Source organism: Trachurus trachurus (genome assembly GCF_905171665.1).
Source record: "Trachurus trachurus genome assembly, chromosome: 8".
In the NCBI taxonomy this organism is placed as follows: domain Eukaryota; kingdom Metazoa; phylum Chordata; class Actinopteri; order Carangiformes; family Carangidae; genus Trachurus; species Trachurus trachurus.
The window spans coordinates 16108055-16396412 of record NC_139905.1 but is presented as its reverse complement, the minus strand read 5'-3'; the positions used below and the strand labels follow the sequence as shown (position 1 = coordinate 16396412).

Below are 288358 nucleotides of genomic sequence, written 5' to 3'. Positions count from 1 at the left end.
AACTTTAAGAACATGTCAGACTCACTAAGAGAACAGTATTTGTAAAACCTTACCTTTAAATGTCTCTATCAACTCACTGAGACCCCATTCAGTTAATTTGCAATGAACAAACTCGTCCATGTTGAAGAACAGAAACTAAAATTTAAAGAACATATAGGAACAATATGAAATCAATTATTAAAGATGGACATTTGTGAGATATAATGAATTATATTTATGTGAATTTTAACGTGCAAAATCAAAATCCAGTGGGATGTTCATTTATCAACTGTTGATTGAGCTGTATTAGTTCAGTTCAAGTTCAAGTAGGTGACTCAGGAAACTGCACTCCCTTTTACTACATGTCACAACAAGTCACGTTGTTCCACTGTAAAATGTAGTAAAACAATAATCTGTTGTCTGGACCAACTGTATGGACAAACAATTTATGTGAAGATAAAATTAAAACACTTTTCAACGTCCAGTTAGGAGGAAATCAGTATATCCACATGAAGTGTATTTCCTCCTATGTCAGTGTCTATTTAAAACAAATGTTGTAGATTTTGCTTCTTAAAAACATGGACTGCAGAATTAAGAAAGAACACGGTAAAATAACAGTTAGAAACAGAGGTGTCATTTTGAGCGTACATTCAGATAGAGTTAAGATACCGGTTAGTTTCAGGGATATATCTACTGAGAAAATATTCAGAAAATACAAATATAAACAGAGAGAAACATCCTAAGACCTCTACACATAGTCCAACTGCCTAATTTAGTGTATTAAGTGGTAAATGTAATGCATTGAAGTTAGTGTACTCACATTTTGTCTGCTCCTCTTTACCACACAAACATGTCTCCACTGGTACCTGACCTTCAGTGCACCCTTTTTCTTATTCAGTCTCCACCTCTCGCCTGCCTTCTCTCCTTCCCGCCCACAGAGCAAGTGCTGCAATTTAACAAAGTAATAGATACATTAGTTGTTCATTTTTACACTGTTACTAAGAGAAAAAGTACAGTGATGATGAACTAAAACTTTGACAAACCAGATTTAAATCATAAATAAAGACATAAATCATATAAGGAATAAAATGTTATTGTTCAGTGTACAGATAAGTGGCAATTAAACACAACAGAAATTGAGTCAGGCGAGGTGAGGAGCAAAGGGCAGGGTGGCAACAAACCATAAAATGAACACGTCAACGAAACCCCACTGACTCACTCCAACAGCTGAAAAAGGAACATAACACACTGGTCCATTTGATTTACAATTAAAACATTTGCATGTGGTGATGAAAGGGAAGTATGGCAATAACAAAAATTATCTTTATTACTCAGATCTCAGAATCACTGAACTAGTGTCAGTGCAGATAAGTTAATATTACTTACTTCACATCAAAAAACCTGAGTCAACATCCAGAGCTAACGGAGTAAATGTCAGGAGTAAATGTGATCATGAGGACCACAAACCACAGCACATGTTACTATTGACTGCAACAAGGTATATCGGCATGCCATGAGCTCCGCAACTCTGTTAGCCCCACATTATTAGTACCTAACACTCCATAAACCCCATGCTCTCCATGTTTGTGTTCTAGATGTGTTACTTATTCTATATGACTTTCTCTCTCTCTCTCTTTCTCTTTTTTTAATATGTTTGAAATAAAGACTAATCAAATCAAATCAAAAATATATCTTTTTTCTTTCTTTCTAGAATATTGATGACTAAAAAACCATGATAAAACAGCACTCCATTTATCATTTGCAGTCCATTCATGAGATGATTATCTGTTTTTACTTTCTATGGTGTTTAGAGTCAAGTACAATAACTTCAGTCTTGTCCGAATTAAAGCAGAAGTAAGCGATCCGGTCGTTTTGGCTAACTTCTTGTCAGCCGATGGAGTAGCAGCCCCCAGCCCTCGTCATGGATCTATTGGTCCTCGTCCCTACATCACCACATTCACGCGCATCCCTTGGCTGCACACACAGCCCTTCATGCCGTTCTCTCTCCTCATTGGATAAAGGTTGTAGGATACAAGGAAGTATACAAGAAGATTTCTCCTCTGCTTACAGCAGAGCAGAGTGACTGACAGACCCGTGTTTCGGACCAAACACTATATGTAAGTGATTGCTGTCGGAAGATATAACTATTTAAGACTTATATCAACACAAACATTCAACTTACTTCTGCTTTAAGAAGTAAAGACCTTACTGGTCATTTAGATCTTTTTGTCCAGTGAGTGGACAGTGATGGAACAAACTTTCCCTTTTCAGGATCTGGATAATCTAGTGTTAAAGGACTGAGAAAATAATCAAGGCCTGGATGAACAGGTTAGCTGTGATTTTCCTGTTGAAGCAGCCTGGGGGTGCTGCCAGGAAAGATCACTTCCTGATGCCTGATGTATGCAGTCACGATGCCACGCACGCAAAATAAATTGCATCGTTCATCTAGAAGAGGAACAGCCTTAAGGCACACAAGATGTTTCACAACAACACTGTGTGGTTGGTTGACATCCTTTCAAGGTTTAATCAGCACGCACATTCTCCTTTAGGGTAATGCTGGGAACAGATCCCCAGTCAGGTTCAACATTTTAAAAAATCAACACTTGCTCCCACACTCACTTGAAGCTCTTTTATTGTTAGGTCAGTGTTTTGGTCTATTGACCTTAGGTTGATATCCTGGCACTGATACTTGTGGATTACACAGCAGGATCCAAATTTTGTTCATCCCTATTTTCCAAAATCAGTGGTGCTTTGAACAAGTTTAAGAACTTTAGCGTTGATCATGAATGTATAACACGTGTACTGAACCTTTTTGGATGTAAAGAACAGAATAGAATTTTCATGTGTGAACGATACAGGATCTGTAAAGTTGGTCTGCCCATTGCAATAGGACATTTGTGATGTTCCTGAGTGCTGAACTTTGCATACATTGATGATTGATAATAACTGAGTGAAACCAGTTAACAGATAGTTTCCATGGATATTTAATAACTGAATGATCCTATGCAGTATACATTATGAACTCGTATTTATTGTTGATTAACAACTTTCCTATTCAACATGCATATTTGTTCTTTCTCGAGGTTATTATTACATTGATCTTTTGTTGATGAAAGGTGAGGTATCAGGGGCATACAGTGGAGGATCTGCTTCTGCCACATCTAGCACTTTCCACTCAAAAGAGAAACCTATTGAGCTGTAGCGTACAGGATACTATAAAAAAACATTTTTGCCTTTAGAAAAATGAAAGAATCAAAAATATTAAATAACTGCATTAAAAAGTCATACATTTTCTCTCTTCTATTTTGATTTTTTACATGAACACAAATAGAAATATTATTTTGCAGTCAGCAATTGTTTTGAATATGAAGTTACCAACATTAAGGTCATAGTATAAAGGCATGGATAGAAACCATGGAAATGCATTATATAAAAACTGTTGAATAATTAAAAACCACAAAGTCTTTGGAGCGTATGTATCATATAAAGCACATTAACCAGGCAAAAATATCTATAATCACAGCAAGCAATTCAGAAAAAACAATTCTCAAAGAAAACAAAAAAAGGAACTTGAATATGATCATTAAGTGCTAAAGTTGAAGGCAACTGGACTTATGTTGGCTTCTTCAGTTCTAAAGACTAGTGTGTGGAAAAACAAAGGGTTTTCCTGCGTTTTCCCAATGACCTGGATGAGTAAGAACCTTCGCAGACATACTGTAACATGAACATGGTTGAAAACATGGCTTCATGTCTGCAGGGACATTCGGTGTCATCAGGCCTCTGCTGTTTCTCTCCACTGACAAAACCTGAAATATCCACCAGGAGAAGAATAAATGGCAGAATTCTGACACTGAAAAAAAACACATTGAGCATGACTGAACTTCTGTTTGACAAATGTGATGTCAAGACCGCTGCTCACACTGAAACACTAAATCCTACTGTCTGTTTGAATCATCAGTTTGGATGAAAACTTACCTGCTCACGTGTCATGGACCCAGTGCAGCTGCTGTTGCAGATGGATCAGGCCTAGTGTCATTCAGATTAACAAGAGAATTATTCAGAATAAAATCAGCTCATAGTTAAAACAAGGCTTTTGAAAAAAAGATTGTGGATTAATTTGATTAAAGAGAGGTTTTACCCAGTTAGTGATGTTTCTCCATCTGGGCTGCTGTTCATGTCATCATAATGTTTCTTCACCAGGTCAAGCTCTGCTGAAACATCTAAAAAATAAAGTATAATAAATAAATAAAAACTATATATACAGTATATATATTCTGTTATTATTCTGTTCATTTATTAACATCAGTGAGATAAGTACAATGTATATATATATATTTTTTAATATTCTTCACCTGGGATCGAGTCATCAGTAGTCTTCAGTGACAGCTCAATTGATTTCATCAGGGTTTCCTCCAGCTCCTTCAGCACGAACTTCTAATGAAGCAACAAAATCGCTCATTACTTTTGTCGTGAAAACTTTAGGCCTGCCTGTGGCAAGTCAAAGAACAAGACTGGAGAGAGTGGTTCAGAGTTGTGCCCCCTGACCAGAACTGCAGTCAGGGTGGTCAGGGTGCAACAATTAAAACGATTTATATCCTATGTTGTAGTAACTCCATTTGTTGTTTTAACTATAGGAATTTATAACAGAGATTAGTTTCAGAAACAGAGTTCATCCTGTTGTCCTTCCTCACCCCAAGGTTTATTGCAGTCAGGGTTCAGTACGTTACCTCTAATGGATGTTCACTTTACAGGCCACTAGTTTGTTAACCCAAACCATATACGTATAAAAAAATAAAAGAATAATTTAGTAATTGTTACAGAGAATGCCAACATCAATAAAATTCCCACCACACGTTTTACTCCCACAGCCAAATATTCTGTTAATAACTATTTTCATAATACTCCCCTACATACGTTTTGTGTTTCTCTTTTAGTAGCAGTGCAAAAGCAGATTTTAGAAGGTGCATATTGTACAGAATAAGCCTTAGTAGTGACCTAGAATGAACAGCACATGTTACTATAGCGTTCTGTCTGATAAAAATCAGTCAAATGACAAAAAGAGCAAACCTTCACGTCATTCAGGTAGACCAAGAGAACATCTTTAGCCTGCTCAAACATGATGTTCTTTGATTCATAAACATGTCTTTCAATGGTGTCCCTCATGTTTTTCAGTACACCTGATCCACTAAATGTTGCTGCTCCTTGAATAAAAAAGAAAACAGCTGAATATTTCTGTATAATCACGACAAATTTACTATCAAATTGACAGTCTATATATATCATGATCTTCTTTATTACTTTTGTAACATCCTTGCATGTGTTCCTCGATTTTCTCCGTCAGACTGCGGTACATTATTTTCTTGCGCTTCCGAATGATTCTGTTGAGTTTTACCTTAATCTTTTCTTCCTGAAAGAGACAACACAGAGTATAGATGATAGATGTGTAGACCAACCGACATACATACAGACAGACTCTCAGCTTTACCTCTGACTGTAGAAAAGTCAGTTGCAGCTCGACCTCTCTGTACTTCTGGATCAGCCTTTTTGTGTCAAGTGTAAATGCAGCGATGGCTCCATTGAATGCTCCACATTCTCTTTCATTTCTGAAACATGTAAACACGTTTAAATGTTTAATATATACAATTATTACTGTTAAGGTAGCACTAACACAAATTCCAATTCTTTGTTTCACCACTTGGGTATCAGATATAAGCATCCTCGTCCTCATTACATAGCGTGCTGTTCAGGAGGTGGGGCTGAGCACCGGCCTGGCTTGTCTCATGACAAAGAGGAATTCAGCATTTGCTTGCTTTAGACTACCACTTGGCTTTCTGTGTCACCACACTCAACAAGCCCCTGAAGATGCTTCTTATGAACCCCTCTGAAAAAGCCTCTCAGGTGAGATTTGTAACATCTTCAAGAACCCCAAACAAGTCCAGAGAGCACAATCTCTCAATTCTAATCTAGACAGTCTTTCTCTCTCTCGATTGTAAATGGACCTACAAATACTTTTGTGTCCTCAGTGAATAACTTCTTACGGGAAAGGTCTTTCTGAACTCCTCATCAATGCTGTTGGTCAGGAACGAACTCAGCTTCTCATTGACGTTTATTTGTCTCTGTTTTTTTGTTTTGTAGGTGCCGTTGTTCTGAACAACATACTTTAATGTCTTGTGAAAACTGCTACCAGCACCTGATTTTTGACCTGCAGCCTTTTTCTGAAATAAAACAGAAAAAAACTTCTTGTATTCTTTGTATGAAGTTCATAATCAAAATCATCATTAAAGTAGTACAAAATACATACAGGATATAAGATGGACTTCAACGTTGCATCACATGAACTTTTTGATTGTTCAACCCCCTCAGTGAGGCATCTTTCAAAAGCCTCATAAGCCTCTTCCATGGGTTTTCTGACTTTATCAAGTTCCCGCCTCATGTTTTCTTCAAGCTCTCGGCACACCTCTGTTTTTGTTCCACCCTGAAATCAAACACACGTTTATTCATGACATCCTGTTGTTCTTGAGTATGAACAGTATACACAGCCTCTCTAAAGTAACCCATCCTCAGTAAATCTACAATCTTGATGGACAGATTTTCTGTAGGGGTGACATCACATAGAAACTTATTTAACTAATATAGTTGTCATAGCATTTGAGCATAGTTTATTTTCTTATTATTCTTAAAACTTTCTGGAAATATTAATGACAACTGAGATGACAAAACAAAATGAAATAGGTTTTATGAGTAGAACGTACCACCTCCCTGCATCTGGCCCCTTGAATCAGAGAGAGAATCCCATACGCTCCAGACACATAGTTTGATGTCACTGAGTGATAGGCGTTCAGAGTTTGTAGAGATTCCTGAAGTTTGGGTATTTCTGTGAAATTTAAAACAGTTTGTATTTTACATCTTAGCGTTACATAATTTTTGACACATTCAGCCTGTTTGTCTTTCTTGTATGTATTGTATATTTCAGTGACACATTTTCTGTCATGGAGTCTTCACCTACCTGTGTCGTCTCGTTGTAGATATTTTCTTTTCAGAAACTCTTTGGAGCTCACTGTGAACACTTGGAAACACTCTTCACTGAAGTGTTTCTGAAAAATCACAATGGGTTTGATTTTAACGTCAGGCCATCAGTCTAAGCTTTTTTCTGTGTCCATATAACTCACCTTAATCTTTTTGTCTTTTCTGAATTCTGACATCACTGTTTGTTTGGCTTTCAGATTTCTCTTCAGTATGAGATCACGAAGAGCAGCTGATCGACTGAAAAAAGATTTGTCAATGAAAATGAATTGAATTTGAAAATTTGTTTTGTCCAAGATTTTGTCTACCTGGTTTCTCATCTCTCTCCGGTCCTGCCATCCTCTGAGCTACAGAGTCCTGAACTGCAATTGTGGACCACCCTCTGCTGTCTGCTGCTGCATTTTTATTTGTGATAGATTTTGTCTGCACTTTTTGTGCTCCCTCTCTTGACTTGATACAACCACAGATTTTTGCTTGAGTTCTTTCCGACAGCATTCATTACTGTCTTATTATGGTTTATTCAACTACTGTATGTACATTTGACATCGTAAATTACTTACTGATCATCTGAATCTTCAACATCAGACTTGGTGCAGATAAAGTGAATGCACTGACACTCGCCACCATTTCCCATGAGGCTACAGGCATCCTCCAGGATCTCCCAAGCTTCTTTCTCTGATGCTGCTCGATCAATGTCAGTCACAATCCACACAGTGGAACAACTTCCTACAAGCTGCAGAAGCATAACAAGATAATTATGAGATATTGATTCAATGACCAATGCCACAGTTTCCAGATAAGATAGTAAAACAGCATAAACAGCAGTCTATGGGAATAAATTACCTCTTTCCACATTTTGTCTCGGCTCTTGTTACGATCCCCATTTCCAGGAAGATCCACAAGTGTGACATGCTGGAGAAGATCATTATCAGGCACCTTGACAGTCACACACTTCACCAGTGGCCAGTACCACCTCTTGATTACATTGCCTTGTCCCACATCCAAGTCGCTTCTTGTGTATTTGACAAATTTTGCAGATAGTTCTTTGGCCTGTGATAAATAATAAAGTAGCTAAGGTAAGACAATGCAAACTAATTTTATTTTGATGCACATTCAAAGTGATTTATAAATTGCATAAAATAATTGGAATCTGACAGGATCTGATACATGTCAACAACAACTGTTCTTCTTTTTTTTCTTTGTTTATTAAACTTATTTTGAGGTTGCCTACATGTTTTTTTGTGTCAAAGAAAAAATATCTGCAATAGTTAAGCTTGCTTATGCTGAAAGCATGGGGCAAACATTTTTTCAAGATCCTATGAAATATTTTTCTGATAACTGATTTAATATAACTGTTAAAACCTGTTTTACTGTCAAAGACTCATGGTGTAAATGTATTTGACTTGCTTAACTCCTACTTACTGATTCACATGTCAAAATCTTCTTCCTGCGTTGGAGAAACTCTGGGATCTCTCTGAAATGTTTGTCCTCCATGAGGTTTTTAGTTGACATGTTTCTCCATTCTTCTCCATACAGAGCTGTCAGCTTGTCACAATAATCATCATCATCATCATCTATCTTTTCCTGATCTGCATCATCCCTAAGAATATGCTCCAACGGCCACAATTCATCTTCCCACTCCTGAAAAACAGAAATAATTATGTTGAATTTCATTCACTCAAATCTCAAATAATGTAGGCTACCTTTATTCTTTTGCAGCTAAACTGTACATTTTCAACTAGTTTCAAGTAAAGACAGATTATGTACTATACCTCTTTTGTGATGAACTCAATTTCTGCCTCATACTTTGAGTTGACCTTGTTCGCCTCCACTTTAATCATGACTGAGGTACATGCACTGACACTTCCAGAGGGCAGAAGGTTCTTCACTCCAATGACGGCATTTATCAGAGAGCTCTTTCCAGCTCCGGTTTTACCAAACACACCGACCAGCTCCCTCTTGTCTGTCTCCAGATCACGGATTTTAGACCTGGTGTATGAGAGTTTAAATGTGGTTTTATGTCCATTATGCTTAAAATGACTAATAACATGTGAGGGGTTGGTCATGACAGTTACCACAGTATTATCATCGTACGCTCAATTTCTTTATCATAATTTTCATCCTACATCCTACATATATTTTCTGTGTTCATTCCATCCACATTAATCAGCTGTAGCAGAGTGGTAATTGTGAGGGTCAGAGGAATTCCTAGTGGTCTGTCTATATTTGATTTGGAAATTACAACAAACTACGAGAGACAATACAACAGAAATGATGACAGAAAGTGCAGTAATTCTGTGAGGTTGTGAGTGAAGGTCAGGATAGTTTCATATGAAAATGACTGCTCATATAATTCATTTTTAGTGGGTTGTGATGTGCTGAAAAAACTCAACACTTACTTGAGGAAAGCATTGAGCTTTGTGTTTTCTTCCTTTTGTAGTCTCATATAAACATACGTCATTATGTTTTTCACATCAGAGAGTATGACTTGTTCTGTCAGAGAAAAAGTCAAGAATTATTAAACAAGAAGCATGAACAGTTTTTCAATTAATGCACAATGAGGTTACTTGATACACAAAATAGGAGGAAAAGAGTGAATCATTAGGTTTATACTGTTTATATTTATCAAAGTAAAAAGCATCCAAAACATGTTATGTTGGTATAGATGCCCATTTTCTGATGTAACTTGGGGGCATTAGCAAATATGCTGTTAACTGTTTGAAACAACTGAAAACAGACTCTGACCAGCCAGGGAGAAAGTGTTTTCTGTGGCCACGGTATGAGACTGAGAATTTTCCCTTACGTAACATCAAACTTTGTCCTGTTGCAATGGGCAGAGCAGAGAGTTTACAGTGCCTATATCATTCACACACGAACAATTCAAATTGCTGTTCTGTTCTTTATGTCTGAATAGGTTCAGTAGAGATGTGTTTTTTGTGAATGTGAAATTCAAATTTGGATTCTGCCATGTGATCCATAGCTGTCCAGTGTTCTTGTTGGGTAACATCTCATCTCATTAAGGTTGTTCCTCTTCAGGATAAACAACACACACTCTTTTAGCCCACATGTTTTTGCATCGGTGCACATGTGAGAACACGGCACCAGGAAGTGATCTGATAAATATGAGGTGATCTTTCCTGGCAGCACTCCCAGGGTGCTTTAACATGGCCTTATATGAACTATACTATAGCTAACCTCTTCATCCATGCCTTGATATTTTTTTATCAGCCCTTTAATCAACAACAGATTATCCAGATCCTGAGAGGAAAAGACAATACGGAAGTTATGTAATTGACTCTAAACATTTCAGAAACATCTAGATCTAGTGTTCTGGCATTTTCCACCTTCATTTCACTTTTCACCTGTGACACTTGTAAGCAAAAACAAAAAACTGCTTTTTTTTCCCCCCTTGGGCAATCATCTCATGAATGGGCCACAAATGATGAATGGACTGCTGTTTTATCACGGTTTTCTAGTCCCAACACAACATTCCTCTTTGCTTCATGGATATGTGTTTGAGACACCGAAGTGTCCTGACAAAAGATCATGTTGGTCATGTGCTCATCCCAGTTTAGATGAGAAAATTCATGCAAATTTTGGTGTTTGAATTATTTGTGAATATTTTAATTTGGGTCTTGGTAAGCAGAGAAATCCTGTTTTAATATAATTGCTTAATCAAATAAGAGTCAGGAAGTTAATTAGTTACATAACACTTAAACTGCTGCTCCGGGAAAATCAACAGCGACAACTCTTCCTGACAAATCTGACAAATTTCCTAATTTTGTACCTGTAGAGCTTGATTGAACATAAACATGAAATTGGTCACGGTCAGAAACATGTTTCTGAGTCACAACATTCAATTATCAAAGTCAAAGTTTAATTTATGTACAAAATATTCTCATAATAACATTTATTTGAGTGATTGATTTGGTATGTGATATACAAAAAATGTTCCTTAAACTATAGTGGGTCGTAGGTTTCCATAGTTTAGACAGCAACATAATTACCTGCATATTCTCCCAGTCTTTTGTCACATCGTTTATTGGCTGGTGACTGAAAGCTGCTCGACTCCCCCTGAAGATCCAACTTTCTCTTTCCTGTCTCACCTGTATTACTTGTGCCACTGGTGGAGGGCAATACCTGAACAATGTTTAATTTAGACATTACATTCACACAGGCTTCATCCTTTAACAGAGCTCTGAACACACATTAACAGTGACACTTTAATTTGTGTCTCCATCAGATCTGGGAGATTCTGGCAGAGTCCAGAAAAAGTGAATTCATCATGATGATTCATCATCAGCATTTTCCTCAACAACATTTGATGAAGCGAGACAATGTTCAGACATGACTTCCTAACTCAGGATACGTCATTGCCTTAAATTCATATGCATGAGAACAGAGAAAAGTTAAACCATTATATACATGTAAAACTCTGTTGTTCTTACCTGAGCACAGTCAGCTGCTTCTACGCGCTTCTGTTGACACAGCAGATAAAGTGTGAATATTTAGATCAATTACAATAAATGTCTTAAATTACATCAAACTATAAGAAAGTGCATTCAACTTACATGAGGAGAAGAAGAAACAACTGTTTCTTGATTTGTTGTCTGTTGCTCTGCCTGGTGATAATCATTAATCATTTTATTAATCAATGACAGTTAAAGTTTTTCTCTTTTTTAAATTTTAGTTAATGCTTGAGTTTATCTGTTGGTGTCTGGAGGAACTGAACTGATTTCTCTCTTAATTCACCTATTTCTGCCACAACAGTATCTTCACAGTGCAGAACATACCTTTAACAACTCAAGCCTCTTCCTGAATTTTGACCTTGGTCCCACTTGTGTGATCAGGTTATCAATATCCTGATCATTAAGACAGTATAGACATTCTGCATCAATGCCTTGATCTGTAATCAACAGAAAATATTCACATTAATAACAAAAACAAGCATTTCCATTTCATGCACAGGTATGTTACATAGAGTGAAACAGATGCAGGAACAGCTGTCAGAACATGTTAAGCTCACTGAGACAGTATTTGTCACTTTTCAATCTTAATTTCAACATATCACCAAAGTAGGTACACAGTTGCAACATTTTGGTATGTAGCATAGCAACATGGTAAAATCTTACCTTTAAATGTCTCTATCAACTCACTGAGACCCCATTCAGTTAATTTGCAACAAACAAACTCGTCCATGTTGAAGAACTGAAACTGAAAGTTACAGAACATATAGGAACAATATTTAATCAATTATTAATGGACTTTTGGGAGATGATTATAATGAATTATATTAAAGCAGAAGTGAGTGATATATTTGTGTTAATATAAGTCTTAAATAGTTATATCTTCCGACAGCAATCACTTACATAGAGTGTTTGGACTGAAACACGGGTCTCTCAGTCCCTCTGCTCTGCTCTGAGCCGAAGAGAAAACATTTATCGTATCCTACAGTTTTTATCCAATGAGGAGAGAGAACGGCATGCAGGGCTGTGTGTGCAGCCAAGGAACGCCGTGAATGTGGTGACGTAGCGACGAGGACTGTTATGGTGCGTTCAAGGAAACTCGTATTTTTCCGACCGTGAAGTGGTACCAGTTCGATCTGGTACGAGTTCACCGGTCGGAAGTTACGAGTGGCCGTTATAGTGACTTTCACCGGTAAAACAGGTCGGAAAAACACGAGTGGGTTGCCTGGAACGCTACAAAGTCGTAAGTTGTGACTTGAAGCTGTAATTTACGATTTCAAAAGCCTGCCTGGAACGCAGCATTAGCGAAAACGACCGGATCACTCACTTCTGCTTTAATTTATTTATGCTTTTCCTGCTTTTCAGGAAGTCCCTATATGGCAACTCATCTGGCTCTGGCCTCAGTGCCCAGTGGTAATGTGAGAAGGAGCATGTGCCCCCAATACGTTTACCAATCACAGCAGAGTCGGCATGACAGGGGGGGGTGTACTGCTAACCCTAACCCTAACCCATTGTAAAGGCATATCTTATCTTATCTTAGTGTAGTGTGTATCTTAGGGTATTTCAGTCAGTGTCTATTTAAAACAAATGTTGAAGATTTTGATTCAACGTGGACTGCAGAGTTAAAAAATAAAACATCAAAATCACAGTTAGAAAACAGAGGTGTTATTTTGAGTGTACAATCAGATAGGGTGAAGGTTCAGGTTTATAAGCCTCATCCTTTATAAGGTCATGTTTTTAGGGTCCGGGCAGCGCAGCTGACAGGACACTATTGTATTCCTAGGAATTCTTCTTCTTCTTCTTTCTTTCTTTCTTTCTTTCTTTCTTTCTTTCTTTCTTCTTCCAAGGAAGTCATACTTCCCATGGGCGAAAACTCACCAAACTTTGCACAAAGGTTCAGTCCCATGCCAGATTCACTCAACTCCAAGGACATGTGCCCCCCCCTCCTAGGGGGGGCACAATAAGCGTTTAAATTTAAAAACTTTAAAAATTCCTACCAAACCAACGGTAGATGCTACAGTGTTGAAACTTCACCACAATGTAGCCTCAATACTGCTGAAACTTTTGTCCACTTAAACTTATTACAAATTATGAAGTCCATCACTCTGTTTTTTTCAATAACTGTAAAACTTTTAAAATGTATCTCCTCCCACAATTTTTGCTCAATTGACACCAAACTTGCTACAGAGCATCTCCAGACCGTCCTCCACAAAACTTGTTTCTCGGATTTTTGATTAAGCAAAAATTGAGCCTACAGTGCATGAAAACGTTTGACTGTAAACGGTACTGTAAACATATACCATCAAATTCTTGATAAATACATTTTCAATCTTCCTGAAAAAAATGACAATATTCTGGAGTCATGGTTGATGAAGTTTGGCAAATATCAGAATTTTAACTCAAAAACTGAATTTTTGAGAACATTTTGAATTCTGCTCTCATGGGAACAACTGCAGTCAATGTGAGAGTGGAATTTATAAACATCAGATTTTCTCTTATGAAGCAAAACACTTATCATTAAAAACAAATCACCAACATTTCCATGCTGTCAAGATGCAATTTATGTATTATCAGATTTTTGTTTAGATGACTGAATTATTGACATTTTGACCATTTCATCACAACAGCTGCCCGGGCACTGACTCACCTGAGTGGATAAATGAAGCTACACAGCAGGTCTCACTACCAGCCAATTAGCTCAGCGAGTTAGGAGCTGGTTCTTGGTGTCAGAGATTGTGAGTTCGAGACCTAGCAAGGGTGATGATGATGATGATGACGGATCAAAATGTCACATGTCCTTAAGCTGTTTTGCTGTCTAAATGCAATTTATGTATTAACAGATTTTTGTTTAGATAATAGAATTTCTGACTTTCTGAAATCTGCCTTGACAACAGCTGCCTGGGCACTGACTCCCTGAGTGGATAAATGAAGCTACACAGCAGGTCTCACCACCAGCCAATTAGCTCAGCGAGTTAGGAGCTGGTTCTTGGTGTCAGAGGTTGTGAGTTCGAGACCCAGCAAGGGTGATGGTGATGATGACAGATCAAAATGTCAGTTGACCTCAATATGAAACACAAGACAATTGTCCTAATGGTGGCATCACAGCAAGCCTCTAAATTAAAAAACAACAACAAATAGCTTGGACTGGTCCATGCGCGAAGGCTCCTAACATCTTAGACTCATAGTAGATGTTTGACAAATATCATTATTTTACCTCAAAAACTGATTTTTCTTTTTACTGTGGTCTCAAATCTGCCTACACGACAGTGAATGGCTTAGTCAATTTGTGAAGCCACTATTGAATTGCCACTTGTCAATTAGCTCAGTGTGATAGACAACGGTCTTTGGTTCCCGAGGTTGTGGGTTCAATCCTCAACTGATGCAAATTGAACATTATAAGGTCAACTGTCTTGTCTTCCTATTCTCCTGTTTGTTGCTCAGAATTGCCTAAATTTGCCCAAAAGTAGCCCGGACCCGACCCATTGCTGCGCAGCAGCTATAATCTTGTTTCTTGTATTTTGTCTTCCTGTTTTATTTTGTTCTACTTACCCTCTTGTCTCGCTTCAGGTGTCTTGACTTCCTGCCCTTGTATTCCCCCATGTGCTCCACCCCCACCCTGATTGTTTGCACCTGTGTCTTTGTCTCTCCCTCCCTCGTGTATTAAGTCTTGTGCTTTGTGTTTGTCATTGCCTGTTCGTCTTGTGAGTTTGTCAAGCGTGAAGTGTCCCAGCCGTCTTACGTCAAGTCTTATGTACAAAATAACCTTTTTGGTCTTGCTTTATTGCCTGCCTGCTCAGTAGCTGCCAATAAACCTGGTTCTGTTGCTTACCCCTGAATCGAGCTCTTGAGTCCTCAGACACCACCCAGAGGTCAGTTTCAGGGATATATCTACTGGGAAATATTTTTTAAATATATAAATTACAAGATAGCGAGATCCAGCACAACATCTACATATTGTCCAACTGCCTAATTTGTGAAAAAGTGATAAATGAAATGCATTGAAGTTAGTGTACTCACATTGTGTCTGCTCCTTGTTAACAACTAAACATGTCTTCCTTGGTGCCTGATCTTCAATGAACCCTTCATCTGATTCAGTCAGTCTCCCCCTCTTACCTGCCTCTCTCTCCTCCTGCATACAGAGCAATTGTGGCAATGAGTAGGACTGCACAACAATATTAGTTGTACATTTGTATAGGTACTGTTACTAAGGTCCAAAGTACAGTGATGATATACCAAAACTTTGACAAACACAATTTTTAAAAAATCACATAAAATATCCGTATTGTCTCTAGGATATAAAATAGTGTGACACAAAGACAATTACCAGTCAAGGCGTAAGATGCTGCACATATATCCACTGTAATGGCTGCCTCCTAAAAGTCCATGAGTCAAGTCAGGCAGCCTTACTGCAGTGCAAACAGATGTTTACTACGGTGCGTACAGTTGTGCAAAGCCAGCCAGACAGTCAGCCAACAACCAAAGGTCCTCCAATAAACCACAAGGCTCGACTTTCGTTGTCTTTTAATGAAGTCTTCTTTGTTTTGTTTTGTAAAACTGAAAGGCATTACAGAGACAGGAAACATAAATTTGCGTTGTAGCCTATATAAGCATCTCAATTAACCGTCAATCAAAAACAAACAAAACAGAGTTAGGCTAATAATCTAGTACAGATCATGTCCCACAAAAATAACAAGTCAATTCTCTATCACAACATTCCTTACAAAAAAATACAAGCGTACTTGTCCACATGTAATAGGCTACTTACCGATCAATATTCTCCAAGGCAGATCAAAAAAATAAAACTCCTGTGGAAAAAACCAGCTGAGCTGGAAAAAGTACAGATCGCTCACTCTGACGCCGTTTCTGAAAACCAAAGAACAGAGCACTCACTCTGACGCTGTTTCTGAAACCCTAAAAACACGGACGTTTTCCAGACTTTAAAAAAAAAATTCAATTACTAACTTATTTTACTTCATTTATAGTTTAAAACCTTTAAACTAAGGCAGCACAAGAGCCATTTTAGGATGAATCCACCCAAAAAACAAAAGTTGAGTTGAAGCTTTTCCCTTTTCCACCCACACACACCCTTATGGTAAAGTCTTAAAGCAACATTGCAGAGTTTATCAGCCTTGTTGGAAGCACTGAGCAGAAATTCCACAATGTTGCATAAACGAAGTCTTAACCCACAAACAGCTGTTGGAAAAAGTGAGGACTGGCCAAATGTCCTCCCAAAAATGTTCTCAAAACTATGCAAAACTATTAGACTAACAGGAAGTTCTCTCAGATTTTGAGATAGGTAGGCTACCCCTACCCGAGGTAGAACAAAACACAACTGTGTTTTTTTTTTAATCTTCAGGGTCTCCTATTCATGAAATGGGATGTTGTGAACTTTTATTTTGGGGCAAAATTTGTTTTGGGGGGTATTATTTAGAACTACCCCAATCTCTGTATAAAAAAAGACAAATTAGGCCAGTCCGCCTAGAAAGATGACAGAAAAGCCCATCACTTGAGAATGCTCACTCTTTTCCTCTTATGCTAAACTATGAACCAGGTGTCTGTCCCACATCACCAGTCAGTCAGAAATTAATTCACCCTTAAAAAATCCTGAAAAATGAACCTGAAAACAGCTGTAATTTAGGCGGAAATTGCATTTTTGTGGTAGGAAAGGGGGACTCTTTACTTTTCTCTTATTTAACAGAAAATCATAAATTCCTTTCAAATACACTATTACTGCATTCTCTAAAATGTTGTTGAACAATACCCAGTGGTTGTATGGTGATACCTAGTACAGTTTTATTGTAAATAAGATTTCTTTAGACAAACCTCTTCTCTAACCAGAGAAGAACCGCTACCAGAGACACAAGCTTTAAATAGAACGATTTCAGTGAAACAAGGTGTACAGAGAAGAAAATTGAATTTGAGCCCACTGTGGGTCTTAACATTAGTATAATAACTCATCTATCAGACGACGGAGCCCAAACTTTGTGCAAAATTCTATTTTTGAGTAAATCCGGGATGAAAGTGTGTTTTTTTTCCCGCATTGATAATGCAGGCGCACAGATTATACGTCACGCTGCTCAGGATTCATCAGCCACTGATATTGGATCCGTCATCCGTCAATCAAACGTCTGAGATACACACACACACACACACACCGAGCTCGGTCTCGCCCCAAACATTGAATATCCCGCCCGCTTGATAACGACCAATCAAATTTGTTTTCCTTACTCGGGTAAACTCACTCACTCCCTGACATTGCATGTGAATTTGCATGGCTGTGTCAATAATTGTGTAGGTTTTACAGCCAAAAAACATTTTAGGTGAGAAACATATTTTGGACTGTTCTTCATTTAGCTGTCAATGGTGAGTTCTTTTTGTTCATACTGAACCACAGAAAGATGCTAGTGTGTGGAAAGAACATGCACAATAAACTTACAAGCAGAGGAGTACTTGAGTGTACGGGAGGGTGTGTATATTTCAAGGAGTTTAGTTAGATATAAAGGATCAAGATCATGAATGGCTTTGAAAGTTAGGAGCAGGATTTTAAAGTCAATGTAAAGACAAACCAAACCGGGAGCCAATGAATCTGAATCTGACCTTTATTACTTGCCTCCCTTTCATCCATAAGTGATACAAAAATGTCCCATAAATCCTAAACCTGTTTTTCCAATTACACAACATCTATTGTTGTTACAGCCACAGGGCTGTTTTTAATGGACACACTAACTGCTGATACAGTATGTTCTGACATCAGCGTAATGCATTGTTTATTGTACACACAACAGAAAAGGCAGGTGAGGTGAGGAGCAAAGGGCAGGGTGGCAACAAAGAGAAGAAATTAACATCACATGAGTTTACGTAGTAACAGAGAGGCAAAGGGGTGATGCAGTTTGCTCACATCAAGAAGTTAACCCGTAACCCGGAAAGACTGGAAAGAAAGTTGATGTTAGCCCAAGTCACGTAGCTACACATTTACTTTAAGTGTCATGTAGCTATAAACAGCCAATTGTCATTTCAAAAACACAATGATTTCAGACCTTCAAGTTCTTTAGCGATGTAGCGACTAATATCTCTCTTTTGCGTTTGGTAGAGGTACAAGCCAACCATCCACATGCACACACCTACTCTCGATATCCTCTAAGAGTAAAGCTTTAAGCTGTTCTGTCCTTTCAACTTTTACAAAGACTGCCTTTGATGTATTGTTAGGACTTACATTGCAAACCAGTTTGTCAGGTTTGATGTCAAACAGTTTCACCACAATGACTGAAATAGCCTGGCACAAACAGCTAGATGTGCAAACACAGTTCTCCTTCAAAAGTAGCATCAGATGTATTTTTCCATAGCAGCCATTCTTGAGTTTAATAACACAGTCTGAGTGATCTGACTGTTTATACTCAATGTTCCCAAGAGTGAAGCTGTCAAAAGCCTCTGCTGACTTGACAAGGATAGGTCGATTTAAGAGTTCCTCTACTGCTCGTTTTATGGATCCTTTGAGATCCAGATGATGTGACTTTCCAAAACAAATGGAAGAGCAACTGTTGTCACTGACAGGTGAAAGCTTGGCTAATATTTCACCAAAACTTGACCGAAAAACTGAAGAACTAAGGTGTCTGGGTAAATGCTGCCAAACCAGAAAGCTCTGGTGAATGTGCTGTGGGTTATCATTCATGCAACAAAGCAGAGACCTTAAATCTCCACTGTTTCTCTCAAAACTAAATGCTGATGTTGCCCAGAGAGGCCCCCAATTCTGCACACTCTCCGTTAAGTGGATTAACTGATGGCAGTTGAAGGACACATTTTCTTCACCATAAAGTTCTTCCATGTTTGTAACAAAGTGAACCAAGCAGTCTCTGGCCACCTGAAGGTCACTTTGGGAAATGGATTCTTGAAGCAGAATGTGAATAGCAAACGACAAGTTAAGATAATGGTTCAGAAACTGAGGCTGCAGGATACCTGGCAGGACACTAATGGCATAGAATAAAAGGAATGTTTGCCACTCCCATGCTTTCCACTTGTCCCTACACTTCAGTGATCGTGGAGGTCTGGTTCTGTCTGATGGCAGCTTCAGACGAAGAAGGTGAGCATCCATTTGTGAAATCTGATCACCAACGTACCAAGGTTTCATAGTGTTGACTGGGTCCAACCACAGCGACATAAGCTGTTTACACACACCAAGAAGAACTGAGTGCATGTACTCGGGAACAAACCCAAACACAAGGTCAAAAAAGGGCAGTTTGGAGAGGAAGGACATTCCTTTAACTCCCTTTTGAGAGGATTTAGTTGGTGAGTTTTCGGCCTGTTTTGCATTGTCCCTAAACATTTCATCCGACCTTGCTTCTTGCTTTGTTTCATCATACGCGTAGGACCTCATTGATCCACAACGTTTTTTGACCATCATGCCAGGGTGTAAACACCAGTCACAACCATATTCCCCATTGTATTGTTTGCAATTTCGGAGGAGTGGCCTTGCCACAGCATCAGAGGAACAAACCAAGCAGAGGACTTTTGAGGAGTGAACTGTGCCACTGCTGTCCACCCACTCAAATGGATTTTGGGATAAATCACAGCATTCATCTATGAAAGGCTTTAGAAATGTGTTCATCTTAGGTTTTTCAGGGCCAAACCAGAGTCCTGCAACTATCAGATTTTCCTTCCTCTGTGTGTATGGAAGTTCATTGATAGTAAACTGAAGAGGCCAAACTTTGTATGTGAGTGGGTCATACATTGGTACTTCATCACAGTTCCAAGACAGCGTAAGGTCATCTGCAGACAATACACCTTGTTTTAGCAGATCCTGGTACATCATCCCATCCATCACGTCTTTAATGTCATGTCCATGGTTGACTGTCTTAGGTAATAACTCAGTGCCATGGTACCTAAGGACGTCTCTGAGAAGGTCTTTCAGTGATGCAAACAAAAAGAAGTGACCACCCTGAGTACTACTTGATTTGCTGAACATTTTTCCACAGTGCAAACAAGATGCATCAACAGGATTTTCGCCCATGTAATTTTGACAGCCCTGACAGTAAAAAATAGTAGACAAGGGGGTCTTAACAGAGAAAACTCTAGAGGCACCACAGAGGTTAGAGATAAGGAAAACCAGTAGAGCATTAAAGTCATTAATGACAGCCGCAGTTCGATGATGGCGCAGAATGAAGAGAATAACAGCAAGTATGCCTTGTCTTTGAGTGACTGCTGCACCAGGGTAAATTGGCTCCTCGCTCTGCAAAGACAAAACAAGTATTATCATATACTGTACATAATACTATTTGAGGAAGTAAATGGTTCCAGTTCCAGTAAACTGACTTCTGACTTTATGTCATCTCATTAAAAATCTGGTAAAAATGGGAATTTACGGTCGAACTCCTTACCATCACATTGCCACTGTCAGTGCCAGATGTTGATGTGAAGTCAAAGTCCCATGGGAAAATGGATGGTTCCTGTTTTAGGATAAGAACATTACACTAAAGCCTGCATCCTGCAGTATACCTAGGCATAATTTTACTCCCACATGAAAGATTTTTCTGATTCTGTTGGGATTGTATGTGTGATTTCATAACTGACCATTTCGGGGATGTCCACCTGCTCTGAGTTGGTCTCACTGTCTGTGTCCATCATTTCAGGTGAGTCAGCATTCCTTCCTCCCTTGGCCTGATTTGGGGATGCACGTAGCACAAGCAGAAATAAGTGTGAGCTACTGCTTTAAACTTTTTTAAACTTAAACTTCTTTTTTTCACTTATTCACTTACAGTTTGACAATAAAATCTTGTTACATGCTTGCTCGTAATCAAATTGTGTTAGGCCGCGTTCAGACTGCAGGCAAATCTGATTCCTTCTCATATCCGATTTTTAGGGCTGACTGTCCACACTGTTTTTAGCCAGTGTCCAAATCGCATTTGGCTCTGTTCAGACTGGGCCACATTATTAACCCATCTGACAGGTTGCTGTAGCAACAATGTCGGAGCGGAGGCTACGCCGTATGTGACAGGCGATGCCTCCCGGACGTGGCGGCTACTCTCGCTGCAGCACAGTGATCTGCCCGGTGCTGCAGCCGCACTACCCCGCTAGTTTCAACCTCAGCCCGCCTGGTGTGTGTGTGTGTACGTGTACGTGTACCAGAGGCTGGTGTGTGTGTGTGTAGCCACAGAGACGGGAAACTTCAGCACCCCAGAGCTGGGAGCGCGACGTCGCCGTCACTCCTGTCGCCGACAACACGGTAGTTTGCATAAAAGAAAAGTAACAAGAAGGAAATGGATATTTAACTGGAGCTCACGGGACCATACGGGACCTGTAACACAGTGACAGCGCCGCGTAGAGTGACGTCACGGACAGTCAAAACTGATCTGATTGTTTGGAGCTGTTCAGACTGAGACGCATCTGTCCAAATGCGATCTGAAACTACCTCCCGGAGGTGGTTTCGATCCGTTTTGCAGAAATCGGATTTCATGTGATTTGGGACTGTTCAGACTTAAAAAGAGCTATCCGGTTCCAATCTGGATGGGCTAAAAATCGGATTTTGGCTGGCAGTCTGAACACGGCCTAATGATCTGTCCCCTGTCTGTAATTCAGTCGGAGATGTTTAATTAATTGATTTGTATCTCAAAAAGTAGCCTATACCAGTGCCAGACCTTTGTATACAGACACACATTACCTGTAAGTATTCTCTAAGTCGCTTCCTGAATTTCACTCTTGGTCCCATTCTGGGAATCAAGAGATTGATGGTGTCTGACTCCTCAAGACATAGGAATGTCTCCTTGTCAATACCTTGATCTGAAATGAAGAACACATCCAAATCAAGCTGCTCTGATTTCCTATAACAGTCACAAAAAATGCCCTTGAAAATGTCAAGAGCATAGTACTCACTGTTTTTGCATTAATAGCACATTTGTGTCATGGCAATATACAGTGCATACAGTACAGTGCTTTACCTTCAAATGTTTGAATTAGTTCACTGAGATCCCATTCAGTTAATTTACCACGGACAAAATCACAGGTGTCCATGGAATTCCACTGCATGAAAAAGATCATTTTCCAAACCAAATTATTAAAATCTAATAAATCTAGATAAACATATCCTTTAGTTATCCTCAGAAAACTTCTCAGCAAGGCACATTACCTGTAAGTATTCTTTGAGTCTTTTTCTGAATTTCACTCTTGGTCCAATTTTAGGAATCAAGGCATTTATACTGCTTGAATCTCCAAGACTTAGGAGTGTTTCCTTGTCAATACCCTTGTCTGTGGGAAAATGAACAAATCAATCTTGATGACATAGAATATAGATGATTATTGTAAATATTAACTTGGTTTATACAGAATTCATTGGCTGAACCGTCGAGGAGTTATGTTAGTCATCCTCAACAGCCATTCACGTGTGGTTATTGCTTGAAAAACAACAACAACAAAAAAACACTTTAATTTAATTGTACACATTGAACAATTAAATGTAGTCTAGTCATTTGTTGCGTCTTAATAATCTTTCTGACTCCATACTCAAAATGGTCAGGCCCACCTATAGAAAAACCAAGACCATGCCATAATTGATTGAGCAGAGTGGTAATACAGTACCTTCAAATCTTTGAATGAGCTCACTCAGGCCCCATTCAGATAATTTGTCCCGGACAAAGGCAGACGTCTCCATGAGTATCTGCTGTAAAAATGGTCAGCACTTATTTGTTCCATAATAGTCAAGGTTCATGTTTAAAGCAGAAGTGAGTGATCAGGTCGTTTTCGCTAATGCTGCGTTCCAGGCAGGCTTTTGAAATCGTAAATTACAGCTTCAAGTCACAACTTACGACTTTGTAGCGTTCCAGGCAACCCACTCGTGTTTTTCCGACCTGTTTTACCGGTGAAAGTCACTATAACGGCCACTCGTAACTTCCGACCGGTGAAGTCGTACCAGATCGAACTGGTACCACTTCACGGTCGGAAAAATACGAGTTTCCTTGAACGCACCATAACAGTCCTCGTCGCTACGTCACCACATTCACGGCGTTCCTTGGCTGCACACACAGCCCTGCATGCCGTTCTCTCTCCTCATTGGATAAAAACTGTAGGATACGATAAATGTTTTCTCCTCGGCTCAGAGCAGAGCAGAGTGACTGAGAGACCCGTGTTTCAGTCCAAACACTCTATGTAAGTGATTGCTGTCGGAAGATATAACTATTTAAGACTTATATTAACACAAATATATCACTCACTTCTGCTTTAAGTAATAACCATCACTTCAATGATATGTCTAACTTCTGCCATACATTTTTAGTAGTGCTGGTCCTAATCTTGTTCTGTCTATAATTCTCTGTTCACCTTGTTGGATATTAGTTTTACAAATTTAGATAATGGTTAAATTGTGCTCATTCAGAGTCAGTGATGATTACAAAATGAAATTTACATTTATACAACACACACACACAGCACTTTCAAATTGGTTTCACCACTGGTGTCCAAGTAGATTTCTACCTCTCAAATGTTGTCTGACATTCAAATGTTGTTTCTGTCTGATCATACAAGCCAGGTGAAAGGTATTCAAATAGATCTCTGCAGACTTGATTAACAGGTATAGCTGGTTGTCAGTAGTTTTATTTCTATAATGTTTGATTAAAACTTTGAAATGTTTGTGCTGTTACTGTATCAGAGATTGTTAGTCAGTTTAATTGTAGATATCATTCACATTATGAGAACATGTTTGGTCTTTACCACCATGTTACTCTGAAGAACCAAGTTTGTAACATATCAAGAAAAGCAGCAGAAACTTGATCCCACTTATATTGTGAATTATTTCATAATAAGGATTGTCCCCTCCCAGTTACTATGACAGCTGGATCAGTGTTTTTAGCTGTAAACATGTCTAGAAAAGCCACAAATATAAACTATGAAAAACAATTTAAAAAAGGCACCACAGTAGGACAGTAGAAGTAAAGTTTATAGCAATAAACTTACAGACTGGAGGAACTGAGGCGCATGAGCAGGACCAGATCCAACAGCAAAACTTGAACATCCAAACTCAAGACTAGCGCTGAGAGGAAAGAGACCAAATACACAGGGGAATCAACAGCTAATATGGACAACACCGTAGGACTCTAGGAAGCACACAGTTTTCTGAATGGATTATGCTCTGACATTGCAGCAGCAGTGAAAACAAGCTACGTGGAGTGGGAAGCAGCCTGCCTTGAAGAAATCAGATACCATACTTCACATGCTGAGAAAAAGATTGCGCCAAAAAAAAAAAAAAAAACGCAGAAAGCTGAGAAACAATCCAAAGAACTAAATATGGCAGCTTTAACCATGAACCAAGCAATGCAGGCCAATAACAGTTGGCATGGATGTAGAAAGCGATGACACCGACTGCCTCTTGCTGACACAGCTCAGCAAGAGGCAGACTGAGAGCAGGAGGGGGGGGGCTATCTAGAGAGGGAGGTCTCATGGGTGGAGCAGACGGTCACAAAAGCAGGAAACTAAACAAGTTTTTTTCTCTTCCTGAAATTCCTTTCTCTCTTCCTTAACTTTTCTTTTCTAAACTTTACTTTACTTGTCTTCTTCTCTTAATTATTCTTTTCTCTTCTTTCTTTTCTTTTCCTCATCTCTAATTTTTCTATTCTTCTCTAAATTTCTAGTCTTCTTTTTATCTTCTCTTAACTATTTTCTAGTCTTTTCTAAACTTCTAACTATCCTTTTTCTCTTTTCTAAACTTTACTTTTTCTTGTCTTCTTCTCTTAATTATTCTTTTCTCTTCTTTCTTTTCTTTTACTCATCTCTAATTTTTCTATTCTTCTTTTTCTCTTCTCTTAACTATTTTCTAGTCTTCTCCAAACTTCTAACTATTTTTTCTCTTTTCTGAACTTTACTTTTTCTTGTCTTCTTCTCTTAATTATTCTTTTCTCTTCTTTCTTTTAGCTACTCATCTCTAATTTTTCCATTCTTCTCTAAATTTCTAGTCTTCTTTTTCTCTTCTCTTAACTATTTTCTAGTCTTCTCTAAACTTCTAACTATCTTTTTTCTCTTCTCTGAACTTTTTTCTCTTAATTCTTTCATTTTATTTTAAATCAACTTAAAATAAATTTTGAGATGTATTTCTTTGTTGTATTTAGTAGTTTTTAAGTGTATAGTCAAGTCAAATAAAATAAAATAAAACAGTTGTCAGATGTAGGACAGAGAGGTCTCCTACATCAACAGGGACGTATAGAGCTAGGGGCCGTGCCCACCAAATGCGATTTTTGTGCTGACAGCACTCTCTGCGCTGCTTTCAGAGCACTCAGCGCTCTCTCTTCCTCATCAGAATGCCGCTGTTGCTAGGTTACAAAACGAGTCCTTTGACACTTCCATGTTCCTGCTTTGTTTAATGTAGGCTACACACTACAATGCGCGTGAGAAATAGACAATAGTATTAGCGGCATCTTTCGACATGGACCCTGAGGTCGGCCTACAAGTGTGGATGAAGGATATAAACCGAGCCACATCTCCAGTTGTGTTCTTGTTGGTAACGTAGCCTATATGTCCCGCCCCTTCTTGATTCTGATTGTTGACGAGCGTCGCACTGTTGCAAAAGTTGAACAGATTTTTCAACTCCGAGAGCTCTGAGCGCTGTGTGACAAGAAAAAAGTCAACACCAAGAGCGTTTTTTTCCGCCGAGGGCACTGAGCGCCGAACTCCATAGGATTTGAATGTAAAGTCTACTGAGCGTCTACTTCTTTTTCAAAAATTGCTTCATACGCTCCAGATTCTTCATTCGCGCCGTGTCTGATAATGACACATGACTGATAATGCAAACAGTTTAGGTATAGCGTTGCCTCAACTGATACTGACTCCTTTTAGGTATTAAGTGGCCTCAACGCGCTGAAGACGTTCCATGACATTGTGCTGCTGCTGGAGAGAAGACGGGACTGTCTGTGAGCTTTATGAGATGTTCAACTTGAAGACAAAGCTGCAGCTTTGGTTTCTATGGGATGGAGACAGATGTGATCCTCCAACATTTTCCAGACAGCAGTGATTAAAGAGTATATGTCCAATTTCTACCTGGCCTCTCTCAACTACCAGGAGCAGCCATATGATTCAGTGACAGCGTCTTCCAGAAGAAAGTGGCCATCTTGGCCTTGCTCAGGAGCCCACTCACCTTCTCCCATCTCTGCAAAGCTGTAGTCCTACAGCTTAGGAAGAAGCTAGATGTAGGATGCACTATATGATGGCTACTGTGTGGTTCTGGTGTTGGTATTGGTGTTTGATTTTTACTATGCTGGAAACCATTTGGAACACAGAATGAGCAGTCTTGAAGAAGAAAATGAAACTGCAGTTTGGATTATTGATTATTAATTTTATTTATGCGTCAAAAAAGGCAGGCATATTTTCCTGCTGGCGATGTAGTAGTAACATCTGCATGTAGGCGTGGGCACAGCATGCTAGATGTTTACAGTTTTCACCGGATATTTCGCCACATCTTGCGTGCAAACCAAAGGCACAAGCCGTTTCTGTACCTATGTGGTAGACCACTGCGGCGCCACAGGAAGTCAAGTAAAGACATGTTGAGGTCCGTGTTGCACTTTGTACGCGTGCAGTGGCAGTCCTGGCATGAATAGCGCATACAGCTCTGAAAAAATTAAGAGAGCACCTCAAAAGGATCAGTTTCTCTTGTTTTACTATTAGGTATGTCTGAGTAAAATGAACACTTTTATGTTTTATACTATAAACTACTGACAACATTTCTTTCAAATTCGTAATAAAATTATTGTCATTTAGAGCATTTATTCTGCAGCCTTCTCCAGTGCCTTACTGACGAATAGCTCATGGACATGATCCAGAGCAAAGATGCCCCCCACACAAAATATCTGACTGCATCAGTAAGATTAAAGCAGAAGTAAGCGGAATGTTTGTGTTAATATAAGTCTTAAATAGTTATATCTTCCGACAGCAAACACTTATATAGAGTGTTTGGTCTGAAACACGGGTCTGTCAGTCACTCTGCTCTGCTGTAAGCCGAGGAGAAAACTTTCCTTGTATCCTACAAGCTTTATCCAATGAGGAGAGAGAACGGCATAAAGGGGCGGTCCTCTCTGTGTGTGCAGCCAAGGGATGCGCGTGCATGTGGTGACGTAGGGACGAGGGCGGGGACTGCTAACTCCATCGGCTGACAAGAAGTTAGCCAAAACGACCAGATCGCTTACTTCTGCTTTAACACACCTATTTACACACTTAAGTAAATGCGCTGGCATTGGGTACTTAACTATTTTACGTCATTTGGATTTTTGTCCATCAGCACCTGGAGCTCCACACAACCACATCTGCACTAAGTTGATGTGAGATTTCCATGAAATATTATTAACAGGGTGGTTGAGGCTGACAGCTTCAAATTTATTTATATGGCACCATATCATGCAGAAGCATTTCAGAGTGCTTCATATAGAGATAGAACAACATATTAAAAATGTAAACAGCGGTAACACACAGAAGTTCATAAACACAAAAACATTTAAGAAAATGCACAGCTAAACAGAAAAGTCTTAAGTTTGTCTTTGAAGGAGCACGTCGGAGCATTTCTGAGATCATGTGGTAGACTATTCCACTCTTTAGGTGCATAGATGCTGAAGGCCATGCGACCTATCAAAAGCTATTTGTTTTGTTTTGTTTTTTCTAATAAAAAGCTGCTTAGTATCAAAGAATGCAGAACTATAAAATTTGTTTTTGCTTGTGAGATAAGATAAAGAAGCAGCAGATATAACAAACACTCTTTTTCCTGAAAAAGAGTGTTCCACATGAACTCTGGTAATCCTCGGGTTATCCATTTCTTTACACTGATCTGCACTGTGTGTGTGTGTAGCTCTGATAAGCACAGAGCTGGAACAGAGAGATTCTGCAGACTCGATGCAGAGTTGGGGTGGAAAACATGTTTTGTTTGCAGGAACAGGAACAGGAAACTGCCCAGTGACAATCGTTATACCACTTCCTATACCAGGATCAGCAGAGTACTCAAGTCTGTTTTTCTCTCATCTATTTCAATTCATCATATGCTGTGCACGTATTGTCGTTCATGAAGGGCAAACACTTTTTTTTTCTTGGAAATATCCAAGTTTATGTGAAATCAACCCTACAATGAAAACTTGTAGTAAAAGTAAAGGCTCAAGTAATCATAAAATCAGAGGCATTACTAAACAAATCCACTATCATCAAGTCATAATATAAAATAATGGACAGAAAACATGAAAATGCATAATAAAAAAAAACAGTTTCAACATTAAAAGTCTTTGGAGCATTTGCAATGGCACGTAGACATGTACCATATAAAGCACATTTGCCAGGCAAAAATGTCATACTCGAAAAATCTAAAATCTTTGGAAGGAATTCACAAAAAAAAAGCAACACGAGAAGAATAGAAATTTGAACATGGTTGTGAACAAATCTATAGGTCTCATTTCTGCAGGGACATTCAGTGTCATCATCTGCTGTTCCTCTGCACTGAGCAAACCTGGACCATCCTAGAAGAAGAATAAATGACATACATTTGTCCTACAAATGTGAAGACAGCTGCTCACACTGAAACACAAAATCCTATGTGTTTGAATGCTCAGTTTGGTCAAACAGTTGGGTCAATGTCATGGAGAGATTCGTTTCTTCATGTGGGCTGCCGATCATTTCATTGTAGTATCCCTTCACCAGGTCAAGCTCTGCTGAAACATCTTTAAAAAACACAGATGGTATTAAAAAATATATTATTAATTAATAATTATTATTATTCAGAATCTGTTGATTTATTAGTTTCAAGGATACAAATAAAAACTTCTCAGTGATCTACATAAATGTTTTTATTTTGGAATCCACCTGGGATTGAGTCATCAGTAGTCTTCAGTGACAGCTCAATTGATTTCATCAGGGTTTCCTCCAGTTCCTTCAGGACATACTCCTAATGAAGCAATGAAATCACTCATTACGCATCACGCATCAGATGAAGATCATTCATGTGCACAACAACAAAATAGAGACAAAGACATACAACAAACTATCATCATTGTTTCAAATTATAAAACATGTCAAACCTTCAGGTCATTCATGTAGACCAACAGAATATCTTTAGCCTTTTCAAACATGATGTTCTTCGATTCATCCACATGACTCTTAATGATCTTTTTCATTTTGTCCATCGAGCCTATTCCACTACATTCTGCAGCTTCTACAATAAAACAGAAAACTGTTGCTAAAATGAATGTTTCTGCACAAAAATGATACATATAAATGTGTATAATCATACTGACTTTCTGAATATTTCATCTCTTACTGTCATAACATTCTCGCATGTTTTCTGCAATTGTCCATGTCAGACTGTGGTAGATAATTTTCTTGCGTTCCCGGATGATTCCGTTGAGTGTTGCCTTGATCTTTTCTTCCTTAAAAAGAGAACATAGAGTAGTCTAGATAGATCTGAAGTATTATTCACTCACTCACATACACACGCACACACTTTACCTCTGTCTGTAGAAAAGTCAGTTGCAGCTCGACCTCTCTGTACGTCTGGATCAGCCTCTCTGTGTCAAGTGTAAATGCAGCGATGGCTCCATTGAATGCTCCACATTCTCTGTCATTTCTGAAACAAGTCAACAAGTTTAAATGTTTAATACTGTAATCATGTCAGTTGTATAAATATGTTGTTTGATGTTCATCAATCATCCAGGTCAGGGTTTCTCAAGGGTTAATTGACCTGCTTGAGGTTCTTTAAATATTTCACCTCCAAACAGAACCAACAGGTTCCTGAACATGCTTCTCTTTCAGGTGAGAAGTGAAGCATCTTCAAGAACCTCAAGCAGTCGCTTTCCTCCAGTTGCCTTGTTGTAACTCATAGATACTGTATAAATACTGGATATTATAAAACATTATTTGTAGATGTTTCTTAATTCTAGACATTCTCTCTCTCTAGATTGTAAATAGGCCAATAAAGAGTTTTGTGTCCTAAGTGAGTAATTTCTTACGGGAAAGTCTTTCTGAACTCCTCATCAATGCTGCTGGTCAGGAACGAACTCAGCTTCTCACTGAAGTTCATTTGCCTCTGTCTTTTTGGTTTGTAGGCGCCGTTGTTTGTAACCACAAACTTCAATGTCCTGTGAAAATTGCATCTTTTCTGACCTGGGGCCTTTCTCTGAAAAAAAAACAAACAAAAGATTTGTGTTTTACAACATGTTTGTATTAAGTACAAAATCAAAGTCATCTTGACAGTCGTACAACTGAAACACATACAGGAAACACATACAGGATTTAACATTGATTTCAACTTGGCGTCACATGAACGTTTTGATTGTTCAACCCCCTCAGTGAGGCATCTTTCAAAAGCCTCATAAGCCTCTTCCATGGGTCTTCTGACTTTATCAAGTTCCCGCCTCATGTTTTCTTCAAGATCTGAGTACACCTTTGTTTTCTTCCCAGCCTGAAATCAAACAGAGTATGGACAGTAATTAAAGCTAGATTGATCATTATTATTAACATCATTTAGATGGTGGTTATGGCCCTATTACCTACACAATGTGAAGAGCAAAAGGAATCATAAAAATCAATTCTCTCTAGTGGCTGCAGGCCTGCAAGGGAATTGACCAATCACAGCCATATGGTCCGTATGGGAGTTTCTCCTTGCTCAAATTTGCCATTCATCCAATCCCTTTGCTCAATTTCGACACTCTCCTGCTTCTCATCCCGCCTCGTCCCAACCCCCTTCAGCATTTGAAACTACAAGCGGTTTATAAGGCCCTGAGCAATTCAGCTACAAGCGTTTCAGGCATGGAGAAGAAAGAGAGCGACAGCAGCAAGTGGCCTCTGCTTGCCTCACCAGCAAATGCCGAAAGAAAGCACAAGTCTGCCACTGAAAAGGCAGAGATGAAGAGGAGATGCTGAGGGCTTAGTGTTGGTTACAAAGCCTTTGTGAAGTGACCCAGCCTCAGTAAATCAACAATCTTGACAGACAGATTTTCTGTAGTGGTGACATTAACTCATTGAGTGCCAACCACGTAATTTCTCGTTTTTCGTTCCCATGCGTTGAGTGCCAAAAACGAGATTTCTCGTTTTTTGCTCTTTTTTTAAATTATGAAACTAGACACTTTAACACACCTTATGTGTAAATTTGGCGACTCTACGACGAGCAGAACTGAAATAGATGACGATCAAAAACTCATGACAGCTCATGATCTGGAAGTTTTTATCATAACTCGGCTTTTGCAAACGGAGTTCTGCATGTGGATGCAGCGCAGCTGCTCTGCTCTCACCCGCGAGGCTCCAGCAGCTCGGAGACGAACAGGAAGCTCTCAGCCGACAGTCCCGCCCGGTCTTCATCTGGAGCAACACCGTGTCCTCCCCAAGGTCCTCCCATGGTAAAAATCTGATGGTCTCTGGGCCAGAGCAGACCGGCATCACCGACCCGGACCACAGAAGGACCGCGACCACCGGTGGGACCGGTGTTCCCGACCTGCTTTTGGCCGAGAGACCATCACATTCCGCGGCGAGAGGCTGTGACACGGCACGGTGCGTCTGTGTTATTGTTGTTTAGTGGCGCCCCCCCGCCCCCGATGGTGGTTTTGTGAATAGAACAACAATTGTTGTATATATTTCTCTTACACGAGCCCTTTGATCCAGAAATGCGAGTGTCAGAAGAGCGACAGGCACAAACAGAGCACCTTTCATAAAAGACGCTGTATCTCCTTTTCTAGAAAAAAAGCAGGGATTTTGGTGAAACCCAGCCATGTTTAGCTTGAGTTTTCTCAGAAACGGAGGCACATAGAAACAAACGGTTTGTGGCCATTTGAAGCATAAAGTTTCACCTTTCAAATGAGCCACAGTATGTGTTGGTGACAATAATATAGAATACACTGTGGCTCTACAAAAATCATCAAAAATTGTCTAAATTGCCGGCACACTTGACTAAAACTTTGGAAAGGAGCGCGGCACTCAATGAGTTAAATAAGGTTCTATATAATGTCACCACTACAGAAAATCTGTCGGTCAAAATCTTGACAGATAGATTTTCTTTATTCGTGACATATCATTATACATTAATAGAACCTTATTATACTGGCAATCAATAAGTCAGCAAGAAGTCAGACATCTGACATCAAAGTGTGACTGGATCTTACCACGTCCTTGCGTCTCGCCCCTTGAATCAGAGCAAGAATCCCATACGCTCCAGACACATAGTTTGATGTCACTGAGCGCTGGTCATTGAGATCTTCAAGAAATTTCTGAAGTTTGGGTATTTCTAAAAAAGTTAATGCAGGTTGTATATTTTACATTGTTGCATCACATGCATTTTGAGTTATTGTTGGATACATTTACAATAAACTTCAATATGCGTGTTTGAGTGATACATTTTCTATCATGGAGACTTCACTTACCAGTGTCATTTTGTTGTAGATATTTTCTTTTCAGAAACTCCCTGGAGCTCACTGTGAACACTTTGAAACACTCCTCACTGAAGTGTTTCTGAAAAGGACAAAAGGTTGTTTTTTTGTTGTTGTTTTTACAAATCTTGCAGTTGTAGAGAATTTGTTTGACTTTCTTTTGGTCTATATAACTCACCTTGATCATATTTTCTTTTTGGAATTCTGCCATCACTTTTTTCTTGGCCTCCCTGTTTCTCTGAAGTATACGATTACGAACAACTGCCGAGCTATAAAAAGAGATATAAAGTGTTACACAGTGTTTGATTCCTTGAATTCAGTAATTTATGTTACATCTTATATTCAGTGTTCTTTCCTCTCAGGAAGAAAAGGCAAAGGATTATTTGTAAGCCATTTATAACTAAAAGTCCAACTCTCTACATTAAAGGTCGATTTCCTGGTAAACTATAGTTTTAGTTGTGATGAATTTATAAGCAGTTGTTTAGTGGAATTTCAAAGAACTCTCAACGTAACTATTTATTGTTCAGAAATCTACTGAAAAGAAGCTTAAAACCTGAAAAAATATGTCTATCTCTTCTAACTCTGATTTTAACAAAATAATTGCACATTGCATTACAAATAGATTACAACCTAGTCTTACTTACTTCATGTTCAGATGAATTTCTGTGTTCTGAGTTACATGGTCAATAGGTTAAACAGGAATTAATGAAATTGAAATGTACAAATTGTTTCTATTTCCTCATAATCCCACTAAATTATACAACTGCAGAGTATTAAATTACCCTTTATGTTTCCCTCCCAAGAAATCACAGAAACCACTGTTCGTCCTACTCACTCTGAATGTTCAATATCATCAGACTTGGTGCAGATAAAGTGAATGCGCTGACATTCGCCACCATTTCCCATGAGGCTACAGGCATCCTCCAGGATCTCCCAAGCTTCTCTCTCTGATGCTGCTCGATTAGTTTCAGTGACAATCCACACAGTGGAACAACGTCCTACAAGCTGCAGACGCATAACAAGATAATTATGAGAAATTGATTCAATGATCAATGCCAGAATTTCCAGATAGTAAAACAGCATAAACAGCAGTCTATGGGAATAATTTACCTCTTTCCACATTTTGTCTCTGCTCCTGTTACGATCTCCATTTCCAGGAAGATCCACAAGTGTGACATGCTGGAGAAGTTCATTATCAGGCACCTTGACAGTCACACACTTCACCAGTGGCCAGTACCACCTCTTGACTTCTTTGCCTTGTCCCACTTTAGAGTCGCTTCTTGTGTATTTGATCAATTTTGTAGATAGCTCTTTAGCCTGTGATAAATTATTGAATACATTTAGACAATAAAAAGTGATTTTATTTGTGAATTAGACTTGGATGAGATTAACAATGAGACACTATCAATTAAAGCATCTACAAAGAAAAAACGCATTCCCCCTGTTTCCCCCCCTCCCCTCAGAAGGCTCGAGAGTGTTGACTGAAAGCCCCGTCAGTGTAAATATGATAACTTAACGGGCGCGTTTCAATCGCAGTGTCTGAGGTACCCAACAGCAGTCGATGGTTGTTGTTGTCACGTCACGTTGATAGACTGTATACGTCTAGCGGTGTGGTTCAGGTTACAGGTTAGAGATGTGGGGGGGTATGACATCATCGTTTCACAAAAGATCCGTTTTGGGTGTCTACATGAAAACGCTGGGGCTGAACTCAACTGTAATTGATTTATTATAACAGTAGTAACCTTGGACTCCCAGACTTTGGACCTGTTACACTGTCATAAAGACACAGTGCACACATGTTGTAGTCTTACTTACTGATCCACATGTCAAAGTCTTCTTCTTCATTGATATGAGAAACTCTGGAATTTCTCTGAAATATTTGTCGTCCATGAGGCTTTCAGGAGACACAATTTTCCATTCATCACCATACAGGGCGGTCAGCTTTTCAACAGTGTCACTGTCAACATCAATTTCCCAATCTGCATTGTCTTTATGATTATGACTCAAGGGCCATAACTCCTCTTCCCAGTCCTAAAAAGAAAGAAAAAAAAAAAAAAAAATATATATATATATATATATATATATATATATATATTTGATTTATTTCTTGTGTGGCACATCATATAACCAACAATTATATTTTGCTGCTAAACTGTACATGTTTTTTTTAAGAATTTTCAACTATTTTACCTCTTTTGTAATAAACTCAATGTCTGCCTCGTAGTTTGAGTTGATAGTGTTCGCCTCCACTTTAATCATGACTGAGGTACATGCACTGACACTTCCAGAGGGCAGAAGTTTCTTCACTCCAATGACGGCATTTATCAGAGAGCTCTTTCCAGCTCCAGTTCTACCAAACACACCAACCAGCTCCCTCTTCTCAATCTCCAAATCAATGATTTTAGACCTGGTGTACAAGAGTTTTAATGTGGTTTAGCTGACAAAAAAAATGAATCCATTATGTTTCCAATGCTTGATAACATGAAGGAGGCTACTCATGAAAATTGCCACAGAATTATCACCATACTTATGTCAACTACACCCTATATGACATCCTACATCACTTTTTTTGCATCAGTGTTCATTCCATCCACATTAATCAGCAGTAGCAGAGTGGTAATTGTGAGGGTCAGAGGAATTCCCAGTAGTCTGTTTGGTTTGGTAATTACAACAAACTAAAAGAGACAATATAATAAATTATATAAGAAAAAAAGAAAAGAAAATACATGATCATAAATTATCCTCATGGCTTGAATTGGGCTGTGATGTGTTAGAGTATACAACAGAAAACTTAACACTTACTTGAGGAAAGCATTGAGCTTTGTGTTGTCTCCATTTTGTAGTTTTGTATGAACAGCCTTCATATTTTTTTTTGCTTTGTGCAGTATTCTTTTTTCTGTCAGAATAAAGGTAAAGAACCATTAATCAAGAACCATTAACAGTATTTCCACTATGAGGATTCTTTCCATTGTTTCAGATGTAAGGTAAGTAGGCCTACCTTTTTTGCCACAGTGTCGTTTACTGGCTGCTGGTGACTGACAGTTCAACTCGTCCTGAAGATCCAATCTTCTCTTTCCTTATTGGATATTAAAAAGTAACCACAGAGAAAGTTTGTTGCATGTTCTTCTTACAATATCAAAACTAAATGAAATCAAAATATTAGTGCCTTGAAACATCAAGCCAGTAAATGTAAATGATATTGTCCCACCTTTATCTTTTGTGCCACTGGAGGACCGACAGTCCTGAGGATGAACATAAACAGCCACTTTGATCATTAATTTGAAGAACACTGTTAGAGCCATTTGCACATTGAGATTTTGTGATATTTCATTTGATTTGCAGATAATAATCAGTTCCATAGTTTACTGCAGAGTGCTTACAGAATTTAAAGGACAATTCTGGGAAAATTCAACTCGGGCTGTATTTTCCTAACATTTTAGGTCTAAAAGAAGGAATCTGAAGATATTCAGTTTAATTGCTCCTGTTTTGCAGTAGTTGTGTCTGTCCCCGCATCACCACGGCAGCGATGAATCTAATTTTGTCGGAACAACTTGTAATGACTCCAAAATTATCTGGGTGAGTAAATGATTGTATTTTATGCTAGAAATAAGGCCCAGATTGTAGATGGCAATTATCTTAAGATGTATAACATAACATAATGTGTTTTTGGTTAATTAAGTGAAGCTATGGAGCTGAGAGAGCACAATAGTGTTTTACTGTGTTTGCACGAGATTATTGTTTTTGTCAGCTTACTGCACAGTTTTATTTTCCTTTTTATCCTCTCCCAGGATACTTCATGAGAACAGAGAAAAGTTCACTTACTTCACACCTGTAAAACTTTTATGTTGTTCTTACCTGAGCAGAATCAGCTCCTTCTTCACGTTTCTGTTGACACAGAAGACAAAGTGAAACATCAATTTTGAGCAGTCACTGAAAATAAAATCTGTTTCACTGCAATAAATGTCTTAGATTACATCAAACTATAAAAACTGTATTCAACTTACACAAGGAGAAGAAACAGCTGTTTCCAGATGTGTTGTCTGTTGCTCTGCCTGGTGATAATTGTAATAATTTTTAATCAAAGACAGTAAATAGATTTTTTTTTTTTTTTTTAGTTCATGCTATACATTTATCTGTTCAGGCTCCTGTAATTGTAACAGCATGAATTCGCATAAGTTAAATTTAGGACACTACATTGTGTGAGGTATCCTTACAATGTAGATCATTACCTTTAATAACTTGAGTTTTTCCTTGAATTTTCCTCTTGGTCCCATTTTTGTGATCAGGTTTTCAATTTCCCGATCACCAAGAGTATAAAAATTTTCCTCGTCAACTTCTTCATCTGAAATAAATAAAAAAATAACTCTGTTGAATCTCAGTCATCAAAATTAAAATCTGAAACTATTTTATGAGTGTATTTTCTAATGACTGAAATAAATGCGGCCACTGACATGAGCTTATAACATGGTTGTAAAAGCTTGATGCATATAATATTTTTTATTAAGAATCTATTTCAATAACCCACAAAATGCTAAACAACAGTGAATGTGTTCTCTCTAAATGTGGGAAAATGTACAAACAAATTGCTAGAATTTAGCTAAAGTCTCTTCTAAAATACTATGTGAACTTAAACTAGAAAAAGAAGCATTTCCAGCAGGAAATGCGTGTGAATGCTGAAAGCAGCTGAACGCTATTGCAGAATGATCAGAAGAAATTGTTGAAACAATGCTGAGTTAGCTGAAGAAACAGCTGAGGAAATGTTGAAAAAGGCTGAAGCTAAAACATAAAACTTGAAGGCTGAGAGATGAATGTGTTTCTATGGGTGGAAGAAAGAGGCAAGAAAGAAAGAACAAAGTAAAAAGACAGAGAAAAGGGTAGAAGAAAGAAAGAAAGAAAGAAAGAAAGAAAGAAAGAAAGAAAGAAAGAAAGAAAGAAAGAAAGAAAGAAAGAAAGAAAGAGGGGCAGTGTTTCCCACAGGATTTCAGGAGACCATGGCGCGACCATGGTCTCCTTTTTTCAATTTTTTTTTTTTTCTGTGAGAGACTGTGGCGGGCCCTAAAGAGACTGTGGCGGGCCGCCACAGTCTCTTTAATTAATGGGAAACACTGAGGGGTATGATAGATAGAAAGAGGTAGATAGAGATAGAGTGAGGCAGGAAAAAAACATCTTAACTCATTGAGTGCCAACCACGTAATTTCTCGTTTTTCGTTCCCATGCGTTGAGTGCCGAAAACGTAATTTTACGTTTTTTGCTTTTTTTTTAAATTATGAAAATAGACACTTTAATACACATTATATGTAAATTTGGGGACTCTACGACGAGGAGAACTGAAATAGATGACGATCAAAGTCACATGACAGCTCATGATCTGGAAGTTTTTATCATAACTCGGCTTCTGCAAACGAGTTCTGCATGCAGATGCAGCGCAGCTGCTCTGCTCTCACCCGCGCTGCTGCTCCAGCTGCTCGAGCTGCTCGGAGCTGAACCAGGAAGCTCTCAGCCGACAGTCCGCCCGGTCTTCAGCTGGAGCAACACCGTGTCCTCCCCAAAGTCCTCCCGCGGTAAAATCTGATGGTCTCTGGACCAAAGCAGACCGGCATCACCGACCCGTACCACAGAAGGACCGCGACCACCGGCGGGACCGGTCTTCCCGAGCCGCGGTGGCCGACTGACCCTCACGCTCCGCGGGGAGAAGCTGTGACACGGCACGGTGCGTCTGTGTTATTGTTGTTTAGTGGCGCCCCCCCCGCCCCCGATGGTGGTTTTGTGAATAGAACAACAACTGTTGTATATATTTATCTTATACGAGCCCTTTGATCCAGAAATGCGAGTGTCAGAAGAAGAGCGACAGACACAAACAGCGCACCTTTCATAAAAGACGCTGTATCTCCTTTTCTAGAAAAAAAGGAGGGATTTTGGTGAAACCCAGCCATGTTTAGCTTGACTTTTCTCAGGAACAGAGGCACGTAGAAACAAACGGTTTGTGGCCACTTGAAGCATTAAGGTAAACCTTTCAATTGAGCCACAGTATGTGTTGGTGGCAATAATATAGAATACACTGTGGCTCTACATAAAAAGTCAAAAATGGTCTAAATTGCCGGTACACTTGACTAAAACTTTGGAAAGGAGCGCGGCACTCAATGAGTTAACAAGCACCAGGTTCCACCTGTAATTGTAGGAGAACAAACTGAAATTTATGAGAATAAGATAAATTGTTGGAGATGTTTACAAATTGCCCTTAAAAGTCTAAAATCATTGAGATGCTGATGAATGTGAGCTGAAAACCTGTGTGTTTGAGTGTGTACGTGCGTGTGTGAGTCTGACTGTGACTGAAAAAATAGGGGAGGACAGGAGGAACACCAGTCCACTGCGTAATTTTCTACTACGTAGTTGACTACTTATCCCTACTTTCTGATATTCAATGAAAATTAAACAGTAAAACAATGTCTTACAAGATTTCTTAAAAACAACATCATTTTATTCAATCTTACTGTTTTCAGATTAACACAGGCCTAATGAAAAAGACAGAGCATTTATCATGGATGTGGGATGTAAAAAAAAAAGAGCATGAAATAAAAACTATAGCATTGAGTGAATGGAAGGAGATGCCGGATTTAGTGGATTTTCTTCCATAAAAGAGATTAAAAAATATATTATAAATGATTTGGTAATGGTTTATTTCAACCAGTTACTCTTTCTGAAAAATATGTTGATCTTCCTCTGGCCTCTCAAAAATAAAGGAGGGCCTACCTCCTCTGACTCTATGGACCAGCCTCCACTGGTGTACATGTACCGAATTGAGAAGAGTCACATGCGGGGTCCCTCAAGGTTCCGTATTGGGCCCGAAACTCTTTATACTGTATATAAATGATATCTGTAAGGTTTCTTGTGAATTTAAATGTGTTTTATTTGCGGACGATACCAATTTATTTTGTTCTGGCCAACACTTGGGACACCTTCTGAATACAGTGGAAACTGAACTTAAAAAAATAAAAAGATGGTTTGATGTGAACAAGTTATCTCTGAACATAAGCAAAACAAAATTTATTATTTTTGGAAATCGTCCAATAAATCAAAGAGTGCAAATTACCATTGACAATGTGGAAATGGAAAGAGTTTTTGATAATAAGTTCCTTGGAGTGGTTATTGATCATAAGCTGTGCTGGGAGCCACATATCAACTTCTTAAAGAATAAAATATCAAAAACCATGGCAATTCTATATAAATGTAAAAATATCTTAATAACAAATTCTTTAAAAATTTTGTATCAATCCCTAATAAAACCATACATAACGTATTGTATAGAAGTGTGGGGAAACACATTCAAGTCAATCACCAAACCAATTTTTTTACTTTAAAAAAAAGCAATGCGACTTATATATATATAAGTCGACTATAGGCATCCAACTAATCAATTATTTATTAATTCTAATGAACTCAAATTCAAACAACTGGTGGTTTTCAAAACTGCACAGCTTATGTTCAAAATTAACAACAACTTGCTGCCTGACTGTATTCAGAAAATGTTTAATCTAAGACAAAGCCATTATAATCTCAGAGGGGTATGTATATTTAGAAAGTTAAAAACCAGAACCAACACCAAATTACAATGCATTACGGTAATTTATGGAACAAATTGGAGAATGACTTAAAAACATGTAATACCATTATCTTATTTAAAAAAGTACTTAAAAACAGGATGATTAATTTATATAAGTTAGAGTAATGAGTGGTGACACGTGCTATGCTGCTGCTATTTTTGTTCTGTTTTCTGTATGTTTGATTGTCTTCTTTTTTTCCTCTTTTCTTTTGAGGAGGAAGGAAGTAGGGGAGGAAGAAGGGAAAGGAGAGGAGAAAGGAAGGGAAAGGAAAGGAAGAAGAAAGGGAAATCGAATCAAGCAGCTTCTCTCTTTTCACTGTTTTGTGATTGCTTATTTCTTTTATTAATAAATAACAAATTGTACATTTAAAGATTTTTATTTTTATTTTTTAATTAATCAGAGTTGTAACAGGGTAGGCGTAATAAGCTATGCTTCAGCCTATGCCTTTTCGGTCCAAATTTTCTTTTTCTGTTTACTTATTGTTTATTCTGATTGATGTTTTTCTTTATTTACTTTTTCTTTCTGGTTTGTTACTTTTCTTTTAATGACATGTATTGACTGAAATAAATGAACTAAACTAAAACTAAACTAAACATGTGCATTGGACTTAGAAAGTAAAATAGTTGATCACCACAAAACCCCTCCATGTGCTAATGATCTGATTGAATACACCTGTGTGGCAGCCTGCACTGAGAGGTCGCCATTACCTTTTACTGGGTGGCACAGTGTGTGTGTGTGTGTGTGTGTGTGTGTGTGTGTGTGTGTGTGTGTGTGTGTGTGTGTGTGTGTGTGTGTGTGTGTGTGTGTGTGTGTGTTAAATATTTTAGTACATATAGTATAGTATAAATAGTATGAAAGAGACAAGTCATAGCAACACTGTCCTGAAAAAGCTGCACGTTTTTATATAGAAATTGTTGAAATAGCACAAAGTATGAAGGAGGAGTTAAACGCAGAACAGAGCGGAAGAAGTAAGAATAAAAAGTATAAAGATTTGAATAACAATAGTGTGATAAAAAGTAGAAACAAAATGGCGGAGAGGAAGAACAATGTCAGGATTACACTGAAGAACAAATCAGAGCAGTTTCATGTCTATGCCGGTAGATATTGTCTAAAGTACTGGCAGGTCACATTAAAGAAACACAGTTATACCCTTACTTCACCTTCAAATCTCTGTATCCACTTGCTGAGTCCCCACTCAGTTAATTTGTTACGAACAAATTCATCCATGTCCAAAAACAGAAACTGAAAGATAGACGATACAATATGTAGTCATTGATGCTTGATATGTGTGGGACAGATTCAATAAATTATATTTAATTGAATGTTGTATTGTGAAAATATATCCACCTGACTGCAAATTGACCTGAAAAAAGTTTGAACAATACACTATCAGTGTGTAAGCACTAAGCAGTGTACAATGATGTGAGCAGATCAGTAACTCACACAGGCATTGTGTTGTTTAAGATAAGATAAGATGAGCACTATATTATAGTTTATACATCTTAAAGAGGAACTATGCAGGATTTGTAGCTTAACTATGCTACGTTTGGCCTGAAGGTATGTGTGTGGAATCCTGCACATCAATCAACAACACACAACTTCCTCTTGAGTACTGTACCATAACTCCTCACACAAGACATTTTTCAGTTTCAAATTCCAGGAAATGAAACCCACTGACAAAGTAGATTTCACTGGCCCTGCTAATGTGTAATAAGCTGCTCGTACTTAATACTGTATGTTTATTTTATTATTTATTTTTAGTCATTGCTGCTTCTTTTTCTTAGCGTTCTCTGTTTTGAAGTGTATTCTATGTTTGTTTGTTTGTTGTTGTTTTTGCTGGTCATGGTTATGGTTTCTGTCTATTGTCTCTACTGTTTGTGTGTATTGCCACAGAGAACCACCGTGCAATAAGGATTGATTAATTGATTGATTGATTGATTCCTTGAACACAATGGGTCTCATTCATGAAACGTGAGTAAATCTGTGTGTAGATTTGCACATAAAAGCTCACTCTACTAAAACTCTACTCCGGATTCATGAACGGTGCGAGAAACTCAGATTTGATCGTAAACACGTGTGTAACTTCATGAATGCCAACCCATCGCAACCTAACAACACGCCCCCGGTGATCAGCAATTAGCATAGATCTCCATACATGAATAGCCATACAAGGAGATCCTGATCACCATATTAGGAGGTAGGTGCATCCTGCTCACCTGCGGCCATGACGCAAACGAGGAAAGAGGGAGAGAGAGAAAAAAAGAGAGATCACGGATCAAAGTCATTTTGGGTGAAGTGGAGTCCAGAAAAAATATTTAATTATCTTCTGTTAGTGGTGTGACTGGACAGGTCAAAGGCGTGGAGGGAAGAAACAGATTTAGTGAATTAAGTAGGCCTATCCTTGGTTGATTAAAGAACTGTTTAAGAAGTAAAGCCAGAATAGTTCGATATGAAACATGAAAAAAAAAAAAAATACACACAACTACAGAGCTACAGCAGCGACGGGAGGAGGAGGCTCTTCACAGCCTCAGCTGTAGAGGAGCATGGTTGTATCAACACATGAAGTTATATAGGCAGGTTATATTGTTACAGAAGCACCAGCCGTCTGTCACAGCTCCATCCAAACCGGTGCTGACTGCGCTACTGTGCAGGGTGAAGTGTGGCCCACCGAGCGTGTACTGTAGCAACACAAAAAAAAAATTCCGGTTTTATATCAGATTATTATCATCATTAGATGGAGCCTTGACGTGTTTGTGCGTGTCCAATCCCTAAAACGTCTCTCTCTCCAAATATTTCTAATTGTTTGTCATGTTTAAATGACGTGTTTCAAAGGCGTCGGCGTATTTTGAACATGAGAGAGAGTAATACGGATTAAAATTGTAATTTTCAACAGTGACAAGCAGTATTTATTTGCATTCCCACATTTACACAAGCGCTACACACAGTCCGGAGCAGGTGTAGATTTTGTGAGTAGCTACGAAAAAATCAGCACTACTAAAAGATTGATGAATGCGAAAATCCACGTAAATTTGCGCTGCTCAGGGTTTACACGCAAATCCGTGCTGCTCACGTTTCATGAATGAGACCCATTGAGAGGATGTGAGCAGCGTGCATTTTAGCAATCTTCACTGGTTCTGATTAGCACATCTACTGAAGCAGAAAATAGTCAGAGAGCAAGGGGTCTTACCAAAAAGTAGATGAAGAAGCCTTGGGTAACTGATGTGACTGGAAGTGTCTGTCTTTCAAAGACTATTTTCCTTGTTTTACTCTGCGCAGCAAGCAAATACAAAGCCTAAAAAATACAGAGAAATGATATAGCTACTCCTTATTAGAACAAACAGGTAATTTGTAATCTTAAAAAAAAATCTTTTATTCACCTTAACATGCCTCAGTCTTTTTCTGTCGTCTGTCTAAACTAAAGTCTGCTTAGTCTTCCTCCTCTCTGCTCTCCTTTTATGAAGCTGGGGGAGGGAGGGGCTCACTATTTCTATCCTCAAGTACTGACATGTTTAATATTTGAAATACAACTTCAAACAAAAAGATGAAGGGTGTGACTGGTGTTGGCAGAATCCTGTTTTCTGAGAAAGTCTGCTGTTGATCATTGAGAACGACACTCCATAGAGGAAGCTGCAGAGTACTGGTCCAGTCACAACATATGGAGGAGCTGTGTGTGTCTATCAACAGTTGTCTGCAGTATATCATCACCATCAATCCTGGCTGCTTACCTGTGTGAGCCAATCCCAGCTAACTCCAAAAAACCTGTTCTTTTGGAGAGGAAGTTTAGGCGGGTGCACTCTTGAAATCTAGTGGAATAAATGAACATGTAAAGAAAACAATCTTGTACTTGTAATTTCTGAATTTGAGTAGATATGTTGGAAATGTGGTTTTCATTGTTGTTGCACTAGTGACATCTAGTGGTTGTTCGTTGTGCCTCCACTCTATGGGTCTCATTCATGAAACGTGAGTAAATCTGTGTGTAGATTTGCACATAAAAGCTCACTCTACTAAAACTCTACTCCGGATTCATGAACGGTGCGGGAAACTCAGATTTGATCGTAAACACGTGTGTAACTTCATGAATGCCAACCCATCGTAAACTAACAACACGCCCCCGGTGATCAGCAATTAGCATAGATCTCCATACATGAATAGCCATATAAGGAGATCCTGCCACCATATTAGGAGGTAGGTGCATCCTGCTCACCTGCGGCCATGACGCAAACGAGGAAAGAGGGAGAGAGAGAAAAAAAAAAAGAGATCAAGGATCGAAGTCATTTTGGGTGAAGTGGAGTCCAGAAAAAATATTTAATTCTCTTCTGTTAGTAGTGGTGTGACTGGGACAGGTCAAAGGCTGGAGGGAAGAAACAGATTTAGTGAATTAAGTAGGCCTATCCTTGGTTGATAAAAGAACCGTTTAAGAAGTAAAGCCATAATAGTTTGATATGAAACATGAAAAAAAAATATATATACACACAACTACAGAGCTATAGCAGCGACGGGAGGAGGAGGCTCTTCATAGCCTCAGCTGTAGCGGAGCATGGTTGTATCAACACATGAAGTTATATAGGCAGGTTATATTCTTAGAAGCACCAGCCGTCTGTCACAGCTCCATCCAAACCGGTGCTGACTGCGCTGCTGCGCAGGGTGAAGTGTGCGTCCACCAAGCGTGTAGCAACACAAAAAAGTTTTTTCCGGTTTTATATCAGATTATTATCCGATCCCTAAAACGTCTCTCTCTCCAAATATTTCTAATTGTTTGTCATGTTTAAATTACGTGTTTCAAAGGTGTCGGCGTATTTTGAACATGAGAGAGAGTAATACGGATTAAAATTGTTAATTTCAACAGTGACAAGCAGTATTTATTTGCATTCCTACATTTACACAAGCGCTACACACAGTCCGGAGCAGGTGTAGATTTTGTGAGTAGCTACGAAAAAATCAGCACTACTAAAAGATTGATGAATGCGGAAATCCACTTAAATTTGCGCTGCTCAGGGTTTACACACAAATCCCTGCTGCTCACGTTTCATGAATGAGACCCTATGAGTTTAACTGTTGTGAAAGCTCAACACTCCCACTCATGACAACACCATAGATGCTCATCACAAATAAAACCAAGTGGCCAGCAACATCCTGTATCACAGATACATTAATGATGCATTTGAAGTCCATTCAGAAAGTGTTAAGAGAAGTACCCCTTTCTCTTTTTTTCTAAAATAATAAATAAATTCTAATAAAAATAATACTAAACTCAATATCCTACAATGCTAAAGTGGAACCATGATTTTAATAATATTAGTAACGACTAAATACAGGAAGTGTGGACATTATTTATTCACTGTGTTTTTTTTTAATGCGAACACCAGGGGGCAGTAGAAGTCTATTTATCCCTCCAAATGTGTAAGATTGGTTGATAACAGTCAGAGATCTATTTTGGAAGTTTTCCATATTTATTAACATAAACAAAATCTTTCTAGTTCCCTTTTAGTCCAAAAGATACCCAGCTGTACCACAAATGTGATCTTTACTTAAAGGGCAAATGGTACAAACTGCTGGTTTTCTACCTAGATGATAATGTCCAACATTTATTATCGGTATTTGTGTATTGAAACGCAGTTGTCAGTCTTTAGGTACACCTGTAATTAAAGCTCATGTAGTCTGATCTCCTAAAGTCCTACATTAAGCACATTCCTGAATGTGTAAATTAGCAAATGTTTTCAAACAACTTCATCCTATCAGCTGTCATGGTATGGTATGTTTCTGCTGCATGGGCCAAAAATATTAATTACCGCAAGTTTAAGAATGAACAATTTACAAGATATTTAGGCGATAGGATCAGAATCAAAATGCTGCAGCAAAAATGTTAAGACACTGTGTGCTGCTGACAACGGTTCATCAATGGCACAATATAAAGCACCAGACCACCACCTTTCTGGCCAAATGTCAACTATGAGGATCAGAAAGTTATGGTTTATGTCAAAGCTGCTGAACTGGACTGCAGAGGCCAGAGGTAAGTCTGCTTAATATACTGGCAGCTCAAGATTATGTTTGGGTGACTCTGCAAATGAGTGTCCTTGTTCACCTGCCTCCAGTGCCAAGCCCAGCTGACCAGACCTTTCCATGACCTTGCTCCGTGGTGACAGCTGCACCCAGTCTCTAAGGAACACAACACCATCCCAGAACGGGTCAAACAACGGCTCCTTCAAGAAAGGGTCCCTCAGGCGGACAGACCCGGTCTTGAGCGAGACCTGACTCAGCCCCAGCCACCCAGGTGTGCCCAGCTTGCCCCAGCAGCACAACAACTCTTCTATTTACCATCCCGTTTACCTCACTTTACCTCATTTCCCATCATATCCCTGGTCTATATTTGTAGTATGAGTAGTCCAGGGGATTTTCCTGTTGACAGGTAAATACTCAAAACATCAGAAAATCCAGAAAAAACAGATTAGCGGTCACTTCGACACTGTGGATGCGAGGATTGATAAGAGAACAATGTATCTAAAGTCTCAGTGGAGACAAGTGCAACCAAAAATAGGCAAAAACCTGCAGGACACTGTGTTTGCTCTTTCCTGACTGCAGTGTGTGTCTTTGTACAGCCACTTCCTCTGCCCAGAGAGGGTCATTTTTGGGGCATGGTCATTAAGAGGTACTGTGAACAGAGAGAAATTAAACCTGCTTTAACGCCGATCGTTATCCAGTTAAAATCACTTGTTCTACTTTCGCACAGGGGCATTCTCCTCTATTTTTCATTTCCCCAGCTTTACCGTTTTAAAATCTCTTTCGCTACAGCAAACAACCTCCAAGCAATGCACATGCTGAAAATGGCACCTTTTGATCAAGATTTGGTTTATGCAATCACACAGTTGTCGTACTGTATGCTTTTGCTGTTTTGCTGAGTATTTGACATTTTATTGATTCACATGTTCCACAAGATGCTATTTTGCAGCAGTTCTCCGACACCCTGAGATATTTAGGTGGGGACTGTTTCACCCTTGTTCTGAGAGGTGTTTGTTTTGTTTTGGGTGCTGTTCAAGAGAAAACCTAGGATCTCTGACATTAGGCAGGTCAATGTGGCTAAGTGGTACAGCAATTGCATGAAAATTTCAGAGGATTAGAAATTGTATGTTTGAGCTTCGGGCAAATTACTGTATCTGTATTTTGAATTCCTGTTCCCAGAGTAAATAGTCAAAGGCTGTAAGAGAGTATGAGTTTCTGGTGAGATGGCTCAGGGAGTTACAGTAGAGGGCTGCTTGGGAATCTTAAAAATGTAAAGGCTAAATACCCAAGACCTAATAGTTCAGTGGTGTTAAAACACCGCCTAAAAGATTGAAGGCCACCAAACAGAGTGAAGATGTAAAAGGGCTCAAGAGAAGCTGAAGTGAAGTCCTGTCCGGGTTGACGCGTGTGTGTGTGTGTGTGTGTGTGTGTGTGTGTGTGTGTGTGTGTGTGTGTGTGTGTGTGTGTGTGTGTGTGTGTGTGTGTGTGTGTGTGTGTGTGTGTGTGTGTGTGTGTGTGTGTGGGCATATGGAGTTCGTCAGTGTTCTTGCAGTGGGTAAACACTGCCTCTGGCCACCACCAGAAGCTGTGGTGGTAGTGATGCTGTGCACGGTAACTGGAAGGAAGACAGGTCTCTGCCCAGTGTAAAGCACATTAAGTTAGTGTGTATAAATCCAAACAAGCAAAGTGGACTGGCACCGTCTCAGGGGACCAGAGGTACCTTCTATAAAAACCCTGTGGAGGATGCCAAAGCATTCATGGAATGAAGCTTCCACAAAGTGAGGGGGGAGTGGGGGGGTCGGTGTGATTTAAGAGGCTCCTGGAGGGATCTTGATAACTGGGGAGTTTCAGAACATTTCCTCCTGTCAGAGTAACAAGGCTGGTTACCTGGTAACCAAACACGACCAGTCGCACATTCAGGATACGTTTGATAAACAGGGGAAAAGATAAATCTCCATTTCTACTCTTCCTTTTCTTTCTTTCATTCTCTCCTCCTTTCTTACCTACCCTCTGTTTCAGACCATAAAAGGAAGGGATGTTGTGTGATGGATGGCAGCGGAGTCTCTCAGTGAACAGGGAGCAGCGGTGCCACTCTGAAGAGTCCCTGCAGTTTCTCCATTCAGCTCTGTTCACGGATGACAGCACCGGGGGAACCCCCTCTCCTCCTGAGCAAAAACACCACATTCTGCCTGCCAGTCCCCCTCCCCACTCCCTTCCCCTTGTCCCCCGACTCAGACCTAGTAACACTGCTGTATTTTTATGGTGTTTGACAAACTGCTCCCTAGCAACCAGACCAAAGGCACCAGAAAGCCCAGGAGGCAGCAGCACATCTAAAATCAGCCTCATTGTTCATGGGGAGAGATAATAAACCATTGATTGTAGTGTATGTGTGCATCTTTTCCCTCTCATGAAATATCAAGAACTATTTTTACACACAGGCTTAATGTAGAGCTACGTTGATGGAATAACACATCAGCCCCGCCCCCTCACCTGCCAAAAAAAGACAAAATTTGACAAGAAATCCAAGAAGAAAAAAACTTAATTGTGTCACATCCAAACAAGAACAATTTTAAAAGCAAGGTCTCCACCTCAGCCACGTCTTTTCCCCTTCACTCCCAATTATAGCATACGAGGTCAAGTTCTGCCTGCAGAATAAAATGAAGTAGAATTAGGTGTGACACATGGACTGCACTTTACAGGTAAGAGGAAACTTGCAGTCTTAAAGGATCAATCGTACACTTGCACTTCTGTATGGAATCAGTATCTGGTCTCTCCGATAAATCTGACTGGCCAATGACCATGACCATGACGAGACCTACACTGTTGACAGCCTGGGTTTCACTGAGTGGAAAAGCTAGAACTGGACACATTTACAAATGTTGAAGGAGCCGAGGCCGTCTCATGACTGTGGGATCTTAGGAAAGAAGAAAAAAAAACAACATCCCCTTTTCCTTCCAGCTCGTCTTCCATTCCCTCCCTCCTCCGTCCCACATCAGTGCTTCTTCACTTCTGTAAAAGGGATATTTTACAAGATGGCGTTGATTAAATGTTTAATGATGCCACGAAGGTGTTGACAGTCTTCTGAGGAATCGCAAATCTCTTGATACTGCTGCGCCATGTGTCTCCATGTGGCTTGAATGCAGTCTGCGGCCGTGTCTCTGCAAGCGTGAGAGCTTAGGCGGCGGGGTTCATCTGCCGCCAGGCGTGGTGAAACAACTTCCACATCCTGCTCTGCTGCTTGTGATCTCCTCTCTAACCCAACCAACTTGGCTATGCTTTGGGCTTAGCACCACAACACCACACAAAAATGACCATCCCAGGGCAAGTTTATAATGTTCTCTCACGCTCGATGGTCGGAGGTTTTATCGGCTGTTAAGTCTGTACCGTTAGCCCGTACTGGGCTTTTGAAGCAAAATTCCTCCACTGCTGAGGAAATACATGGAGCGCGTTAGTGCTGGATTATTCCCGTAATAAGGCTCAAAACACTGTACTTCCTGTGTTTGGCAGGACAACAGCTCTCATCCCAGACCACAACACCTACTGTAAACACTACCAGGGTCATAACTATTATGATTTTTATTGTGTTTTTACTCCTGTATCATTTCATATTTCCTCCGCTATTCTCTGCCAATGGAAGCTCGTAGAGAAGCCTGTGGTGCATAGATTGCATAGCATCAGATCCCTCTGTTCTAGTCTTTGGTGGCTCAAAACTAAACCTGATGGCAGTGATCTACAGCCACATTCTAGCCGGGCTTTGTCATGCCAGACCTCTCTGCACTTTTACCCACTTCTGTCTTTCTCCCCCTTCTTCAGGAGAGGTTAAAAAAAAAAAAAAAAAAAACCCTTATCTTTGGCTTTGTGTTTTTGATTACCCTAAATCTGTCGAGGAGGAATTTTAATTTGTAGCTGGGCTCGGGAGAGTGTGACGGGGAACAGGGAGAGAGAAACAGGTGCAGCGGGGTAGAGTTCACTTTTCCCAGCTATGGATATAGATACGACTGACTGGCATGAGTTTATTTTGTCCAACACATATTTTAGAGTAGATTAATAATGTTGCTTCATTTTTTTTTTTTTAACATCTTTTAGGCTCTCTTCTCACAAATGATGACGTTACTGAGAGACAATGTAGGCAGCCACGGCAGGACCTCTAGTCAACACTTAGAGGTCACAAACAGCGGGACAGTGCAATCTCCCATCCATCAAACTACAGTAAGTAACCAACACTTATTTTCATTATCAACGAATCTACTACTTCACAATAAATCAACTCCTTGTTGCGTGTATATTGTCGACAAACTGTTAGCAACATCTATCTCAGTCCTTCATGGGAAGATAAATGGCTTTCTGTGGTCTGTTGTATATAGTCCCCAGCATGCAGCTCATCCACTGGGCCCTCCTTACACTGAGGCTTCCTTGGATTTGTCAAGCTGCTGGCCTCAATGAGTCCTCATGAGTGATGGTTTTATTAAGCTTCTACTTTGGCACATGGGTTGAGGGAAGGAATGGCAAGATGGAGAGAGAGCTAAAGAGAAAAAAGGAGGGGGAGTGTGAAAGAGGGATTTTCCTTATGAACAGCCTGAAAGTGACACATTATTATTAAGGACTATTAAAAGAGGTAACCCCGCCAAAGTCAAAACATACTTCCAGGGCACAAGAACAAGTTTTAATATTAGGAGTGCAGCAAAGCACAGAAGTTAAGGAGCTCATTCATGCTCTGACCTTTTCTCCTCTCTCTCTCTCTTGTCATTCCCTCCCTCCTGCAGTTAACACAGAAAACAAATCCAAAATTATGAAGAGTGGGAAAACATAAATGTAGGCATATGGAACTTTACTGCTGAATGGAGCACACAAAAGACAAAGTGTTGGCCTCCGCGTTCTCAGAGAAATCCTTGTTTTATAGGCGAGACTGTGTTTGTATTCATTTGGGTTTATTTAAAACTTTCCAATCTGCCTGGTAAATGTTTTAGGAAAAATTAAATCTTGCAGTGAAGCTGCTAACTATTGAGGGTGGGAGTGGTGCAAAGGCCAGGAAGACCCAGGGTGAATGCTCTCTCTCTTTCACTTCAATATTGACAGACAAATGGAAAGACAGACAGAAACGCACAGTCCAGACATCTGCTTATATACTTTCAATCGTTCACAGGCAACAACTTTCAGGCTTCTTCACACTATTGCAGAGATGATAGAGGAGCAATTGTGCAAAAACTTGTACAGTGTGTGCAAAGGTTACAGAGAACTTTCTGAGAAATATCAGAAACAAATCTTACTTGACCTATAGATGGCGCAAGACAACCAGTCATAAAGCAATGTCTACTGCTATGACTATGTGATTCTGTGTGGAAGTGTAACTGAGACAAGTAGTGAGTGTGTGATTCCTCAGTTTGTGTGTGTGTGACCTGCCAAATAACTGACTTTCATATAGTTTACCCCTCTCAAGTACCATTTTTTATTGTGTGATAGGAAAAAAAAACTTCTTTTGGATTAATAATTATATAATTCCTTATCCAAAAAGGGCCAAAAAGAAATTGTTAGTTCCTATAATTTAATAATAATATAATAAGTAGCAGATAAAATATAAGATGTCATGTCACCTCTGGCTTTGTTAAAATTCTTCATAGACCAAACCAATAGTCAACAGAATAAGTGATGATAAAAATAACCATTAGTTGCATTGTAAGGTGTTAACATTACACCATTATACTTCCCAAACATAATCATACACCTTGATCCACAGTAGACTGACTGCAAACATTTCTCTATACTCCGTCCATGCAGCTGGTAGTGACTGCCAAATGATTTTTATCTCCCCTGTGTAAACATATAAAAGCTATATCTGACTTCGGGAGCTCCTTTCTTACTATGTGACTATACAGCAGCAGTGTTCATGGAGGCCTGACTGGCTTCAATCGGATCCTCCTCCCCGATTCCTCCACAAACATTAGGAAACCTCGAGGAAGAGCAGCTGATTGATTCAGTTTCCACGCTTCCTTTTGCTGGAGGGAGTCTGGGGAAGTCAAGAGCTGACTGGAAAACCAAACATGACAGCGCCAGAGGAAGGTGTGGCACAGTCAATGGATGGAGGGGTCAGGGTGAGGGGGTTGAGGAACTGTCGAGCTTTTCAGACTCCTCAGCAGTTGCACATATGTAGAAATCCCTCAGCCTCCCCTTGTCCCGAGTCTCACCACTCAACGTCCTGAAAACACACCAGAACGCCCACAAGTCAGTATCAATATTTGCTGTACCAGAGCAGGCCTCCCTGCCTGTTATTGTGTGGGTGAACTGCCTCTCTTCTGAGTGCCTGCTCACCCCAGGCCCTGCTATCTTTAAACCTTGATGGAGTAGCTACCATGTGAGGCATGAGGAGACAGGTGAGCATACCATGGAGGAATACCAACCTGCACCATGTCAGACCTTTTTGGTAGGAAGACACGCCAGACTGTTTTCCCCCCTTCTCCTCTCAATTTTTACTATCTTGACGGTTTCCATAAACATTGTTAAGGAAACTGTGTTTTTAAGTATTCCATTAAGATCAATACATTTAAGAAAATGGTACTTGGATCCTATGAAGCTTATATTTTGGCCACTTTTGCTGACGATCTGGCAGGAAACATAGGAGCATGAGAGGGATGAATGACAAGCAGTAAGGGGTCACCCACTGGACTGGAGGCAACTTGGGGACATCCTGATTTCATGCGTCTTCGCCTGCCGGTCTGTCATGATGGTCAAAGACAAAAAGCTTTTATGTGCCTCCCGCCCAGTGTGTTTGAGGCCATGAACTCCTGTCAGGTGAGTGTCTCTAGGTGGGATGCACCTGAGTCATAAACCTTTGCTCAATACCTACCGCCCCTTTAGCTGATGGTCCATTAGATTGGCTAACTAACCCAATGCACCGCCCAGAGGGATCAGAAATAACAGGGCTGAATGGGGTAATTGTGGAACGAAGGAGAAAGAGGGAGGGCGGGGCGGGGGGACACAGCAGGGCATGCATCAAAGTATTTATTCAGTGTACTCAACCCTACCCCCCGGTGCCTCCACCACACAGCCTCAGGGGACGCACATCTCATATGATGTCAGCAAAAGAGGGGGAATTTTCCGTTTATTAAAAGCTGTGTAAATGATTATGTGAGCCAGTGCTTTCCTAGTACATCATGTGTGTGCTCCGCTGCAGCTCTTGCAACTCCAACATGATCATGTGCCTGTTGAACAGATAACATCTGAATGAAAGTCTTGAAAAGCTGGCTACTTTGCTCTCCTGTAGAGGGGGTTAAATGCCAACGCTGGATGAGCCCAGTGGCTTCGCGCCAAAATCCCAAGCCTATTGAAGTTTATTCAAGCTTTAATACAACCCCGCCAACAAATATTTCTTTCTTTGAGAGAAAAAAACTGAGGAGAAAGACAGAGAAAACAAGGTCTTGCCAGTGGAGAAGCACCATGTACACAGAAGCATATTACAGTCGGTGAGAGCATGACAGAGTAGAAGCATCAAAATGCCTCAACATTGGACAGTTCCCAAGAGGGAAATGCACACAGCTATCATGTTTCTTCTTGTAGTTTGTTACACAAGTGCCTGAAGTTGTCTTTAGTTTTCCCCCTCCCCTCTATGAAAGCTGTCAAGGTTCAAAGAGGGCAGTTTTGTGACTAGCAAACACATGCACTGGTAAACCTCATTGCATGTAAAAATGAATTTGTGTGCAAGAGTATGCTACTGTATCTGTACTGTGTGTCTGTTTTAGTTGTTTTTTGTTTAGTTTTTCAGATTATAAGCAACTTTGCAGGTACAGTTTTAAAGGAAGCCAGAGCACCAATAAGCTGAGCTGGTGTTAAGTTTTCTAGCTTTCTGTCGATGTTCTCTTCTGTGCCTCATCTTTCATGTCAGACTGTCATTGGCGTCCTGCGGGGTCGAGTGTTGGGTCACGTCAGTGTGGTGCCAAGTGTCCCGGTGTCTCCATCGCTGTAAAGCCATACTAAAACACACATGTACGTACAAGGAATTTACACACGCAAACAGGCAACAGACGCATACACACAAATGCCGGCGGCATACGCACATGTATGTGACATGCATACTGCACATGCATGCACAAATGTATGCATGCTCGCATAGAGCGTAGACTCTATCATGACTCTAGTCTCTTTGCCACCTGATCAATCATCCCAACTGCCATTAGATCTACAGGAGAGGCATTCCTTCCTAACAACTGGAGAAGGGGTATAGAGTGTGTGTCTGTGTGAGGGGTAGAGAAGGGGGGATTGAGACATAAGGGGGGGTGGTGGCATGTCTTAAGTCTGATAAATTTGAACAGGGATATATTTTCACTCTAAACAAATGAGTAAAATAAGTATGGCTGATAATAAGTGTTCATGTTTGTTCTGTTTTTATAAAATAATTGCTCAAACCTTGTCCCATCTCACTTGTCTCAGGCTGTGAAACATAGCTGGGAAATGTAAAAGGAAAAAGAAACCTGTTGAAAAGCTCAAGAGAGAGTACAAAAAACGCTACCGCCAGTTCAGGTCGTGTTAAAGCATGTTTTGCATCACAGTAGTGTAAAACTAGAAGAGGAGGAGTGAAGAGTAAAGCCTCTGTGGATAAGGTGCCTTATCTCCCCTGCTGTCAGTATCTTTCACCCGTCCCTCTCTCTCTCCTTGGCTCTCTCTGCTCTTTGATTTTTTTTCCCCCCTTTCTTCTGTTTGCTGAAAGAGCTGACTGTGCTTCTCTCGGTGAGCGCTCCAAGTGAGCGTGTGTGCCGTGCATTGTTCTCTTCTTCCTCAATATGATGAGAAAAGCTTGAAATAACAATGTCTGGGGGTGGAGTGAGACCCCTCTGTTCTCCGTTTCATCTCTTCTCTTCTCTCTGTTCTTGCTTTTCCAGATGACAGTGATGCTCTCTGCAGATCTCCTGCAGGTGTGGGCCTTTTGATAGCCAGGCTAGCGCCGCCTACTGGTTCCGGCAAATTTCATTTGCCTCAACAATGTAGTCAGGACACTAGCAATGCGTTTCGGTTTGCTCCGTCCGCCAGAGCGGACGGACCAATCAGCGAACAGACGGGTAAGTGAAGGCGATGACGTTGAACTCAAGCGCTCAAGATTAACCTATGAGCTTAACCGGTGTATAGCACACGTGACCACCAAGCAGCAGCGATTAGTTGAAGCAAATGTAAGCAACCGCCTCCCGGAAGCAAACGAATCCCTATGGCTCAGGTTCAGACGCTTTTTGAAATGTAATGAAATAAGCGGCTGATGCATCAGGCTAGCCTTTTGACCTCCTCTGGGACAAATTGCACACACATACACACACACACACACACAGTGTAAGATGCGTGTGGAAATGCGTGCAATTGCATAGACATAAAAGCTGTGCCACATGCATATTCTTGCACAAAGCATGGAAATCAGTGTTTCCATCTTCACAGTCAAAAGCGGAAGATACTACTCTACTAAACAAAGTGACCAACTATGACAAAAAACTTAATATAAAAATCTAACTCATCACACACACAGGCGTGTAAACATGCACATAACGTCAACCTCTCTGGCTTAAGAAGAGAACAAACATATGCACAGTATGCAACTATGCGGACAGGATTATCACAGGATCTGACCTGCTGACCTTGAGGAGGTCATGTGTAAGGCACCGGCTGCAGCCGCTGGGCCCACCAACACCAGAATGTCTGACGTCTCAGGAATCTGTGTAGCGCCACTCTGCCTGACCATGCAGCACAACACAGGGCTTTACAGCAGTTGGGGCGAACAGGAGATCAGACAAGTGTTTTTTTTTTTTTTGGGGGGGGGGTTGTTTTTTTTTTTTTTTTGGCAAAGACTGAGAAAAAGGAAAGATGAGTCACTTATTTCAAATCATAATGAGCAGTGATATCAACTTTGGCTCTTCAGTGAGTTTTTGTTTGGTGTCTGTATCTTCTCCGTTTTATTTGTGTTTTTAAATTACTTCAAAATATGCTGCACATCAAAGCTATTAAAGATGGCTGGAGGGGCAGATCTTACACACAGCCAACTGGGTGGCAGAAACAACAGAGGCGTGATTTACTGCAATTGTGGGGGTGGGGGGGGGGGGGGAACTCCACTTAAAACTGAAGAGCAACTTCACCACCATACTGCCATATTCAGATCCTTCGATGAACAACTTTAAGTGGGCCTCTCCTCATGTTCTCTTGTGTTTCACATTATTCAGGTGCAAGTGTAATGTGTATAGCACATGTGTGCAATGCATAGCAGCCACATGTTAGATCTGATATGGTGGTCAGAGGAATGACGAAAGCTGAGCAGAAAAGATTCACCTAACGTCCAACCCCGGCTCTCTCCCCAAATCCACACTTTGGCTAAAACAGATCTCATTACCTGGCTTGAATATCAGTCTCACTTTTTTTTCCTTCTTTTTTTTTGGCAAGAAGCTGGTTGGAGATATCTAACCCACTTCTGTGTGGTGGATGCAATCAGTAAAGCAGTAATCTGTTGGATCAATTGTCTCCATGTGAGCTGCTCTGCATCACGCTCAGTGCGTACCAACTGCTCCTGCAGGTGGTGGTGACTGACTTCTCAATTAGGTTGAACTCACGAAAAGTATCAAAGAATAGGAGGTTTGGTTTGAGGTTACCTCTTGAGTCACTGTTTATATTATCAGGTGACCTCACAAGTGAAGTTGGCTGCATTTAAAAGCCTCATGAAGGCTCTGCAGCGGTTACACATGGCTCCCCCAGCCTCGCTGTCTCTCCTCTGGACAACATACCAGTCGTTATCCTTCCATTGCCTTACCATCGACACCACAAAAATCTCCACTGTGTGTGTGTGTGTGTGTGTGTGCACGGGTATGTATTTAGTATGTGTTGCTGTGTGTGTGAGTAAGCACATGCTTGTGTGTGTATATGGGCATAATTGTGTGTATATATCTAACTGTGTTTTTGCAGGAGCTTGCACCGGCCGCAATCACTTTTGATGGATATCTACACTGGCTTTGTGGAGCTGTACGTTTTCCAGTGGGTGACTCATGGGGCTTCTGACGGATGCCTGTACCAATTTACTGCTACTGCCACTGCTGCTGCTTGTGTTCCCCACCCCAAGTGTGTGTGTGTGTGTGTGTGAGTATGAATAAGTGTCCTGTGCATTAGCTAGTTGTGGTTGTAGTTTCCAGCTCATACTTATGGACTTTCCACTCTTGTCTTAAATAGCAGACGAGGAAGAGTAAGAGGGAGAGTGGGGCAACCAGAGCCCTCTGCTGACACTGTCTACACACATTCACACATTTAGAAAACACACAAACGTTAAAAGACAGACTAAATCACGTTTTCCAGGTGACTCATTGTTGTTGCTTGAGAGACCAAACCACTTCAATTATCAATCTCAATCAAAGATTGATATTCTCTGGGCAGGATATCATCATATAACACACACCCTTTGGTACAGACAGAAGTGCATATCGTTGTTTTGTAAATGTTACATAACTTTATTGTTGATCAACGAGACCTATGTATGGCGATAACAAGACATCAAATCACAAGACGAAAGCTGCGGCCCTGCAGGTCACCCAGTTCAGGTGTCATGTGGGACTTGAACTTTTGAACTGAGGAAGCTGTAGAGTGATAGAGTCTTTACCTGCAACACCTTAGCTGGGAAAAGCTCAGTTGGATTGCGTCATTGATTTATTAGCTTGACAGAAGGCTTTCTAAAAGGCATTTTACCCCATTGATAAAACCAGCCCAGACTTCAAAGGAACAACAGACACTTATCAATATCAGAGTGATATGTCCAAGAGAAACTATTTTTAGGGGCAATGTTCGGCCTTTATTTGGAAGGGATCGCAAAGACTGGCAGGAAAAGCAGGTAAAAAAAAAGTGTAGAGGAATAACATGTAACAAAATGGTCCATTCAACCAGGAATCAACTCGTTGTGACATTAAGTGAAGTACACTTAAGATAGAGACGGTGTGACACCCATGAATCTCATCCTGCCAAAGGTCAGACTGGAGAAGCAGGATTAGTTTGTGTAAAACGAAGCTGCCCGACATCTGCCCGTGCTGAATTCTGGCCAGCTGCGGCTATGCACTGCAGGCACAGTGACTCCCAGCCAGAGCAACGTTCCCCCCCATGGAAAGACTGGAGGTTTAAGAAGATCAACCAATTTCAAAAGCTGAAATCACAATTCGATTAGAAAATGCATGCATATTCTTTATTTTGTTGTGATCAGAAATTTAAGTGTACTGATTAATTTCAAATGTCTGTGATCTGATCCTATTGTATTAATGCGTATATATATATATATATATATATATATATTTTTTTTTTTTTTTTTTATTTGTTAAGGTAAAAGGGGTAGGGGTATATAAGCTTTGGCTTCAACCTACACCCTTTCGGTTATATAAGCTTGATATACCAAAATAAATAAATTCATTCATTCATTCATGTCCACACATAACGTCCAGAGACTAAATGATAGCCTGGTAGTTAGAGTGTGTGTGAGAGTGTGAAAATTAGAAGTCTACGCGTGTTGACTCAAAGAAATGGATATACCACAGGATGCATAATGTCAGAGGTAGGGGGAGGGGTAGCCAAAACTCATGGTGAAAACGACTAACTAGTATTGGTAAGCAGGGACGTGCACATGACTATAGAGGGGCAGGGGCTCAACATCAGAAAAGGGCAGTGTACAATTTTTTCAGGCCTTAATATCAAAATAAATTAAAATAAATTACAGTTACTATTTAGTCGGTAGAGAAAGCCTGCACGCCTTCAGGACTGCAGTCAACATGCTGGACCAATTCCGCAACTTCCCGAAACAGAGTCATGACTTCTGAACTGGTGGCTAAGGCTAATATGGTATTGGGTGCACATTAACATGGCTTGCAGAAAAAAAAAGTAGGCTAAGCCTACAGGCTACACACACAAAACCAAGAAATGACTACTGTGACTGCTACTGTGCATTTACCAACAGCAGCAATATTTACCACAGCAAAGTCACAATTACCAGTAACTCAATATCTGGAAACAAATTCAAATAGTCAGTGAAATCAAGCTGAGTGAGTGATTCCTCCTGTTGCTGCTGCTGTTCACTACATTCAGGTGATGTTAGACAGAGGACGGGGTGGTGCTTAACTCTTAACAAGCAGTCAGCTAAACAAACACAAATGGGCGCTTTTCTTAAATATGACTCTTATTAAGCTCGTTGAATAAGTGGACGGCGACTTGTCAGAACCGACAAGGAAGTGATGTTGGTGGATTTATAACTCACGAGATTCGACACAAGTCGCTCCACTGTCACGTCTCATATATGTGCGGGTTATCGATGAGGCAGCAGCTTCTCTCTCTCTCTCTCTCTCTGGACGTGCATGTGAGGGAGCGCGCACCGCGGGGCAGCCCCCCCCCCCCCCGCCCCTCAGTGAGGGACAGAGCGGAGCAGCAGCGGACAACACACACACCAACGTAGGCTACATACACAATACTGTGTGTATTACAAGGAAATGCGTACGGTAGATAACCGTGGCATTTTTACAGCGCGGTTGTTTACATCCTCATGCACAACAGGAATGCATTTATTGAAAAAAAAAAAAAAAAAACATAAAAAAGGGCACTTTTTAATACGAGGCAAAAAGGGCAGGGGCTCAAGCACCCTTTGGGCCCTATGTGTGCACGTGCCTGTTGGTAAGTATTGTATAAATGGTGGAAATAGGTATCACTCTAGAGCCTTAGCAAGCAGAGGGGTACTGTAACACTACTTAACTTCGTGCTGAAGTAGTTCTTTGGGTAAGAGGCCTGTTTCAACCTTAATTACTCTGGTAGGCCTCAGTCTAATCTAATGCAATCCACCGTGTCCGATGAAGGGGAGAATAGCCTCATCTAGTCAAAAAGGAGATATAGCTCAGATCCCCAAAGACCAAATGGCTTTAATGCATCAACCATATTTAAGAAGCGCGTGACTAATCACTGGCTGTTTCAAAGCAATCAGAAACTTTTGCTGAAGTCTGTAGGCCTTCCAGGAAGATATCCCACCTGGGATTCTCCCTGGAAATACAGCTCATCCTTTAAAATCCATGTGTTCTTGCCTCCCAACTTTACGTCTGTCATTCTCCATTAAATAGCGAAATGAGAACGACTGAAATCTTCATGCATGTATGAGTGACCTGGCCACCCAGTCTGTGCCCAGGCTTCCCAGTTCACTCTTTCCAAAAAAAAAAAAAAAAAAAAAAAAAAAAAGCCAAATTCCTGACCCAGACGTGAAGTCTTTTTATCGAGGATCATCCCTGGGTGGAAAGACTTAACTTCTATTCGCTCTGTTTTCATCCCTCCCATCCTCATCTGTAAGGAGCCTAACACACCACTGTGACTCCTGTCTTCATCTGCAGGCTATTCTGAGTTGAGGTTACCCAGGACACCATGTGGCTTTATCCAAATTTAGCTGCCCACAGTATGCCTGAGTTAAATCATCTGTGTTTGTTATGCAAATAATAAATATTCATTAATGGTTCTTCCACAGTTCCTCAAATTCTTCCTCATTATTTTGTGTCAGCTCTGTAATCTCTTAAGGGATTTTATCCTTCTGGACTTCTAGAAATAATCTTAAACTAATATTGACACGTGCTAAAGAAGTGTGCTTGCGGTGGTAGAGTTGGACCAGAGGACTGTGAAGAGGCTTGTGGAGCCAAGGCAAAACCACAGGGCTACACAGAAGAGAGCATGGCCAGCGGAACAACAGTACATCAAAGACCCCAACGTGAACCACCAACCTTGTCTCAACCCCTCTCCACCTCTCACACTCATACCCTATTTTCAGAAAGACCAACATGAGGGCAAGCAGAAAAGCCCCCATTTTTGTTGTTATCATTTCCAAACAGCAATTTTCCAGGCCTAAAACAAATGTAGAGACACTACTGTGTGATGTGTATTTGTGGACAAGCATGGGGCACTTGTGCAAGTGTTTTTGTGCAGCAGCGGAGTACGCATCTTTTCGTAGATCTCCGTGTGCTTACCAATTCGGGTTTCACTCAGAGAGAGAGAGAGAGTCATATTCTGTCAGGTTCAGACCAGCCAGTGGGTCCAGTCGCTCCCTAGCTGCTCTGCCCAGTGCTGTGGCTCAGCTAGGGATGAACTTGGCTGGGCATGGTCACTCTGGGCGCTGATCCCAACCCCACATTGAGGTGATGAAGGAGGACTCTGTCCCCCCCTCCCCTGCCATACTCCCTCCCCGACCCATGGCCACAGAGGTGAGGAGGCACCCAGGGGACACACCGACTGGTGCCTGAGGCCACATTCACACAGCTGACAAGACTTGGCTTGGCTGCTCTCAAGGTGATGGTGCCAGCATGTCTTGCCCGCTGCTGCCCACGATTTGCCCTGCTCAGCTGTGAAGTGCTCCACAACCACTACAGTATAGTCAGGTCAGCGTTTCCCATCTGTCCATTTCTGTTAGAAAGTGACTGCATACTGATCTCTGCAGATCTGGGTCCAGCCTTGCTGCACTGCAGTAGGAAAAGAGGGATTTAAAAGTGACTATGCTCCCTGTGTGGTTTAGATTAGCTGTATTAAAGGGTTATAATTATTGCAAATTCAGGTAGTATTACAAAATACCCCCCATTAAACCTGATAGTGGTTCAAATTCTCCCTCACTCTGCGCTCGCCCACATTTTGCAAAGAGACAGGGCATCTCTGTTCACTTTACTGCTCTCTTAAACACAGTCTCTCAACTCATCCTCCAGTTCAGTCCTTTGAATAGGGTCATGCATTTGTTTTGATAACACGACGGAGAGGTCTAACTGTGCCAGCCTGCCCAGGTGCTGGTGAATAGGGAGCTACAACAATGGCCCATCAGCTGAATGGAGCATCAAAGTCATCACTCACTGATGATTTGATGATGGTTGAGGGTCCCGGCATGAGGGTAGGGCCTCCTGAGAGTTGTTTGCGAGTGAAAAGCACCATCATACAGGTTCACCCTGCCTTTGATTTGAGTCTTTCGTTAAGTGCTTATAGTGGCGCTGATGTCAGCTGCAACTCACTGATCACTGGCCAGCAAGGACAAAGGGCCGGGTTAACCAGGTGTATTGTTCTAAGCTTAATGACAAACATAGGCAGGAGCTGACTGGGAATTTTGGTTGAAATTTTACTGAAGAACAGAGGAACTGTAGATAAAAGCAAAAAAAAAAAAAAAGAAAGAAAGAAAATAAAGCTCCTTTCTTTTTCTTTTCTCTGTCAGTAAGTGAACTAAACACTAAATCCAGTTATGGCCCACATGACTAGCGCAGCTTGCCACCTGTTTCGTGGGAAAGCAATGTTCATGACAAGCATTCTCAAATCCGAGGGGATAAAGAGAGAAAAGAAATAATGTAGAATGGAAAAGCATTTAGTTTGAGCATGCCGGGTGCATACCGAGGCTCAGGCAGCAGATTCCAAAGACTAGCTGATGGAAGTGAGCCAGGCCGCCTCACACGGGAGGGGAGGAGATATGAAAGAGAGGACAGAGGAAGATGGAGTAAGAGGGGGAAAGAGTATAAGGGGGAGGGTGGGGGGGATTGCTACTTGAAGGGGGCATTAAAGAGATATTCTCTTTAATCAGGAACCTGCAGGATGCTGATGGACAGGGGACAGTGAGTGATGGAGGGAGACGGTGAGATGGGACGCAGGGAGTGACAAAGATAAAGGGGAGTAGCTTGGGGAGCACTACAGCTGGAGTACCTCAATACCTCCCACCCCTCACCCCAGTAACCCCTGCCTGCCTTCTGTTTGCCCTCGTACCCCCACCCCCAGGAACAAAAAAATTTCACTGTCTCCTTCCTAACCCCCAAAAATGGAAAGAAAAAGATGAATGGTGAAAAGAAGTGAGTGAATGAGTGATACTGCGTGAATTGTTGATCTCGGCTGTTCGCTGACACAGAGGCTTTGGGAGAGGACAGCGGCCAAGCGGGGCCATGCAAATGAATAATAGTTCAGGGAGATGCAAGGAGACAACCACGCCACAAGTGGTTTGTCACGTTCTCTCTACAGTTTCCCTCAGACACACACACACACACACACACACACACACACACACACACACACACACACACACACACACACACACAGTCTCGGAGCTCTTAGTCCAGATTCAGTGCGAGTGTAGAGAACAAGTGAGCCTCTTTGTTCACCGACACCACCATCTTTCACTCTAGAGGTAACACACTTGACAGACTGCTCATTTGCTAGAAGAGAGATGGATGAAGACACTTTGTACCTTGAAGAGAGAGGGAGGGGAAATGGACTGATAGGACCAGGAGATAAGCAGATAATAGAAGAGGATAACTCAGTATCAGTAACGTAGCGTAAGGACAGAGATGAGGATGATGACATCAGAGAGGCAAGAGGGCCCAAAATAAATTTGGGTTCGTTAAGTCGAGAGCAATAGGAGCTCCATCCTCCTCCTGAGACATAGTGGCATCACCAGGCCAGATCACTGTCTCCACTGTCTCTCAGCTGGACCTCTTTGACAACCAATCCCCATTCAGGAACCCTTGTAACCCAGGCCATGAGAGGGTGGGGCAGGGTCAGGGGTTGGGAGTTACAGGGCTGACAGACAAGAGAGATTGATGCCCGTTGACAAAACTTGAGCCCCACTTGGTCTCAGCAGCAGCTCTGCCGGCTCCCCAGGGGCCCGGAGGGAGTGGAGGGGGAGGGGGGGTGAGCAGAGATACAGATACAATCCACCACCACCGCCACCGCCCCCCAACTCACATACACCTTAATGCTATCCCACTTTCCTGCCCTGTCTTGTTTGATCATGTCCTAAACTGAAAGAAGCAGCAATGAAAGGCCTCAGTAAAAGGAGAGCTCTGACATATATTTTGTTACATCTAGCTGTGAATTCCTTCAGGGCGCATGTGGTATTACTGCATGTGTGACCATCGGCCCGAGGAGAGCGCGCCAGGCATTACCAGGAGAAGGTACATAAGATGGAGAGAGTCAAGTGGGTGGAGGTGCTGTGGAGGTAAAGCAATGCACCAAGAACTGTCGCAGATAAGGTTACATGAGGGGACCAAAACAGGCTGGTGTACACACAAATGGCCTTTTCAAAGATATTGTTACGCGCAGCACAACTGGCTCAGTGAGGGAGGAGGGGCTGGCTGGAGAGAAAAAAAATAGGAAGTAGACAGGTTACGTGTTATTGTTTGTTGTGACGTTAGATTAGTTCTAGCTCTTCCTCTTGAAAAAAAGAGCCAACAAGGAGAGCCGAGTATGTAACACGGACCCCGGCTGGGAGCCCAGATCGTTTACCCTCTCCTTCTCTCTTGTCTCTTGTTACATGAAGTCATTCATGTGGAACGTAAGAGCCCCCACCATCTCTGTGCTCGTTGCAGAAATAATGTGAAACACTGAATATGTACTGCTTGAAAATAAATTGTGCGTATGTGTATATTTGTGTGCCTGTGTGTGCTGATACAGGTGCAATGGTTAATACCTGGATGGAAGAATGTGAAGGTTAAATAAATCATTTCATCTAACACAAAGTGAATGCTGTTATAATCTTGAAAAAAGAGCAAAATTGGGCCAGATCATATTCAATATCAACTATTCATCAAAAACATAACTGTAGTGAAACACACAACAGCTATGTCCATGTTATAAAATAAAAAAATGTGAAACATTATAAAAGCAAAAGAAAAACATCCGAATGCTTTAATAGCAAAAAAGAATAACTCGAAGCAAGGTTGCATAAGAAATACAAATGTGATAAGTGGGTTAAGGATAATTGATCTCAAACAAGAGGTCATTTAATTGCTTATCTACAGTAATTAACACTGTAATATTTTGCAACTAGGCAACAGCTTAGGCTTTAAAGCAGAAGTAAGCGATCCAGTCGTTTTGGCTAACTTCTTGTCAGCCGATGGAGTTAGCAGCCCCCGCCCTCGTCATGGATCTATTGGTCCTCGTCCCTACGTCACCACATTCACGCACATCCCTTGGCTGCACACACAGCCCTTCATGCCGTTCTCTCTCCTCATTGGATAAAGCTTGTAGGATACAAGGAAGTATACAAGAAGTTTTCTCCTCGGCTTACAGCAGAGCAGAGTGACTGACAGACCCGTGTTTCGGACCAAACACTCTATATAAGTGATTGCTGTCGGAAGATATAACTATTTAAGACTTATATTAACACAAACATTCCGCTTACATCTGCTTTAAATTATTAATCTATGGTCATTTACATATCAGATCAAATATAAAGTGTGAAACATGATTTAAAGCAGCTATGAGGATTGCATGATAGCAATATGCTGCAGTTGAATTAATATAAATAGATTTGTTTATATTTACAGATTTGGTTGTCTGGCAGCAAATACAAAAACTAACAAAAACAAGAAATAAACATATTTGCATTAAAACCAGGCACAATCATGTCAGCAGAATGACAAATGTTTTGGCGGTTTGGGGGGGAGAAAATGAATTAGACAGAAACACTTTGCTGCATTGTCAGGTCTGAACTAGCTGACCTCCCTCCGTCTCTGAGCCCTTCAGAAGAACAAGGTGAAGATTAGGTGTAAACAGAGAATAACTGGCCGTTTGAAGCCCACCAGGAGGTCATGTTCACATCCCTGGCCACTTCCACTCTGTTTCCTCCATTGATTGGGAATGTTTATCACATTAGAGGGAGGTCAAGGAGGGGGTCAAGTCAGAGAGCGGCTAGCAGGCTGCCACCCAACAGTTTGGCTTGTGATGCTGTCCAGAGCCAGACCACAGACATGAAAACCTGTTGGGTCGGGTTTAGTGGATGGTATGCCACATATCTGGAAGGAGGCTGAGCTTGAGAGGACAAGTGGATAAAGAAAATAAACAAAAAGCTTTGCAATAACAATAAGTTCGGGGGGTTTTCTATCCATTTGCCCCCCCAATAACTATTTGCACTTCCTTGTTAACATCCTCAGACCACTATTAACCTACCTATGCTGGACTTGTTCTCTGTCATTTGCAGCAACAGTCTGGTAGGCCTGATCAGCAGGGCACTCACATGAAGCTTTCATCTCCAGACAGAGGCCTAGTTCAGGGCCCTTTCCCTGTGACCCGGGCCTTTGCTTGGCTTAGCCTGGGGCACAAAGACATCCTTCTCATGAATGACAGGGCTAGGACCTCCCCTGCCTCCCCCGTTTGACCCCCTTGTTGGCTTAATTGTGTGTAATGCCAGGGCCATGCCCCACCCAACCCCGGCAGGCCCCTGGGCTGCCGCAGCGAGGCCCACGGGGCTACAGAGGCCAATTATTTCCTTATTGTTGACACAGACAACCTGACAGTCTCCCTCCCACATAACTCCTGTCCTCCCATGTACTCCTGTGTCTCTCCGTCTTCCTCGCTTCCCATCTCTTTCGGGACCACCTAGGTGTTCGCAGGGCCAAATGCACACGGGGGCCAGGGAATTTTTTTTTCATGCTGTGTTGGCAGGATCCTCTCTGTTCTGCTCACGCTCTCGACATACCAACAGAGACGGCCATTAACAACGATGCCTCAAGGCAGTGACGGGAGAGTGTGAGGGGGTTAAAGGTTACCTGCTGCAGAGGCAAAGTCATTTGTTTATTTCTTGACCCAGAGGGTTTTTAACAAAAATAGATTATTATTATTTATTATCATTTATTATTTTACTGTCTCCTTTCCTCCCCATCTTGTTTTCATGTGGTTCCTTTTTGGTATGGAGAAGGTGTGGGACATTTGGCACTGAGGACTGTGTGTTACGATAACTCACTGGCCTGGCCTTTTCCTAAATTAAACTTTTATCAGCACCAGACAGACATGCATTTAGGGAATGAAAGCTGTGCTATGTTAGGCATTTATCCTCAATTTTCAGTAAATGGATAGTGTCGCTTACTGCTGATAACCACTGGTAACTAGGTAATACTGTTTCACACACAAAAACATCAAATGTCAGGTAACGATGCTGCTTAAATCAAATTGTTTTACCCTTTTTAACAGGTCCATGTTGTGTTTTAAAAAATTTTTTTTTTACTTGGTACAGGATTATTTCTGCCTTGGAGTTGCGCTGAAAGTCACAAAACTGCATTTCATATGTCACATACCCCAGTAACCAATCCATCAACTTGTATATTACACTGACGCATATGCAACCATTACTGATGTACAGTTAATTACTGCCAAGTACCACACACATTAGACTTAACACACTTTTACTTATTTAAGAACTGTGTGTCCAGCTTGGCCTCCCTATTCAAACGTTTCTAAACTCAACCCTGAAGACAATAGGCGTTACAAAACAAGCCCAGCTGCGATGAAACATTATCATCCCTTCCATAAACAATGAGGAGTCAAGGACAGCAAACTGTAAATGTTAGACCTTTTTCATCTCAAGCCGTGCATGGACACCAGCCAGAGTGAGAGAAGAGAAGACAATGACAAGATTGTGAGTAATTGTATTGTGTGTGTTTGAGTTATGATCTGCATCTTTCTTCCAAGCTGTCAGGTATGGCACTGGCAGAGAGATACAAACGAAAGGGAACTTTGTGATCGCACTTTGATGAGAATGAGGGGGACTTGCCAAAGCCCAGAGGGACTGTTTGATTTGTGTGCTTGTGTGTGAGTGTGCACACAGCATGTGTAAAGTTGAGTGCAAAGCTTTGGGAATACACGTGTGTTTAAACTTCCCCTCACAGGAAAAATATCATGCCGCCCACTTATCCATTTCACCTATCCAGATCACACTGCTGTCCCCCGCGCCCCTCCTCCTCCTCCTCCTCATCCTCCTCCTCCTCGCCGTGTCTTCTCTCTGTTGTTAGGTTTTGTGGCCAAACTGGATGGTATTTGGAGCACAGTGCAACTTAACAAAGATGCCTTTATGTGGAACCACTCACTATGGTTTCAACTTGTAACTACGGTACCTCTGCTGTCAGCGCGAGATGTCTGTGTGTGTGTGTGTATGTGTGTGTGTTTGGCATACAGTGTGTTATATCTGATTTGATCTCCCTCTGTTCTCCAGCCTAAAATGTTCACTCAACTTCTCAGTGTCCAGTATGTGACAGTTACTGTTCTACAGGGATACAAGTCTGACCAGGTGTGTGTGATATGTGCGACAGCCTGATGATTTAGCACCACAGGTCTGCGCCTTTTAACGAGTTAGAGGAGCCTGCGCAGACGGATGGATAAGTTGGACCCTTGGGAGCCATAGAGGCTCCTATAGAGAGGTCCCCAGGCCGCCTCAGTCTGCCCTAGAGACAGAGCTGCGACTGGGGCTTGGGTCCAGGCTGGCGTGGGCTTGGGGCCGGTCTGTGGTGTGACGAATGGGACACCTGAGCCAAACTGTAACACCACCAGCGTGGTGGGTCCCCCTAATCACTCTGGCTGCCCAACTTCCAGCATCAGGTTTCAGATTCCAGGGGGGTGTGATGGTGGAGCTCCGGCCCAGTGGGGTTGAGGTGTCTGGTTTGCTTTAACAACAAACATTTACAGACACTCATGCACATACCAGCGAGTGCCCTACAATACTCATACACGAAAAACCAAAAAAAAACGGACAGATGCGCAAATGAACACATGCTTTCACACATGCAAACATACATGCGACATGTGCACCTCGCATGCACCCAAGGCTCCTGGGCCCTGTAAGTGTTACTGTGATGAAGTTACAGGGCCAATCACAGCCAACCTGGGTGTCAGATTGGATCTGGATCACAGTTTACAAGACTAGTTTCATCCAGCAGATGGTAGACAACTGGAATTTTCTGAAATATGATAGCTTATATGCTAGATGATGCCCTTCCAATAAAGGAAAATATATGGAGAGAATATACCAGCTGTTCCTCTTCATTCAAATCTCCAGCCAAACCACTTTAAAGCCCCTATGCAATAACAGGTTTTAGGAAGTAGTATTATTAGTCCCTTACATACACAGCATTCTCACGATCAAATAAACCTTGGCAGAAAATGAAATGGCCGGTGAATAAACACTTCTCTAAATTTGTTATTGACAGTTAAAGTTGGCCTACTTTGTGGTTTGTGGAGGGGGGGCTCGGATACAGGGGGGGGGGCAGAACTTGATGCTTAGTGATACAGTGCTCTGTTGACATGGCAAACTATCAGTTTACCATGTTAATTGAACATCTAATAGCTTGCATAGAGCAGATGGCCTGAGGTGAAACATGCCCCCACTCTTTGGGTTTTATTTCTGGATCAGCTGGAGGAGGTGGGGTGAGAAAGGGGCAGAGGACGGTCTCTGTGCCCAGGACTAAAGCCTCCCTGTTTGGGTACATGAGACCCACTCCTCCCCTCATCTTTGCTGACATCCACCACGGCCAAATTTAGGTGAGGGGAAAACTACGCAGGGAGATATTTCAGTAAACTGTGTGTCAATAGCGATGTCTGCCAAACCAAACTCCATTTGCACTTGTTTCTCTCCTTAATCGCTCATCTAAACAAGCTTGAGGGTTGGTGGGAAAGGAGGAAGAAGGGCAAGGGGGCGGGAGGTGGAAAGGTGAGGAGGCAAGAAAGGGGGGAGTGAGCGAGGGTTTGCCAAAATAAATGCATGAATGCCGTCTTTGACTGACTGGCATCTTTGAAGTGAGCTATAATTGCAGCCCTCTTGTCCAGCAGTGGAGCCTGTGGCAAGCCAGGCTCTGGCCAAGCTGAGATGTCTGGCTGCAGCACTGAGGAAACGTCATGGCTTAACAATAAACAAAAGTCAAGAGGCCTCGATGCAGCGTGATGCCGCCGCGTCATGCTTTAGTAGCGGTAGAGTGGAAAAAGAAAATCAGTTATTGCTTCATTCATTTGTTGAAATTCTGAGAAATTCGGCTGTTTATAACCTCCAATTGCAAAAAAAAATCATCACATCTGATATTAAACCAGTGTAGTTCCACGCCACTTAGAAATCCCCCCTGACTCAAGGATGACGGCATGTATAACAAGGTAAGTACCAAAGAGGATCCTCACAAAGCTCCTTTCACAGCAGCACATTAGGTAACAACTTGAACCCTCTCAGAACAGCACTACCTGTGTGTACTGTACTCTGCTGCTCCGAGAGAACGCACCGAACGTATAGGCATGTTTATGTGTTCATGTATGTATGTGTACATGTGTGCATATGGGGAAGGAGGGGGGCAAACTGGGGTCCCGCGCCATGAGAGCCGGACATGATGGGGTAAAGCTCTTTCTGACCACGGTGATATTTTTCCACTTGGGGGAAGTGTGACAGGATTACATAGGCTGTGATTAATACACTGTGCCTTGATGTCTTATTTAGAAAATAAACTCAAATAGTTCCGTGATTATTAGACTGAACTCCCTGAAGACCACCTTATACAATGCACCTTTCAGCTTCTCTTTTAAAACTGATTTTTTTTGACATGGGTGTGTTGTCTGGACCTTTTAAAAAAAAAATGTTCCACTGCAGCACTTGTGAAAAAGGGGAAAACCCAGCTTGGTATTGCCTTACAATACCCCTCGGTGTATGCATATGTAACTTTGTACTTCTTTTTCAAAACTGGAAAAGTAAACGGAGGGAATCGGGTAGGTGTTGCAGGGGGCAGAACTGTACTTGTCGGGGCAGGGCTTAAAGCGACTGCTAGGGGTTTTCTTGTCCAATTTCTCATCGCAAGGACCCTCGACAGCTCCGCCAGCGTGATGAGAAGATGGAGAGGAAGCAACTGTTTGATGTTTTCCCTGAATTCAGGCACTGAGCCAACCGCACATCCCAGGTCCTGCAGATGCAGAGTCCAGCTTTACAGTAACTAGCAGGCATTTTCATAAACATGTCAAATTAGGCCTGTACACTTAAAAGGATAGTTCAACAGTTTGGCAAATTGGCCCATTGCCATAATCCCAATAGTTTTAGGAGTAAGTTTGTTACCTTTATTTGTCGGTGCAAGCTATTCTTAGAACGGCGGAGCAGAGCGGCGAGCTGCTCAGAGCTACGCTACGGAGGCTAATGGGATTTCTTGGTTTCCCTCACCGTCACAACCTGTCCACGAGAGCGTTTTGGAGTTGTTGTAGGGCTGGATGATATGGCCTAAAATCTATATCACGATATATTGAGCAGTTCACCTCGATAACGATAAATGGACGATACCTATTCAACTATTCAAACCCACTGCTATGACTATAGGGATTATGGCAATGGGCCAATTTTCCAAAATGTTGAACTATCCCTTTAATACAATATCATCAGTCTAAATTTTTCCACATCGTGTCATTCACCGACAGTTATCTTGGTGGGTGTTTTTTTCCATCCCTGGCCACTCACAATACGACCCTGTAGTCGTCCTGACAGTAAAACCGCTCTATTCTGCAATGTACATCCCCTCTCTGCTACTCTATGTGCAACAGGCAGATTCCCTCCTTGCATGCAAACCCTGCTGCTCACTGAGGAACCCAGGCCCAGGTGGGGGGTTGGTGGGTGAACCTGGCAACCATCCAAAGGGTTACCCCCCCCACCCCCCCTCCCTCCACACACTACCCCATGCACAGTCACACACCGCCTCTTTCCTCAGAGTGCACACACCTGTGCCTGGCTGTGGGCTGCTCTCAGCTGCCAGTCTGAACCCCGGGAACCCACGAGTTGTGAGATCCAGCAAACTCTTGGATGTTCTTCAGACAAAGCACACACCTGCACTAATGGTTAAACACAAAAGCATACACGCACATACATTCCCAAACATAAAATATACTGTGCATCAACAAACTCACACACCACAGATGGTAAACTTGAATATGTGAACTGCTTGAAATAATTCATTTTGGTTATACATGTTACATTATCAGTTAAATCTGTGTTTGCCACCTTCTCTCTTCTCAATCAGGATATAAAGTAAATGGTTAAACCTTAACCTGAACACATAATGATGTCCTCTCTGAAAACACTTTTCTCTGATCTGGATTATAGGCTAAGCCTTCTTTCCTGTCCAGAGAAGTTTGGATGGAACAACTGGCCTCATCCTTGTTGCAACTTATAACATTTTATAATTTTGTAATACTTTGAGAAAAATATTGTAATGCAGAGCAGTATGAACAGCAGTAGAACTGGTTTAAGACTTACTCATGTGAGTTAAAATCGGTTGTGGTATAAACTTTGTGTCAGACAATGTTTACATATGTCATCGCTGACTGAGAGCCAGAAGAGTAAAATGACACTGTAAAGAGACAAGAGAAAGATGGACGATGGACGAAACAAAGCCACTATCCGACTTCTGCAGGTGCCAGATCAGATATATTAATAAGCAGCCCTGAGACAAATAATTTCACAACTACTGTATAATTTGTATGTATTGTATGATAATTCATCGACTATGAGTGAGCTGAAATATAAATCCACACACATGAAAAACCTGATGTGCTCTGTACATTCAGCCCCCATTTTTCACTCCTAGGGCAAACCACAATCTGTGGGTGTTGGTGGTGGGGGTGGGGGGGTTTGAAGTAAGGGCTTAGGTGGTCTGTGAACAGAACAAAGAGCAGTGAATGGCCCCTCCTCAACCCAATCCCTCCCGTTATCACAGAACCAGACGCACCTTCCCACTCCCACTGGCCGAGTCAGATTGAAGGGCTGAAATTACAGCAGTGCAGGCTCCAAATCTCCCTCCATTCTCCACACATGCCAGACAGAGGGGAGGAAAGAATAACAGGCTTTACCGCCTCTGGTCTGCCTTTCTCTCTGCCCCAAACTATGGCCCAGATAGTCATTACAGTTCATAAAGACATGGAGCAGAGGGGAAAATGTAAAAAGAAAGACAAAGCCAGGAGGAGGAGAAAGATAGTGCACTGAGTTGAAGGAAACAAGAAATTGCAGACAGAACAAACAAAAACAGTACTAACACAATTAGGAACCAGGTTGAACAGGATTTCAAGATAAATTGGATAGTAAAAAGGTATGGTAGTGTGTTGTTGTTGTGGAAGTGTATTGTCAAGCCAGAAAAAACACACCCACAACCGGTTTTAACCTGACAAAAAGAGAAGAGTTTGAAAAGAAGGATGAAGATATACAGTCACAGAAAGGAGAGAGAGGGACCAGTAGAAAGTAAGATGGGAGATAAGGCAAAGGAGATAGGGAATAGAAATACAGGATGACTCACATATCAAACACACACAAAAATGAAAAAAAGATGACAGAAGACACGCCTGGATCAAATCCAAGTCAAAAGAAAAACATGCACTTAAATTGCATGCTGATCCCACACACCAAGTGCATCTCTCTAGTTTCCTTTCATCTGCGGCTCTGAAGCAACACACAGCACACATGAAAACTGTTCAGGTAATAAAAGTGGTGGAGGGGTAGTTCCCCATGTCATCCCTTAGCCCGCAGACAGCGTGCAGACAGATATAGAGTGTGCCTGTGCAAAGCTAAAATGTTATACCTGGATAGAAAGCGAGTGGAGACAGGATGAGAGGCGGAAAAAAATGAAAAGAGTGTATCGAGTCCAGGAAAAGCCCAGAATTTATTTGAGATGGATGAGCACATCAGACTGTCCCGACACAGGAGAAAACAAATGGTTTCAAAACCTGGTGTGATAAGAACTATTTGGTGCTTAACACTAATAAGACAAAAGAAATGATCTTTAACCCCAAGGTAATGGCAGCTCATGACCGGGTAATCATTGACAACTGCACTATTGAACAGGTTCCTTCATATAAGTACTTGGGTTTGATGGTGTCAGATAACTTGGGCTGGAGCGATCATGTGGACTTCCTCTGTAACAGATTAGCTCAGAGGCTCCACTTTTTAAGAAGGCTGCGGCTGTTTGGGGTCCGAACCGAGATAATGTTAACATTCTACAATGCAGTGTTGGCCAGTATCATAAGATACGGTATGGCAGCATGGTTCGGCTCCCTCACAGTCCAGTGTAAGGCCAGACTCCAAAGAATGGTGACCACAGGATAGTGGGGAAACAGGACCACGATCACTTCCAGTCCCTCCAGGCAATATATGAGGGAACAGTTGTGAAGGGAGCAAATAGGATCCTGAGCAACCCTTCACACGTCCTCTTTCAAGAGTACCAGCTACTGCCATCAGGGAGGCGCTATAGAGCCAGCAGGTGTAGGATGAACCGTTTTAAACACTCCTTCATTCCCACCTCCATCTCATTATTTAACAAACAAACTAACACCTCTCGTGGCAGAGGCCCCTCCCTTCCCCCCACTAGGGTAGTGGGGAGGCCTACTGCTGCGGATCCACTACCCTAGCCCCCTCCCACCCCACCATCTGACCTCGGTCAGGTGGAGGGGATGGTTCCTGGCACTACCAGTCTGGTAACCCTTCCCCTATGTGGGCAGGGGGGAGGCCATGGCTGTGGATCCCCTGCCCATCAACCCATCAATCAGCCAATCTATTACATCCGGTTTGCCTGTTCACCTGCTGGCTTTAATTAATTAACATCCCTTGTTCTCTTTTAGTTTTTTTAGTATGTTTTTTATTTGAACTTGTCTTACGAGTATTTTAAACTATTTATTGCACTCCCTGCACTTTTTCTTTTTCTCTCTTTTCTTTTCTCTCTTTGATATGTGGGCCAGTGTTACGACTGTAATCTATGTATGATGTATGTATGTTTTTTGCAAGTACAAAGCAGCTGTAATACTATGCCCATGACAAATTTCCCTCCCGGGACAAATAAAAGTTTATTTGATTTGATTTAAATTTGAGGAAGAAAACAAGAAATATATTGGCATGAATGATGGAATGCCTAAAGTTTTTTTTTTGATTTTTTTATCGTCTCTGCATCAAAAAATACAACTCTTATCAATAGAGAATATAATGCATTATAAGGAATAATGCATTATACAGTAAAGCAAGTAACCATAATCTCTTTCAAGAGCTGGCATGCCAAACTGTGTCCTATCTTTTTATAAGTGTATATAAACCTGATACCAAATAAATGTACTGTAGTACGGTAAAAACTGCAATATATATTCTTTGGATTGTGATCCAAGAAGCACAAAAAGAAAACACTTAAGTACTGTACTTAAGATTTTGAGGCACTTCATTAAATTCAAACAATACTAAATATGTCCCATTTTGATATCTTGGTATTTTTTTTAAATTCACACACACCAGGACAAAGAGAGCATTTACTGTAGCCTCCCCCTGTATCGTCCGTCACCACTAAAAACTTCTCTCCTTTTAGAAGTATGATGCACTGCTCTAGTCATCTATAACAGGCTTATGTAATGTCTACAGCAGCACTCTGGGATGACAGGGTGAGAGAGAGAGAGAGAGAGAGAGAGAGAGAGAGAGAGAGAGAGAGAGAGAGCAGGAATGAGAGACAGACAGTAACCATGGAATGGAGATGTAGCTCAAGGCTGTAGCGTGAGTCCAGAGATGTGTTTTGCTGATGTTATCTAGACGGCTGTAAACAATTCTTACTCAGAACAGACTGGCCGAGACACTGGGACATGTTGAGCACTGTGACACACTGATTGTACGCTAAAAACACACTACATCTCTGAAAAAAAAAAACCCGGCAGACAAACATCATCTCTATCTGCCTTGCATACCCATACATGCAATTGTTTTGTTGATTTTGTCACCATTTCTCTTTTTCATCTGCCCTCTGAGCGCTCACACACTTCTCATTTTTCTCCCTTTTTCTAAGATTGTTGCACAGTGCACACTTATGGATCTTGTTTCTTCTCTGCATGTTATCACACTTATCACATTCCCCCCTCTCTTCTTGTCTTTCTCCTTTTTTCAGCCTGTCTTTCTGTGTTCGTCACAGCTCACTGCCGCTCCATCACACGCACTCCCATCATACCTCTGCTTTTCTGTACCTGCCATCATTTTGAAAAAAAAAAAGTCTGGCTTTATATTCATGTTACCCATCCCCAAATCTCAGCAAGCCAGAGATGAAACTGTTCTGTAATTCACAACCTGTAATGCACTGTCAACGGCACTTCACTTTGTGATGATTCTGCAGCTGTTCCGATTTCCAGCCTAAGCAGCTCTAAGTTTGTTTTATGTGTCTGTTTACTTTAAATGCATGGCTTGCAAGTACGTTGGAAACTGCCAAAGTCTTGTCACTCACTGTGGCACATCCAAAGCAACGCCATGGCTGGTTGCATAAAGAATATTCATTCATTTAGGACGGTCTGCATGACCTATCCATCAAACCAGACACAAAAAGTTTTTTATCGTGGGAGTTTTATGTTTCTTGGAGGAATACTTGTTTCCAAAAAGTGTTTTAACAATGAGTCACAGCAGTTGCAAAACTCACTTTTGTACTTATCATGTGTTGCCTATAATGAAATTATTACATTATTTTATATTCTTCTCAATGCACACATGTGTGGGTAAACATATATCTTCTATTAGCTAAGCCCTAAATATGCAATTCAAGCTGTTTGTGCCTGTTAGCAGACAACCTAACCAACAACATGTCTGCACAGGTCTGCAATCTGAATGTAATCAGTGATTCACAATTAATGTTTCCTCCTTCAGACGTTTCTAATTAGTAATTTATGGAAGTGTCCTCTTCAACCCTACAGTACATGTTTGTCCGTGCATGCGGCCCATCTGTAAGATATCTGTGTACTGGAAACTGAAATGTTGACAAATAACTTGGAGCACAGCAGGTTTCTGCACAGTAATGACATTCCTAAATGTGTATGTTTTCCTTCTGTGTCTTATAAATTTGTTCACAGCACAGGTCAACTGCCTTTAAAGGGGAGCAAGGGGCTACACAAAACTTAACAAAATACAGTAGAGTCAGAAAGAGAAAGAGACTCCTCAGTACTGTACACATTTATCATTCAGAAAAGGAGGGATAAATAGTCTTATTTGCTCAAACGAAAAACAATGACTGCAGTGTGATGGATGTATTATATTTATGAAAAATGTAAGCTAAACACCATTGAGCTTTTGTTACAGTAGTTCCTGGCTGGGAACCTGTTCAATAATCGCAACATATGGGAATGAATGGGGGGTGGTTGTATAAAAGTAGCATGAAGCCAAGCAACAAAGAACAAGTGAGGGAGGGAGACGTGTAATGTGACTGCTAAAGTGATAAAAGGAGGGAGTGTGGGAGGAAGCAAGGGCATGAGAGGAGAAAAGAGGGGTGTAGGGGAGGGAGTGTGTATGGTTGCTCTGCTTGTGGATGTTGCAGACGGTAATGTTATACCTCCTCTGTGTTTTGACATTTGAAGACTAATGGAATAGTTTCATACCAACAAAAAGCCAGACGATTATAAGGCCTCTTTTCTAGACGTAAATAAAGGGCACAGAGGCATCACTTTCCCAGGATGACATTGGTGCCTTTGTACCTGATATCTCCAACTATTTATTCAGATTATTACCACAAACATCTTTGTACTTTGTTCCTCTGTTGCAGCCTCCTGCAGCATGAGGGTAAGAAAGCCAGCTATGATATCTTCAGTGTTTAGTCCAAATAAGACGGACAGACAGACAGACAGACTGAGAGACAGACATAAAGTTGTTCCTCTAAGCCTTAAGGAAATGCTGTCTGCATGATTGTGATGAGTAAACTGTGAGTGGAGAGTGAGGGAGAGACAGAGAGAGAGAGAGAGAGAGTGCTGTAAGAATGTGGAAAGTGAATGAGAAAAACATATCCGACCATTACCAGTGTGCTTTGTTGTGAGTGTAACCTTAGAGGGACTACTACAGTATACAGTATGAGAATGTGAGGAAATGTATTGAATGGTTTATCTAATCAAGTTTAATTGATGGTAATTATTTAAACTAATCCTCCAAACTATCAACAACATACATGCTTTTTCATCACACAAAAAAAGAGTCAGGGTTACAAAACAACATGGTTAAAAGGCTTATTTTGTTAAGAATATGAAAATATGTTCCTGTTTTAAAGGAACAAACACGATAATTCTTAAGAAACTCTCCTATGAAGCTCTTGTGTGACAGTCCATCTTCCTAAGTGTTGCTGTGTTATGACACAATTGCATCACATATTTTCATTCATGCTCCTAGCAGACAAAAAACTTAATTCTCATGGCAGCTGGCGATTTGGTGTCTGTCTTGTCAATCCAAGCCTGTGGTCTTCATCTTTTCATAATATTTTATATAATAATAATTAAAGGTAAAGGAGGAGATCTTTTTCTGGAGCAGTGTTTACCATATTGCTTGAAATCTTCTTGCTTTTGCTAAATTATTTTTCACAAAAACTGAAAAACGTCATTCACTTGTGGAATGGACAAACCTGTAAAAACACCATCCGATCATTTCAAAAGCCACGAACGAATTAATTGGACCGTGATGCATCTTCTATCAAACCGCCATCTTCCCCTCCCTCACTCCACGCATTCAAAACGTAGCCTGCTCAAACAGTTTTTGCAGGATCCCCTCTACCTTTAATTCTCTCGTGTCCTTACAGCTGTTGGTATTGGACAGCATCTTCTTCTGAATCTCTCTCACATTGCAGCAGACAAATACCCCTTTCCCACTGGCCAAAAAACCCGTTTAAACCCGCTAACAATCGGCTTTTGGTGGCAGTGGGAAAGGCGCACCGAGCCGCGTCAACCCGCGTCGACGCGGGTCAAACGACTCGGCAAGCGACGCGGGTTAAAATCGCCTTTAATCGGCTCGGCTCTGCTCGGCTTGCAGTGGGAACGCCAGACCCGCGTCAACCCGCTAATTTACGTGATGACACTGAACGTTACGTGACGCTACGTCATCGCGCCGGTCGCGTCTCATATCACGTACCAAAACAAAGCTCTGCTCCGCTCTGCTCTCATCCGAGACTGGGATCAAAACATCAGAGAACACTGACCAAAAACGATAGAAAAAAAGAAAAGAAAAGAAGCAACAGTCTGTTTAACTGGCGTGTTGTGCTGCGGACGTCCGTCATCCGGCCGCAGCAGACTCTCTGTCCTCCGCGGTCCTGGTGCTCCAGGTCAGCCAGCCAGAGAGTCTGCCTCGGCGGACGGACACTCCGCGGCGGGCGGCTGTGGCATGACTGTGTGTGTCTCTTGCACCGCGGATGAGAGCGGGGCGACTGGTTTATGCTCTGTCTGATCCCTCAGCAGGGGGTCAGACTCGGCTCATTTTGGTCAATGGGAAAGGGGCCAAATGCCGATTGTTAGCGGGTCGACCCGCGTTTAAAAAACCCGCGTCGACCCGCTAATTTTAGTGGGAAAACGGCTAAAGATGCCTTTTGTGCTCCCAGCTGAGCGGGCTACAACACCTCAACACTTTCTACGAGCCAGGCGGCTACAATCTCTCCGTCAAGTGTGATATCATTCATCTAGAGCTGATAATGTCTTGAAGTCCACTGCCATCTCTCAGATATGGTTGCTGTGGTCGTTGCCTGACGACGTCTCTGTTGTGGTCATGTTTAGGAGATAAACCAGGTAGTATCTTGTTTGTATAGTCTTTGGAGTAGGTGATAGAGTGTGAGTTCATGGTTGAGCTGCCTTGTTATTTTGGGGTCACATTACAGCGCGCTCAGCCATTATATTGCTACTTTCTGAACTCAGCCGCTCCTATGTGAGGATAATGTCAAGAAAAGCTTAGCTTCGTGAAATTCCATTGAGGAGTTTGTGTATTTTATCCAACTTGTAATCCTATCACTATAGTGGACTTCCATTTTTCCTGAACTTTAAAAATCAAAGTACAAATGTCTCTCCTCATATTTACCTCTCAATTAACCTCCACACTTTCCAACCTCTTTTTCCCCTCTTCCCGTGTGACCTTCTCACCCCTCTTTCTGTTTTTATATCACTGCCCCCCTCTTCCAAACACAGGAAACCTGTGCTGGAAAATCCAGCTTGTGTGTCACTCCACTTTAAAGTGAGAGTATCAAGCAGGAAAATAAATACAGGATAGAGAAAGTAGCAACAGAACAAAGTAAAACAAAATTGGTGTGGCTGCAAAGCTGGGTTCTGGCTGATGTCCATGTTGATAGAGAGGCTTGGGCACAGACTGGGAGGACGCGAGCATTTCAAAAAAATAAAAAAACGGCCTCTGATGCTATCGTATGTTATCGCTATGTTATTAGACTGCCAGGGTTATGATTGTTGCTTTGATTATGCTGCAGATTGTGTGAGGCAGCCCTCTTGTATTTCCTGTCCCTCACTGAGTAATCATTTGAAATTCCCAAAAAGATTAACGTGTGCCCATCAAGGCAACAATTGTGTGTGAGTGACTCACTCTTCTGCTCATGTCCGTTTTCTGTGCTATTTGACCTACCTATATCCAACCTCAGAAATCCCACTGCGTGCGCCCGTCATCACTAAGCTCTCACCTGACAAATCATGCATTTGGCAGATTCATTGGTCTTACAGCGATGCACATACACGATCTCTCTCATTGCCAGTCTTCAAGGAGCACACCAAGCAATGATCAAAAAGCACTGGCAGTATAATAAAGTTTTAAAACTATGATCTCCACTCAAATGGTGCATTGGTGGCTGTCAAATGTTAGAGCTGATTACATAAAGGTATACATCAGTCCTTTAATCACACATCAAAGACTCGTAATTGTCATGGCGACAGGACGGCCCGTCCTATCATGTACACTTCAAAGCGGTAGAAAAATCTCAACACAGACACACTGTCACACAAGTACCTTTCACTTTGTCTCTCTACACATAAACCGACACACACAAAGACAGTTTTAGTGTCTCACATCAGCAGCCTAAATACCCCTCAGTGAGTAAAGTGATATCAGTACGAACGGCTTAAAACACATAGGTGAGCAAGCGTCGAGATGAAGGTGGAAGATTTCCAAACAAGTCTTAACGGCTTTGTTCAAGAAAGATCCTGAGTGGAGATTTATCTGGTGGAATGTGTGGGGAAATCACAGCCTGCATATTAAGCAGCCTGGCAAGGGGAAAATAGGATACACAGGACAGATATGTTTAGGTGGTGGGGGGGCGTTAAACATTCCTATAAAGTTGGTGCGGGGACAGACAAGGCTGTGTTCTATGGCCGTGTCCGCATGATGACAGCTTTACGCCTGTGGTCCTGTACTTTAACTGCTGCCTTGGATAAACCCAAAAGCCATCGACTCTCACCACTTGCTGTATAAACTGAGAGAAAATCTGGCCTGAACTGAAGCTTAAAGGTACTGTATAAACACATTAAGAGAAGGGTGAATACTGGGGATAAGAATAGTAAGGTATAGCATGATATCGTATGATTACAGTTTTTGCCGATTGCTTAAATGCTTTTTGCAGAATTTGGCTCATTGTGTCAAAACTCCACACACAAGCAAGATAAACCACAACACCTGATGAAAATATATATTTTTTTAAAACACCTCGCAGCTGTGCCAAATTGAAACTCTGCTATCAAAACCTAAAAATCCTTTCTAAAAAATGCCATTCAGGCATCAAAAAGATACAAACAATGCACCACTTGAATCACTTTCAAATCAACAGCAACACACTGATGTCCTGTTCTTCTACCTCTTCCTCTGGGTCTCATCGCCTCCAAGGTTAACAAAATGGCCTACCTGAGCCCTATTTGTAGTGCTAAAGGTCAGACTGATTGGTGTTGAGTTTTCTGTGTAAGTGTTTTCAGGTGTGTGCATAAGTATTTCCAATCACCGAATGTGTTCTGCATTTAAATAAAAGTGTTTTCCCCAATGATAACAAGGTATTTCGTTTTTGACTGAAGTGTCTAATGTAGGAAACTGTGTGTCATGTTCTGCAACAACAGTGTTGAAGAATTGTAAACAAAGTGCAAAGCAGAAAACGTGGCACACTTGTAGGTATTCATTGACATTACAGTTTCTGCCACCTGCTTACATCTAAAAAAAAAAAAAAGAATAGACCAAAGCTTCAAAACCAAAACATCTTGTAACAATACCTGAAACACATTGTAACCATACCGTCTCCAGCCGCAAAAGGCGCTCTGTGTTAAATCTACGAAAACAACCTCAAAGACAGACTTCAGATGTCTCACTGGTCAAGTTCACCGACTATGAACCTTCTTCCTTATCCCTGTTAAAAAGTACAGAGCTTGTCTTTCCTTGGTCCAGCTCTCAAGTCTTAACTCATTGAGTGCCGCGCTCCTTTCCAAAGTTTTAGTCAAGTGTACCGGCAATTTAGACCATTTTTGACTTTTTATGTAGAGCCACAGTGTATTCTATATTATTGCCACCAACACATACTGTGGCTCAATTGAAAGGTTTACCTTAATGCTTCAAGTGGCCACAAACCGTTTGTTTCTACGTGCCTCTGTTCCTGAGAAAAGTCAAGCTAAACATGGCTGGGTTTCACCAAAATCCCTCCTTTTTTTCTAGAAAAGGAGATAGAGCGTCTTTTATGAAAGGTGCGCTGTTTGTGTCTGTCGCTCTTCTGACACTCGCATTTCTGGATCAAAGGGCTCGTATAAGATAAATATATACAACAGTTGTTGTTCTATTCACAAAACCACCATCGGGGGCGGGGGGGGCGCCACTAAACAACAATAACACAGACGCACCGTGCCGTGTCTCAGCTTCTCCCCGCGGAACGTGAGGGTCAGTCGGCCACCGCGGCTCGGGAAGACCGGTCCCGCCGGTGGTCGCGGTCCTTCTGTGGTTCGGGTCGGTGATGCCGGTCTGCTTTGGCCCAGAGACCATCAGATTTTACCGCGGGAGGACTTTGGGGAGGACACGGTGTTGCTCCAGATGAAGACCGGGCGGACTGTCGGCTGAGAGCTTCCTGGTTCAGCTCCGAGCAGCTCGAGCAGCTGGAGCAGCAGCGCGGGTGAGAGCAGAGCAGCTGCGCTGCAGCAGCTGCTGCATCTGCATGCAGAACTCGTTTGCAGAAGCCGAGTTATGATAAAAACTTCCAGATCATGAGCTGTCATGTGACTTTGATCGTCATCTATTTCAGTTCTCCTCGTCGTAGAGTCCCCAAATTTACATATAATGTGTATTAAAGTGTCTATTTTCATAATTTAAAAAAAAAGCAAAAAACGTAAAATTACGTTTTCGGCACTCAACGCATGGGAACGAAAAACGAGAAATTACGTGGTTGGCACTCAATGAGTTAATCACAGAAGAGGAAACATTTTTGGTTTGGGGTTCACAGGAAAATGTCTCATGCTGTTTCTAAGGTTAAAGGGTCAGTTCACCCAAATTACAAAGGAGTATATTTTCTCTGCTCTCTGAGGTATGACACCATGAGGCATTCATTTCATACATCCATTCATGTTTCCCAAAGAATGAAGCTTAAAGTGTTGATCCTCTGGTTTCCCTATGTCATGAAAACTACAAAACTAGCTGGATTTCCATGATATTTTGTGCAGATTGGCCAGTTCATACTGTAGTAACCAGAGGAAGAATACTGATGTCTCATGCAATCTCCAGTCAAAGTTTTCACTCATTCAGTAAAATCTTATGTTACACCTTCTACTGTACTGGCACAAAGAAGTTGAGATATTCTTACTATTTACAACTAGATGTCTTATGTCTCTCAGTAAATATGTGGATGGCCATTATTACAATCCACTGCTGAATTGTCTGACACACATTCGTGTCCCCATGTTATCAGGTACTACAGCCCAAATGTCCTGTATCAAAGTACATGCCTATTCACTGTCAATATGGAAATCCATAGTTATCTGTGTTCAAATCCAGATGAAGACCTGCGTTGCATGTAATCACAACTGTTTTGGTTACAGTCTACCAAAGGCAAACTAAAGTCTATCATCCATGGAAGATAGGAGGCAAAACATTTGTTTATGTAACAACCAGAATTATTGGAGAAATGGGTGTTGAGCAACAAAGGAAACACAGAATGTGGTAACAAGGCCAGGAAAAGTATTATTGTACAAATAAAATAATGTATTTACCAATTATCATTTGATTGTTATTATTCCAATAAACTCAATTCTTCAATTATTAAAGGCTGCCAACACTAGTGGTTCCTAACCGCTGCTAACGGTAGCGCTCTTACCATCAATGGCTTTCAATGGTTTTCAACAGTTTTTAATGTTAGCCATTGTTAGCAGTTACTACTGCTGCTAACGGCTAAAAACGGTTAGTTTCTTTAAGTTAATTAACTTTGAGAGTTGACATGGCCATTTTATTAAACAAATTAAAAACTCACCAAGATTTCATCTGGTTTAAAGCAATTAGTGCAGGTGGTGCAGGTTATATGTAGCTACTACTTCTTTTGGGTTGGACGTTTCTGGGTGGGCTGTACTGGTCTAGGTATCTCTCAGGGTGCAGCTTTGAAAGTAGGCTACGCGTGTTGGTCTCAACGCAGGCTTTTATATTAGGGGAACTGGTAACCGTTAGTAATACAATTCAAAAGTAATACTTATTCTTCAAATCAACTGATTTACTATTTGAATCATGTACACATAAATTGACTTTTATTTAATCAATCAATTTAATTATTTATTCATTTTCAGGGCTTTGGTAACCAGGGGTTACACTTACAGGAGCTTTTTAAGAGTATTGTTTCTCAACATATGTTTTTCAGTTTTCTGTTCCATGCACAGTCTTCAACAAACCTCTCCACATCACTACCCCTCCTGTCCATCTAATTCCACTTACTGTATACCATGTCACAGTGAAACTATCCAACTCAAGCACCAGCTTTGATGACAGTATTAAGTGTTTCCAAGTGTAGCTCTCACTGTTTGCTTTGATCCTGTTGATGTAGCAATAGAGGTAGTATTCTGCAAGCCACAGGTGTTAATTTTATATGTGAAGTAGTTACTTTTAAACCTGATCATGGTCATGAGGTATGGATTGAAAACCAAACACAAACATTATGTGCACCGAGTTGATGTTTTTCTAAGGGCCAGCTGATGAACTAATACACATTTGGTGTATACGGGAGGGCTACTTTTAGGCTGAAGTGAAAAACATGCTTTTGGTCCTCCCCTATGATCTATATGATATTTATTGGCCCACTAACACTGTTGTTTCTGATGGGATGTGCCAGAATTAGCTGAAAGAAGCCAAACAAATTGTCTTTCAGTTTCAACACAGTGTCTTCTATTCCTCCTTCTGATCCTTTCATGGGAGCTTCTCAAAGCAGGAGAGCTGCACAGTGAGTGAATTTCAAAGGGGGTAGTCTGATGGGTCTCTTTATATGAAAGGAATAGCTCCTGAGTTCCCTTAATGGGTGTTTTTTTCAATGAGCAGCACTTCTAAGAATAACCTCCCCTGACTTTCCCCTTCACTTTGTAATAATGGTACATTCTGTCCTCATTATCCAAAAGTGGCTCATTCCTCTTCTATAGGATGAATGAAGAGGTAACGGTGTGTGATTACATGTTATTCATGACTGCACAAGTATTTAAAAAAAGATTTAGTTGTCCACCCACATTTCATATTTTCACAATGATTCAAGTAGCTAAAGGAGCTGTTTATAAGTTATGGTATCACTAAATAGCCAATTAGCATGAACAGCTGTTTATTTAACTATAACAGAAGTTTGCAAGGTCAACATCATGATAAATTCCTATCCTTGCAAAGAAAAGCAATAGTCTTGTTTTGCTGCTGCTTCTTCCACTGAAGTTTGCATGCAATCCAGCTATCCCCAGCCAGTCAACCTGCCTGATTGCTTTCAGATACTGAGTCCAGGCCACCCTGAAGTCGGGTGGAGGAAAAAGATTGATACAGTATTGCGATATTTTGCATAGCAATACTGTAATGATAGATGAACGCCAAGTTTGTAAGGAAGATTATCTTATAAGAAAAAACAGATGTTAACAAAGTTTTCATTTGTAGACATAATTTGCAGTTGAAAAAACCAAATAACTCCCAATATGTCACAGCATACTGCAGTATTTTTGATATTGCAATAATATCATATCGAGACACAAGTATCGTAATAATATCGTATCGCAGGGCCTCTGGTGATTCCCAGTAGCATTGTTCAGAAGGTGTATTACCACCTCTTTTAAATGTAAGGGTGGCTGAAGCTCTTTGCAAGACTTATAAGTAGGGCTGCCCCCGACCAAAGATTTTGTTGGTCGACCAGTAGTCGTCACTTATGGCGATTAGTCGACTAATCAACCCCCCACCTTGAGGGAAAAAAAAAAATTAAAAAAAAAAAAAAAAATTTTTTTTTTTTTGTGCCCGCGGTCAGGTTGAGAATTAATTAATTAATGCTCGTGACTCCGGCCGTGTTGGGTCCGAGATTCAACAACAAGCCGGTCGTGTTTCACCGTTATTACCGGCCGAATGCCGGTAATAAACATAGTAGATGAGGAAGGTAAAAAGTTACTGAGCTCAGGCTGTGTGACGGGGGTGCGGGGGTGGGGGTCCGCGCCGTGGAGCGGTGCGGGCATAGTATATGTCTATGGGTGTGGGCATAGACATATGTCTATGGGTGTGGGCATAGACATATGTCTATGGGTGCGGGTCTCTGACTGCAGCGGGGACTATCATGGATCCGCTCCGTGACACTGAGACTGACCGCCGGTGAGCGCTGTGGGACGGGACCGGAGCTCAGACAGCACCGCTAAGGTTGAAAACAGCGGTGATACGAGAGAGACTGCCGTGCCTTGTAAAAAAATAAAAAAAAATAAAAAAGTGTCACGTCACGACTTCCTGTATCTGGCCCTTCAAAATAAAAGCCCCATAACCTTTCCTATACAGTTCAGTCATTGATGTTGGCTTAATTTTGACAAGACACGGCTCCAAATGTTTGTTTTTTTTTCCTGCGACCAATCGACCAATGAAATTTTGGTCGGCTAATGATTTTTTGGTCGACCAGTGCTTGGTCGACTATTTGGGGGCAGCCCTACTTATAAGTAAAAAGCTGTTAATGCTCACATTGGCTATTTAAAACTCCTTTTAAGTGGTTTTTGTACTTTTTTGTGTAGTTAAATACTGTAGATACAAACAATGACTTACTTTACTGTTATTATTTCACCATGGTCTCTCTACTGTAATCAAACCTACTTTAAAACCAACTGTAGAGGTTGCATACCCTGGCAATGCATCTGTCAGACACTCACTGCCATACACTTGACCTTTACTGTATGCCACAGACAGGCATCTTTCAGTCACACATTGACAACATCATGCATTAACCTCCCTAATGTCAGCCTGATGGACATTGTGCACAAAACCAGAGCTGGATTTCCTAGCAGTTTTGTGATCAAGTAAAAGGCACTGCTGCCGAGTTGATTTTCTAGGTTGCTTGGTCATCTTATTGAAGTATTAAGTAAGTGGTAGCTTACAAAGTACTGGTTGTGGTAATAAAACCATAACTAATGGTGAAGAAACGGCAGGTTAACAGACCAATAGGGTTTGAATGTCTTTACCTGAAACAACCTTTGTTTGAGAATATTGTTCCACAAATGCATCGTGCTCTTATGCAACAACGTGGAGAGAGAGAGTTGTTATCTTTCATCTAGTTATTGTAATATTACCCTGTGAGGAGAGTGCATTTTTATTTTCCTAGGGAAGAATAATAAGGTGAAGGGCTCAGATATTTGAGTATAAATAGCGTGAAAAGAGAAGTTGTGCCAGACAGGAATGTCCTCCTCAAGGGCATCTGTTGGACGATGCCCAGCATGCCATGATGGGTGTTAAAATTTGCTGGAGAGCAGCCAACAGCACATGGAGAAGAGGGAGACTGAAGGACGGGAAAGGAGAGGGGTTTCTTGTCTAATTGATCATTTTTACAAAGACAAGGGCGCAGAGGAGAAGAAATGACTGACAGAGCTGAGGCAACAGGTTGATACAGAAAAAAAATGTAATGCAAAAAAAAGGGAATGCGAAATAAATTGAAATACAGCAAGTAAATACAAAAAAAGAGGGGGGGAGGATACATTGAGAGGCCATCAGAGGATATAAGAGAGGAAATGAGCGCAGGAGACATCTGATTGGATGGAGACAAAGAGGCAGAAGGGTACAGAGGACGTGAGAGAAACAGAAGATGGAGAAGTTATTTCACACTTCACGCTGGTATGATACTCTTCTCACACTTGACCCATTAGTCCTCTGTGCGATACACCGACGACGACTATACGTAACAGTATGCTCACTTCCCATTTCTCTTTCATTACCTCATCTTGAATGTTCCCATTTCTCTGTTTTGCTGGGTGTCTTTGTCTTCGTCTTCATTCTTGTCTAGACTGTAAACAGGTTTGTTTTTATATGAAGGAAACACTGGGACAACTGGCAGCTATTCTGAGCCGCCATCACCTGGATATCAGAGACATAAAGACGCACACCACTCAGGAATGGAATCTGAGCAAATGACCTTATAAAATAACATGCCAGATGAGCTTTCAGCAGCTCCTTCTCACTTCCCAAAGAGAAACTCAGTGCAGAGCATGAAGCGATTAAGCAGGTATGCCAGGTATTGTGGAGTGATTTTGTGTATGCGTGTTAGCGTGGAAGCCTCGTGTGTCTGACTCTGCACAGCCGTGTATCTATATGAATGATAGTGAGGTGTCTGCAGCCACAGTCGTCTTGTTGCCTTGTTTGTCACAACAGGAGCTGCTGTCAGTTGCACGGTGACCCTGCTATTTTACAGGGGTCAGAGGTGAGAGGTCAATGAGGTGACACTGGGATTGTTAGGAGATATGGAGTAAACCAGCTCAGCCCCAGCCACAGCCACAGCCTTTTGTCTCCGTGTCAGAGCTGTGACCTCATCCCCTGGGAACTTTTTAGATGCAAAAAGTTGCTGATCTAGATTTTAAAATCAATAGTGGGGGGAAACAGTTCAGTTATAACTCATTAAGCTCCTGGGAGGCTGAGACAAACACTGAAGACATGCTGTCATTCAGCCACCTCGGTGAAAAACAAGAATGAGAAATGACCACAAAGCAGAATCATCAGTGCGTTCCAGTGTGACGGGATGTGAATCACAATGCTGACTCCGTGGAGACTCCCTGTAAATCCTGGCAACTGTTTTTTACAGAAAAGAAGAAGTAGAAGGAAGTCAATTGCTGTCATTTTGGAAATTTGTGATTATGACAGACAGCACAGAGAGAGGTCAGTGGCCGGGTCGCAGCAGGAGGAGCAGTGATGATGATGATGATGATGATGGTGCCATCCCTGGCGCTTGAGATTTCACAGCAGCAGTGAATTCCTGAGCTCCGACTTGTCGCAATGAGACGCGTTTCATATGGTTAACACAAAGACGGCACTGGCTGCACGCGGGCCCCCGGCACCAACCAGCCGGTCTTGCTGGGAGGGCCACGCACTTCTCACAATGGCACCTCTGTAACTCTGGTGAGCCTGCAGAAGTTTGCTTTTGATCTCTCATCACGCGAAGTCACAGTCGAGAATAGAAATAAGAAAGAAAAAAGAACTTACATCTTCCCTGGACCATGTGGCGTCTGCTTTCTCTGTTTAGTTTTTCGGTCTTGTTGTCAAGAGCTATTTTCAGTGGGGGGAAAAGTTTCAATTTTGATCTCCACCCACTGGATGCCCCTCTTAATCTGACAACATCTAGGAAAACGAGTAAAATGCCATGCAAATAGAAAAGACAGACTGAGTGAGAATGAGAGAAAAATTATATGTGTTGCCCTCTCATCCCACTTGACACAGGTCAGAGGCCTCATTTTACAAGGAAGCGTTCAGTTGTGCCTTCAACACAACAGGTGTTCAGCACCATCACCTTACTCTCTCTGTCCCTGTTGCACCTCCATCTGTTTTAAAGTCTCACTGCCATACAGCAAGAAAACATGAAGAAATGATTGTTATACACCAATATTAGACTGATTATTGTTATTTTGAAACTAAAAAAACTTCTTTTGAAGTGGACATCTCTTTGAGCAAACATCTGCCATTCCCAGCATTAAGTACTCACTGCAGAGCGACCGCATTGTGTAGATGCTCCGAGGTTAACCACAAGAATTGCGTGACTTCTCTACACATAAGACCGCACGATGCCACCTTGTAGCACTAACCGCAGTGCAATACAGCTGTTCAGAAAAGAACACGCCACCCATACTTAAGCCTGGCAACCCACAACCAGAAGCTTGTGCCTGATGAGACCATTTGTTCTCAGTCTGGGAACGGGAGATGAAAAGAGACGGAGAGGACTGGAAGAAAGAACAGAATGTTGCCATTGCTGCCAGTAATTCATGGATTTGATTTCGCATCTTTGTGTGTTATCACAGGGCAGAGATCGCCATGGAGAAAGGGGCGGGAGGGAAGAAAGAGAAGAGAGACAGAGCAGTGTGGGCATGCCCGCTGTTTGTTTGTTTATCTCCCTCCTCCATCAACTCACCCAACAGGGAGGAGAGCTTTCCATTGAACCAAGACTGCAGCAAAATCTTCAAACACACACATTGTAGACATGAACATCTCACAACGCATGCTGGAGGACCACTTTCCCTTCAGCTGTTAATTCACCTCATGTTTTCTACAAACTCCTTAAAAAATCATCCCTTCTCTACCTTCACGAAACTGCCCCGACCCCCGATTGATCTCACTGATTGAATCAGACAGTCTTAATAAATGGCATGTTTGAGGTGTATGCCTGTTGACTGTACCTCTACAGTAAATCCCTCCTGCTGCTGTTTTCTTTACCAACTTCTTCAACCTCTCATTGGTTTTATTAGGACTCCACTTTCCCTGTCTCACGCTCTCTCACTTAACCTCTATTTCATCCTGCTATCTTCTCCCCTTACATATCATTACACATTTACATATGAGGCAGAGTGCCTAAAAAAAAAAAAACCATTGTCCTAATTTGCTCCAAGACAAATGTCTCAAACCGGGATTATCATGAAATAATGAAACACATTAACATTTTCCTGTTGCAGTATTGGTTTTCCCCAAGTGCAAACATACTACCATTGTCATTCTCTGACTCTCATATACACACACAAGCCCTTCAGCACTCAATGTCTCGGATGAACTTAGAGCTGAAATACACACTTTCGCCACTGGCATAAGAGCAACAAAGGTCTACACAGGCCCCTGTTGTCCCGGGACAGTAAGGTAGTTATCTGTGCCACAGTGGGAACATAAAGCAGTGAATAGATGAATGCTATCTTTATATCTTCTGCACCAGAGGTGATTTGAAACACTGCCACTGGACGTCATAGAGCACCACTCTGAAACACAGCCTTTGAAGCACTGACAGCACCGACAGAATCAGGCCAGCTCTTTGATACGGGTGGTGAGGAAAGGAAAACTTTAAAGGCGTTAAAAAAAGAGAGCATTATTTAGCTGCAGCGCCATTAAAAAAAAAAATTTTAACTTTGAAAATGATAGGAGGAATAAAATATATTGGACTTGGCCAAGTTTTACAACTGCACAGAGGGTTTTTTGACCCATTTTGGAAACAAGTTTGCTTAGGCTTAGAGTCAAGAGGACAGAATGAGAACTTTAAGGACTTTCAAGGTAAGTAAACATTTGCGCAATATTAATAATCTGGTGCTGTATCACATCCTACATGAAGATTTTGAGCTAATGGAGGTTAAATCTTTTAAATAAACACACTTACTGTATACCACCCAGGCACAGTAATCACTTAAGTTATCCTGAAATGGGAACTTGTGGTGTTATTCTTTGTTTAATCAAAAGACCTCTGCTATAATGAAGTCCCTTGTTGGACCTGTTTGGGCTTGAGGGAATTTAGCTATCTACCCAAAATTTTGTTTATTTTACTCCGACTTCCTGTTTTCCTATCACACATCATCTAAATGCTCTTTCTCACTTCCTGCCCGCGGGACTTCAGGTAAACCAAAACATTACGTCAGCGAGGAACTCACGTCTCGCCACTTTGAGCCCCGGAGGGCTTTTTGAGGGGAACAATAAACACAATGGCTGGCAGTGGGAGAGAGAGTTAATTACTAAAGCCGATTCACTCACTAATGACTGTTTCACTTCTGTGTGGTGTTTTTAATGGGATTCAGGAGTCAGGCTGAGCAACAGCACAATCTGTTTTTAATGGGACTCTGAGCGGTTAGAGTTGAGTCTGCAGCACACACAGACAAAGCCACCGCTTTTACTTGTGGTGCAGAGTGATCTCATTAGAAGCTTGGTAATAAAATAATAACAGAGTGATTAGATCAGGAGGAACACAGAAAAAAAACGAAGGACATTATCAACGGTTTCTCACTACTCAGAACACACCTTGAGGCTCGTCTTTCACCACAATCACATTTAATCCCTTATCCTGTTGCTGTGCTTTTGCAGCATGAACAGTCACTGCACACAGCTCTGATTCAGTCTCATGAAATGGTGCAAAAGAAAATCTTTTGCTTGAGTTTGTGCACAGACACAGAAAATATTTATAAGAATTTATTAGATGTTTTGCCAAATGTGAGCCGTTTGCTCATAAATCAGGAAAAATGAGAGGAGGGAGATTTTTTTCGAAAAGTTGAGAGTGAAGTCAAAATGTCCTCTCTGGTCCATCAAATTAAGTGCAAAGTGTGGTTGACAAATGCACTCATCCTTGGAGTCAGTAAGAGTAGGTTTCTGAAGTTATGCAACTGCACTTAATTGATATATCATGTTTTTCCAATTTTTCCACAACATTTCTACTTTAATCTCGACTTTTTTCTTATATACATTTGACTTTGTTCATGAAGTGCATAATTAAAGAAATTATTCCTCCTCTCATTTTTTTTTATTTGTTTTTATGAGTGGCCCTAATACTATTCCGTAGACTCATACAATAAAAAATTACCAGAATTTAACACCTGATTTTGTCACTCATCCTTATTCAGGGCTAGTGAGGTTGTGTGAAGATCCCATTCATTTTTTCTGCATTTATAGACAATAATACTCCACCTACATCCATTATTGCAGTTGAGGCACATCGCTGTTGTTTCATCAATTTATGGAATTACTGGAACTGTATTCATATCAATTAAATTTCACAGTGCAGTGCCTTTTCTACCTGTTATAACACCACTGTAATTTGTTCCATGTGGTGCTGCCTAATACTGAATATAAGACACAATTTCAGTTTCATGTAATGAAATTCCACCTGACAGCAATACAATCGGCGTGTCAAAAAGTGTTGCCAGCCTTAAAAAAAGGGAGCTCAGCTGAGAAGTGATTAGCTGAGTAACAATAGAGAATGATGACAGAGCATTGTCTGCATCGCTGTGGCCCCCTTGTGTGAGTGTCCGTGGCCACAATGAGTGAATGGCACAGAAAAGGAGGCTCGAGTCACAGGGCTCATCCTGGACTTATCGCCTGAGCCCCCTACTGCACAGCCAGGGATTACTGAGCTCTTTAAAGAGTCCACTTCCCTCCACAGCCCACCAGACCCCCCGCAGCTCAGCACGTGTTCACAGCATCACACAATGTTCATGTTCTGCAAATACACTCCCAGTCACATGCACACATACATACTTCATGAAAAAAAAATTGCTCATCTACATTATATTGTCCCCCAGCAGCTCATACCGGTTATAATTTTATAACAGAGGGGAAGAAAGAAAATCCACAGAGGAGACATCAAAGATCAATTTCAGTGGACAACTAAATGGAGATTGAAGACAATGTTAAGTAGTGGTAATAGTAACAGATGTGGTTTTTCTACGTCTGAAATCAAGTATGTGTATCAAACACATTTGATATGGCAACTTTATAAAGTAATAACATATTATGCACTTTTATGGAGGATTGTTGTAAGAATTTTAAAGCGGCCAGCCATGGAGCCATCTGCAGACAGTGAATACCATTTGGTTTTGGTTTTTTTGTGCTGTGCCCTTCATTTTGGCAAGTTATTCCTACTCAAAGATATAAAAAATACACCAGCTTGTCAAAACTTTGTACATTCATCACAACCAAGGAATTTAGAAACTAGAAACATTTTTTCACTGCTACTTCCACATTATGTCGAGTTACTTGATAAAGTGCTGATGAATGGCAGTTTCTAGCCATGCCGGTATAGCAGCTCTCAGGATGGTCAGCCAATCCACCACCTTGTCTCGGTCCGACATATGCCAACAATATAACAACTACTGGATGGATTGCCACAAAATCCTGAACAGACATGAATGGTGCCACCAAGATGAATCCTACACGCTTTGGTTTTCTTCTGACTTTTCCTCAAGACTCACAGGCTGATTTACGTTTGAAATATTGAAATCACAATATCTATGATACATTATAGTGAATACATTCAAGAATACCTTTAAAAAAAATCATACAAGGCTACAGTGATATGGTAGAAATCGCTCAAAGCTCTGCAGTCAGGCCTTCAGTATTACTGTAAACACTCCAGCTGTGGTAAACTCACCTACCCAGGTAAACCTTTACAGCACAACACACTACACCACCAAAGACAACTCAGCAGCTTCTGAACAATCTACAGTGTTTGATAGCTGTGTGTGTGTGTGTGTGTGTGTGTGTGTGTGTGTGTGTGTGTGTGTGTGTGTGTGTGTGTGTGTGTGTGTGTGTGTGTGTGTGTGTGTGTGTGTGTGTGTGTGTGTGTGTGTGTGTGTGTGTGTGTGTGTGTGTCTGCTGTTGAGTAGGGCTTAAATAAGCAAGGGGGAGTGAAAGAGGAATTCCTGGACGCTGAGCACATGTTCTGTTTTGCCCTCCTTCCTCCGTTAGCAGGTCGGCGGTGTCAGTCATTTATGTACGAGCGTACGTGCACGGCCGCCTCGCACACAGTGGCACCGCAATGATTTACGCCTTCAGCGCTGCACGACAATGAGTATGTCATTTAAAATAGCAGGTGTTCACATGCTGCTTAGCTCATGGAAAGCGAGTTAAAGAGAGAAAGAGGGGAAAGACAGAGGGGTGTGTGTGAGGGGAAGGAGGGTGGGGGGTGTGTGTGTGGGGGGGGGGGGGGGGGGGTGCTGAACCTGAATTAAACTCATAAATGGTGCAGTCAAACTGGCATGCAGGTCACTGAGTTTCCCAACCACTGCTAGGTCTGTTTCTCATCCTACGACAATAACTTTGCCAGGCAACTTCCAGCAGCACTGGTAGCAGTTATCCTGTTGCTGTTATTAGCTTTGGTGAAAGTCATGTCAGAGATATTCAGGTCAGACTAAAAACCACTGAATATAAAGCATTAGGGTTAGCGGGGAACCATGCATGCCTGTGTGTGTGCTTCTCCATTTCTACACACAGCAATGACATCATCTTATTGAGCATAGGGAACCGAAAAAAAAAAAAAAAACTGCAGATGAAAACAGACCAGCTGAGAATATAATATCAAAATATTTTAAAAGCAGTTTTAATGCTTTTTATCTACTCAGGAGGGGGGGGAATTGGGAAGTTGAGAACAAGTGTTTACGTGGGTAGAACACATGATAAAACCTCAGGATGTATAAAAAGGAAGACAAAAATGAAAAGAGGGATTTTTAAAGAATCAAAAAGGGGATTTAGTCTTTTGCAAAACATGACAGAGAGAATGGTGCTGCAAAATCTATGAGCCAGCAATGTTAACAAGCTGTCAGAGGTCCCGTCACAGTCTTTCCTCTCCCCCGCTGTCCCTCCCTCTATCTCCTCCCCCCAATGTTGTGACCTCTCCTCAGAAGCCACTCTGTCAAACTTGCTTCCACTCCTGCCTCAGTCTCAGCCTCACCTCGCATCGAAGACTCATGCTCCATCATAGAGAAACACACACAGCATTTATACAGCAGTCAGAGCAGAGGAAGCCCACGGCCGGTTGAACGCTGCTTTTTCACAACATCAAAATAGAGAAGTTGGGGTTGCCGAGGGGTTAACTCTCTGATGCAGTAGCTACAGCTCTGTAGCCACCCCCCAAAATTGTTTGTCTTGGATCCAGCATTCTCATTCACCGCAGCTCATCGCCACACTCAGTGCCAGTCACTACTGGGTCACCCTCCTGGATTTGGGCTCCATGACAGGTCCACATATCAAACTTAGATTACTAGATCTCTTGGATTGCACCCTCCACAAATAGCATGGCACAAAGCGATTGTCGAGTTGCCTCTAAGGATTTTCTCTGTGATCAACTAAAACTGTGAGCGAGTAGAAAATCAGACCAAGAGTGTGTCTATGGTTACTCATTGGAGACTATACTATCTATTGGAGACATACGGAGCTTACAGCCTTTGATCGACGATATCCTCAACTGTAGATATATTATATGATAAAAGATTTACAGTACATGATTGAGCAATACTTTCCTGGGCAGCTATTTGCCTACAATGTATCTGACTGACATAACACAGGCACAAACTACACCAACACAGTTATCTGATTCAGATTCTTCCATCACACACAGGCACACACACAGTTATGATAAATACTGTTCTGCTTATGTAGACCTATATCAAATTGTGTAGGCTACAGTATGCACCCTGTATCACACAGGATTTCCATCATCAACCATCCAGGATGCAATGATACAACAGTCTAATCGTTACCAAAGCCAGCCATTATCAACTGCCTCTCACTGTATGCACACAACAGGCATGAACCAGGATATAACTTGTGAATCTGAGAGGAAGGCCTACCTTATGTGATCATCTATGTGGGCCCTCTCCTCGCAAAACCCTCCACTACATCCTTCAGGTGGTCCATGTTTTTGACGAGCAGCTCCGTGGAGTAATAGCTTCGTTTGCTACATCCCGCTGGTGCTAAACTGGCGGTGACCAACTCAACTTACTGGAGAGATGGAGATGAAGGTGGGGCAGCTGAACAGGTATCCGCGGCTCCCCAATTTCCCCATTCATGTTAGCGCGCAGTAGTCGTGCTAATGTTTTAGCTGCGGTGGCGTCGCATCGTCCGGCTCTTGGCTGACGGTTTTTTTCTCTCTCTTTTTAGGTCCAGACCGATTACTCTTGTCCAAATTGCGCTTCGTCATATCTCCCCTTTCGCCTCCTTTTTTATTGTAGTTTTCTATGATACTTCCATGAGCTTCTCTGGCGACTAGCCGGCTTTGCCGCTAAATGACCGTGGTTATGGTTAGCTACCATCTGACCTCTGACCTGAGTCGTCATCGTCGTGCTACACAACGCCTACACACGGCCAGCAAACCATCGTATTATTTTTATTTTAATCGTTTTCATTCATTCTAACATGTACATTATTAATGTCATTGATTTAATAAGGATCATTTAAAAAAAAAAAAAAAAAAAAAGATAAATAAATACAAACGCCTGGGTGGTGGGGGTCGGAGGGCACTTGCACAGCCTGGTCGGTCAGTAGTAGTACCATAGACTGTAGGTCAGTACCAATTAAAAAAGAAGGTCAGGGGCTATGCTTAAATTTGATGCCATGTACATGATTATTTTTCAGTGCACAACATGGCGCCAAATTGAAAAACAGATTAGTGCCTTGTGTGAAAACTGGGGTTCCATGCAGTGACTGATCATGGGGCATTACGTCCAAGAAGAAACCCATTCCTCATCTGGAAATCTGAAAGTAAAATGAATGTGTTTGGATATTGAACAGTATCTGTTCACAGCTTGTTGGTGTGGGCCTGGCTATGGTTATCCGAGTGACAACATGGTGCTGCACTCTGAAACATGGAGGTGAGACGAGGCTGATATGGGGTTGCATGAGTGCAAAAGACTTAGGAGTCATGACATTTATATGGCTGAAGGAGTTAGTGTTTTTAACCAAATACTGAATGAAAAGATGACTCTCAGCCCCATGTAGCTTGGCAAGGGATACATTTTCCAATATGAAGAAGATCCTGATGGAAAGAAAGAGTTTCTGAAGAAGAAAAAAAACAAACCTGCAACCTGGCCAGTATGTCTCCTGATTTAAATCCAAAAGACCACCTTTTCATAACTTTCCAAGGAAACAAAACCTGCAGAATGAAAACACACATCTGTGTGAGAACGTCACTCCCCAGATCTATGTGAGAGTCCTCCATGTCGGGGAGGATCTAATCTGTTATCAAAAATTGTTCTCGTTTTTTTGTTTTGTCTTGTTTTTTGTTTTGTTTAGTTTTTGTAAAAAAAAAAAAAAAAAAAAAACTGGACATTGTGGCCATAATGCCATTGATGATGGCAACAGTCAATTTGCTATTAGTCATTGTCCATGATTCTTTCAGCAATTCAAGCAGGTCTGTGTTGTGCAAAATGAATGCTATTTCTCAGTTAGAAAAAAAAACTTTGCCAATTACAGTTGCAGAGGTAAGATTAAGAGGAGAGGCCTATGCCTGTCACAGAGAAATATCCACATACCGTTATGCTTTGATTCACTCTCTCTTCACTTTCATAAGGAGGCATTCAGCTGAACCTGGAGCTCTGTAGAGGATTCAAATGTCCCAAATGGACCTTGATTATTTTCAGTATATAAGAACTCATCTAGTAAGGACAGTCTCCTTTTGTGTGTATGAAAGGGCAACTTCGGACAATACCTGGGAAAATGTACAAAAAATCTACTATAACACATACCTGTTCAGAGCCAAAGACCAGAAAACAAACAGTGGGGCATTTAACAGCCATATTTCACATAGGGACTTAAAAGAGAGCCATGGATCATGATAATGTTGCTCCATTAAGCCAATGTTTTCCAACAAGTGTTAAACTTAAAACCAGCGTTTACGGTGGCACTTATATAATAAATGTTATAAGTTACACCTGCCGAAAAAGGTCTGCAGCAGTAGTTTAACAAAAGCTGCCACTTGCATTATTAATCCTTCTTTTGGGGTAAATGTGTGCATTCAACTACTCCGGTCCCAGGTGCGCCTGCCACCTGCCAGCCGGTGTGAACAGTGTGAGGTCTGTTCTGTGATGCTCTCATCATACCCCCATCAGACAGGTAGGTGCGTGGCTGCTTCTTCTCTTTCCCACACTCTGAATGTAAACTGTATGATCAAACACACACACACACACACACACACACACACACACACAAAACAAGGTCCAGAGTCCTACATCAATTTCACTCGGATAATTTTTTTCTTTCTTTCCGTCAGCACAAGAACGTCTTTGTATGTGTGTGTGTGTGTGTGTGTGTGTGTGTGTGTGTGTGTGTGTGTGTGTGTGTGTGTGTGTGTGTGTGTGTGTGTGTGTGTGTGTGTGTGTGTGTGTGTGTGTGTGTGTGTGTGTGTGTGTGTGTGTCTGTGCTGTCTATTGACTATGGTGTTGCTTTAAAGATAAGAGAGTGCCGTGTGTGTGTCTGTGTAGGCTTCCTCACAAGTGTTGAAGTCAGGTTGTAAAACTAGGTGGTCTTATCTCACTGTTGAATTATGGGATGCAGAAGAGTGCAAAGCCCTCTGTGTTAGGCTCACTTCAGACACAGGTCAACAGCTTTTATCCAGAGAATCAGAGGCAGCATCGGTCAGTGCCGGGCGGACGCACACGCACATCCCTCTGCCAGCACTTTAATGAAGCCTCCGTTTAGCTCGCCAGTCCTCCTCATATTGAGACTAATGAGGTAAAGACCTGAACATCATCATCTCGATAAAGACAAGAATCATAAGGGGAAAAAATGAAAAGAGGCAGGGTTCAGCTGAGTCCATTACTCCTCTGATGGTGGTTGGATCAAAGTAAACACTGATAATGCTTCCACCACAGTTAATAATACTGCTGCCCAAGAATGTTGGCTGGGCCGGCTACTCCCGACCTCACACGTATAATTGCACACACACCAGCGTGCACGCACGCACACACACATGCGCGCAATCCTCATTCCTCAATAGCAGTGACACATTCCAAGTTTTCTTCCTCTCTTCCCACAAACCAAACAGTGCTCACTCCTTCTTTCTAATTGTAGACTTTTTGATTTATTTGATGTGCAAAGGGAAACTGGCTTCCCCTAACTGCGCTCCCATCGGAAAACATGCATGATCACACACTCAAACCCCTCTCTCTCTGTCTCTCTCTCTCTCTCACACACACACACATTAGAGGCAATGATTCCATGCATCTCCCATTGTAATTACAACGCATACGAGCCTAAGCTCCCATTAGAACCTGACTTATCTCCCTCCAGAGACCTCTACACTCTCAGCAGTTCCTCTGCCACGCTCTCCCCTGAACTCCCTGCTTCTCCCTGCCTTCCTTCCCCTTCATTTAGGACCGGACAGAGGGCGTGCCAGGTTCCCTTCAGTCAGATAGTATTCAAAAAAAAAAAAGCATGTTGAGTAATAATGAATAAGCCAGAGAGGACTTCCAGACAGCTTTCTTTCAACCTTGACCGAGACACAGTCCGTTAATAGGGACACAGATTAATTTAGCAAAGAGAAAGTGGAAACTAATTCCATCACTGTAGCAGTAAACCCTGTATCCACTGTTCTGTTTGCCAGTTTAACTCAAATGTGGTTTGCCACATGAGAGAATGTGGTTTGTCTTTTGGAGAAGCCAAAACTGAATATCCACGAGGAAGTGAAGTGAGAAGAACATAACGTATGATACAAATTTTGCTCACAAATAAATTTAAAATAGTGTCTGTGCTTAAGTGCCACTGTAAGAGAGTGCTCCACTGCTCTGAGGGGCAGAGCAGACCGCTGTCCATCTCAGGCTTATCAGCATCATCAGGTCAGCCGGCCCCCCATCCCCCCAACGAGATCCAGAGTGCAGTGATCCGGTTTCAGACCTGTCCATTTGGGGCCACTCAGAACAGGATGGCCCCATCCACCGCTGTGGCCCCAAACACATGTGACAAAGCACTAACAAAGAGGGAGAAGAAAGGCGAGAGGAGAGTGGGAGAAAGGACGGATGGCAATTGAGAATGAAGGAGGTCTTATGGTGAAGACAACACCTGAACTATTCCCTTGTCGCTGTGCAGATCCTGCTGGAAATGTAGGGACCATCCCGTGATTCTGTGTCTCTGGTCCTGTGTTGCATTGAATCCCACAAAACCTTGCAATGAGATCTACTCATATCCACTGGAAAGTAAGTAGAGGTAAGCTGTGTGTTGGACCACTTCAAACATTTCCCCCCATATATCACAATAGAGGGACACTGCAGCAGGTAAATGTGTCAAAGTGACTCCAGAAAGATTCAAACTCTTCACACTTGGGATGAACTTTTTTCTTTTCTTTTTTTTTTTGAAGAGAAAGCAATTTAAACAGACACAATTGGCGAGTATTTATTGTATTATATATGGTATTTACTGAGGAGAAATGTTTTTGTGCAGGAAGAGGAGGTTTCTGAGGGACTGCCACCCGGGGGTGAAACCAGAGACCAAAACTCAGAAGCACAAGCGACCTGCTTACCCAGCCCTGTGCCAAACCCCACCACCACCACCTCCACCACCCCTCTCCTCAATCAACCCTCGCTGTTCTAATCCAGTGTTTACATAAAACGTTGGGCAGTAATGATAGCCATGAGACCATGGACCACCCCTCGTCCCTACACCCCCGCCCCAACCGCCCCTACCACCTTCCACCACTAACCCAAAGCTGTTTTCACAGGAGCCAAATACCTTAAATACACAATTAGTGGAGTCATTTGTACAATGGGGGCCCCGGCGAGGGCATGAGCGTGTCCGTGTGAGTTTGTGTGGGGGTGACAGAGGGAGGATGAGGGGGTGCAACGGGGGGCAGGATACGAAGACGTGAGAGAGACACGGACAAAGACGTGCATTCATGGCTTTGGCCCCAGACAAACTTGGCTGTCGCCATCTTCAAAGGCCACCTCTGCCTTTCCTCAAAAACCCAGAAGCCACAGGTTGAGGCAGAGAGGAGAAACATAACAGGGCAACATGGAGGGGAAAGAGGAAAGGGGAGGAGGGAGGGGAAGGGGAAGGGTGTGAGTAATGAAGCAAAGGTTACAAGATCTCTAATCTGGGAAGGAAACAGTCCTGGATGATTCTGAGGGATTTGAGGATGCAAACAACAGCCTTGTGTTGATTAGATCAAGTTCTGTAAATTTTTATATCCGATGAAAACCTATAATGTAACACAGAAATGTGTGTGGGGGGGGGTGATTAAAGCTTTACAATACATCCGCCACTTGGCACCACGAGCATCATCCCCCTAATGACCTCTGAACCCCGAACTCTGACCCTGCACATTGTAGGTAGTCAAATCACAGTTTGCCCTCTGCAAGGGCCCAGAATTCCAGTCGTCCATGTTTCACACCAGGAGACCTCCCTTGTATTGTTCAACTGCACACACACTTGCGTGCACACACATACACACACACACAGCTCATTCAGCAGCCCTCTTCACACCTTGTCTTCCCCCTCTGGCATTGTTTATGAAAGCATGTCCACTTAGTATTGCCCTGTCTGCTCCCTCTTGCTGAGGTGCTGATTACCCACATCCTGAGTCCACCTCTAAATCTTTCTTTATGTTTCTTGGTCTATCCTCTATACTTCCCTCTTAATACGCCAGATTTCCCTCTCCTTGCTCCCACTCTCCATCCTCCTACTTCAGCCCTCCCCACCATGACACACATCGCTCTCCCTTTCCTGCATGGTAAATACACTGCACACGCTATACTAACCCCTCAATCCTCACTTCAGCCCTGCCTCTGTCTTTATGAATGAAGCTGTGCATGTCAGATAAAAACAATAAAAGCAATCAAGCCTCTTCTCTTCCTTTTATCTTTACTTTATTCACTTTATCCTCCGTCTACTGGCTTGCAGAGCTGCTGTCTCTCTGATCCCTCCTCTCTTTCATGTTTCGCCTTCTTTATCTGGCTCCCTCCTAAGGTAATAAGCTGGCTGTATGGCCGGGAAGTGCGGCAGAGAGGGACTTTCATGTCCCTTAGCCCTGGGATTAGGGTGAGCTGCTTGGGGAAAAGTAATAAACCCCCCAGCACCTACCGTCTAGCTGCTGGTGGATCCTGGAATAAAGCCCAGCTCCTGCTCAGCCTGCAAGCCTGGAAAAGCTCACATTTCCTGTATACACCACCACCCTCACATCCAGCCTCTGTCCTGCCTCCTGCAGTAGCATCAACATGTGGACTCCACTTTTTTTTTAGGATCACATAATCTATTTATGTTTTTGCATATTATAAAACTACTGTTCCTAAAAAAGAAGGTACATGTTTTCTGATGCAGGGTGGTCCCTCACGTCTAAAAGGTACTTATCCTCTTCCCTCTGCTCTGCTTAATATTCCTGGTGTGCTTCGTTTCTGTCATCTTTTTTCTTTCCTATCCATCTCAGTCTTTTCACGTTCAACATCTAAATGTATTCTTAAATATGAGATCCTTGGGACACAACACAAACCCTCTCAGTTCAACACAACAGGACTGACATCCACTTCCCTCCCAACAGCCAGTAACAAATTATGGGACTCGACATCCAGTGAACAATTTTGTAAGCAGAAATATATTTATTGTTGAAAACATAAATATATAAATTATGATTATTGCTGTATTTATCCAATGGAAGCCCAAAAGAAAAGTAGTAAAGGCTTAGTGATAATGTAACGGCATTTTCTAACATGGTCCCTGGTTTTCTGAGATCGTATATTGATGTAAAGGTGAATATGAAGTGATGAAACATCAGCCTTTTAAATATAGCACCAGTCAACTGATGGCTAGTTAATTCACACCTGGACTGTGTGTGTATGTGTGTGTGTGTAAGGTCCGATCTGTTCACAGCTGAGCAGCAGCTGATACAGCCGTGTTTCAGTCAAGACTTTCACTTGCCTCATCTCGAAGTGACTCACTCTTTTCGCCTTTAGACTGTTCAACAAAAAAAAAAAGAAGAAGAAGAAAAGGAAGAAAATCTCTGTCAAACTTCCTCTTTTGAACACGGGGTGGAAGACGAGTGTTGTTTTCGCCACCACGTTGGCCTGGTTACACATTCATGACTGTTTACAGGAACTGGTGAGGAAGGAACTGTGTGTTCCTTCAGGGAGGGGGCACGGGTTTAGGCCAACGCTGCACTGTTTTTCAGGCCACCTCCGAGCCACCCATCATCATCATCTGTCCTGATGGTATGTGGCCGCATGAGGCAAGGAGTCCCTTCAAAAAGGAGGAAGCGATCAGAGATTTGTTCTCCTGTCAACAGAGGAGTAAAGACTGGCTAAACAAGGAGCCCATTCATGCACTTGTCGATTTGCTTCGCTCGCTCATTCACTCCTCGAGGTGGACTTTGCTCTTTACAGGCACAACGTGTGTGTTTGTGAAGTGGAGCGGGCGGGCATCTTCCTTATCTACGTTACAGTGATATGGATGAAGAATAGCATCATGTAGCAGAGAAATCATGTATGACACGCTCAGTTTTGTCCAACCCTCGTACACGCTTGCTTGCACACTACGGTTGCTATGGCAATTTTTTTGTGTGTCTCTGTGATTGGCATGCACACACATCCTATATGCATGTTAGTGTTTAACATCACTTGTTAAGTAAAGGACTCATCAGCGTTTACCATGGTTGTAGAATAAGCAACAGCATGGCCACTAACTGTGAAGTTGCCATGTATGAGCCTGTCCCACCTGCTCTCTCTCTCTCTCTCTCTCTCTCTCTCTCTCTCTCACTCACACACACACACACACACACACACACACACACACACACACACATACTCTCACAAACAGACACGCAGACACACACACATGCCTTTTTTTCCCCTTGCCATTCCACGTTTTTGCATCTTTTCCAATGGATTAAATACAGGCATTCAACCACAACAAAAGAATTAAACATAATTCCTGCTTGGATATAAGTAAGAATAATATATTTCATAACAAAAATAAAGCATCTTCCTGCACTGACTCTCACATCTTCTCCTTGCACACACATATATATCCAAACCATTTTAAAGACTTGACATCATTTCGGATATAATGTAAAATAATAAGAATGGATGACAAGAATAACAATGACTAAAAAAAGGACACTGAGACTGTGACAGAGATGGTTACACAGGACTCTTGCATGTCTTTAAAATCATAAAACACCTTTTCTTGTTTGTTTTTTTTACTCCTTTCTTTTGTACTGGAAGAGACAGAAAGCAAACGTCCACATGTATAAATAGTTTGTAAGTAGCGGTGCGTCCTTTGCAGACTTAAACTGTACATAGCAGGTGGGCAAAGTCACGGACCACCAGGGTTCTCAGAGATTTCCTCTTTTCTTAGGGCAAACATCCAAAAACTCCAAAATGTTTGATGCTCCATAGAGTCTTTTGAAAAAAAAAAAAGACAAAAAGACAGACACAACTCCAGCGCTTTCCTTTGTTTTCCTATATTGCTCTTTCTTTCTTCCTGTGTATGCAAGAGTCATTTAAACAGGGCAGGGCACTTTCATGTTGCCCAGCAGGAGATCATCCACCGCTGCTTTTTTAGAGTCTGAGCACCAGATTCCCACGAAGGTTCGGTCCAACCGTTTCATAGCCGTTTTTTTTCTGTTGTGCGTCTTGTTCAAACAAAGTCTGTCAAAATGTTCAACACAAATCCCTTTCATCATCTCCCTTCGGCTTCTCTCTTCCTTGCTCACGCTCCACAGCATCTCTTCTCTTCTTAATCAGCGACAGGGTTCAGTTGTCTGGGTAGGTGGCGTACCACAGAGAAAGTCATCATCACTGGTTTAGGTTTGTTTTGTTTGTTTGTTTTACAGAAAAAAAGCAGCTTTGGCTTATTTATTTTTGTCTGTTGCCTATTTTTCTCTTGTTTTTACAGAAATGTTTTGGGTTTTTGTTTTTTTCAAACGAAGGTTGCACGGCGGTGGGGAAGAGGACACAGAGCAGGTCTCCTATTGGTTACATCCTCTTCTTTAGGTTCCTCCCACGCTGAAGTCCCTTGTTCTGATTGGTCTCACCTCACGTCCACTGTGGGAGGAAGCACATACGCTTGGATTAGTATCACAATTTCACAAAAACAACACATTGTTTGGCAATAAAAATGTTTGCATTTTGTGCCCAATTGCTTCACTCTCTTCATGCATGACAAACAAGCTGACAGAACACACACAAGACCCATAATGTTCTGAATCATGTTTTTCTCCAGATTTTGAAGACAGTGAACTTAACGGTACAAAATTTGACAAAAACAACCCTCTCTTTTACAGGCGGGGATGACGGAGTGCAAATATTGGTGATGACAGACAGAAAAAAGGGTGTCTTTTAACCAGACAAACAGTGGGTGGTGTCTTAACATATACCACAACAAAACAGTGCACACGTGATCTCAACACAAGTGGTACAAGGCAGATGTAGTGTATGCAGTGTGCATGCTCAGCAGGCCACGGAAATCAACATGCAGCATTGGGGCACAGAGCTGCCTTCCCTCTTCTCACACTGATTGGCTGTGATGTGATTGGTGACCAGTGATTGGCAGGCCCCCCTCTTTGCGCCCTGATTGGGCCAGTGCAGTGCCAAAAGGTGAGAGGAACGCCGTGGTGCTAAAGTCCTACCTGTTCCCTTCACAGCTCTCCAGTGGACTTTGGGTAATGAGCGCAACTTTATTATGTCGCCAATAAATCCTTGCTGGGCCTTAGCTTTTTAGGTTTCCTTTTTTTAGCTTTAGCCCTACGATGGCCTGAAAACACAAAGTCGGGTAGGGTGGATAGGAAGGAGGGTTAAAAGCAAGAAGCAGGGTTTATGATACAGAGAGAGGCACAACAGCCCTGGGACAGAAGCAGAGAGTGCAAAGATATGACACACTATAAATACTTGAGACGCCTTATCAGCACACATCACAGCACTTATCTGCTCCCAGGGAAAGAAAAGCTTCAGATCAAGGCACGGGTGGATTTACCTGCTGTCATGCCAAGCAGCCTTTGGACACCCTCCCTTGACACACAGACTCGCGTACACTTTCTCACTCACACACACACACACGCGCGTGCGCACATATCTTCGTCTAACAAAGCGCAAACACACACACAAGCTTTACAGTTTTGCAAGAGTGAGCCACCTCACAGGTGTGTCTGTCTGTTTGGAGGCAATGATAGGAAAAGGTCATCCAGTGCAAAGCCAGAGAAGGAAGCCAAACAAGGAAGGGCAGGAAAGCGAGATGATGCACGATGACGCAGGGATGAGGGCGGGACTCAAACCTAGGAGTGATTTCTCTGCGAAGACTACTGCTGGGATACTATGTGTATAATGTAACAGCAATAGATGTAAGTATCTGAGGGTGAGACCGTTACCTGTTTCTGCATCCGAGTGCTCCACCGAATGATGCTGTGACGTGCACACACACTCCAGGTGGTCTTCTAACCGCACAAAGACCTCTTTCAGCTTCGGTTTCCTCCTCACATACTCCACCTTGGCCACCTGAAGGGAGAAAGAGAGAAAAGGTTAGCTACAGATCCAGAGCCAGAGTCAGAGTCGGAGCCAGCTCCGGCCCCATCATCACTCTTCACCGGGAGTGTGTTGTCAATGAATGTGCACACTCTTTGCCTATCTGTTAGCATCAAGAGGCGTAGCGCCGTGACTGATGACTCTTTCATAAACCGATTCATAAAAAAAAAAAGACACAGAGAGAGAAAATGCCAGCCGTCGCTTTGCCTCGATGTGTTTGAAGTGTGACGGCAGCATTCCTCAGAGGTTGATGCATTGGGTTCTGCTCGCTGTGTGCTCTATGGGCTGTTGATCAGGTGTGTAAATACTGAATGGAGTGTATGACCCTGTCCAAGCAAACTCAAACAATGGGAGAGGAGAAATGCAGGGTAGTGTGTGTGTGGGGGGGAGTACGCCCTAACGCCCAGGGAAGGTTTACTCTGGCGGGAGAAGAGAGGCTGGAAGATCCCCTCCACCTCCACCCCCACCCCTTGCTCCAGGCCTGGAGCATCCGCATCCAGACAGACACACACACCTAAACTCCTTCTCCTTGCCCTGACATGTAGGCCCCGGGTTTTTAAACCACATTAATATTTCTCCATGGGTTAGGGAAAGTGTTGCTTAACATGTACATGCATGAAATACAGTTTACATGGTCGAATCTAAGCAGCAGAACCCCTAGAAAGCTGCTCGTCCAATCGAACAAACACAAAGAGCGACGCAGGAATTCCTATCCTTCGGTCCAGCTAACACCCTCTCAGTTTAACACAACAGGACTGACCTCCACTTCCCACCCAACAGCTAGTAATGAAAAAAAAAAAGACCAATCCTCAGAGCGTTGTGAATAGGCTATGTTGATTAAAGCTTAGATGAAAGCTGAACAGAGAAGGTTGCGTGGAGGTTATGATGATCTTGTTGTGTAATTCAGGGGAGGTGGCCACATGCTTTTCCCTCTCTGATCTGAGTGCCAAGGGCAGGTAACCTCCCCGTCCACCACTGAGGGGCCTTGGGGCCACATGGAAACAATATTCCCCCCCTGCTTCACCTGGTCACAGCACAAGAGAGGATATTGGCTGACAATCTCCCAACGCTCTCTGGTGTTATGAGCAACATGGTTTTTCGCAGTCGGCATGAGGCTCACACACGCACGCATGGGACGGACGGCCAGAACTGATGAGAAGCTTTCTTCCTCTATCCCCGCGATGGCAAACCGCCAAGGCCGACCCTCAGTGCTGCTGAATTAGTCATTCAGACCAAACGAACATACCGACGTACCATAACATACCAAAGCCGCTCCTTTTGCAACAGTTTCTTTCCGTGGAGAGAGGAGAGAGAGAGAGAAAGAAAGAAAGAAAGAAAGAAGACAGGGAGTGAAAAGAGGGTGAGCAAGCAGGGGAAGTATGCTGTGAGCAAACAGAGGACAATGGTGTCTGGGTTAGCGGTGGTGTGTTTGCTGTTATCGGGGGCTGACAGAGAGAAAGAGTGGGCGAAAGGGCCGGAGCAGCGATGGATTCAGAGCAGGAAGGTGGACCATCACTCTCATTAGGGTGTGTGTGTGTGTGTGTGTGTGTGTGTGTGTGTGTGTGTGTGTGTGTGTGTGTGTGTGTGTGTGTGTGTGTGTGTGTGTGTGTGTGTGTGAGTAAGTGAGCAAACAGAGGGGTTATTTAAGGAAGAGGGAACTGGGGGGACTGACCATGATCATGACTAGCATTAAATGACATTCATGTGTTACCTATTAACATGTAGTTTCTGGGATACCCACCAGGGAAACTAAGCAAATAGATAGAGACGTTTTCAAAGGTTTATTGTTATCAAGCAAAACTGCAGACAGTATCAGAGGTTGACACGAACTTCCCAGAAAACTGCTGCTAATAGTTGATCTAATTATCTGACCGAAAAAAAGAGGGTGAGAGGAAGAGATAGAGAGGAAAAAGGAGATGAAAGATGCAGCTGTCTCTGCGAACGGCTCCGCTGCCGTCGGTTACGGGAATATCCGGCCCGGTGGGGGGTAGGTGGGGCAGACGTAACCAGCAGGAAAGAGCTGAAAGAGTCGGCCAGGCCATGTCTAACACTTTCAAGGGAGACTTTATTAATGACTAACACACACACACACACACACACACACACACACACACACACACACACACACACACACACACACACACACTCAAATTCTCCTTGACAAACAAACAACTACTGACAGAAAGATAAAGTGATGGGTCTCCTTGATGAGGCTTGTCTCCTTTCCCCTCACACGGCACGGTTAAAAACACTCCCTGCAGACGTTACTACACACATAAAGGCACTCACACTTTCATATTTGTCTATGTCAATGAGTGTACATGTGCTATGTAACACTTCTTAGCCTCTGCTCTGCCCACTTTGTCAACACTCTGTCTTTTCTCCCTTTGCTTCCTGTTTCATGTGTTATGGGAAAGTGTTGACGTTACAGGGAACGGCGGTCCTCACCCCTACAATGTTTCTACTTTACATCCATATTGAGTTTCCCTTTCATCCGTTTTTAGCCACTTCTGTACAAAGAACACCAGCTTCCTATCCAGAGTCAATGACTTCCCACATAAAACATACATCAGAAAGAGACCCCCATGCTACAACGAGGGGGCCCCACTCTGTCTTTGTATAAATCAAACCGCTCTAAACTCCCTAGAAAGCCGGGGCCCTGAGAAAGAGTCCCCTGAGCGGCTGTGGAATGATATCCGAGCCAGAGGGTTGGGGTGAGGGCGGCCGGGGGGCTCTGGGAAGTGCACCCCCTTGGTTTGTCCTCAGTGTCTCCACGGCCCTCCCTGTGAAGCTGATTGTCCTGTTTGGGTTAATTGGGAATTCCCTGCACACTAAGCACTGATGAGAGTATGATGGAGGGGAAAGTTTTACTCCAGCCTTCCAAGGAAAACACGACGGGACGTGGATGTGCGCTGCAGGCGACCGTGAACTGGAACACTGACAGAATGGAGCAAAAAAAAAAAAAAAATATATATATATATATATATATGTGTGTGTGTGTGTGTGTGTGTGTGTGTGTGTGTGTTTGGAGAATTGAGGGGTGGAAGGTGCTGGGGCGGGGTGGCAACTGCTGGGAGGGGAATTAGGCAAGGGAGACACTGTTCCCTGGAATAAAATAAAACAACTCTTGTTGAGATGCTACAACTGTGGAAGAGAGGTGGGGAAAGTTCTGAGGAGGTGGGATGTTGATGTGAGGAAGCTTTTTTATGGATCTCCATCTGTCTTCCGAAATCAAAGACGGAAAGAAATGACACCCAGAAGACAGACAGGAAAAGAGCAAAACCACAGAAGACGCAGACGAGAACATCAGACAAAGACAGCCTAGACAACCTGCTGCTGCCCTCTGCTTCAACCCTCCCACAGACCACAAACACACACTCAGGGCAGTGTATGGAAGAGGTTATCACAGGCAGTGTGTGTGGAGAAGAGAGGAAGCGAAGGAGAGCATTTGTCAAGTCGCTCACAGGCTTGTGATGCCAAAATGGCACTTCGTGGCAAAACACTCTCTCCCCACCCCTCTCTCTCTCTCTCTCTCTCTCTCTCTCTCTCTCTCTCTCTCTCTCTCTCTCTCTCTCTCTCTCTCTCTCTCTCTCTCTCTCTCTCTCTCTCTGCCTCACACAGACACACGCGTTATTATATCACCAGATGTGAATATCTATCTGCGCCTGTCTGCGTTCTTCTGTGCGGTGTTTCCCTTCCCCTCAGAAATCGAACGGACCTTTGTGCAATATCAAATATCAAAGATGTGTCATTTTTCCATTTATTTCTCCCCCTCCTTCGCATGTCTGCAGAGCACAACAGGATTGCAGACGAGACAGACATTACTGTTGTACTGTGTACAGTTAATGGAGGGAAAAGTAGAGATTTTTAATGTGGGCAAAAAAAAAAAAAAAAAGAGAGAGACTGACAGAGGGGTAAAATTAGAGAGTGGGAGATGGCTCTGTTGCAGGAGACAGACAGAAGGAGTGAGGCGGAGGGAGGGAGGGAGGGAGCAACTATTTCACATAACAGGCAATCAGACTCCAAGACCGAAGACTTGACCACTGAAGTCAGCGGGGAAGAGCGAAAGGGAGGACAGGAGAGGAGGAGTGAAGGAAAATACTGAGCCGAAGTAAAATATGATTAAAATACGGCTGCTACTTTTCTAGCTCGAGCTGATGCATTCCAGCTGGTGTAGCAGTAGCCAAACTGTTCTGGCTTGGTCGTGACGCTCCCATGGTCTCTGACCTGCCCCACAACCCCTGCTGAGCACCATCACACACACATTAATACACACACATACACATACACATGCACACAAACTCCCTCACCCTTCTTCATATAGTAAAAGAGCTGAGTGAATCAAAGGGAAAATAATTCACAGCTGCAAGGGACTTCAAACAGGGAGGCCCCTCATTCCCATCTGCCCCCCCCCCCCCCCCAAACGTAATCCACAGGACCCCTCAGACGATCATAAATCATTCTCACTGTATCACCGTCACACTGTCTTTTATTTATGAAACACCCCGTAAGTCAGGGTCCCAACACAACCGCAGGGCTACAGCTACTGCCCCCCCCCTCCCCGAACACCCAGATCTGACCCACTGTCGCTTAGGTAACTGTCACCATGTATGTGTGTGTAGGGGTCGAGGCCAGGGCCAGTGCAGAGAGATGTGTGGACCCCCACACTCAGCACCGTGGCTATATCCGCCCCGGCCGCTGTCAGCCTCCACTTTGATCCAGCAGCCATCAACACTTCATTACTCTGCCGCCCGTCTTCCTCTTGCTGCCGCTTCACACAAATGGCCTTGTCCCCGCGCTGCGGTGGGGGGAGTTTACGAAGCGCTGCATGGAGCGCTCGCTCTCTTACACACACACACACACACACACACACACACACACACATGCACGCAGACCATCTCCTCCTTGGGTTTACACAGATGTGCACTGACGACCCTCTCCGACCTCTGCAAAACACTTATGCTTCATCAAATCTCCCCAGCTTCTAAACTAAACCAAATGAGAGAAACTGATCTGTGTTGTCTGCAAATTGCCATATTAATCAAATTATGAGACCTCATGACAGTTGAAGCAATTGCCAGGGAAAAAAACTGTGATGGGAAAATGAAATTATTCTGAAAATCAGGAAGTAAAAGTACCATCGAAGCACTATACTGTCATTTAGATTTTTTTTTTAAATGTACTCTGTGGGACTGTCAGGAACCTCGACTCCCCTTCTAAGCATAGTTTCTCTATATCCACTCATATGTGAAAGAGGATGGGGAAGGTAATGAAAATACAGGCCAAATGTACTGCAGAAGCCTTAAGAGTTAATGAGTGAGAGGATGAGTGACAGCTCCATTCTTTGCTTGTGTCATGGCCTGTTTACTCAGCCCCATTGGAAGAACAAACAGAGAGGAGAGACAGCATTTACATTCATACACACACACACTGACACACATAAGTTTACACAAAGACTAATGTGCAAAAGAATGCACATCGAGATCACTATCTCTCTCTCTCTACCCCCCTACCCCATCCACACACACACACACACACACACACACACATCTTCTAGCAAGCTAAAAGCACCAAGACGGCCAGCGGACACACTAGCTGCAGCCACAACACAGAGAGAAGGGATGAAAAAGTGAAAATCAGAGGAGTCAGATGGAAACAGAAAGAGGCAAAGAATTTGCCTTATGGCAAAGATGCACAGTGTTACTGTATCTCTAATCTCATTATCTCTATTATCTTTATCACTTCCATTTCCTGCCATATCTATATAGTAACAGCTCTATGAAGACTGTAACACTGGAAAATGTGCAAAAAAACTTCTTGCCAGCCTTAAAGAAAAAAAGAGATGAGAGGAACTGCGAGGGAAACACTTGTTGGAAAAGAAAGGGGAGAGCCAAGATGCTGAGACAGGGGGGAGTGAATATGGTGTCATTGAAAGTGCAAAAGGAAGTGGGGGTGAAGGAGGAGTCAAAGGAATGTGGGGATGATAGTCTGAATACATAAAAACATTTGCTCATTAAGGATTCAGTTTGCCTCTCCGCTCTGTCTGTTTCCCAAACCTCCCTGTCTCCCCGTCTGTTTTTTTTTCCCACCTCTGCCTCTCAGTTCATCTCCTGAACGAATACAGGACCATCTCTAAACAGCTAGAAAGGCACACGTCTTCACAGCGCTCTCATTTACTGTGTTAAATCCATGACAAGGTACGCTGATAAATCAAACGCTGCTATTCAATGCAACCTGCTGGTGCACAAATTAAGGTTAAGTGATGTTTTTTTTAAGTGCAAAAGAAGCTCAATAAAAATGCAAATGCATGAGAGGAAAGGTAGAACCTTCACCTCCCTCAGGCTAGTCTTATTTAAAGTTGGCTTTTTTTTATTACCCTGCTACTGAACAGGACAGGCTTGTACAATACAGGGCCTGCACAGACCCGTTTTCTTCTTTTTTCTTTTTTTTGGGGTCAATAGCATGAAAAAGGAAATAGGGAGAGAAAGAGAAGAGGGGGAATAAATGAAGAAAGGTGCATTTGGACAAATGCATAGTGGCATGAGATGGAAAGAAACACAGCGAAAGTGTTCTTTTCCCATCCTTGGCCCGGTGAAGGAAAACAAGTCAGGCCCAGGGTAGACAGGCAACATTTTTAGCTTTCTAATAAACGGAGGGAGAAGCACAAACTGAACCCCTATTCAGACTAACTGCTGAGAGGAGAGACAGAAAAAAAAACTTGGCATGAGACAATGTTTCTCACACACAATGTGGTGAATGTCTCCTGACCGGAGCGAGCCCTGACAGATGACCTTTTCCAGGGATGCAACGCCTCTCAGCCCCCTTCGCCCGCGGCTGGAACCACATGGAAAAAACGGCCCCCGTAAAAAAAAAAAAAAACCCTGCCCGCCACACCCGAAATGTCCCTCTGCAGTCTGTGTGCTCATTTTGTCCTCGGTGTCATGAGGGGGACACACGGACAAAGTCGCATGGACCTCGGCATTCCAGGAATAGCTGAATCAAGCCTTGAGAGAGTCTCGTCCGAACATCGTCAGTGTCTCTCCCCCCGTCCGTCCTGGTTCACTGTGATCACAGACAGAGCTGCTATTGAGGATGACAGACACCGGCTGTCTGGGCGGACGGAGAGACACGCAGACTGACGGACACACAGGGTTGCGCTGTATATCAGAGCTCGACTCTTTTACCGCAGTATGAGTCAGCGTTTCTGACCATATAAACCCTGTGCACTGGACGCGGTGCCCCGTGCCCCCACAATGGCCGTCTTGTCGGTCCAGCCTCACTGTCTCGACTCTGCGACTAAAAGAGGAGGTCAGAGAGAGTGCCCCCTCCCCTCCCTGTCCATACTGAAATCTCAATGACCTGTGCCAGTGTGCCAAGGGGAAGGAGGAGGCAACAGGCAGGGTTGGTATGGGGTTGGTATTTGTTTTATTACTCTGCAGGGCTATCAAGGCGGCATCTTTAAAGCCCCCGCATGAGGAGAAAGCAATGCCCATGGCCAAGCGAGATCACAATGATTAAAGAGCAGAGACAACAGAGAGCATAGATAGACCCGGAGAGAAACACAAACGCAGTCGGAGTGTTCCAGGACCATCCTGTTTATCCCCCAGTTGTCTTTTTACTCTCACAGAGCACGGCACATAACTCCCATACCTCCAAACGGAGCGGCACACTGGCTAACAGGCTGTAGTGTAAATACGGCAGAAATACGACTCAGCTCCCAGCCACGGTGTCTCCTCTGATCCTGAACAGAAGGGACATGTTTTTGAGCCGGCCGATGCCAAAGCGCTTCTGGGAGCAGTGCAACCCCCTCTTCCATCCCCGACTCTCTCTCTCTCTCATTCTCTCTCTCTCTCTCTCTTTGTCACTTCTTCTCCTCCGGGCTCCCTGCTTCCAGAAAAGACGAAGGGCCAAACAAACACGGAGCAGAGGAATGGCTGTGCAGTGACCAGTGACACTCAGACATTGTCAAGATACAGGAGACTGTTTCTCTGACCCCCCCCACCCCCCGTCTCTCTGTTTTACATCTGGCAGGAGCATCCCTCTCTTGTCGGGCCTTCAACAGATGTCCTGGCTGAAGCTACCAAAAATCCTCTCTCTCTCTCTATCTCCTTCTCTTCCTCCCTGCCACTCTCCTGGCACAGCCACTCTGGCCTCTCGCCAAACACAGGACAGAGAGATGAGGAAGAGAAGCTGGTGATCAGCTGAAACGGTAGGAGGCTATTGGTCACTGGTCAAGGGAGCTCAGAGGATGGGGGGGGTGAAATGAAGAGGAGCTGGAAAAAGGGAGTGAGGTAGGAAAGACGTGTGAAGGAAGAAAGGTTGACCCAACCTCGTCTCCCATGTGATTTACTTACCTGAGTGAGAGGGAAAGTGGTGCTGTGTGTGTGTGTGTGTGTGTGTGGAGCTGGCTGATAAATAAGGTGCCCATGATATGTTGTGTGTTGCAGGAATGATTTTAAGAGTGTGGATATAGGGATGCTTTTTAGCAAGTAAGCAGCCTTTACTGTGTGTGTGTGTGTGTGTGTGTGTGTATGTGTCGTACCTTAACGGTGCGGTGGTGCTTGCGAGACGGGTGACAGCGCATGTTGCTGGTGTTGCAGCAGCCCGTGCAGCGCTTCACCTCCACACAGGGCGGCCATATCAGGAAGTTGGCAGACGTGGGATCCACCTGGCTCCTGGGGATCTCGTAGATCACCGTCCGCGTCTTACACACCGCCGGGACCGCCTCCTCCACTGGAAACCAGAGAGACGAGGAGAGGGAGAAGGAGGGGGAGGAGTCGAGTTAATGCGTTTGGTCTGCACGAGCGTCCAGTGACACATTTTCTGAATGCAAGCACACGCTCGTGTATTGTTGTAATCCGTCCTTTTCGCTCCCAGCTGCTTCTTGCATTCCTTTTTACCGCTCATTATTTGATGACTCACTTGATGTGGGAGCTGTTCGCCTTAACTCAGATCACACCCAACCTGCTATAATGCTGTTAAGAAGACATGCTTTCCAAAAAGCTGATCTCATATCAGCTAAGGAGCTTTGGGATCAAGTCGGAAAGAAAGAAAGAGACTGCTCCTTTGTTAGGAGCCCTCACTGGGGTTAATGCAGCGTGACTAGGCCAGAAAACCTTTATGACCGCCGGTGGGAAATCTAATAACGGCCTTTGACCCTGTTGGCTCTGGTGAAAAGAGGAAGGCAGTAAGCATTCATTTCAGATTTAATGCTCTGACAGGCAGTCAGACCTAAAGATATGACAGAGAGTGTACAGTAAGATATCATTATGTCGTAAAGATGATATGTGCATCACGACGGTTTTTGCGGACAGCTGCCTAAATGGTATACTGTATCAGTCACTGCATGAGAGAGCAGCACATGCATGAAATACAAGCGGCCACTTCATCCTGTGTCGCTTTTTTAAAACACTGCACCGCTGGGACAGACCTAAAGAGCATGCGGCCAGTCTGAACACACAGCCTGCCTCGCTACATGGTGTTCTCCGCGCCTCGATCAGATATCGTACCGCGTGGCGTTTTATGAAGAAATCTGACTGAGAGCCCAGGCGAGCTGCAACTTGAACCCTGAATGCCTGGAATTTCCACGCTCAAGGATATATTTCTCTCCTGACGCGTGTGTCTTAGATCTCCGAGCCTCTGGCCAATTAAAAGGCTTCATGTCAGACGTACTCTTCAACCTCACACACCAGACTCGTTTCTCATGATTCCTTGATTGCCATAAATACTAGGCAGATGTCTTCATTAGGGTTCCTTTTATCCACCAAAAAGCCATATAAAAGCCACTAACTATTAGCTTTGTTTGAAATTAGTGTAAAGCGATCGGTTTCATCTCCTGGGAACTCATATGTCAAGGGTGATACTTATGTTAGAGGTTATTTTTAGGGCACTGTGACACTGTTTTGAGTTGTGCCAAGCTGTGATGTATATAGTGCTTAATGTAATCATGATGCAACGTCTGAGCGGCACAGTGAGGCAAACAGTACACAGCAAACAGTATCCATTCAGACTTACCGATGCTCCTCTTGCGTCGGCTGTGGAGCTGCGAGCTCTTCAGGTCATTGTAGTGACCGTGATGACGGGAGTAGTTCTTATGGTGGTTGTGGTGTTTGTGGTGCCTGGGCTCCTCGATAACATCGTTTCCCGTACCTCGTCAAAACAGAAGGCAGCCATGTTAATAATGTCTCACGGAAAAGAAGCAAAAAAACACAAACACAGACAGCTTATTCAACCAACGAAGCGGCTATGACTCTGTAACCGCTGCTGCAACTTTCACAGTGTCGAATGACTGCGGTGAGTGGCTGGCTAGCCGCCCCAGAAGGGCTGCATGGGATCCGCTATTGATGTTTTATTATACCCCTTCCACAACAAACAAAGAGTCGGTTAGTCACACGACCATAATGAGATGGTAACTCCCTACTGGGCTCTTATGCTGTATGTAACACACGCTTTGATTCCCTGGAGGGCTTAGGGTTCCCCCTCAGCCTTCTGACTGTCAGGCGACTGCTGATGATGTCACAGAAAGAGGTAAACAATCCCGAGTATACGCTGGGGGTGCGGGGCAGGAGGCACGGCTTTACACAGGCCTCTGTGTTAATGCCTAGCTTTGTGTGTCATCCTTACTCATTTTGGCTGAACTTTCCCAGCAGGAATAAAGTAACCAGACGCAGGTGAGTCAGCACGAGCCCTTTGAAAAACAACCAGCTTTCACAGACTTAAGTGGTCATTTGACAGGTGGTACTCAGCTGCCATTTTGTGCCTAATTAGTGGTTCTCTGTCTCTCATTTACCTGAAAATGTTTTCTTTTTCAATCATTCGGTGGCTTGGAAAAGTACATGTTTTGCTATGCTATCTCCTTAAACCTCTCTAACTCCAGTCTAATACAGCCAGCTCAGCTTATTCACAGTCATGGTCATCTGATAAAGCTTGCTTGTTTTGGTCTCCACCCAGAATATGAGGAGGATTACAGACGAGTGCCAGAGCAGCAATAAAACGATAAAGCTTGTTCGCAGGGATACTGCCCTTTCGAAAAGAGCAGAGTCTGAGAGTGTTTACTAAGTGGGTGGGTCTGCCCCGTCTGTAGCACACCCACCCACCTGAAAGAACACTATCCTACACCTGTACAATTAACATAAACACACACTCACAGCTACACAAACTCCTCTCATTATCCACCTTGAAACCCAATGTACACCAGCACAACAAAGCTTAGCCACGGGCAAACACATTCCACTCGTCTATCCACCTTGAGCTCTGACCAAAGTCATCAGAAAGGGATTTTCTCCACCTATACCTACATCTACACCTCAGGGATTGGTTGTTTATTTGCTTTCGGATGCCGTCTTTTTCCAGGTCTGTCAGGTTTTCAAGCCAGACGTCGTCGTTCCCCTCAGTGAGAGTTCAGGGGAATTTCCTTCTAGCCCTTTGGTGCTGTCAGTCAGTCAGACAGCCAGTGACCCAGAACCGAAGGGGTCTACAGAGAGGAAGTGTTGACTGCAGCCTGAGAGCTATAAGTCTGTGAGGCAGTATGCCCGCATATAGAAACACACATCATAACGTCACACGCTTTCCGGTGTGCAGCGGCGCAGGCGTACACCTACAATGTCTGCAGTGTTGGGCGCTCATTGTGACAGCTGGCTGATTTTTTCCTACCTAACAACCTTTTAACACTGCAGGTCACCGAGAGAACACCCAGTGTGCTTACTCAATCTCTGCCTCACCCAGCCTCTCGCTTCATCTCTCCCCCCTTGTCAGGAGAGGACAGGACAGAGCGAGGGAGAGTGTCGCACCGCCAGCCACCCGGAGACAGTTTGTGTCAGAGCTGACGGGGAGAAAGGGAGGGGGGACATAAAGAAGTCCTTTATGGACTTCAGAGTCCCTTTTTTTCAGCACAATAAAAAGGACCTTGTGTTATTTTTCTTTACACTAAAACTAAGAGGAGGAACAAGGAGATGCAGGAAAAGCATGAGGTAAGACAAGAGGAATAAATAACACAGGGAATTGGACAGAAAGGTACAGACAGGGAAAGTAGAGTGAGGGGGTTTTCTCCTCTGTTGGTTCCAGGTGACTAAGAAATAATAACACGCCCCGAGCGTTGTCAAACTGAAGACAAGAGAAAAGAGGACAGGAGACAGTCTCTGGCCATGAATCAGGCTTTCATGACTCGCAAATTACTCTCTCCATTAACCTAGGCCTTGATTCCCTCCCCTTATGCCTCCTCCACTCTTTCTTTCCCCCCACTACTTGTACAAATAGCCAACGTGTTATTGACTTGTTGTAATACGTGCCACCATAATTCTCTCTCTGTCCCTCCTCCTTGTTTCTTTGTTGTCAACAGCTGCACGGCTGAGTTGACAAAGTATTAGTTTAGGTCATACAGTCCTCCCTACATGGGTGTGACTAGGGCAGGTAGCAAGCACAGTAACTTTGTTTATAAGACACCCTAAGTAGATAGGAAGTGCTGCCAACTGTACCGGGGGTAAACACACTGCCAGTTTGTCTGAAACAAAAAGCAGATTGCACAACAACGCGCAGCATTTCTGAGTGAAGTGTAGCAGGAACACAGCCTCCAGAATCATCCAACCTCCGTCTTCCACCTCCGCCCCATGCCGAGAGTCAGGTTCCCTTTTCTGTCAAAGTCTTTCACTGACAGAGATAAGAGCGGGCAGGCCGGGGGGCCGCCTGAGGAGGGAGACGGGGATAGAGAAGAGGAAAAGCGAGGAGAGGAGCACCTCGGGGGCCAGACAACCATCTGCAGATTTCAGCGGGGTCATCTCGTCTGTCAGTCAGAGCTGAAGACGCCATCCTCGCAAGACGACGTGTGCACATAGACGGAAAAACAAATGCGAGCCTGCACAGAGCGATGCAGCGCTAAATGAACAGCCCTGTAGGCATCCCTAGTGCCCTGACACATCCATCCTCACAGGCTGAATTATAAAATCATCCTTCCAGTGACAGAGATCTCAGATAATAACTACCAACTGCTATGCAGGGAAAAGACAAACTTAATCTCGGTCTGGATCAATAAAACACTGAAACAAAACATTTGACATGATTCCTTTCGAGAGCTGCCAGGTACCACGGTGCTGCAACCTTGCAGACATAAACAAATATACCTAAGCCCTTCCTTTCTCCTTCCCTAGTTGACATGCTATGTCATGTATAGTTCAGTCTATACTGGTAGCTTTACTGTCCTGGCCATCCGCAACAAAAGCTCTGAAAATACCCCTCTGGCTGGCGTCAAAGGTCTTTTAATGGGCTGGCCAGGGCGGCCGAGCTGGCCCTCAGACAGATTTATGTCCTTGTAATAATAATCAGCCTACTACTGTTACCCTGCAAAACATTCCTCTGTTTGAAGAAAGACATGTTAATTCAATTATAAACACCTCTTCTCATGCTAGAGGCACCCTGGGGATCTATTCTGGGCTCAGCACAAAGTGGGGTGATCACCGATGCCGGGTGCAGGTGGGTTTGATTGTGAATTAGCAAATTAAACGCACTAATTATTTGGGCTATTAGGTCTAATTGATACGTCCACCAGAAAAGCAATCATGTCGTTATACAGGCGAATACGTGAGCGAAAGAGCAGTCCTAATGTTGCTCTGCTGAATATAAGTTTTGAGGTAACTAATGAGCTATGACCAGGGAGGTAGCTTACATCAGTTGGGACTGTTTAAGCAAATTTAGTAATTACCTATCTCCATCAACAAATCCTTAGGGGAGAGCCCTAAATTTGATGTATGGCCAGAGCCTGTGTAAATACAGGCTTGTGTGAAGGCAAACAGCTTCTTCCAGTGCACCCCTGTAACTTGATCTAAGACAGCCAGACAGAGACAGACCGGTCCCCTCCAACCACAGACGAAGCAGCACCTCCAACAACGTGAAGCAGAAGAAACCTCCTCCTGACCTGCCAGCCACTCGCTCTCTCGTTTACAGGGCGACATATGTGCCAGTCTGCTGCTCGCTATAAAGCCGGCTTACTGCGACAGCAACGGCAGCTGAAAGAATATGCACAAATAAGAAGCCTGCCAGTGAAAGTCCACTTTTGTCACATGTGTGTACAGTAAACACAGGTTACTGCTTTATCATGCAACGCCAGGGACTGCACTTGGCAGCTTCCCTGGGTGCACACAGACACCTCAGAAATGTCCTCAGCTGTGCTCAAGTCACAGGCATGTGGTCTGAATCCTGGCTTCAGGAGACATAACTTCACTAAGGATCATTTGCAAAATGTGCCAAAACAACAGGTTGTTCACTAAATCCAATAAACCTGCAGGAAAAATAAATAAATAAATCTCTCAAACATCATCTTCCCCCCTCTAGAGAGAAGCCATGAAGCGTAATAGGAACATATTATCAGTGGTTTCTACATTAACTCCACAACACAGTGTAATTTCACAGCTAATAACAGCAGGCTGCTTATATAACCATGGTGCAGCTGTTTGGAGTCCCACCCTTTACTACGTGTTGCTGCAACAACAACAAGCAGTCTAACATCATGGCTACACATCATTGGGATTGAAAAGGTAACTCAGATCAGTTGAAGGGAGAAAAAAAGTATCAAGAGGCAGAATTTACCTACGGAGTCAATTTCCAGTAGCCGCTGGAGGTCGCTGATGCTGTGGATTTCACTGTGGGACAGTCGGTCTATCAGCTCCTGGGGAAACTCCACTTCCTTCAGAGGAGGAAGGGGAGAAAGGGGGGGCGTACAAAGACATCAGACAACAGAGGAAAGTTACAAATGTGTCAAAACGTACATGAATACAGTTGTTTGTCTGTATAAACAATCTTGCAAAGTTTAAAGAAAGGGGAGGAAGGGGGGATCGGCGCTCGAGCGCTTTTGCAGCTCTCTAAGCCTGCATGTGTGCCAACTAGCAAAGCAGGTCTGCCCCGTTGCCAAGACACCCCCACCCCCTACCCCATACAGAAACGGTAACACCGAACCCCCTTGGGAATTTCTGCAATTTAAGTAGCCTGGCTTTGCAGAAGAGCACTTGCATGGCCTGCACAGTTTAGATTCAAATATTCTTGTTCACATGATTTTAGAATATCTGTAAAGTGATTTCAATTGGCTGTAGCTGGCAATACATTTAGTCAATATAAGTTTTGGTATTCGCCTAATTGAATGCTGAATTTAGATATTTAAAAAAAAATAATAGATCCAAGCAGCGATAAAGTGTGTTGCATATCAATTCACCACTCTTGCCGCGCTCCAGATACGTGAAATAACATTAACGCATCAGTTTCCCTGAAGGACTTTGGATCTGCAGCTACCGACCCGTGCCCGGCGTGAACCCCGCAGCTCGCTGCACTTGTTGCGGCGCTTTAAGCACCTTGAGTTGAGCCGAGCAAAGCAAAGCAAAGCAAAGCGTGCAGCGTTACACGCACAGTGGCTATTTATAATCGCACCCGGAGCGGTTCCCATGAGAGCCCAACCAAACCATTTTGCCCAGTTGGTTCGGGCCACAAACAGATTTGGCACAAAAGACAAAAATAACTGCGATACGCAGCGTCCAAGTGCAGCCGGCGGTGTTGGTTCTCAAAAGCGCGCAGTCACTGTCCCTCATGGTAACAGGAGAGGACGGTGCTGTGTTCATTCTCGCAAAATGAATTCATACATTCAAACTGTTCTTAAAATAGACTCCTGCCCTTTTCTTTTAGAAAAACAATTGCACGTTAATAAGGTTATGGTAAATGTGCTTAATTATAATGAAAATTGCTTTACAATGTAAGATAGGCTACTTCTGATAATGTTGTCCTCTCCAGGCTTTAAATCAAAGCTGTGCTCTGTACTTTCATTTCTCTGGGCATTAAACTGCGTTTTGCTGTTGGAGCGCTCTGTGGGACCTTTGCACCCTCACAAGAATAAAAATCCCGCACCACTGTCTGTGAGACGGAGCCGGGAGGAGGAGGAGGTGTTGGGGGGGAAGAGGAGGAGGAAGGGGGGCACACACACAGTGTATCCCCGCAACCTCTGTGACTGTGCAGTCCTGGTAAAACTTTACCTCAGCGGTGGTGGCCAGCAGCAGGTACGCCGTCCACAGCAGGAAGTGACAAAGAACGGCTCTCATCTCCCTTTACTTTAGAATGAACCCCGAACAAGAAAAACGCGCTGTCCTGTAGGAGCCGCAGAGTCGCTCCTGGCTCCAGAGGATCCACAACAACCATCCCCTCAGGGGGGGAGAGAGAAACCGGGGGTGTCAGAGCTGCTCGGTCAGACTCCGGCGCTGCTGCTGCTGCTGCACTTGCTCGTTAAGTGTAAGGGGAGAAAAAAAAGCTGAAGAGGCTGGAAGTTGACTCTTGTTATTCACATTGGACTGCGTCCTCTTGAACCAGCTCTGTGCGGCGGCAGCTCGACATAGCTCCTCAGGCGCAAGTGGGACAATCCCAAGAGACAAGTCTGACACGCATTGCACTTGTCCTTCACCCTTTTAACAAGTTGGCTTCAAACTTCAGCCCAGTTCACTTGAATATTAAGCAAACAGACAAAAAGAAAAAATGCAGCTCCCCTTTCTTTTGGACAGTGTTAGAATTACACAGTAGGCTACTTTAAGACGCACGACTATTTTTTTCTTTGATAGTATTTAATAGTCCTAAAAGAATATAATCCAAACGAACAGATCCTCTCAGAAAAAAGGAAAAAACATCACAAAGGAGAAAGTTGTCCGTGTTGTGCTATCCAGAGTCCGTCTTGCTGCAATCTGCACAGCTCCTTGACTGTGTGGGACTCTGAAGTGAATGGAGTCGGAGCGCTTCTGAGCCGCTGGATATAGAGATCCAGCAGCTCCGTGCCCGTTGCGCCTCCCCTCGCGTTTCGGTGATCGTGCATCTATTCAGCTGAGGGGAGCTGGTTGGTTGGTTGGATGACTTAAGACTCAAGAGCATGTCCCCATCCCCTCCACCCCCCCACCCCCTCACCCACCCCTCAGCCCGTGTGTGTGTGTGTATGTGTGAGTGTGTGCCCTTTAGAAAAGCACCCATTCAGAGATTTAGACTGTAATCGATATTGAATTGGAAAGGGAGTAACTTTGGACAAAGTGAGACAAAAAAGGAATGGGGATGCTGATGAAGATGGTGATGATGGTGATTAGATTCTAAAGGCACCAAAGAATTAGGAGCAGGGGAAGGTGATACATTTCATTACAGGAGACCACTCTGAATGTTTTGTGCTTCAGTGTATCACTAAATTTGGACAGACTAGACAAAAATTTAATATGACGATGATCCAGAATGATGCTTGTAGTGACTCACGATGGCTCATGATGACGAGAGGATATATCACAATCTTCTCTTTGTGCTTTTTGTGTGAAGGGAGAACACGTTTCTGTATTTATGTCTGAACATTTAATAGTTATTGTATTTTAAGAATAAACAATGTTGACATATACAGTATGTGACTCAATGTTGTCTTAATTATGTAACACCCTTATGTGTTGGCCGGCCTGACTTTGTAGCAGAGGAAGCGACTAGTTAACTGGAGGTTAACAACAGACTGGTCCTAACTTGCTGTGAGGAGGCTTGGAGGCTGTGCGGTGCTGGGAGGTCTGGGAGACGAGACCTGAGGGCCTGGTAAACGAGACATACCTGCAGGAGCGGAGACACACAGACAGAGACGGCATTGCACACACACATTACCAGCCAGAGGTGACAATCAGCGGGGGAGCCATAGGTCAGCCAACCAGGTGGTCTGCCCTCCACCTTGTCCATTCAGCTGGATTGCAGAGCACGAGGACCGTATAGCCTGAGGTGGGGGACGCGGCTGGAAACGCTGCACGGCGGAGAAAAGCAGTGCAGCAGCTGGTGGAGGAATTAATGTAACTATTTTAATAGGGCAATGAAGTTCATTTTAGAGATGGCACCAGCGCTATAAAATGAATGTAACATCTTCCAAATAAATTTCCTAGATTAGATTTATGTGACACGTTGAAGCCTCATTCGTTCCCAAGCTCAACATTGCATGAGTAAACTGTGATGCTATGGCAGAATGAGTAAGGCAGGCAGGTTCATCATGACCCCTGTATACGCAAAGGTCCTATAGTGTCACCATGGTTACATCACAGGTCAGCCTCCGTGCCTTGGATGCGCACTCTCACTGAGATGCATGAATCACAGTTTCTTTGTGTACACTTAGCATCGTGGTGGGAAAGGGAGAGTCAGAGAAAAGAGTGGGAGAGAGTGAGTGTGAACGTGTGTCAGGTGAAGAAGTGAGTAAGAGGGAAAAAATAGCAGGTGAGGATGAAGCATCGAAGTCTTTCTCTCCGTTGTTCACCGCTAATTTGTCGTTTCTGTTTTGGCGACTGTGTTTCAATCTAGATGAATGTGTTGAGAGAATAAAAAAACGAGCTTCACACATCAGAGTGATGCAGGTGTGAGATGAAGAGATGAAGCTGAAAAATAAAATGTTCACATGAAGAAAACTGAGCTGAACAAAAAAAATATATGAATAAGCAGAATCACTGGAGCAACATTAAGGGGGAGAAGAAGAAAAAGATTCAGAAATCATTCCCTCGCCCTCCTTCTTTTCTGCATAAGCTATTAGGCAACATGTTTACTGGCAACTGAGCATTGTGTACCTAACAACATTAACCCCATTAAATGGTTTTATAGACGCCAGTGCACAGTAAATCTAGTCATAAAGACGCAGCGGAGAGGACGTTCTCTGAGTGAGGTGATGACTCCCGTTTCTCCCCCGGGCCACACATAGTTCCCAGTGAGGGAAACATAGGAAAAAAAGGGGGGATTTTTTTTTTTTTGTAAGAATGTGGTGGAAATGAGTTGCATGGCCCCTGGAGGGATGGAGTGTGCCTCTGAGTCTGGATGAAGTCTGTCTGTTCTTATCATCTATTTCCATGGTGGGAAGGAGTGATAATTTGAGAAGTCTTGACCTTGTGAGCCCAAATATTTCTTAAACTGGTATTTTGGGCTCAGTTTAATATCTGTTTTATATTTAGAATAAATCGATGATTATCGTAATTGAGGAAGAAGAAGAATGAAGCTCAAAGATAGAGAAAAGAAGCTTTTTATTGAATGCTTCAGAATGTACTGCTGTATCATTTGGTTTGACTCACTGACAAAATCTTAATCTAAATTATGTTACATTACAACATACCAGACTTAGGGATAAAAACAATAACACCTGACCTGACAACTGTCGCTAGACTATCACTCTACCAGTGTTAAACAAATTGATACAGGCGTTTCATCACCCATGACCTGCGAAATCCTTTTTATCATTGATAGTACAAAATGGTCCTGACACCTTTTTGATATGCTCAAAGCAAAAGGTCTACAGTATATCATAGTCCAGTACATGTCATCCATAACCCCAATCTCAACTTGATCCTGACCTCTGACCCTGCAACGAAAGCAGAGACTCTCACACTTCAGTGAGCTGAGAAACCATAAAGATAGCAGCACTGACAATAGAAACTCAATATACTGATAGCTGCATATTCAAACAGTTATGATACCTGCGACTGTGACATTCCTCTATTCCGATTAAAGCTATTACATATTTTCCACTGGGCATCCCAGTTCTATGACACCTCATAATGTCAAAGAGCGAGCGCATAGCTGAGTCGATTGCCTTGCGACGGCGAAACAAACACAGATTTCGACCTGGTGATCTCCACCTGCACCGCCCAGCTCTATCATGAGCATGCGTGAGTCATGGACACGAGGAGCAGGTCCTTTGTAGGCTACCGAACAATCTCCTCCCTCGTCCTCGGGGGCAGAATTAGAGGCAGCTAACTAAAGGCACAAACCAGCTCATCAGTCTGTGATGACAAAGTTGATTCCATTAGTGGGTCGTGTCTTGATGTCTGAAAATCATGTGTGGAGAGCTGTGTGATATCTGACACGAGCTGATGTCTTGTAATAGGCCCATTAGAAGCAGCGGTAACATTTATGGCTTGGTTACTCATGTACACACACACACACACACACACACACACACACACAAACACACGTTTGCACACTTAAGTAATTCAGGTGAAATTTCCCAGGAGCAAAGGTACATTCCAGAGACTGGTAGTGATATAGATTGGACTTGGAAATTATCCAGAGCAGAGTGCATATCCAGGGCAACCTCTACACACATAAACAAGTAGCCGCGGAGCACACACACACACACACGCAATCGCTCACAGAAGGACTTAAAACACACACACACACACACACACACACACTCTTGCTGCTTGTTCACTGAATATTAAGCAGTGGAGCGGGGGCCAGTACAGGAGTCATACGTCTAACTGGTCCTACATGCAGCTGTTCTTTTATAGGGATGATTACTGGCAGCCATTTACAGGCCTTCATCTCTCTTACATGCATAGCGACCTGAATGAAGCACACGATGGGGGCCTCCTTTGCACCCCCTTTTTCCTTTAAGGCGCTATAGGTGTGCAAGCTTTCAGGGGGGCACAATGCCCGACTGCTCTTTCAAAAGTCACAAGAGTGCAGTCAACCCCACTTCTGGGATCAAAAAAATATACCGCACGCACACATAAATGCACAAAGCCTGGTAATACAAGGTATGCGGGGCAAGCTTTCAGCTGCAACGCATTATACATTGCAGAGGCGCACTGCAGTTGTTAAGAGACCGCGGCATCCTTTCCGTGTGATCTCCAGATCTGTCGAACAGCGGTCTGCTCATGTCAGAGCTCCGCCTTGACTTTTTCACTCTGTACTCCATGAAAGCCATCCTCAGAGAGCTAGAAATAGGTGTTCGGTGTGAAAGGAGAAATGACACAGAGGAGAGAAAATACTGGGAACTAACGCTGGGAAGAAATCCGAGCGTGTGGGTTTTTCAACGTTCCTTGCAGCCTCAGCATCCAGCTGCGGCAGGTTCCAGGGGTTTGACCCTGTTGTTAAGGTCAGAGATGGACTCCTGACCACAGCCTCCGACCGCAACAGTGCAGAGGAAGCGGGAGACAAAAACGCCTCAGCTGCAGATGTCTGACTAGGAAATCCCATTTAGAAACAAAATCTGGCTTCAAGCTCAGGTATTCACATACCTTCATGCATCGATCCTCTCATACATTCACACATACTGTATATGTGGGAATCTACACTGAACAGGCAAACTTATGCACTAACACGTACACACCTGCACTCTCTTATGCACATTCTCCAATTTCCACAAATGGACAGACAGACAGACATGGAGCAATCCGTGTACAAGTCCTTACATGCAGTTCCCTGTTGCCCCTGTCCCAGCTCCTTTTCCCCTTAAAACACTGCCTCTTTATTCTCAATGAAAAAAAAACTCTCTCTTTCTACACACACACACTCAGAAAAAAAAGGGGGACTTCCAGCCACTGAGAAATAGCAGCGTAATTACCGGTGCTCTGTTGTCTATCAAGACCTGACCTTTTCAACATGTGTGTGCCGTGTTGGGAGCGGTGGGAACCGGCGTGGAGGAAGACAAGGGTCTCCCCAGCTCTGTGGTGGTCTGACCCAACCTCCCCCCTCCCTTTCTCCACTGCAACTCCCCTTAAAATTCTGGGAACTCCCACTGCGCCCCCATGTTCATTGGGTTCGGAGACTGGAAGGGGAGAAAACGGCTAAGCCACAAATCAGGCTCTTGGCAGGGGGACATCAAAGGCGGGACAGGACGATGTGGAAAGGACAGGGGGAGACAGAGCTGCCCTGTCTCACTGCCATCCCACGGGGATGGAGGAAAATGTGTAGAGCGCAGACATTATAGTGGCACAAATGTAAGCTTTCTGTTGGTGCCAGTGGGAAAATAACTGACTGGTATTGCCTTACATGAATCTGGCCCTGAAGTAAGGACATTAAAGAATGAAACATATACAGGGACGTACTCATAATAAACACAGGAGTTTATAGGATTATACATTAATGGTGAGTGGAAAGAAATGGCTTTGACTTGCTGAGAAAAGTCATCCAAACAAATAACAAGAAACTGATATCACGAGTAAAAAGTGGATGGTGTGCGAATCATGGGACAGAATTAATAAAAACTATATTTTTATAAAAGGGGTCACTGGGCCCGATGGCAAGTTGTCTTGACGTTGCCACATGACAGACATGCTCAGCTCTCGGTGGGGGCACACAAAGCTGTCCTCAGAAATGTATTAGGAGCCCATAAGCCCATAATTACTCCAATTGGCATGTCAGTTATTTACCCTTCCTTGTCCCCTTGTCTTTCACTCACTGTCGGCTGCCCCACTGATGGTGTAGGGACCATGGGATGGGGGTACGAGTGGTGGTCGTGATGATGGTAGTGGTGATGTGTATGTGGGAGGAGGCGGGATTCTGTATCGGGGGGATTAAGGGGAGATTTCTCCTTTCGGCTTGAACAACATCAGGTCTCTGTGGCAGAGAGGAGAAGAAGACTTGGAGGGAGGGAGGGAGGGAGGGAGGGAGGGAGGGAGGGAGGGAAGAGAGTGTGAGGAGACGGGAAGAGGTGGCAACAGTTTGAACCATTGATACCACTAGAAGAAAACCTCTGACATTAAAGGGTGATAAGGACTATAGAGAATCCCCTCTGGTGCACCTGGGTGCTCACTCACTGTATCACCAGCACTAGGCACAAGCTGTAGTGTGGTAGCCTATGACACAGACAAGGGCCCTGAAATGTGTCTGAGAATGTGTCTTTCCCCTGAGCTCAACATATTCGTACAGCAACCAAGCCATGAGAGCGTTTTACGTCAGGGACAAAAGTCCTATCCAGTTTATGGGAGGTACAGTGATGCCGTTTCGCACGCATCGTGGTAACAGTAAATAGTGGTTAATGTGAACCCCCTACCATAACAAGCGCCCAGTTAGCTCCTCTGGAAGCAGCACTACAGCTGCTTTTAAAAAATAATTGCAGCAGGTTTTTGGGCTTTTATTGTTGTTGTTATTATGATTGGGGGGCCATAAAAGTAGTACCAGATCGAGATCCAACACTGAAGGATGCATGTCAGCAAGGGAGAGAAGGAGAAAGAGAGGAAAAAATGAGAAGACAGGATGGGGTGAGTGGGACCCCCATTCCTGTTTTTCCTGGCGCTCTTCCTTTTATTAAATAATCAGCAGCTGAAAGTAACAAGAAAAACATCTCTGCCAGAAGTGGACTGGAAATGTCACCGCCCAAATGTCACACATTTTTGATACCATGCAGTTTATTTACTGTTTCTCAAATGTCACAATTGCACATGTGCACATATGTGCACTCTGAGTTTTACTGTAGCCTCTTCTCCTCAAAATTAGAAAAATTACTTTTTTTGGTTCTCCAACTTTTGATGTCAGCTCATGCTGTCATTATGGTACACAGACCAGAACCATAACAACGCCTGCCCTCCTCCTCTTGCCCGTCTCTTAGGACTCAAGATGAAGTGTCAAAATCCCGAGGCAGAGGGAGATCACAACAAACTGATTATCAACAGGAAGTGGCTCCATTATAGGCTTAAAGATAGGAGAGAGTGCTCTCTGGTTACAGCACTCACTCAAATCCACACATTCCTGCAGGGTTTAGAGAGAGCTGGGTGACCCCCGTGGGCTCCCACAGGCTCCCCAGCCCGCTGCCTCAGCCCAGGGGCTATTGCTCAGGGTACAGCTGGGGCGTTGAATGGATCCAGGGGTCCTTGAGGAGGGGCTGGAGGCTTGTGGATATCTAGGGTGGCCTGACAATCAGGAGACACTTGACAACCTCTGCCTTGTGACTTTGCACACCTGCAGCGAGGGGCTGTGTTATGGGAGATGAGGTGACTCTTCTGGTATGATAGGAAGAGACTTAGTGAAGCGTTCACGTAACAGAACCCAACACATGTTCATTCCAAGAGGGGGATGCCAATGGAGGAAAGTCTAACCCAGTCCAATTTAGAGTGTCACATCTCAAGGGCTGAACATTGATTTAGAAACAAGAGATGCTTTAAGTGCAGGAATCCCCAAGAGCCCCAGGCAAACGATCGAAACCAAAATGTTTCAATGCTAAAGATCTATTAACATTATCTGAGTAAGCTTTTGAGACCACTGCCTAAACAGCCCTACTGGGACTTTTCATTCATTGCATTCCTTCATTTTCCTAATGTGATTAGAACATAGTTCAACTACTTTTATGATCTGCACTCAAAACCCTAACGATTCCTCAGAGAGTAGGAGGCACTGAAAAAAAAAAGGAACAATTGAGACATTTGCTGAGCTGCCTCCCCAGGGAGTGAAGTCAGAGCTGAAGTGAAGAGATGGATTGTGCTGGGTCGGGATCAACGTGGGCTGGAGATTGCAGAGTCATGTGCATGATGGAATATCTCGCTCAGAAAAATGCGTCTAACCCATTTTTTTTCCTTAAGCATGCTGAATGTCGGGAGAACATTTCAGTCTTTTGTTTGTTTTTTCTACACATCGTTTGGACAAGAGTCACCGAGGCTCAGTTAGCTGGGAATAGCTTTGAAACAGAGGCCAAAACTGAGGCAAGGCAGGGAGGCCTGGTCTCAGTGTTGGTACATGTATACATGTGAATTATTTACTTGTCGTCCAGCAGGAAATGAGGAACGATAACAAGCTTGGGAAAGAAAGGCAGAAAAACAAACAGATGGTATCTCATCCCCTTCTTCATTTCTTCCTTTCTCTTTTTCCTCCTTTCTTTTCTCTGCGGCAGTCACTTGTGTCCTAGTCCGGACGAACGGCAAAGGATGTGTCACTTCAAAGTCAGCGGCAGGAAGAGGACGTAATTTCAAAGTAAATCATTTCAATTACTTGCAGTTGGCTCATGACTGTTAGTGTTACAAGAAAAATGGCTGCCTTGTTAAAGGGGAACTGCATTGATTTTACATGTCACCATCTGTTTACAGGTGTTAAAGTGCTCCTGCAGATGTGAAGGTAGTTGTATAAAGTCTTTTGTGGCTCCAGAGGGAGCTACACAAAGTCTGATAAACTGACTCCTGTGATGTCACTTGCTGCTGATGTCACATGCTCCACATCTCTGATCGAGATTACATTATCCACCACTACCAGAACAAAGCCAAATAGCAGACCAAACTGTCAGTATTTCAGTTATGGAAGATGAATGAGTCAGACAATGGTACAGGAGCTAAACTGGTTGAGGTCTTGTTCAAGGAACTTTGCACTGGTGGCGGCAAAACTGACCATCAAGTTACTCAGCCATCACCGTTTAACTGAGCTGGACCTTGTGATGATCTCCTGACCCAATTTTTGACTCTCCTTCTCTGCCTGACCTCAGCCCGACACCCCCTCTCATCCCTAACCTTTCAATCCCATCAGCCTCGCTATTGCTCAGTCACCTGTGACCAGGCCTGGGCGCTGACCTTTGACCCCAGGGGGTCACAATTAGAGCTGAGAATCAGAGCAGCTGAGGTGGCGACCAGACAGAGAAGATATGCCCCTGGACCGTGAGTTTCGACCCAACCGGGATGAACTCTGCTCTGGAAAAGTCAGGTCGCCACACCAAATGTATCTCGACAAGAAAAGAGCTGCGTATCAAAGGCTGTGGTCATTAGAGCAAGCGGTTGGGGGCTGATTTTTTTTTTTTCTTTCCACACCAGGGTGTGGGGATCACAGAGGAGGGAGAAGGCAGTCAGAATCAATGGAGGTTGTAGCCTAGTGTGGGCAGGCATTTTAATTAGCCTGGATCTCCCAAGACAAGGGGATAGAGGGAACCGGAGATGGCGGCTATGGGAACACGAAGAGCACGAGAAGAGGACAGGAAACAAAAGAGAGAGAATCGGAGAGAAATAGAGAGAGAGTGGGGGAGGGGCGTCAGGGTCGCACGCCCACAGGCTATACTCACTGTGCCAGATCTAAATATGCACCACCAAATAAAACATCCTCTCAAGAGACCACGGCTGGCTGTGGCTAGTTATTATGGGATGCAACAAATACACATGTAAGCATGCCCACACACACATACCAAATAACTCCCAGACATCTTATCTTGTAAATATTTGGCAATCCCTACATAAAAGCCAGAGGGGGTGAAATGTTCTCTTACTGTGATAAATTCTTCAAAATGTATCTCAGTGGCTCTCAGTGGATTTCACACCGCTCAGGAGTCAACTCAAAAACCAAGTGAAATCGCATCAGAAGCCCCTTCAGTGAAGCTGGCACAGCATTTCTTCACATTCCTCCTCCTCCTCTAACACCATGTTCATCTCCTTCTACACCTCGTTCTTTATCCTGGACATCCTCTCCGTCTCCTCCTCCCCACAATCTCACTGAGTCGAGTCTTTTGTTTGTTTAGACAACAAAATACACGGCACTAAAGATACTCCAATGTGGGACTAGTGGGGAGTTGTAGGAGCGCCAAGCTGCAGCTCAGCAAAAGGGAGTATTATAGGAGGGATGGGTCATCCAGCCTCCCAGGTCACTGCTACTGCTGCTTTCCTCCTCTCATGACCCATCTCTGTTTTATGATGAATGACAGTGACAGAGGGACAAACAGCGAAAAACTTACAAGTGGTCAGAGGGGTTTGGCAGTGAAAGCAAGCCTGAACTTACACAAAGAGTAACAAAGTTGCCTGTGAACCAAACATGGAAAAGCATAAGTTTGTACTCAAAACAACAATGAGAAAGTTGTCTCACATTAAAAGAAAGACATATAATTAAAAGATACCAGGGTGTAACCTGGAGGCATGTTAAATGTCTGCATGACTGCATATAAAACTAAAAATACTGATTCAGAAGTTTTTTTTAAAAGTGTGGCCTTCAGCATCAGCTTCAGTGCTGTAAGTGATCTGCAGAGTTTAGATAAAACAGAGATGATATAGTTCACCTTTTACTTTGCTTCAAGAGAAGCTTCCACATCTGATGCTTCAAATAAAGTCAAATAAAACTGATAAACTTTAAATGACTGATACATTTTCAAATATTTTGTCAGATTACTTCATTTTTGATTGGTGGCATGTAAGAGTTGATGACTGGGCCTTTCCGTATACTTGATGATCATGCTGCTTTCAAGGTGTATGCATGGTTACCTGAACTGATCAGCGCTGCGTGGCAGGTGTAAAAGTTTTGCTCTCTGTGTTGCAGGCACAGCGGGACCCGCAGGAGCTCTGTTACAGGTGATGGGACTGTGTAAGCAAAAAAACAGAGCAAACAGATCTGCAGGGGCTAAATTAATACGGTAAAAGATTGTGTGAAAATGTATAGTGTTTGTTTGCGCCCTTTCAGTCTCGCAGAGGCACAGTGCCAAGGTATCAAGGCTTCACCTTAGTACAATGTGACAGTGCCAAGATTTGTCCTCAACTGGGCCACCCAGGAGGGCTGTGTAGTGGCCCTCCCTGCTCCGGTGGTATTAACTCACACACGCACACACACAAACTCAGGTCAGATATGGTTGAAATTTCATGCTCGTCTGTGTCCACTTCTTTGGTCATCACTTCTCAACTATAATTGTCATTACGATGGTTCTGTTGACATGGCCAGCACCTGCTATAATTATATTCACTGCACCTTTGGCACCTCTTTATTAAACTAAAACAGCGTTCCCACTCTGATCTAAAGATAATTTTACAGGATTTTTCCAAGATATTTTCAGTGATAATCTACCATATGACAGACGAATCAAACCCTTACCTGTTTAAGTCTGACCGAAATAGCTCTAATCATAGCACTTAAATGTAACTTCATAATCTATTCTATAGCCTATTATCTCATACTCGTCTTTTAAAAATGCACTCTGAACATCAGTAACCTAATGCTGGCCCACAAATGTGTGTTGAAGATTACTCACAGGGTCTCATCAGTTTATCCTGCTTTAACCTCTTTACTAGTAAAAGGATGCTTTGATGAGGTTAATCACTCCCACTATGAGCTAAACATTTTATGGTTTGGGTTTGTTTTAGTTTAGAGTTGCGTTTTAAGTGATGCTAATAAAGAAGCTAGCAAAACACTGCTGTTAGTGAGTATTTAGCCAGTGTTTGAACACTGGCTCATTGGCTCCTGTACGTCGTATTGATTTCTTATCTCCTATTTTATCCAAATTAAACTCTATAAATTGGCACCTTTGCTCCGCTGGAGTTGAATCACAAACCTTCAATCATTAGCTACGTTACCGACAAAAACAAGCTAGCAAGCACGTCAACTTCAGTAACACATCTAAACACGTCGACCTATTATTTAACCCTTTGAACCCAGCTGGGAGGAAACGTTTCATCCACAAACTTCATGAAAATTACCACTTACCAACATTTAAAGTATAAAATAACTTACTTTCTTCAGCATTTGGTTGTAAATTATCCAAACTGCAAACTTCAGGCATGGTGCACTCACAGCGGCAGCCATATTTAAAATATTGTCAGCAGTGAAACTAACCATTAGTTTGAATGTCAACTTGAACCTAATCATATATTTTCTTGAAAATAGGAGAATGCTAAAATAATTCCTCAGGACAACACATAATTTTCTATAATTTGCTGCAATAAACTGTTTTTAAGATTTTCCAGCACATGTGATGGGAACACACACAAAAACAGCTGAAGTTTAGTAGTAGTAGGCCTATAAATATTGGGAAAAGTGGCTTGACTTAACAAAGCTAGTCTTACTTGTATTTTCCCAGAATCATACAGACTATCTTTCAAACTTTAACTTTAGTTTTACATCACAACACTAACAGCAGCATCCAACGGCAAATTGTGAATGAAGAACACCTGCTTAAAACTATTGAGTTAAAATGCAGCACTGTCAATGTGGCCTTTTGCTGCATGTGAGTGGCTGCACTTGAAATACCCGCTTTACTGTGTGTTTATGAGTGTGTATGTGTGTTAGTGTGTACTGTCAAAGTGATAAAGGTAATGTGTGCGCAAGTTTGTATGGGGAGGGGGCTACCAAACTCAATGTCGGCGAGTTGGGGGCACATTCCTTAGTTGATTTAGTGGGCATTAAGATGAAGAGGAATGTGTCAAAGCTGTAGAGGCTTTAGCCCGCTGTGGTGTAAACTGGCTGGGAGGAGCTCCGAGGCTTTCTGACAGCTCAGACTGACGGATGACTGACACTTGGCTTAATGTGTGAAGGATGGAGAGCAGAGTGGAGTGGAGAGAGCCAGACAGAGTAAGGAGGATGGAGAGGAGGTACCTGATGGAAGAAATGTGGGAAGTGTGACTGAAGAGGACTGTTACACACTTCAGAGAAAGAAAGGGGAGATTAATAGAAGTACAACATCTAGGGATGGAAGCGCGTGGACTTTAAGGGCATGAGAAGAGATAAAGGGAAAGAGAATTAAGTCTAGTCAGGAGAGGAGGAGAGGATGCCAAAAGTTGGGATAAAGGAAGGGAAAAGAATGTGAAAAAGAGTCACATTCACCGTGGGACAAGGAGGGGCTGATCAAGAGAAAATAACAACTCAAGTCAAAAGGATTTCAGAGGCTTATCTTTATTTGCTCAAGATGGTTTGATAGTTGAAAGAAATACAGAGGTACATAGAGAGAAAATACAGAAAGATTCTTTTCTTAAGGTCGCATTTTATACAACATCGGTCGCTGGGTCAGTTGTGCAACTTTTGACAGATTACAGTTGATCAAAGGAAAGAAACACAAGTGTATTTTTTTTTTTACCTCTTTCTTTTATATATTTATAACATATAAGTCATGTCTTAAAAACAGCTAAATCAAACTGCTTTCTTGACCCAACGTTATGAACTCTAAAGTGGTGCAAAAGCTTTCATCTAGCAATGTAACAGAACAAAATCAGCTTAAAAAAGCATCAGGTAAGAGGTGTGCATGTGTGTGTGTGTGTGTGTGTGTGTGTATTGAAGATTATTTAGTCCTGAGACAGTGAAAGCGTATACAGTATGGTTGCGTGGTTCATGTCAGTGTGTTTCAGACTCTGTTTGTGTGTATGTGGGCTGGACTGATAACACTACTGCACCTTTGGAAGCTCCACACGGCTCACACATCAGACTGAACCGCTTCAGGGAATGTCGGGACAGAGGATTTCTTGGGGAAAAAAGCAACTTGAAAATTAATTTGGCTGCCACACGCCACATAATATTAAAATCTTAACTCAACATATATATCTCCACTCCCAACTTATAACAGCAGTACACTTAAGAAGCACTAAAAATGAATGAAACAGCCAAGAATTATATTTTTCATCTTACCTCAACATCTACATTATAGGGAGCAGAGGTCTGTGTGGCGCAGGTCTGACTTGACCGACAAATGACACCACACACACACACTCAAGAAGTGAAAGAAAGGCAAACGACAGCCAGCGAGCAAAGAAATGTGGACTCACTTCCTCCTGTCTACGTAAACATGACTTATTCTTTCTTATTTCCTAAGTTCATCATCTCGCTTTGTAAATTCACAAAAGTGCAAACTCGTTCTTTGTCAGTCGAGAAGCATGCATCACATACAGCTGACACACTGTATACAGTATGTGACTCATTTACACAATATAATGAGTTGAGTGATCTCTGTCCTCGCTCTGATTTTCACACTCCTGCATGTTTTTGTTGACATAAAGCTACGTGACAGCACAGGTCAAGTCAAAGTGCACAAGATCAAAAGAAAGAAATGCGCAAAATGGAAAAAAAAAGAGGCAGGAAATGAGCGCCCTGTAGTTGTAGATGTAAAACCCATGTCCTTTACCCCACATCGTCACCAGTTCCCACCCACCGACCAAAACTCTGATGCTGATGTTGCCCACCCCTGCTGGTGGAGCCCGGAGGGGGCCGACCTGTCACACGGTGAGAGAGATGAAGCTGTTGTATCTCTGGATGTTTCTCTTGAGGATCTCTGAGCACGGCCCCAGCACACGCTCAAAACGAGGCCTGTCCAGCTTCACACACTTGAGCGGACCGCGGGCGACTACGGTGGCTGCCCTGGGACGGTTTAGCAGCAGGGCAATTTCACCTGGAGGAGTCAGGACAGGAGAAGGACATAGTTCATATCTGAACATCGGTGAAAAGAATCTATTAAGACATGTCTCTATTAAGTAATGTTTTTGAATTAAGACAAACATAATTATATGAAATGAATTTATCTCAGAAATATAACGATGAAGTAAATGATTCTTGTAGCTCTCTGATTGTCTGCTTCTCATTTTCATTTTTTCCATCCTATGAATCTGTTTTGGGAGACAACAGTCTGGCAACTAGCAGATCCTAAACAGCATGAAGTAGTTGCATGCTAGCAAAGAGGAACTTCCTGGGGAAAAGGACTAAATCACTGATGACAAGAGATACTTGTCCAAGTACATTTACTTGCATTTTGATTTATTGCAAGAAACATTAATAGGTATAGTAATGTCAATATTGGAATATAAATATATGTTGATTACAGCTGAGGTGATGAGTTGCCTGACCAATTATTCAAACAAAAGACAATGAATAGTCAACATGTTTAAATTGATTTACAGTATACTGTAAATCGTTTCTTTTTTTGCAAGGAAAAATTGCATCTACAATCCAAACTGTTTAATGACAAAAACTGCTAAAAACTCTCTAGGTGGATATGAAAACACATAGCAGACATGCTGTTTTTCCACAGTTCATATTGATTTGAGTAAAAGGCTTCATTGGCCTAAAGCCACTCACCAAAGTAGTCAGAGGGTCCGAGGCGTCCAACTTCGACATACTCCTCATTGTCAGACCTGCGCTGCAGAACAGAGGCTATTCCCTGGAGACAGAGAAGAAAAGGAGAGTTGGAAGGAAAAAGGAAGAATAGACAGAGACAAGAGAAAGAACGAGATGGGAAGGAGAGAAGTGAGAGAAGGAGGGGGTGTTGGTGGGAAAGATGGAGGAGAGGAGGAGGGAGAGAAAAGGAGGAGTTATTTAGCGAGGGGCTGAAAATCATCGGGAGGATTAAGCCGAGGAAAAATTCCTTTGCTTCATAAGAAACACAGGTGCACAGGATTTAGGCCACTTTCCTGTGGGATGGACACCTGCTCTTTGGGGCGCGTCTGAACAGAAACAAAAAAAAAAAAAAGGAAAAAAAGACACACACTCATTCCAGCGGGTACATGAAAATCTGATCAGTTCTGCATTATTTCCTCCAGAGTGTAATAAATACAAACATCTAAGCCCGTTGGAGGCTGATCTGAGTCCTCAGTGTCTCCATCACATAATCCCCCTTTATCAGCACCAAGCTACAGAATGGAAACAACTGTTTTTTCCAAGACTGAGGGAGCTCCAATATAGTGTCCCTAACTGACCCCAAAACAATAACATAATACAAACTCAGTGTGGCTCAATAGCAGGTCCCTTACTTACTTTCAGCGATATACCACACATTGACAGACACACAGAGCAATGCAAAAGAAAAAAGGAAAACACAGGCACAGATGCAGACAGAATGAAACAGAAATCCACACACACACATACAGTGAGAAACAGAAATCCACACACACACACACACACACACACACACACACACACACACACACACACACACACACACACACACACACACACACACACACACACACACACACACACACACACACACATACAGTGAGAAAATCAACAGCTGATGACTGCTGGAAAGTTAGGCTGGATTCTATGACCCACTACGCTATGCATATTATGATCACCCACTAGTGTGTGTGTGTGTGTGTGTGTGTGTGTGTGTGTGTGTGTGTGTGTGTGTGTGTGTGTGTGTGAGAGAGAGTGACTCATCTAAAAAGTATAAGGGAGGAAATTTGATTTCCGCTCACTCTGTCCAACAGATGACAACAGTTCATGTTGTCGTATCTTGCAGCTGTTGACAAACTCTGTGTGTGTGAATGAGGACATGAATCTGAATATGTATCTCTGTACAGGAGCTATCACAGAGTGTTTGGAGATACCCAGTGCCCTACATTTCCACACTTTAAACATGTGAGTGATGGAGATATGGATGTTTAGATTTCATATGTTTACATGGAGGTTAAATACTGTCTGTGCTTGCAGTGTCAACGTCTAGACATTCACATGCCCCAGACTTGAGCTGGAATTGGTAGCTAGTTAAAAAAAAAAAAAAAAAAAGAGTAAGGGAACTTCCCAGCTTGTCTTTGACCTCTTGATAAAACAGACTTGACCGTTCCAGCATCTTTAATCCTTCTCTGCGCTCTCTGCTCCTTGCTCTGACCAGGCTTATAATGCTAAATATGAATATAATGAGCCTTAATGAGAAACCCCCCAAACTGCCAGCAACTCACTGCAGACATACAAAGCTGAGACTGTGTTTCCCTGAAAGGGATGTGTGTAACTCAGCGAGTTGAAATGGACTGTGGAGAAGTGGGGAATACGCTTAAAGTGAGTTAAGAACACAGTGTGAGCGTCACTTCCAAGTAACACCTGGCCAATGTGCTTGTGATGCAGTTACTGCAAGGCATGTGACACAGCAAGGGCAAATTTAGCTGCGGAGAGGGGGTCCCCTTCACCACTGTACATTAGAGCAGTGACACCACAGCTGCTCTTGGCTGAAGATGTTGAGAATATACAGTTTATTTGTCACTCTTGAAAGTTGTCTCTTCCCAACAAAAGATTATAAACTGCACCGTGCTCTGCATGTATAACTTGGTGGTTTGAAGACAGGAGGATGTATATTGTTTTGTTCATGGATGACGATAGAAATTGAGAAATAGACAAAATAAAGTTAAGTTTCATCATATCTCTCCTGAACTAAACTTTGAGATGCACCACACTTAATCAAGTGTCAAAAAAACTATACAAAAAAAAACTCACTTGAATTAAATGAGGTTGTTTGATAGACAGAACAAAAGTGCATAGTCTATTGTCGAAAATAGTTATTTGCATTTTTCACTGTTTCCGTTGGTGAGTATTATTGCGATTAATAGAAATGTGTGTCATATTCACATAGTATTATAAGGGTGTAGCTACCTGCACATATATGTGTCATTTTATGTGCTTTTAAGTTGAGAGATGATGAGGATGACAGCCAAAATCACAATCACTTGGCTCCTGAGTGAATTTTGGGTGATTAGCCAGTTCCAGTAGCTGAACTGATCACCCAGGACAGTTATCTGAACTGCACTGAGCATGGGACTGTAGGCTACAGTAGAGAGGCAGGTAACTAGCTGCTACGCTGGGTCCTAGTGCTGCAGCAGGCCGCTGTCTAACCCAGCAGAAAAACCCTGGAGTTTCACAGTTTGCTTTTGTGGTTGACCAAAATGCTACAATGCTGACCAATTCAGCTTCTCATGGCATATGAGACTGCAGAAAATACAGCCTGCATCACAAAGAGGGGGAAGGAAACTAATGCACAAAAACCCCTCAAAGGACTGACTCAAAGACGTGGGATAAATCAGCATCGCTGTTTTCCTCTCATCCTGAAATTCCACTCTCTTTAGGTCACCTTGGTAGCATCAACGTGACTGTGAGCTGCATCCAGCTGGGGCGCATTGTTGCACGTCATACCCCATCTCTCCCTCCGCTCATATTCTTTTATCTCTGCTGTCGGCTACCTAATAAGGCATAAAAATGCCTCAGAAAATAATCATTAAAAAAAACACTCAACTACAGATAGTTAACCGTGGCTGCTAAGTGAAGGTTATTGCATTAACTTTTCATAAGGCGATCAAAGAGGAGAAATCCCATAAAATTATATAACTTTGGTCTGCCCCGTCTCTCATGTTTGATCTGGAGAGTAAATACTGCTGCAACCACTTTTAATGAACTTCATTACACCGCACCAAACAAGCAGCTCCAGTTTAAAAGTGGTATTAAAAACATAGAGATGAGAGAGATGTGAATGGGGAGACACCCAGGGGGATGGAGTACTGAAGCTCCTGTGTTTACAACTACTTGATTCCTCTCCTTTCCATTCATGTCCAAACAAAGAAAGTGAGACAGTGCAGCACCGTGATGTACAGTAGTTCCTTAGTGAACAGGCCTCATCCAGTGTGGTCTAGATAACCATCTCACACTGTACCACCCCAGGGGCAGCGCTCTGTTCCACACATATTTCTTTTATAAACACTGGAGATCCTCCTCACCACGCCGGCCGACACAGGATGCGACGGACTGGCAAAAAAATAACAAAAAAATGGCATGAGGCATGAGGCAAATAAACAACAAGTATGAATGGACAAATTAATATTAAACAATTGGTAGAGAAATAAAGTGAGGGAGTGTGTGTAAACACAAAAGCGAAAGTTAGGTTAGGTTAGGTTAGGTTAGTTTATTAGTCTCCACCAGGGAGAAATTTGTCGTGGAGACAGGGAACATGTTGCATACATAAAAACACATATAGTACAAAAAGAACATCAAGTTAAAAGACTGGTGGAGTAAAAACAGACCACTGGACAATCCTGCACATGCAGCAAGCCGACGTGAACATCATTCACATGCATCCACACCGCTACTCAATACTCAATTGTAAGTAGGTTATCATCCCTATGAAGTCCTGCTGGTCATGTAACACTCCCTCCAGTGCTTGAAACCTAAAATACACACTCAAACCTAAACGCACACCACACACACAGCTTGTGGTGCCATGTCAAAGTGTAGCAAGAGAGAAACAGATAGAGAGAGAGAAAGAGATGGGGAAAATGAGAGAAGCTCAAACAGAGATGCAGGAAGAAAGGTGATATTCTGAGTGGCCTGTTCATGAGGCCACCCAGCATCAGCAGTGTCTGCACCTTCTCATTCAAAACGCCAACACACAGACACACAGACACACACACAGATCACTTTCTGTACACGCTGGACACCAACTGCTCTTCTCACAAGACCTGTCCGCCCGCTGACATGAGACGGCCTTTGAACCGTTTTCTTCAAAGGGGAAAATTAACCTCAAAATGGTTTAATCCAATTAAGACTTGTTAGTCTTCACCTTTGTTCTCGTGGCTCTACACTTACACTCAGACAAAAATGACTTCATTCATTAACTGCATTGATTTTCAGTCTATAAAAGTGTTAAACTCCATTAGCTTAATTGTATTTGTGCTCAAATATGGAGGTTACAGTAACAAGAGGTCTGTGACCCCTGACAGGATTTCTCTGTCTCCGCCGGGACCTTTTAGCAGCTCTCAGCGTCATTACTTCTGTATGGGGTCACAAGACATATCTGAGACAAACAAATGGAGATTGATGATTGGAGGAGAGGAGGGTGAATGCGTTAGATGAGGACAGCACGAGGACGAACAAACCTCTCCTGATTTTACACAATGAGACTAAATGGTAAAACATCGGGTTCCATTTCACACATTCAAAAAGATTCTGTGTCAGGTGAGTAACATGCTAAATAACACTTGTTTCATCTTGTTCTTAAATGTAGCTAATTTGGTTGTAATGTATAGAAACTACAAATAATTTTATTACAAACTATCAAATCTGTTAAATATAAATGAAAAGCAAATGATGAATTGTGTATGACTCAAAACACTCTGCTCTTGACTTAACTTATGGCCATTGATAGCACGAGATGCACTCACCTCCACTTATTTATGGTTATTTATTAAATAGTAAAATTTGCATATTTTATAATCTTCAAATCTTGTGTGATTATTATTTTTTATTTCAATTGATTTATTGATAAAGGTGCATGCAAGTTGAAAAGATTAGGGGAGAGATAGTTGGTCTGACTTTTTTCTAAGTCATTTTAATCAGGGAAAAAGTGTGTTGGAAATGTTTCTTGGTTAACATAGAGACAGATAGTAAGTTTAATAGCTGACTCTTTCTTAACTTGGCTGATGTAACAACTACATTTCCCCACGGTGGGATGAATAAAGTACATCTAATCTAATTTAATCTAATATTACTGCTTTTACACACAGAGGAACAGCACATCCTCCACACTTCTGTCCTCTTTGATTTTTCACAAGTTTATTAATCCCTCCCTCGACACCTTTGCAGGGCACAGAAGACATGCAGCTGAGTGTGAGTGTATGGGCATGAGGAAGAAAACAGTGTGCAGATGCATAAGCCCTGAAAAAGGGAGGGTAGGGATGTTGATAGAAGGGAAGGTGAGGCAGAGTCCTCACGGACCCCCGAGTTCTGTAAAGGCTTGTTTGTACAGTGTGAGAAAAAATGTAAACATGTCACTTTTCATTAGGGCCCCATTCCCCCAGGCAAGCAAAGAAAGTGATGTCTCTATACCTCCCTTTTGTAAATCCTCCCCATCAGCAGCATGTAATTAGTGATTGTGGGGTTTGTGTTTGGTTGATGCTCCGAAAACCGCAGAAACAACAAAAGAGAGTGAGAAGATACAGGACAAGAAGAAGATGGAGAAGGAGGAGGAGGAGGAGGAGGAGGAGGAGGAGGAGGAGAAATGGGAGAGTTTTGATGGAACAAAGGTGGTTTGATCAAAAGAAACGAGTTGTGTGCACCTGAAGAAAAAGACTTACAGGAGGAGGATGTGCTCCAAGCTGTGATGAGCCTGATCTTACTTTGTGACAGACATGAAATCTCTCTCTCCCCCTTTACATGTGGTCCTTTTTGACTCAGCCTCGTCTCTCGCCGTATGTCCCTCCCTGCTCTTGTTGACTCATCCTTCTCCCTCTCTCTGTCTCTGTCTCTGTCTCTGTCTCTCTCTCTCGTCTCCCTCCCGGGAGGCTGGGTCTCCTGACCCCGTGTGAAAGTCGGCAACACACATTCCACCACAGTCCACCCTGCTCTGGGAAAGTCAGGCCCGGAGAGACGGAGAGCAAGGCAGGGACAGGGTGACAGAGAGAGCTTATTGGAGAATGAAAGATGGACAGGAGGAAGGGATTAAAGGGAGATATACTGCTGTTGGCTGATGGTATTAAAGAAAAAGCCGCAGTGGGGTAAACAATAAAGGATATGTTTGTTCAGGAGAGACTCTGCCTCTCCTCCTCAGTGATGAGTGTGGGTGTTTTGAGAAAAGATGAGCCTCACAGTATCTAATATGCCACATGGCAAACTGGAATTTGCTGGTTTCCTTCCCATTTCTCCTCCTTCTCCTCTGCCTCCTCCATCTCTCCATCCTGTAATCCCCCAGATTCTTCTGCATATTTCTGCCTTTCTCCTCTCTGGGATGTAAAAAGTTTCAGATTGATGAGTCATGCAGTGCTAACTGCTCTATTTGCGTCCTAAACCCCAACTGGATTCAGTTTCTGCATTTCAAACTGCTTTTAAAGGATTTTCTGAAGCTTCAGGAGGCTTCAAACTTGACCAACACTGGTCAGATAATGTGAGGTGCAATATATAAATATTTGGATAGGGAAGCATTTTTGTTGTTTGGCTTTCTAGTCTAGCATAAAATCAGGAATCAACTGTCAAGTTCAAAGTCTGAAGAGTTTCAAACATTGCACTTCAAACATTTCAATACTTTTAATTACAAGTGTTAAAACACATCTGTTGTCAAGACAATACACTCTGTTTACTGCTGTAGCCTCACTTGGCTAATGGTGGTTTAAGTTTGTATTTGAGTATAATTTGTATATATTTCTGTACAATACACTTTGCCGAGTCAGACATCTTAATTTATGACACTTTAATGTTACTTGTGGCCACAGTTGATGCTTTTGAGTAAGAGTTACACTGACTTGCTTTGATTTGAGAGGGAGTCTAAAAGTTATCATCAGTTAAGCCGTGTAGGAAGTGGGGTGTCAGTGAATTAAACCATTTATTCAGGATTAATCATATGAGTGTCCATAATTAATCGCGACTAATCACAAATTAACTGCATTTTTTTTTAATTGTTTAAAATGTACCTTTTGCTTTATGCAAATCTAACTTTATTATTCCTTAACCAAAAGTGGTCACTGTTAGAAGAGCCAGTTCAGCTTGCGACTCTGAGCTGATTCATTTCCAGCGACTGGTTTAAACTGTGGGTCGAGCCAAGGGCCAGTATAAAATAAAAAAAATAGTGCTGTTAAAAGGAACTTGCATCAACACATTATTACCCTTTTACATTTTTACATTTGTATCTAAATTCTTAAAGTCAGTTCCTTCCTGCCAACATTTTCTCCCTGGTTATGCTCCTCCAGGGCTTTACTGCAGTTGCATTCAGCTCCTGCTGGTTTAAGAGCTTTGAGCCTTTTGCCTTCAGTGTTTTTTTGCAAGTAAAACACACGCTAAGTTGGACAGACTGAGGGTTATACATTAAAAGAGCCTCAACTGCTACAGTGTTGACACAACATGGATGTGAACATCCATAAAGTTTTAAGCCAGGACTTTAGGCTTAAGGGCTGCAATGTGGATATTTTAAGAGAGGAGTGCCTCGATGGATGAGAGGAGGATGGAGAGGAGATGGGGAGTGTTGTGTTGTAAAGGAGAGGAAAAACCTGCACAGAGAGCAATACATCATTTGGAAACCTCCTGTGATTTAGCATTAGGTGGACATAGATTGGACTGGACAGACATAGGAACTGGCATGTGAGAATGACGGACTAACCTTCAAGTAAATCTGAGGGTAAGAGGGGAAAGTAGGAGGCAAGGACAGAACGGCAGCAGATTGCACCCCCGCCCCAATTCACAGAGCCCTCTTGACTTGACCCTGACGAAAGCTGTGTAAGTATGGAGTTAATCAAAAGTGTGGTAGGATGACAGGCAGGGGGCCCTTCATGAAGCTGCGGCAGGGGCCCCGGCTCCACAAAGCCAGCAGTGTTGGGGCGGGGGCGGCTATTCTTTTGCACGGTAATAGTTTTTGAGGGCCAGGACAGGGGAGCGCCATCGGGGAGTCTGTCTGCTGATGGCAATAAACTAGGATCTGTTCCGATCTCAGCTAAGAGCCCACCAACGTCTCCGCGTGATGACATGTACATCAACCCCTGCGCCCACCTGACGACACGTACTCAGTCCCGGGCTCCCACACGTCAACACGTGCAGCTTACAGGAAATGTGACAGATTCTCTCCTCTCACACAGACACACACACACACATACACATACACACACACACACACACAAACCCTTACCTCTGTGATAATGAAGAAGTCATCACCAGGTTCTCCTTGCACCACGATCTTCTCTCCGTCCTCGAACTGGACGGGCTCCAGGGCATCGGCCACAGTCAAACGCTCCCACTTATCCAAGGACTCTGTGAATGGACAACACGTGCGGATCAGTAAGACCAGAGCGCTAATTACACTCATAAGTGTAACAGCATATTTACAGCTGAGTGTTTCATGGTGTCTGGTTAATTTGGTGTGAATGATAATTCCTGCCTCAGGCTACTTCATCCATTCATCGGGGACCCGCTACATCTCAGATTCCCCCGGCTCCTCCCTCCCACCATGGTGCACCGACCGTGGCCTTAAAACACCTTTAAACTGTAAGACCTCAGCTCCACTGATTCTGGGGGTGTGGTGCTGTTGCTGAATGTTTCCCCTCTGTTACTGTAAGATATGTCTCAGTTACACTCGAGGGACATGGACTTATAATTGGATGGATTTGCTTTAATAAAGCTAAGTTATATAACCCAATATATTATTAAAACTTATTCAGATTCAACCATTACTGAACTCTGCACTAGATATTTATTCTTATGGCTTAAGTACATAAATTCCATTTTGAAAAATCTAAAAAAAAAAAAAAAGAGTAAAATAATTGACTATTTGTAAAGTAAGTACATTTTATTTATATAACACTTTTCAAAGATAAAAGTGCTTTACAGCAAAGATAAAATGCAATAAAATTCAAAGACAACAACAAAAAACACACAGCGGCACAAAAGCTTCACAGAGGCCCCAGAGCATCTACATCAGTAAAAGGTTGTGAATGAATATTGCTAATACCTGTGATACAGTCTATGTTTTTGGCTTTTGTTTGTCTGGAGAGCCAGTGGCGACAGCTGTCTTTCCGACTATCCAACCACACATACAGTGACGTGGTTAGCTAAGGATATTTCTAGAGGCTGTTGGTATTCACACAGAAACCAAAAACACAGACGGTCACACATCTCGCTGGGAAAAATGTTCCAACCAAAGGAGCCGAGATGGTATTTATAGAAAGAAGATCCACTAATAACAAAATATCTCCACATAAAAGATTCACCAAATGAGCTCATCCTCCTTTCACAATCCAGCAGATTACCGTTGCCTCATTTTAACAGTCTATACATCTACATGTGGAATGTGGCTTATCTGCAGTGAAAACGCTCCTAATCTTTAGCTTTGTCTAGATGAAAGGATGATTCAGTGTTTTGATTTGACTGAAGCATGAGTTAGAGGCATAAAACTATTGCAGGACCGCTTTGTCTGAGACTATTGTCTGCTGTCGTGCTCGGTAACTGATCCCAGTGTGTCTATTTGTGTGTGTATGTGTCTAAATGTGTATGTACTTAGGATTAACTAAGGTGAAGTCTGGTGGCTTGGAGGTGTCCAGTGTCCCCTCCGTTGGGGCCACGGTGTCTGCCGGCCGGGCCCCCAGATGGATGTCCTCTGTCTGGCTGCGAGCTAAAGGCAGCAGGTCCCACGGAGGTGATCCTTAACAGCTCGGCAGGTAACGTGATACACAAATGTGCTGACTAAAGAACCTACATTTCACGCTTCGCAGGGCCTGCACCCACTTGGATCACCTTGCTACACACACATATGTTTTACACCCAGTTGGGGATGTTGAATCCTGTATGTGTGTTTGTGTGACAAAGAACATGTTGTTTCCCCCCCCCCTGCGCCCGCCTCCGCCTCCTCTCTTCACTCCGCGACATCAAGGGCTTGTACCCAATTTCGTGCTTATCTAGAAAATCTAAGACAAACAAAAACACTGCCGCCCCCTACCCCTCCTCCAATTCAAAGAGGTAGAGCGGAGAGGCAGAGTGACAGAAAGAGGAATGAAGAGAGGAAAAAGCACTTGGGAGAGAGAGGCGGGCGCTTGAATGCAGGCCTCGACAAGGCTGTCAGAAAGGGAGGCGCGGAAAGAAAGGAGGTGAATGAAAAGAGAGCGGACCTTGCAGAGACGTTCTCCTAAGACCTGAATTGAGTGTGTGTGTTTACTCAGCCAGCTAATAACTCTGTACAGGGGGCATGGCCTTACTCTATACACCACACACACACGATCAAGTGGAAAGGGATGAGATGTCAGTTCCAATTGCAACTCGTTTGGGAAGTCTGAATGAATCTCATTCGCCGTTTCTCCAAACTCAATGGCCTGTGCAGGCTGGTGTTATCCAAATTCCAGTGGGAAAAAAGAGGAGGCTTAGCTTAACTCCCTACTCTTTAATTGTCCACACGGCGACAATGCAGAGTGTGACTGGCTTTAGTATGAACAGAAGATTAGGACTGTACACACAGACCTTACTCAGCTGTGGGCCTTGTGTGACTATGTGCGTCTGTGTTTATGTGGGCTAATCTACAGTATACAGTATAGTGCTCTCAGCAGATTTAAGTGCCTGCCCTCTGGACTCTCTGACCCGGTGTTGAATATTAATACGTAACAAGGCATACACGTGCGAAGCCAATCATGCTTATAGCATATTCATAAAAACAGGAGAAACAAACCAAGGGTTGTAACACTAATACACTATAATCCGCATACACGTATGCATACACACTCACCGAGGATGGAGACTTTGCTGAGGAACTCTTCGTACATCTTTCTCTTCCTCAGTGTGCTACCCTGTGAAGGAAACAGAGGAGATACATTCACATGGGCCCACTCTCATTGAAACTGTACAGTAACTCTGCATATCTATGGTAAATCTATAATTGTGGTGAGTCTGCAAAACACTGCGATCATGACGTCCTGCTTTCACGGGTTTTATTTGCAATTTGGTACCATAACATATGATTTTCTCTTCTGTGATTTCTAGCAATTAGTATTTTTCCATATTCTTCCAAGCCTTGCTTTAGAAAACGCCTCTTCTCAAGTCCTAATCTGAACTAATTTGAATAATTACTGCTTTGAGGCGCTGCTACGAAGAAGGAGTGTCAATAGCTTCACTTTGTTGTCACATGATTCAAATTGGAAGCATTTTAAATGACAGACAGCGGTGCATTTTCTTCACACTTAGTATATCTGAAGTTGATTAACCCATTCATTACAATTTCTGTGCCATTATGTCTTACCATGTATAATCTGTGTTGGACTGAATTAAACAGCTTTACATTTTCCTTTTGCATCATGTGGAACAGAGGGACTGGCTGGCTCAAAATTGAAGGAAACATTTGAAGACTGTCCACACTACAGGATAATATATGATTACTCGATCATAGTTCATGGGGTCAGACTTATGGGGGTATGTACGTATGAGCTGTGTGGTAATGTTCAATGCATGTGTGTCTCCGTGTGTGTGGCCCACCCCACCCACCAGGCAGGGGACTTTCCCCACTCTGCCTCTGCCATGAACATCAGGTGCTTCCTGACAAGTCTGGACCCAGAGGACCCCTTCCCTAACTGCATTTTTTTCCTTTTTTCCCCCCCTTCCTTCAATGCGAAGAGCCACTCAGCGAGAGCGGGAACGTAATGAGAAAAAGAGAGAGTGAGGAGAGACGATCTTGTCCGCCCTGTGTCAGCCTTTGCATATGGAAATGATATATTGAGGCTTGGGGTGTCTTTAGTGCATAAGTGCCTGAGTCCCGCTGCTGCCTCTAATTTCATATAATTTCACATTTTGTCTTAAAAGGGGAGAAAATGTTCCCAAGTGAGTCAACGTCAAACTCAAAATCGTAAACAACTTGATTAAAGGAATTCTAGCCTGCATGGCCTCCCTCCTGGATAAACGACTTGAGTCTGCATGTATCTGTGTGTGTGTGTGTGTGTGTGTGTGTGTGTGTGTGTGTGTGTGTGTGTGTGTGTGTGTGCAGAGAGACAGAGAGAGAGAGACGGTGTGTGTGTGTGGAACGCAGTCTGTTTTTAGTTCTGCCACTTATGTTTCGTTGCTGTCTCTGCAGAGACGAAACTTCATGCTCATTAAGCAAGCAAATACAAACAGTCACACATGTATACTCTACTTTTAACACAATCTCGCGCACACACCTATAGACACACACAGATACACGCATGCTCCGTCCTTTCACAGAGATGTTGAGTTGACTTCCATACAGCTCCTCAGACAGGCCTGCTAAGCTTAAAGGCTTACTATGCGTACGTAACATTACATTATACAGAAGGTCTGATTTATGTGGCGGGAGGACGGAGGGCTGGGTGGGCCGGAGCCATGTCAGCAACGTCAAGGTTTACCGGGGAAAAATGATACTTTTCTAAATATCTGAATATAAAATTTCATGTTATCATTTATATTGTTGGTTCACATCTTTTTTCTCTTTGCCTTCTTTTTTTTATCTGCATCTGTCATGATTCTCCCTGCCGACTTGGGAGGGCCTGAGCACATGTTTCATGTGTTGGCCCCGATGTGTTTGCTCCTCCTGCGGTTAAAGATGAACCGGCTTCTGTGTCTGTTCGCTGTCTTTGAGGTGGAATCATCAAAGTGTTAAGGTGTGGAGCGAAGCCAGACTAAACCAACCGCGCCTTCTGCCCCGTCCCCATCACCTTCATCTCTGTCCAATGTGAAACACATACACACACATCCTTCCTCATTTCTCCTTGTCTCCTCTTGTCCTGTGTGCTACTTGACAGTTGACAGTGGTCTGTTAGTTGGTTAATGGCTGTGTGTGTTGAAATACCAAGATGACACAACAAGGAGGGTATTGTGTGACTACCGGCAACACAATGGAGAGAGTGTATTTATCACAGTGACTGGTATTACACTTTGTTTACTAGATGCACTTCAGGATAAGAAGGAGATGAGGAGGTGGGAGATGAGGTGGTTCTGAGGGATTTACTTCCTTTGCTCTGATTTGACTTGACAGTGATGTGTTTAATAGCATTTGCTCAAGACAATTATAATCAGCCCGTTACTTAATTAAGTGATTGTTTAATCCATGTGAGATCAAAGAATTGTGAAAAACGAAAAAAAGTTCTGACGCCAAAAACTGACATATTCAACTCAAAACGATATGAACCACAGAAAAATATGTCAAATATTTGTCCTTTTCATTAAACTAGTTGCAGAGATGGTGTCGACCTGTTTGCATCAAACTATTCAGTCAAATCACAGTCATTCATTTTACTATCTCCAGATGGTGGAGATGCGGCTGAGACGCCGGGCAGGAGAGAAGCAGATGTGGAAACAATGAAAACGACGATAGCGGCAGAGCACCTTCCCGAGCTCCTAAGTAATGAGCTACAGGCACAGGCATAATTTTACAGGGAAACACACACACACACACACACACACACACACACACACACACACACACACACACACACACACACACACACACACACACACACACACACACACACACACACACACACACACACAGAGAGAGAGAGAGGGAGGGAGGGAGGGAGGGAGGGAGGGAGGGAGGGAGAGAGAGAGAGATAATGCTCACTGTGCTGGCCTAAAACACTGCCAGAATACCACACTATATAAAAACAGCTTTACAAATCATTGACAGCAATAATTAACTACAGGTTCACATAATTGAATTCTGTTTCACCCCGTCTCCCCTCCTACTACTGCTGCTGCTGCTGCTGCTGCTGCTGCTGCTGGAAGAAACACAGGAATGAGAGGTGGAGAGAGGGAGAGGGAGAGAAAGAGAGAGAGAGAGAGAGAGAGAGAGAGAGAGAGAGAGAGAGAGAGAGAGAGAGAGAGAGAGAGAGAGAATGCTCTCAAAGAAAGGTTACCAGGGCAGACTGTGCCCTCAGTTAAACTATGTGCTTAAGAGGTGACATGAGTGCTGGGCAGGTCAGTGCCAACTTTACACTGAGCTGAAACAAACAAATCTTCTTCCATCTCTGTGGGTTCTGACTGTCTGACACCACAGAGCAGAATCTGCAGCGCTTCTGACGGCTTAGAGCCCCACAGGTGCTGGGGAGGTTAATTGGAGGCTGTCTCGTTTATTAGGAACATTTGAGGAAGTGTTTAATTGGGAAAGGAGACTTGAGACTTGCACACACACACACACACACACACACACACACACACACACACACACACACACACACACACACACACATAGACCCATACACAGAGAGAGAGAGAGAGAGTAATTAGTCATTCTAGCAACATCCAAATTGTGTGTGTATCTGTGAGCGGTATGACAGCGAGGGCAGAGCACCTTGTGTTTCCAGTTTAAACATTTAGACATTCCTGCTAGATAAGCTCCTGGAGCGGGACGTGTGTGTAGAGGCATTAGAGTCGACCCTCTCTCTCTCCTCTGTAACCCTCACTCCCTCCCACACACTTTTCCTTTTTTTTTTTTTTTTTACCCTTTTTTTAAATCTAGAATTAGACCTAAAGAGATATTAAAATGGGAGGCTACACTCCTGTGTAAAAAAAACTGAAAGTGTATTAAGTATTTAAGGAGTTTTAAGTGGTTGAGTGGGAGAAAATATTGCAAGTAAAGGACCACAGATGATAAAAGCATAGAGAGACTACTACAGTGGGTTTTTTTATTATAACAGTGGCTGCTTAGTGTGGTTTCTGTTGGTGCCAATGTTTAAGTCTTGTTTGTTGTTGTTGTTGTTTTTTAATCTTTTTTTTTCTTTTACATCTGATGGTGGCAGACTTGTTAAACATTTGGTAAGCAGCTAATACTTTCTTTGCCCGTGGGTGGCTGTACTGATATGACTGAAACTAAACAAAAAGACACTCTAGAAAACTAGAAGAATGGCAAAATGTATGACATTTTTCATCTGAGGTAGATTTAACCACTTGACCTGATGCAATAATGTTAATAGGAAACACCTTTCAAAGTTACTTGTCTGCTGCTTGTAATGTGATCTCGGGTTACCTGCTCTTGGAAGAAACAGATTTATGGGCTGAACCACAACCCGTTGGGAATTACAGTAGACAGTGAGCAGCGTAATCAAAATCAGGTGCCAAATTGCAAGGCACTGACTCGTATGATATACGATTACTCGATCGCAGTGCATGTGAGCATATGTAAGAGTAAGGCATCTAAGTTACAGGCTTAATTTTGATGTTAATATAATGCGTATGTGTATTATGGCCTTCTGTAGGCTCTTTGAACAGAGAATATTAGCTCTCTACCACCTAAGGGTAGCAATAGAAATAGAAGGGATGGAAAGAGCCACGGGGAGTGAAATGTATTGGGCCAACACTAAAGTTATCATAAAAAGCTGATTGGAGATTTCACCTCTGCAGTACTGTAATCTTTCCCTTCTCCGTGCACCAACCAGGTCGTTCCAGAATGATAAGCCTGAGGTGTAATGTGTGCTGGGGGCTTGAAGGGAAACAACTCGTACCATGAGGATGCGCCGGTAGCTGTCTCGGTCGATGCCCCACAGCTTCAGATCCGTCTTGGCCTTGACGGTTGCAGCTCTGGGAGTTCCATAAATCAGCGCCAGCTCTCCAAAACTACCTCCTTCTCCAATACTGGTCACCCACTCGCCATTCACATACACCTGCAGACAGAACATGAAACAGAGGGATGGGTTATTATCATGAAGAATGTCAACCAGAACTTCTTTTCAATCTCTCTCTATTCATCCCGTGACACCTTCCCAGCACCTTCTGCCCCCCCTCCTCAGTTTTCAGGCTCCTTGATGTGCTGACTAGGCTTGTCCCTACGCATTTGATCCCCACTAAGCCCACAGATGAGACCCTCTAAAAGGCTCTCGATCCCTCTTATCTCTCCATCTATCCCCTTTATTTCCTCAGTCTTGTCTTGTTTGAGTCTTTCCTTTGATTTGGGAGTGATGGAGGACAGAAAGCTGTTGAAGACTTTGTCTTTTTTTTCTCTCTCAGATCTAAAGCACATACACACACTTGTGTTTGGTCACTTGCAAATGCACGTACACATGCACAGTTGTATTCAGGCCAGCCACTATAGTTCCACAGACAATTCAACCTTATTGAGACTCATTCAGGTTGTCTCTAGGGCCGTTACCATTTCACCTGTTGACACACTATCCACTATCTTGTTGACTTAATAACAGAGAGAAATGAGGGGAGGGAAGGTTTATGCCTCCGGTGGCTGCTGTGAATTGACAGGATTGTTGGAAACCATTATCCAAGGCTCAGATGGATGACAAGGGACTCATCCTTCATTAAAAACTGGGATGGCTTCAGAGATAGAGAGAGATAGAGATTGCTGGCTACGGTTATGTTCAACCGAGAAGAACAATTATATGGATGTTGACCAGAGCATCCAGTTAATAGTGATTTTTTTTTCCTACACAGTTTCTCGATCTAATCCTCAAGTTTCCCCTGACATAAAAGTTTTTGTCCTGTCTTCATTGTTGTGTATGTGATGCCATTAGGTTTCACACACACTTTCACGCATCTCCTGGTCAGAGGCAAGTAAAGAGCTGTTTCATCTGATTAAACCTGAACCAGGTTTGCGAGAGTGAATCTACACGGAATCGCAGAGAAGGTGGTAGATAAGGAGCGAAACTGGAAACACTTGTACTGTATTGAGTCAGCAGTGTGGAGAAGGTAAAACAGAGTTCATGGTGAAAAAGACTGAAATGATCCAAGCCTTGAAAAATGTCTGCTGTCTCACAGCTGTCACTGCCTTTTCAGCAGACAAACATCTACAGCAAAGTGTGAACGCCTGGTGGTAATTAAGAAGCAAACAAATCACAAGCACTGGAAGGTGGATGAGCAGGCTGTGTCGTTGTGTATCTGTTTATGGTTACTCGGAGTGTGTGTTTTCCCGCAAAATGTGTCAGTGTGTGTGACAGAGCGTTAAGAACGACAGTGAATCATCTTCAAACCCTTTTTTCACAAAATTAAATATAAACATCTGAGATAAAAGACTCTCAATAATTGTTTATATACAGTATTTAGTTCCATTTGGTTTGTTGCATTTCGGATTGAGGGGTTTCATTTTTTTTCCTTTTTGGCGTATCCATGTGAATACAGGCCAATGTCTCCCAGTGAGTACATTATGGGGTGTTTACATCAGTGGCAGTGGTTGTCAGCTTTCAGGCTGTTTATGTGATGCCAGCAGATTTACACCCCCTGTCTAATGAGAGACATGTCTACGCTTCGAGAAGCTCGGCTGGATGCAGCAGCCGTCTGGAGAGATAGAGGGATGGATGGATGGTGGGATGAGGTGGAGGAGACACAGATGAGCATATGGGGTTTGGGTGGAGGTGAGGCAGAGGACAGGGATCTTCTCCCCCCAGCTTGGATGCAGGCCGACAGGGTGTGTGAGCAGACGCCTCGGATTTGGCGATGGCAGACGGAGAGAGGTTGAGGTGCCAGCCGGGATCAGACCACCCCCAGTTTTAACACACTGGAGGAGCTGAGGTTACACGGCTCAGAGCGAGTTGTGAAGATCTTGTGGTAGAAGAATAGGCTGTTTCTGACTCAGCTAGACCAAGTGTTTCAACACACTAACTGGTAAAAACAAAAACAACCACTAAAAAGCGCCTATTGTCAGAGTACGATTATCATACTGTGAATATCAGATGTTGCACAAGACCACCTTGCACTGAAGGAGGGGAAAAGAAAAGAAAAAATCATGGAAAGAAACGTCAGAGATTATCTGCGTTTTGTATGACAACATCCAAACTTTATTGGACTGAACAGGCAACGTTTCATCAGGTAGATTCCAGATGTTTCTTTTTCAGTCGAAACTATTTCTGGAGCTATGGCTGATTTTATGGATAGCTACCCTCACTTTTCCTGAAATTCTACTGAATTTCCTATCTTGAACTTGTCCTAAATTTAGAGAGTGGATGTGTGCAATAACCTTCTGTCGAACATTATCAAGGCACACAATCGTTTCTCCAAGACCTACATAGAAATTAGCCTCTTGACTTATCTAAACTATGTTAAAAAAGGGTTGGTTTTGTCTATCGAAGCATCATCTCCACTGGCAGTATCTGCACACTTCCTCTTATGTGCGTCTCAGGTGGGCTGACTGCACCGGCACGCTCGACCAGCCTCGCCAATCTGCTGCTCTCTCCTCTTACTCCCTGTCTCTGTGTTCACCGCCGTAAGCCGATAAGGTCACTTCCTGTTTAACTTTCCGTCAGCTCCTGTTTTATCGGCCCACTTAACTCTATCACTCTGTGTCAGGCTTGCTAAGACAAAATACGTTCTCAGTGTGGCGGCCTTCACAGAGCACTGGACTCTACACCGCCGCGTTCAGATTGTCATCAGAGTGGAACCGAACTTTGAGGAGAACAAAACATGGGGGCAATCCGATACAACCTGTCCATTGTTACAAAGAAACATTGTTGGAATATGAGTGGAGCAGGCTGGGTTTTCCCACTGATTCACAATCCTTATGGCCTTACCTTTAAAAAAAAATACTGATCTATTTGAGATGGTTTGTTTAATCCATTTCACTGATAATGAGAGAAACTGCTCTGAAGGCAGAACGAATGAGGCTGAATGAACATGTGCTTGTGTTTCCATGTCGGCCACTTACGTCCACTTCACCTTGGTCAATCACATAGAAGTTGTCTCCTTCATCGCCTGGAGGGAAGAGAAGAGGAGAAATGGGAGTTTGTGAGAGAACAGGAAAAAAATACCTGGCTTTGAACCAACAGGAAAGCTTATTCTTCCTGTTGCTTCCACCTCCTCCTTAAGTTCTCAAAGGTGGATTTTTAAACCATTAAACCAAAGTGAGGAACAAACTCTGTGGATTAAGAGATTAAAATGATCTGTCAAACAGCTGGTCCACAGTTTTTTTCTGCTGGAGGACAATAATACGTTGAGAGCTTGTTGGGATTTGAATATCCTGAAACGTACACATTAAAGACACACAGGCACATATTTTCTCACACTCTCACTTCTTCATATTCTAGTGCTATCAAAAACAAAACAAAAAACAGAAACAGTTCAGAAAGTCTTGTCTCATGGTCTTTAATGTCTGGTCTTGAGGTCTTTATATATTGAGAGCCTCTAAAAGCTCCAGGCCAGACCCAGTGTCAAAGATGCTGCTGCCTCTTCCAGTACGCCATATTTCAATAGGCTGCCACCATCTTTGTGAAATACAGCACTTACCAGCACTAAGTTGCAGCAACAGCAGAGTTCACTGCTGCTGTTTTTTTGTTTTTTTGTGGCTTAATAGTAGAAAGTCTGCAACAGAGCCGCTTCGGCATGCAGAGCTACAACACCTCATAAATATACACAGCTACACAGCTCATACAGCTCATTAACTGTCATTAAATATTATTTTTGGTTTCACAACATTTAATCAAAATGTCAATTCAATTAATCATTTTACAAGGTTATGTGCTGGAATATATCTTAATGAGTGGCAGTAGCTTCATGAACTCTCTTTTTGTAACCTGGCAAATTATGAATTGTTTTGCCTAAGGGTTGCAGCTGTAGGAAAGTCACAGAGTTCATTCTGTGACCGGAGGGTATTTCAGGACATTTTACACTCGGATCGTCAAGAAACGTGCATTTTGTTATGACTTGACATGATGCTGCCCTTTTAATGCAGGTTATTCTATAATGTCTTCTTGAAACTGTAGCTATGATTTTAGTAATAATTATATATGCTTCATTGGTTCCAGGGGATAAGAAGCAAGTTTCCACTTGTTTCTTCATCACTTTATCATTTGTTACCAGCTCCAGCCAACTGATGGGAACCTGTTATATATGCAAGTCCTGCAACTTTAAAACCTCTGGTTTTCTGGTTGTGTCACTGACAGGAGCATGCTGTGCTCTCAATGTGAACCTTAACCCCTTGAAGCGAGCCATAAGATCTTGTGGGGTGACATCTGCTAAAAGCATCTAGTCTGGAGATAAGGCTGAAAAATGGCAAAGTGTTCCTTTAATTATGCTATCTGTTACATAGGGCTGAGGAGGAGATCCTTAAAAAGGGCCGACAGCCATGATGAGCACAGTGAAGTTCTCCCTGCAGCTACCTCCTACAATAACATATGAATACAACTCCATTCATAGGTACAAGTGGGTAACGATGCATGAATATACATGACACAAGTATGTATGTGTGTACATTTCATAGGTACCTAGTGAGGGTGTGTATGTGTGTATGTTTTCTTGTGTGAATGTTCACCTGAAGAGTTGAAAGGCTGGGAGTGCCCTGTGTGTAAAGTTCACAGGAGTTCACATGGCTAATTAATATTGAGTGGAGGGTGCTCGTTAATCATATAGCTCTATTTGTCACACAAAATGCCCCTTGTCCGTCTGATGGGTGTCCGAGGAGACCCCAGACACACACACACACACACACACACACACACACACACACACACACACACACACACACACACACACACACACACACACACACACACACACACACACACACACACACACACACACACACACACACACACACACACACACACAACCTGCTGCAACCTGGCCCTCTGCTATCTCCCTCTCACTGTCTCTGCCTCTCTCTCTTTCATCTCATCTATCTTTCTTTCAGTTCCCGTGCGCTCTGTGTTTCTTCTCTTCTACTCTTCCTGTCTTTTATCACTTTGGTTCTCAAGCCTTTGTTTTGTGCCCTTCCAATCCCCCTGTGCCTGAGAGTGCAGGCAAATATTTGACCAGCGTGTGCACAAACACATAGACACACGCACGAACACAGGCTTGTGCACTCAGTGTGGCCTCGTTTCACACAAGGTAATTGTTTTACACAACGTTAAGGTTCTTCAGTTTTGCTCAAAAGGAAAACACAGGTTACATCCCCGGTGTTTTATACCGAGCTTATTTCATGTTGGAGTTTTGATATTTCAACTTTGGACCCATCCATACAATATTTCTTTTACCACAGAACCAGTATCTTATGACTGAAAAATTGGATACATGTCAAAAACAACAATGAAAATATTTTGATATAGTAAATTAGACAAGAGACTACAATGAAAATACCTCTATCCTCCATTTTGCATGTTATGATAGAGTAAATTCCCCCTTTGTTTAAATACCTCTCCAGCCTCAGAGTCAATAACTCCTTGCCGTGTCTAAACAGTGTGTGATGGGCCGGTAGCATGGGTGGTTTCTTGAAGCTGCACAGTAGTCCAGACATTAGCAATGACATCAGCACTGTATACACTATATATACCCCCACTATATAGCGTATATAACAATGGCCTGTCTGGGGCTGGGGGCCCTGCAAAGTTTGCTAGACTTATTATCACCAAATTAGGCCTGATATAGTCTTGTATGCTGACTTAAGAGTAGGTGGGAGTGACTGAGCGAGTGTGTGTCCAAGCACTGACGGTTTCCCTTCATTTCACATCCATGTGAGTGTGTTTGCATGCTTCACAAGTGTAGCCTATGTGATTTTCTGCAGGTGTGAACATAGTATTATCTAAGAGTGGGAATTTGTCTGTGAGAATGTATTTTCACAGTTTTAAATATGTGGTTATACTGTACGTGTCAGTGTCTGTGTTTGATAGGAGTTTGAGTGGGGGGGCTCTGGAAAAACACAGTCTGGCCGCGCTAAACTCTGTGTTCCTTCAAAGTCCGGGGGATGTCTAGAGTGAAGGCTTTGACGACTGTGGTTAGGAGAGGGACCTGACATCTGGTGTAGACTGAGGGAATGTGCGAGCGAGGCAAAGAGAGGAAAAGGGAGGGAAACATGGGTGTAACAGGATAAAGTGAATGTGAGTCTCGGTGGCAAATGCAGTACATGCATTCTTTGAGTTATTAATCCATCTATGGTAATTAGTGAGAACAGGATCTTAATTATTTCCTTTTCTCTTAAGCAGCTGACTGGAATAAACCAAATCTATTGATATCTGTCAGGTATTCACTTTACATGTTGCCTTATGGCATTTTCCATTTCATTATTATATATGATGGTGATGATTTAAGGATTTTTTTCAACAATTACCCTACAGGTTACACATGACTGGATGAATTAACGTAAACAAAACGTTTATACATACCTTGCTGGATGACTGTTTCCCCTGCAATGTGAGTGACCGGGAACATGGCATCAAATATGTCGCTGCAGAGGAAAAGGAAAGACAGAGGGAGAACATGGTCATTACAGATACCTGCTATTATCACAAATAACACCACAGTCTTTAGAGCTGTTTACTCTCTCAAACACACAAACGTACCACACACACACACACACACACACACACACACACACACACACACACACACACACACACACACACACACACACACACACACACACACACACACACACACACACACACACACACACACACACACACACACACACACACACACACACAGTTTGTTCCACGGAAGAGGATGATGGGATTGACAGAGCAGTCGTCATCATTGTGTCCACTCTGTCAGCCAAAGATACAAACCTAGGAACTCTGGATGACCTCAACACACACACATGCACACGCACACACCTGGACAAGTACACAACTGATTTCTCCATCATCATCCACATCCAACGAAACACCCACAATCCTCAGTTAAAACCATCATAATGAATAAACATAGGCCACTTGCTAAATGCGATGAACAAACAGGAGAGAATATCATCATCATCGGATAAATCTACATCACAAAGCTTCTGCCACTTTCCCTACATCTGCACATTTTGTCAGTATACGTAGCGCATATAGGCTTAAACCTGACTTTGTGTTGTTACACAACACGATCAGAGCCCGTATCGCCGCGTGTGTCTTCTAAAAGAGGCGCTGAGAAAACAAACAAACTGAACGGCTGTGCCTAAGCACTTAATTTCCATTTCAACCCGGCAGGGAAAGCGCCTGTTATAGACGGTTCCTAATCGAGCCGTTTAAATGCATGAAGCCTCGGCAGATTAGAGCTCCACTGCTGGGATGTGTCGGGACAAGAGAAAACTCAGTATCCTTCCTCTCCTCCTCTCTGCCCGTCTCACACCTTCGGGGTATATTTATCTATCTAATCAGTTGCATACCACCCGTCTTATAGAGAAATATAGAAAAAACAATAAAAGAGGGTCAGGCATATCAAAGACATACAAGACCTGCTGAGTGAACGCGGGGGCAAGTTTGAGCCCGTTCTGGGTTGTGTGTCTGTGTGAGCATGTGTGTGTGTGTCACTGAATGTGTGTGTTTGAGCCGGGCTGTCGGTGTCTGAGTATATATTGCCTATGAAAACACACAGGTTCGTACAAAATAATGTGTGGGTGTTGTTGAATATGTCTGCTGTGCTCATGACAGTGCACTAGACTATGCAGCACTTAGAAATGAAAAGCGTTACACAGCCGAACACACCTTGCCGCAGTGCACACCACAACATACAAGTGGTAAAAAAAACAACACAAAAACTCTAGGTCAACAGATGTTGGGGGAGAGATCTGACGCTGTTATTGAGTGGTTTGGAGGTAAACGGGCACTGCTGGTATTTGTTTATGTGACACTGAATAAAGAGCAGACTTAAGGCGGTGGACTGGGGCCAGCTTCACCCACAGGTAGCCTCTGTGCGATGCAGCTGGCCACTGACTCACATGTCCTCCAGGACGCACACACACGCATGCATGTGCAAAAAAACATACTCACTCTTTGAAGTGTGTGTGAGCAGTGGCTAAAAGATGCACAGACACACTTCGGCACAAACGGATACGACCTTCACACGTGGTCCTACGCAGGCAACCAATACACTCAGTCACACCTGTAAGAACAACATATTGAGGCACTGGCATTCGCGATGAAAACACACACACACACACACACACACTGGCACCGTGATATGACACGCAAACTCAGACTCTTTGATGGTGATTAGTCAGAGTGCAACATCTGCAGGAGTGGCCGCAACTCTCCACACATCTGTGACCACCTGCGCTTGGCATGGAGTCTGTTTATTCAGGGAGTTTCAGAGCAGCCGGTCACGTATAAATAATAAGATGCGGTTTAGGAAAACAATTACCGACGGCACGAGAGCAAGAGTAAGAACAAGGAGGGGGGGAAAAAATCCGGTACTTTCAAGTCATGAGCTTTTGTTTCATAAGTTCTGTCTCATCTCTTGTCATGGTGATGACGAGGGTGATGATGATGCATCGCGCATCCGAGTGGGATGACGGAGAGTGAGCTGCGTAGTCGTGGCGAGAGGATCAAAGGCGAACCAACCTGTGTTTAGGTAATTACCCTTGACCACCTCTCTCCTCCGTGCCCTGCCTCTCGTTGGATGCATCGGTGAGCACAACAAAGACACTTACGCAGGTAATTGCTTCCTCTCATTTCTACCTGTCTCTCTTTCCCTTTCTTCATCTCCAACTTCCTCCCTGTCTGCTCTCGATCACTTTTTCTCTTCCTCTCCCCTCTCAATTACCCCTTTCTTCCCTCTAATTCTCCCCCCTTTGCCCCACCTATTTCTCCCATCTCTCGGTCTATCGCCCGCCTCCCCTCCCTGCCTTTCCCAGATGAAGTGATTAATCTTGTCCTTTCCGCTACCTGTAGCCCCACTGACCTTATAAAAAGGCAGAAGGCTAACAATGGATGTGCTGTTCTGACAGAGACAGGCAGAAAAGAAAGAAAGAAAGAGACAGAGAGACCCTGCAGACTCCGAGGGGGCTAGGAAGTTCACCTCCACCCTAGGGAGAGAGACAAAGCTTCTGTCATGGTTGAGATATGTGGAGATAGTTCCCTGAAACATGCGTATGTGCCTTCACTCACACACTCAACAGTGCACATGCATGCAAGAGCATGAAGCAAACATTGCAAAAATGCATCCATGTAAACACCCATTTGGTAATTGCTTTCATACTATCCTTGCTGACATGACATCATTCTGATCTTATTCAAGGCCCTCACAATCTGCCCCTCTGTGCACACACAGTGTTGGTACAAATGACATCACATCAAGAGTACATAGCCCATTGTGTAGCACAGGAAGTAGCAGCTAGAGATAATGACACTTTTATAATAATCTGAGTCACTATCACGGCAGTGAAACAGCAGTTTTATGTTCAAAGGAGGATCAGGTGATGCCAAAAGATGAAGTAATGGGTAGAATTATCCACAGAATGGATACAATTAGAAAGAGGAGACACCTTCATGCAACGCCCTGCATTGTATTGCGCTGGGCTCATCATGAAGGGTTTTTTTTTTAAGAAAAGAAAATATAAGTAAGCCTCATGATAATGTAGCTTTTCACAAGTTAAGTGTGCTTATGCATACAGTACATGTGCGGATTTGCGTGGGAATGACAGGGAAAGTTTATGTGCTCCTTCGCTCACTTTTTACACACACGCAGACGACAACGCAGCAACAGGCTATTATTGTTCTCAAACACCCATAAAGATGTGGTTAGCTCAGGGGATTTCAGCCATTAATGAAATAAAATCAGGTCTGCTTGTTGTAGCTGCTTGTTGTTCTTCCCGCTTGGCACTGGTGTCGTTTTGCTTTTCACCTTCTTCCCTCCTTCTTCTTTATCACTCCAGCAACACAGCTGTTTATTTGTTCTGCAGCAGACATCTTATCTCTTACATTACTAGCTCTATACACAGCACTGCCATTATGCCATTAACACCAAAGGGCTCTTTCACTGCGCGGCGTGCCGCCATGTCTTTGTGTTCCTTAATGGGCCACAGTATGTTGAGTTACACAAGTCACTTCACGGAGAGCCCATCCAGAGTGCTCACTCTGTCTGGGTGAGAGAGGTTTTGCAATAACCAAAATAATCAACAACTGCACCACATATGGGAACTTCCCAGCTCTCCAAGCTGTGTGCCACTGGTCTGGCTGGCACAGTGTTTGTGCCGCAAGAGATTCAAGAGATTTATTTTCACTGCCACAGTTGATAGTAATTCAGATTGCCGATTCTGGCAAATCAGGCAACAATAATAGTCTTTGTTTTGCAAGTTGACACATATCCATGAAACAGTATGAGTAATGGCCTGAGGATACCGAATGTACACTCCATTTGTACAATATGTTTAAAGGGGCTATTTGTAAGTTTTCTCTGCCACTGAATGTTGTTTCTTGCCAAGAGCGGGTGGTGACTGTTACTTACCGAGAGAGTCAGCTATTATTGTGTTTACAATGCAAACGATTATAATACAGAGCAGCAGAGCAGCACTACTTCTTCAGAGCAGATTCGATGTTAGTTGGTATTGGACAGTGGCTGGTGCTAGCTGCTAGCACCGGCAGCAACAAAGGCAACAGGTTGACATTGTGGCTATCCCTCTGCTGCTTCAGTATGTTATAAAATATGTCAAAGGACAGAAGAAGCTCAAAGCTGAGTCATATGCAAATATACACCTGTGAGAAGTAAAAAAAAAAAAAAAAAAAAAAGGTTTCATGCCTTTTTTGCACGATTTTTTACATCTTGGGGCTACTATGGTGTCAATGACTGTACTAATGAATAAGCCATGAGATGAAATAGTGGCTGCTATTCTGCTGCTGGCTTGGACTCCACAGCACCTCAGTGAATGGGAATGTTAAACAGAATTAATGCTGCATACTTAAACTGAAAGGTTCATAGATTAAAACTAATTCTCAACAGCTTCCACTAAAGCAGCAAGTTGCTGTGAACAACATACTGTATACTGCAGCGCTGCCTTGTGTTTGGCTGCCAGGTGAAGAACTGTAACTCGTCAGACGTCAGCACAGTGTGTGAAGCACATGCAAACTCACAAAAACCAGCTTGCGAATATGTATTAGATTTTCACTGATGACAGAGGAGCAATTGTTTACTAGCCCTGTTGTGGGACTCATTATGGGTATATCACAGCAACATGGAAAACAGCTTTATGAGGCTGACTAAGTGGTGAGCAGTTTAATGTCCAGAGCTTAAAGTTGAGCACAAACAGCCAAAGTTACTCACATGGAACAACCAACTCACCCCACTGAGCTCTTTTAGTGTGAAGGCAATGGATTTCGTTTTTTTTTTTTTTTAACACCATCAAATTACATAAGCCACTATGTACATGTACACACACTGATGCACTCACTGCAGAGGCAGACGTACACACACCAGTGACAACAGGCAGTAGTATTAGAGTGTGAGTGAGAGAGAAAGAGAGAAATGGGGGAGATGAAAGAGGTGTAATTATAAAGCACTGAAGCGTTCAGTGAAGATATTTATGACATGAAAGCTCTTGGCACGCGCCCTGTCTCTCCCTGGAGGCCCGGAGAAAAATGGAGGGACAGGGCCATGCCAGCTGCTGCCCATTTCTTCACATCGGCCTCCAAACTCTTGAGGAAAACCCACAGCAGTGTGTGTTGCGTCTTCATTGGTCAATACAAAGATCCTCTCACACCAACAAATCACAACCAATTTGAGACCTGCCATGAATGATGTTTCTTGTTGAGCATTTTGTTGAAGTTTTTTGCACACTAAGTGGTTCTTTTTAGGAGTTGCTTAGAACTCTTAAAAAGGAGGCAGCCCTTGAATCTCACATGCTGTTGGTCATTGGCTTGAGAAAAAAGAGAAAATGAATGAAAATGCAAATGCAGAAAGCAAAATGAACTCCTACTAACATGTAGTTGTAACATAGAAACACACATCTCTGGTTTTAGTATTTGGCTGTACCATAGATTGTCTTAAAGGGATAGTCCAGCTTTTTTGAAGTGGGGTTGTATGAGGTACGAATGGCCATTAAGTATAATATCTGCAGTAGAAAGGTCTCTGCCCCCCCCCCACTGAGAAACACCGGCGCATCGCGCTGCACCGAGACACAGGCAGTAAACGGTTGTGAACGAGGGAAAATTAATCAGCGTATTTTGGCAGCCTACAAGAAGTCCCGTCTCAAAATAATACACCAGTTCAAGAGTATGATATAAAGTAAAAATTTACAATGCATCAGATGGTCGGAAAAAAGTTTTTTTTTTTATCTGGACCTAACCAACTCACTCGGTGCAGACAGGCTCTGTGACGCACTGTATCACTCCGCCTCTTCCACACACTGCTTATCCAAACAGCTGACTGTCCCTAATTCATAGCCGGTGTTTCTCAGTGGGGGGGAGGGGGGGGGGGGGGGCAGAGACCTTGGCTTTCTACTGTGGATATTATACTTAGTGGCCATCTGTACCAACTCCACTTAAAAAAAAACTGAACTAACCCTTTAATGTATTTGTCAACTTCTGTGCTAATAGTGTAAAAACAAAAAATCAATTGTTGACTGTTTCCCTTTCTTTGTGTTGTACAGTATGCTGTGATGAGTTTCACCTTGAATGATTTTACAAAGTCCTTGTCTCTGCCTGGGCTGATGTGAACTGGCCCATACAGAGTATACAGGCAGCCATGCAGCAGCACAGAGGTGGTCCTTGAAGTTTACAGGTGGACATAACAGTTTATGGCTGGTGGCAATGACCACTTAGAGATGCTCAACAATATGGGAGGAGAGACGAGGCCACAGCCATGCGAGGAGAAACAGAACCCTCTCTTCTCTAAAACTCGACTGGCCTTTTCCCAATCTGCCTTTGGATGTGATCCCCGGGGCTCCAAAACACCACGTCTGATAAACATCATAAGCTCCAAAACACATTTAGTGTTCTTTTACTTTACAATGGGCTATTACACACTGAAGACTTTTTAAATCCTTAATAGAATTTAAGAGCACTTTGGACTGATATTTTTGACTCAAGGATCTAATGGGGGCTAACGTTTGCATACGTGGAGGTCTAAAGAGGTCCACTTAGAGTAAGCTGTGTGATTAAAAGTTGGAGGTTGTATTTAAAACCAACGGAGGGCAGGGAGCACGCTGTGTTAAACCCACACACCTGGCCCTGGTGGGTTTATAAGGGGTGTAAACCTGGATGCATCCTGTTGCCTCTAAGTGTAGATGTGTGTCTAAATATATATGCACAAAGCACCTGAGGGCCGCTGCATTTACGCTGGTGATCTGTGGGGCCGGTGCACTGCTGCCAGAACCTGCTGAACTAAATATTAGTGTCATTTATACATTCTGCAATGATTAGACCACCTGAGAGAACCTTTCCAATTCCTATGAGTTTGAAAGATTACAAGTGCTTTGGGAAGTTGCCTGTTTTCCCTTTGTTTAGTATATCCCCAATTTTGTGTTCCACATAACTGGATGGCATGGATCATTACAAGAAAACTGCAGCGTCCGCTTGGTCCAACAGGTATTTTTACACTTGACAGTGATGCATCGTTTTCTAACCAGACTACACCTTTGTTAGCCCATTGTTTTGCTTCGAGATGTCTGGAGAATTGATTCAACTCGGTCAGACACTTATTGGACCAGTCAGCAAACTATATGGGCACAGCAGACGATGATTCGACTCGCTACCTCCGCTACGCCTCATTAACAAATATTTACACTGCAGTTGCTTTATTCTGTGTCTCAGCTCAGATCATTCAGACACAGATTTGAGAGTTGGGAGTTTGTAATGCTACAACAGCTGCTTACTTAAAAAAAAAACAGACTCTAGAGGCCAATGGAAAAAGTGCAAGTGGTAAATTTGTTCAATTAAAAGCAATATCCCCATATACTGAGGCTATACTGTAGTTGCATGTCATTCCCCCTCTCTCTGCCTCCCCATTTCCTGTCTATCTCTACTGTCCTGTCAATAAAAGGCAAAAAGCCCCCCCAAAAAAGTAGCAGGGTTAAGTGAAGCAGAGTGCTAGAGAGCCTCAATAGGTCACTCTGAGAGATCACTCCAATAAATTGTGTCGATATCTGATCAGCAGTGTTTCAAAATGTGAGATGACTACAGTAATAAATAAATCCAGGAGCCCTGTTCCTTAGGTGACTCTAAAGTTAACAGTAGCTGTATGTAGTATGCTGTATCCAAGGTAATTAGATTGTATACTTTACAGCTGTGCCACAAACAAACATTATCAATGACTCAAATAACCAACACCTCGCTGGGAGAGATTGACCAAACTGCAGGAAAGACTTTCCATTGGCTTCCCTGAAACCTTTGAGCCTAATTGAAGAGGTCTAGCCTTCAGATAAAAATTTCAGGCTGAACAGCCACTGAATCAGCACCTTGGACCCTGCTCGTCTGCCAGAGTCCTCCGCCTCCTGTAGCAACGCTTATTTCCTTACACTGCTGTGCCGCTGGCATGATAATGGGAAAGCTTGGAAGCGAGGAAAAGTAGAAACAGAGACACACAGTTAAATATAAAGGGAGCGAGATTTCATTGAGGATATTACGGCACCGTTGAGAAGCAGCCAGCTGATGCAGTGAATACCAGACAGCTTAGGCCCTTCTACCAGACTGAGCGCCATAAACACTCTACTCGCGCTTATGCACAAACAGACAAACAAACACATAAACAATTAACGCTCACATACGCAAGCTTTTTCAAAAAAGAAGCTATTTTACAACCATTTCCAACAGTTTTAACAGTGGCGATGATAATTATCTGCAGGTCGTACAGACTCATTCCTCCGCTGTGACTACTACTTGGAACATGCATACTGACCACACACACACATCACACAACACACACACAGTATACACATCCAGGTTGGCATCAGGGAGGTGAGAGGCAGAGCTGCATGGCTGCATGGCAGTGGAATAAAAGGACCAGCCTGAAGAGGAAAAGAAAGGAGTGGTTGATAGGAGGATGTGAGGAGGAATGAGGACGTGTTACAGGATGAAGAACAAACATCAGACTTTGACAGTGTCTTTGACTGTAAATAAACGCTGCATTTGAACCTTTTGATCCTCTAATAATGGGATTATTTATATGTTATTGCAGAGAACATCTGAATAATTCACCAACAGCAACACATCACACTTGGCTTAAGTTCCAAGAAACCTGTGGCTCCAAATGTAATTCCCCTTTTCTCTCTTCTATCATGTCCATAAACTATTTTTTAAGATTTCACCTGGAGAGGAAATGGGATGAAAAATAACATCTGACTCTCACATGCAGCTAAATCTAAGACTACACACTGCACACTGTGTTCAGGCTACTGTGTGTATTAAGCGTGACAAGATTATTTCAGAGGCCTACCTGATGATCTAACACACACACACACACACACACCACCTGCTGATGTCCCCATGATGTCAGCCTAAAAATATCACAAACATGTCCGACCCTGCCACATCTCCCCTTCTTTACTCTCCCCCTTCCCCTTCACACTTGTGCTCAGTATACTCATTATGCTGCTGTGCTAATGAATATATTTATTTTAAAAAAAAAACGTATTTTTCCACTGCTGACTTTAACGTGTTTTCTCCACGCTGTCCGTCCAGGTCACATTTTCAGTGCTCGTGCTTTTTCGCACTTTTCCTAATGCCCACTGTCTCCATTGTTTGTTGCCCCAGGGCAGGAAAAAGCGAGCTCTTCCTCCACTTAAGAGGGAAAAAGGGTCAGGCTGAATCAGGCGCTGACAGCACTAAGCCTCTACCTCTCTGATGTGTCTACAGGGGACGTGTCACTGGAATGACGGACAGAGACAGAGAAAGAGAAAGAGACATCTCACAGGGACACAAGAGGAGTAATTCTTTGCAAACAATTATATTGTATACAGAACACAGCCTTCCTAAAATAAGCCTTTATATTGTGCGAAAGATGCCAAGAGTTGTGCCTCTCTCTCTCCTTTCCCTCCCTCCCTCGCTCTCTCTTTCTCACATACACACACACATATCCTGACACGTTGCTAAACATCAAAAGACGTGCCGCTGTCCTGCGGGCATGTCTTTTCCTCTCTTCTCTCTTTCCTCTGCCTTACACTCCCTCTCTTATTCCCACCTCGCAGTAGACAAGCGCTAGAGAACAAGACAAGCATTTGAGAAGCAGATCGGGACACAAATTGTCCTTTGTTGGGGTTTAGATCTGAGAGGTGTTTACACAACAGGGCGCATAACACGCGTATACGATCAAACGCAAAGGTAGAAATGCAGAAGTTGAGACGAGAGAAAATTCTAAAAAGCCTGAGGTGCCCGAGGAAGAGGGAGGGAAGGATGAGAGGTGAAGGGGGGGTGGGGGTGTATCCGCTGTAGAACTGCTTACGGCTATAACTATATATGTGTGTATGTGCATGTGTGTGCGTATGTGCGTGTATAAACCTTATCAGCAGTGAGGTAATAGGTGTACCGGGTGCATGGAAGGGAGAGAAATAGCTGACATTCAATAGCTGACATCTGACTGACGTAAGGCCTTCCCCGCTGTAAACAGACAGCTTCATCAGACGCACCGCTTGCAGACCTGGCCAGTGTTGAGTAACCACTTCGCACCCTGAGAATAACGTGATAACACCATGGAATGTGCTAATGTTTGTAAATTGCGAACTCATTTACCCATGACACTGTCTTGTAAGTAGCTGGATCATTATGGATTCAGAAAATGTTTTTCTGACTCACTTTTCTTCACAAACAAACACAAACTAATTTGTTTTGTTTTTTTTGCATATACTTCTTTTTGCATTTTTAAGAGATTTTTGGATGCAATGCACCTCAGTTGGAAGATTTTCAGAATGTTTTTTAAAACAATTTTAAGTTTTGAACAATGAACTGAAATGAGTTCAACTTTTCTATACTATGACATTAGCAGAGTGCAAATGATAAAGCAGAGTTCCACTTGACATTTAGGTCAAAAAGCTTCTTTTACTTACAAAGATAGTATTGTCAACAGCCTCCTTTACCTGTGAAGTTCCTATTCAAAAGAAAAATTAATATATTTCTCAGTCAAAAAAAACACACTGAAAAGGCTCCATGATCTATGTCACTTCTCTACACTAATCTACATGTTTATTGATTTCTCTGCTTGCTCATAATGTGGTATAACACAATTTTGCAAGATGTTGATGGAGTAAATTAGGAGTTCCTGCTGATGCAAGTGTGGACGAAAACAACAATTTTAATTCAATTAATTGACACTTATGTTACTGTATGCACTGTATTCAGGAAAAAATGCACTGGTCTAGCAACCTTTAAACTACACAATTACGTAAAGGCCTAAAACAAACTCCATAAGACATCGCATACAGAAGATTATCAAGCTTGGAAATGGGATGAGTGCCTCTAATCTAAATGAAACTCAACCAGTGAGGAGGTCATGGGAGAATTAACACGCTATAACAAGACTGTTGTCTGTGCCTGTGCACTGGAACCTATCACAGTAGCATAGACAAAGCCAATGGGATGTATACAATAGGAGGCCATGGGCCAACCCAGGCTATTTTATAGGGCGCTGGGCTGCTCTGTCCTCGGCTAATGTGCGGTGGTCAGTGTGTGGGTTGTGCTTTTGGCTTGGCAGAGCTATAAAGGCACTGGAGGGTTGAAGGAACATCATGTCCTCACAGCAGGGGCAAATACTGGTTAGGAAGTCACCGCCACGCACGCTCGCACATTTACCCTACATATTCATTCAAATGAAATGAAACATGACACTGGCCACGATCACAAATGCCCTTAGTCACGCCCTAACCCATATAGTCCTGGACATGCACACAGGTGTCTCAGCTTACAAGTGTTAACAGTGATTTATAACACTCTTTTCTCTCTTTTACTGCACTTGACTTTCACTCTCTCAGTAGTCCAAGTATTTTTGAGTACCGTTTTGTTAGGCGAGATTGAGGTGATTCATTACTTCTCCCACTGCGGACATTTGATCTAACTGCTGTTCGGATCCAAAACGGAGGCCAGCTTCTCTCCCCTTTTCCTGTTTACTGCAAGAAAAACATTCACATGCACTGTTCACGCGCTCACGTACAGATGCTGGCATTATTCACGCCACTTTCTTGATGCTTCATGTGCATCAAACAAAAACATCTTGCACACAACTACCGGCGTAAACGGACAGTGCATGGACTTGCCGATACACATGCGAATGCACACTCTTGACACTGATGTTATAAGCAGCTGAAAAGGCACGGATGAATCATAGTTTGCTGGAAAACGGTCCCGTACAGACTCTCGGGTGCATTTTGGAAGGAATACAGAGTTCTTTAAAGGACTCCAGACACTAACACTACTACATGACTCATTACTTTACGGAGAACTGGATGGAGAAATGGACAGAGGGAAGGATGGCGAAAGATGACAGGGGGCGGAAAAGGCAGCAGGGGACAGGTTGAAACACAGCAGAGGGTATGAGAGAGGACAAAAGTTTCCAGCTATCTCTGCAATAGTGTGCATGTGTGTGTGCATGCATGTGTGCATGCGCTTGGTGACGTGCCCGTGTGAATGTGGTTATCTGCACTGGTTTACAAGCAGAGCATGCAGCCTGGCTGATATGAACTTCCCACAAAACGATACGTTTGTGTGCTCTGCTTATAGGCGTAAAGGTGAAGCTGCCCGAGCTGAGACGAAGACGCGACGTGCTGGGGGAGGTGATCTTTTTGGCCTCTTAGTCTGGCCTCTGTGCGCTGGATGGCTGTGGGGATGGTCGAGGTTCAGTCAGGCCTGCAGCTCTCCTGTGGAGAGTGACCTCATCGCCTGGCCCCTGGCATTGTGGCAGCAGCACAAAGCCATGCAGGGGACGGAGAGAGAAGACTACACATGAATGTGGGGGAGGGCCTGGATGTGAGCGTGGATGTAGATGGGAACGAGCCTGCATGACTGAAAGAGGGAGAAAGACAGGAAGAGAAAGAGAGAGAGAGAGAAAGTAGTGAATTCTGAAAAGGGGGGAAAAAGAGGACCACCAGGCTCTCAGGAAGAACAGGGATGAGAACACACAGAGGGTCAAAGAGGGAAATCAGTAAGACAGGAAACACAAACACCACCGCAAACAAACAGACTAAACAACGTACAAGAGAAACCTGCTAATTTGTTCATGCTGCTGCTGCAGAGCCCACCATAAAATACTGATCATAGATGCAGTCAAACATCCTCACAACTCTTTTCACCTGAACACACAAAGACACAGCTTTTCTCAATGACAGGATGGGACACACAAATAACTGTAAGGCTAAGTCACACACACACACACACACTGACACACACTACTCCACAATAGTCCTAAAAGAGATTTGGCTGGGAGAAGACTCGCAGCCATCCACCCCGCTATTCAGTACCACTATATCCTGTTTCCCCTGCTCAATGCGCTGCCAGGAATCACAGACTGCAGGGGGTCACCTAACACAAGTGTGTATCCCCATAGGCATCCTATAATTTGGGACACAATATGAACTTTGTATGTGCATGTATATATCTGTTTCCTAGCAGAGGCAATGGCTCAAGTGATAGTTAATATCTGTGTTATCTGTGTGTGGCAAAAACACCCCCTAGGGGTTGATATATGGTATCAACACAGTGTCACTGTGTCCATGTGGATGTCAATGAAGGTAGTGTGAGGCTGCGTCACATAAAAAAAACCCATACTGCCTGTACTGTTCATTTTAGACACAGCGTATCTGTTTCAAATATGAACTCATTCACTGGAGCACAATAGATGCAAGTCGCACATCTATTGATATGGAGCCTGATTCAAATGAGCGAGTTATCAGATATGATGATGAGAGCTGTGTTCATCTGATACGGCTGCACAGCACGCTATTTCACACTGCATCCTCTTTGTTGTCTTGCTCCTTCGCATGGGCCCTTAAATAAACTTCCGCTGGAACACGAGACGACGCAGATCTCTCCCGGGCAGTTTCAGTGTCTCTCTCTCTCCGCTTCTGTTTGTTTATTTAAGCTTCCCCTGTCGCTCGCCGATTCATTTATTTTTGTTTTTGCACCTCTTTTAAGCAGCACACAGAAAAAAAAGAGTGCCGGTGCAATAAAGATGTTCCCTGTCCATCGGCAGGGCCTAGCGGGGAAGGTGTAGAGGTCAGAGTTTAGGGGTCAGAGGTCAACTAATCGGTCACTTCATCAACTAATTACTCTGCTTGTTAATTAGAGGATTAAAGCAGGCAGGATGCAGTAAACATAACCTCTTCACAATCCTCTTCTCCTTTTTATTGTTATATTGAATGTTGTTTCTCATGGAGTCGTATAAATTTGATTTTTTAAAGTATATTATCTACAGGTATGTGTGTTTTCTAGTTGTTCACTTCCTCCACATACTGTATCAAGGATGAATCCCTGTATTTGCTTGATTTACAACTGGGTTTTCATTTGAAAGGATTTAACAACTCTTCTAACCACATGGTATGTTATTTTAGAATATTTTGAAGCTCTGTGAAGACAGCTCAAGGAATGGGATAAACAGGGTTTCATGGTGTCTGCCAGACTATTTATATGGTTATACGTAGAGCAGGTCTTCTCATGTCTCTACTGTCCCCAGGAGAGTGTTTAGTGGTCTAAGGCCATTAGATTAATGCAGGAGGACAGGAGAATACAACCTGATGAGCATATGTACATGTGTCTATTTGTGAATGTGTATCAAGGGAAAGATAAACGCGCCTCTGATAGATTTCCCAGAGGCCTTTTCCTCTGTAATTAATTCTTTTCGTTGAATGTGACCTCAAAGAATTGCTCTTGTGCCTGATCCGTAAGTGGGAGATCATCAAGGTCATTTATACAGGTGTGCACAAAAACAACCAAAAACAGGCCAACACAAACACATACATGGTGTGCTGCTATCACAAGTCTCATTTTCCTATCACATCAGTAGGAAGTTAGATAAGAAACACTATTAGAGTAGGAACTGTAAGAATGTGTGTTTAAACAGGCGATAGCGCTGCTGTTGACCATATTAAAAGACTGGTTCTCAATGGGCATATAACAGTGGGAAGTGGTGGGGAGATAGGCTGGCAAATCTCATCTGAGGGTGCACCTGGACAAACAGGCCCTACAGTATGTGCATGCACACGTGCACGTGCATATACACAAGAACCTGTAAACTTGACAGGTTGATTGAAGCCAGATATCTAAATTGGTGTAAGCGAGTGTGACCTGATTCTTTCTGTTATCTTTCCTGATATTTTGTTATCAAGGCCCTGTAATCTGAAAACTATCATCTCAGAGCTGTAAGTTAACTGAAACCAAAACAGAACAATCAGACATCCAGATGGTAAGATGAGATAATAGTTTCAGTCGGTATGATAACGACTGCAGCATGGTTACAGTATTGAGACAGGTGGCTGCAGCCTGATTTGGGTGTTGGCAACCCGAGCCCAGCACAATATGAAATCAAACACCTGTTCCCAGCTTATCTTGTGTGTTTGTATGTGTGTGTTTGTGTAGGCATATCATAATGAGGTCATAATGACAGCTAATGGGTGACGAATAGCGAGTTCCACCCAGTGGCGTGCTGGGAGTCACCCCATGGCAGAGGTTCAAATGTCAGCTGAGAGTCCAGCCAAGGTCAAAGACATAAACACAGAGATACTGTCCCCTGATGGTACTGTACAGCATGTGTTCAGTCACTGTCTTGTTAAAAATTGCATTAGTACAAGGAAAATGTCCTTTGATGTCTTAATTTCTGTAACCTGCTCAGCCTGCCAAGTGTTTGACAAAAAAACAAAAAAAAAACAGCCTGCTCATAACAAAAACAAGGATTCGCTGAGATCTGGAGGGCAAAATGTGTTAAGGTTTCACTTCCAGGCAGCTGAGGAAAGATGGACTATACACACACGCACACACACACACACACACACGGCTGGTGCAACTCAGAGAGTTTGAGGCCATAAAGTTTGACATATGGAATGGTGTGTTAATCAAAGACTCCACGCTCCCAGCTGGAACAGACGCACTGGGAACAAAGTCTGACATGCACACTTGAGAATGTACTTTCGTGAGTGTGTGTGTGTGCGTGCATGTGCACACACTTGTATGGCAATGCATTGTGAGGACCAGTTTGAGTTTTAGACTTTTAGAAATGAGGACATTTTGGCTGAAACCTATTTTCTGACACACCTTTAAATGACTGTTTAAGTGTTAAGACTTCTTCTGTTAGAAGTTCTGGTTAGAATTAGGTTTAGAGTGAGGAGCTGGGGAATGCATTATGTCAACCAGTGTCCACACAAAGATAACTGTACGTGTGTGTGTGTGTGTGTGTGTGTGTGTGTGTGTGTGTGTGTGTGTGTGTGTGTGTGTGTGTGTGTGTGTGTGTGTGTGTGTGTGTGTGTGTGTGTGTGTGTGTGTGTGTGTGTGTGTCAGTGGAGCATGTTTACTTACCTTGTAACAGTACAGTTCATGGGCTGCCCTATTGTTTTCTTTTCTAAAGCAATCTCTTCACAACTTCCTTTACCTCCATCAGAGGGACTGTTGATATCATTTTTCATGGGAAGAATTTCACTCTTTGAGCAAACCATATGACAAAAAATATATTTACAAAAAATGTCATTGGTATTGTTTGACCACAACAGAGAAAATCTACTTTTAAGAAGGAAGAGAGAAAGATGAGGTATGAGTGAAGAGATTCTACAGTAGATATTACATTGTATTCCTGTGTTGTGTGTTTTTTTGTTTTTTTTATGTTTTTGCATTTTATATGAGTATATGCAATACTGATTTTAACTTTTTATGGCTGAGCTATGACTCACTTCTGTGAAAAGTGTTCTATAAATAAACTTCATGGGCTTCTCAAGACCTGCAGATATTCAGGGTGCAGGCAACAGAAAGATGGGCAATAAAACATCTAAGTTGCTTCCTTTTCAATTTGTCTCTTCCTCTTTCACCCTCTGCATCTCACCTTCACCTGTGCACAGTTGGAACAGCACTTCTTCTAAATACCCCTCTTTATTCTCTCTATTCACATCACATGACATCTATGAGACAGGATGTGATATTTTGTGTTATTCTGCTTGATGACGCTCTCATAGGTCATTTTTCAGCTGCCTAGCCCGTTCCTCTGATTATACATTGATATATACATTTATACTGTATATATATGGGTGTTAGAAGCATTTGAATCAAATCTCATCTAATTACACACTAAGATTTGTAGATTTTCTTATTTACACCCATGCTTTATCCATTTTGGCTCATATATATCATGCTGGCAGCAAGGATGTATATCATGGGCCTATCCTCTAGAGCTGTCTCAGTGGGGATTTAAATAAACTAACCAGGAAATTACTGGAAACCCTCTCAATCCTGCAGTGCCAGCTGTGTGCATATGGACACCAAGTATGAAAGTCGCATACAGTCAACACTGGCAGCCCATCTATTACAATATAGAATCATAGAACAAATCAATTTTATAGACTGAAATGTGTGCATCTGTCTTATGGCTGTCCTGCTATTCACGCTGCAAGATACACATCATGATCGATGTGCAAACCTAATTTTGATTGTTATCAATAACAGTAAGATTGGATTGGGTTGTAAAATGAAACTGCCCACACAGGGCAATATCAAGAAGAAAGGAGAAGTAGAAAGTAAAAGAAAATGCGTCCTTGTTGGCAAGTGTCTGTTATTAAGCTCACTAAAAATGCACTGCTTACAGAGCCGGAGCCACAGCCAGCCTCCATCGATTCCCAGAAAGATAGATACGTTGCTTAGAAAGATGAGATGAACGAGAGACAGGGTGAGAGAGGGTAACACAGCAAGGCATGGAGGAGAGCTACGAAAAAAAGTGTTGAGAGGAAAAGGAGAGTGCTGGCGAGAGAAGGGGAAACAAAGAGGGCTTCATTGTTTTCGATTGTGCTCATTACTGAAGGGGATGATAGCATAATATAGTGCTAATGGGGGAACAAATTGTGTGGTGTTCAGCTTACATAACTGCTGAGTGACTAATAACACAAGATGTTTCCTTGACACACACACACACACACACACACACACACACACACACACACACACACACACACACACACACACACACACACACACACACACACACACACACACACACACACACACATTCACATGCGCACACACATGCAGACAGCTATCATCTCTGTTGTTTTTTCCTTTCTCTTTCTGTCTCACAGTACCTACAATATCAGTCGATATTATCGGTAATGATCTCTCATCCAATACATGCGTTGACCGTTCCCATTGCTGTCAAGGAGCCATGGTCAGCTGTCAGTACCTCTTCAACCAATCAGAGCACTTGAGCAAGAACATCTGATCAGTCAAAGAGCCAGCTGTTCGCAGAACGAGGGAAGAGCAAGAGAAAGAGAGGGCGCAACATGTTAAAAGAGAAGATCAGGCAGTCCGACTCCATCTGCCATTGTGCGTCAGTCCTCGACAGTTCTGGCACATCTTAAGAAGCCACTGTGCTTCATAGCGTGACTTCATCAATGCCAATGACAGAAGGATGAACAAGCATAAAATGATTACCCTTAAGCTGAATTCAACTTCATTTTCCGTTTTGCTGCCAGTAATAGGTCATATTACCAATGTGAACAATTATCATTATGTCAATGTCCCCATCGTGGGACGAATAACGGATTATCTTATCTTAATAAAGAAAGAGCAGAACTCAGACTTGCACCTTTTCAGGTGAAGTTTTGTGCCAAACCTTACCAACAGGAGTTTGCAGTGTACAGACAATAAGCCATGTGCAAAGGCCTCCCGGCTGCTGTGTGCAGTTTTTCATTAATGCCCGAGGACCACATCCACCATACATCAATACACTTCTGTCTGTAGGGGCTCCAGGCACAACAACCGCAACATAACCGCAGTGTGAGCAAGCCACCAGCCAAACCAGGCAGCCAGCCGTCCGGCATCATCAGCTGGAAGTGAAGAGTGAAGAAGAACAGAAGAGAGGGGGGGGACTGACAGAGCAACAGGGAGAGGAATAGAGAGTTAGAGGAAGGAGGCAAAGCCAACTAGCTGCCATCTCCCTGTACGATCTAGCGAATCAGACACTAACTGAGAGTCTTCAGCGCTGCTAGCTGCCTGTTCACCCACAAATCCCACAACAACCAAATTCCTATGCGCAGAGCATTGATGGCTGATGCTAGCTGTGTGTAGCGAGACAGCAAACATGACAGCCAGTCGAATAAATTCTACATCAGGCATGGTTTCATGGGCTGACGACACAGCCATTACATAGCTTGGCATGCCGAAAGGCCTTGAGTACATTAAAACCTGATGGTTTATGGTCTACTGCCGCATATTTTTGTGGTGTAATTCTAATCTGCCACATCAGCCACCCAAGTACATGGTTTTTCAGACTGTCCGGATCTATCACATGTTGCACTGCGCTCGGGGCTGCTTCAGAGGCACTGACGTGCAATCAGAGGCCTGCGTGCCTGTGCCAAGGGAGCACGGTAAATTGTCAGCTGACGAAAGACTGGAAAGAGTGTGTTTTGGGTTTGGTCTGTGGAGGCTTTAGCCAACAGGAAAGCTCCGGTGTTTTCCTCTCCATGGGGCATAATGGATTCTCCCCGCCAATGAAACACTATTCCGGCTGGCGGGCGGGACCGCCAGCCACCTGAGAGTCTTTCCCACAACACCCCCTTCCCTGTCCGAGCCAGATCCAGCCATCAGCGGAGATCTGGGACAGATGGAAGGATGGAGAGAGGAGAAAATGTGAAAGAACAATGAATAGGAGCAGATGGCAAAGAAGAAGGGAGGGACAGGGGGAACTGGCATCCCTCTCGCCAAGATGACTATGGCTAATCGTTGATTTCTGAGCAGTGTATCCGTGTTCCTCCACCCATACTGTATCTGAATACAACATGATACACATAGGTTACCATAACAACCAACAAACACATACAGTTGCCCCCCTTCGCACCCTTCACCCCCCTCCTCCTCTGCCACATCTGTCCATGTTAACCCCTCCTTCTTGATATGTCTGTGTCTCCGCAGACATCGGATGCTCCCAGAACGGGCAACACTGGCACACAGTGGCCACACGGGCAATACACCCAACTGGAACAATGCCCTGTTCGTGTTTTTATCACCTTACAAAAATACACACACACACACACACACACACACAGTGGATATTGTGCAAACCTATTTTTGAAGTGACAGTTCCCTTCAAGCCAATTTATGAAATCAGGGTAAGGGATTAGAGAGACCCAGTTTTTTCCAGCTAGTATTCCCCTGCAGAAAGACAATTTCTTGGCCATGCATATTTGTAACTAAGTAGACTTTAAATCAGCTTTTAATATGCATCTACACGGCACAGAGTTAAAATGGTATATCATTTTATGTAGCAGTGCTTCCTGATATTCAAGGATTATTTTTAAAGTCAGATTAAAACCCAAAACAATGAATTTGGTGATTAATTAATCAGCGCGACCAACTACTTTAATAATGCATTGTTTGTTCAGGTTATTTTTCAGTGATGTGTGAGCAATTCATCAAGATCAATTTTATCTGGGTCACAATAGTTTGGTACCTTCTCTCATTGTCATCCAGGTGAGCAAACAGCACATTCTTGGAGATGGCCTTCGCCAAGGCAGTCATGGTCTTGTAGTCCTTTGGGATCACCTGTGTAGACAAAGCGGTCATGTTAATAAAGTGGTCTGCAACAACACAGTGCAGGTGGACACATGAAACAAACCAGCACAAACACATAATAACCTCGACTTCAAAAGCAGACCAAATTGAGTAATTAAAGAGCAGTGTATTGGCAAACTCTGAAAGGAATATCCCGCACATGTGTCTGTGTATTTTTGGGAGAGCCCATCTGTTCAGGGATTACACTCAAAATGTCACACAGCACTTAAGAATTCACAAGAGGCCTGAACTCATTCATAAAACATGCATTTTCGTGTTCCAGACTCTGTGGAGTGTGTGTGTGTGTTCATGAGGGAATGGCAAAGTCTGTAGCCACAACAAAGCCACAGAAGTCCGTATTTAAATAGATAGATTTCCTAGAAGAGAAACTCCTCATACTGTGGGGTTGAGAAAGGCAAAAAGTAACAGAGAAGGGAAAACAGTAAGAAAACTAAATCCCTCTTTCTGCAGAATAACTCAGGCAGGAGTGTGTACGTGTGTGTGTGTGTTTTGTCTCTGGTGGTGGTGGACAGGAGGGGGGTAGGGTGTAATTACGTTAAACCAACAGATGTCTCCACATGAAGACGACCATGAAGCGCTCTGCACAACGTGTACACAAATACACACACAGCCACATCAGATGAGAGATAAAAAAGTACCAAATGTTTTCTATCGATGCGCACTACTTAGTTCTAGTGGACAGCTAAGAGGAAGAGGCTGGTCTGGCCTGGAAACTGAGTTGGAGGCAGACACAGACACCCACAGGAGCTCAGTGGTAAAAGTAATTTTCAGATTCAGATTTTAGGTCAGCAACCTAATCATCCTCCACAAGCTCCAGCTCCAGCGCCGTCACCCAGAGGACCGTTCAATATCGGGGCACTCGGCTTCTTACGAGCGTGCTAGCATTTGAATGAAAATTATGATCTGTCTGGTTTCTTGTCTGTCTTGTTGTTAAACTATCTTTAGCTCCAAGCCAGCTGGGAAAAGATGGAATAAAGCCACAGGAGAAAATGGATTTCTAATGATTTAACAACTGTGCTTTGAAGCAGTTATGAGAGGAAGCCAATAAGATTTAGCTGGCAAGGTGCATGTGTAAAAGTAATGACAAGCTTATTGCCACAGTCTACATTGCGGCATATGTACATCCCAAAAGTTAATGTGGAAGTAGTATTTGACTTCACCTCTTCCCCACCTTGTCATAACAGTGTCAACACTAGTTCCCATCAGTGTGATGCCAGCCCTGCAGTTCATTCTGTTAATGTGATGTCCAGGCCTGACTGACAGGCCTCACAGTTTGTTACTGTAAGACTAATAGCACTTCACAGCAAAGCCTTTTCTAATCAGATGAACGGGGTCGGCTAATAAATTGTGTTCATTCAAACCAGCTGTTGATTTTCACAGTGGAGTCATTAATGGAATGGACGACGAAGGAAGATGTCAGCAAATAGGCTGCGAGTACACAGCATGTGTATGTGTTATTGTGTATTGGTGTGTACGCGCGTGTGTGAGTGTGTGTTACTGTAATGGTCAGAAGCAACCCTCTCGTTCTAATTCACTTTTCTCTGTTGGTCTGTTGCATTGGACAAGCATGTGAATTAGTTTCTCTTTTGGCAGGCTGCTGACTCGGTTGTGTGAGTGGTTGCATGTGGGAGTTGTTTCTTGTGGGTCTGTTGCGTTTGTCGGTCTGTGAGATAGCAAGGGACAGTGAGTGAAATGAGGGTGGGGGGGGTGGGGGTGGGGGCCGGCGCGTTGCCACGACACATGACTGCAGCGTCTGGTGGAGATCTCAGACCCATAAACACAAATGCACGCGGGTGTGTGCACGCACCTGACACATATACTCACACACACACACACACACACACACACACAGACACACTACATGCTTCAGTGGCCATGTGATTACAGCGTGGTGAAGGGGGTTCATGCCATTATGTCATTACCAAGCAATTAATGGCAAGTGAAGTTAATTACAAGTGAATGAGCACGGTAATGATATAGCAACTAGGGTGTGTGTGTGTGTGTGTGTGTGTGTGTGTGTGTGTGTGTGTGTGTGTGTGTGTGTGTGTGTGTGTGTGTGTGTGTGTGTGTGTGTGTGTCACAAGGTGAGTTATAGTTTTTGGCTAAAGAGCGTCCTTTCCTGTTGCTCCAATAAGTTGTGGAATGGACACGAGAAGTTGCACCATGACTGATAACTCTAACAGTCCTGCAGTCCTCAATGAAAAAACTTGAAGTCACATTTAAAAAGGAAATTATTCTAGCTGCTTCTCTTCCTCCTAAACTCTCAAACATAATGTGTGTCATGCTACCTCATCATCCAGAAATTAATTCATTTACTCAAGATTTTGCACCAGTGTGTGTACTGTATGGGTGATTCTTCAACAAATTTTCTGTCCTCGGGGTGAAAAAAATATTTTTCAAGAAAAACAGTTATGGTATTTGTTGGGGCTAAATTGTAAAAGCTCTGAAAAAAATAACTGTGTCTCAACTATGACATTTGATTATTGTTTCTGTATGTTGAAAATCCAAATATGCCAATATTTCTATGTTTTGGGTGTGTCCCCAACCCTCGACTCGACTCGACTTCAGTATTCTTTCAGGGGCCCCAGAATTCCTAGCAACGGGCCTGGCTCCTTTATTGTAGCCCTGTTTATTAACTGCTGTGTTGACATTACACAGTTTACGCCACTGTGTTATGAATTCATCTGTCTAATAGTAGAATATATGCATTAAGTATGCATTTATCTGTGCAAACACATTAATTTGCACGTGTGCATGTACTGAATGTGGGTGTCTGTGTGTGTCTTTGCACAGATGTTTGCTTATGCATCCATCTTTCCGAGGCTGACCTTGCGAACGTAGCTGACAGCGTCCTCTTCGGTGTAGACCTCGGCGCTGACCCCTCCCCTGCGGCGCCGGGCCTTGACAACGGGGTTTGGAGGTGGGGGAGAAACCTCATCGTCATGTGAATCTGACTGGCTGTTAGATTTCTGACGTGCCATGATTTGCTTGCATTCTTCCTGTAAAAACACAAGGAGGACAAAGACAAGATTGGTAGAGGGACAAGCTTGTAGAGAGTGACAGTGAAGAAAAAGAAAAATGTTTTCAGCATTAAAAAAGCATTAAAGATGGAACATCTATAGACAGAATCCTTGTGAGAGAAATAATTCAACATGTAAAAGAAAACGGATTTGAGGACAAACAGATGCGACTACTATTGTAGCTTCAGGGCTAGACAAACAAAATCATCTGAGAGCACCTCTTATTCTGTAACCACACAACCAATCACATGAAGAAGGGCTGACAAACCTCTTCAAACACCCTGTCTAACATCAAGTATCATGTGGATTCTCAACCAGGTCAGATAATAGAACAGAGCGAGCACAGTGGAGATGTTCTCGTCCTGAGTGCACACACTGCCGAGACGTCTACCATCCGTCGTACCAAATGAAAGCTATCAAATATTGAACATGGAGAGAGGAGAGGGGCTTAACCAGGTACTCTCATCCTCTCAGATAATGACCAACAACGAATAAATACATCAAAGTGGAGACAGGATGCCTCTAGCTGGCCGTCATTTCAACTGCTGAACACTCTGCAGGTGATGAATTATTAATTGCAAATTGATTAACACATTACCATAAGTACACAATAAAAACACTGTAGGGTTGTTGATATATGAGACAAGGGTAATGGGATGACAGTTTGTGCAAAGGTAACTGGTATCCAGAGCAAAGACCATTTTTAGGATGAATGGCAGCTCTATTTGTGTCCTAGATGCATGATGTGTTTATTCCTTCATATGGATGAATTACTGTGTCTAAATGGATTGATTTGACAGCAGTGATATTTGTTCGCCATTATATATTTTGTTGCATTTTTTCTATTTGCTGGTTCACTGCATTGCTACTGTGCAGTCAGAAATAAACAAAGATGTCTTAAAGGAACAAGACTCCAGACAGGAGAGCAGCGCTACAAGTGGCGTCCCCACACTGCAGCGCAGTTAACAGCAACACATAGACAGAGATAAACAGAAAAACAGCACAATGAGCAGATTTCCTTGGTTCAGTCACCAGACAAAAACATTGAAAGATGTTCAGATACACTGTATTCATTGCAGTTTAGTATTGGAAATGTTATTACTAAAAGAGTTACAGTCAATAGACAATTGTTTCCCCACCAGACAGAGAGGCGCAAACTATTTAGCGAAAACCAGAGACAGAGTTTGTCTGGAGATCTGTACATTGCATGTCTTTATGTTCATACAAACATTGGTCTGGCTTCATGGCCTCCAGATAAGCCCATTAGCTGAATATTTGATTAGCTTAAATCATTGTCTATCTAGAAAAGGGGGGGGGGGAGAGAAAATAATCAATTATTTTGATAATTATTCGTCAAATAAGGCATTTTACATGCAAAATGGTGAAATATTCTCTGCGTCTCTTTATTTTCTATGATAATAATCTGAACGTCTTTGAGGAATGGTGGTCAAACAAAACAAGATATTTTTCCAAATCACCTGGACATTAATTTGGGAGAACAATCAACAGATAAACAACTGTAAAAACGACCAATAGTTGAAGACTTTGTTCAGTCTTCTTGGTGCAGTGATCATAGTGTATGAATAAAATTAGTCATGTTTGATTAATTCATTATTGAAGAGGTAGTTTTTAAAGAGACACAGCTTGTTTTGCGTCACCACCGTTCCACTGACCTCACAGCACCTGAAATTTGGAATTTTTTTAAATGAAATTCACTGAGGCAACTTCTCTCTCTCACAAAAAGAAAAACTGGAAAGAGAGAGGGAGACCTGAAGCAGCTGGGGGCAGACTGATTACTGAATGCTTTGAGCAGAGATCAGAAATCGCTCCTGCTTCAGGGAGGGACAGAGAGAGAGGCAACCTGTGACCGAGCCATCAGACAGATCACAGAAACATGGAGAAGCAGGGGAGGAGAGGTGGAGAGAGCAGGTGACAGGGAGAAGACCGCCATGTTACCTGAAAACTGAGACAAACCGAGCAGCCCAACCTCGCAACTCAGCACTTATTTGCACATTCTTCCTAAACTATCTGCATAATGCATAATGTAACAGTATAATGTAATGGGAATGGAAGCAGTGATACAGCAAAGCTACAGTGATCTGAAACATCAGCTAGTTACTGGTGTCTGGAAGGAAGGCGGCTTGCACTTTCACTCATTCCTTCCATCCCTTTTTTCACAGTGTCTTGAATTCACTCCCTCCTCTGCTGCCTGACTCTGTCTCTTTGATGCTCATTACAACCTAAGGTTACTGTGATGCTGCGCTCTGTGATAATGCAGCTCACACACACACACACACACACACACACACATAAGCAAACATACTCTAGGGCATACACACACACTTCTTGCTTACGCAGAGTCACTGCCTGAGGGAACACAGCCAGGAGGAGGAGAAGAGGGGAGGCAGAGCCAGAGAGCAGCATTCACACACACACACACACACACACACACACACACACACACACACACACACACTGCAACTCACAGATTGAGCTTAATCAACGTGGCAAGGTCTGCAAACAGGTAACACACTACCTCCTCTAGACAGTGTCGGCAAAGCAAAAACAAACACTCCTCTTTCTTCTAAGTGCTGCAAATATGAAAACAAATACATCTTTCTCATCAAGTCAGACTCACAAAAACTAGCAAACACTGATCTAATGCTGTTGTCTAGTACCAAGCATCTTCACCTTGCAACAAAACTTAGTTAGCACCATGCAGAAGGCTAAGTTGTACAGGTTAGGTTTGTTAGCACAGGTATTTACCATGGCATGGAGGGGCCCCTGGTCAGGCCTGCTGTGTGTCCCTCAGCCTGTCAGAGGCACCGGGCATCAAGTCAAAAGTGTGCATGGGAGTCAACACACATGGATCCCGACCTCATACACATCTGACACGCATGCCGCGACACGGCAGCACCTTGCCATGCTCGTACAGCAAACGGTGTCTGTGCGTGTGTATATACACGCTCAGGTTTGAGTGTGTGCGTGTGTGCGTGCGTGCGTGCGCAAGTAAACAGAGAATCCAAGTCAGCGTATGAGGGAGTGAGAGAGAGCGCGAGTGGCAAAATGTCTGCAATCCCCACGACACAGCAGCTAAAGAACAAGTCTACTGATGAAAACACTGATCACAGCAAAAAGCCTGTCTCTCCATCTCTCCTGCGCAACTCGCTCTCTGCTATCCAGCCTCTCTCTCTCTCTCTCTCTCTCACGCTCTCTTTCACGCACACACACACACACTCACAATCAGGTGGCGCAATGAGCGGGCTCCTCTCGCTTCCCCCCTGTCACTATGACAACTGGGTACTGTGAGCATCCTGAATAGTTGGTGGAGTGTCTGAGCAGGAAGCTCACGCACCTACATTCACGCACACACCAGTTCTGACGTCTGTTGACAGATTTGCCCCCCCCCTCCCTTCGCACTCTCTCTCTCTCTCTCTCTCTAACACATCTAAAGTGATTCAGTTCACAGGAGGGAGAACGTCACACCCTTCAATACAGACTTCTGTTGTGACCAAATGCCATGGTCTGTGTGTTTTAAACCAACAAATGGCTCCAAACAAGCCTATACAGTAGTATAGGGGATACATCATCATCATCATCATCATCTCAAACATCCCCTGTTCGCGCCAGACGCCGTCCTGTACCATGCAGTGTCTCTCTCAGTCCTTACTCATCTCCAGCCCCACCCAGTCCTTTCCTCTTAGGTCAGAGGGTCAGCCATCAAGTGAGGACTTTGTGTCTCACTTCAACAAGTCCTCATACTGTTGTGTGCTCCAGTGCTCAAATTGTGTGACTGTTGATGTCTTATGAAAAGTTAAAGAGGAGCCTGCAACTTTCACCAGCATCTGAAAAAAATCTTCTTCTTCCGTTTGTTCAAAGAGTAGCTTAGCAATTTCATTCTGTTTTCTTTTTGCCATGTTTTTACTTTGTTGCCATAATATTTCAGTCTGTGGTAGTGTAGTTTCTATTTCAAATAATATAACATCTATTTCCAAAGCACACCTCTTTTAATATCCGTATCCCTTTAATGCATTTATTTATCCTCTACTCTTGAATCAGTGTTGTTGTTGCTGTGTGTCCGAGTCTCTCTCTCTCTCTCTCCCTCCTCTCCTCTGCTCTCCCTGCGTCATCATCGGCGGCTGGGTGCCAGAGAGAAAAGACAGGAGAGAAGTGATAGGAGAGGAGACAGAGGACACAGGCGTAAGCAGGACACAGAAGCTCTGTAAAAAAAAAAATAAAATAAAATAAAAGTGGCCTTTCCAACAGAGACACATTAACTGTAGGTCAGGGATTAATCCAAATGAATGAAGACGGAGACAAAAGACGGCACACATCCAATCCCGTTCAGCCTCAGTTCTATGTAGAGTGAAGTTACCATTAAATAAACTATTATCAGTACCAATGTCAACTCGTTTATGGACGATGAGTCATGTTAAAATGAGCCTCTCCTGTGTTGTTCACCCCATGAACCAATTTGCGCCAAGCAGATACGAACAAAAGTTATGCTCATTCTAATAGCTCTAACAGACCAGTATTAATCAGCCCAAACATCCAATGCGGTCAGCACGAATGTATTCAACTCATCAGGAGGGACTGCAGCACAAACACACCAACATGTCGACAAAATATCTATTCTTCCATCGAGTTGAAATATTAGAATAGAGGGGGCAAAAAAACAGTGATGGTTACCTTAGGTAGTCCTAGTCCGGTGACGTACACAATTTCACTCTCCACTGCTGGGGCTGAAAGCATGCGAGTGAACCAAAAACAACAAGGTGCCGCACAAATAACCACACACACACATACACACACACAGGTAATGAAGCGTGGGGAGCAGATTCACCAGCAGAGCTAACAGTCTACTCATCACTCTGTTCCAGGCCATTACAGCACCACAATGGACAGAAAGTTTGATGATGTTCACTCTTCATGGCTGTGATGCACGCGCACACACACACGCACACACACACATACACACACACAAATGTCTAACCCTAAACCTCACTATCCAAATAATTCCAATCCAAAACCTCCAATCTAAAGGCTAAAATTTCAACTTAAAACAGCAGCATCTCCAATCTTAACCTCAGACTTTAACCCTGAAATACACACAGATTTAGATTTAACAACTTGCAAGGAGCAACTCGCTTCTTGTCTACAGTAAACACACAAAAATGACAAGACACAGACAGCTACCAAGCACAGACCAAGCAGCAATCTCTTTTGCTAAAAAAAAAAAAATGCAGTCAACAAGAAGTACCTAAAACTGCAGGTCCTTCAATGGCCACATGATGCTGCCTCCAAACATGAGTCGATCCGAGGTTTCAGCTCCACACACAACATGTTAACATGTAGAGAGGATGAGAAGGTTTCCCTCAGCTAAACACACCAGTTTCATACAGCCATACAAACAAATCTCCAGCTAATATCACACCAACGACATATCATGGAAAACTAGATAACAAGCTGAATGTCTATAGGTGAATAACAGGACAAAACAAGGCCGACCAACTGGCTCTGTGAAACATAGCAAAACTAATGTCACCTATCTGTCAAGCAGAAACAGAGAAAGATGTTGAAGCCTTTGAATGCTCTGAGATCTCTGCTAATCAGACAGGTCATTAGGCCTCATCAGGACAAATCTCGGTGGGCCGGTGGGCTATCAAAGCATCCATAAAGTTTTTACTTGCCCCATCAGGCATTCTCTGTGTGCCTGTCATTCAGGGTGCAGAGCGGCCCTCTTTTGATTTTTGTTTCTCTTATCTTCTTCTGGCTACCATCTCTTTCCACTGCCGTTATGATAAAGCGACTCTATAGTAGAATATACAACACTGTCGGGCCTTCATATTGCCTCTGTTCTCATCAACAGTCCCAATCAATCCCATTCAAAACTTCATAAGCCTGGTGGGATTTAACTGGATGTGCCAAAGCCACTTTGTTAATTTCCCATTTACAGAGCCGGTAAAGTTGTATATTACTGTAGGAACACCTGTTTTGTTTTTCAGACAGCAAATTGCTGTGAGGAGCATATTGAATTAGAAATTGCCTGCTCCAAATATAACAAATGTTTTTGCATATAAGACATACTTATTGCTGCCTCAACAAACATCTTTTGCTTCAATCGTGTGTAGTTTCTCTACATATCTGTCTTCTCTCACATGAACCCCCACTAAGTTGGAAGGAAACAACGGGCAGATGAGAGAGGACAAAGAAGGACCACCGTGGAGACAGGGGCTGGGGGTCCAATTTACCTGTAGAGGCCCAGGGGGCGCCAGGAAGGAGGAGGCTTAGGCCCGGGTCACTGCACCCCAGGCTGATTTGACAGAATACCTTGCTCCCAGTATAGTGGTGATGAGTGAACACGCAGAGGCTGGAAATACTAATTACACTTGTTATGCAAAATCTTGGAAGAACATACTGTTTGTAATCCTGAGCTCAGCCGAATATGTTGAAATGAATGGACTCCACACACATATAGTACAGACACACACACACACACACACACACACACACACACACACACACCACTGGCGTAGCGAGAGAGATAGACAGGAACCATGTCAGCGAAACAAAACGGAAAGGAGAAGACTGTGGGCGGGAGGGTTGATTACCCCCCACAATAATCAAAGCTGCACCTAATTCTCCTAAAAAAAAAAATCTCTCAGCAGACTCAACAAACAACCAAACCCTCCCGACAAATTGTCAATCAGAGGTCTTTGAAGGAACTGGTGGATTTGTTATGATAGGTCCTGGTGACAGCTGAATGGCTGGCAGCTGAGAAAGGCTTCTCATCTTACAGGGGAGGGGGAGACAGTGGTTGATTGACTGATGGAGAAACAGAAAGAGAGTGAGGAACTCTCCCATAATGCAACATGATGGGATCTTTCACAAGCAGAGCTGATGCAGCAGGGCTTTCATTTGTTTTACTTGACATGCCTTATGATGAGCCGTGCACAACACACAGTCAGTACAAAACTGGCCTACATAGAGATGTGGTCACATAAACAACACACGCGCTCTGTCCTTAATCTGCTGCCGTCTCTGAAAAAAACATTTTCCATTATTATTATTGTTATAATGGAGAGAGGGAGGTTCCTTTGTTACAGACTGCAGGTACTCTCCAGGTTATAAATCCTTATGGAAAATGTATTTACATACTCTTGGTGGTTAACTTAAATATGAGAGCAGAGCTTTTCTTATTATCTGAAGGTTAACAACTTATAGAGAAAAACTAGTTCATAAATATATGAAATGTTATAGTTTAGCATTATATCTGATTTAAAGTAATCTTGTGGCAAATGTGTAACAGTGAATACGTTTTCAAAAGGAGATGTATTTTCTACAGTTTCATACAAACATGGAGACATGAGGCAAGTTTGACTCGGACAAACAACACATAAAAAAGAAAAGAGCAGGAAAGAAACTGGCAATTAAGGAAGTATGTACATTATAAAAACGGTATTGGAGTGAAAGACAGATGAAAGCAAAGAAAAGTGGATGAGATTTTGTATGAATATGACTGCAGGGGAAAAAGAGAGCAATGAAAACATGAGGGACAAAATGGATGAGGGAGAAGTTGTAAAAAAACAAACAGGCGTGAAGCATGGGACACAAACTTATGACAGTCCTGTGAGCTTAAAGAACACAGGCAGCTTTCTGTTCATCAAACACAATCACAACAAGCAGATATACACATAGACACAAGCAGAAGCTGCTACCCTGTTGTTATGAAGAGTAATATTAAAGGGTCAATTCACCCAGAGCATAAAAAGAAGAACTTTCCCACCTCAGCACCTGTGTATCTGCTTATGGTGATATATTCTGGATGCAATCCTGTTTGTGATGCTCAAAACAGTGAAAAATTATATTTGAACAACTACATAGTAAAGTTCAGATTTCTCTAAATAATTCACCACAAATCCCACTTTCAAACATTTGTTTTCAACATTTAGCCCACAGCTGTTCTATGGCAGACGAAGACTAATCTCTGAGAGTTCAATAAAAAGAAAACAGAGAGAGACGAACTGTAAGATGCTAAATCTTAATGAGGTGCAGCACATTTGCAATGAGTCCTACATTTCAGCCTAAGATCACAGTACAGTGCCGCAGCATTACTCACTCAAATATGGCGCTTCATCTCATGTCCAAGCACCACACACGTACAGATGGAGTTGAGGAGGGACGGCTGTCATGTGCTGAACATTTGGTTCTTGTTGCAGGTGGCATGTTAAAGTGTTGACTTTCTACAGATCTTAAGTGAAAACTTTTAAGTAATTTGATATCTTGTCATAGAAAGTGATAGAATGAGGAGATGGGTGCATGGGGACAGAGTCGCAACACACAGTACCACAAAAGGAACCAAGTCTCAAAGTCAAAATTCAAGTGGAAATTTCTATCAATGTGACCAGATATAGTCTTAAGCCTTGTGAAGATACAGTGTGCCTAATTCAGCAAAACATCTGCTGTGGCAGATGCCCACCTGATTTGCAGATCTGTAATGATACAGACTGATGAGACCCCGTCAGCATTTCTGGGTTAGTGCCACATTCATTTTACCGTCCAAAACAGTCTTCTGCAGGAATGTTCACTTACTATGCACATGATTGTGGTAAAGCGGACTGCAACAACAAGCCCTGTGTATTAGAAACCCATTCTAACCACTGTTTCAAAGCCATCTATTCGCTGTAATCTCCTACAATAAGCTTTTTTGTTCTAATTACAGATATCCCACTGTAAACTAAACATCTTTGCTGCCAACTTAGAGTAAACACGTATTCACAAACTATAAATATTAGATAGTTGGGTTGAAATACTTTAAAAACTAAGGCTACTGTGTTTTTCCAGTGCAGCGTGCCAAAAATTAAGGGTTCGCTTCTCAGCAATTACACACTGCGCTGAGCTGACAGAGATAGGGAGAACCCATCCAAAGCTACGCTTGTACAGATCAAAGGCATCACCATGCATAAACAGGCAGGATGAAAGGCAGCAAGACGCCTCTTATTTTCTCATTCAGATCGACTGGAGACAAAAACATAAACCAAAACAAAAGTTAAAAACAATCCAGTCAGACTGATGACTTTGTTTGCTTGTAATGTGCATGTGTGTGCGTGGGAGCAAGAGACACGACAGACAGACAGACAGACAGACAGACAGACAGACAGACAGAAAGAAAGAAAGAAAGAAAGAAAGAAAGAAAGAAAGAAAGAAAGAAAGAAAGAAAGAAAGAAAGAAAGAAAGAAAGAAATCAAATCGAACATCAATGAAGTGTGAATGCGGACGATGGAAAAGCAAAGACACAGAAAACAGATTGAGACAGTGAGAGCTGTATGAACCTGTGAGAGGACAGAAGGAATAAACTTTGTGAATAAAGGGGCTGACTGAACACAGGGTAGACTTCGGTCTAACAATCCTCTGCTGTTGCCTTGGTTACTGCCTCTAGTGGGCGACGAGCACTGACGAAAATGGCTGTGAGAGACGAAAGAAACACACACACACACACACACACAAACATGGAGGATAAAGTACAAGAGAAAGGCGATGACAAATGTGCACTTTTCTTTTTCTTATGTTTGTTTTGAGACAGCTACAATCAGAGATAAGATCTGACAACTTGATTCAATTTGAATTCTTAAAATTCAGGATGTTATTTTGCATTTCAAAATAATTGACTTTTTTTTTTTAATCTGAGAAACAAAAGTTTTTACGACACTAAGATGAAGATTTAGAGCAACAGATCGCCGATAAAGCTCAAAACCGACAACAGGAAATTCTGAAAATAAGATCTGCAGTTCTAAATCCAGATTAAACGGACATGGCTTGTTGAACCAAATACTGTCCTCACAGTTCCCCTGTGCAGGGCGAAAGGAGGACAATAAGCTCCTTAAATAACTGGGACACCACAAAAACATAAATGGCCTGTTTCAGTTTTACAAACGACTGACCTCACAACACAGGCACAGATTGGGACGGCTCAACTCGAATAGTGTTGGGCAACCGTGGACCTAAAAGGGCTGAAAGCCTGGAGCTTTTTTATTCAAAGTACTAGTGATTTTTTACTGTGCAACAAACATGACTGCAGAGTCCATCTCCATTTGCAACACATAGATGCGTAAAACTTAAAAGATGCTGTTGTGATCCAGAACAACCTGCAGACAAGGGGCTAAACACAAACGTTGAAGGTATAAGTGCTAGATGGGAGCCTAAAATGGTATTAAGTGGTAGAACAATTCCTGAAATATTCTAAGATAATACATTAAAAACATTTCTAGTATTAGAGGTGCCCTCAGGACATTGGTGCACTTTGTCTTGAAGCAAACCCAATTTCCTCTAGATAATTACAATCATATTTACCACCATGTAAACAAAGATGTTATAATGAGCTATTACGTAGTTTAGCAATTTCGTCTGCAGGGAAATTATTGCTTTTTTTAATGTCAATCATTAATACGATACGTGAAGATTGACGGCACAACCGTTTCCACCTTCCACTGTACTAAGAGCCTACGGGTGGATGCACAGGAGGGAATGGGTCGGATTAAATGTTGTGTGTAGCAGCAGTAATGACAGTGTGATCCTTGCAATGTGGCTGCAGCTAGAAGAAGCAGGGCACAGCACTTACTGTAGATAAATAAACTCATTGCAAAGGGTGTGATGGATATGCACTGGAGATAGTGAAGCATGTCACATGGAAGACTAGTCCACCAATAACAATGTACCTACCCTTCCCCAGCCACTTTCAGGAAAACAGAAGCTCATGTGCACTATACTCTGTGCTAAATATATTGATAATGTGATAGCTCCTCCAATATATTCCTCACTCCTTACAACCTGTTCTCAATAAGGGTGTCAACACATTACATCACTGTACCAGAGCATGAGCACATTCATGAAAAATTAAACCCTGTTTTTCAGACAACGCGCTGCTTTCTCTTAACATGGAGGTGTTGACCACAACAGAACATCTTGGAGGCTCATTTATTATTGAGATGGAATACGCAGGATGAGGAAGTTGTGCGGCGAATGTCATTTTTACAGCGCGAATCCCTCGCAACTCGCTACTGTACTGCTTCTGCCGAGCTGTATCACCTCCATTAGTATTCATGCTGCCTCTCTGACTATGCAGCATTACAGTCCAACTAACAGCAGCAGCTCCGACATCAACGCTGTGCTTAATTTGACACTCTGTCTCCTTGACCACAGAGCTCTGCGAGATTACCGAGTCCCGTACACGTAATCAAGAGCAGGACGCACAAGAAACAGGAGAACATGCTGAGCCTGACCTTAAAAACCACTTGTGCATTCTGTCTTAAAATATTGGCAATAATGGCATAATGACTATGATTTCTAAGAAAAAATAAAGCTGCAAAAAAAATGTCATTTTAAAAAACTCACCAAATCAGATGACTCTCACATGCATACATGCACACAAACCACTGCAGTGAAGATGGAGACCCTCCTCAAGGCAGGAGGATGGTGAGGACTAGTCCCCCTTATATCTGATATCTCTTCACAATCACATCGTTTGTTGGAGATTTCTTTCCAAGGCGTAAACTCCAACAGCCTACAGCTCCACCTCAAACACCTTGATGATCTATTTGTAACACTAGTGTAAGAGTAGAGCCCATTGTTCAACCAAACATATCTTGTGATTCACTCATGAGCCTTCTGCATCATGACACTGCAGCCTGTTTTAAGGTCAACTTGTATTTTAGGCACAACAACAACGATTTACCTGCAATCTCACTAAGGTAAAGTTTGTGTTGTCTAACACAAGAGTCCCACATCGATGCTTATTCAACTGTATGATCATTCTGGAGGATGTAGTTCGAGGTGTTGTTGAACAATATAAAATATAATCACAATCAGCATCTTAAGGTTGAATCACCATCTCAAAAAACTTAAAGCGAACATTAAAGCGTTCATTAAGACGTATTGTTAACTAGATGTAACTAATAACAAGTGTGTGTCCCATTATAATGCATAAAAAGTAAAAAAAAAAAAAAAAAAAAAAAAAGTTTGCACATTTCTCCAAACCAATTAGTATATCAGATCCTAGAAGATTCAAAGTTTGTCATCTTAGAAAGCACTTTGTAAATACAGTGGGAAGTCAAAGCAGTTACTTTCATGTAACAAAACATCTTGCCACTATGAGAAGGCTAGAACCAACACAAAAATTTGAAAACAGACACACAAGCACACGTTTGCACACAGAGCAGTCGTGTTGTTTCTGGGTCAGAGCAAAAGTGCTTCAGAGGCTGCCCTTGTTTTAACCTGTTTTATAGTTATGATCTTTCTTTTGCCTCTGCTTAACAAATGTGTCTTTTCTATCATCTCTCTACTCACAGACAGACGGGCAGATACAAACAGTCTCGTCCCTGAGCCTACAAATCAGGACACTGTCCTTTTATGGGTGCTCCTCTCACATTCCCTAATGGATTCCCCCATTATAGGATGAAAAATGAAAGCTCTGTTATAACAGTTTGAGCACAGTCTGTTTTTTGTTAGTGGCTGGCTGGGGCCTTCTTTGTCTGCTCATATGTGATGGTGCCACAGACATCAGCTTGGCAGATAAAATGTATCAAAAAAAAAAAGAAAGAAAGAAAGAAAACACACCACGTTTGTGTGCAGTGCATCTTACACAGGGAATACCAGTATATTCTATGAAATCTGTATCTGTATTTTCATAAAAACAAATATCCAAAATATCGTAAATATTGTCTACTAAATGAGCCAAAGATAACAACTTTAACTTATCATTATATAAAGACGCTTACTCACATGGACTGTATGGTGAGAAAATATTGGCACACATGGCAGTGAACATTTATGCAACATATAATAATCTGGTTAAAAAGTAGCCTATATAGTAACTAACAACTTCAAGCTGACCACATAAACAAATCATGCTAAACAGAACCCCACATTACAAAAAGAGACATAGACATAGTCACCTAACTCATATAAACACAGAACTTTGTTATCACCAACCTTCTCCAGCTTTTCAAAATGCTCCCGCAGGAACTTCATAGGACGCTCAGGCTTAGCGATGCAGAGGTTCACAATGCACTCTTTGAGGATCTGCTGGATGTTGTGCTTCTGCACAAAAATTTCACAGCCCTTCAAACTCTCGTCTTCTTCCAGTGTGGAGGAGGAGGTGGCCATCTTATCTTTTATCTCTGTGGCAGTGGGAGAAAACAGGGTGGACCATGAGAGGAGGGGAGGGAGAGCAGAACAGAGAACAGGGTAGCGGGGAACAAAACAGGGTTGGAAACACAAAATAGAAGGGATGGGCAAAATGGGGAGCGCATACAATGTGATAAGCAGGAGGAAAGGGAGAGAATGGAAGTGCAATGGATAATGGGAAGGATGTAACTGAATATTTTACACCCTTTTGCCAAAATTTCTTGCGAATGTCCTCTGATATTAAACTGTTGTCAGCTGGCAATGCCCTAAAAAGTACATGACAGTATGATAAAGGTGACTGTTGCACGTGTTACCTTTCTTAGATGAACACAACACTGATATTAAATTTGTATACCACCTGTCTGGTTGAACAATGTGTGCAATTCGGCACAGTAAGCAATACCACTGAATGTTGTTTCAGTAATTAAGTTTAAGTAACACTTACTATACAACAATATGTCACTGTATGACATATGACAAGGGAGGGCTTTTAGTCTTACAACCCACTCTTATTTGATATATTGATAGTACAGCTGTTCCTCAGAATGTGTGTAACTTTTACTATTGTCTTTGGCTGTGGACCAGTAAAGAGAGGTTTGTTGTCATACTACAAATGGCATCACTGATTTCAACACATACATGAATTAGCTGTACAGTTCATGTTATAACAATAACAACTCATGCATGGCCTTTAATGCCATCGTATGTTTCTGTGTTGTTGAAGATGGCTGACCATGAACGTTTCCTAAACTGTTGATTTTTATATAATTTGTGAGAGGAGACACTTAAACATGTGGAAGCAAAGCTAAAAACATGAGTGTGTAAAAACAGCCAGGCTACAGTCATGTCAAATAACAGCAGTGTGTCACACAACAAGCCAGGAAGATGAGCAGGTGCTGCTAACTGTAAACTACCCTCCTGTCACTTCCTCAACGGGAAGTCGCATAAACAGTATGATTGTAGCTGCATAATAAATCACAATCGGTTGTCACTTCAGGGAGAGAGACGTCTAATAGTCCAGCTGCTTCACGGCAAATAGCAAAGCAGAGCCCACATATAACAATGTTGCCATGTACACACTGTGGAGCTAATGATGAAACTGAGCACCTGTTCAGTTGCATTCAATGCATATAGCTAACCCAGCTAGCTTGGCTAACCTCACAATGACAACCAAAACACAACGAAGTGGGATAACTGCGACTACTACGGCGGTAAACACTGCCGAGGGCCAAGTCTAAATCGATATTATGAGGGTTCATAAAACACACATTTTACTCGGTTCCCCTCGCTGGTGTCCCTACCGTTATTTTTTTGGAGGATGCTCAGTGACAAAACACCCCGCTGGTGGTAGGAGATAGGTGAGGTACGGCTTGTTAGCTGGGATGCTGCTGCTGTTGCTGCTGTTGCTGCTGCTGTGTCTCTCCGCTACCACGGCTCGCTCTGCGTCAGTCCCGATGACGTCAATCTGTCATCTTCTCCACCGCAGCTTTGCAGGTAAAATCTTTAAAGGAAACACCCACCCTAAAAAAAGAAGAAGAAGAAGAAGTAGTAGAAGCGGCGTGTATGGGTATTTCAGGTAACGTGGGTCAGTCTTTTGCAAAATGTTTCTCTTGACCTGAACAGCCGCCTCACCTCTTATGTATTTGTTTTGATCATTCTCAAGCTCAAGGACCCCCGCTCTTGTGCGCAGGATTTGCCCCAAGGGATTTCCATTAGGCTACAGCAGAAATTATTACAACATAATTTTTAATGCGTCCAATCAAATACAGTCAAGCTCCCCTTTAAGGGGCCCCCAAGGAAAGTGGAGCTCTTGTCAAGTGGATAAAAACAGCTGCTTTATTAATCAACGACATGTTTGTATGTTGCTTTCAATTTTAAAATCCTAATCACTGTCGTTTTAATTAAAATTATGAAATTATATGTTTCATATAGTATGAATTTGTTTTTGTGTGTGTGTGTGTGTGTGTGTGTGTGTGTGTGTGTGTGTGTGTGTGTGTGTGTGTGTGTGTGTGTGTGTGTGTGTGTGTGTGTGTGTGTGTGTGTGTGGTGAAATTTATTTATAGAACTGGGTCAAAAGGAACAAATATTTTGGGATTATTAGAATTTTTTTTTTTTTTTTTTTTTTTTTTACGTTTTTTCTTTAATTGAATAAAACATAGGAATGAGCAAATACACAGGCGTGATCAAATTAAAACATATTCACAACTTAGAGGAATAAGACAATTTGTACAAGAACAGAGGTCGTGCTTGTTTGTTTGTTAATACAAATAAAGTTTGACTTTTTTGAAACGGAAGCTACCGTAAAGCAGGCGTTTGTTTGTCGTGCAGCCCCTGGTTGCCATAACGACAGTCAAGATGGCAGCGATGGCGGCTGGCGACGAGCATGCTGCTCCTGAAGTTTTGAGAGGACTCACCCGACATTTAAACTGTCTGAACGAAGACAACAAGGCGACAAGAAAGAGAGCACTGGAGCAAATCAAGAAGGAAACCGTGGATAAAGGACTTTCCAGCAGCGTCTTACAGGAGGTTTTCTCTCCGCTCCTCAAGCCTCTGCTCAAATGTCTGTCAGACCCCATGGAAAGATGCAGAGAAACCGCAATATCGGTGGTAACAGAGTTTATTCGTTGTGTCCCGAAACCGGAGGAGTCACTGCCTTATCTCATGCCGTGCCTGGCCCAGAGGCTCGGGGAGAAGGAGATCCTGGAGCCGGCGGAGGAGCTCCGGTTGTCGGCCGTTGAGCTGTTAACTCTGACAGTGGAGGTGTGCGGGAAACATTTAGCGCCGCATCTGAACGAAGTGATCACCATCCTGCAGAGAACCATCGTCGACCCTTTCCCGGATGTCAAAAGAGAAAGCTGCAAGTGCACAGTGAAGTTTGCGAAGTGTGTGCCAGGTTGGTGAAGGACTTTGTTGTGTTGATAACATCTGTTGCCATGGTTTCGAGGAGGCACGCGGACACCGAGTGGCTGAAATGCTTGAATTCAAGTTGCGTTTAACGAAAACAAAAAACAAAATTGGTATCGGTCAATCTGTCATTTATTTTGGTGGTTGAAGATGAGTTCACATTAGGTCAGATTTGCCTTTATGGATCATTTTTAGATGCTTGAAGAATTGATAGCCTAAATTGTCAATAGTTAATTGCCAGAACTAAAATCACAAGTTTAGTCTATGTAGTTTATATTAGTTGACTTAAAATCTCAAGTTACTCCTAATTATTCACTTGACATAATTCTGTGTTACCAGTACAGGACTGTAATTTAGCCTTTGAAACAAAAATAACTAAGCTATATTGTAAAGTTATCTTAACCAAAATTCTGAATTGATCCAATATCTTATATTATATAAATGTTCAAGCAGATCTACAGTAACTGTATTGAATGGACTGGAGTGCATTTTCCCACTTTCTCCGCAGAGCACTTTCACATGCAGGCTGAGAGTCTGGTCAAACCTCTCATGCAGACGATTGCTCATCAGCACTCCCGGGTTCGAGTGTCTGTCATCGAGGCCACCGGGGTAGTCATCCAGCATGGCACCGGGAAAAACGTGGATGACGTACTCTCTCACCTGGCACAGAGACTGTTCGACGACTCGCCACAGGTTCGGTTTTTGCAAGCCTTTGAACTCCCACTGTGTATCCCTATGTGTGTTTTTTGTTAAGTTATGCACCCCCAGGGTTCATGCTGAACTTCACCATCAAGGCATGCCATCCCAGGATTGAATAAGCCTGTAGTCTACCTCTGAATGCATGCGTTTAATTACTGCTCTCACTGTCTCTTGGTTTTTCATTGTGCAGGTGAGAAAAGCTGTGACTGCAGTCGTTGGTGACTGGTTACTTCACATGAGAGACAGATACTCTTACTTCCACAAACTCATCCCTCTCCTGCTGAGCAATATCACTGATGAGATCCCAGAAATAAGGTAATATACTGGACACTGTCATACATCTCTCTTTCCACACTAACATGTCATAATTGGTCCTCAGGTTGAGGTCAGCAGGAGCTTGATCAACTGAATATTTATAACATATATCTATACCACATGTTTCCACTCCCCTCCTGCAGACTTCTAGCAACTGATTTATGGAAGCAGGTAGGCGCACAGTGGGAGAAGGAGAATGAGGACGACATCAAGGACAAGATGGACTTCCTCCTCACCCCACCTCCCTGCTACCCACCAGGAGGTCAGTTACAGTGGGCAAAGCAGCAGCTTCTTCCCTGCTCTCTGTCATTTTTAATCTAGATAGGCAGACAGATTGGTAATTTATTTGAGATATGCATAGAATCCACAATTAACAGAACGAATTACCAAGAACTCTGATTATTGACACTTGTCATTCATATATACGGTAGTTCTATTATTTTTTGTGATCTGCAGATATTTATAATCGGGATAAAATATGTATATTCTCTGTTACTTGACTTAGTTACTCCCCCCTTCCCCAGTTATTTGATCTGGCTGTCACACTTTAAACTGGGTCAGTTGCAGAGAGAGCTCTTATTAATATACCGTGAGATGCTGGTGTCACTGCAATCAAACTCTGTTCCCTGTGTGTGAAGAGACAGGACATCAGACAGCTGTGCTCTTCAGTTTTGGTTGTCATGTAAACTCAAGGCCATAAAAGCGGTCTTGTTTTTCCTGAGGAGCATATCGTTCTTATGCTTTAAGATATGACACGTTTTATCTTATTAAAATTCAACTCAGATAGCCATCAAGAACCGTAAAAGGGAAATAAACCTCCACCCCTACTACTACTGCAACTGCTGCTGCTGCTGCTCTAGGATAATATATGTTTATATGTATGTGTGTGTTGTTCAACTAACTCACCCATGTTTTTCGCCCAACAGCAGTTCTTCACCCAAAGGGAAGAACTGCTGTTGTCATTGTGCGATTTGACTGATTGAATTTAAACAGCAAGTTTGGGACAGATGTGTTTAAAAAGTAACTTCTTAACCTCAGCATTATACACAAATTGTACAAAAGTCAAGGGTGTGTTTTGCTGTTAAGAACACACACGTATAGAGTACATTCCTGCAGCAGAGGTCTGAGAGCTCTCTTGTTACCGTCCATTGTTGTCCTCCGCAACAGTGAGGGAAAGGTTGTACACAGAGGAAGGAAGGACGAGGCTTTCTAGAGACCCACCTGGTCTTTACCTGGTGAAAAAACTAAGCAGGAAAGTCTTTTGGATCCACCTTTAAACTCAGATGACAATCTCAGACTTCCTGTGAGATGATATGATGTTTTTGGTGCTTTGATTAGAAGGATTGATTGAGGTGAAATCTGAGGTTGGAACGATGTTTGATACAACAGAGATATACGTTTCCAGGTGTACTGGCCTCACTGGACTCTCGCCATGCAGAATATAATACCTGTCACACCAGTTAAAAGGCCAAAGTGACTTTTGAATGTAAATATAATCACCCACACTTGCTGCATTAAATCACTGCTTTTTATTACAGCTGTCTAAGGTTATTACATGCTGTAAAATCTTATGCTTTGTGTGTGATGGTGTAGTTTTTTAGGGCAGGCACTGGCTTGGAAAGATAAGTGTCTGCCTCGAGGCTGAGAATGAATGTGAACCTGAACATGGTGACCGTGGCTTGTCTGTGGAGCCAGGCAAAGTGTGTATGTGTAGGGGAGCTCTAAAGTCCTGCATTCTGCCTAAGGTCCATGAATGTGTCCCACAACTAGACTTGTGACTGTGGATGAATATGGGCTGTTACTTGGATCAGGAAAGGAAGCGACTTCCTTTCCCTCTTTGTCTTTCTCTTTCTTGCCATCATAAATCAGCTGGGCCTCCCAGGGTGAAGAGGTCACTATCAGACAGCGAGAGACGACCAGAAAGGGGCTTGTTTTGTCTTGTCCCGGTGTGTTTCTCTGATTTATCTCTGCCTTCCTTTGCTCCCCTCTTCCTCTCTCATTAGTGTGCCTTTTTAGGAGAAGAAGAATAAGATGAAACAAAGAAAAGAAAGTAAGAGAGAGCGGACGGGGGACAAAGAGGTGTGGGAATTTGAAATGTAGCCTGAGAATAAGTTTCACTTCTCCGACAAGTCTCATGTGGGGAAATCTTACTCATAAGAGTTATCAGTTGGCATATGTGACAAGCTGGTACACTGTCGATGTACAGTTGAAAACCTTTGCAATATTTAAAAATAAACCAGAGAGAGAGAGAGAAAATTAGTTCTTCAAAAAGTTAGATAAATTACTAATAAATGACGTGAACATCACATAAACAAGGTGAATCAGCATTTATTTATCACGCCCCCAAAAAGTGGAATTCCCTTCCTCATAGAATTAGAAGTTCTGCATCCATCAGTACTTTCAAAACCAGAATAAAGACATTTCTTTTCACACCCTCTTACCCATTGGCCAGTCTGTGTATGTGTCAGGAAATGTACTATATAAATAAAGTGTCTTTTTCTGCACAAAGTGAACTTTCCACATTGTTTCCTGTAGTGGAGCGTCCTGAGCTGGGCTGCAGAGAACTGGTGGTCAGAAACCTGGGCAGGCTGGTGCCAGCCATTGCCCACGATGTAACCGACTGGCTGGTGCCCACGCGGGTCAGGACGTCCCAGCTGCTTTCTGTGCTGCTGCTCCACGCCGAGGACCACAGCACACAGCACATGCAGCCCCTCCTGGCCACTCTCTATCGCGCCTGCACTGACGCAGAGAGGGACGTGGTCAGCAATGTGAGTTTGAGGAGTGGGTCAAAACACTGTTTATTTATCCCACACTTGGGAAATTGGGTTGTTGTTGTAGCATTTGTAACATACAAGGTTAAAAAAAAAGATTCAGATTCAGCTTTATTTGTCCTTTGCAGGAAACTTGTTTTCACCAACAAACATCCTCAAGATACAACATACAGTATATACGCACTATGAATACATCACCCACATGTAACAATAGACAAAACACACATTTAGCGACTCACTGATCTGTTTAGCTCTGTTATAACAGGGGGACAGAACTCCTGCTGAATTTGACCCTTTTCCAGACATATAGAAATATGAAATGTAGAAATATACAACACACATAGAGTTATGAACCAAAATGTTTCAAGAATATATACAGTTATTTACAAGAATAGAAAAAAAAATGATATACAGTGTTGGTAGTTGTAAAGTATTGCACAGATGGGAGGTGTGTGGGGGTGTACAGCTATTAGGTGTGCAGTTTGTACACAAAAACTGAACTGTTGGACATAAATAATAAACTGTGTGAATACAGCCTTAATAGTGGAATGAAAAAACTAGAGATTAGATTGAGATTAGAAAACTAGAGAATTGTTAGCAACCTACTGTACATAGCAGGTTCTACATCATACTGTCTCATCTTTTTTGAATGGTCAAATAAGGCTTTGAGGTAGTTAGTCATCACCTCTGCATTGGCTGTAGAATTGCTTGGTAATAATTCACTTATTAGCAGCAGACAGGATGATTTCAGGATACATCTGTTGAGCTTTGAGTCAGCAGTTCTAGTGGCATGTGAGTCTTTTACTGTTCTCAAATTAGACTGGACCAAGCTGGGCTCAAGGACTTGGGATGCACCTGTTTACGTTGGGAGGATTGGGCAGATCTTTGATGTAGCGGTGGATTAAAAGTGGCCTTCCTGTTGTTCTTCTTGCCCTCCTTTATTCTCCCACACATCTCTCTTCACCGTCTCTCATTTCTCCTCTCTTTACCTATCCAGTGCCTGGCAGCTGCAAAACTGTTGGGGACCTTTGTGCCTCCTGCCGTCTTCCTCAAGCTGCTGCTGGATCATGTGGCGACCCCCTGCTCTTCCTCGCATCCCTGGGCGCCGCTCATGGTGCTCGCCGCGATGTTGGGCGGCTGCTCCAAACACCTCCTCAAACCACATCTCGAACAGATTGCCAACACGCTGGCCCAGCCCGACGTCTGCCAGGAATATCAACAGGTCAGCTCGGGTTTGGTTGTAGGTTGACCTGTTTTTAATTTATTTACCTGAGAATGAGTGTTGTTTGCCGTTATCTACCATATTCACACCCATTACATACAACCACATCCCTCTACTGTTGTTAACTGAGCGGTAGCGCATCTAAGTTCGCCGTGAAAGGGGGAGTTTCTGTTTAAAATATTAAAACATTAAAGTCAGGCTTGTTTTGATGACAGGTCTGCCAGGTTTTCTCTGTCCTCGTTGGTTGCCATGTCTTGATTTTTCCCCCCACTGATCTGTGTGCACCAGCTGTTTCTCTTCCAGTCTTGTTAGGTGATCTTGGCAGTGTCACAGAAGGTCATTTTCTCCTCTCTCTGTGTACCTTGGTGCTCTTATTTTTGGCAGTGACAGTGCAGCAGTCAAACCGTATATTTCTTGCCTAATTTGTCCCTTATGGAAATAGGTTTTCGTGATAAGATGCCACATCTCCTTTAAAAGGGCTTTAGTTGAAGAGCTTTCAATAGCACTACTGTACACAGTGAGTTCAGTGGGTTCATCGTTGAGTAATTCTCCTAAATGCCGACCCTGCTGAAGTGACAGTGTGGACCACATGATGTTTTTCAAATCTAACATTTCAGGTCTATGATCAAAACTCCTCTGCTCACACGCTACTGTGAAATGTGCTACCTCAACATCGAATGTCTTTTTTTATTTATTTATTTTTTATGTTTGTTTTTTTTAACGTAGGAAAAGAAATAATTAAAAATGCCTTTTGACTTGCTCTACAAATAACAATCTGCCAGTGGAAAAATCTCATCAAGTCTGGAGCAGACTCTTCCCCGCTTCCTTTCCTCTTCCACCCAATATGTTTCTCTTTCAGAATCAAAATAACAGTTGTCTGGCAGCGAGTTATTTTCTGATCCTGCCGCACGACTGACTCACCTATACCCATGACCCTACTCCCACCTCCCAGCGAGGCCAGCAAGAATTTCCTCCTTGGGATAATAATAATAAAAATCCACAAATTTCATGTGACCCCTGCATGGCTGCTCTGACCCCTCTGAACACACAAGGCAGTCCATAGTCTTTGTCTTTTTTTTTATAGCCGTGTGTAAGGTCTCTGCACACGACTGTGGTTCAGCTACACCATTGAAAGAATCCCTGAAATTTCAAAGCCTGCCTGGTCAAGGCCGGTGATAAATGTGGAGGGATGCTGACCCCCCCGTCTGTCCTCCCTCATAGCTATCCAGCAGGGGTCAACCAGAGAAAGAACTAACAGGACGGGACGGTCACACGTTGTCAAACAGATGGAGGCAGACCTCTGCTTCCTCTCTGTCTGTTTCTCCATCCATCTCCCTGTGTCATTCCCTGTGTGTCTCTGTTACAGAGGGCAAAGCGCAGAGTGTTGCGATTCAAGAGCTCACCCAGACACAGCACCTGCAACGTTCTTTGACAACAGACAGGGTTCATAGTGGGGAGCAGGGCCAGATCACTGCGTAGCTGTAAATAACACCACTGGAGACAGGAGCACCTGCATCCCGCTCTCTCTCTCTCTCTCTCTGTGTGTGGTGAAATGTTGACCCACAAGTCTGTGTAATTACTGCACACAGTGTTAGTTATCCTTCAGATTTTTCATGGGGGTCCGATTTACTTACTTACTGATTTGCAGCACACTCAGAACCTTTTTGTTTTATTTCATTATTATGACCGTATTCATAAATAAGATCTCTTTTTAAAGTATGTGCATTTGGATCCAACTTGAGAGAGTTATGTGCCACTTGAACCAGGGGCAGACAGGAAGAAAAAGTGAAATTTAACATGGACAAAAATGAAGCCTGTTAAGAAATGAACTATAAATAATCTTCAAAGTGAACAGAGGCACGGGGAACTCCGAGGCTCCGCTGGGAGTTGGGGGGAATAAACCGAAGATGTGGACGCTGATATATGATGCTTCTGCACAACTTAACCTCGACGATTCTTTCATGTGCTTGTTTTCTTTTCTTTATTTCAGGAGGGGGAAAAAAAGACAGCTTACAAAAATACACTGCAGATGCTCAGCAGAAAATAAAAATATTGGTTAAAATTGACGATGATGTCAAGTGCCTGGGGGGGAAATGAGAGGCGAGCCAGTGGTCAGGGAAGCCACCCTGTGTAGTCTTTGTGGGGTGTTTGCTTAATAATCACATGGGCTTCTTTTTTAAAGGGTGTTCCACAGAGGATTAACAACCCCCCCCCAGCGTCGCACACACCTTACACAGCTGACTGTTGCAGCAGTGTTGTCAGTTGCCATGGTGACATATGCTTCACAATATCTGCAATGCTAGTATAGTATAGTATATAGAAAAGTTAGTGATGTGAAAGAGAAAGAATGGCATAAAAAGGGGGTTTGACAGTGAGTGTTTGTAGCCAGGCTTGTTAACAGTTGGTGAAACTCTGTAGACCAGAGGAACAGACCAGCATCTCTCTTTTTCCACGTTGTCCGTGCATCAACACACTTGACAATATCAACAACAAAAAAAGGGGCGAAAAAAGTTCTGCTGAATACATAAACAGGTGGCTGGATTGAATGACAGAAGAAGAGAGGAGAGGAGAGGAAAGGCAGGAGAGAAATCTTTACCTTACTGCAAGGGGTCGTCATCACATCCAAGGCCGGTGTTTGTTTTCCTGTTGCCTCGGTAACATCAGTAGCTGCAGGGGGTGGGCTCCCCCCCCCCCCCCCCCCCTGCTGGATAGGAATCTATCACCTGGTACGCTCAGCTCCTTAAAGTGGAGTCGTGTGCGTGTGTGTGTAATTGATGTATCCAGTGGTGGACAGATGTGCACACACACTGTGTAATGAGGCCCCTGGAGCGTGCCCAGGCCAAGGAAACCAGGTGTATTTCACCTGGCTCCAGGTGTCCACCCAGTCATTACACCGCACCACTTTTTCCGTTCTCCCTCTCTCTCTCCTTCGGCCAGCCCTAATGGGTGCTTTTTTATCCGTGGATATTATGTACATCCGTACACTAATATGTTTGTTGTGTGCTTTTTTTTCCACGGCTCCGTTGAGTCTTTGTTGTGTTTATGTGCCAGTGAATAACTTGGGATCAATGACTTATTTGGACATAATTACACAAATAGAGAATGAACACACTGCTGTAACGCTGTGTTAGTGCTCTGACTCCTGTTAGCTGGAGAAATGAAGGCAAGTCGTGAGCTGCATGAAGGGTTAGTTTAGCCTCAGCCTGCTGCAGGAAAATGTGTTTACACATTTAACTAACACCCTGGACTCCAGATATGTGTAACAAACTTTTTTCCAGTGTATGCTCAACACTCAGTTGCAAAATATAAACATTTGCTCATGTGTCTCACAGACTGGAAGTCCCTCAGCGACCATTCCTTCTCACAAATCCTGGCTTTTTTTTTCTTTTTTTTTTATGCTGTGAGCATCTTTACTTGGCTTAACACGTGTTTTTTCTTCCAGACTAATGCCAAGTCGTGCTGCACAATAGCTTCTCAAATTTGGGAAAAGATAGTGCGCCCCCTAGTGATGGAGCTGGAGTTTGTAGTATTTGAGTAGCTGAGCTTTTTGGAGAATATGATTAGATATGAGCATACACTAAGAATTTGTTGCTCACACACACTCTCTCTAAAGTTAAACCCGTACCTCCCCCCAAACCAGCCATAATGACAGGCTGCGAGAAAACAGGAAAAGAGGCCGTGATCCCTGTGATGGCATGGAAATTAGCCCGAGCCGCAGGTCTTTGTCTAAACATGAGCTCACCACAACACTGGCTGACAAGTGATGGAAATCTCACACACGCTCTTTTCTTCTCAGAAATGGTAACAAAGTCCTCAGTCAGAGCTGCTTTATCTTATTGGGTCAATAAGAAAAAACATCAATACTCATGCCAATGAGGAAGGAGATGTTTGGTTAAAAGTTGGATTTCCTCTTGGAGTAACTGACGAGTACAATAAAGAGATGGTGTGCTACGGACTGAGGGTTTGGCGTAAAAAGGGAATTTGTGAGCGCTGAAATGGGTTTCACTGGATGACAGAGTGAGCACACAAACTGAATCCTTCTCACAGGAGTCACATTTGTCACACACACAAGACAATCTTATAATACTTTTCTTTTCTTATTCCCAGGTTATGTACTTGGAACAGTTGTTGGCCTGCGTGGATGCACTGCTGTGTCAGTGTGAGTCAGACTGTGGCTCAGTCAGCCTGCAGCTGCTGCAGGTGCTGGTCACTGTCCAGAGTCTCTCCAGTGAAGAAAACCTCACTGAAAAGGTGAGAAAACACAAGTTATTACTGTAAAGATATAATCTCATGTTCATGTTCTCTGCTGTTCGGCCATCACTTTGTTCACCATGGGAAAACCAGTGTGTCTTCTCATCTTTGTACCTCTTCTACTCTGAAATGGCACATTTCTTTTAACCCCTTTCCCCTTCAATTTTCATTTTTCCATCCCTTTTTATTAGAAAGGTAAGCAGGTTTTATGAAGCAAGAGAGCTGTTTGAGGAATGTAAGCATTTGTACAGGTTCAAAGTGGGCATGGCTAACAGTATAATTACCCACTTAGCCGGGGGAGCTAAAATTGCACCTTTGGAGTGGAACTTTAAATCAGGTCCTGGGTGAAAGGAGGCGGGAGGAAGGTGGAGACAGAGAAAGAAAGACAGAAATAGAGCGAAAAAACAGATAGGGAGACATGAGTTGTGATTCTTAGCAGGTGTGTGTCATCGACCCAACCCCATTTGTGACTCCATAACACCTCCTCAGGTCATAAAAACATGCTCACTTGCATGATAAGCATTCATGTTGCGGCCAGTCTCCGAATGCAAGCGAGACAAACAGGAAGATTGACAAGCGAAGCCACGAGACCAGCGCGTCGCCTAACTTCTTGTCGCCGTTGGAGACTAATGACAGGGAGAGAGGAGCGGGAAGGAACTGGCACCGATGCTTACCAGACACCACATGGTCCACCAGTGCGTGCATGTGTTTACGTCTGTCTGCATCTGTGAGTGTATGTTCAGACAGGCAGTGGTGTTAGAGGAGAGATGGGAAGGAATGGATTAAGAAAAGAGAGGGAGGGTGAGAATGGCCTTGGGCATTCCCGGACGCAGAGGAAAAGTCAAACTTGTTTTCCCAGAAAGGGGGCACGTCTTTCCCATCAGCGGACAGTTCAGGGTTGTCTAGTTCTCTTCTGAAAGGGCCAAGCTGTGACTCAGATATTGTCTCAGTCCCTGTCCATCCCTGAGGGACTATGAAGGGAACTATGAAGTGCCCTAAAGGTCTGTTACCTAGCCCTAATTATTTACTCTCCTATCTCTCATTCCTGCCCTTTCCTCCCAGCCAGGCTTTATTGGTGTGTGTGTGTGTGTGTGCGTGCGTGCACTTCTGCCGGTTCCTGTGCCTTTGTGACATCCTGAGTTTTTGTTTCTAAGTGGTTTTATGTGTGAGACCTTGTCATGTCTGCAGTGTTGTTCTTCCCATGGTTTCACATGATGGTTTTGCACCTCCCATGTGAGCATGACCTGAAGAATTCCTGTAATTACAAGAAAACAACTGGATTTGTTCAACTTAACATACGTAGATTCTTCGTTTGGTCTTTCACCCACCCAATGTCCCATATCCTTTTGTCTCTTTCTTTGACTAAAGTCTTTATGATTTCTTATATGTGGCATAATTTATATCATTTTATACCCTCTATCTACCCCTCTCTCCCTCAGGCCTTGGTGAGCATGCAGTGCTTGTGTAAGGTGCAGGGCCTGGACTCGGCGATAGAGCTCTATAGACAACATATGGCCCAGCTGCTGGACTGGCTGTCGGCCTCTGTCAACACTTGGTCCAGTTACTCCCCACAGAGACTCCAACTGCATATCGTGGTCATACAGTCAGGTGAGAAGTGAAGCCCGAATGAGCTCGAGACATTTGCCAATTCATACCGCAGGTGCTGAGGTTTGCACATAGCGAGACACAATAACGGTCAAAGAAACACAGCGAGGTTTTTAAGAGACGGGTCAGTCAAATTCCTTGTTAATGATGACTGCATCAGTCATCAATTTGAACAGGCTCTTTGGCTCCATTTCACCCCTGCATTTTCTGTGAGACTATAATCTTTGTAATGTTTTATTAAACATTACTTCATGGTGTGATTAGTGAAGCCATTCTTTCCCGAACTTGTTCAGACACAACATGTTACATCATATTTTAAATGCCACGCCGTTTGTCCTGTTAGCACACGATCCATCATCGTGGCAAGCACAGCAACTGTCCAAGCAGCAACTGAAAGTCTGTCTTCCACGAAGGCAGCTCATAGTTGATTAAAATCGCTTAAAATGTGTCTGCATGTCATCATTTTTCCTGCAGTCACACTCCCAAAATCAGGCATGCGTGAACCTCATCCATATAGTCTCAAACTGCTTCTGAGGAAAACCACTGAGGTGCAGATGAGGCAACAAAACCTGGACATGTGTGTGTCAGTAGTGTTGTGTTGGCTTGAGCGAGTATCAGCACTCTGACAGATGCGAGGGCTGTCAAACGTTTGAGGTCAAACTCTGTATGATTTATTGCTTGATGCACTGACGGATGTGTGGCGTTCCACTCTGTTGTCCAGAAAGGATGACCCTCACTTCACAAGGCATAGTGGGGGAAAAAAGGAAAAGTTTTCATTATTTTTTGTTACCCAAGCAGGGAGGGTCATGGTTAAACGCACCCACAAAGAAAAAAAAAAACATGGCTGTCATTAGCAGCAGTTGGCTTACCGACTTTTGTAAATCCCTGTCTCTCTCTCTGTTTGTCAGTCAGTCAGTGTGTCTCAGACTTGTCTAAAGGGGTTAGTCTGTGCTTGTGTGGCGGCTATGGGTGTGTGTGGTGCAGCGGGTTAAAAAGCTGTGACCCTGTCTTTGGTGTTGAGACTTTACTTTACCTCCCCCTATACCATATAATCCTCCATCATCAGCACCTCCCTGTGCCACACTTTCATCTCCACCTCCTTCCCTCTCCCTCCCCTCTCTTTCTAATTGACTGGGCAGCTGGGTACCACTCTAATCCTCGCACACACACACACACACACACACACACACACACACACACACTCCCACGGCTAACTGACCAGTGCAGGCTAAGTCCACTCAGTGATCTCCATGCAGGTCACTACATCAAAAAGCACCACAGCCGCCTGCTCTTGACCTTCCTCGGGATCAAGGCCACTTTGAAGCTGTGTGTGTGTGTGTGTGTGTGTGTGTGTGTGTGTGTGTGTGTGTGTGTGTGTGTGTGTGTGTGTGTGTGTGTGTGTGTGTGTGTGTGTGTGTGTGTGTGTGTGTGTGTGTGTGTGTGTGTGTGTGTGTGTGTGTGTGTGTGTGTGTTTTATTTGTGCACGTTGCTCTCAGCCTTCCTAAGTTTTATTATGCCTCTGCCTCAGAAACATTATGTTTACATAGACATCATGTTATCTCAGTAACACACCTGGATGAACTCATTAGATTTTGGTCCAGGGTCAAGATCAGTGTGACATTACTGAATAATTCATATAGTGATAATATCATTTCATAGCTATGTTGAATTGGATAAAAGGTGAAAGGTCAACTTTGTGATATCATGACATGTTCTGCAGAAGCATTTTTTTTTTTTTTTTACCATTTTTCAGATGTGAGTGAAGCATCCATGTCATTTGAATTGAATTAGTTTTTACTTTCTTTAAATGAACCTGCACACTGATACATAGATAAGCTTTGTTGGGCTTGTTCTAGTCCATGACTAAGTCCAGCACCACATATCCTATGATGTATGAGTCCAGACAATAGCTGTGAAGTCTGGTGGCAGAGGCCTAAAACTAAATAGTTCTTTCAAATGGGATTTTTGGTCTATTAACGCGACCCATTGACTTTATTACTGGCGGCAGAACAGACAAGCGCGTGGACGCTGTTTGATGTGCACATGACTCAGGGAAATCAGCCCTCAGCCGAACAATGGACGGCAGTCAATATGACAACTGAGAATTGGTCATTTTGCTGGCTCATCAGCTCTTCACACACGCTCCCATCTGTGTTCGTCGCGGACAGAAATAATTATTGCCCTCTCATATCCTCCTCGCCGTCTTTTGTTCTTCAGCTGGTGTGAGGATGTCTGATCTTTTTGTGTGTGTGTGTAGATCTCCCACTCTCTCCGTCTCTGTGGTAGCCAGTAGTTTCTAAGCGGTAATGAAAAGTGTGTTTGTCTGTTGGTGTAGTGAAATCTCCCATCGTTGCCACATTGTCACATCCAAAGTCACTGAGAGAGATGACCTGCAGACGCCTCAGCTAACACCCCTGATTATATGACACACCCTTTGATTCACACATTCCCGCTGGATGAAGTATGTCTCCTTCAGCCTCTCTCTCTCTCCCTCTCTCTTTCTCTTTCCCCGTATCTCTTTATGACGTTGGCCACCACCCTCGGGCACTTGCAGGATTTCCTCCGTCTACTCTCATGTCTGTACAATTCAGTCCAAACAGGGCTTGGACACTTATCACTGGTTACACACACACACACAGATTACTATATATAGCTCTGTAAACATGCAGTCAGACTCTGTGTTGGGTGTGTGTGTGTGTGTGTGTGTGTGGGCATCAGTGTAACTGGGAACACTTGCACAGCAACTTTCTCATTTTCCTGTAATAGACACTTGTATAGAAACACTCTGTCACACAAAGGGCTTTTTATGTCTCATTTCCTCAGAGCTCTGTGTCACTGTCTCACCACTCCACTGAGGTCTCAATAACACAAGCCCTCTGGTCAGTGCGCAACACAAAAAAAGGTCAAGGGTTTGTGTAGGCATTTCCTGGTTTGCCATAGGACAGAAATTAAGAATTAAAGGGCACAGTGAGAAACATCCTTTAGGATTTTTGGTAACCCTTTAATTTACAGGGCGTTAATTACTGTACGTGATAATGTCAAGAAATAGCCAAGAAATAACAATTAATTGCATCATTATGTCTAGACATAGCCTAAAACGGTCAATTTCATAATAATGTTGAGAAATATAGCCAAGAAATAACCATTGATTGCGTAGAAATAGGCCAGAAATAACTATTTCTTGACACTACTACACAATTAATTGTTATTGCTTGGCTTATGTCTTTCTTGGCTTATGTACCAGATTTTTATTTAGTGGTTTGGCAATAAATGAGAGTGAAATGGAGTCTGCTGGCTGTTGTTTTTCAGCAGGGAGAGTGTTAGAGTATCAACATAGATGTGTGTGTGGTTGTGTGTTCTACAGGTCCAGTGATAGGGGAGTTTGTGAGCCAGCTGATGCTCCTGCTCCGGAGCTGCCTCCAACCAGACAAAGACCCAGAGATGAGACTGAGCACCTTCACCATGCTTGCCAAGTTGCTACTGGATGCAGCCAACACACTGGATTCCCAGGGGTGAGAAGGACACACACACACACACATTCACAAAACAAAACACACAGAGAGCAAGTAAGTTCTCATGTTTTCTATTGAATAAAGACACACAACATGCAAGATCGCATGTTCATTTTGCACCTTTTCGTAACTGTACAATGTTAGCCTCAGTTGCCTGGGTTTGCCTGGTCTGCGTTTTCAAAGTCGTCATCATCATCATGACTGAGCTTGTGATTTTTAAACTTTTAGTACCACACCCACAAATAAACTCACAATGGTCTATTTCCATGAGGCTGTTATAACCCTCTCAGGCTCTAGTTGACCTGCAACTCATGTAATACAAAATAGGGTCAATGGAGTGATACAGTCCAGACTGCCCCTAAAGGGCGATATTTTGCCCCTAATATTTGAGACAGTGCAAGTAAAAAAAAAAACGTATCAACTTGCACATGTGCAACCAGTAAATTTGCGTCTTCTTTTTTTTAACAATCAAAGTATCTGGAATCTGCCATTACAGGTGGCAGGCCGAGGTGTAGGAGGATCATGAATGAAAAGGAAATGTGAATATTTGCTTTGCAAGTCAATTTGTGCCCCTAAATTCTCTGATTGCGCTCCTAAAATTAAGTTAAGTTAGGGGTCATTGTGCTCCGAGTAAAAAAAAGTTTGTCTGGAGCCCTGAGTAAATGGAAGTCCAGAAATCATCGTACTGAATCCCACCAGACTTGAAATAGTGTCTTAGGGAGTATCAGATGGACAAACTGAAATGAGTCACTGCCCTGGGGAAGAAGACGGCACACGCTGTCTAAATGTCTCGTCAGTAATTTAAATGATTATTGACTGATGACGGAGGTAGGACTGAAGGGATGTCTGACACCCAGAGAGAAGCCCCAACCCCCCCCACCCCCCCCCCCCCCCACCCCGACCCCACCCCTCCAGGGTCTCTTCCGTGTCCTCAGCTGTGCAGCCCTCAGCTCGGGGCTCACAGCTCTAATCTGAGGGAATGCATTAAGCCGGAGGCCCATCCTGGGTCGCAGCGATCGCAGCAGCTGCTCCCGTCGATCAAAAAGACAAACCCTTGTCCGTGGGGTTGCCATGGAGACATCTGCGCAGCATGCCACTACCCCTAACCCTGCAGCCAAAAAAGGTCCGTACGGGTTTGGTAGGTGTTTCCACTGGATAAATCGAAGGGATAAACTGCTAATCTTATCGTATGGGAGGATGTTGAAAGTGCCTTTTGGCCTGAACCTGGCAACAGTGTAAAGAATAGAATACAAAGACAAAATAATCTCCTTGTCAGTGAAATATGTCGTATAAACAACGGGAAGTATTCTTAAAGCCAAAATATTCTGCCACCTTTGCCAAAAACGTGGAAATTGGAACTTTTTGCTTACAGCTCTCATCATTTCATCCATAGATGTTGCATGGAAGACAAAAGAAGCCTCTGTCTCTCTCCCGCTCGCAGCGCGGCCACCTGTGCTGCTAACTGCGTCTTTCTTTCCTGAGCTGTATCTCCGGTAATCACAGAACCATCAGGGAACACAAATCATGTTACACCTTCAAAAGGGTTTCAAACAAATGTCTAACTTGCACTGAGGCCGTGCGGTCTGCCATAATATTTCCATTCATACTCACCTCATCCCTCCATTCATGATTTATGGCACCGATCTTTGCAGATTGTAGCCCACACACACATGCTATATGTCGTCAGGAGGACAATGATAGTCATAGAGAAAACCTCTTCCCTTTGTTCTACGACCAGAATGACATAATGACAGCTCGGCTACACAACAAGCAGAGAGGGAAAGCGTGTTTTTGGTGTCTTTCATCCACACACGCACATAATGTTTTTGTTTCATGTGGATTTGTGTGCTGTGGGGGAAAAAAACTCTTGATGTGAAATTTAAGTACAGTAGAAAGTGATGTGTGACAAATGAAGGTTTCTACCTCTTCCCTCTGGATGTGGCAGGGCCAAACTCGTGCTCCACTTCCAAATGAGATAAGAGTATCTTGAGTCTTAATTCTAGCTTTCAAGACATCAAACAAAAACTGCTGTTCCGGGTGAGATCGTCCTCTTATTCCAAATGTGGTTTCCCCTCTGTCAGGACTAGATACTGCAGGTTGTCAGTAACATGAAACAAGACAAAATGACTGTGCATCTATCAAAAATAATAGATTTTACAGCTCATCAGCTCCTTCTTTAATCATGTGTAAGAAAATAAGATTTTAAATCATGACAAGATAAAGGATAATATAGTTTATAATTATATTATGGAATATGGATATATATGGATATATATGGATATTGTATTTTGAATAGCTTGAATACCAGTGTGTATATATCACATTAACTTAGATGTATGCAAAATTACACAAAGAATAATTGATGAGATGTTTAATGTAGTGAACTGTGTTACAGTAGTATGCAACACACAAGACTAAATTCTTTCACTGTTTGAATCCATTATTTGGATAACAGACATTTAAAGAGCAAGTGTATAGTACAATCATAGGAGGATTTTTCTGAAAGTGCTGCTGCCCAGTCCTACTAAATGACAAGCTCCTCTCTTTTCTGCTGTGAGAGAGACTTGTTTGCTCTGCAGCTGTTTTGTGAGCGTTGCAGAAGCACAGACGGCTCCACTGTGTAGGGACCCATGAGATGTACAGTCAAATTTCCCTGGCACTTGTGTGTGTGTGTGTTGGTGTGTGTGTGCAGCACATAGACATTCAAGTAAAAGGTAAAATCCTCTTAGTCGTCTTTCCCCCTGGACATCATCCCTGTAATGTGGAAACATGTCTTTCCATCGTCTGCCGTCATTCGTGATGAGCTTTCAGCACCTGTCAGGATGAGGAGACTGGGTTAACAGCAGCAGCAGCAGCGGTGGTGGTGGCAGCACAGGCCCGGGCCGCATTAGTGGCACACTGTCTCCCCCTGCTGGCACTGAGACGTTACAGCACGCTTTAAAAAAAACACATGACAAACGTATTGTGTCGCCAGATGAAAAGACAGGCGAGGGGAGAGACTGGAGCGCGTGGAGTCAATTGAAGCAAAGAGCTCTGAGGCTCTGATGGTGTGAGAGGACGTCAGAGGGCCGAAGCCAGCATGGGAAAGAATGGGAGAAGGGGAATAGAGGACACCCAGATGTTGTGCTCCTCGCCTCCCACTCCCCCCCTACTGCCCCACCACCATGTCTGCCTTTTTGAAAGACTGTGGGAAAATGACCGTAGTTCAGGCATTGTGTAGCATTTGCTTATGAATTGTACAGTCGCGTCCCCGGTCCAGCATTCCAGCAGCCTCAGTCACTCACCCGTCCTCACAGCGGCTTTGAAATCGCCACACGAAGAAATAAAAAATATGTTTCTCCTCCTCCACTCTTTGTGTTCCTCCAGGCGTTTCCGCGACGAGTCCGAGAAGTTCCTGTGTGACGTTCTGCTTCCTAACCTGGTGTGGCAGGCCGGCCGAATCGCCGGCGCCGTTCGCACCTCAGCCCTCAGCTGTCTGTTGGCGCTGCTGCACGGAGGGGCCATCACACCCGGACAGGTAGAAAGACACACACACGCTCACCACCAACTGTGACAATGACTAATACATCTTCCGGCAAAAAAGGCATGTACCACACGCTGGTTTCATCTACTTCCACCTGTGCAGAACGACTGTTAATTCTTGTAAGCGGATGTGAACCTCCTCCAGTAGTGTCTACTCCCCATCTCCACTCTTTTTTTATTGACTCAGCTGTAAAGGAAAAGACGTGCTTGTGCATTCTTCTGATCCGTCAGGAGTTGACATTTACTTCTTCAAAGTCTCTGTTTTAGCCATTTCACAACAAAATAGATGGTCCCACTCGGCCTTTTAGGAAAATATATCTTTCTCTCCTTGGCTGAGAGTGCTGGCCGCAGCAGGTAAGCAGGTGTACGTGGGGGCAGGCAGGTTCACATACCTTTGTCCCTGAGGAACAATGCGTCCAGTGTTCTGGGCCCTTGTTATAGGTAGGGACTATCACGGGGACATGCCCTTGCACCTGCCTGGTGGAGCTCATGCCCCAGTTACAGTACGCACGCTCACACGCACGCACACATCTGGCTGTGTTTGCCCTGATGTGTGCTGAGTGACCAATTGGAACTGGCCCCTCACAACTCCACACTATTGACACATCTTTAACTACGAGGCAAAGCAAACAGCTTGGGGGACAATGTGAGTTTGGTTGTTGGTGTGTGATCAAATTTGAACTATCAAATGGCAAAGTCCTCACTAGAATAAAAGACCTGGAAAAGTGTCGATTGAATAAGCCATGTTACTCTTGGCTTTTGGGTTAAAGCAGATATCAGCTTCACGGCCGTTTCGGCTAATGCTGCGTTCAAGGCAGGCTTTTGAAACCGTAAGTTACAGCTTCAAGTCACAACTACGACTTGGTAGCGTTCCAGGTAACCCGTAGCTCGTGTTTTTACCATCCTGTTGTCTGTGAAAGTTCCCTATAACGGCCACTCGTAACTTCCGACCCGTGAACTCGTACCAGATCGAACTGGTATGACTTCACAGGAAGGAAAAACACAAAGTACGAGTTTCTTTGAACGCACCATGAGTTAGCAGCCCCCGCCCTTGTCAGGCATCAATTGGTCCTCGTGCTACGTCACCACATTCACGCGCATCCCTTGGCTGCACACACAGCCCTTCATGCCGTTCTCTCTCCTCATTGGATAACACTTGTATCCCACAAGGAAAATTTTCTCCTCGGGTTACAGCAGAGCAGAGTGACGGAGAGACTCGTGTTTAGGCTGAAATACTTCATGTAAGTGATTGCTGACGGAAAATAGGACTATTTAGGACTTATATTAACAAAAACATTCCACTGATATCTGCTTTAAATATTGAAGGCTTTTTGGCCTTTAATGGACAGTACAGTTGAGAGAGAGAGACAGGAAATGGGAGGCAGAGAGGGGGGGGATGACTCGCAGGATAGAAATATTGAAGTTCAGATGAAATAAACAACATGTCCCAACCGGTACAACAAGAGCAGGTTATTTCCACGAGCAAATCAAACAGGCTTTCATTTAGAGGGACATTGTTTCCTCTCTGCTCCCTGTGAAAACAATTAGCAGCTCCAATTACACTTGGCATCCTCACATTGTCACTGATGTAATGTGGATCACTCCTCTGCCAAATTTTCCTCCTCTTTGTCTACTTCCCGCGTTCTCCCCTCACTCTTTTTTTTTCTCTTCTTCTTCTTCACTGTTTCACCTGCGTGGTTACGATAGCAAACAGACCGTGATGACAGAAGTTTTAGCCATCACCTCTTGGCCCCGGGGCTCACGGCACTCAGCCTCACCTTGTTTGTCCATTTCCTCCTGTTACTCATCTGTTGGTGCGATGAAAACATTGGTCTTCACCGGACCTCTGAAGGTGGGCCCCGTGCCCATGTGTCTGCACAAACTGATCCAGACCTGATGTGAATCTGTCATGCTTCAGGTGATATTTCACTTGAGTAAAATAAAAAAGATAATTGAAGAAAAGTGTGTGAAGACTCTAAGCTCGTATTGTCACGTCTTTTTATGACCTTCTTCCACAATCATGGCGTATTAAAAAATTGGCAGCACAGATTTTAGACATTTTGGACATTAACGTACTGTAAGTCGTGCTGAAAGTGCAGCCTTGAAGCAGCATTCTTTACAGCTGAATAGAAAATGACAAACTCTCTGACTATGTAAACTGGACCAGATTTGTCCTTAAGTGATACATTGTAAGAAACAGCCGACGAGACTTTGATGTTTGATGTTATGATCCAACATGTAAAAGCTGAGAATGCTTCTCTTGCTTTTTCTGTGTGCAGCTGCAGTGTCTGGAGGAGAAGCTGAGTCCTCGGGTGTTGTCAGCCCTGGACGAGGACTCTCCGATGGGCAGACTGATGGCTTGCCGCTCTATGTCGACCATTCTCAGACTCGTCGGAAGCAGTCTGCACCCTGAGGCCCTCAACAAGATCTACCCCGGTAAATGAACAACACACACACGCGCTACTTTGTTTCACACTTCACATCAACATTGTTTCATTTCACATTATATAGCAGAAGTCCTCCTGTTGTCCTTCTGGGTCAAATTGACCAAATCTGTTCCCTTCCTCCATCCTTCCTTCTTTCCTTCCTTTCTCCCTTTGTCCTTACTTCTTCTTCCTTCCTCTTTTGATCCAGTTGACCTGGTCTGTTCTCTCCATCCATCTTTCTTTCCTTCCCTTTTCCTTTCCTTATTTCCACAATCCTTTTTGCCTCCCTCCCTTCCTTCCTTCCCTTCGTCCTTACTTCTTCCTCCTTTTTTGACCCAATCTGTTCCCTCCCTCCATCTATCTTTCCTTTCTTTTTCCCTTCCTTCTTTCCTCCCATCGTTCCCTTTGTCCTTCCTTCCTTCCTTCCTTCCTTCTTTCTTTCCTGTCGTCCATCCTGCCTTTCTTCCTTCCTTACTTCCTTCCTTCTATCCCTTTATCCTTCCTTCCCTTCTTCTTTCCCTTTGTCCTCCATTGCTTCCTAACTTCCTTCCTTCCTTGACCCAGGAGGACAACAGGAGGGTTAAATAAATGCATGGCGAAATGTTTTATTTGATATACAGTATGTTTTCATTCAAAATAATTGTTTATCTCACATACTAGAAGTGTTTGGTAGGAAATGACTGTAACCTTTTTTTCTTGTGCATGTGTGCGTGTCTTTCCTCTGCAGAGCTGCTGAAGCGTCTGGACGACAGCAGCGAGGAGGTGCGCGCCGTGGCCCTGCAGGCCCTCGGGCTGTGGCTGTCCAACCTCAGCAACGACTACAACCCTGAGTTCTGCGCTCCTCATCTGCAGCACATCTTCCAGCAGCTCCTCCTCCACCTGGACGATCCCGACGCCTCGGTGCAGGGGCGAGTGCTCGGTGAGACTGGGTTGGGGTTGGGGGTGTTTGAACCGGTGACCTCAGACAGGAGAAGGAGGAGAGGCTGTAGGCTGATAGTTGATCGAGATCCCTAATTACCTGTTGACGTGGGCGCAGGAATTAACAATTAGTCTGGATCCTGGGAAAGTGGTTAAAAATATTAGTGTTTAAATTTCCTCCATATGGAATGTATCATAGCTTTCCATTTACTCCTCACTATAAATCATGACTATAACTCTTGACAACATGTAAAAACCTTTGTCCTTGTTGGCCTTTAGTGAACTGTTGGCAGCGCTTGATGCCACATAATGATAAGATGGGGAGAGATAGTGAATATAACACAATGGGATAGGTAATGTGAAACATCCTCATGCACACACACTCTGTATCTGACTTGGAATGATGTGATACGGACCTTCTGACCTTGATAATCTGATAAAGATGTTTAGCTGATACAGACAGTAAAGCTGATAATGGTGAACGCTGAGGCAGCGATGAAAGCAGCGTTCAGACGTGATGATCCGCAGACCAGCCTGCTGCGTCTGGGACACTCATAGAGGGAGTAGATTATTGTTCTGGCGCGCTGCCAACAGATTCCCCTTCTCCTTTATTTCAAAAGCTGCCCATTATCCCTCTTTTCTATCCAATTCATCACCAAGAGCAGCTGAATTCCCCAAAGTCCCTCCACAGCCGGGCTGGAGGTGATCCAGATAAGAATTAGCACCCACCTGAGAGAGACACTTCACAGGTTAATTTCTGTATAATTCCCCCCTTCCTATACACCAAATCTCTGCCTCTCCACCCACGACCCCCACCCTCAATGCACACACAACGGTCCCATCTAATGACAACCACATGGGGAATTCCTCCTTCCCCTCACCACCTTCTCACATCTGTCCTTACGCCCATTCCCTCCTAATCCCCCAGTCTTTTATCTGTCCATCTCTCTCTTCCTCCTCTCATGCCCAGTGTTTTCTGTGACGGTCCGCAGCTTCACGGTCGTGTTTTTATTCACGTGTCAGTGGAAAGTCTGAGTGGCTTCTCCTGAAGTGCGTAACCGAGCCGCGGCTCCTCTGGACTTTCACTCTCTCTCACTCTCATGGATGTTAGCTGTCATTACTTCTGACAGGACACAGGTGAGCGCTGATGCCTTAGCCAGCGGCGAGAGGCCTCACTGCTGGATCGCTCGTTTTCATATACAGCGAGACGGAGGGGGGAAAAAAGCAAAGAGAAGACATTCACGCAACTCGCCAGATGCAGCAATAGCTTCCATACCATGAATTCTACTGTAGCTCTGCCGGACAGCTTTTGAAAGACATGCAAGGATGATAAGAAGTTTTGTTGTTGCCATTGGTTATCAAGTGTCTGTTAACCTTGACTGCAGAAGTTAGAATAACACATATAAATCAACTTTATGAACCGGCCTTCGCCCACATACTGCACGTCTGTATTTCTTGTAGTTGAGTGATTTCCTGTCATGTCTGTGCATGTGTGGTTGAAAGATTCTCTTTGAAAAACTATACTGTCATACAGTATGTTAAAGTTTGAACATGAAAGGGACACTTTTGGAGAATTTCTTTGCTGTCTCAAGCTATGCTGGACATGCTGCAATGATTTCTCTTTTACTCTGGCAATTACCCACCAAAGCTGATATTCATGAAAGGATATGTCTGTTGATACTTTTTATTTTTATGCAACAACCATAGCCAGAGCTTGATTTTCCTGGTCGAATATCAAAGGTCAATGTCACAGTGACTCCACAAAATACAAATGGGGCCTTGTGAACACCATATCCCACTAACACCTTGGGAATGTCTTCAGATATGGCACAAACTTTCATTTGGACTCAGGGATGAGATGATTAGATTTTGGTGGACAGTCTATGGGACAAAGGGGAAAGTCACGGTGACCCCGTAGACATAATGTCTTGAGAACTCTCGAGAGCAGATTCCCCAAATGTCCATTAGAGCTCAACGATGAACTGATTCAACTTTGGTTGTCAAAGTCTGACAGTGTCGCCATAGCTCAATACAACAATTGTGATGAAATATCACACAAATGATTAGTATTTTCTGAAACTGGTTCATGTGGCAGAGGCATAAAAACATGTCAACAAATTCAATGAAAAGACCAATTGAATTGAATTGATACAACTGACATCTGTGCAGCCAAAGCCTGATATGATTCTCGTCCAAATGGCCACTCAAAAACTTGCAAAAACACATCACAAAGCCACACTGGTGGACGGTGGGATATGTTTCTCCTTTGTGATGAGCATTTACTCTGAACATGAACATACGACTGCCCTGCTGATGTAAATACTCACACAATGCAGATTCGCTGAAAAATGCACAATTGCCTTCTGTTCACAGAATTTAGTATAATAAACAGCTACATTGCCCATTTGTTTTAGGAATTTCCTTAACACCCCGTAAAAAAGACATCTTTTATGGTCACAAAATTATATGTAGTATATGCAATCAAGATGATTGGCTTATTATGTACCAAGCTAAAGTTTACTGACTTTAGCAGTTTTCACCGTCATGAATGATTATCTGAATTGATACTTCTCTTTCTTCACTATTAAATCTGATTTTCTACAATGACAAGTGCATGATAGATGTTCGCCAGCCTTACATAGTGTGTCTGGCTATGATAGAGTAATTCAAACATGAGCCATTGTGTGTAGCTCACATTTTCAAACTGTGATCCCCATGAAGTGCAGTTGACTGGTAGACAGCTCGGAGTCTCTTTGTGAAATGAGATGACCTCACATCTTGCTGAATGATGGTCTGTATCTGACAGCACCCATAACCGCCTGTGCCACAAATGTGGAAGCAATCCTGATGGCGCTGTTTGAAGCTTTCTTCTTTTTCCTCCCGCTCTCTTTCTTCCATTTCTTTCTCTTTGTTCCTTTAATAGTTGATCCCATTCTTATGCTTCTTGGATTTCAAACGCATATCTGTGTTGTGGCTTGATGTACGCAGCATGTCCTGACAGCATGATGGACAGCACCGCCACCCCACCCCCCCCCCCCCCCCCCCACCCCTCCATCTCATCTCTGCTTCTATCACTCCTCCAGTCCTCCACCCTGGTAATCCCACAGTCCTGGCAGCACGGCTGCTACCTGCTCAATCACACACACTGTTGGCACGGGCATAACTCACTTCTCACAAGTCATCATTGTTCTCTTTAATTCCAAGTCCCACCTCCCCTTCCTCCATCCCAGCCGTGTGCAGTATACACAAAAGCTAAAAATCCCCTCCGTCTCCTTGAAGAACAAAGGCAGGTATCAGATGATGAGTTTACATGAACTAACTCATCCAGAGTGACGGCGTGTCACCACTGGAACAGCACTTTTTCATTGTGGTTTCCGAAGCATTTATCCATTTGACAGCAGTTCAAGTAATTCTATATACCTCTGTAAGTCAGCAGGCTGTGTGGGAATGATGGGACGAAAAGATTTTAATAGGGAATTACTGCCTCCCAGTGGAAGAAAAGAGCACTTGCATGTTCGTGTTGTAGAATTAATGCTGTATATTCAACACTGCATCTGCTGCTGATCTGACTCTGTTTCAAGAACATCAAATCAGTGTCTGTATCAAAATATGATAAATAACAACTAAATAATGAAATATACATGGACGATCACATCCTTCTATATTCAATTTTAAGTAGATCTTAAGTCTTCTTCAGTGGTGGAACTTAAGTATTGAGTATTTCTACTTCACCACATTCAAGAGGGGTATAATGCATTTTTTACTCCACTACAAGTATTTAATAATAATCAAAGTGTTTTTATTGGTATTTCATATTTACACAACACAACATCCCATTCAGAAGAAGACAATAGGACTCAAAAAATACACCACATATACATGATGTAAAGTTAAACTACAGACAAAACAGAAACAAAACACAGATCATACTAATACCAGACACCAGACATACCCAACACCTACATGCATGTGACATAGCTACTCAATATTTTTCAGAATCAGGTTTTAGATCCAAAACTGTTCATAAAATCCAGTATGTTGTTATAGCGTAAACGGCAAAAAGGCAACTCTCACAATAATTACATAGTAATAATCCACCACATTAATGTGCCACTGAAATAGGCATATCTGCTGCACTATGAATTTAAATGCATTTTATTGTTTTCCACTGCAAAATATAGTTAAAATGTCGGAATTTTTCAATTCTGTTGATTTTCAGACTTTTTTTTAGGGTGATCATCACTTTTTTGTGAATATTCCCTTTTTATTTGACTGTATCCACTCATTATCTGACATCCTGAGTACTGACTCCTGTCTGTGTTGCATGTGTGTGTGTGTCTGTCCAGAGATCCTGAAGAAAGGCAGCGTGGTTCACCCGGGACTCCTGAAGACGGAGGCGGAGGCAGTGAGAGACAAACAGCGGAGTCCTCTTTACTGCGACCAGCTGCTCCAGCACATCAGCTCACTGCCTAAAAACACTGCAGCAAACTGAGGGATACGGAGCTCATACAATACAAACACATACTGAAGTTTGTGCCTTCACTCAGAGAACAGTCACTTTTTGTTCATCAAAGCTGGTTTTATACATTTTTAATAAACTATGACCAATGTGCTTTAAATTAAATGGCCCAGTCATTTGTCAGTAAGTCTTTTAATGCAGAATATCTACTTCATTTGTTGTTATTGAAGAATGTGTTTTTCTGCACATGTTGCTTTTTCTGCTTTTGGTTGTCAAGTTAAGTGGAGATTTGATGCACTGTGTTTGTTGTGTTTACATATTTTAAATTAAATCCTCATCTGATATTTTATCATCTCATTCCTGTAACCAAACTCTCAACATCCTGGCCTCCAGATGGTGTTGAGTCTCAGGCTAGATGGATCTGTGATTTAGTTTTTTTTGTTTTTATATATTTTGTTTAAAAAAAACAGAGCGAAAGAGACTGACCTATTAACATGTGTTAATATAAATTACTTAAAATAAATCAGAATCTTGTGCTTATTGTGTTTCAACATGGGGTTGAATCAGGAGATGCTGTAAAAATGTGATTGCTTCAGCTTTACTCGCTGAATTTCTAAGTGTAATTTACATATTTTGTAATATATAATTTAATATTTAGGCTACATTTCAGCACTTGACACTGGCTATAGCAGTGACGCTTTCTCCTCCCATTGCCCCCCATCCGTCCTCTGCACAACCTCCCAGAGTGAAGCTGCTGACTCTCGTCCATCTGTGTGTGATGCTCTCTGATCCACCAACATGTAGGTCTACTCTCCACGGTGCTGCCGACAGCTGAGCTCCATCCAGGCCATCTCTCTCTCTCTCTTTGACTCTCTGAACAGCGACTCGTCCATCCTCAACACATCCGCTCCGTTCGTGCCATCAGACAAGCATCGCGCCCTAACACCACCACCACCACCACCATGCTGCAGATCGGAGATGAGGTGGTGTATTTCTCGGCGGTGTTTCTGTTGGTCCTGTTCGTGACGAGGAGCGCCACAGCGGCCTCTCTCCTCACCGCATTCCTCTACGTCTTCATGGCGATGTTCCGCTTCCCTCCGGTGCCGGCGGAGCAGGCCGGCCGCGTCCTGCGGCCCAGAGCTCCTTCAGGCGGCGTCTCAGTGGTGGCGCACCGCGGAGGGAGTCACGACGCTCCGGAGAACACCTTGGCAGCGATCAGAGAGGTCAGACTGACATGATGCACCAGTCACCTGTTTCTTTCTGATGGGGATGGGAATGGGATGTGTAGCTGTGTGCATGGATCTTGTGCTGAGAATGAGGTTATAGCCATGGAGGCTGCAGATGTTTAGCACAGGAATGAATGGCACCTTATATTCTCTACAGTCAGTGCACGTGCGAGGGAGTCCCTAGAGAATTATTATGGTAATAACATGAGGGATTTTGACTGTTTGCATCCTTTGCATGTCCTAACTCCTCTGTTATTGCTGTGTAAAATTCCCTGGTTGATCAGTGTAGCCAACAGTGTTGGACGGGGTTTTCATTCATTGTGCTGCATGGGCCTTTTCTACAGAAATGAGTTGTCTTGTCTATAAACTGATGCCACCTTCTTCATGAAGTCCACAGTTGCATAACTGTTGACTCACTCAGACTTAGAGCTCCTCCCTCTCCTCACCCTTTCTGTTTTGGTACATGAACTGCTGTGTGTAGAGTGTCCCACACACCTGATGTCGTCCTGTAGCCTACACACTCTTCTCCTCTACCCAAACTCTGTGGCTTCTTAGACTTATCTCTATCTGGTGCCTTCATCCCTTCATAGACCACTACTGAATATAAGGAGGGCTTTTATAACCATGCTGATGCTGCTGCTGCTGCTGCTGACTTTGACATTACTGACCACTGACAAAAAATATCTGTGTTACAGCCACCAAAAAGAGAATTTCATTTTCTGGTGCGAGTTATGTCCTCTCCCCTGACCAGCAGAGAAGGTGTCTGTTCTGTTCTTGAATATGACTTGAATTTGAGACTTAATTTCCAAAACTGTAAATGTCATCTACAAAACTGCACTCACAAAAGAAGAAAAAAAAAACTGAAGACGATCTTGTGTCCCGGTGAAAACATGTGAGATGTAGCCAAACCTTTTGTAGGTGGAAACTGTGATAATGATTCACGGAGTAGCCCAAAACAAAACCATTGGTCTCATTTGAATCAGAATACAAATAATACAAAATTATTTTGAGTAACGTGTCAATGAGTCTTTGTTATCCAGTGAAGAAACCCTGCTGCAGCCAATATATTTTTGTTTTGATTATTTGGGAATATTTACTCATGTTCATCTTCAGAGTTAATCTGTCTTTTGCTTTTAATAAAGATGAGACCCTTGTCCTGCACCACTGACTGACAATCAATCATGGGAAAAATTCCTCTGATCATTTACTATAAACCTCCAGCACAAAATTGAACAAGACTCAAACCAACATAGTCTCTTCATATAGAAGTGAAGTAAATCATCTTCCGTTGTCTTTCCCAAAAACTGGAGCAGCCACCCAGTAAATGTCAGGTCTGGTTATTAACATCAAGCTCCATTTGAATGCGATGATTGTCTCCACCTGCTTCATATCTCCTGTTACATATAACGTAGCCATCTGTGGTCAGTTTAAGCTTCAGCTCACATCAATGTCACTCTGTCACACTGAAATGGAGGACGTATATGCAAAACTCCCAGCACATTTCCATTTTGCAATGATGTCTCTCTGTCCTGATGTCTTCGTCCCCGCTCCCTCTCGTCTCCTGTTCTAGGCCAGTAGAAATGGGGCCACCGGAGTGGAGCTGGACCTGAGTTTCACAGCCGACAGCGTTCCGGTGCTGATGCACGACGAGACTGTTGACCGCACCACCAACGGCTCCGGACCAATTAACAAACTGCAAATTGTCCAGCTAAGGAGATTAGATGCCGCAGCTCATCACAGGCTGAAGTATGTATCCTGTCCAACAGCCACTTCACCTCACCTGAGCTTCTCATTTCATGCTCTGATAAGGAAACTAAGGACATAAGACTGTTTTCATACCAGTGACCTCTGACCCTTTGCAGAAATCGCCATGTAGAGATTATGACCCTCTCATTTTATTTAATTTGTAAATCTCACTTAATTTTATACATAGCATACTTGTCTCATAATTTTTAATCAGAGTGGTTTGAGGGAAGAAATATTTGTTCACGCTTGGTTTTCAAAGGCAGGAAACAGACGTGAAAGTGTGAAACTGATGCACCAGGAAAACTGTATTATCAACTGACTTTCAAAACCGCTGTGTTGTCTGTCACATCCAGGGACAAGTTTGGTGTTGAGAAAGTCCCAACGCTGCAGGAGGCTGTGGAGGAATGTATAAGACACCAGCTGACCATCTTCTTCGACGTCAAAGGTCAACCTGATAAGGTGACATTTTTAACACACAAGAAGAGATGGATGAAATTGTTTCCTGTATTTAGTTACACATGTTTCTACATCCCTTCCCTATCTGAGCTCCTTCGTTTCAATAACCTCTACATTTATATGTTGCTATTATATTAGGGTATTAATATGTTTTACTCTTTTCCAGGCAGCATCAGTGCTTCGTGAGATTTATAAGAAATTCCCCGCCCTTTACAATTCCAGTATTGTTTCCTCCTTTGAGCCCAAAGTGATCTATAAGGTAACAATGACAATGTGATGAATAATTAACACAAATGCTAACTATTGTCTTCTGTTGAGTGCATGGCTGAGTGAAAGCTGTGATCTCCCATCTGGTTCCTCCTTGATATTTCATGCGTATAAAAGGAGTGATGACAACACCGACTGACTGAAAGAGTTTGTTGCTTAAGTAATCCAATACAATGCAAGGACCTGCTTGAGACAGTTTTTTTCTCAAATATGTTTATTGAGCTTTACATTAACACAATAACCACAGCAACAAGACAACATAACCTTCAGTACAACATTGGTCTAGAATCTAGACAGTCCATACACGTATACTGTACATCTCACATACACCTCACCAGTAGAATGAACATCAACCTCATGTAAAAAAAAAACTAGATAAATAAGGAAATAAAACACAAGCACTGAAGCCACTGTAGAGTTGGAAAAGTGGAGGTATGGAGTCCAAATGTCCATAAACTGTTCCTCTGAAGAGTGAAGCAGGCAGGTCAGATACTTGAGGGGGAAAGTTTCCATAATTATCTCATGTCAGTTTGATTTTGTCGAGGGTTTGTCACTTATCCAGGACAAAAACATGTTCTTTCTTGCTGCATATGTGAGGATATTACACAGTCTGGTGGCATTCACATCCGCAATAGTATCTTGACTGATGTAACCCAAGATCAAAGAGAGAGGGCCCATGTGCAACACAACACCAAATATATTTTCCAGATCTTGCAAGACATCCATCCAATAAGACAGATTTTTGTTGACCTTTGATCTCTTCTGATCCACAGATGCGTCAGACTGACCCCAGCGTGGTCACGGGTCTGACCCATCGGCCCTGGAGGCTGAGTCGCTTCAATGACGGCACTCCTCGGGGGCTGTCAACGTGGGCTCAGCTCTGGATGGCGACTCTCGACGTCTTGTTGGACTGGGCCCACCACCACATACTGTGGAAACTTTGCGGAGTCTCGGCCATCCTGGTGCAGAAAGACTTCATCTCACTGTAGGTTCAACTAGAGATGTTTTATCATTGCACTGCATGACCACAGATGTGTGTAATTCTTGGAGTTTCAGAGGTTGAAAATCAGTTTCTATGGTGTGTTTAAAGTAAGTGGGAAAGGGAAGAATTACCATTTGGTTTTCATTTGACTCACCTAAAAAGCTTTATCCCAACCCATCATTACAATAGAAACTGCATAGAGATCCTCCAAATTGCAAAGTCTGTGCTGTTCAAATTGTGTTCACAACAAGACCATAATCGACTTGGAGAGGTCATAGGTAATTTTTGCCTCATTCTATTAGGTCCTGAGAGCAGTTTGGAACCATATTGTCCCATATAATGTTGTTTGCAACCAAAAATGTGTGGGTGCTGTTCTTTATCTGAGGTGCATTCTCTCATCTTCCTCCTCCTTTCTCGCACACAGAGACTATGTCCAGTACTGGGCAGAGCGCGGTGTGGAGGTGGTGGGCTGGAACGTTAACACCGCTGTGGAGAAAGACTACTACCAAAACCTGCTCAAGATCGGCTACATCACCGACAGTTTGCTGGAAGACTGTGATCCCGAATACTGACCTCACACATACAGATACAGTGGCTGAAAACTACAGAAAGGATTTTTTTTTAGATCTTTCATTATAACACTTCTCGGCTTCTTGTTTTTCTAAGGAACATGAAAAGCTGAGATACATATACAGTAAATTAAGTTTAAATTTAAGGAGGAATAAAGATAGACATTTGGTGCTAACCAGCTCCGTAGTGGCAATCGAACAACCCAAGCTTTAGAGAAATGCATGTATGAATTTACTGTAGATTAGGAGTACATTATTACCTGTAGCTGGCATACAGGTAATTTCCCTTTAAATCTACAGGCTAAACTGTAAACCTCCTTGTCCTTATCCTACTACCAGCAGCAACACTCTCCAGCTCTCCTGGACCAGGGATTAGGATTACGCTACCTTAAAGATCTTTTTTACCTTCTGTGCTGATGTTTGTCGCGCCTTTAAAGAGACACCAGTGCAAGAAGTTTACACAATTAACATTATACATCAAATTTATTTAATACTTAATATTCTATAACTTGATTGCTGAATGCTTGATTGTTTGATTGCTTAGAAACTTGCCTGCTGTCATTGTGCACCACAGTTGCACAAAAAAAAACCATTGTCGCAAGACTTTGACTTTGACTCAGCCGTAAGAGAATGACAGCGTAATGTGATCGTTTGCTCTGAAGATCTTCTTCCTTGAAGGAAAGTACACGTACAAATGGAGACATATGCTGGTGATGAACGAGAGCTTGTGTTCACCAAACCTCTGTAACATGTGTACAAATTTCCTTTCACACATTTCAATTACATTTTCTCTCAGTTTGATTAACATGACACATCCACAGATACAGAAAGTGACTAAAGGATATCAGACTCAGCCTTAAGAAGCCCACCATAACTTGTCTGTAACTGCAGAATGTAAACTCCAAAGTCCCAGAAATGACATGAACCAAAAAAAGAATAACATTTTGTTGTTTCTTTCTTGTAAGCAGAAGGCTCAACAACATCATCTTGGTGACAACTTGTTTCTCTGAGATGAAAATTAAATAAATAATTAAAAACATTTTCTCTGGCATTTCCTTTTTTTTTCTTTTAAACTCCCTGTGTCGTTGAGGGGGAAAAAAAACATTCCATCTTCCTTGTTTGGCTGAAAATAGATCTCTAGAATGAAAAACCAGTTTGCAAAACGAATCCACCTCTTGATTTACAACAACACATATGCCTGCTGTTAGTGTATAGTAATGCATGGTTGCATTACAAACAGGTGTGTGTGTGTGTGTGTGTGTGTGTGTGTGTGTGTGTGTGTGTGTGTGTGTGTGTGTGTGTGTGTGTGTGTGTGTGTGTGTGTGTGTGTAGTGTGTAGTGTGACAGTGTTGTGCACCTGAGCTCTCCTGTGTGTACTGTAAACACACAGACGTTGTGCCACATAGGGGATCCTTGGGGGGGTCAGACAGTATGAACCCTGCTGGATAAATATATGAATAAGTTTAAACTAATTTGAGGGGGCAGATTTTATATCATCACATCACAGATTAAGGAATTTTTGAATAATTTGAGTCAGAGAAGAAAAAGTGGAAATTCCCTCACATGAAGTAGGCTAGCTACTGTAAATGTCAATGTATTGTCAGTGGAGTCCCCTCACCCCCTCCCCGCGTGCTCCACGTTTGTTACAATCCCGGGACACTGTCTCTTTAAAGCGCCGAGGGAGGCGTGTGGGCACGTCGTCGTCGTCGTCGTGGAGAAGTGGTGCGTTTTGACGGCGTGCGTCCAATGTCTTATGAATGACAGCCGCTGCTACAGTGGTGTGTGTGACATTGTGGCAGCGCAGGACACCTCAGCGCCAAAGTGACTTACAGTGAGTGTGTGTGTCTGCACCCCGGAGACGGCAGGTAAAAGAGAGAGAGAGAGAGAGAGAGAGAAAAGGAAGGAGGAGGAGGAGGAGGAGGGTCGCCGGCTGAGATGCGTACCGGGGTCTGGGTGGTTTTTAACGTGCAGCGCGCAGTTGTGTTTCCTGGGAGCTCTGTCCGCTCTGGTCTCGTGTCCGCTCCGTGGGCTTGCGTTGGCTTCACTGTCTCACCCAGTGGGCGGAATTTATCCTGATCAGCTGAGGGCACGACCGACGATTGAGACACTTTTCTGTGCAAGGACGGGATCCTGGAGGAAATGATGTCTGTGCCTTTATAATTAGGCCCCACTCCACCTGTCTCTGCTCCATCTGGGAACTCCTTTTCTTCTTCATACGTCAAAGTGCCAAACTTAAAAGTTTCCAGGTGACTTTTCCTGCGCATGATGTACACAATCACAAGAGGTCCCAGCAAACTGGTCACCCAGCGACGCACAGGTGAGACTCTGGACTCAAGTAACCGAGTCTAAACTATAGGCTATGTTAGAGATCCATAGGAAAACTGATGATCAGCTGTGTTTTGAAGTGTTGGCTAAATATGCGTCTTCTCTTCATTTTGTAGGACCTACACAGCAGCTGGACAACAAAATTAACGACTTCAAGCACAAACAAACGTCCTGGAACCTGCCCGAGTGAGTAACAGTGTGTGTCTGTGATGCTTTTTCATTATTAGTTTGCAACAAAAAAAAAAGATCAGACTTTACATCTCAGGTTAAAAAGTGTGTCAGTGAATGACAGCATGTGGACGTCATCATCTTGAGACGGGCGGCGTTGCTTCATATAGCTAAGCACAAGCAGGGCTGAGTGATTTATAACACACCTCCAGTCCACACTGTGGGCTGTTTTCATGCCTTTAACCAGTGTGTGTGTGTGTGTGTGTGTGTGTGTGTATGTGTGAGAGTGTGACCTTGTGGGAAGGCGAGGTGGCACATGGTCCTTCGTTCAGCTGTTGTAATCTCTGACTTCTGCACAACCAACCTTGCTTGACTTGACTTTAAGCCCCCAGAGGCAGACACACCTGCAAGAAAAAGTGTCCTGCTGGGAAATTAACAATGAATTCATGCAAGACTTATACTAGTACCTGTGACACCTTTTTTCCCCCTCTTTTACTTATACCCATCAGCCTTCCTGCACCCAAGATAGTTTTCAACCGCCTCAATGGTAAGAAGTACCATCACCCTGCTCCGGCTCTCCCCGCAGACAACCATCAGGAAGAGACTTTCACCGCCACACACGAGGAAAATGTCAAGTTTGTCTACGAGGGTGAGGAAATTAAAGAAATGGTCTGACTGGAAATACGGGAAAATGTCACTAGACAAGACTTCTCATTGTTTTTATTGTATCTTGTTTTGTGAATGACATTGTTTTACTATCATACTTTCAAAGAGCTGCTACCCAGACCTCTCCCCCCTCCCCTCCCTCCCTCCCTCCCTCCTTGGCCTCACCCACACAGCTGCTGTGACACTGATAGCCATGATAGGCGCCCAGAAGTGAAATGCTCTCACACCCACATATCATGCTCCTTGTGACCCTGTGCTAGCACCCATGATTTTTTTGTTGTTGTTGTTGGGCTTAAACCCACTGGTCACTCAGGGAAAGGGTCTTGGTGTCTGCTTTGAGTAAAGGCAACAAAAACTCCTGACGGGAGGAGAGGCTTTGTTGGGTCTGGGTGAAACTCTACACAGTGACCCACTTCTGAAGTGTGTGTGTTTGTGTGTGTGTGTCTCTTTCACATTCACACGCTCATTCAGTCTCCAGGAGACTTCATTTGGCATAACCCCGTGTTGTCTGTGTCCTGTGAGTTGTGTTGGCATTGAAGCTCGGCCGCTGCAGCTCATAAACAACTTGAGTAACCTTGTCACTGAGTGGACAAGGACACAAAGTGTAGGCCCGCCCCCGCCCCCCCTGCCCCCTTTTCAGGGTTGATTCTTTCTCTTTCACTCTTCATGTACCTAAACAAACTGAAAGTCGCAGAGATAACATCAGTTGTGGCTCACTTACATGCACGCACACACACGCTGCATGTGACAAGTCCACATGGTGCATTATTTGAAATACAAATGGGTGCCAGCAGGCCTTTGAAGCAGTTGCCCTTGTGGACTTTACTTACTTGACGTTGTGGGTGCGACACAATTAGATTTTTTTTTCTCTGTTCACTATTATAACTGCTCAACTTCCAGGGTTCACAAAACACCATTTAACACAGAGGGCTAATAAAACACAGTATATACCTGCAGTAGTGTATAGGTGTTAATTGTGGTTTTACTGACAAAGCTGTGTGTTCAGCCTGGCAGGAGGTGGTGCAGCAGGAGCAGAGGGCCGGTCAGGGGTCGGAGGGAGCACAGGGGCCAGTCCACTACAAAGAAACCTCTCCCAGCCCACACATGGACAGTGAGTAGAGCTTTTCCCCTTCTTCCTACTCTTCTCTCACTGCACCGTTGTCCCTATGAGGTTATAAGCATGTGTTTTAATAGTTGATTTTAAAGCTGCTCATAAACCTAAATGAACCTGTTAACAGCTATTAAGATTCATAGTACTTCTCATATAAACAGTCTATATGTCTATAGTTAGTCCAACCAGAACGGCAGGTTGTATTGGTTTATGACAGTCAGCCAAACGAGGATTAATGGAACTGCCTCTGATCCCTCCAGCTGGAAGGAAGCTAGTTAAGGTCACAGGCCTGTCTCTCCTCATTGTCCAAATTAGATGTGTCGACTCGGTTAGCACATGTAGAAAATACTCATTTAAAGGTGTACAGAAATGGCCGTTTGTCCTGTTTGTCGCGCCGAGTTGTCACGAGCTGCAACACGAGTTTACCCGAGTAAGGAAAACGAATTTGATTGGTCGTTATTGAGCGGGCGGGATATTCAAAGTTTGGGGCGAGCCCGAGCTCCGTGTGTGTGTGCGTGTCTCAGACGTTTGAATGACGGATTACGGATCCAATATCAGTGGCTGATGAATCGTGTACAGGCTGACGTATAATCCGTGCGCCTGCATTATCCAATGCGAAAAAAAAAATACACACTTTCATCCCAGATTTACTCAAAAATAGAATTTTGCACAAAGTTTGGCCTACATCGTCTGATAGATGAGTTATTACATTCATTTTATGACCCAGAGTGGGCTCAAATTCAATTTTCTTTTCTGTACACCTTTAAGGTTCATGCTTTATCATCTTTATTGCCATGCAGTTTTTCATTACAACCACAAGGGGTCAGCAAGGGGGGATATTGTTAACATTTATGATGTGCTAGAAAACTGTCTAAAACAATTATCAAAATGTATGGTATTGTTTCCTTCTTTTTTTTTTATTTAGCAGTTATGTCACAGTTTTTTGTTTTGATTCACTTGTGTACTCCTTTGTTTAACGTTTCTTGTGGTCAAACCTTTCATTGAGACAGTGTATGCCATTTCACCCCCTTGCTTAGTGTGTTTGTTCAAGTAATGAACAAATAAAGGGATAAGGACATAAATACAGAAGTTGATTTTTAAAATATATACTATAATTGTTTTTTTATTTATTTAACATCACCTGCAGTGATTTATTAACTTTAAGTTTCCACTAGTGGTGAGGAAGAAGTTTTGGCTTATCCTTATAATGTTTGTTATGCTTCTTTAAAATGTACATCACAGCCTCACGCTCTACTGACATTGTTATACACCTTGAGTGTTGCCCTGTCATACAAATGACTTTGTTGCTTTCCGTTCCAGACTTTGCGCCCATTGACCTGGATGAATGGTGGGCCCAGCGTTTCCTAGCCAACATAGACAAGCTGTCCTGACACTCCTCTGGGATTTATGGATCCTGACAGGCGGTCAGGAGGTGAGACCTGAAGCAGAACGGCTCACTGAGGAGAGGATGCCTGGAAGCCACAGGTGCGATGGGGTCAAAGTGCCCTGATGTGATTCACATGGATGGACAGCGCTGGGACGCTGACGGAGAATCACCGCACTTGAACTCTAAGCCTTTTAACCCCAACCCATCCAATGCTAAACATTCAGTCAGCCACAGATGGCACACGGGAGGACGGTGTCTCGAAGCTGAGATGTTCTCATCGCCACCCTGAAAACAGAGATGTCATGCTACTTTGAAATGCAGTAAAATTGTATTTTCAAGAACCTCTGAATTGGCATCTTTTTTAATTGTCACGCAAATGAATCCATGTTTGTCTCTTTGATGCAAGGCCACAACCAACAGCTCCATAAATGCATATACATTATTTGAAATAAAATTTACATTGGGTAATAACACATTACGAAATAATAACACATTACGAACCCACATTTGACCGATGACAGTCGACAAACTGCATTTGCAAGTCAACTGTATGTATTATTTGACTGGCTTAGCTCCTTTTCAAAATTAGGTGAACATAAAATATTAAATATGGAAACATGAGGAAAAACTCCTATCTGCATCAGGAAAACTGTACGTTGACTCTTACCACTTATCAAACACGCACTTTAGAATAACAGCTAGAACAACTTAGCTGTTATTACACATGGGAGTTCAACAGGGTTTTGAAATGTTATTTAAGAAATAAGAGTTTTTTATGTCTCCACCCTTCCTCCAACTTTCTCTCTTCATCTCTGGGTTGTTTGTGGCTGTTTTGCATTCTGATTATTCAGGACGTGGTTGTTATTGAATCTGATCACTTGATTTTGTGGTTCCAGGTCTTGGAAACCACATATCACTGTAAGAAAAATCCTGGTTTTACATCGGAGTGTGAAAATCACATTGAAAGGACAGGTTTTCGGCACAGTCTTTTGAATTATATGAACAACACTTGAAACTCCTGATGAAATAGTGCTAAACACAGAGCGTGACGACGGAAATGTTTGAGGAAAAGCTCTGTCAGATGCTGCTAAGCAGTACATCTTTCTCCAGCCCGTATGTGCTCTCCTCAAGGGGGAATGAAGTAACATCAGAGCGAAAAGAGATGGGATGTCTTTTTGTGGCTTCAGATGAGGCCTGCAGTGCTTCTAGTAACTGTAGTCATCCAGCTCTGTAGGCCCACCTGCTGCTGTAAATGCTTCAGTCATCAAAGCCAAGTTCATGTCTAGTAACTCTCAGTGCTTCCCCAAAGCTTTTGTCAGCAGATCGTTGAGGCGGGAAATCATTGGTCTGGGATCATCATTCAGGCCTGCTGTGATCATGGCGTTGTCATAGATCTGAAAAACAGACAGATTTTAAAAAAATGTTTAAATCTGCACTGATAGGATGAACAGCAGTGGGCGGATCTCTTCAAAAGACAATAATATCTGATAAATTGGTGATTACCACTGCCAGAGTGGAGGGACTGATTATCATTTAACCTGTGATCATATTTCATTTTATGTGTATGCACATGTATTGATGTTTTTTAACAAGAAAAAAGCAAATTTTAATCATTTGAAGTTCTCAGAATAAGCTGGCCCTGAACGAACAGCACAAACAAAGTAAAGTAGTTAAATTTAGTCACTACAGAGTCACATCACATTCATCAACCTGCTGCTGAGTTCATTTGCTGAACAGAAATATTTACTCCAGTCACTTTCACTGTGATTGAATGCTGTTAAGGTTCTGTTAATAAAACGCAACATTTCAGGTAGAAAGCCTGGAGGAATGAAGGCTTTGACGTAAAATGTCACCGCAGGAAGGACTGAATTTCATTGCGATTAACAAAGTGAAAACACAGCTGTGAGAGCAGAGGATAAGGGAATAAAAACGGTATTCCTGTTAGAGAACTGAGAGTCAGTCTATTCTACTACAGGTTTGTTATGTCATTTAATTATGTACAACTTGACAAGGGGAACCTGTAGTTGTCCAATATTGTATTTTTGTATCTTTCTTGTCTTTATCGTGGTCATTTTTGCAGATAATATTCAACTGATGTGATCTTATTGTTGAAGTGGAGGATTTCTCGCTATTTATAAAATGTAGAAGTCCACAGATTTACAACAAAGACGTTTTAGGCAAATCACAAAACAAGGATGGCTCTTTTTAAAATAACCAGCAACATTACCTGCTCCAGTAGCAGTCCAGCCAGCTCAGAGTCTGTGTCTTTCAGGCCGTGCAACTTCTTGATCAGATCGTGTCTATGAGACATAAAACACATAAAAGCCTCATTATTTACAGTTTTTTTCCCTTTAAAAAAAAAATTAATCTACTAAAATCCACCCATGGCTTACCCTGCATTGATTTCCAGTGTGGGCTGCAGGATCTGAGCTCTCTCCTCAGCGGTGCGGGCCAGCTGCTGGGTGCGGAGGAAGTGGCGTGCAGCACCCATTTCCAGCACGGTGATCATAGCAGGGTGGGTGTCCAGACGAGGAGTAAGCTGGGAGACGGGGGAGAAAATGCATTACACAGCGTGTCTGGAAGAAGTTCAATTCAAGATGTTTTTCATGTTGGGAAGAAGTGCAAGCCTCAACTTGAAAACTAAAATACTAAAACTAAAATGTAGCTGATATTAGGGTTTGAGTTATATACACAATTAGTCTTATGTTTACCTTTATATTGGTGACTCTGGGACCCAGAGAGTTCTTCATCCACGCCATCAGGTCATCGGCCTGCTCCTGTGTCAGACGCTCAGAGGCTGCAGACGATAAACAAAGGTCAGGATTACAGCTGTGACAACAAGCGGCATCCTGCTGCTGCCGCGCCTTCACATATGTGAGAAAACCGGACCTGGTTTGCTGTCCTCAAACTTCTCCTCCTTGTAGTGATCCACCACGATGTCCGTCTCCACTGAGATCAGCTTCTTCTTGTCGAACTCCCTCAGGTGGAGCAGCGTCAGCTCATCGAACTGCTCGTAGCAGAACAGAACCTGCACACACGCAAGCAGAGAAAAGTCACACGATGTGATTTCAACTGGACCGCAGCAGTAAACAGAGCCCTCAAACTCTAATTTGATCAGTCATGTCAGCTTCTCACCTCCATGTCTTTCTGTTTCATGGCCTCATAGTAGGGGGAGTGCTCTGCAAGATGGCGGTTGGGGGCACAGAGGTAGTAGATGTTGCGTGTGCCAGCCTTCATTCGCGAGGAGTACTCTATCAGATTGGTCTGCTGGCCCGCGGGGAGAGCGGACGACTCATACCTCAACAGCTTTGCAATGTCCTCCTACACAGACACAGCAACAATATTTAGATGCAACCTTTCTCTGTAACTTTCAGCACTGGCACTTTTTTTTTTTTTTTTAACCGTTTTCCTCCTTAAAAGCCAAAGAGTGTGTCACCTTGACATCTTGTTCCTGGGTGGTGACGATGCCCTCCCTCATGAAGAGGCCGTAGTCATCAAAGAACTTGCTGTACTTCTCTGGCTCCTTCTTGCTCTTGTCCAGCAGGAAGCGGATCACCCTCTGCTGCAGAACGTCACGAAGCTTCCTGAAGCCGGCGGCGACGGGAGAAAGAAAGAATAAATCATCAGTGGATCAAAACTGTGGCGAGGGAAGTGATGAAAAAGGTTTTTTTTTTTAAATAACAGAAAACTAAGATGTAAGACTGGTGTTGTACCTGATGAGGGCGCTCTCCTGCAGCAGCTCTCTGCTCAAATTGAGAGGGATGTCCTCACTGTCCACCACACCTACACACAGTGAAACACACAAAAATCTATTACCTGTTCCTTCGATCTATAAAAATCATTAAGGGGAAAAGAAAGCAGCTCCGTCGGGAGCAGGTGGAGGTGGTCAAGTGGACGCTGACCTCGGAGGAAGCGCAGCCACTTGGGCAGGATGTCAGTGGCTTTGGTCTGGATCAGGACCTTCCTGCTGTACAGAGCCACGCTGGAGCCCATCTCCCTGCTCACGTCAAACATGCTTGGTTTCTGTTGTTGGAAAAATAGTTTTGTTATATGTCTGTTTGACTAAACCCTTACTTGATCTTACTCATCTATTGAAAGAAACTACTCAGGCGAGCAAATTTGCTGGTTCTCCCTTTGACTTGTAAGATTTTCTCTGAGTTTAGCAGCAGAAACAAATTTTAAAAAATGCACTGAGTTGTTACTGCGCACAAAAACGCTCAAAAGTCCTGAGCTCCTCACCGCTTCGGGGACGTAGAAGATGCTTCGGATGTTGAGTGGGGCGTCGGCGCGGTAGTGCAGCGTGTAGCGGGGTTTGTCGTAGGACTGAGCCACGTAACGGTAGAACTCTTCATGCTGCCAGTCACTGATCTCCTTAGGATCCATCATCCACAAGGCCTGAAGGGAAACAGAGGTCAAACAACAGTTAGTTAGTATAATTAGTAAAAAATGTTCTTCAGCTCAGACTATAAAACCTAAAGTAAAATCTTTGTTTTAACTTTGGTGAGATTGTTGGGAAATGTTAGTGTTGGAGAGAGAAAATCTAACCTTAAATCTATAGCCCCAATTCACCCAAAATCTTCTGTTCACATTTCCTTTTGTCTTTCTCCTTTTATACTTGCTGTGTGCAATTTGACTACGGTAATTGTAATTGGTTCCAAACACCTATTGATGCTTTGTTGTGTCAACAATGTTTTTATTTACACACACACGCACTCACACACAAAGATCTTTTTCAGAATCATTCAGCTATGGCAGATGGTATTTGTGAGCTTCGGCCCTTCAACCGCTGCTGCTAACTAAACTAAAACGGTCCCAGCTCACACATATAATGTAGAAATAAAAAGAAAAAGGACTTCCTTTTACAGAAACTAAATTCAGAGTCTCCAGATTAAAAAGCAGAGCAGCTCACCTGTAGAGTGTTGAGCCTCCGTCCATTCAGGAAGATGGGGAAGCTCACAAAGTTGCTGTACTTTGTTACAACCTCTGAAAGAAATACAACAGCCTGTCATCACATGGAGTGATGTAGTAATGAATATGCTCTCTGCAGTTATAATTCAGCTTCTGAATAAGCTCCAGCAGTTTTTACCTTTCACCCTGTCCTCAGCGGAAAACTCCTTGCAGTCGTCTTTGAGGTGCAACACGATCTTTGTCCCCTGCTGAACACCGCTGGCCTCAGCGATCTCGAAAACACCAGAGCTGTGGAAGAGGACCACGACAGAGAACGTCACATTTAGCTAGACTCATTTCACAGCTGTAAGGCAGGATGATGGGATATCACGGGATATTTTGCTCTCACCCGTCTGAGGACCACTTGTATCCAGGGGCACCAGGCTCAGCGGAGCGGGAGTAGACGTCCACACCGTCAGCCACCATGAAGGCGGAGTAGAATCCAACCCCAAACTGACCAATGATGGTGCTGCTGGCCTCCGCCTGGTTCTGCAGAGCATCCAAGAATGCCTGAGGCGTGTAGAGGAGATGATTAGATCCACAGGTTTAAACCCATGTGCACTTATTTAACAGATAAGAGACCGTATGTTTAAAGCTGAACAAGCATACATTACACATATATTATAAGACATGGAAATGTCAAGAGCAAGATACAACGTTCACCTTTGAACCGGAGCGGGCGATGGTCCCCAGGTTGGCCACCAGCTCCTCTTGGCTCATGCCAACGCCAGTGTCCTGTTAAGAGTACAAAGATATTCAATCATTTAAAAAGAAGTCACTGTAGGCTGTTGTTCAATATCCATCCACCAGGTGGCAACACTGCTCAAAAACAGACCAGGAAACAGAGGGCAGTGTAGCTGCACGCAGCAGCCAGACAGTTGCACTTCATTTATCCCAAGAGGAAATGTTACAGCAGACTGCGGTTAAAAGCTGAATTAAAAACCAAAACCACAACTGCTGAAAAGCTGAGGAGTTAGATATTGAAAATACATTTTTAAAATGAGCAGTATATATGAAGCAGCATTAATCCAAGATATGGTGAAATAAGGTGGCTCAGAGGTTTAGATAAGTGAAACATCACAAAGTTGGAGCATTCCTTGTGGTTACTGTGAGTTACACAATGTTAAGAAACGTCCATGACCCACAAAGCTCTGCAAACACTTGTTGTGTATTCTTTCTTACCTTTTAATCTCCTTAATTTGTCTACAGTTCCATGAACTGAAGATTTAGACATTTATTTACAGGTAACCCCTTGAGATGAACGACCATCTCCTTTTCGAGGGGGGCCATTTATTCACACTTCATAGTCTTTACATTGTGATTCATTTTTGTGATCTTGGTAAATCTTTTCCATGCCCTGACATAGAAATAGCCCTTTCATTTCTAATCGCTGGCACAAATTCTAATGAGGGCGTGGATATCAAAGTCAATCAAACGCACTATGTTCTACTTTTAACTTCATGTTGTCCTGATACTACACAAACATTCTGTTATTGTTTGTTGCAGTCATTGTTTTTGGCATATGGCCACACGTCTGCTGGACTTCACTCATGCAGGCCGTACATCTTCCACAGATGTGAGTGTACCTGGATGGTGAGGGTGCCCTTGGCAGCGTCGGTCTGCAGGTGGATCTCCATGGGAGATGTTTCACCTCCCGCTGTGACCAGTTTGTGACGCAGTTTTTCCAGAGCGTCGCTACCATTAGAGATCAGCTCCCTGATGAACACCTGGTGGGATGAGGAGGAGGAGGAGGAGGAGGCAGGGAATCAGGCAGAGAAGATCGGTTACAGTTAATGAACTTAAATGTCAGTCTAATTATGTTGTAGTTTCCTCTCCTTTTTCAACACAAAACCTTCTTACCTCTTTCTCTGAGTACAGGGACCGTGCAACAATGTCCAGCAACTTCTTTGTTTCAGCCTGAAATTCATGTTTGGAGGAACTACCTGGATAAATCAAGGGGAGAACAACATTCAGATGATCTTAAATCTAAAAAAAAAAAAGATTAGCAGTGAGCAGTAACGTTGAACAATGGCTATGTCTCTAGCTGTTCCAGCACCTTGCACGGACTCAGTGTCACTGATGATGCTGTGCAGAGGCTCCTCCTCGGGTTCCTTCTCGAGTTCCTTCTCAGGTTCCTTCTCGGCCTCCTGGGTGCTGTAGTAAGACTGCTGGCAGAAATTGAAGCAGGAGCGCTGAGTGCTCCAGACTCTGGGCCGAGTGCTCCACCTCTGCTGCTGTCCAACCTGCAGGTCTGAGGACAGGTGGAGTAACATGCAAGTGTAAGTAAGATGGTGATGCTGCTTTACAGGACAGCTCTTGCAGTGATTTTTTGGGGGGTTTTTTTGTTGCATTTTGAGTGTCTTGCAGAAAACTTACAAAGCAAGTCCTGCAATTATCAATTGCAATGCATGGACAGAGATGACCAACCAGATCAGCTTCAACCATTCAGTCAAAAGAGCATTTGGACATGACGTCTTGTAAACAGTTCACATTTTGTAATGTGAATACTTTTACAGACATTTTAGAGTTGCAAATATGAGTTGATAAATCTGTTTGTCAAGCAACAGAGAATGAATCAGGAACTTTTTCAAAAATAAGTTCTTTATTTTAAGTCATTTAGAAGAGAATTTAGAAGAGAATACCAAGGTCTCTCAACTGTGTATTATTTTTAGTTTGGCTCATCTACTGTGACAGAAAACAAAATGTGTTTGTATGGTAGACAATGAACGTAAAAGAAGAAAAGAAATCTTAGCCCTTTCCTAGCATGTTAATCAAGACAATGTGAAACAAATAAATCACTGAAAAAAAATGTCTTGGTAACACTTTATTTTAAGGGGTCCTTGTTCCTGTGTATCTACCTAATTAATTACAGTGTAATTACCTATGTAACCGTATGTAATAACATGTACTTACATTGTAAATACATAGTGTATTTTGGTGTACTTACAGGTCCTTGTTACACTTGTAATAAGAAATGCCAAAGTGGCCTCTCTCTTTGCACAAGCATTTCTTATTACAAGTGTAACAAGGACCTGTAAGTACACCAACATACACTATGTATTTACAATGTAAGTACATGTTATTACATACGGTTACATAGGTAATTAATTAGGTAGATACACAGGAACAAGGACCCCTTAAAATAAAGTGTTACCAATGTCTTATGTTTATGTAGATGTTGGCATAGCTGCAAGTACTGCCATTTTTAACACACAACACAATACAATTTGACACCCATTTCATGGTCAGACTGATCTGATCTCTGCAAGGCACCAGTGAAAACCAATAGGGGTGATTGGGCCCACAGTTAATTACAAAGTGCACATATTTATTGACATATTTAAGTCATTAGCTCTTAGCTGTGCACCAGTAATTTCCTAATGACATCATTAATTAAACATTAATGAACTGGGTAATCAGGAGAAACCAATGGATGGATAAACAGATTAAATAAAAGTCCACATGTAAATTTTACATGAGCTCAGGTGACTAGAATAGTGTTAACTATTATTACATACAAATCAATTGACAATTCACATTCTTGTCTATAGCCATGAATGTAGCAGGGCAGGTTAGAAAATATATCTAGGACTTTTCTAAATTCATTTTACGGCTTTCTAACACATTTAATACCTCCTTGAGGTCACAATGCCCAATACTTTACAATCTATTTTAATGATGAAATTGAAATATGTGTTTTATAAGACCACCAAGCCTGCAGATATCGTGTCGATGTATTATTGTACAACCCAACCCAGTTCACACGAACCTCTCTTCTGCAGTTTAACAAATTATGTCCATCTGGTGCGATTAATCAAAACACAAAACCAGTTCAGTCCAATCTGCACAGTGTATGATGATGTAATACCGGAGCATTTGAAGCAACTTGTCGATTAAAAATCACCTGTGCTTGTTGTGTGACTTCTGTGTTCTGCTGTCGGACCAGCTCAATGTCAAACCAACCAGAGCTTGTTGTTGATTAAACATTTCGCCACAGCTGAGTTTACTTGACTCCCATCTTGGGGCTAGGCTAGGCTAACGTGGCTAACGTCACCAAACACAGCTTTTACCTGCAGTCAAGGAGCGCGAGACAGGTCCGCTGCTGAGCCCTCGCGCACATGTCGTCAGCCGCGAGCCGGTCCTGTGAGCGGAACCGAGGGCGAACCGAGCCAGAGCGAGACACCGGGACATGGTGACAGACAGGTGAAGGGGACAGACGAGGGGACAAGGAGCCGAGCAACAGACAGGTCAACCGACCCTGGGACACACGCTGAACGAGCTCGCGCAGTCAGGACCCCAAGAGCACTGTGATGACGTCAGAGGGCGAGCCATCGCGCTGCCTGACGAAAAATATAATTTATTCAATCGATTGCAAATGTTTTTATTATCGGAAAGGGCATTTACGTGCATCATTTTTACATTGATTACAAATATCAAATACACCGGCGGTCTTACCTGTACAACTCTATTCTTAGTCTTAATCCCTTTATTATTTTATCAACTGTAAAATCTTAATTTACCCTTCAAGGTCAAACTGTGATCACCTTACGTAAAATTAACAAACTTGCATGTTGCAAGTAATGCGACTTTGGCATGTTGATGCTGACTATAGCTGAAATATTTTTTGCAATAATATGCAACTATTTCGTTCATCAACTGAACATATGTTTAGGCAAAAAAGTTTATGGTTGTCAGACGTTATGATTTATTACTTTTTCTTATTTTACATGATAGTAAACTGATTTTCTTTGTGTTTTTAGAAAATGATAAGCAGTTGATTAAAGCAGAAGTAAGTGATATATTTGTGTTAATATAAGTCTTAAATAGTTATATCTTCCGACAGCAATCACTTACATAGAGTGTTTGGACTGAAACACGGGTCTCTAGTCAGTCCCTCTGCTCTGCTCTGAGCCGAAGAGAAAACATTTATCGTATCCTACAGTTTTTATCCAATGAGGAGAGAGAACGGCATGCAGGGCTGTGTGTGCAGCCAAGGGACGCCGTGAATGTGGTGACGTAGGGACGAGGACTGTTATGGTGCGTTCAAGGAAACTCGTATTTTTTCGACCGTGAAGTGGTACCAGTTCGATCTGGTACGAGTTCACCGGTCGGAAGTTACGAGTGGCCGTTATAGTGACTTTCACCGGTAAAACAGGTCGGAAAAACACGAGTGGGTTGCCTGAAACGCTACAAAGTCGTAAGTTGTGACTTGAAGCTGTAATTTACGATTTCAAAAGCCTGCCTGGAACGCAGCATTAGCGAAAACGACCGGACCACTTACTTCTGCTTTAATATTATCCATTTCCATCAATGCTTACTCCAACAGAAAAATTAGAGGCAGAGTCTGTGGCACACAGGTTTATTTAACAATATGGTATATAAGTACGAAATGAGCCATTTGAACCATTTTGTACAGTGATTTCATTCTTATTTTCTGCATATTTACAGTACTGTCTAGCTGCATGATTTACATTAGAGAACAGATCATCATCAATTCAAGTTTAATGCAAGAGAGAAAATGATGCGCAAAACTCTCTGAATACAAATCAGCAGTCAAACGAGTTAATTTCCCACCACAGGCAAAAGAGGTTCAGTACTTAATGAGAATTTCTTTAGACTGAAGGAGAGACAAAGCAATTTTTTTAAACATCTGCAAGACAAATACTGGGCCCAGGCCAGTAAAAAGAACATTCTGGCACCTGTGAACATTAACAAGCTTCAACGCAGGTTTGTCTTACACCTGCATGTTGTGTTTGGGTGTGTGCAATAGTTCCTAGATCTATACAAATACGTTAATCTCCCATAGACTCTGCAAACAGGAAAGAAATTAAGGCTTTCCCAAAGGCAGTCCTTTTGAAAAATGGCATATTAGAATAAATTAGCCAGGAACAGAGAAACTGAGCAAGAGGTGAAACCTGGCAAAAAAATTCCCAGACAAATAATTTTACAGTCTTCTCAACACAAATACGATATTAATTTGCAAAGGTACAAAATAAAAAAAAAAGAATAATAAAGTGAAATATTTTTTGTTTTGAGAAGTTTTGTTAAAAAAGTCAATACCAGAGCATAACAAATGAAAAACAAATTAAAACAACACAAAGACCAGGGGCAAATTCTTGCATGGCTGGTCTGAACCAAAAATATATTCTTTGTGTCTTTGTTGTCTTCTTTTCAACAGCAATTATTAAATCACTCTGTGTTGGAAGAAAAAGCAGTCTCTTGGTTTAAGGAAAGTTCACAGTCTGTAGGCCTCATATGACTCCTTTGTTTGTATTTCCTTTAGCTTTTTACATCAGCAAGTACAAAAAAATTTCTCAGCTGAAAACAGAACAAGGCCTTTCTTCTGTCATGAAATGCTACAATCCTTCAACAAATTTCTCTAGCGTGTCTCCAGTCGTGTCACCCGCCATACCCATGTCATTACTTAACCCCCCTCGGTTTGGTGTGTTAAGTTGCGGGAGCATGGCGCTCTGCTCCGGTGTTCCCATGTGTCCCTGCTCCATGGGGCCAGACATGGGGCCTCCGAGGCCGGGGTGAGGAGAGTTGGAGTGGAGGGCGCCGTGCTGGGGCGAGGGCTGGGGCTGTATCCGCGGGGAGGGACTGGAATGCGGGGGCTGCTGCGAAGGCGGACGGGGCGACTGCACTGGAGCCGGGGAGCGTACTTGGTTTCCCAGGGTGTTTGCCATCGTCTGGCCGGGTAGGTGAGCTCCTCCCTGGGCTTGGCCTTGTAGCATATGGGGTTGGGGACTCATCGAGTTAGCCTGCACTGGGGAGCCCATCTGCTGCTTCAGCATCTGCTGCTGCTGCTGCTGCTGAAGCATGCGCTGCTGGAGGAGGGTCTGGGGCCCGTCCATGCCCATTCCAGGTTGGCCCATTTGGGATGTGGGAGGGAGCTGGCCCATGGGCCCCGCGCCTCCTTGCATAGCCATTTGCTGCTGCATACGAAGCTGGGAGTAGCTCGCCGGCCCCGGCTGCTGCTGGGGGAACTGACCGTGGCCCTGAGGCATGCCTCCCTGTTGTTGCTGCTGTTGCTGCTGCTGCTGTTGCTGCTGCTGCTGCTGCTGCTGCTGTTGCTGCTGCTGCTGCTGCTGCTGCTGCTGCTGCTGCTGCAACTGCTGCAGCCTGAGCAGCTGCTGTCTACGGTACAGCTGGGGATTACCATTTTGAGCAGCGTTCATCATCTGGCCTTGAGGGCCCATGGGTGCCATGCCCTGGGGCCCTGCCTGCTGAGGAGGAGGCTGCTGCTGAGGTGCCATCCCTGGTCTCTGCACCTGGTTTGCCATGGCCGCCATGGCCTGCATTCCCGCCTGGGGCCCCAGCATCGCCTGAGGGTTCTGCTGCTGGCCCGGCTGCTGCGGCTGGTTGGCCTGGTACTTCGCCGTCCTCTGCTTAATGAATGCGGCCATGAGGTGGGGGTTGGCCTTGAGGATGTTGAGGACCTGCTGCTGCTGCTGGGGGGAGCTGGGAGATTTGAGGGTGCGCAATAAGTCCTGTAGGGCGCTCGGAGGAATGTTACCAGGCATCCCCCGGGGCATGTTTTGCTGCTGTGGCGTCATGCCCTGCGAGGGCCCCTGGGGAGGCATGACCCCCTGCATTTGGAGACCCGGCTGCTGAGGCAGCATTGGCCTCTGCATGAGCTGGCCCTGCTGGGGCATGGGGGTTCCCTGAGCCTGCTGCGGGGCTATGGGACCTTGTTGAGGAGGGACCTGTGGCTGATGCGCCTGGGGATTCTGCATGGGATTCTGCATTCCCGGACCCCACTGACCCTGCTGCAGACCCTGCATCACCTGGGGGCCTCGCGGTCCCTGCATCATATGCATTTGGCCCTGCATAGGCCCCATCATTCGTTGGTGGTTCATGGGCATCCCGTTCATGGCGTAACTCTGCTGCTGTTGTTGTTGTTGTTGTTGTTGTTGTTGTTGCTGCTGCTGCTGCTGCTGCTGCTGCTGTTGCTGTTCCTGCCTCGCCTTGGCGACCATTTCTATCTGTCTGGCCACCTTCAGGGCCGCCAGTTGTTGTTGTTGTTGCTGTTGTTGCTGTTGTTGATGTTGCTGCTGCTGCTGCTGCTGCTGCTGCTGTGGTGGCTGAGGCTGCTGTTGGTGTGGCATGGTGTGGTTAGGAAGAGGCGACTGCTGCTGATGGAGAGGGGATGACTGAGGCCCTGGTTTGCCCTGTGGGACTGGGGTCGGGGGCTGGCTGTTGCGGCCGTTGTTGGCGAAGCCTGGGGCAATGTTGGCAGGATTTGGTGGCTGCTGTGGTTGTTGTTGGGGCTGGTTGGACATGGGCTGTGGGGTCTGGGGTGTGCTAGGCTGCTGCACAGAGTTAGGGGTGTCGGGGGCAGCTGAGGTAGGTGGGGATGGCATGGGGATACCCCTTCCGGCCATGGTGGCCATTCTGCGGCGCATCATTTGAGCCTGCTGGAGCCTGTGCTGCAGCTGCTGCTGACGGAGTTTGTGCTTGATGTTGAGACAGAAAGGAACAGGACACTTGTTCTCCTGACAGTGCTTGGCGTGATAACAGCACAAAGCAATTAGCTGCTTGCAGACAGGGCAGCCACCGTTGGTCTTGCGCTTGCAGCCCTTGGTGTGCTGAACCACCCTCTTCATCTTCTGGCACGAAGGCAGAGAGCAGTTGGCGTTGCGGCATTGACAGGCGTGGACCAGGGACTGGATGCAGCGCTGGATGCTGAGACGTCGGCTCTCCTGAGGACTCTTCGAGGCCTCGCCGCCCTGACCGCTGTCGTCGTCTATACCCAGGCCCCACTTAACCATCTGGTGCTCGTGGCCCTTAGTGTTATAGCAGTTAATGCATAGGTCGTAGTCCTGATGACAAGCAAAGAAGACCACGTTACGATAAAGGCACAATTCAAAACAAATTCAAAACTGAAAGAGACGTTAAAAGCAAAACATTTTCGCACAGTTCCCACTGTTTCTTACCTCACAGACGGTGCAGTGCCAGCGAGTCTCCACGTGGTGCTTGCACTCGTTGCACGTGTACACAAAGCGGTCCTGGCCCTGGTTGTGCAGCTCCACCAACATGCACATCGTGCTCCATTTGCATCTTCTCAGAGAGCTGAACTCCCAGTGCTTGTCCCTGGCCAGCGTCAGAAAGGCATCACGGCCGTCCATTAGGTCACAGGTTAGCATGGGGTCGGGGTCCATGATGGGTGGCAGGGTGTTGACGACTGGCCCAGAATGGAGGTGGATTACAAAAAATACCTGGCAGCAGAAGGGAGGAGAAATGTTTTATTTGTAGAGCCAAAGTTCCCAGCTCAGTCCATGTAATGTTGGTGACAATCCCTTACATGGGATCTAAGCATTTAGTCCTACAAACTATTGTGTGTTTGTGTCCTCATGAGTCTTATGCCCCATGAGGACGTGTTGGAAGAATTGTGCAATGAGAAAAATAATTTATTTAGTACAACTGGACATCACTCATGATGAATAGACTGCTAGCAGGTTTTCCCACCTCCTTATGCTTCTCCATCGTGGCGTAGAGCTTCTGGGACAGATCATTGGCTACATTCGGCATCCCAGGCTTTTTCTTATTGGCTCGGCTGACGCTGCTCTTGTTTTTGTTGGTTTTCTTGTTATTCTTCTTTTTGGCATTCTTGCTGTCAGTTGGGGCTCCCTTGAAATACACAGACACAAACGTTCAGACAAGCAAATATTGCACAACAGGCAAGATGAGGTTATGCAATTAAGCTGAGTGGTTATACAATGCCTGAGTGGCCACTGAAAGCTTTTATATAATGAGAACTTGAGGATGATAAAAATATGGGGTGAGACAGAGGCTTACACATCAGGCTGTTGATTTTGGCCAAACGACGGCGTTCCTCTTTGGAAATCCTATTTCAAAACGCTCAGAACACCTATCCATCTCACTCACCTCTGGTGTCTCCGTGGAGGCCGTGTTCTCCTCCTTCTTCCTCTCCTCCTCCTCTTGCTCCAGCTCCTTGATGCTCTCCTCAAGCACATTAGGCCAAAAGTCGCCCTCAAAGTATGGCAACTCATAGGCACTCGTCAGCCTGTCTTCTGTTGCCTGCTTGAAAATGTCCTGAACACAGACACACAAACCTCCCGTCAGGTGATATAGCTCTTAAGTTTCTAATGGGAATGTCGGGACATTCAATTTTTACTGCTTTTTAACAACAAAAGTAAACATGAGATAATTTTGGCCCACTGAGATCCCCAATAAAAATCCAAAACAACATCTGGTCTTGTCCTAAAATTCAAGCATACTGGATGGATGTCCTGCAAGATCTGGGAAATATATGGGGGCACATGGACCCTCTCTCCTTTATCTTGGGTTACATCAGTCAAGATGCTATTGTGGATGCGAATGCCACCAGAGTGTGTAATATTCTCACACATGCAGCAAGAAAGAACATGTTTTTGTCCTGGATGAGTGACAAACCCCCTAAAAAATAAAACCGACATATGATAATTATGGAAACTTTTCCCCTCAAGTATCTGAACTGCCTGCTTCACTCTTCAGAGGGACAGTTTATGGACATTTGGACTCCATACCTCCACTTTTCCAACTCTACAGTGGCTTCAGTGCTTTTGAGTGTTGTCTCTGGATAACACTCGAGGATGGAGGCTCTTTCCCTTGTGTCTTGTTCATAACACTGAACTTGCAACCTTGTCATTTGAAACTCTCAGAATTGGGATTTGAGGTGTGTTAATTTTTAATTTTATTATCTTTCTAGTTTTTCTAAGGGGGGTTGATGTTGGCTGTTTCCTATTCATTGTACTGGTGAGGTGTATGCGAGATGTATATGGACCCATCTAGATCAGTGTTATGTTGTCTTGTTGCTGTGGTTATTATGTTAATGTAAAAAAGGAAACAACTCAATAAACATATCTGAGAAAAAAAAACAAGATGAAAATCCTACTTGATTGTAATATAAATATTAATCTAAACAGATATCTATGTTCATATTCATCTATCTCTAGTAGTTACTGTTCCCATATTTTACAATAACAGGAAACAAAATTAAAGTTAATTTGCATTTTTTCAATAGCTTATAAACAGGTGTTAGCAATATGGACAGCTTTAATGTGGGGTTCATAATCACACTCAATAGCTGAAGGGTTTTTATATCCTGATATATTTTATCTGAAAGACTACACCACATGTATAACATTATAACTAAAATATTTCATATATTGATCACTTAGATTATTCGAAATCATTACTTTTTTAATAGGTAGGTAAACAGGTATTATCAATGCCGCAATATTCCATAACCTTTCAATTTGACTGCAAAATAGTAAATCATAACAGATGAGATCTTGAGATACTCCAAGTCCTGTTGTGGTCACAAGGTGTGATTATTGTGAGATGTTTTCTAACCTTGTAATCGTGTAGGATCCTCTCAGCAAAAGCCTTGTCCAGCATCTTTCTGTACCACTCTTGAAGCCGCTTGGGCTTGGGGATCTTCTGGTCGGGAGGGTGGCAGTGGAAAATGTAGTCATCTCCCTCACTCGGTGGGCAGGCCCAGATGTGACCCATCACGTACCTGATGGATAGGAAAGGTATCAGCCACGTTGCACTCGCAGGAGCAACACATGATGTAGAACTGTTTCATTTATGCCAGGATCAGACCACACAATTTTATTGGTCTTTCACGATCGGTCACCTTTTCAGATTAAACATTCACACTGGAATAAATTCTTGCCGTGCCGAGACTGGCAAATACTACAAGTATGATTCCGGCAAATCATTGTCCACAAGGCGTCACAACAAACTGTCAATCATGGATACTGTATCACTGTGTGTGCATGGATCTATTTGTGTGTGTGATGCAAAAGAAAAGGAAGAAAAAACAATTGTGGAGCCATTCCTGGGTCTGATGAAGAGGACAGTATGACCGTCTGTCCCTCAGAGGGAACATGAGGTACGTTAACGAATGCCTACACTTCAAAACCATTAACTTATATTGCGCACATGGAGCGAGCTAACATACCTTCACTCTGTGTAAACAATGCATCAGAGCGCTCTGTCATCCTATTGGTCAACTTCAAGGTTCACGTTGTAGGTGGTGGAAACTAGGCGGAGAAATTAAAAAAATTCTAACATGCTCGACTTTCCGTTGGGATGTCGAGCCTGACAGCTGGAAATTTGTTGGCCACAACAAAATCGTGTGAGAATCGGCCTGAATTCATGTAGACTGATCCTGGCAATACTGAGAAAAATGGAAAATACTACATAGAGTAAAGTTATTCTTCACCCACCCCAGTCTCTTCACATACTCCAGGTAGCCTATTAAGATCTCATGGTACACTGCAGTCCTGAGCAGACGTGGTTTGAAGAAGTGAATACTGTCAAGGTATGATATGTAAACCCGTCTGCAAGACAAAAGTGAAGAATCTGATTAAACACAAATCAAAGACAAACGCACACACAAATACATTCAACTGAGAGGAAACTGAAAAAGTGGTGTTATTTACTGTGATTTTACCTGGTATTTGGAAAGGGGCACTCTGACCCGTACTCCTGGACGTGCATGCCAAAGAAACAAACGTCCACCCCGTCTATTTCCTCAAACGCAAAAAGTGCTTTGGTTCTGTAAGGGAAGGTCTCCACCATCTCGCCTGAGTCTACAAACCTGTGGAAATACAGAAGCACACGTAGAGTTACAGCGAGACTAAAGTAAAGATAAAAAGATAGAGCACTTTCATATTTATGCTGTTTATGCACTAGTTAGTTTGGAAGAGAGAAAGATAAACACAGTCTATCTCCATCCACTGAAGAGCACATGGAATTCATGGCACATTACATACTCAACATTTACAAACCAGGACCATTGCCAATCCCAATACTAACTCATATGTTTGTTTGTTCCCCAGTGACAAAAGTTGGCACACACCAAAAACTATCATGTTATTCAATTAAAACATTTAGCAAATGATTTTGTAAATCAGGAGAGACACTTCATCAGCGCTTGAGAACCTTACCTTGACTTCATGCCAGGCTTAATTTCCACATTTTTGTCTGAGCTGGCCACCACCCGCACAAACACCTCTCCAGCCTCAGGGTGGTTCTGCCTTTTCAAGTACTTATTCACTCTGTCCTCAATGTATGTCCCCAACCTTGTAGACTGCAAACCTTTAAAAAGCACAATTACATACAAGGTTATTCTCTAAATATCTACACTTTACCATGATAAAATATAGGACAAGGATGGAACTGGTGTTTTACCAGTAAAGGTAACTTACGTTTGGCTGAAAACTTGTTCTCTTTTCTTGCTTTGCCAGACTTCTTCAGACAGTTGTCACAGATAAAGCTAGAGATTGAAAGATCAAGATGTTCTTTAGTATCACCAAAAAGAAACTCTAGCAAAAACTGGTAGTAAGAATCATGTTCAGGTTAATCATGGACTGTCCGTGCTTAATGGACGGTTACAGTGAGACTTACCCTGATGGCCAAATGACATCATAGTGTAGGGCGCAGATCTGATGCATCTTTCGTCCACAGTCTTTACATTCAATAAACCTGCAAGGACAAACAGTTGCTTTTTCCTCTGTGCTTTCCTTACAAAAAGCATCGCTGCCGTAACAAAAAAAAGAGTCAAACTAAAGCTTCTGCCCAGACAGTACTCACGGCTCAGGGTCCAACATGTCGTTTTTCTTCTTTTCAAACTGATCTTTTAATATCATGCTGCGTGAAAGAAACACATAAAAAGACAACCGGGTTCATGTTTGCTCCTGACATTGAAATTCCTTTCCACAGAATGAGTTCAGAGACTGAACAGCCTGATAATCTCGCAAGATGATCACCAGGTAGCATCAGCCACCCAGGCCTGGGTAACTTACGTCTGTGGCTGTGCCGGGTCGTCCCCCAGGGTCACACTGTTGCCCTGGATCTCGTTGAAGCACTTCTCACAGAAGTGATACCTGTCGGCAATAAGGCCATATTTGGGTGAACTGCAGCCAGCACACACAGTAGCAGCACAGGCAAACCGGCGTACGGGTGGTAGAATGTAGAGTGAACGGGGCAACAACCGAGGAGGCGCACGGGCAGTGGACAGACGGATGGACACAAACACACACACACACACACACACACACACACAGGCAGAGGTACATGTTAGTCACAGATGAAATGGTCATGATCCAGCCACTCTCATTCAAAGTGAAATAGAAACGGGGTAAACATGCTAAAATTCTATGTTAATGACGGTAAATAAATGTCAGGGACAAACTACAACACCAACTAACTGCATGCTGGAATATGACAACAACAAAACAAATTCACTTCCTATATAATTTCAGCAACATGCATTAGGAGCTGGTGAATGAAATGATATGGTCATGCCAAAGGAGACAGGATGGGTGCTTCAACAAATACAAATGTACAGTACTTTTGGAGGAAGTGACTACATCAGTTGCTTTATTTGGAATAAAGTCTATTTTAACACTGATCGTTATGGTATTGAGTGTTAAATCCCTGTTTAGGGCTTCTTACACAATGAGGAAACAATTAAATTATCATGAAATGACTTTTTTTGACGTCTTGAATTTTAAATTGGGAATCCTCACAGTATTTAGTAGCGTCTATCTGCAATAATTGAATGGTGTTGCATTGGAATGATATAAAGATGCAGTAGCACTGTCTGCACTGCAGGGGGAGCTTCGGTGCTGGTTCTTGGGCAGATGTGTGAGGACAACACCAAACCCGATCATGCACATTCTGCTTGGCCACAACATAGAACTCAAGAGTGATGTCTGTGACACCCCTGTGAAGGAAAGACCGTGTGGAGGGAGTCCTTACAGGTCTGTGGTCAGGTGAAGGCTGTCGATGAAGTGGTATCTCCGGCCATGTTTTATCTCAGAGGATGCAGTTGCACAGCTTCTCTAAATTGCCCACCCCTCACATTTTTTACCCTTCCCTACCCTTTAGCAGAGTCAACATGCACTTTTTTTTTTTACCTGTTCTGGTAGCTGTAGTAGGTGCCATCCCTGGAGATGGTACACAACTGTTTGCCGTAGCAACACAGCGTCTGGGGCGAGAATTCGTACTGTGGAAACAACAGATGCACATTAAGAAACCGCGTGGCTGCGACAATCAGGTTGCGACTCAACACAAACAGCCAAATACAGGTAAAGATGATGCAAACTGAGTTAAGTGGCTTTCTGTTCAGTTTCCCTCCTGTGTCGTCTCACCTTCCTGCCGCAGCAGTAGCCCAGGCCCTGCATGACGGGGTCTATCTCCGCCTCGAACACTTCTGCCAGTTTGGTGCAGTACTTGTAGACGCGGGACGTTTTACGGTTGTACAGCCAAGCGTTGTTGAACATGAGCCACACGTCGTCCACGTACTGCCACGGCTCCTGGTACTGACCCGTATCCAGCTTACGCTTGATCGTGGATAAGTCTATGGGATTCTTCACAATGTCAAAGTAGTCCTGTAGAGCAAGGGAGACAACAGTGTTTTTTTTTTTTTGGTTGGTCTGGAAACACTGAAATAAAAAAACGTGTGTTGATATGAATATGTGTTTATTGTTTGGACACTCACAGGGATGCCCAGTAGCATGGGGTCTACAGGTTGTCTGAACGGCAGTGACTCTGGGTCTTGCCTGTAGAGGGCCTCAAGTGTCGGCATCAGGGCTTGTCTCAGCTCCTCTGGCTTGAAAACTGCGAAGATAATAACAGTGTTGCAAGAACCCAAACAGAACTGTGCAACTGAGACCACAAACTATACATTGATGACTTAATCAATGAAAAATAAATACTATAACATAGATAGATATTTAAATTCTTTGTATCTCAAAATATGATATCATAATATATTATTACTCATTCAGTATGAACAGATGGGATGTTTGTTTTTACTTTTTTTGCGGTTCTGTGTGGCAGAAGCGGCCGATGCGCCGCTGTCCTCCTCTTCTTTGGGTTCTGTCTTCATCTCTGTCTTCATCTCCGGCTTCTTCTCCGGCTTCTTCTCCTCAGTTTCCATTGGTTCCTGCTTTGGCTCTGCTGCATCTGGCTCCTCCTTCTTCACCACTGGAGGTTTGGTTTCATCGTCCTGCTACGTTAACATACATGAACAACCAAGTATTTAATACATTTTCAATAGGAAAAGTGTTACACCTCCAAGTAGAATGAAAAACCGAGAGTCCTGTTTTCTGCACGTGAAATGTGAGCAGAACTGGTAGCACACTGCCTTTCTTACCCTAATTAGTATAAAATAACCTTGTAAAATGACGTGCTTACCTCCATTTTTCCACCAGTCTGCTTCTTCCCAGACTTGCTGTCATCTTCTTCATCTTTTACTTCGGGTTTGGCTTCAGTGCTGCCGACATCAGGAAGGGTTGGCTGGGTGCTCAGCTCAGCCACAGAGCCTGGGGTGGGCACTCTGTTATCTATACTGGCTGCTGCCTGGGACAACTGAAAGGAGAAAGGAAAAAAAGAACATTCCCATGATCACAATACTGATCATTTACAAATAAAGTCATACCAACTACAATGGGATCGAAGATGATCAGGTAAGAATAAACTGTCAGTAATCCTCCCTGCCAGAGGGTGGCAGAGACGTAAGTGACACAAGAGCTGCAGCGGCTCACCGGTGTACTGGGGTGCTGTGGCTGCACTGAGGTGGGCTGCTGCATCTGGCTGGGGGGCTCAGGTGGGGGCTGCAGGGGAGTGTGTGGCTGGGATCGGTCAGGGGGCGTGCCGACGGCGGAGGGGGGACCAGCGTGGCTGCTGGGTATGTGGGTCGGGGTGGAGGAGGGGCCGCCCGTGGAGGCGGGGGTTGATGGCCGCGGTGGAGCTGCAGGTACGTGGTGCTGCTGCTGCTGCTGCTGCTGCTGCTGCTGCTGCTGCTGCTGCTGCTGCTGCTGTTGCTGCTGCTGCTGCTGTTGCTGCTGCTGTTGTTGTTGTTGTTGTTGCTGCTGCTGTTGTTGTTGTTGTTGTTGCTGCTGCTGTTGTTGTTGTTGTTGTTGCTGCTGCTGTTGTTGTTGCTGCTGCTGCTGTTGTTGCTGCTGCTGCAGATTGGCAGAGGCATTGGGTGGAGGGGTGGCACCCAGGTTGGGCTGGGCTACGGGGCCACAGGGCATCTGGGGGCCGAGGGATCCCAGTGCATTCAAAGGGAGGTTAGAGTTCTGCGGCTGCTGGAACAAAGACGGATGCCAGGTTAGCACACCGAAGCACACCATTCATACAGCAGCCCCACACGCTCATACTTGCATGTGATGCAAAGACTAATGAGCAGGTTAGGAGCTTTACGAAATGTATGCAGCGCAAGTATTCTCACCTGTGTGACAGCAGCCTGTGTTATAGGCTGACCCATGCCTACGTTCACATTCATGGCTCCACCTACAGGAAACTGGCCCTGTGGCAGGAACTGGCCCTGGTTGGCTGGCTGAGCAACCATGTTGTTCGCGTGACCACCCATCATTGCTTGATTCTGAGGCATCCTTGATGGGGACATGCCCATCTGGAAAACAGAGTTGAAATCATCACAAAAAAGGCATCCAATGCATACCAAGTGAACTAAAAGTGAATCAAATGGTGCAAAGATGCTTACTACCACTACATCAGTCTGACGAAGGTCTCTGGTGTTATTTACAAAGAAATAATGTGCTCAATGAAAACTGATGTCTACTAAATGCAATACAACGTGTAGCAGATGTAGTCTGCATTGAGCATATTATTTCTTTGTAAATAACACCAGAGACCTTTAGCCTTAGACCAACTAAGAACAAGACAAACGTGGTAATAAAAACTGAGAAATGGCTCCAAGAGGAGCAAGTTTGACTGAAAAACCGTCATCAGAGAAATTACAGAATAAAAAGACTTAGTTTCACAAAAAAAATAGACAAAAGAAAAACACAGCACAAAGGTCGAACCTGTGGGACGGAGCTCATGTGCTGTGGATGGTTCATGGGGGAGGGAGCATGTGCTCCCATTGGTGCCTGAGACATCTGCGCGTTCTGCATTGCCATTGGGTTAAATTGACCGATTCCTGTGGGGACAGATACACACACAATTATGTACCTGGTTATTATTCTTGGGAGTTGTTGTAATTCAATATTGTGTGTCCTAGTGGGCAGGCACAGAGACCAAAGCAGCTTACTCCAACATCAGAGTTCTGATTAATGTATTTAAGTGGTTAAACAACCAGGCGTACACAAGGAACAACGTTTAAAAGGTAAAGTAAAGGAATACTAGGACGTTAGCTGAGACGGGGCATATGAAGTGCGAAGAGTGAACACAAACCTTGGGGCATACGGTTAATCATCTGATTTGGCATGTTGGGCATAGGCACAGGTCCATCTATGAGAGGACATGACAGAACGGTGCTCTCAGTTTCAGACATATCCATAAACAGCATAATTTTAGTCATAATGTATGATTACTTGAGAACAAGAGTGTAAGAAGTTGTGGCACGTACTGGGAGGTCGGACAGCCTGTCCTGGGCCCATGGCGTTGGGCTGACCCATACCAGGCTGCTGAGGTCCAGCTGTGCCCACCATGCCAGGGTGTTTCTGCAGCCGCGAGCGCCTCTTCTCCTCCAGTTCCTTCTGGATCTTGTAGATTTTCTCTGCCAGGAAGTGGTAGTACTCATCCTAGTGAGAGGAGGAGAGATACAGTCATTATCATTTCAGAAATGTCCTCTTACTCTCTGGATCTGGTCAAGATTCACGGTGTGAAGTGTGTATTATATTAGTTACCCTGCTGTTAGCTGACTCATACATGTCACCCTCAACCTTGCGTGCGTAAGCCACAAGGTTCTCCATTCGTCGGTCCTTCAGTGCTGCAGGGTCTGGGGTGGGGAATATGGCTTGTACTCTGAAGATTAAGAGAAGAAAAGAAAAAAAAGCCCTCAAAACTCAAAAACAACCTTGTGCACCAAGTTTTACTCTATTTGCATGTGGCAGAATTTGAATACTTATAAGACATTGGCTGTATTGTTGAACTTACAGTTTGTGCACCAGGTGGGTGCGCAGGTCCTGAGTGACGTGTTCATGCCAGGCCTTCCTTACCCCTGAAGCAGAGAGCGGGGTGGCAGCGGGCAGGTTTCCCATGCCTCCTGCTACTGACCCATCTGGCATCAGCTGACTGTGGAGCAGAGAAGGTAGGTTACTCAAGTTCAAAATACTGATTATTGATCATTACCCAAAAGCTTAAATAAATAACCATTTGAACGTAAATTAGTGCATGTGCATTGTTTTAAAACCTGTCCACCAGATGCTAAACTTGAATACACTTCTACATTAAGATTCAGATCACGGGCGATGGGAGATGGGAGCACTGCTGAGAAAAGAAATGAGCAGCCATAGGACTCATTATATGAACTTATTCACATTCTATATGTTAAATGACTCCAACATCCGAAGATGACGCTGACTGTAGACGCATACATTTCTTGGGAAGCGCGGCCAAATTACAGGCTGCGAATGTTTGGTTTTGTGCATGTTTGAAGGATGAGATCACTATTCAAAAGGAAAGACTGCGCCTGCACAAACCTTCCTAGCAAAGTGTCACATCAACCCACATATATTGTGACCTTAACCTGTAAGGTAGTGGAGTAGGTGTGATTCAACCTTTCACAAGGTACTTTACCCTGCTTGCAAGGAGTCACTGCAACTTGCAACTTGCAACTGCAACTTCTCTGTAAGTCTGTTTATGTGAATTGTCTGTCTGGAAGTGTTTTTTCCCCTTGTTTTCCTCTATTTTCTTCTAAGTTTGACTGTTTTTCAGTTAACACTGTCCACAATACATGTGGCGTGTTTTGTTAAGTAAAAAACTGTAAATAAAATGATAAAAGGGATGAAAAGGCTCACTTGTTGAGTGTCGAGGCTAGAGAGGAGTCGGAGTGCATGCCAGTCTGGTCTGAAGAGGGGACACCCATGCCTCCTGCCATCTGGTTCATCTGATTAGTGCCTGCACACATCATTTACAAGGATTTACAAGAAAATGGATTAGCAACAGATTTGCCGTATTGTTATCACTTGTACACAAGCCTGTAAAATGCCACTGAAGTCTAATAAATTCCTCACCTAGTGGGTTCATATTTCGCAGTTGCTGGTGCTGGGGGCCCTGGGGGTTTTGCTGAGCTGGACCCTGGCCTTGTCCCGGCACCTGAGCAGGGGAATGGTTCCCATACGGGAGGCCCAGGGCGGCGTAGGCCCTCTGCATGGAGCTGGGGTCGATGTGCGAGGCGGCACTGTTGATGGCTGTGGCGCTAGGCTGGCCAGGTCCGACCGTGCTGATAGCGCTCTGCAAACTAGCCCCAGGGGAGCCCAGCATGGCTGGAGAGAGAAGACAAATTAAAAAAAAAAAAAAATTTTTAAAAGGGACAAACAGCAAAACAACACATTTGATGATGAATAATACAGGATTCCTACACATTGGACATTTCAAAATTCCAAAGTTTTTCCAGACCCTAATTTCCAGATTTCTTGGTTAAAAAAATTCAAATAATTTGTGACATTTGAGTAATTAGATGCATATCGTATAAATAAATTATGCAATTAATCATTTGTTTTCATAATTCTGAATTTGTATGCCATTATGTCACCAAATAATCTCCCGGAGATTTAAGGTAATAGCGCATACAAAATAATTAACACAAATAATTTCACATAAGACCAAACCCAGATAAGTATTAAAATAAATATATTTCCATACAATAGTTTACATTTTCCATACTTTTCCAGACCTGGAAATGTATAAAATCTAATTAGATACTTTTCCATACTTGTGTAGGAACCCTGTATAATAGCAGAACAGCAGCTTCTGGTAACAAAACCTATGTGTATGTAAATTATTAAATCCAAATAATTATGTTTAAGAAACTGACATCAGGAGTAAGAATATATTTTCAAAATGATAAAAAATGATCCATAATAAAAGCTGTATAACTGTTTTCTGTGTAAAGAAAAAAAGATCATTATGTTGAGGCCCTATCTAAAATCCCTGCCACTGCTCCCTGCTGTGTTGATTGCTGACAGGAAGCACGCTGCCTCTGTGGGGGATTTAAACCTCTCATAGAGCCTTTTAACCAATCAGAGAGAGTGCAGTCCCAAGACCCTGCCCCCACTGATAGCTGAGCCACAGCCGCCCCTCCCCTGGGTGTCACATTACAGGCCCAGCCTTTCTAGAGGAATCCTCTTGCTGTTCGAGCTCTCGCAGTCAACGAGCCAGCACAGAGCTGCGGCGCAGAAACACGACCTGCAGGTGGCACCACTTCATACTACACATGCACTGACTGGAGCTGCGCTGCTGAGTGACAGCTGCCTAGTTGAACAGTTCTCTTGGTTTTCCTTGTGGCTTTCTACCAAAATTGACTGTGAGCATATTTAAGTGCACATCTTGAGTGATAGTATTATGGGGCCTGTGTTTACTTTTATTGCAGCCACATATATGTTTAAACGGTGTCAAATATGAAGAAGACGAGAGAAGAGGAACTGTCGGAGTCACTCACGCTGCTGGTTCCTCTTGTCACTTGCATTCTTCAAAGGCAGGCAGACCGGACAGTCGTGCCGCGTACAGTTCTTCCAGTGGGAGATGATCTGTCTGGACGATGCACAGTGAGCCACTGGAGAGAATCAAGAGAGAGATGAGTTGTGAAATCAAACTGAACTCGTAGATCATCATCATCATCACTATAGTGAACACGAGTTAAACTGAGATTGACTCACCAGTGAAAGATTTGGGCAATGAAACGGTTTAATATTGTGATCAAACCTGGCACCGTTTCAAGTTAAAATACAGCAGAGGGAAACGAAAGCACCAGTGCATAGTACAATGTGCAAACAGCAATGCGAAAGCAATTGATCCACACATTGTAAAGCCATAAACACATCTTGGCATTTACTGTAAGAGTTTAAACAGTAAAAAACACTAGAGTTCAAAGGTCAGAAACCTTGGGTGAGCTCCATCAGGGTAGATCCACATTATGAGGTATAAGACAGTTTTAAAGAGATCAAATTTATGTTTGCTGATGTTGTCAGTCGCTGAGGCATGTGGGCCTTAGCAGGTCTAGGGTGTGGAGTGGATCAACTCCAGCAATAAAACACCGGAGCCAGCCAGAGCTTGCTGCTTTACATTGCCCATAACGACTCCAGTAATTAAACAGCACAGACTCTAAATGTTATTTTAAAACAATGGTTAAATAGAGTGTTGTAAGTGTACTAAGATGTTTTCTTTGTTTTTTAAATCAGTAACTCCTCTTGAGCTATCAGCCTTGTTGGTCAACGACCAAGTAATATGGTTCATCACTCAGTACGTTTACATGCAGAGCTTAATCGAGCTATGCTCAAAATTCGATTTTGGCTCAAGTCGGACTTCTGTCCTTGTCTCAATTTACATGCAACTGAGAAAATCGAATAACTGACGGGGTCCGCGCCCCCTCATGCGGCGTCACCCGTTGTTTCAGCGGGTTAATACGCCCCCCTGTCCTGTTGACTTTTCTGTCACCTCGTAAAAAAACTGAATATGAACAACTTAGTAAGCTTAATAATAAATTCTCAACTGCAGTTCCCGACCAGACGCGTCAGTCTGGGCCGGATTCGCGCTGAGAATAGGATACGGGCTTCCTTTTTTCATCTCTCTCTCTCATTAAAAAAATAAAATAAAACACTCTGGCTGGTCCCGCTGTGTGAAATGCATTGAATCGGCGCTGACGTTGGGTTTTTTTCTTTACTTTGCTGGGTTCGGGCGGCTTCTCTGCTCCACTTGGTGCCGTCTCTACGGTTGTGGAGCATGCGCACATGCATTGTCCAGTTATACTCCGACTAAGGTGTATACATGACGGAGAAAATCGAATTCCAATCGGATTATCTGGGTGTCCTAATTGGAGTTCTCCAACTCCGATTTCAGTCGGACTAAGGTGTTTACATGCACTTCAGTTGTCCAGTTATAGTCGGATTAAGGCAATAATTCGTTTTTTTCAAGTGTCATGTAAACGTACTGACTGTTAAGGACGCACATTTCATGACACCTTTTTAATCATTTGCAGCCAAATACAGATCAATTTCTATATTGACAATAATAAACAATTTTGCTTAGTAATTTTCACTGTGGTGTTCCTGTGTTATGTAAAGCAACTGGTTCAGCATGGCTAGCTCTGATCGTAGTTGGTCATGGCATGATTACCCACCAACATTGCAGTAAAATATCAACACTGGGGCAACAGTTTGCGCATTGGAATATGGATTTAACCCCATGAGGTCACAAACAGTAGTCAGTTGAGTCAGAAATCTGGATCCAAGCTAGATTTGACCCACGCTTCGCTTTTACTCACCCTGGCAGGACTTGCCGGCCTGGCAGTGGGTCATGTGGTTGAGAACGTTCTTCATGGTGCGGCAGTGGGGCAGCGTGCACTGCCTCACCTCCCCGTTGGCCTGCTCCCGCCGCTGGCACTTATGTGCATGGAGCAGCAGGACCAGCTGCTGCTGAATGAGTTTGCGCTTCTCGGGGTCGGCTGTTGGGCCGGCAGACACGCCTCCAGCCCCAGGAACCATGCCCACCGACGCTACTTGTTGCTGCATCTGAGACTGCAAAGAGGAGGGGGGGAATACACACACAGATTAGGCACAAATGAGAATAATGGACTTTCTTTGTTTTAGACTTTTAGCTTTTACAGTTAAGCAGGAAAAAATATAAATAACAAATCAGAATGACTTGATGTAGAAAAGTGGTAATAAGGTAGAAATAAAATTTAAAAAAAGAAATTTGCATCAGAGAAAAGAAGAAGACAGGCTGTGAAAACACAAATCAAATAACACTTTCTTTTAATTCATTGAAAATTTGAGTGGACAGGTAAACAAGGAAATCTACTCTATAAAATCAATTTCCTGTTCCTCAGGCAGATTTGCATAGTACTGAGACAGATCTGTTTATTTTGTGCCTTGAGAGAATCTCATCCTGTACTCAACAGTCGAACAATGTCAGAGTGAACAGCTTTTAACAATTATGTTGCCCTTAGTGCAATTTTCATTTTTGGTTTTGCTTCAAAGAAAGGAAATACTGTCCATAAATGGTTGCAGCAATATCTTAAGCTTTATGCCGACTATGTGTGAGGCCTGTTTGAGGGGTGAGGATGGGTCAGTACCTCGCCAAACTCCCACAATCGACAAACAAACGTGTCAAATGTCAGGTTTCGTTATCATTTAATTGACCAGCTGTGTGGAAAAGCCACCAACCAATATCATCATCCTTATTATAGTTAACCATTGAGGTCAGAGTATTTCCATATTCTGATTTTTGGTTATAAAGTCTTCACATTAAATGGACATGGACTTATATGGGATTATAGGCTGTGACTCAACACAGGGTTGTATTCTTTCAAGGGGACAACAGTTCATTGGGAAATTCCATTAAAAAAATTTACCAAAATGAGTAAGGAGATTAATGTTTTTGATATCTTTTGTAGTACGTTGCAATTTATTCTATGTTCTTTTGATTAAATTATCCATGATTTAGTCTTGTACTTTGTCTGCATCACAAGCACTTTTTTATATCCATTTCCTGCACTTTACGTTCACTTCCAGGTGCAACACATTGATATTGTGGATAGACATAAACCCAAAGAATAAATGTTTTTTCTCGATTAACCCACAACATGGGACAACATCACCACCATTTTTTACACTCACCAAGTTTGGCACACTTCCAGCTCCCTTCAGTTCAGCAGGGAATTGGGGCAGGTTGTTTGAAAGGGCTGTCTTGTTCTGGAGTTGTTGAGCGTTGACCCCCGCGGCCCCAATCTGCTGCACTCCGGCCTGACCATACTGCTGGCCAAATGAAGCCCCTGACATCCCCATCTATAGTAAACGGACAGGACAGAGGGTGGTCAGAAGTGTATCCTGCAGCATGCCATCACAGCAGATCAATCTTATATCTTTTTTTTTTTTTTACATCTGCACAGAGAGTACTCTTTGTGTGTAAAAGGTTACAGAGCAGCTTTTAACTTTGAGAATCCACATTCAACTAAAATTGTTAGCAGAAATTAAGCATGACTCTTGACCCCTACTAGCCTGACAAGCCAGACCATATCATTAAAATGTATAGTCTGGCAACGACCGGTAGACCGCGGCTCAGTCCAGGGGCGGGATGAAGGCTGTCTTTCAAACTGCCTCTGTACGCAATAGGGTAGCGCTACGACCAATCAGAGCAAAGAGCAGGACGACTTAGCCTGACAAGCCAATTAAAATGTACGTCGTCATGGCGTTAAGCCCGCCCAACGACTCTCTAAACAGATAGAGCGCTGTGATTGGTGAACACAATCGGTGTTCGAGACTCAAAAAGTTCCTATGGCTCGTTTCTAGACCCACCTACGGAGCAAATATTTTTGCTGCCGCTAGGGTGCGTCTAGATTTCTAGGCTAGACCCCTACCACTTTATTCCCCAAATGTTTTTCATCTAACATGGCTTCATCAGTGGTGCCTTAAATTCCAGTCAAAGCAACATTGAAGGACTGCATTGAAAAACTTAAAACTGGCTAGGTTTCCAGTTCCAGTTTCCAGTTTCAATTCCCAATCTTTCTCACCCTTCATTAGGGTTGGGAATCGAGAGTCGAATGGAACAGGTTCTTACATTTCAATTCCACCAGAATCGTTAAGAAGTTTTAATTTCAATTCCCCCTAAACGATTCCTTAACAATTTTTATTGGCACTTTGTCTTTGGTGTGCAGTCGGCAGATTGCCGTAAACCGGTTGACCACGCAAACTTTTTTGACCCCGCCTCTTAAAAGAATCAGAATAGAGAATTGTTAAGAACCGGAATTGAAACATGGAATCGGAATTGGAACAGGAATCGCTAAAATTCAAACGGCGCCCAACCTTACCCTTCATTTCCTGACACCTCTTTTTTGACTGCTATTTAATAAGGGTATAAAATAGAGATGCACCGATCCAGTTTTTTCCGATACCGATACTACTGTTGAATGAATGAACCGTATTGCCATGCGAGTGAAGGCATCAGGCTTGACATAAACATTTAGCCTTGTTAAAAAAAGGTAACAAATTAACACAGATATAAATGTACTTAATATTATTTAATAAATAACAAAGTGTACATTAGCAGCAAAAAGAAATAAATAATACTAGATCGCTGTAACTGTATTGCTGTGTATGATATTAATAAAAAAGAAATGACTGGATCGGAATGCTGGATCGGCCTCATTCATCCGATATCCGATCCAGCTAATTAGTCAATATCAGAGCCGATATCCGATCCGGGTATCGGATCGGTGCAAAACCAGTTGACAAGAATTTATGCATGACTGCACTGTGTACGGTCAATGTGTGAAATTGAAGATGTAGTTCAAAAAGAACTGCCTGTAAACACCAGTGGTTTAACTTCAGCACTTAGTCACGTGGCATCCAGATGACCAGATGACCAATGGTTAAAATTCACTCAGTCAGCAACCTTCTCATTTATTCCAGTCAAGCCAAGAAATAAAACTTCTCCCTTGAAACTGAGTTGATCGCTTCAAGTAAAAAGAAATGAACAACACAGTGTTTGAAAAACCTGAAGAAATGCACCTTTTAAATTTCATTATTTACATCAGAGAAGGAATAGTCAACTTCCCTGCTGCTAGGTCCGCTAAAAGTCATTTATTCCCATCTCTTAACATCCCTCAGCGTGCCGTGCCGTGCATCTGTCTGTTGCTTCTGCCAGCCTCTCTCCGCTGTGGCCAAAGCAGCAGCCTGCTTTGCTTCGCGGAGGTCCCTCACTGCCAGCAGAGCTCAGGCAGACAGAGATACAGAGCAAGCCCAGCCCCAGAGAGGGAGAGAGAGAGAGAGAAACGGGAGGAGACGCACTGAAAGAAAGACCAGCTTGCTCAACAGCTGAGCAGAGCACTGCACTGCTGCCTGCCCCTCCCCCTCCGTCGCACAGAAACACTCAGGCGCTTGGCTGCTGCCTGCCTCCCATTCACACGGCCTCATCCTCCTCTCTCTCGCTCTCTCTCTCTCTCTCACACACACAGGCTCACCCACTTGATGATGTGCGCTCATGACAGAGGAGTGTCACCAGGCTAAAAGACGGCCCTGTCGCACAAGAAGCCTCCAGTCTGTCCCCTCCTCTTGGCATGCCCCCCCCCCCCCCCCCCCCCTTCTGTTGTGCCCCTCCACCCCAGCTCAAAAACAACACACACATCTCTAAAGGTGATTTACAGCTCCATTATCAAGCACCGGAGGCCCAGAGAGAGACGGCATAGCCAGGGATGGTGGGAGAGAGAGAGAACTAGTTACCAGCTTGCTGTTAGATGTATCTGTCAAGCAGTCAAGTTACATTAAATATAGTGACAATCTCCTCTTCTGTTCCTGAGTTACAGTTTTGAATAACACAGAAGATTATGATGTCACAGAGAAGCTGACCATAAAATGTCATCACTTCATCGCTTTACCCTGTTACACATTTGTGTTAAGTCTAATGCCCCTTTCCACTAGCGCTACTTGTCTCGACTTGACTTTTTTTTAATTTGCTTTTCCACTTGGGATAGTACCTGGTACCTTTTTTGGTAACACCTCAGCCGAGGTTTCAAGTGAGCCAAGCCAATACTAAAACGTGATGTCAACCGTCCGCCTTCCACTGATTGGCCAGAGTGCCATCAGTGGAGGAGTCGCGAGCACAACATCCGACACAAGAATCAAATCCGCTATTTTTAAAAACACACCTGCAACAGCGACCACCGATCTGACCACCGAAATAGAGCAAGACGGTGCGACAGTAGCAGCCGTGCTATGATGACCTCGCCCATGCTGAGGACGTACTTAGTTGTAATGTAAAATGACCTAAACCGAGGCAAGGCGAGTGTAAGCGAACACTTGCACCAAATTTAAAAAAAATTCCTGCAGGGTGTTTCTGAGAGACCACCTTGACTCATGGACAAGATATCCCAAAAACATCTCAGCTACAGCTGTCATCGGCATGGAGGCAATCAAAACAGTTTGAGGCTGTTCTTGTTCTCATGGCATAACAAAGGACAGGGTGCTTGTTAGCTGCAGTTGGAAGACCAATGCTCCATTTGAACCAATAGCTGTTGCTGGTGAACTTTCCAACTATTGCACTTTGGTTACCAATCAAGCCATCCCAAAGTCCCTGTTGCATGGGCCCGACAAAGGGTCTACATCTGCTCATGGTGCATGGTATAAACTGGCAGAAACCCGACAAAGAGGTTCATACTAGTGATAGACCACTCATTACCCTGATACATTATCGACTGCAATAATCAATATTTTCACGATTGTCAGAATCAGGGCTGCATATCGTTTGAGCATCGCCGTCACAACGTGCGTATGTGCAATAGTCACATTGCAGGACGTGTGATGTTTGTCAGCTTTTGTTTTGTTTCAGAAGGGCATCTCTGAACCAGCTCCTTGCTCCAGTTCTCAATGGGCCTGAAAATTTAAATCCAAGACAGGGCTGGTGTTCAAGCACGAACTCGACGCTCACTAGCATTAATTGTTGGCCTGAACCCGAACAAAAAAAAAGAGCCAAGTTTTTTGTATTTTCAGGGATTTAAAGGGACATCATGTAACTTCTCTTGTTGTCTATTCACAAAAATTGAAAAGTATGTGTTTCAATTACCCACATCAACAAATTGAAGTGTTCCGGTAAGCTTTGAATTAGCTATTCATGTCATTCATATATACATAGAGCTGGTAAGCTCAGTGCTGGCTGCCATGTTGTGCCACCATCTTTTACGTTCAGTGGCAGCGTGACCGTAGGCAACCACAGAAACTCACCGGAGATACCGGGGATCAGCTCGGGGGAGAAACGATCGAGGTGGCGTCTGTTTGAAAACCATCACGGTGGTGTAGTGTGAGAAAGGATGGAAGGTCACACTGATGCTGCATTCACATGGAGTCAGGCAGATGGCAGTCGGCAAACAAACCAGATGTCATTTCAGTTGATGAGAGAAAGCCAGTAAAACGTGGCTAAGGTAAGGCTTGTTCATCCCGTTATGTGCAGCAGCTGTCGTCCGTCTGCCCATTTCCGTGTGAATGCAGCATAAAGAATACGACTGAGTTGGTTGCGATATACAACCGCACCGCTAGATGGCTACTTAAAGAAATGGCCAGAGGAGAGCTGTGTGTGGAGGCAAGACATTGATATATACCCCCATATACCCCCCGCGATTGCAACATTATTGGGGTATGTCCTGTTAAACTTATGGGCTACAATAATAATCATCAATGTTGTTTATTTATAAGCCCAGCGGACTGAGACACTCAGTTTTTTTGGCGTTTTTTTTGCTTTTCCACTAGCAGTCGGCGGCCCGCCACTCCTAAATGAATGTAGAAACACTGTACTGTTGTTATGGAGAAGGAAATCAGCTCCAGATTTCCTTTTTTTTAATTTTTGCTGTAAAGTTGATCATTTTAACATGGGAGCAGATGGATATTCAGGTGAATGACTTGCTTTTGGAAGCAGCCATTGGACGAACTGCAGTTTTTCTTGGAATGGTGCTGTTGAGTTGTATTGCATTATATAAGATGTTTCTGTTACTTACGCTAAACCCATCGATACAACTAGGGTGAACAAAATAATAGAAACATATGGACACAACAGCTAAGGGTTCTTATGCCCCCTTCCCAGTGGCTCAAAACCCCGTTTAAACCCGCTAACAATTGGCGTCTGACGGCAGCGTCGAACAACTCTGACAATAGAATTAATCGGTCAAAGTTCTTGTTATCGGTTAAATGGTTACTCATGTGCATCCCTACCTGCTTTCCATCAGGGCTCGAAAATTGTTCAACGTGCACTGCGTTTCGATCATTTTGAGGAGACAAAAGTGCAAAACAGGAAAGACGACCACCGCCTCACTAGCTTCCATGCTGCTTTTCACCGTTTACGTCGCTGTTCTCTGTTGCGCTGTCGCCAGACACACTGCTGTGGAGGTGAACGGCCATGCAGCTTGCCAACTGGAGATCAGACTTGGGTTTTTTGATTAGTGGGGAAAGAAGCCATAGGCCGAATATTCGCAGGTCGATGCACGTTTAAAAAACTAGCGACGCTAATTTTAGTGGGAAAGCAGCTTTCAATGGCTGTAGTTCTGTGTTGTGACCAGCTAACCCAGACAAATGCCATATGCCAGCTTGTATTTGTAGTTCAAAAGGTTTGCTACTATCAAGTCTAACATCTGCTCTTAATAAAATAAATATTAAAATAATAATATAATAATAATACAATGAAACAGATAATTAAGAACATTTCTATATGATTTTTCCTTTGAAAGTGATCTTAAAGCAGAAGTAAGCGGAATGTTTGTGTTAATATAAGTCTTAAATAGTTATATCTTCCGACAGCAATCATCACTTATATAGAGTGTTTGGTCTGAAACACGGGTCTGTCAGTCACTCTGCTCTGCTGTACACCGAGGAGAAAACTTTCCTTGTATCCTACAACCTTTATCCAATGAGGAGAGAGAACGGCATAAAGGGGCGGTCCTCTCTGTGTGTGCAGCCAAGGGATGCAAGTAAATGTGGTGACGTAGGGACGAGGGCGGGGACTGCTAACTCCATCGGCTGACAAGAAGTTAGCCAAAACGACCGGATCGTGTACTTCTGCTTTAAATTGAAGCTGTGGTTCCATCACTAGCACATCTCCGGTGCTCATCTTGGCTGATGTGGACAGAGTCAAAACATGGAACAAGCAAGTCAACAAGAGATCGAGCAACTTACTATGTGCATTCCTCTATAGCTTCTGTACAATTTTAACCTTGTCATCATTGTACTGATGGTCTATTATTTTTTTTTAAAGTGCATTTCAGTGATATATTTCCAATGGTCTTAATAGATCTTTTGCTCAGTTATATTTATATTATGGCTAGAGAACCGTGTTGGCAGTTATATTTCTGCTGCTCTCAACAGAAAGGCCAACACATCAGTTATTATATGTCAGCAACATGTTTCTCTGATGACAGCTAGACAAGGTGAACATCCCTTAACTATAAGCAACACATACAAAGGACTCATAACATAGTGTAACAACGTTTGTGTGTATAGATGATGCAATACTGAAACCAAGCTATTAGATTTTGAGTAATAATGTGAGAAAATATAATCTAATAAATCTAATATAGCTATTAGATTTTGATGTGAAAAAATAGTCAGCCACTGTACAGGAGGCAAGGAGAGGTTTGTTTCATGTGGTCTATCACGCCTAATGAAATAATGCTAACAAGAGCTATCGCTGGTTTCGCCCTAGTTTCCTGTCAAACCACAAAGACCCGAGACTCTGAGAGACAGAGGGGGAAACACTTGTCTCGCTCTGAGCACTTCAAAGTCTGTGAAAATAAAGACATTCATGTTGTAGAGTTGCACGATACCCACGATAACCCCACAGTGTCACGGTTCCTACCATACCAGAAATTCTACATGAGGGTACTACCATGGATTACTACCGGTGCCAGTTTCTGCTACATAGTGGGCCGCCTCTACTCTCCACCTGGCTTCTCACCACACGCTGCTCTGTTGTAAACAAACACACATGGCAACGATGCTGCAACCGAACTACACAGCTGCTGAATGATTGGCTGTTTGCCTGTTACTGGTGGCGTCCATAATATAGCGGGATCTCTGTTTAAAATGGGCTGCGAGGCAACAAAAAACTGTTACCTGTTGTATACTGAGCCAAGGCATGTACAATCGCTAAAATGCCAAAGACCAGTGAGTCAAACAGCTGCAGCCACTGATCACTGCCTGAAGAGTTTGAAAGTATAACTCCATATAATTGCAGCTCCACCGACCAGGTGCCTCAGCACGGTGACCAAGCTTTTGGTAAATACACCGGATCCGCGCCGGTACAGTGTGTCCTCTTGTGTTTTAACCGGGTCGCTAGTGGAGCTTTTTTTTTTTTTTTTTAAATGCTCGACGCGGTGGAGCCAAGAACAGCTGTGTGTGGTCAGGTCACAGTCTCACAGTGCACCCTTCATTAATATAAACTCATAAACTTCAACCTCAGAGCTCTCTGTCCTCAGATTGTCCTGACCAGGGACAACATGGAGCTGCTTGTGTGACAGGTTAATAAGTTTTATTAATGTTTACATCAGGCTGAGTTCAATAAATCAGTATGCTACTGTGATTTAAGTAGTTAAATACAGTAATAAGATGTAATTCATATCAGAGTTAATATCATCATAATAGTCTAGTGGCAAGAAAGACCAATTCACCTGTATCAAATATTGTGTTGGTCATAATAGAACAAGTTACTGCTTGTCTGTTGATTTAAAAAAGTTGAAATATTTCCATGTATGTAAGTAATTATAACATGTGTTAATACATTGTAGTTCATAAAAATAATGATTAATCGTGATAATATCCACAACTTTGATACTTTGTCTGGTATAATATCATTGGTACTCATTTTGGTATCGTGACAACTCTAACATGTAAAACCAGCAGCAGATCATTCTGTGTTGTACCACCATGGCACAACTGCAGCTCTTGTTGCGTTTATAGAAATACTCATTCTTAGATTAGCGAGGCATAGGAATTCAGTAATAAACACATCAGCATTGATCTGCTATGAAACTCTCTGTTGGGCCAAGTTAGACCCACAGAGATTGATGCACTTCACTGCAGATTCAAGCCCCTCAACTGATTGTCTGCTTCCTCTAGCGGACCCAAGAAGAACAACAGATCAATACATGGTGAGGGGGAGATAGGTGACAACAAGCCAGCAATAGGGCTAGGCGATAAAAATAATGTATTACATACACATCCCGTCAAAAATTGAGAAAGGTTGACATGTCAACATGATGTATTTGCAAACGCCCTCTGATGTACAGTAGTTATCTAATCATGTGCTCACAAAATTATGATCTGTCACGCTTTGTGCTTTCTTATACTTTGTTGCACACATACAACTGCATGCTTGTGTCATTAATTAAGCAGAAGATAAGAGAAGAGTTTAAGACCTCACCTTCATGTTCCCAGCTTGCTGAGCATTCAACGGATTGTGTGCGCCCATCTGTGGCCCTCCTTGGGTGAGTGTTTCCGCCAGCACGCTGCCTCCGACACCAGGTCCAGCACCCACTTGTGCACCCTGCATACCCTGGCCTTGGTACTGCATGCCAGGTCTCCCCCGACCAGCCGGTCCTAGAGCGCCGTTCATCACCTGCCCTGTCTGGCCCATGACCCCGTGACCTGGCCCACTGTTCAACATGGCCTGGCTGAAGCTCATGCCCGCGGTTCCATTGCCTTGTGCAGCTGCAGCACCTCCTTTCTGGGCCTGGGGAGACTGATGATTGGGGGAGCCCTGGCCCAGTGGACTTTTGCCAAGCACAGCCCCCAGCTGGCTTCCCACCATTCCTCCCTGTTGGGGGCCGGCAGAGTTGAGGCCGCCTCCCAAGATGGAGGAACTTCCCGGTCGCAGGAGCTCAGACAGCTGCTTGTGTTTGGCTGCAGCATCGGGAACAAGAGAGTTGAGACCAGGACCCCCTCCACCTGGGCCACCGTTAGAGGACATTCCCATTCCCAAATCTCCATTGGGAATGAGCTCGTCTGGAAGGTCATCTTCCAGGTCAAACAGAGACACGAGATCTAAAAAGACAAAGAAATGGAAATAACAATTAGCCATCATCACTAGGGCTGCCCCCAAATAGTCGACCAAGCACTGGTCGACCAAAAAATCATTAGCCGACCAAAATTTCATTGGTCGATTGGTCGCAGGAAAAAAAAAAAAACATTTGGACCCGTGTCTTGTCAAAATTAAGCCAACATCAATGACTGAACTGTATATGAAAGGTTATGGGGCTTTTATTTTGAAGGGCCAGATACAGGAAGTCGTGACGTGACACTTTTTCTTTTTTTTTTTTACACGGCACGGCAGTCTCTCTCGTATCACCGCTGTCACCATTAGCGGGTGCTGTCTGAGCCCCGGTCCCGTCCCACAGCGCTCACCGGCGGTCAGTCTCAGTCTCACGGAGCGGATCCATGATGGTCCCCGCTGCAGTCAGAGACCCGCACCCATAGACACATGTCTATGCCCGCACCGCTCCACGCCGCGGACCCCCACCCCCGCACCCCAGTCACACAGCCTGAGCTCAGTAACTTTTTACCCTCCTCATCTACTGTGTTTATTGATGATAAACGGGCATTCTGCCGGTAATAACGGTGAAACCCGACCGGCTTGTTGTTGAATCTCGGACCCAACGCAGCCGGAGTCACGAGCATTAATTAATTAATTCTCAACCTGACCTCGGGCAAAAAAAAATAAATAAATAAAGTTTTTGTTTTGTTTTTTAAATTTTTTGTTTGTTTGTTTTCCCTCAAGGTGGGGGGTCGATTAGTCGACTAATCGCCATAAGTGACGACTACTGGTCGACCAACAAAATCTTTGGTCGGGGGCAGCCCTAATCATCACTCACATGTCCTTAACCACTAACATACTAAACACACAAAGCTGCTAACAACCAATGGAGATACTAAGGAATTTGTCTATGAGATCTAAATGGTTCATTTTATCTGAAGAACAGAAGACTTAAAGGGATTGTTCAACATTTTGGCAAATTGGCCCATTGCTATAATCACTATAGTCATTTTTAGAGCGGCGGAGCAGAGTCGCCAGCTGCTCAGAGCTACTTTACGGAGGCTAAGGGAATTTCTTGGTTTCCCTCATCAAACTCATCAAATACACAATCCAAAAACTCAAAAACGCTCTCATGGACAAATTGTGACCTGCACATTATATGAGATAATAATGGAACGTTACGAAACGGAGGTAAATACAGAGACTGCTTGCTGAAAAACTGTCCCTGAAGGGAACGCGCATCAGCAGTTTTGCATGAATTTACCTCTAAAACAACTCCATCTCATAACGTTCCGTTATTATCTCATAGCGTGGTGAATGTGCAGGTCACAACTTGTCCATGACAGCGTTTTGGGGTTGTTGGACTGTGTATTTGATGAGGGAAACCAAGAAATTCCCTTAAGCTCCGTAGCGTAGCTCTGAACAGCCTGCTGCTCCGCTCTGCCGTTCTAAAAATAGCTTACACCGACAAATAAAGGTAACGAACCTACTGCTATGACTACAGTGATTATGGCAATGGGCCAATTTGCCAAAATGTTTAACTATCCCTTTAACTATGTTTTGTAATTGCCCCCATTGTATAGTTTAGCCAAAACCGAAACATTCTGAGTTTATCTTTTCCTGCCAATGCCCTGCCCACCACATTTCTTGCTCAAATTTTAGGGAACATGTGCAAAGATGATCATGGCAGGGGTTTAGAGGATTATTATGGTATCATCTTAAAAAGATGATAATTTGTGTGATTCATGGATTGTTAGTTATGCAAATAAAAAGAAAGAGCACAAGCACCTGTGTAAGTACAGTCACACTGAATAAGCAGAATATTATGCAACAACATGATCTGTTAAGATGTAATGTGCATAGCAAACATGCACGCACACAAAATTACACTACAGCAGTCTTTTTAAACTCTTGAGCACAGAGAATTAAAAAAAAAAAAAGTTCCTTGTAGCTTAGAGCACTCTTATGGCTGAAGTACACATGAAAACTACGAACAATTAAACATTAATGAAGGTTACAGTTCAAATTCCGCATCTGTGCAGAGGTCCTTAATGTGCAGGTGCAAGTCTGCCTCTGTCAATAGCCAATAAAGATTTTACAAGCACAACTGCCACACCCCCGACACACGCCAAGCTCTGAGAACCCTGTTGTTGTTTTTTTTAAAGGAGAAATCCAACCCTCCTTCTCACTGAAATATAATGACAATTACTTACATATTACAGCTATAGGCTTTCAACGAAAGGCTTGAGCTGTTAGTGCTTGAGGTCAAAGCAACAAGTCTCAAAGAACAGCAAGAGACACGGATGGTGCATACTTAAGGGCACACACCTGTGTCTTGCCTGAGGCCAGTTCAACAACAAGATTGAGTGCACACAATTTTCAGAAGAAGAGGAAACATTGGCTGCAAAAACCCTGCTGAAGGACACAAAGTACCTTCAGCATAGTGGTTCTTTACAAATGCTGAGAATATGATTTGAAGATGTTCATTACAACAACAAAGCGGTGATGGGTCAATCGCCAGCAGCTATCACATGAGTAAGCAGTGACAACAAAAGCATCTGCTAATCATAGGGTCCCAACATTCGAGTCGCCCTATTTTCACATGAAGAGGACGTTGCTGCTGCCAGGTGTACTTCAACCTTTAATTGAAGAACTAAATGGTTGATTTTACTTCCAGAGTTTGGAAGGCTTTATTTGGATGAGGTTGCATCAAAACCGGGATAAAGCTCCTCTTCGAACCTTTTGAGCAATGTTATGAATCCTCAAGCTGAACTCTAATTTTCGGATTTATGCTCATTTGACAAGCTCAATTTTAAATTGTCTCACAGTCCAGCGCTGTGTCTCCACTCCATGCAGCTTGCATGAATTATTTTATTTTGAAAATATGGACGGGACCACCACATTAAAGAATCACATTTTCAGCAAGAAATAACAAGAAATTTAACAGAGGAGGCTTGCTTTTTGCAAACCTATGATGCATTTGATTGGCAGCACATTTGTAAAACCTTTAGCATGGTGCTTTATAAGAAAAGTCGTGATGACTTCAAGATGTGCAAAATTAGCAGCACACCACACTTGTAAAGCTGGGGCTGCAGTCATTTGCTGCAGCGTCACGGAGGCAGCGTTTCAGGAGAAAATAGAAAAAAAAACTAATTTGGGTTATCCACAACACAATCTCATAAGAATAGAGAGCATTTTTATTCAGGTTTTGCAGACAAATAACAAAAATGTAAATGAATAAAACAGCTCATAGCCCTGTTCTAATCTAGACAGTATCAGCATGCAGGGGACGTGTGGGACACGCAGCGGGAGGATCAGGGTGGACATACAGAGGGCTACAGGGCAACGCTGTTTAGGTTGGCTGATTGCCGTCCAGGGCCTCCAACCCTTCTCATCATCTCCATCACTTCCCCCTCAGCTGAGACATTAGCCAGCAGATCCAGAGCATCTTGTGGCAATGCTTTGCCATTCTGGTGAAATGCAACATTTTAACGGTTTTCCTTATTTGCAACATGTGCTGACGCTCATGTAGGCGAATAACGCTCAGCCTGTGGTTAGTGATCATACACACAGGCTAGACAAGAGGAGGAGGAGGAGAAGAAGGAGGGGGAGGAGGAGGAGGAGGACAACCCCCCGCTAGGTGAGCGCTCGCGTTGAGAGAATGGCTGCCTGTTTCACAGCTCTGGCACTGACACGCCCACTCAGCCATACAAATGAAAACAAGCCTGACACTTGCCTGTGGCCACAGGGGCAAACACATTCTGACATGAGACCAGAGAGCCATAAAAACTGACACACATTAACATGAACATCAAAGACTAGTTGCTAATCTGTGGCTGTGAGCGACAGCCACATGTGCACAGGGTTGAATGTGACTACCAGAGATGTCTTTGCTATCTGTCAGTCGCTTTACAATAACAAACGTGACTCATGCACCCATTAGTGTGTATTATGATAATATTACTTTGCAACATACCGAAGGCATGACGTGCCATAATGACTTGAGGGACTGCCTTTAGGAAATGTCACAATTTCCATCAATCTTACCCTATTGACCCCAATGTAAGACGGTATTTTTAAAGGGATAGTTCGGGTTTTTTGATATGAATCTATATGGCATCCCCATCATCAGTTACGTGCTGTGACGGTGACTTTCCCCGGACTGTGTCCCGTGAGCGGAGTTCCGGCCTGGTTTCGGTGCTGACGAATGTAGTCCGGCTAGTTGGCTGGGGTCACGAAAATAAAGCGTTTTTCTTCTCAAAACAATATGCATTCAAAAGAGTGATACATTTGCATCACAAAACCGTTGTCCACGAAAAAGTCTGACCTCGCAATCGCTTGGCGCTATTTTCTCTCCCTCCGTATCACTGCGCGCTGCCGCCTGTAGACGGCCGCGCGCGTTTCTATCAGCTGTTTCACGGAGTTTACTGCTCGGATAGTTCACATAAACATTTCTGATTATGACACAAGTGATGAAGCCATCCCTTGTTTTAGCACAGAGCTAAAGGGAGAGCTTTATGAACCTGATGTGATGCTGAACTTCGTCAGATGGAGTTAGGTAAAGAGGTGGGTGATCGTTGCAGCGCAGTTCATGGTGGAAGATCAGACCTACAAACATACACAGACAGACAGCGTGCATCACCTGCACCGGACGGTGCTGCTGGAAAAAAAAGAAAGAAAAAAAAAAGAACGGCACTACTCTCCAGCCAGCTGACGTGCAGCTCACCTGCGGCTCACCTGCAGCTGTCAGAGGAGCCTCAGATCTTCCATAACGGACTGCGCTGCATTACTGATCATCACCCTGTCCGTCACAGCTACAGCTGTGGTCTAACTTCAGCTTGTCACTTCCCTGTCCCTCCTCTCTCTGTCTGCTCGTTTTAACTCCATCTGACGAAGTTCAGCATCACATCAGGTTCATAAAGGTCTCCCTTTAGCTCTGTGCTAAAACAAGGGATGGCTTCATCACGGCAGCGCGCAGTGATACGGAGGGAGAGAAAATAGCGCCAAGCGATTGCGAGGTCAGACTTTTTCGTGGACAACGGTTTTGTGATGCAAATGTATCACTCTTTTGAATGCATATTGTTTTGAGAAGAAAAACGCTTTATTTTCGTGACCCCAGCCAACTAGCCGGACTACATTCGTCAGCACCGAAACCAGGCCGGAACTCCGCTCACGGGACACAGTCCGGGGAAAGTCACCGTCACAGCACGTAACTGATGATGGGGATGCCATATAGATTCATATCAAAAAACCCGAACTATCCCTTTAACATCAGAAAAAGTCTGAAAAAGACGAGTTGTCTTATAGTCAGGGTCTAGATATTTATATATGCAAATCAGCGGGTGACGCCACACAACGTCTCCCCAAGCAAGTCAGAGCTCGTCTTCCTCTCACACTCACATACACCAGTGACCTGGAGAGAGGCGCAACACAGAGACCCGCTGGGGAAAAAAGGGGCTCAAAGGTTGGACAAGTTAGCAAACAACAGACGAGTTATCATGCCAATTTTAAGATAATGGTGATCAGTGTTTGAATTACCCCTGCAACTTTTTTTTTTACACTTGGGGGCACACATACATGGGCTAACCCTAACCAAAGGCACAACGCACTGAGGAAACGAGGGAGCTACCTGCTTGTAGGTCTCTCCTGTAGACTGTAGTCTGTCCTATCGCTCTGCTTGATGGAAGTGACATGCGCCAGCTCAGGTAGCTGTAAACCTTACCTGACGGAGGTTCAGATATGGTACAGTCCACCTTAGTGGTGTCTGAAAATTGCATCCCATTAGATTTTTTTTTTTTTTAAGTATTCTTTTGGGGCTTTTAATGCCTTTAATTGATAGCACAGTGGAGAGAGAGACGGGAAATGGGAAAGTTCTTTGATATAATGAAACCAAGTAAGTTCAAAAGAAAAGAAAAAAATCCACAGCAAGGTGATGAGGGGGGTTTCACTGTGGCTGTGTCCACACTACCACACTTTCATTTTAAAACAATAACAATATCTTTCCAGTAGGGTTGGGCAGTAATACGGTAATAACATATACCATGGTATCTTAAAATAGCAACAGTATCAGTTTCGTCACCGTCATTTCTGCCTGAATAATGAGTGTATGTCCAGCCCATAGACTGTAAAAAAAATGGACGTAGCATCCCTGATGTCACCCATTGGTTTTGGGGAGTCGTTTTTGTGACTCAAATATGGCGGCCTGAACAGCGTCATGTTGGATTTACCAGCCGAGAACCCGCCCACTGGCCTCGAAGCAGCCTGTCTCCGGACCGCTCTGGACCTGTCACTCAACATTTCCCGCGCCCTCAGTGGCAAGAATTTTAAAGATTCATCCCCCTCAGAGTGTGTGCGAGTTTTCGATTTTACTCCAATAGTATAACGTTTTCCTTTCGGGAGATGTTTTAAAGAGATAGTTCACCCAAAATTAAAATTTCACTCATTATCTACTCACCCTCATGTCGTCCTCCGTGCATTCTCTGAGTTACAGCAGGGCTCCGTGCAGCACTGCATGTCCATATGACGGTTGCGAACGGAGCTCCATTTTCTTCGTCCAAAAAGACACACCAAAAAACATCCAAATACCTCCATAGTGCTCGTCTGTAATGTCCCTCTTGTATTGAAGCCCCGACATAAGAAATTGTTCCGAAAAAAATTAAATAAGTCTATATTTTAAGCTTGTTTGTAGCGGAAGCTCCCAGCACTGCTCTTCCTGGTCCGTCCAAATCTCGCCCGATTTGCATTAACACCCAGTTCACGGCTCCGCAAATCGCGCGAGATTCCGGCAGCGCAACACTGGGAGCTTCCGCTACAAACAAGCTTAAAACATATACTTATTTAATTTTTTTTCTGGACAATTTCTCATGTTGGGGCTTCAATACAAGAGGGACATTAAGCCAGGGACACACCGGACCGACCGTCGGGCCTCGTCAGGACCAGTCGGATGGCGTCGGTTTGGTGTGTTCCTTTCCGTCAGGGAGCGTCGGGACTCGTCGGGACCGATTCAACATGCTCAGTCGGGACTTGTCGGCCATCGGGAGAGTAGACTCGTCGGGTACTCTGATTGGCTGTGTGCCATCTATGACGATTATGACGGGCGGTGCCATAGCGAATCAGCGCAGTGTGTGGGAGGGGTGGAAGAGGGGCAGAAGTGACGATAGTAAACAAACCATGCATAAAACACATGGAGCAAGCAGAGACGAACTACATTTTGCTTAATTTTTGCATCATTTTTCGAAATTTACTGGAAGCCATGGCTACGTGGAGTGAAGCACCCACTTTTTCCCTCCTGCGATGTCTTCGGGCAAGAACGAGCCCGAGAGCAGTCAACGCGACGAGCATCTCAGCCGAAGCGACCATTTTGCTGCCAAGATTTGTTTTCCAAAACGCCCAAAACGTCTTCTCAAAAATAACCAAGCTGTTTTGTGCGCTTTGTTTTTAATCTTCCTGGTTTCTTCTATGGTTTCTCCGTTAGGTCATTTTCTGTTTTCATGTTTCGGATAACGGGCACGAGACTAGCGCCACCCGCTGTAATGGAGAATTATTGCATCTCGCGCAAGCGCAGAACATACAGACTGCTGTGTCGTCGGGAGTGGTCGTGGCGGTGTGTTTCACTGCTTCCTCTCTCCCGACTGTCTCCGACGAGAGGCGACAGACCCGTCGGGCAAGCGGGCGTCGGCGTCTGGTCGTGTCGGCCCGGTGTGTCCCTAGCTTTACAGACGAGCACTATGGAGGTATTTGGATGTCTTTTGGTGTGTCTTTTTGGACGAAGAAAAGTGAGCTCCGTTCCAACCGTCATATGGACATGCAGTGCTGCGCCGAGCCCCCCTGTAACTCAGAGTAGGTACGGAGGACTCTGAAACTTCTCCCAACCCTTAGTCGACATGAGGGTGAGTAGATAATGAGTGAAATTTTAATTTTGGGTGAACTATTCCTTTAAGTTGATGGACGCTTGTCGTTGTCACGGGACAGCTCAGAGAAGAGAGAGAGGAAAAGATGGCAAGTCGCACATATAGTTAGTTGGTCCTCAAGAAAAACTAAACTTCTGCAAAAACCATGGCTAGATATGAAGCACTGTGTTGCCGTTGTTATCATGTGTGTCTTGTCGGCTTGTTTCCTGCTGATGTTGTAAAAACACACAGAGATGCTGCTACAGCTGAGCAGCGCCACATCCATTGTGATCTGGCTCAGCTGATCTTGTTCCGATGGAGGTTAGATCTTCTAATGTTGAACTCATTTTATAAATACAAAGTGCAGCCGAACAAAAGGCTAAAGAGAGAGTAACAGCAGAGACTCCTCTGACAGCTTGTCTGTGCAGCTGCAGGTGAACCGGCTGGAGTGTGCAGCACTTTTTTTTTTTTTTAGCAGCGCCATCCACATTTTGTTATAAGCCATTTGTTGTTAATAAAAGTTGTTAATGTTGGTAACGTATGAGAGTGACTAAAAAGGTAGTGATAATTCAAGACATCTGTAGTATTAAAATGCTTAATTTAACAACAAGGTCAGTAGCTTTCAGGTGAGACCCAACCAAGAAGCAATCATGGGCGTCTTTGTTATTATTTTCAAAAAAGTCTCAGTTTCTGCCCATCCAGAGTTTTAAAACTAAAATGTGGCCAATGTGCGTTTCCAAAAGGTCTATGATGCACTCCAAAACGCCGATGTAGTATTGTTGGCAGGGAAAAACATTTGGTCACCAACCAACAAAGAGTTTACACAGTATTTTGTAACATTTCACTAATCTTTGTCCACATCAAAATGCATAACTAATTAAAAATGCATAAGCAAAAAACAATTAGTAAACTATTAGGCTAATGGCTTTGATTGAGAATCTCAGCTAATAACCCTGTGTAAAAACTGTTGGTAGAAATAAAAAAATTTAAAAAGCGCAAGGCTGCACAGTATCTGCCTCCCAATTTTCTCAGAATTAGGCCTTTTTCATCTCAGGAAAAAAAAAACTGTGCTTATCCTCCCATCTGCAGTCTGGCACTTAAAATCTTCTCAGAGTACTTAAGATCCTGAGCGGCATCCAGGACTTCAAAGAGAGGAGCAGGTCTACAAGAGACACTGCGCAGTGTCATACTGAACACATGTGTTTTTTGTGCGAGTGTGTGCGAGTGCGTTTTGTGTGAGAGTGTCAACTGAGAGAGAGAGAGAGAGAGAGAGAGGCTCCTGGCAGCGGTGGGGGAGGAGGCCCAGTGTCACGCTGCTTTATTGCCCAGCGAAAGGTCCCGTCACCCCTCTGAAAGGATGCGCTACCTTGGCTGACGACCGAGCCCTGTCAGACGGCGAGATAATGTAGCCATCCGCAAAAAAAAGGAAGACAGCCCAAACAAAGAAACTTCTCAGCTGTTTCCAAACGCCAGACAGATGTTTCCAGTCTTCACTACAATTTAAAATTAAGCAAGTTCTGTGCTCTCGACGCACTCGCTGGAAGATGAGAGTGAAGTGGTGCAATCCTAAAAAATGACCCTGCTTAAAATGAGACGGTCCGTGTTTTTTCAATGCTTGGAGCAACTGACTGCGATACAAACACCAGCAAAGCACACAGTACACACATACACACATGCATATGCACAACTAGTAGGATTGTGCCGATTAATATTGCTGAACGGCTCCTGAACTATGAAGCTGCTCAATATACAATCTGTAGATGGAAGTACCACCGATTATTGTTTTTCAGACTTTATAATTGGATTACAATAGTTCTAATGGCGAGGGGGAGCACAATTAACAAAATATTATCAATACTCTGATTATTTTAGCACAAAAAAACCTTCCACTCAGATAAAGCTGGTACAAGTTTTTTATATTTTCTGGCATTGTATGTATGAAGCAATAGGCTATATCCACAAAAAAGAAAGAAAGCACACAACTCTGTCAACATCAGTGCCACATTCATCAGAAATTATTTGGCTGTGCCCCAAAAATTTAAAGAGTTTCTTCCCTGTCTGAACAACAGCTCCAACCCTCCAAAATTCAGTGCAAATCAGTTCAGTACTCTAGTGGAAGCAACAATCAACAGATCATTTGAAACTGAAAACAGTTAGCTGCTGCTGCATCGCTTCAGACGGATTCCCATCATCTCGTCATGCCTGTTGACATCACACACGCAGCGGCAGCTTCTGGTGAGACCCAGCCACTCCACACCTTTCCCTGCTTTCCTTTGAGAGATGCACTGAAGCCTCTCCCCTCTCGACTTTTCAGGCAGTATCTGACATTTTCCCTCCCTTCAGAAGTTCTAGTCCATTATCCATGTGAAGCAGGTTCATGCGTCGATACGATATAGGTCCTGGTTAGACAAGTTAACGAAGTTGCTCTGGGGACAGTGTAGCCCTGCTGCTCAGTTCATCATCATATTATTATTAATCATCACGCATGATTCATTTGGACTTCCAACCAGATGGGTGGCAGGCAGCTCCGATTTTTTGGTTTCTGTCAGTGAGGTACAAACTTATAGTCCAGAGTTGCAATCCGGTGGTTAAACACGTCACAGCAAATTTATAGAAGTGAAAATTCCTTATATTAGAAGTGATGCACCTGTTACATGCCCAGCGGCCAGGCTTGCTTCCACACACTCATAATAGTTGACAACAACAACTAGTACTATAACTCATGACCACTACAACATTTCTCTTGGAAACTGGGGATCTGTGAGACTTCATCTTGAAGAATATAGAAAATTTAGATAAAATTCAACTCGAAATCAAACAACAGCCCTGTTAAGTGTGAGGAGTTGCCTGTGTCAACCACCGACCACATACAGAAATCAGAGACCAACTTCACAGCGCTGACAGACACGTCTGCAGCGTGTATATGCGCTTTACAGGCGTAATGAGAGGGTGCCGCGCTGCTATAATCTGCTAACATAGGTTTAATTCCTGTTACACAGTCCAACTTGTCCATGTAATGGCGCAAAGTTGTTCTGCAGGTCAGACTGGTGAAGAGGCAGACCCTACAGCTAGTTCCTAATACTCAGCCTCAACCATGGCAGCAGTTTTCTCTCAGCTCTGAAGCTCCATCATGCACATTCACTGCATGAACTAGCCACAACGCTGTATGTTAGACAAAGAAACAAATCTACTCATTTTCCTCAGATGCCTTTTACTGTTTTAGCATGTTTCTTAATGAGAGCAGTGACTCAGATCATCTTCTCAGACAGACAAACACAGGTCCAAGTACTTCCTAAAGTGTCAATGACCAAGATGCTGAATCCATCCCAGCCTCAGGGACGCAGAGGCAGTGATGAGTTTCTCTCAGGAGATCAGATCACAATCATATTTGTCTAAATGCCAGGTTTTTATACATTTGCAGGTGCTGTGAGTTTACTCAAGAAACAACCTGTCCAAGAGGAAAACAAAGAAAAGAGGGGTCCAAACGCTATAAGACATCCACTGTCAAACTTTCATTCATCTGCATCTCGTTGGTGTTATTATGGGTAAGCAGTATTGTGTTTTTTAAGATCACTTTTAACCCTGCAAGACAGAAAAAGTTGCGAGTGAACTCTCCCTGATAAGAAATAGCAACTCTCGTGTGAAACAGAGGCAGTGAGTTTGCATTTTTTTCCCCCCTCTTTACACTAATTGCAGCTTATGGTATTTTTTGTCACCTATGATAATTGATCAAACAATCTTACACGAACTCAAACCCCCCATCCCCTGTGATATCTGCACAGTCCCACTGAAGTGGCCGATGATCTGAGCCCATCGTGGATCTTTTTTTACCTCATGCATCCATCCTCTTTACATCAGCACAGACAGAGTGCAGCCTGGATATACACATGCATTTTATTGCGAGTGGACACATCCTCACTATCATGGGTTAAAACAAACACAACAAAACAAAACAAACAAAAAAACACAACCGTCCTTACCTGGGGCGTCTGATAACGAGTGAGGTGAATTAAGCTTGGCTCGCTTTGCAGTGGGGGGTCCGACATCCAGCAGATTGTCAGCCATCCTGGTCGGCAAATGTTATGAATGGATGTTGATGATGATGGTGCAGGAAAATAATAGCAGGATCAGTCAAAGTTGTCGGCCTGTGGCGGATAAAAACTGCCAACTTTTCCTCACGCTGGGCGTAAAAAAGCTATTTAACTGTGTTTTTTTTTTTTTTTTTTTTCTTGACTGGCAGACTGGCGAAATGCTGCCTGGAGAAAACGGGTTTCAAAAGAAGGGCAACAGCGCCACGCTTCGCCGCCGAAGATCACCCCATGATAATCCAACACCCAACACCCACATAATTATCCTTAATAATCACGTCCAAAAATTATTTCGGTTCGAGAAAAATAAATAAAAAACATTCATAAAATATTACACAAAGCGTAAGAAAATCCCTTTCTCTCCAGATCGCCGGTTTCACGTCTGTACAGAATCATTTTTTTCGTAGTCGAAACGAGCAGCCATAAAATCTACTTTGGGCTTAAATAAAAAGAGCAAAATTCAAAAAATATTTTCTATGAGGTGGATTATTTTTCTCGTCGCTGTCTCCCGGTAAATACAGCGTCTCGGGACGGAGATACGGCGAGAAGCGGCGCTCTCTAAAAGGGAAATCAAATATACAGTGGGCTTTCGAGACGATAAAAACCCACGTAATCCTCACATGTTTGCATTAATTCTCATCGGAAGAACTAACACTTCGATTTTCTGCACGAAAAAAGCCGTTTGAGCCCGGTCTGGATAGCTCCGATCGGTTTTTAAAATTAATGCTCCCCCCGAAATCCCGATTCTGAGCCGCGTCAAGATGGCGGCTGTTGATTCCTCCGATACAAAAAAAAAAAGTTTTTTTTTTCTTCCCAGCTAGACTGAGGGGGGAGGAGGGGGAGGTGTCGTGCTATGACGCCCTGACGTAAACCTGTGTCCCACCGTGCGTCATGTTGTACGTACGTGAAGTTGCCTCTAGAGGTGGAATAACCCCCAAATAAGAAGAAAATAGACAATTTCTCTGCTCCACACTGGTTTAAAACTTTACTAC

The 288358-nt window shown here is 43.2% G+C and overlaps 9 protein-coding genes across 12 annotated transcripts; 3 read left to right on the top strand and 6 right to left on the bottom strand.

The window, feature by feature from the left end:
• Window positions 1-3952: 3952 nt before the first annotated feature.
• LOC310989870 (nuclear GTPase SLIP-GC-like) lies at window positions 3953-22605 on the bottom strand. Its single transcript, XM_083977022.1, has 26 exons — window positions 22585-22605; window positions 22397-22478; window positions 22120-22238; window positions 21033-21119; window positions 15298-15597; window positions 12135-12216; window positions 11796-11908; window positions 11574-11624; window positions 11451-11480; window positions 11010-11142; window positions 9402-9495; window positions 8775-8991; window positions 8425-8643; window positions 7846-8052; window positions 7563-7735; window positions 7149-7242; window positions 6986-7073; window positions 6732-6853; window positions 6281-6454; window positions 5989-6194; window positions 5465-5582; window positions 5278-5386; window positions 5047-5180; window positions 4332-4413; window positions 4118-4199; window positions 3953-4005 (listed from the first exon to the last, which is right to left on the bottom strand). The coding sequence occupies exons 2-26, from the start codon at window positions 22467-22469 to the stop codon at window positions 3966-3968; spliced, it is 3147 nt and encodes a 1048-aa protein (XP_083833148.1). The 5' UTR covers window positions 22470-22478; window positions 22585-22605; the 3' UTR covers window positions 3953-3965.
• A 1795-nt stretch (window positions 22606-24400) lies between these two features.
• On the bottom strand, window positions 24401-43828 carry LOC310989869 (nuclear GTPase SLIP-GC-like; the record flags this gene model as incomplete). Its single annotated transcript, XM_083977021.1, has 23 exons — window positions 43800-43828; window positions 43610-43714; window positions 41583-41664; window positions 37051-37163; window positions 36826-36873; window positions 36677-36706; window positions 36030-36063; window positions 35773-35897; window positions 35624-35703; window positions 35012-35228; window positions 34637-34852; window positions 33932-34138; window positions 33657-33826; window positions 33000-33090; window positions 32816-32903; window positions 32558-32679; window positions 30691-30864; window positions 30413-30579; window positions 29913-30030; window positions 29725-29833; window positions 29486-29619; window positions 29271-29352; window positions 24401-24480 (listed from the first exon to the last, which is right to left on the bottom strand). Exons 3-23 carry the CDS (start codon window positions 41647-41649, stop codon window positions 24401-24403), a joined length of 2472 nt encoding a protein of 823 aa, XP_083833147.1. The 5' UTR covers window positions 41650-41664; window positions 43610-43714; window positions 43800-43828.
• Window positions 43829-104638: 60810 nt separating this feature from the next.
• On the bottom strand, window positions 104639-124038 carry pdgfab (platelet-derived growth factor alpha polypeptide b). Its single transcript, XM_083976650.1, has 6 exons — window positions 123306-124038; window positions 121879-121975; window positions 117316-117450; window positions 115844-116034; window positions 107148-107274; window positions 104639-105828 (listed from the first exon to the last, which is right to left on the bottom strand). The coding sequence occupies exons 1-6, from the start codon at window positions 123369-123371 to the stop codon at window positions 105815-105817; spliced, it is 630 nt and encodes a 209-aa protein (XP_083832776.1). The 5' UTR covers window positions 123372-124038; the 3' UTR covers window positions 104639-105814.
• A 13499-nt stretch (window positions 124039-137537) lies between these two features.
• On the bottom strand, window positions 137538-199115 carry prkar1b (protein kinase, cAMP-dependent, regulatory, type I, beta). Its single transcript, XM_083976583.1, has 12 exons — window positions 199073-199115; window positions 198742-198961; window positions 197246-197433; window positions 184067-184237; window positions 181117-181208; window positions 160968-161029; window positions 157520-157566; window positions 154380-154538; window positions 149663-149723; window positions 147083-147204; window positions 138796-138877; window positions 137538-138112 (listed from the first exon to the last, which is right to left on the bottom strand). The coding sequence occupies exons 3-12, from the start codon at window positions 197417-197419 to the stop codon at window positions 137940-137942; spliced, it is 1143 nt and encodes a 380-aa protein (XP_083832709.1). The 5' UTR covers window positions 197420-197433; window positions 198742-198961; window positions 199073-199115; the 3' UTR covers window positions 137538-137939.
• Window positions 199116-199780: 665 nt separating this feature from the next.
• dnaaf5 (dynein axonemal assembly factor 5) lies at window positions 199781-226212 on the top strand. The gene is made up of 13 exons (XM_083976427.1): window positions 199781-200333; window positions 200853-201037; window positions 201234-201358; window positions 201502-201620; window positions 203894-204126; window positions 205127-205351; window positions 209459-209602; window positions 211042-211210; window positions 214572-214719; window positions 218086-218236; window positions 220521-220677; window positions 221395-221586; window positions 225932-226212. Exons 1-13 carry the CDS (start codon window positions 199796-199798, stop codon window positions 226075-226077), a joined length of 2532 nt encoding a protein of 843 aa, XP_083832553.1. The 5' UTR covers window positions 199781-199795; the 3' UTR covers window positions 226078-226212.
• Window positions 226213-227006: 794 nt separating this feature from the next.
• LOC310989693 (glycerophosphodiester phosphodiesterase 1-like) lies at window positions 227007-231293 on the top strand (the record flags this gene model as incomplete). The annotated part of the gene is made up of 6 exons (XM_083976837.1): window positions 227007-227267; window positions 228841-229016; window positions 229370-229475; window positions 229639-229731; window positions 230513-230724; window positions 231146-231293. The coding sequence occupies 6 exons, from the start codon at window positions 227007-227009 to the stop codon at window positions 231291-231293; spliced, it is 996 nt and encodes a 331-aa protein (XP_083832963.1).
• A 1783-nt stretch (window positions 231294-233076) lies between these two features.
• Window positions 233077-237473, top strand: LOC310989944 (MAPK regulated corepressor interacting protein 2-like). The gene is made up of 5 exons (XM_083977135.1): window positions 233077-233607; window positions 233732-233801; window positions 234293-234432; window positions 235456-235560; window positions 236881-237473. The coding sequence occupies exons 1-5, from the start codon at window positions 233553-233555 to the stop codon at window positions 236949-236951; spliced, it is 441 nt and encodes a 146-aa protein (XP_083833261.1). The 5' UTR covers window positions 233077-233552; the 3' UTR covers window positions 236952-237473.
• A 287-nt stretch (window positions 237474-237760) lies between these two features.
• trap1 (TNF receptor-associated protein 1) lies at window positions 237761-246170 on the bottom strand. The gene is made up of 18 exons (XM_083977134.1): window positions 245965-246170; window positions 243951-244145; window positions 243755-243837; window positions 243481-243621; window positions 242558-242629; window positions 242244-242404; window positions 242034-242143; window positions 241857-241930; window positions 241187-241342; window positions 240850-240970; window positions 240661-240730; window positions 240384-240531; window positions 240083-240268; window positions 239837-239975; window positions 239659-239744; window positions 239341-239486; window positions 239175-239247; window positions 237761-238341 (listed from the first exon to the last, which is right to left on the bottom strand). The coding sequence occupies exons 1-18, from the start codon at window positions 246083-246085 to the stop codon at window positions 238240-238242; spliced, it is 2184 nt and encodes a 727-aa protein (XP_083833260.1). The 5' UTR covers window positions 246086-246170; the 3' UTR covers window positions 237761-238239.
• Window positions 246171-247282: 1112 nt separating this feature from the next.
• On the bottom strand, window positions 247283-288141 carry crebbpb (CREB binding lysine acetyltransferase b). Of its 4 annotated transcripts, none has more exons than XM_083977326.1 (31): window positions 287259-288141; window positions 274781-275400; window positions 266503-266670; window positions 265149-265401; window positions 263328-263441; window positions 261901-262152; window positions 261685-261784; window positions 260822-260959; window positions 260572-260689; window positions 260292-260466; window positions 260117-260173; window positions 259747-259862; window positions 259152-259334; window positions 258463-259008; window positions 258113-258286; window positions 257732-257927; window positions 257415-257533; window positions 257065-257304; window positions 256831-256919; window positions 255715-255795; window positions 255503-255559; window positions 255317-255394; window positions 255118-255185; window positions 254857-255007; window positions 254361-254507; window positions 254134-254247; window positions 253253-253418; window positions 251783-251950; window positions 251363-251524; window positions 250831-251112; window positions 247283-250716 (listed from the first exon to the last, which is right to left on the bottom strand). In XM_083977326.1, exons 1-31 carry the CDS (start codon window positions 287341-287343, stop codon window positions 248251-248253), a joined length of 7683 nt encoding a protein of 2560 aa, XP_083833452.1. In that variant the 5' UTR covers window positions 287344-288141; the 3' UTR covers window positions 247283-248250. The 4 variants fall into 4 exon arrangements, with proteins under 4 accessions (XP_083833452.1, XP_083833453.1, XP_083833454.1 ...); XM_083977327.1 differs by having other exon boundaries at window positions 258463-259005; XM_083977328.1 differs by having other exon boundaries at window positions 265149-265395.
• Window positions 288142-288358: the final 217 nt, after the last annotated feature.

Coding starts and splice junctions, on each gene's coding strand:
- LOC310989870 (XM_083977022.1), bottom strand. CDS start 22,469: ATGGACACCTGTGATTTTGTCCGTGGTAAATTAACTGAATGGGATCTC. Junction 5,583..5,988: donor TATTCACTGAGGACACAAAA/GTATTTGTAGGT, acceptor TACATGTTTCAG/AAATGAAAGAGAATGTGGAG. Junction 4,200..4,331: donor TACTGATGACTCGATCCCAG/GTGAAGAATATT, acceptor TTTATTTTTTAG/ATGTTTCAGCAGAGCTTGAC.
- pdgfab (XM_083976650.1), bottom strand. CDS start 123,371: ATGAGAGCCGTTCTTTGTCACTTCCTGCTGTGGACGGCGTACCTGCTG. Junction 117,451..121,878: donor ACTGGAAATTGACTCCGTAG/GTAAATTCTGCC, acceptor TGTTTTGACGAG/GTACGGGAAACGATGTTATC. Junction 107,275..115,843: donor AGCACCACCGCACCGTTAAG/GTACGACACATA, acceptor TTCTCCCTTCAG/GTGGCCAAGGTGGAGTATGT.
- crebbpb (XM_083977326.1), bottom strand. CDS start 287,343: ATGGCTGACAATCTGCTGGATGTCGGACCCCCCACTGCAAAGCGAGCC. Junction 275,401..287,258: donor CTCGTTATCAGACGCCCCAG/GTAAGGACGGTT, acceptor TTGTCTTTTTAG/ATCTCGTGTCTCTGTTTGAC. Junction 257,305..257,414: donor CCATGCTACTGGGCATCCCT/GTGAGTGTCCAA, acceptor CTTGCTCTACAG/GACTACTTTGACATTGTGAA.
- trap1 (XM_083977134.1), bottom strand. CDS start 246,085: ATGTCCCGGTGTCTCGCTCTGGCTCGGTTCGCCCTCGGTTCCGCTCAC. Junction 242,144..242,243: donor TACAAGTGGTCCTCAGACGG/GTGAGAGCAAAA, acceptor CCTCTTCCACAG/CTCTGGTGTTTTCGAGATCG. Junction 240,731..240,849: donor GTGGCTGCGCTTCCTCCGAG/GTCAGCGTCCAC, acceptor CACTGTGTGTAG/GTGTGGTGGACAGTGAGGAC.
- prkar1b (XM_083976583.1), bottom strand. CDS start 197,419: ATGGCCACCTCCTCCTCCACACTGGAAGAAGACGAGAGTTTGAAGGGC. Junction 161,030..181,116: donor CTGGATGACAATGAGAGAAG/GTACCAAACTAT, acceptor TTTCCTCTGCAG/CGACATATTTGATGCCATGT. Junction 138,878..147,082: donor ACTTCTTCATTATCACAGAG/GTAAGGGTTTGT, acceptor CTCTGTCTCCAG/GGAATAGCCTCTGTTCTGCA.
- LOC310989944 (XM_083977135.1), top strand. CDS start 233,553: ATGATGTACACAATCACAAGAGGTCCCAGCAAACTGGTCACCCAGCGA. Junction 233,802..234,292: donor ACGTCCTGGAACCTGCCCGA/GTGAGTAACAGT, acceptor TATACCCATCAG/CCTTCCTGCACCCAAGATAG. Junction 234,433..235,455: donor TGTCAAGTTTGTCTACGAGG/GTGAGGAAATTA, acceptor CTGTGTGTTCAG/CCTGGCAGGAGGTGGTGCAG.
- dnaaf5 (XM_083976427.1), top strand. CDS start 199,796: ATGGCAGCGATGGCGGCTGGCGACGAGCATGCTGCTCCTGAAGTTTTG. Junction 204,127..205,126: donor AGAGGGACGTGGTCAGCAAT/GTGAGTTTGAGG, acceptor TTACCTATCCAG/TGCCTGGCAGCTGCAAAACT. Junction 205,352..209,458: donor TCTGCCAGGAATATCAACAG/GTCAGCTCGGGT, acceptor TCTTATTCCCAG/GTTATGTACTTGGAACAGTT.